Source organism: Equus przewalskii, chromosome 11 (assembly GCF_037783145.1).
Source record: "Equus przewalskii isolate Varuska chromosome 11, EquPr2, whole genome shotgun sequence".
In the NCBI taxonomy this organism is placed as follows: Eukaryota; Metazoa; Chordata; class Mammalia; order Perissodactyla; family Equidae; genus Equus; species Equus przewalskii.
Genome location: NC_091841.1, coordinates 28,236,247 through 28,504,752, shown reverse-complemented (window position 1 = coordinate 28,504,752; position 268,506 = coordinate 28,236,247). Strand labels below are relative to the sequence as shown.

At 56.3% G+C, this 268,506-nt stretch overlaps 21 protein-coding genes and 6 long non-coding RNA genes across 55 annotated transcripts; 13 read left to right on the top strand and 14 right to left on the bottom strand.

The window, feature by feature from the left end:
* Positions 1–14,815: 14,815 nt before the first annotated feature.
* LOC103543521 (glutathione S-transferase P) lies at positions 14,816–18,020 on the bottom strand. Its single transcript, XM_070565634.1, has 7 exons — positions 17,601–18,020; positions 17,233–17,268; positions 16,880–16,986; positions 16,691–16,778; positions 16,213–16,316; positions 15,234–15,341; positions 14,816–15,075 (listed from the first exon to the last, which is right to left on the bottom strand). Coding segments are annotated over exons 1-7 (633 nt in total). The 5' UTR covers positions 17,602–18,020; the 3' UTR covers positions 14,816–14,886.
* Positions 18,021–19,642: 1,622 nt separating this feature from the next.
* LOC139074529 (uncharacterized) lies at positions 19,643–26,118 on the top strand. The gene is made up of 2 exons (XR_011524209.1): positions 19,643–20,344; positions 23,328–26,118. It is a non-coding gene; the product is annotated as an uncharacterized lncRNA (long non-coding RNA).
* A 20,399-nt stretch (positions 26,119–46,517) lies between these two features.
* On the bottom strand, positions 46,518–51,499 carry GSTP1 (glutathione S-transferase pi 1). Its single transcript, XM_008533931.2, has 7 exons — positions 49,218–51,499; positions 49,040–49,075; positions 48,489–48,595; positions 48,293–48,380; positions 47,129–47,232; positions 46,914–47,021; positions 46,518–46,767 (listed from the first exon to the last, which is right to left on the bottom strand). Coding segments are annotated over exons 1-7 (633 nt in total). The 5' UTR covers positions 49,219–51,499; the 3' UTR covers positions 46,518–46,578.
* Positions 51,500–54,162: 2,663 nt separating this feature from the next.
* On the top strand, positions 54,163–59,370 carry CABP2 (calcium binding protein 2). The gene is made up of 7 exons (XM_070564645.1): positions 54,163–54,327; positions 55,828–56,004; positions 56,645–56,675; positions 57,515–57,649; positions 58,156–58,265; positions 58,360–58,507; positions 59,121–59,370. The coding sequence occupies exons 1-7, from the start codon at positions 54,163–54,165 to the stop codon at positions 59,144–59,146; spliced, it is 792 nt and encodes a 263-aa protein (XP_070420746.1). The 3' UTR covers positions 59,147–59,370.
* Positions 59,371–61,574: 2,204 nt separating this feature from the next.
* On the bottom strand, positions 61,575–64,818 carry LOC139074527 (uncharacterized). Its single transcript, XR_011524208.1, has 2 exons — positions 63,708–64,818; positions 61,575–62,570 (listed from the first exon to the last, which is right to left on the bottom strand). It is a non-coding gene; the product is annotated as an uncharacterized lncRNA (long non-coding RNA).
* On the top strand, positions 64,795–67,044 carry CDK2AP2 (cyclin dependent kinase 2 associated protein 2). 2 transcript variants are annotated; one of them, XM_008533904.2, is made up of 4 exons: positions 64,795–65,545; positions 65,854–65,954; positions 66,031–66,163; positions 66,530–67,044. In XM_008533904.2, exons 1-4 carry the CDS (start codon positions 65,464–65,466, stop codon positions 66,595–66,597), a joined length of 384 nt encoding a protein of 127 aa, XP_008532126.1. In that variant the 5' UTR covers positions 64,795–65,463; the 3' UTR covers positions 66,598–67,044. The 2 variants fall into 2 exon arrangements, with proteins under 2 accessions (XP_008532126.1, XP_008532133.1); XM_008533911.2 differs by having other exon boundaries at positions 64,812–65,687.
* Positions 67,045–68,200: 1,156 nt separating this feature from the next.
* Positions 68,201–81,454, top strand: PITPNM1 (phosphatidylinositol transfer protein membrane associated 1). 3 transcript variants are annotated; one of them, XM_070565601.1, is made up of 24 exons: positions 68,201–68,415; positions 69,371–69,489; positions 70,950–71,164; positions 71,249–71,370; positions 71,573–71,797; positions 73,210–73,536; positions 73,614–73,709; positions 73,793–73,900; positions 74,624–74,685; positions 74,779–75,029; positions 75,347–75,536; positions 75,636–75,743; positions 75,989–76,146; positions 76,229–76,434; positions 76,906–77,076; positions 77,733–77,897; positions 78,127–78,275; positions 78,406–78,516; positions 78,944–79,060; positions 79,267–79,415; positions 79,499–79,648; positions 79,730–79,913; positions 80,199–80,327; positions 80,960–81,454. In XM_070565601.1, exons 2-24 carry the CDS (start codon positions 69,412–69,414, stop codon positions 81,221–81,223), a joined length of 3,735 nt encoding a protein of 1,244 aa, XP_070421702.1. In that variant the 5' UTR covers positions 68,201–68,415; positions 69,371–69,411; the 3' UTR covers positions 81,224–81,454. The 3 variants fall into 3 exon arrangements, with proteins under 3 accessions (XP_070421702.1, XP_070421703.1, XP_070421704.1); XM_070565603.1 differs by having other exon boundaries at positions 68,240–68,415; positions 71,573–71,919; XM_070565602.1 differs by lacking the exon at positions 76,906–77,076 and having other exon boundaries at positions 68,205–68,415.
* A 514-nt stretch (positions 81,455–81,968) lies between these two features.
* AIP (aryl hydrocarbon receptor interacting protein) lies at positions 81,969–87,950 on the bottom strand. 2 transcript variants are annotated; one of them, XM_070565614.1, is made up of 6 exons: positions 87,637–87,950; positions 84,793–84,972; positions 83,474–83,662; positions 82,869–83,045; positions 82,625–82,766; positions 81,969–82,283 (listed from the first exon to the last, which is right to left on the bottom strand). In XM_070565614.1, exons 1-6 carry the CDS (start codon positions 87,733–87,735, stop codon positions 82,078–82,080), a joined length of 993 nt encoding a protein of 330 aa, XP_070421715.1. In that variant the 5' UTR covers positions 87,736–87,950; the 3' UTR covers positions 81,969–82,077. The 2 variants fall into 2 exon arrangements, with proteins under 2 accessions (XP_070421715.1, XP_070421716.1); XM_070565615.1 differs by having other exon boundaries at positions 82,633–82,766; positions 87,637–87,870.
* Positions 87,821–91,601, top strand: LOC139074525 (uncharacterized). The gene is made up of 3 exons (XR_011524206.1): positions 87,821–87,957; positions 88,744–88,850; positions 89,959–91,601. It is a non-coding gene; the product is annotated as an uncharacterized lncRNA (long non-coding RNA).
* Positions 91,602–93,858: 2,257 nt separating this feature from the next.
* On the top strand, positions 93,859–99,212 carry TMEM134 (transmembrane protein 134). 3 transcript variants are annotated; one of them, XM_070565616.1, is made up of 8 exons: positions 93,864–94,161; positions 95,108–95,172; positions 95,675–95,764; positions 95,895–95,971; positions 98,097–98,279; positions 98,394–98,438; positions 98,639–98,692; positions 98,839–99,212. In XM_070565616.1, the coding sequence occupies exons 1-8, from the start codon at positions 93,988–93,990 to the stop codon at positions 98,919–98,921; spliced, it is 771 nt and encodes a 256-aa protein (XP_070421717.1). In that variant the 5' UTR covers positions 93,864–93,987; the 3' UTR covers positions 98,922–99,212. The 3 variants fall into 3 exon arrangements, with proteins under 3 accessions (XP_008532029.1, XP_070421717.1, XP_008532035.1); XM_008533807.2 differs by lacking the exon at positions 98,097–98,279 and having other exon boundaries at positions 93,859–94,161; XM_008533813.2 differs by lacking the exons at positions 98,097–98,279; positions 98,394–98,438.
* Positions 96,197–98,740, bottom strand: LOC139074523 (uncharacterized). Its single transcript, XR_011524204.1, has 2 exons — positions 98,615–98,740; positions 96,197–96,582 (listed from the first exon to the last, which is right to left on the bottom strand). It is a non-coding gene; the product is annotated as an uncharacterized lncRNA (long non-coding RNA).
* A 1,786-nt stretch (positions 99,213–100,998) lies between the features above and the next one.
* LOC139074524 (uncharacterized) lies at positions 100,999–105,753 on the top strand. The gene is made up of 3 exons (XR_011524205.1): positions 100,999–101,116; positions 103,326–103,373; positions 105,616–105,753. It is a non-coding gene; the product is annotated as an uncharacterized lncRNA (long non-coding RNA).
* CABP4 (calcium binding protein 4) lies at positions 104,117–108,049 on the bottom strand. Of its 2 annotated transcripts, XM_008533836.2 has the most exons (6): positions 107,687–108,049; positions 107,428–107,458; positions 107,206–107,349; positions 105,724–105,833; positions 105,231–105,378; positions 104,117–105,119 (listed from the first exon to the last, which is right to left on the bottom strand). In XM_008533836.2, exons 1-6 carry the CDS (start codon positions 108,047–108,049, stop codon positions 105,091–105,093), a joined length of 825 nt encoding a protein of 274 aa, XP_008532058.1. In that variant the 3' UTR covers positions 104,117–105,090. The 2 variants fall into 2 exon arrangements, with proteins under 2 accessions (XP_008532058.1, XP_008532049.1); XM_008533827.2 differs by lacking the exon at positions 104,117–105,119 and having other exon boundaries at positions 105,259–105,833.
* Positions 108,050–108,182: 133 nt separating this feature from the next.
* On the top strand, positions 108,183–114,711 carry GPR152 (G protein-coupled receptor 152). Its single transcript, XM_070565611.1, has 2 exons — positions 108,183–108,972; positions 110,320–114,711. The coding sequence occupies exon 2, from the start codon at positions 110,359–110,361 to the stop codon at positions 111,916–111,918; it is 1,560 nt and encodes a 519-aa protein (XP_070421712.1). The 5' UTR covers positions 108,183–108,972; positions 110,320–110,358; the 3' UTR covers positions 111,919–114,711.
* Positions 114,712–116,233: 1,522 nt separating this feature from the next.
* CORO1B (coronin 1B) lies at positions 116,234–121,835 on the top strand. Its single transcript, XM_070565612.1, has 11 exons — positions 116,234–116,533; positions 117,324–117,526; positions 117,911–118,033; positions 118,139–118,268; positions 118,435–118,616; positions 118,706–118,825; positions 119,489–119,593; positions 119,669–119,814; positions 120,076–120,133; positions 120,955–121,233; positions 121,392–121,835. The coding sequence occupies exons 2-11, from the start codon at positions 117,326–117,328 to the stop codon at positions 121,515–121,517; spliced, it is 1,470 nt and encodes a 489-aa protein (XP_070421713.1). The 5' UTR covers positions 116,234–116,533; positions 117,324–117,325; the 3' UTR covers positions 121,518–121,835.
* Positions 117,673–122,706, bottom strand: LOC139074526 (uncharacterized). The gene is made up of 3 exons (XR_011524207.1): positions 122,600–122,706; positions 120,578–120,752; positions 117,673–118,877 (listed from the first exon to the last, which is right to left on the bottom strand). It is a non-coding gene; the product is annotated as an uncharacterized lncRNA (long non-coding RNA).
* PTPRCAP (protein tyrosine phosphatase receptor type C associated protein) lies at positions 121,844–124,495 on the top strand. Its single transcript, XM_008533794.2, has 2 exons — positions 121,844–122,319; positions 123,628–124,495. Exons 1-2 carry the CDS (start codon positions 122,317–122,319, stop codon positions 124,267–124,269), a joined length of 645 nt encoding a protein of 214 aa, XP_008532016.2. The 5' UTR covers positions 121,844–122,316; the 3' UTR covers positions 124,270–124,495.
* Positions 124,496–124,600: 105 nt separating this feature from the next.
* RPS6KB2 (ribosomal protein S6 kinase B2) lies at positions 124,601–131,252 on the bottom strand. The gene is made up of 15 exons (XM_008533773.2): positions 130,062–131,252; positions 129,672–129,712; positions 129,465–129,585; positions 129,111–129,179; positions 128,446–128,593; positions 127,342–127,399; positions 127,137–127,237; positions 126,962–127,052; positions 126,787–126,877; positions 126,557–126,664; positions 125,909–125,971; positions 125,709–125,786; positions 125,513–125,620; positions 125,298–125,410; positions 124,601–125,030 (listed from the first exon to the last, which is right to left on the bottom strand). Exons 1-15 carry the CDS (start codon positions 130,137–130,139, stop codon positions 124,847–124,849), a joined length of 1,452 nt encoding a protein of 483 aa, XP_008531995.2. The 5' UTR covers positions 130,140–131,252; the 3' UTR covers positions 124,601–124,846.
* Positions 131,253–131,368: 116 nt separating this feature from the next.
* Positions 131,369–140,457, bottom strand: CARNS1 (carnosine synthase 1). Of its 6 annotated transcripts, none has more exons than XM_070565604.1 (11): positions 140,323–140,388; positions 139,849–139,875; positions 139,395–139,464; positions 138,262–138,535; positions 137,458–137,547; positions 136,722–137,209; positions 136,312–136,486; positions 136,135–136,220; positions 135,234–135,465; positions 134,851–135,131; positions 131,369–133,596 (listed from the first exon to the last, which is right to left on the bottom strand). In XM_070565604.1, the coding sequence occupies exons 3-11, from the start codon at positions 139,401–139,403 to the stop codon at positions 132,370–132,372; spliced, it is 2,862 nt and encodes a 953-aa protein (XP_070421705.1). In that variant the 5' UTR covers positions 139,404–139,464; positions 139,849–139,875; positions 140,323–140,388; the 3' UTR covers positions 131,369–132,369. The 6 variants fall into 6 exon arrangements, with proteins under 6 accessions (XP_070421705.1, XP_070421707.1, XP_070421708.1 ...); XM_070565606.1 differs by lacking the exon at positions 140,323–140,388 and adding an exon at positions 140,098–140,130; XM_070565607.1 differs by lacking the exon at positions 139,395–139,464 and having other exon boundaries at positions 140,323–140,457.
* A 4,788-nt stretch (positions 140,458–145,245) lies between these two features.
* TBC1D10C (TBC1 domain family member 10C) lies at positions 145,246–151,341 on the bottom strand. 5 transcript variants are annotated; one of them, XM_008533749.2, is made up of 10 exons: positions 151,229–151,341; positions 150,786–150,958; positions 149,965–150,064; positions 149,627–149,734; positions 149,434–149,540; positions 149,123–149,237; positions 148,361–148,426; positions 148,047–148,236; positions 146,212–146,366; positions 145,246–145,910 (listed from the first exon to the last, which is right to left on the bottom strand). In XM_008533749.2, the coding sequence occupies exons 2-10, from the start codon at positions 150,935–150,937 to the stop codon at positions 145,563–145,565; spliced, it is 1,341 nt and encodes a 446-aa protein (XP_008531971.1). In that variant the 5' UTR covers positions 150,938–150,958; positions 151,229–151,341; the 3' UTR covers positions 145,246–145,562. The 5 variants fall into 5 exon arrangements, with proteins under 5 accessions (XP_008531971.1, XP_008531962.1, XP_070420430.1 ...); XM_008533740.2 differs by having other exon boundaries at positions 151,211–151,310; XM_070564329.1 differs by having other exon boundaries at positions 150,786–151,052; positions 151,211–151,293.
* Positions 151,342–152,222: 881 nt separating this feature from the next.
* PPP1CA (protein phosphatase 1 catalytic subunit alpha) lies at positions 152,223–155,493 on the top strand. Its single transcript, XM_070565597.1, has 7 exons — positions 152,223–152,383; positions 152,896–153,027; positions 153,179–153,409; positions 154,009–154,113; positions 154,534–154,757; positions 154,840–154,974; positions 155,050–155,493. The coding sequence occupies exons 1-7, from the start codon at positions 152,329–152,331 to the stop codon at positions 155,158–155,160; spliced, it is 993 nt and encodes a 330-aa protein (XP_070421698.1). The 5' UTR covers positions 152,223–152,328; the 3' UTR covers positions 155,161–155,493.
* RAD9A (RAD9 checkpoint clamp component A) lies at positions 155,267–214,835 on the bottom strand. Of its 4 annotated transcripts, XM_070565596.1 has the most exons (13): positions 214,479–214,835; positions 210,715–210,883; positions 169,986–170,074; positions 161,172–161,242; positions 160,575–160,703; positions 160,039–160,153; positions 159,851–159,950; positions 157,841–157,950; positions 157,634–157,743; positions 157,485–157,549; positions 157,256–157,393; positions 156,283–156,493; positions 155,267–156,194 (listed from the first exon to the last, which is right to left on the bottom strand). In XM_070565596.1, the coding sequence occupies exons 5-13, from the start codon at positions 160,578–160,580 to the stop codon at positions 156,099–156,101; spliced, it is 951 nt and encodes a 316-aa protein (XP_070421697.1). In that variant the 5' UTR covers positions 160,581–160,703; positions 161,172–161,242; positions 169,986–170,074; positions 210,715–210,883; positions 214,479–214,835; the 3' UTR covers positions 155,267–156,098. The 4 variants fall into 4 exon arrangements, with proteins under 4 accessions (XP_070421697.1, XP_008531945.1, XP_008531937.1 ...); XM_008533723.2 differs by lacking the exons at positions 169,986–170,074; positions 210,715–210,883; positions 214,479–214,835 and adding an exon at positions 161,329–161,496; XM_008533715.2 differs by lacking the exons at positions 169,986–170,074; positions 210,715–210,883; positions 214,479–214,835 and adding an exon at positions 161,329–161,498 and having other exon boundaries at positions 157,485–157,743.
* CLCF1 (cardiotrophin like cytokine factor 1) lies at positions 173,374–183,174 on the top strand. Of its 2 annotated transcripts, none has more exons than XM_070565599.1 (3): positions 173,374–173,617; positions 179,740–179,906; positions 181,731–183,174. In XM_070565599.1, the coding sequence occupies exons 1-3, from the start codon at positions 173,602–173,604 to the stop codon at positions 182,223–182,225; spliced, it is 678 nt and encodes a 225-aa protein (XP_070421700.1). In that variant the 5' UTR covers positions 173,374–173,601; the 3' UTR covers positions 182,226–183,174. The 2 variants fall into 2 exon arrangements, with proteins under 2 accessions (XP_070421700.1, XP_070421699.1); XM_070565598.1 differs by lacking the exon at positions 173,374–173,617 and adding an exon at positions 174,132–174,260.
* Positions 190,462–192,329, top strand: POLD4 (DNA polymerase delta 4, accessory subunit). 2 transcript variants are annotated; one of them, XM_008533707.2, is made up of 4 exons: positions 190,462–190,782; positions 191,037–191,126; positions 191,344–191,455; positions 191,835–192,329. In XM_008533707.2, the coding sequence occupies exons 1-4, from the start codon at positions 190,686–190,688 to the stop codon at positions 191,857–191,859; spliced, it is 324 nt and encodes a 107-aa protein (XP_008531929.2). In that variant the 5' UTR covers positions 190,462–190,685; the 3' UTR covers positions 191,860–192,329. The 2 variants fall into 2 exon arrangements, with proteins under 2 accessions (XP_008531929.2, XP_070421701.1); XM_070565600.1 differs by lacking the exon at positions 191,344–191,455.
* A 2,927-nt stretch (positions 214,836–217,762) lies between the features above and the next one.
* SSH3 (slingshot protein phosphatase 3) lies at positions 217,763–226,322 on the bottom strand. Of its 2 annotated transcripts, none has more exons than XM_070564325.1 (14): positions 225,762–226,322; positions 225,225–225,262; positions 224,403–224,634; positions 223,365–223,483; positions 223,213–223,284; positions 222,792–222,857; positions 222,492–222,680; positions 222,308–222,401; positions 221,925–222,053; positions 221,780–221,826; positions 220,704–220,850; positions 220,286–220,486; positions 219,917–220,190; positions 217,763–218,714 (listed from the first exon to the last, which is right to left on the bottom strand). In XM_070564325.1, the coding sequence occupies exons 1-14, from the start codon at positions 226,170–226,172 to the stop codon at positions 218,442–218,444; spliced, it is 2,292 nt and encodes a 763-aa protein (XP_070420426.1). In that variant the 5' UTR covers positions 226,173–226,322; the 3' UTR covers positions 217,763–218,441. The 2 variants fall into 2 exon arrangements, with proteins under 2 accessions (XP_070420426.1, XP_070420425.1); XM_070564324.1 differs by having other exon boundaries at positions 225,225–225,265; positions 225,762–226,085.
* Positions 226,323–227,066: 744 nt separating this feature from the next.
* ANKRD13D (ankyrin repeat domain 13D) lies at positions 227,067–237,933 on the bottom strand. 2 transcript variants are annotated; one of them, XM_070564326.1, is made up of 15 exons: positions 237,645–237,933; positions 236,934–237,069; positions 236,694–236,818; positions 235,844–235,889; positions 235,619–235,762; positions 235,191–235,380; positions 230,423–230,489; positions 229,954–230,035; positions 229,672–229,733; positions 229,459–229,589; positions 228,408–228,565; positions 228,194–228,310; positions 227,945–228,108; positions 227,772–227,863; positions 227,067–227,439 (listed from the first exon to the last, which is right to left on the bottom strand). In XM_070564326.1, the coding sequence occupies exons 1-15, from the start codon at positions 237,732–237,734 to the stop codon at positions 227,226–227,228; spliced, it is 1,818 nt and encodes a 605-aa protein (XP_070420427.1). In that variant the 5' UTR covers positions 237,735–237,933; the 3' UTR covers positions 227,067–227,225. The 2 variants fall into 2 exon arrangements, with proteins under 2 accessions (XP_070420427.1, XP_070420428.1); XM_070564327.1 differs by lacking the exon at positions 237,645–237,933 and having other exon boundaries at positions 236,694–236,835; positions 236,934–237,067.
* A 2,756-nt stretch (positions 237,934–240,689) lies between these two features.
* On the bottom strand, positions 240,690–260,554 carry GRK2 (G protein-coupled receptor kinase 2). Of its 6 annotated transcripts, none has more exons than XM_070564319.1 (22): positions 260,477–260,554; positions 260,102–260,232; positions 249,742–249,818; positions 247,793–247,866; positions 247,544–247,645; positions 247,347–247,421; positions 247,161–247,222; positions 246,328–246,379; positions 245,933–246,024; positions 245,417–245,516; positions 245,246–245,324; positions 245,028–245,158; positions 244,643–244,737; positions 244,459–244,566; positions 244,185–244,251; positions 243,778–243,878; positions 243,126–243,192; positions 242,953–243,048; positions 242,566–242,728; positions 242,260–242,396; positions 242,057–242,170; positions 240,690–241,959 (listed from the first exon to the last, which is right to left on the bottom strand). In XM_070564319.1, the coding sequence occupies exons 2-22, from the start codon at positions 260,212–260,214 to the stop codon at positions 241,795–241,797; spliced, it is 2,070 nt and encodes a 689-aa protein (XP_070420420.1). In that variant the 5' UTR covers positions 260,215–260,232; positions 260,477–260,554; the 3' UTR covers positions 240,690–241,794. The 6 variants fall into 6 exon arrangements, with proteins under 6 accessions (XP_070420420.1, XP_070420419.1, XP_070420421.1 ...); XM_070564318.1 differs by having other exon boundaries at positions 260,516–260,538; XM_070564320.1 differs by having other exon boundaries at positions 260,519–260,535.
* Positions 260,555–268,506: the final 7,952 nt, after the last annotated feature.

Sequence of the window (268,506 nt, the reverse complement as noted above, 5' to 3'; positions counted from 1 at the left end):
CAGCAGTCCTGGATAGTGTTAACTCCGTTATATACATGAAAAAAATGGAGACCCATGGCGTTTCATCTCTTGTCAGTGGGCATGAAGCTGCTGAGTGGTGGAACTGGAATCAGACCCAGGCCTTTCTTCCTTCCCAAAGTGCCCCGCACACAGCAGACCCACAGAACGACTGACATACATGTGACAGTCATTGCGGGATGTCAGTGGTGTTCCCAAAAGAGGTGCCAAGAGCATTGGCACCTTGTCCGAGGTCTCACAGATGGGTAGGGCAGTACCAGGCCCAGGGCCTAGCAGTCCTGGCTCCCAGCCTCAGGCCCCTCTCCTGGGCAGGGAAAGAGATTGCCCAGGCAGAGCTGGAGATTACACAGCTAATCCGGGGCTCAGACCTGAGTCCACGGATCTCTCCTTCTGGGGCAGGAGAAGTGGGGCAGGATGGAGCCAGAGGGTAGATTCCTAACTCTTCCCTCCCTAACTAGGTCAAGGGAACAGCAGGCTGTGGGGAGCAGGCAGCCTGGGGATGCTGCGGATGGGGGAAGGCTGGGCGTGGGGTGATGGGAAATGGAGAGTGAGGAGCAGGACCTCCTGTTCATCCAGCCCAGGCTCTGTGCCAGGCACTTGCCATGTGTTATCCCCTTAATCTTCCCACAACCCAGGGCGTGGGAGTGATGAGCCCCTGTTTTCAGAAGAGGACAGAGTGTATGAGCAACACTGAGTGGCCTGCCCAGGATGGCACAGCTGCCAGAACTCGGCCTGACGTCTTCTGCATCCCCCACTCAGTCCCCACCCCTCTGGAGCACCTACTTGCCAGGCTCCTCAGTGTCACCTCCCAGGAAGCGCTCCTCCAAGGTGTCACAGGCCCTGGCTCTCACCTCTCCCTCCGCACCTGTCCCATTCTGCGCCACCGTCTGCACCTGCCTCCCCCAACAGCCTCCAGGCCAGAAGCCTCGCTGTCCCCACATCCATTGAGTCCTGCCAACCCGAGCTTTTTTGAACAGTTCCTGTTCCTGTGCCCTCAGGCCCCGCCCCATACCCACGATCTGTCAGCTTTCACCTGGAAGTTTGCAAAGCCTCCTTGAGGTCTCCCAGCCTGATTCTTGGCCCCTCCAGTCCTTTCTTTGCACGTGGAACAAGTGGGATTGTTGTAAAGCTCAGATCTATTTTACCCCCTCCCCTGCATAAGACCCTTTGTGGTTCCCTAGAGTCCTCAGGACAAAGCCGGAGCCCCCTGACCTGGCACTCAAGGTCCTGCACAGACGGCTCTGCCCCCTGAAGTGGAGGGAGAACCATTCCTCTACCCTCTAGGTCCTTCTGGCTTGTCTAAGAATTAAATTGACATGAAACAGAATAACAGGAGAAAATCAAACCAGTTTAATAACATGTATACACGGGAGAAACCCAGGAATACTGAGTAACTCGTCCAAACGGCTGAAGCCACTGCCTTAAATACCATCTTCAGCTAAAGACAAAGGAGGATGTTGGGGGCAGTGGTTTAAGGCTTCGAAGGGGAGGAAGGCAATTTCCATGGAGATGGAAAAGCAAATGTTTGCTAAACCAATGTTTGCTGGGCCATCTATAGACCATGTGAGGAGAGACAGAAAGAAAGGGAGAGAGAGACTGAGAACTTTGATAAAAATGGGCTTAGCAAGGATCCTCCTGTCTACCAGACCCAGTTTGTATTATGCTATAGTGAGCTCATGGTATCAGCTCCTTCCTGGAACAGGCCTTCTGTCTTAAATTCTTTTAGGTGGTTAGGGGGAAGGCGAAAGTTTCTTTCAGAGTCTTTTGTCCGTAATTAATAATCAAGGCAAAGAGACACATTTTGGGGTGGGCAATTCTGATCCTCCTCACCACACAAGCTGGGTTTGCCTGGGACAACTCATCTTCCTCCTCCTGAGGAGCCCCTGGGATGTCGCCTCCCCAGGAAGCTTGAGTAACTATTGCCACAGGTGCAGTGTGACTACAGCATGATGGGATCTTCTCTCTTCCCGGACCCCCCAGCACAGAGCTTCTCAAGGGAGGTGCTTACTCACTATGGGAACCTAATTTTATATTTGGAAAATGAAACAATATCAATGTTTTTCCTTTGCTAGAGATGTAAGAGACACAAAAAAGCAACAAGAAAGTAGTAACATGTTTTCACTGCCCCGACTTAATCTCCATTGTCATTTTTGCTTTTTGGTTTCCACTCTGTTTTCTAGGTGATTCAAAAACATTTCACAGTAGCATACGAATAGACGGATCCTTAAAAATTTAGGCCTTAACAGAAAATCTAAAGTGCCTCTGCCCCAGAGCCAAATGCTATTGAATCCGCTATTATCTTCCAATCCGTTTTTTACCTTTACTTGTACATGTGCTTACCCCCAGAAAAATATGAGCATTTGGTGCTTTTTATTTGTGGTAACGGTTTCTTGCTGTAACACGATTCTTCAGCTTGCTTTTTTTTTTTCTTTTGTGAGGAAGATTCACCCTGAGCTAACATCTTTGCCAATCTTCTTTTTGCTTGAGGAAGATTGTCGCTGAGCTAACATCTGTGCCAATCTTCCTCTATTTTATGTGGCATGCTGCCACAGCACAGCTTGACGGGCAGCACTAGGTCTGCGCCTGGGATCCGAACCCATGAACCCCGGGCCACCTGAAGCACAGCGTGCAGACTTAACCACTGTGCCACCGGTCCTGACCCTCAGCTTGCCTTTTGTTCATTCAGCTCTGTGTTTTTGAGATTTGTGTTGACACAAATAGATTTAGAAACATGCATATCTACAGGTAATACCAAAGCTTCAAGGTGAAGCAACTGGATTCAAAATCCTGCTTCCATCACTTATTACCTCGATGATCTTATGACCGGTGCCTCAGTTTCCTCTAGTGGGAAATTAGGATAACACATACCCAAAAGGAGTTTTGTCTGTCAGGGTTGTTGAGAAAAGTAACAGAGCAGTGCCACACACACGGTAATGCCCAAAGAGTGTTCACTCAGTGCACTGAATTACAGATGAATTTGGAAAAGGCCCACATCTTTACAATACTGAATCTTCCCACCCCAGGAATGATGTCACTCCTCATTTTTTCAGATCTTTTAGGTCCTTCACTAAACATTTAGAATTTTTTTCTTAAAAAAAAAATCTGGGGGCTGGCCCCGTGGCCGAGTGGTTAAGTTCGCGCACTCCGCTGCAGGCGGCCCAGTGTTTCGTTGGTTCGAATCCTGGGCGCGGACATGGCACTGCTCATCGAACCACGCTGAGGCAGCGTCCCACATGCCACAACTAGAAGGACCCACAACGAAGAAGATACAACTATGTACCGGGGGGCTTTGGGGAGAAAAAGGAAAAAATAAAATCTTTAAAAAAAAAAAATCTGCACGTTTTTAAATATAGCAATTTTTTTTTTTTTCTGAGGAAGATTAGCCCTGAGCTAACTACTGCCAGTCCTCCTCTTTTTGCTGAGGAAGACTGGCCCTGAGCTAACATCTGTGCCCATCTTCCTCTACTCTATATGTGGGACACCCACCATGGCATGGCTCTTGCCAAGCGGTGCCATGTCCACACCCGGGATCCGAACCGGCGAACCCTGGGCTGCCGAGAAGTGGAACGTGCGAACCCAACTGCTGCGCCACCAGGCTGGCCCCCTAAATATAGGAATTTTAAGTGATGTTTTTGTGATCTGTGTTCTGGTTACATTTTCTGATTGGTTACTGTTTATGAATAGAACACTATCGGTTTGCCTTTATTGATTATCTGGATCCTTTCATGGACTCCCCTGTCACAAAAGTTGGTCCATTGAAGCTTTTGTTTATTTATTTGTGAGGAAGACTGGCCCTGAGCTAACATCTGTTGCCGATCTTCCTCTTTTTACTTGAGGGAGATTGTCACTGAGCTAACATCTATGCCAATTTTCCTCTATTCTATGTGGGACACTGCCACAGCATGGCCTGACGAGCCATACTGGGTGCGCGCCTGGGATCTGAACCCATGAATCCCGGGCTGCTGAAGTGGAGCGTGCAAACTTAACCACTATGCCACCAGGCCAGCCCCTAAGCTTTTCTACTTTCTATGTGGATGATCATATTGTTAAGAAATCATGAGAGTCTAGTATCTTCCTTTCTAATATTGAGTGTCTAGTTTCTTTTTCTTATTGCACAACATAGAGCTCAGAATAAGGTTGAGGGGCTGGCCCGGTGGCACAGCGGTTAAGTGCACACATTCTGCTTCAGCAGCCCGGGGTTCACCGGTTCGGATCCTGGGTGCGGACATGGCACCGCTTGTCAAGCCATGCTGTGGCAGGCATCCCACATATAAAGTAGAGGAAGATGGGCACGGATGTAAGCTCAGGGCCAGCCTTCCTCAGCCAAAAGAGGAGGATTGGCGGCAGATGTTAGCTCAGGGCTAATCTTCCTCAAAAAAAAAAAAAAAAAGAATAAGGTTGAACAGTGGTGGTAGTAGTGAGCATGCTTTTATGGGGTGTGACTCTCATAGAAGCGTGTAAAGGCTTAACATTAAAGTCTCCACTTCCACTTGTTAGAATTTTTCTTCCTCCGTGTCATTATATGTGCCTTTAGATTTCCTCAGGCCAGCAGCTGGCTGCTCAGAAACGGAATTCCTGTGAGCGGCTGCCGCAGGAAGTTATCGCCTCCTTCCATAGAACGTCTTGTTCCCTCATCAGTCAGAGGGCTTTCCGGACACTTGCTGCAGCCTGAGGAGTGACCTTTAACCTCCAAGTGGCTTGCTTATACACTGTGTCGTGTCAGGGGTTCCGGGCAAGAAAAGTGAATTTCCCTACCAGATCTGGGCGGGGCTGGGCCCATTGCCCAGAGGCTCCTTGGAAATGAGTTTCTCTTTGCATCGGGCGGGAAGGTAAAACGCATGCGTGTGTGTGATGATTGTCATGGCAACCTGTAAGTATGAGCTTTGCTGAGATTTTTGGTAGAGATGTTGATTAGATTAAGGAGACTCCCTTCCAAGGCACACTTTTATCGTGAAGGGGTGCTCTGTTTCAATGAATGCTTCTTCTAGATCTCAGGTGATCACACTGTTTTTCTTCTTAATTAGATCAATCTCTTTTTCTAATCTATCGAACTATTGTTGACCTAATGGGGCAGCAGAGTGAGGCAGCTAAGAGAACAGATTGAAGTCAGTTGGAACTAAATCTTGGGCTCTTCCACTTACCAGCTGTGTGGCTTTGGGCCAGTTCCTTGACCTCTCTGTGCCTCACAGCATCATTGCGATGATCAAATGTTTTAATCTCTGTAAAGTCCTTAGAACAGAACGTGGCACATAGCAAGTGCTATGTAAGTGGTTGCTGCTCTCATTTTTCATTATTCTGGGGACAAACGTTTTGGTCATGCTGCAATATTCTTTCATTGTACTGCTGGATTGGTTTTTACATCAATGCTCATAAGTGAGCATAGCCTATGGTTTTATTTTCTCCAGGGGATCTTGTCCAGTTTTGTTAAAATGAGGTGGGCCACTTTCCACCTTTTCCTGTGCAGTGTAGGAGTTTGCTAAGGGTAAAAATGATCATATCCTTATGTGTGACTAGAACTTATGGTAAGACCGTCTGGAGCTGGGACCTCTGCTTAGCGGCAGTCTGACCACTGTTTCCATTTCTTTTATGGCTGTTTGTTTATATCCTTGAGTCAGTTTTGAATACCTATATTTTTAAAAGTTTTTTTTTTTAAGATTGGCCCTGAGCTAACATCTGTTGCCAATCTTTTTTTTTCCCTTCTTCTCCCCAAAGCCCCCCAGTGCATAGTTGTAAATTCTAGTTGTAGGTCCTTCTGGTTGTGCTCTGTGTAGGACGCAACCTCAGCATGGCTTGATGAGTGGCGCCCAGGATCTGAACTGGTGAAACTCGGGGCCGCCGAAGCAGAGCACGTGAACTTAACCACTTGGCCATGGGGCTGGCCCCTAAAGAATGTTTTCCTTTTCTAATATGGGTTTTTCCTTTTTCTAATATGAAATATTTCTCTGTATCTCTTTTAAGGATTTTTGCCTTGAGGTCTGGGTTCTCTGATACTACAATTGCTACACAAGCTTTCTTTTTATTAGTATTTGGTATTTTTTTCTTTTTATTTTCAGTTTTTCTCTTGCTTATGGAATGCCTCAAAAACATCTAATTAAATTTCATTTTGTTTAATTTTAATCCAATCAGTGTCTGTCTTTTAAAAAGAGAGTTTGACCCATTTACATTTATTGGTATCACCACTGGGACTTACATCAGCCGTATTAAATTGTGTTTTCTATTTAGCATTCTTTTTCTTTCTTTCTTTCTTTCCTCTCTTTTCCTGTCTTCTATTGAATTAATTGAGTTTTCTTTGTGCTATTCCCTTCTCCCCCACTATTGGTTTGGAAGTTATACATTTTATTTCTATTTTTAGTAGCTCCCCTTACTTTGTTGTTTTTTTTTTTTTTTTTTTGAGGAAGATCAGCCCTGAGCTAACGTCAGCTACCAATCCTCCTCTTTTTTGCTGAGGAAGACTGGCCCTGAGCTAATATCTGTGCCCATCTTCCTCTACTTTATATGTGGGATGCCTGCCACAGCATGGCTTACCAAGTGGTGCCATGTCCACACCCAGGATCCGAACCGGCGAACCCTGGACCGCCGAAGCAGAATGTGTGCACTTAACCACAGCACCACTGGGCCAGCCCCTCCACTTAGATTTTTAACAGTCATACTTCAGTTTCTTTTTTCCAGCAAAAGCTAGTTAATATGTCTGTCCTCCTGCTGAATATGAAACACACAAACAAACGGAAAAAAAACAGGCTGTCCTGCTTCCTTCCCCAATTCTGCACTCCTGTCTTCTGGATTGATCCCATTTGTGACCTGGCAAGGAGGGCATTTCTGGCCCCCTGATTCATGCCGCTGGTGGAGACCTGGCCTCAGTCACGGGGTCTCTCAGCTTTGCTCTCCAGCGCTGGGTACAGACTGAGGACCTGGCCCCAAGCCCTGTGCAACCAGCCTGGCTGTGTTCCTGCTTCCTGGCTAAGACACAAGGCTTCAGCTCCCACCCCGGGCTGTGAGTTTCTTCCTGTTTCTTTCCTTCAGGGAGAGGCTTATTTCAAGTCTACACAGAATTCCCTTTTTCATTTCTGTGGCTGAGATTTCATTATTAACATTTTTTTCCTTTCTGATTTTGATGTGTTTGAGAAGAACAGGCTGAATTTCAGGTCGTACGCTGCTATCTTGAACTGGAAATCTCCATGGTCCCCCCCCCCCCCATTCATTCAAACTCAAGAAAGTAAAGTTGATCAGTCGTGGTTGATGAGGCGCACATAGGACAAGGGGTGTGCATTTGGGGCGAGCAGCACAATTAACGATGCGTACGTCCCAGGTCTCCCTCCCTGCTGTCCAGTGCAGGGTGCCCTCGCTCGCTCTCTAGTCCTGGCGTGAGAGCCACTCCCTGTCAGCCTGCCAGTGTCTCATTGTCCGTCTTTGGCCTGTGCTCGTGCTGAAGCACTGGAAACCATGCGCAGTCTCCATCAGGGAGGACCTGTGAGGCCTCAGTCTCCCGGTCCCAGTACAGCGCCCTCGGTCCACCCATCCTGGCACCTCCCTGGCAGAGATCACATTCAGGCAGCCAGCAGATCAAGTCTAGGTACCTGGGGCATCTCCACGTTGGTCCTTTGCCCATCCCGCAGTCATCCCTTGGAATCCCGCCTATACCCCTTTAGTCCCTTAATACAAAAGCTCTAGTTTCCTCTTCGCCCAGTGTAGCCCTTGATGGCTATTTGGGATGAGAGACACCAAGAAGAGCTTATACACCCCGTGACTAATCCCAAACTCTTGGAAATGCGAGTCTCATCTTTCCCATTCTTCAAGGGTTTAGTGTTTAGAAACGCCAGGCTCTATCTTGCAAATCAGCGAAAAGAAAGAAACCTGAGTGTTTGTTGTTAGAAACAGGTTGAGCTGTTCGTCTTTGTCACATGCTCTTCCTCCCGTGACGACCTTGCCCTTCACAAAGACAATTTCCTCCCAATATACAAAAGTCAGAGGCACAAGTGACATGTGGAGGGGGCTGCAATGGGTCGTGACGCTGTAGCCAGTATTTGTGGCTTCCTTCCTCCTTCGTGGATCTCATTCCCTTTGCCTCCAGCCAGCGCCTCAGCTGTCCAGGGGCCTTTAGCAGCTGAGGTGACAATATCATAAAGATGTCAGGTCTCTCCAAATTAATAGATAAACTCCCCACAAATTCGAATCAAAAGCCCATCAAGGCTTTTCACGGAACTGGGAAAGCTGATGCTAAAATGTGTACAGAAGAACCAAAGACCAAGAACAGCCAAGCTGATTTTGAAGAAGAACAAGGCGGAGCGACCTGCCCTGCCAGGTAGCAAGACTCATTATAAAGCCAGGTAATCGAGACAAGCAGGCCAATGCTTCTGACAGTCGGTGCTCCTTTATCACAATTTGCTAGAACTTCTGCAATTTTGGTTTTGATTTCTTCTTTGACATGAATTATTCTGAGAGCGATTTATAGCTATAAATATTATCCATTAATAAATATAACTATAAATGCTAGGATCTGTTTGTTTCCTGGTTTTGTCATTTTTCGTTTTATCGCCTTATAATGAGAGATTGCTGTCTGTGCTATTTCTCTCTCTCCCTCCGGAACGTTCTAAAACTTTCTCTGAGCCATGATATATGGTCGTTACAGTAAATGTCCCAAATGGAATTGAAAGGACAGTGCCTTCTCTGTTTTCCTACTGCAGAGTTTGAAATCTTTTGTTTCCAGCTGCCCAAATCCTTGTCTCCCCACTAGCTTTTGCTTTATGAATGTCGGGGGAGGTTATCTGGTGCGGACAAGCTCACAAGTGTAACCATCTCAGGTGTCCTACTTTCATGGAGATGGAGCATGTGTTTTGGTTTTTCACGGTCTTTGTGGCTTTGCGGGGATTCTGAAAGGTTCATGGGAATGCCAACTCCAACATTTAAACCACAAGTCCTCCCTTCCCCTGTCAGATATTGCAAATATTTTCTGTTGAGTTTATCATCTATCTGGTAATCTGAAAAACAATTAACTGTCATCGTACAAGAGAAATCCTCAGTTTCCATTTAGTCAAGTTCATTCTCTGGGGACCTCGTTTAAGAAGTTCATCCCCAGCCTGAGGTCATCAAGACAACTCTTACTTTTTGTTTTTAGTATTTTGTTTTTCTTTTTCACACGTGGGTGAACCCTGTTGCAGGGTTTCTCAATCTTGTCAGTGTGGACATTTCAGGCTCTGTTGTGGGCAGCTGTCCCGTGCATTCAGGATGTTTAGTAGCATCCTTTAGTGCCAGTCGCACCCCACAAGTTGTGACAACAAAAATGTCTCCAGACATTTGTCCCCCAAATGTGACCTGGGGGACAAAATCACCCCCCCGCCCCCCGTGGAGAACCACTGATCTATTTGGAGTTGATTGTTGTATATGGTGTGAGGTAAGGATCCAGTAATTTTTCTCAATATAGTGAATCAGTTTTACTAATACGAAATAACTCTTCTTTTCAAACTTATTTATGATGCCACTGCTTTTACGTACCAAGTTCCTGGATCTGCACGGTTCTGTTGTTTATGGTAGAGACTGAGTAGATATCACAAACTCATTTCTTCTTCCTGGGCACAGAAACCCCCTGCATCTGAACGGGGCAGAAGTGAAGAGGGTCACTTCCAGAGCTGGGCCGCTGGGAGTAGGTGTGTCTTCATCTCGTTCTCTCTCTCTCTCCTTCCCTCTCCCTCCCTCCCCCCCTCTCTGGTCTCTCCATGTGGGCTCTCCCTGTGGCAGCCTCAGAGTGGCTGGACCTTTTGCACGATGACTGAAGTGAGTGTCTCAAGAGAAACTGCAAAGCTGCTTGACCTTTTCTAACTCAGCCTGGGAAGCCCCATAATGTGGCTTCCGCTATGTTCTCTTCATGGAGGCAGCCACGATGTCCTGCCCAGCTTCCGTGGGAGAGCACAGGACAGGCCTCAAAATCCCCATAAGAGATCTGATGCGATTCCAGATCCTTACCCTCACGTGTGGGGTTTGTTTTTCTCTCTAGGAGGCTGCAGGGTCTTCACTTTCTTTCTAGGGACTCTAGAATTTCATGATCTGCTGTTGTATCTGTCTTTGGTCCTTTTTCATTCAATGTGCTTGGCACTCATGATGCCTTTCAACCTGAAAGCTCATCTTCAGTCCTGGGAAAATTTACTCTATTATTCATTTGAGCATCTTCTCCCTACTATTTTTTTCCTACCCTCGTCTCTCTCCCTCCCTCTGGACCTCCTTGAATAATAGTCTATTTTTCTTATCTTTCCGTGCTTTTATCTTTTTGTTCTATTTTCGTATGTATTTTTCAACTTTATCTTGTGAGATTTTTGATTTCTGCTGTCATATTTTTAATTTCCAAGAGCTCTTTTCTCCAAACGTTCTAATAGCCCCCCCCCCCCCCCCACCCCCCCGCCTTCTTGTCTTCTGGACATAATACCTTCTGTTACCTCCCTGAAGATAATGATTAAAGTTTTATCTGAAGTTTTCTCATGCAGCTTGCATGGTCTCTATCTTCTGTGAGTGTCCTTTTTTCCTGTTTATTGTTGGCTCTCTCTTTTATGTTAGTGATTTCTCTCAACTACCTGGCAATAATTGTTGTCTGTTCATATTTGTCGTGTTAGGAGTGAGCAGGAAAGCCGATGAAAGTTCTGGGTGACACAGGGGCTTGTAAACTTCATGGAAAGTTCACTAGACAGATACCCTGGCATTGGGGCTCCCCATGTCAGTTTCCACTTCTCCCAGAGGACTCCCCCAGACCCCCACCTGGGATATGGGCCTCTGCACACGCTCAGGAAGCTGGGCTGGAGGGCCGGCGCGGGTCTCAGGGTCGAGCATGCAGATTCTCCTGCTGGCCTGCAGGCGGCCCAGCCCCGTCCACTGAATGTGGCCACGTGAAGGAGCCTGGCTCACAGGCCAGGCCTGCTGTGCCCTGCCTGAATTCCTGGTGGAGACTGACGTCGCCAAGTTTGTCACGTAGCAATAGATGCTTGAAAACCCACTGAGTAGGCACTGGGTCGGCTGGGGAAGGAGGACTCAGAGACAGCCTCCTGGGGGTCAACACCCCAATTTTTTGCAGCCTTTTCCTGCCACAGGGTCTTCTGGGTGAGCATTTCCACAGGACAAGCATGGGCCACCCCCAAGGTCCTCCCTTAAACCAGTCACCCACAACCCCAACACCAATCCCCTAGTCTTGCCTCCTCCTGGTTCCTGAACACAAGCCTCTGCCCAGGACTGAGGATGTCGACCTTGGCCTTCTCTCTTTCCTGGCAAAGTCGACAGAGAGACGCCACTTGAAGCTCGGTCTGGGAAGAGCATCCTTTTCCAGGGTCCTTTGGGGCTGGCCACCCTGGCTGGAGCTAGCTGGTGGTGCTGTGCAGAGCCCTGGGGAAGCCAAGTTCTTGGGGTTAGTCCCCAGGGCCCTGGAGGCCAAGGTGTGGCGGGTGTGGGTGTACCGTCGACGTGAGTCACAGGCTCCTGCCGCTTCCCGGGGCCTCAGGGCCTGCTCAAGCAGGTCCCACGGTAACCTCTAGGACAGTGTCATTTGGCACGCCGTCTCTATATCTTGGTGTTCTGATGGGTGACTCAGACTGGTACTCTGGTGCTCCATGCTCAGGTGTCCCGTGTCCCTCAGGGGCCAGAAATGAGGCAGGAGCTGTTCCTAGAAAGTGGGCTCCTGCTTTCTCCCTGCAACATCTTACTCCACTGGAGTTTCACATGTCTGAGGAGAAAGCTTTCCGTTGGCATGGCTGGGGTCTCGCGTCTCCAGAGAGGTGAGACTGAATCCACAAACCCACAGTGGCCAGACCATGTATGACAACAGAACTCTGCCTCACAACCTGCAGCCACTTGCCCAAGAAACCTCTTATCTACAAGAATCAGCTAGGAAGCTGGCCTGCTGTCAGTCAGACTCGTAGGAAGTGAGACTGCTATCTCCAGGAACAATCAATCAAGAGGAAGCCAGACAATCACCTTTCTGAGTCACCCTGGACATCCAGGACCTGATTAGTGACAGCTTCCTTAACTTTTATCCCTTTTTCCAACTTAGGACCAACCAGAGAGAGCCCAATTTGCTCCCCAAGCAATGACACAGGATGCCCCACTTCTAGTTAGCCCGTCCACAGCTTCCCCAGGCCAACAGCCTCCAACTGGGGCCCATCAGAAGCCTCCCTTTTTCTCCCATAGAGCCCTCCCTTGAGGGCTGCCTTTGTCTCTGCTGACTCAAGTGACGGTGGCGGACTCCCTCGCTGTGGCAAGCTCTGAGTCAACGTCGATGCTCACTCGCATTTGCTGGTGTTCCTTTACTTTCACAGAGGGCAGCTGGAACCACCTATGAAGCAATCGGAGTTTCCAAAAGAGATGATGCAGGAATACATGGGAAAAAGATGGAGGCAGACCAAAATCTTCAGCGGTCCATGGGGGCAGGGCCTTTGGGATGCAGTGGACAAAGTGCGCATCCGCAATTTACTCCCGGGCCAGAAGGAGCAGGCCCAGTCTAGCTCTGGTACCATCCTTTGCTCTCCCCAGTGGCCAGAGTCACCCATCCAGGGTCTCCAGGCCCAGGTGCTGTCCCCAGGAGCAACACCAGTTGTGCCCAGAGTCCTTGGATAGGACCCCATTCATCTGTTTCACTTTCTCCAGCTCAGTAGCCAAATGTCCATGCTGAGAAGGCTGGGCTTGCTATCTTCCTCCACCCCCCAGTGAAGCAATTTTCTTGGTTCCCCATCACTGACAACTCTCAGGGCCTGGTCTCAAGGAGCAGGAGGGGCCTAGTCTTGGGGTGGGGAGAATACCCCAAAGTCATAGCCCTCTCTCTCATCCCCTTCCCTGGTCACCTTCAGAGGCAGGACAAAGTGGGAGGTGACTGGATTCCCTCGGCCTGAGCTGGAACAAAGGACAGATCAGACAGGATGGGTCAGCTTATGCTGCAGTAACAAACAACTCTAAATTGCCAGCAGTGTAAAACCTCAACCTCACACGTTAGCAGGGGCTCTGCTCCATGTCGTCCTCACTTGGGGACCAGGGTGCCGGAGCCTCCACCATCCATCACGGGGTGTGGCGGCAGGGGGAGGAGAGTGCTGGGGTCTCCTGCACTGGCAGTGACACGCTCCGTCCTGAAGTGGTTCACCCCCTCAACCCAGACCAGAACATGTCCTACCGCCCCTGCCGACTGCAAGGGGGACAGGGAACTGCCATTTTTCCACGTCACCGCTGAACAGCAGAAAAAAGTCCTTGCAAAATAGGGCTGTGCTCAGTTGCCCCAGTGCCTTGTGCTCCAAAAAAGCCTGATCCAGGCCCCCTTGTCCTTTATCACAGCAGCAAAATCCATTGTGTGTGTGCATTTAATGTGCTTAGCCAGTCTCCTGCCAATGGTCATTTATGCCATTTTCAATCTGTTGTGATGGCAAACAATGACATGATGAATGACCTTGTTCGTGCCTCAATTCACACATCAGCAAATTACTTAAACCCTTCAGTGACTCGGTTTCCTCATCCGTAAATAGGGATAAGAGGAGGAATGCCCACCCACGGGACTTGAGTACTGACCATAAGGCAGGTAACACACGAACACACGGAGCCTAACACCTGGCGTGGAGCAGCTCCTCTGTAAGCATTAGCAATTACTGTTATCATTATTTGCAAGTGCAAATAACGACAAAAAACCAAAACACACATTTGCAAGTGGGTAGTTCAAGGATATGAGCCTTTTCAGCTTCGATCCACTTTCTCAAGCCAAAGTCCTCCCACCGGCAATGGCTGCCCCAGCCTCTAACCCATTTCCCCAGGGAGCACCTGGACGGCTCTCAGCTGCTCTGCGCACCAGGGCTCCCTGACGGTGCTCCAGCCATGATTGCTTTGACGCCACGGATGGCCCCAAAGTGGGGCCTCAAAGATATGGGATGGGTGCAGGAATTCCTTTGCCAACCCACCCACCCTGTGGCATGCAGGCCATAACACACACGCCTCCCCCCGGCCCTCGAGTGACATTTCCTAGAGGTCTCAACCTACTATGAGTTCTCTCAGGAATGAGGTTGACTTCCTGAGGGGCTCCCCTACATGGGGGGGGGGTCCCCCTTTGGGCTGGTGGCAGGAGGCTCTGACGCTGGGCAGTGCTCCCCAGAGGTGTCTGCTCCTCCAGGCTGTACCACGGGGGGCCTCCCATGGCTCCTCCCCTTAGGCCGGCCCTGGGATGGGCCATGACCTGCTCGCACCTCAATGCCGCTGCTTTGCCTGGGCCTCTCACCACTGTGGACATGCCACCGCCAGCTCACCCACGCTGGGTTGTTCTCTTTACCAAGCTCCATCCTTTAGCAACCCGGATGCTGAGAGGTGGCAGGAGAGCCACCTGGATCGTCCAGTGTTGCTCGTATGCACTCGATGCATGAGGAAGCCAAGAGAGCCCCACCTGAACCGGAGAGCGGCTGGCCCTCCCGCCAGCCCAGCCTGGGCTGCTCCGAGCCACCCGGCTCCTGCCCACCCCTCCTCACCAGGGGTCCCTCAGCTCCCGCTGTCCTGGACCGAGGCCCTCTGGCAGGTGGCCTCCAGGGACTAGAGCAAGCATGTTTGAGTAAGCCTTTTCTCTCTCTCTAGACTGCGGGGACCTCCAGGACAGGGACCCGTGGTTAGTTCTGATTCTTTGTTTTTCTTCTCTTCTGGTTTCTGGAGCTCAGTAAACACAGCCCGGGTTGAGAGCTCCCAGAAGACAGTCCAATTGTGTTTTAGGATTTCAAGCACCCTAGCCCGCTGCCCTGTCCCTCCCACGTCTGGCGGGTTGAGGGTCTCAGAGTCCTCTCCCCAGGAAGCTCGATGCTCACAGCACTGCTTCTCTCTTGGAAATTTTATTGGAAAGGGAAGTAGACAGCCCCTGCCTCCTGCCCAGGGCACCACAAGCCCTCACTGTTTCCCATTGCCATTGATGGGCAGGTTCACGTGCTCGGGGGAGGCCAGGAATGCCTTGAGCTTGGGGCGGGCGCTGAGGCGTGCCACGTAGGCCGAGAGCAGGGGGAAAGAGTCCAGGCAGCTGGGGGCCAGAACCTGGTGGATCAGCAGCAAGTCCAGCAGGTTGTAGTCGGCAAAGGAGATCTGCAGAGCAGGGGGCCCGGGACTCAGCGGGTGGGAATCGGCCAGAGGATGGGGGAACGGGGGACAGGGAGGCTGAGCCGTTCCCCAGGTCTGCCCAGCTTTGCTGAACGCACGGCTCACGTGCTCTCAGAAGGGGCAGGACAGGGCCAGACGCTCACCTGGTTGCCCACAATGAAAGCCTGACCCCCCTGGTTCTGGGACAGCAGGGTCTCAAAAGGCTTCAGGTGCCCGGGCAGTGCTTTCACATAGTCCTCCTTGCCGGCCTCCTGCCAGAAAGATGCCACTTGCCATCATCCTCCAGCCCCTCACACTGCTGCCCAGCCCAGCCCCTGTCCCTGCCCCATGACAGCCCCTCCTATTTGCCCCATCTCAGTGAATCACTCCCCCCCCCCCCCCACCCCCGGCCAGAGCCCCGGGTACTCCTCTGCTCGCTCCCTGCCCCAGGCCACTGCCACTTCCTGTCCATTTCAGCCGCTGATTCTTCTCTACTCCATTCCCACCTTTCCCTTCCTGCAGTGCTCTCTCACCAGAGTACTGAAAACGCCTTGGAGGGTCCTTCTCAACCTCAAGTTTGGACACCGCCCTGCTTAGACTCCTCGATGGCTCCCCACCACCGTCAGGACAGCGTCCAAGCCAGCTAGTTCAAGGCCTTCAGGCCCTGGGCCCGCTGCACCTCCAGCGCCATCTCGTGACTCTCCCTCTCTCTCACGTGCATGTGTGCACACACCCTGTCTCTGCTAAATTGGTCCCAAGTCCCCGAATGTGCTCCGTTATCTGCATACTTTGTGCACCTGAAAATGCCAGCACCCCCTACAAAAAGTTTGATAGAAATCCTCCTACACCCACCCCCAGGAGGCCCTCCTGACCTCCCCCAGCTGAGGGGGTCAGCAGCCCTCTGCCTCCACGTCTCCTGTCCTTGCACTGTTCTGCCAGTGCCCGGGACTTGACTGGGTCCATCGCCCAGGCAGTGAGGCTGAGGGTTGTGTCTTGTCCATAATGGCTCCTGGCCCCCAGCACAGAGCCAGACCCAGCCCAGGTACCCTGACCGAGGGAGGGGTCAGCCGCAGCCACGGGAGGGGTGGGGGGGTGAGAGGACACGAAGCCCCTTTCTGTGTTTGTCCCTGTGCCCGCGCTCACATAGTTGGTGTAGATGAGAGTCACGTATTTGCAGCGGAGGTCCTCCACGCCGTCATTCACCATGTCCACCAGCGCCGCCTCCCGCTGGTCCTTCCCATACAGCCCTGGGGGTCGGGAGAGCAGACAGCATGACTGGGCGCCTGATACAAAACTCTCAGCTGATCCACTGACACGCCAAGTGGCTGCCTGCAGGCCACAGGCAGGAAGGAGGATGTGGATGGAAGGAAGGGACAGTCCTGACCCACAGAAGGTGCTCAGGACTCAGTGAGAGGCAGCCTGGCATACAGCAAGGATTGCAGGCAGACCTGGGCCTGACCTCGGAAAAGTTATTTAATCACCACCCCAACAGGGCTGCCGGGCAGCTTGATTTCAACGGACGAGGCTCAGAAGGCTGGGGCACTGAGCAGATACTCAGGAACACTGGGAAGGCCCACCCACCACTGCCCTGGGCTGGGGCGCCTGTGACCTCAGGACTCACCGAGGGAGCGGCCCAGGTGTCTCAGGATGGCATTGGACTGGTACAGGGTGAGGTCTCCGTCCTGGAACTTGGGGAGCTGCCCGTACAGCTGGGGGGGTACCACAGGTTCAGTGAGCTCGGCTGCCTGCCACCCAAGTTTTGCCCCCTCCAAGTGCAGCCCCTTACTCCCGCGTGGGCACAGTCACTCACACAGGAGGCCTTGAGTGGGCCCTGCATCCAGGTGTCCACGGTCACCACCTCCTCCTTCCAGCTCTGGCCCTGGTCAGCCAGCAGCATGCGCATGGCCTCACAGCGCCCTGGGGGAGGGGAGACAGGGGTGTGGGGACTCCTCCCCTGATCTCACAGCCTCCTAGGGAGGGGACGAGCCATGGCCACCAGCTTGGATACCCGAGCCTCAGGAGCTCAGAGATACAGGGAAGGTGGCCCGGACTAGTAGCCGTGTGATGGAGGGATAAGCGGGGGTTGGGGTCTCCCTCAGGGGGGCGAGGGGCGTGGGCTGCAGCCCCAAGCCCTGCCGCCTCCTTCCCAGTAGGGGCCCCTACCTCGAACGGAGAAGTAGACGATGGTGTAGGGCGGCACTAGAGAGACAGAGAGAGGTCTGTTAGAGTCTGGGAAAAGGGTATCATGGGAGAGATGCACCCACTTGTCCTCCGGGGTCCCCTTCCCTGCTCTGGGCGCTCCGGGCCCCCGAGGAGCGAGTCTCTGCGCTGGGGGCACCGGGCCCCGCCCAGAACCCCAACCCTGCGCTGGTGGCGTCATGGGTCCTGCGGATCCCCGTCCCGGCGCTGGGAGGGGTGAGCGGGGCAAGGCCTCCGAGGAGCCCTGGCCCGGTGCTGGAGGTCCCAGCCAGGCGCTGGGAGCGCTCCGAGCCTCCTGGGACCCCCTCGGAGGCCCTGTGGCGCGGACTCACTCGTTGCAGTGCAGACAGCGGCTCAGGCGGCGGCGGCGGCAGCGGAACTTCAAGCCTGCTGCCTGGAGGCTTATAAGGGTAGTCCCGCCCCGCACGCCCCGCACGCCCCGCTCCGCCCCCAGTGCTGAGTCACCGCGCTGCCTCTAGCCGCCTCGCAACCTCCTCCGCCTGCCACCCGGCCCCATCATCCCTGCGGCCAAGCCCCCCTAAGCCAGCTGCGCCCCGCCCTGCGCCGGTAGAGGGTTTGCCCAACATGCCCCTGGGGCTGGTGGACTCGCGGCAAAGGTTGGGGTCGAGGTTCCAGAATGTTCCAGAAGCCTTAGGATCCGCCCACTCCAGCCTATTTCCATGGTTGAGTAGCAGACCTCAGAGGCCCAAAACCCTTGCATGCAAACACTTGTTCCCCCAGACAAAGGACACAGTAGACGCTGTACAAAGATGGACACACCCTTCTGCCCTTCACACGGATACACACAAGTGCAAACTCACACTCCCAGTGGGCTTCTCATACCCATCAGGTCTGTGGATGCCACCTTCTGCGTTCTTGTCATGGTCATGGTCCGACGCTTATCATTTTTCTCTAAATTACCTCACTTCTTCGACTCAAATTAGCTTATTTTAAAATGGAACCTGTTCCACTTTCGTTTCACTTTAAGTGGAAATGGGTGCCACTTGTCATATGCAGGAGGTCACTGTAAAAATGACAGGGAGAACCATAGGGGTTTTAAACCTATCTGGACAAAGGGACACCAGACACTCCCTTTTCAAAAGTAATGTTAGGGAGCCCTGGGCATTTCTGGCACAATAGTGCCAAACAGAACTGTGTCCCTCAGTGCATCAGAGTTGAGGACAATTGCAAAGTGTTCCGGGACGAGCTTCGGTGCTGTTTAACCCCATCTGTCTGCCTTGGGACCCCTTTCAAGAAGTTCAGGCCCTACTCCCTCTGGACAGATTTTGGGGACCCCTCTCCCTGATCTAACAGGCAAATCTAACAAGCAAACTGCGTAGGCTTTAAGCCAGCCCAGTAAAATCCAGGCTGCGCTGTGAAGCATCCATGCGGGCTGTTGTCAGCCTGTGTCCAATGGCCTTGAACGCCACACCTCATCGCCAAAGACGCCAGCTGGACAGATCCACAGCAGGAAAAAAGGGTAGCTCGCTGTCACGTTTCCTAACTGCATTTCTTAGAGACGGAGGGAATAATTAACAACCCTTGTCCTCGCCTCCCCTCCACACACAGATCAGGTCAGCATCTCTGAACTTGTTTGATGTGTAGCCAAGGAGTTCTTGTTTGCGTTACCTTCAGTGGAGAATCTAGAGAAAAGCCCAGACAGACTCTATCCCTTTTTTTTTGAAATCTAATTGTAAGTTTTTCTCTTTTCCTCTTCCCTGCACGTGCACTGTTTGTGAAAGAGACCCAATTCACCTCACGCAGCTCGGAGCAGCTCCAGCATAGCGCCCTGTGGGCTGTTCCCGGGGCTCAAACTCCTCTCGCTGATTAGGGAATAAACCTGTTCACTAATATCACCTAGACTCTTTAAGTCGACAGATTGGTAAGCACAAAGGGACCCAGAGAGACTGTCTGAGACCTCCCAGAGCATGGAGAGGACCCGGCGCCGTGGTACCAGCAGGGCCCTTTGCGCCCACTGGCTCTGCAGAGCTCCAGCCGCTGCAGCCTGTCTTTCCTGGGTCTGGGGTCTCCCAATTAATGCTTAAAGGTCCTTGAGTTTATTCGGTAACTGCTTATACTGAATTGTTTATATTGAATAAACCTGTCCAAGTGGACAGGTCACCCTCTGTTTGCAGAGCAGGGAATTACAAACTTGGCGCTCAGGTTTTCTGGCCTTTTGAGCCAAGGCAGATAAAAGAGAGGATGGTTGGTGGCTGATGTCAGAGTTTTCCCCTATTGGCTCTCTAGAGAATCAGAAACTGGTCCAACTTGCTCAAATCAAAACTATCCAATTGGGTCTCCAGGTGACCAGGAGCCAAGCGGTGGTGTCTTGAGATCAATTCTCAAGATGCACCACGGTCCCATAGGGAACTCCAAATCACATAACGAAATAATTTGGCTCGCCTGGGGACGCACCGTAAGGTTGATCACCAGTGCTCTGAGCCCCTACGATTGTGTTAGACAATCAGCAGGAGAAACCGAGGTACACAAGAGGGCAAAACCGACTCATTGGTGACATTTAGAGGAGCCATGCCCATAAGCAGCACGCTTCTGATCCACACTCGAAATCACTAGTTTGACTTGCTGAACCAGAATGGGAAACAAAATATCAAAACCGGGTAGCTGTGGGACATGTGGCAGCTGGCCGCCAGCTAGTACTCCAGCCAATTTTACGTGGAATTTTTGTTTCAGACAAGCCCGCCTTAAAGGTCACCCTTAAAAGAGGCAATTCAAAACCTCTCAGAAACAACCGAGTGCATTCTTTGATTGATTGTTATGCAGAAGCTTCTAAAAGGTGAAACGCTTGCAAAAACTGCTCTAAAAAAGATCCTAAAAGAAAAAAAGAAAAGAATCTTTAGTAAAAGTTTTTAGCCATCTGAGCAAAGAAACTTAATTTAATTCATGTTCCAGAAAAACAATTTGGATGCAGCTATTTTTTTGAGTTTTGTACCTGAGCCATGGCTAAAATTTTGAAGATCTCTGTTAGTGTCTATCTGTGTGTCTGTGTTGGAAGTCTCTATGCTTGTCTGCCTCCAGTGGTAAAATTTCTGAAGGAGCTCTGTGTAATCGGCTTGAGGTAAGCACTTATATAAATCATTTCTAAATGTAATAGATATTAACCCAAATGTCTTTCAAGTTAACAAGATATAAAATGATCTTTGGTAAATGAAAGTTTGTTTCAGTTGTTGGTTTAATTGAAATAGACATGTTTTCAGAATTAGCAACATTGGCTATAGTGCAAACATGTTATCTCTGTCAACAAAATTTGTCAGTAAAAAATAACTTAGAGTAATAGCTGATTTTGTCTAATGTCTCATGAGGTTTTTGTAGGCAATCTAAATATAATTATTGGGAACAAGTAGATTAAATGGGTGTGAAAAGGATAAAAAATTGGGGGGTGAACTTTTTAACAATAATTACGTGTTATGGTGTGTGTATTCGATATACCTTCAAAACCTTTTGATGATTTGAAACCTTAGAGTTTTGCTAAATTAAGTTGAATGATAAAAATTTGTTGAGTGTCTAGGTCATTTCCACGTAAGATAAAAAGTTAAAATTAATTACCAGGCATAGATTTGTCTGCCTTTGGCTCCTTATTTCAGAGGAACTGGAAGATCCTTGGGTTTATTGATGAACATGTTTTCTGCCACACTGGGAAATTTTCTATGGGAAAGTACATGTTTCTAGAAAGTCTGTATACAAGAAAAGTAAGGTGTATGTTTCAGTAAAGAAGGTATAAGAATGGAGATATTTTTATTTGTTCTGTTAAGAAAGACAAATTTGTCCCAAAGTGCTAGGGGGAAGAAAAGGAAAGGAGGAATGGGACAAATTCTAAATGTAAAAAGCAAGTGACAGAAAGTTTGTGGAAGTAAAATCCCAAAGAAAGAGTTTTGTGCATGGACAAGTCGGCTAAGATTAAAATGAATTCAATTATGTGAATAAATTTCAATATCAAAAGTAAGCTGGGGCAAAATCAGAATTTGGCTTTCTCTCTCTTAAAAGGATAATCTTCTTGAATTTTTGGTGTGCTCTTGATAAAAAGGTTATATTACATAAGTAAATGTTACTAATATAAGTGTTTTAAAGATTATATAACATTCCTAAAATTCTCATTCGTCCTGGTTATCAGTCATAAGTCTAGTTATTATCTTAAAATGTGGTATGTCACAGAAGTAACCAAGTTTATTTGTCAATTGCCATTTGTAAGTCTTTTGTCATCTATAGATAATTATTGTTTTACTCTGCTGCTTTTGCAAATATGTTTCATCTTCAGAGAAATTCATGAAAAGGACTCTGGCACTTACTATGAAATACAGGTCTCTGGTAAACGTTCAGGTCGTAAAACTGAACTAAGTTAAAAAATTACAGGACTATAATGGAGAAACTCATAGGTTTATAAACTGGTAGCGAAAACAACTGAGGGGGGCTTTTAAAAAAACTGACTAGTTAGTGCAGGAACTGGGTGCCTAATTTTTCACTCATTGCTCAGCTTTTTATGTATATATATGACTTAAATCTGACCGTCTGACTTGATGAAATGGACACCAGAAGGAGAAAAAGCCATAAACCCCTTAAAGTCCATCTTGGCGAGGGCCCAGCTTTAGGTCCCCCTAATCTCAAGTTGCCATCTTCTCTTTGTACACAAAGATAAAGGAAATGCCATTTTTAATACGTTGTCCGGTAGAGGTTTAAAAAACCCTTTTTTAGAGCATCCCCAAATTGTGGGCTATTCCAAATGGGTATCTATCGTCAGTAAAGTCTGCGATCAGCGTTGACCTATAAGATATTATAGTCAGCAATTAACCTTAGTAGCAAAAGGACTTCCATCGTGTGTGAGGGCTATTTCAGTGACAGCTCTCCTGTGCAAAGCCACTAAAGAAATGGCAATGGAGTCTCCTTTAACTATTTATGCTCCTCATTCAGTTAAAGCCCTGGTAAATCCTCATGACACTCAACATTATTCTACAGGTCCATTAACTTCTTATGAAATTGCTTTGTTTTCTCCTGATGTAACTTTACTTAGCTGTAACAGATTAAATCCTGCCCCCTCGCTCCCAGGTGATGCCAAATCAATGAAATCTGATCATGACTATACAAAATTAACTTTAATTTTTAATTTTGTTAATTTAATTTTGATCAGCTTTTGACCCCTAGCGATGATTTACGTGAAAGTCCTATAACTAATGTTGACCTCATATTATTCACAGATGGCTCATCCTTGCGAGGACCTACCGGGAAATATGAAGCCCGACATGCTGTGGTTTCTCCCATCTCCATTCTTGAGCGTGCTCCGTCCCCTGACCCCCATTCAGCACAACAGGCTGAACTTGTTGCCCTGACTAGAGCCTCTTGTTTGGCTAAAGGAAACCGCAGACTTTTTTTACTGACGATAGATACCCATTTGGAATAGCCCACAATTTGGGGATGCTCTAAAAAAGGGTCTTTTTAAACCTCTACCGGACAACGTATTAAAAATGGGGAAAAAAAAGTAGCCTCCTTGTTAAAAGCCATTTTACTCTCTAAGAAATTGACAATAACAAAAGTACAAGGTTGCTCCAAGGTGGACGTTTTAGTAACCAAACCAAACAATAAGTTAGCAGATCAGGCAGCTGAGGAAGCTGCCACGCAAGTGGAGATTCCACAAACTTTGACATGCCCCTTGTCCTTCTCTGTCTCAGCTGAGGGTCTGTTCAAAAGGGGGTGGGGGGTGGTTTGATTCGCACAGGAACCTGTGGATTGGGCTTCATCAACACCCAATGCATCCTTTAGAAGCTCAACTTCCATTTCTACAGTATATTCACGATTTGACTCCTCGGGCCTCAGAAAAAATGATCTCTTGGGGAAAACATTACTTTAGGAAACCGTCTTTTACCATAAGACAGAAAATATGCTCTAAATGTTTAGTCTTCCCTAAACAACCAGGGAGACCCCTGCGTAGTTCTAAAGGAGCTTTCCTTTTGCCAGTGGGACCGTTTGAAATTTGGCAAATGGATTTTATCCAAATGCCTCCTTCCCAAGGTACCAATATGTACTTATGATTGGCATGTTCTCTCGTTCAGCTGGAGCATTTCCTGCCGAAGGGCCATGGCTCAATCAGTAAGTAAACTACTACCGGAAAATACCATTCCAGAACGGGGAGTTCTGGCAGAACTACACAGTGACCGGGCACTCATTTCACTGGACAAGTTATGGAGGAAATGTGTAAATTTCTGGCCTAATGGGCCGCATCTTCACTGCAGCTACCACCTGCAATCGTCAGGCCTAACGGAACGAACAAATGGCATCATTAACACCCAACTGGCCAAGCTCCCAGAAGCCTTTTCTTTACCACGGCCTAAAGCCCTTCCACTGGTATTGCTTAACCTAAGATCAACACTCTTTGGGAAATACCAATTGTCTACATGGGAGGTTATTCCTGGGAGATCTATGCGTCTAGATGAAGGATTATATGAACCTTCATTACTAAAAGGTGGCACACTTCACTCTTGTAAAATCTGAATCAAACTATTAAAGGAACGCTCGAAATTGGTTGCTGATGCATATGACGCAAATTTACCCATGGCGGAAGCCATACGGACTCACAATATACAGCCTGGTGACTACGTGTATTGGAAACGTCACTCTTTGAAAAACTGTTTGCAGCCCAAGTGGAAAGGACCTTTTGACTAATTCCTGTGCAGCTAAATTACAGGGAATTGACTCTTGGATCCATATTTCTCACTTAAAAAGGGCGCCTACTCCGGACTGGTCCCCAGAGCGGGTTTCAGATTTATGACTGAAACTATGCTGACGAGACCAGGATGGAAAGCAGCCGACAGCTGATGTGGACAGCTCTCCCACGAGTCTGGACCAAGCCAGTAATTAAGGGACAATATGCATTATTTTTGTTTCTTGCTGGACTCACTCTTGCCACAACATTGTCTTTCCAAGGTGCCCCAATTCTTAGATACTAACTATTGGTCATGGAAAAAGGTTGCCACTTTGGGTCCAACAAATGGTGTGCCCATAAGTCAAATACTCATGTACATCTCTGAAGCCCAGAGTCTAAAATCTACCTTACACAAACCTGTTCTAAATCTTCCTATTAATTCTGACTTCACAGGATACGTCTATTATATAGGGCATATTCTGGGGAAAACCTCCAGAGAAATTCTGCCAGTGGACATTTTTGGGAGAAAAATTATAAAAACTATATTCCCAATTCTCATTTTGATTGGGTTAATTATCGTATTATTCAAATGTTATGCTGGCTGTTGAAGGAGGTAACAACAGGACGAGGCCTGGATCACGTCAGCTAGGAAGGTAGAAGTGATCCAGATTGCTTTTTTTTTTTGCTTTTTCTCCCCAGATCCCCCGAATAGATAGTTGTATATTTTTAGTTGTGGGTCCTTCTAGTTGTGGCATGTGGGACGCCACCTCAACATGGCCTGATGAGCTGTGCCATGTCCACGCCCAGGATCCAAACCAGCGAAACCTGGGCCGCAGAGCACGCGAACTTAACCACTCAGCCACAGGGCCAGCCCCCAAAAGCCTTTATCCTTTTACATTTATTTAGTTTACCTGTCTTTAGCAATTATATTTATATCATCTACAAAAACCTCATGAGACATCAAACAAAATCAGCTCTTATACTGAGTTGTTAGTTTTGCTGATACATTTTCTAGCAGAGAGGACGTGAGCTCATTTGACCAGTAAACCCAGGCTGTACGTCTCCATCATATCCAGTGCTGATATGCCTGAGGACACGTCTATTTTAAATCAAACCAGCAAACTTAAACAGGCTTTCCTTTACCAAAGATCATTTCATGTCATGTTAAGTAACTTTGTGTTTTAGAAGTTTTGGCATATCAATCAAAGACTGCATTTCATTACGAAAGATTTTGAATCCTCTCTTTTCTGAAACAGAGGTTTCCCAGAATGGCCATTACAATTTTAAGTTGTCTCAAATGTTTACTTATTTTTACTTGCTTAATTTTACATCAGGAATTTCAAGGGAGTTGAAGTGAAGCTCAGCTTGCTGGGAAGCTCAGCAAGAAAGTAGAGAAAAGCAGCCAATTTGGCTTTGGCTGCTGGCATGTTTAATTATTTACTTATTTTCCCGTAAAGAGGCAGTAAGGTATTTCTGATTTTATTTAGAAGCTTCAAAAGATTAAAATAGGCTTCCTGTTGTTGTAGCTGGCTTTTTCCAGTTGCATACATCAGTTTGGGTGAACTAAAATGGGCCCATTTGGGCCGTTTTTAAGTGAGATCTCCTTTAGCATGTTTAATTAACAGTACCTGAAAGGTAGATTTCTATGCTCTTACAATGTCAGGCAGGGGAAACATTCCCCAGTGAGACACAATGTTTATCCCCATGACATAATCTATAAGACAATCCGACAAAAGAGACATAATTATTTTGCATAAAGCCCATTTAAATAAACCAATTTTTACAAACCTTTATCTTAATTTTCCCAACTCTAATAATTCTAATTATAACATATTAGAACTCCATTAACAAGTTTCGGTATTACATTGTTGCATAGGGGAAGCATTCCCAGTTGAAGGTCACATTTATTCCCAAAGCAAACATCCAAGCAAAGTTGACATCCTCTTTGTATAATATTAGCTTAAACACTTTAATTTGTATAGTTTTACTAACTTTAGCAGCCTAACTGTTGCCTCAAACAATTGCTGATTAGGTTTCTCAATCTGATTTCTGCCTCCTGACCTTTTAAAATTTTTCAAACTGGGGTGAATAGAACAGGTTTGTCTGATGTCCTTTAATGTTGAGGAGCCAATGGGGGGGGGGGGGTCCCTTTAGCCGTACAACCTTAGGCAGGGTTTTATTAAAACCTTGTTTTACCTTTATTCGTGGCTGTTCCATTTACCCAATTTTTCTTTTAATAACTAGCTAAAGATTTTCATTCTGTTGGCCTGAGTCCTGTGACTCTTCCCTTTCTGATTTCTCTTTGTTAACTTAATGTTTTCATTGGCATCTATAAGACCAGGAGAAGAAGCTGAGACCCCCAAATTTGATTAAGTTTTTAAGACTAGTCATTGTATTTTCCTTTTAACTTGGTCTTTTCATAGGAACCAATAAAACAGCTGTTTATCATGAGAGCTCTCTGAAAATTTTCCAGATTTAAGGATCTGTTGCTTGGCCATTTTTTTTTTCCTCCGGAGTCTAAAGAATATTGTGGCCATGTGGTGTTACAAAAGAAAATCATCCCTCTTCAGACGTTGGCTTATAGCTATAGGTCAACCATCAGCCACCGCTTTTCCCAAGGGGTTCTTAGGTGCGGCACCTCCCATGTTAACACTTTTAAAAGGAAAGACAAACAGACAGACAACAACAAATACCAAACAAGCGCAGTTTCCCAAAAACCCTCAGCCACAACTGGAAGCTAAAACCAAAACCAAAACCGAAAACCAAAGTGCTTCCAGTCCCTGCTTAGTCCGTGTCCTACGCTCGGGGGGCGCCCAACAAATGAAGATCCCCTATGCAGATTTTCCCAATGAGCAAGGACAAGGGACCTCGGTGTGCACACCCAGGGGACTTACCCAATCTGCTTGAGGTGTCACAACTTTAAAACAAACGGAGCCCAGAGGGCTGCCAGGTGCCCATTATTTCCAGCCAGTTCTGTTGGAATAGGTTAACAAAAGGACAAAAACAAAAACTACCAGCTACTTACAAGAGACATCTTCCTAAGTCCTGAACCTAGTTTCTTCCACCACCAAAGCAAAAGCACTGTGGACCAATGACGTCTGTTTAGCAGCCTGTCGCTTGGGGCTGTCTCTGAGACAAGGGGCTCAGGCAGCTGCAGGACAGCTTCCAAGAGAGGCCTTCAGGCAGAGGCCAGTGTGCCACAGGTGAGACGTCCACCTGGGACATTGTCTCATCTGGGTCACCAAATTGATATTGAACCTGAAGTGAGTTGGCTCACAAGTTGCACAGCAAGCCAATCTCTGACACCGGGTGTAGTGGAAGAAAGTAGGAATTTTGTTTTTGCACAGCGCTGAGCAAGGAGAGAGGGCAGCTAACACTGAAATCCTAAACTCCCCAAAAAGCTAAATGGAAGGGTTTTTATTTGGGGTTTTAGGTAGGGGAGGGGGAGCACATGGCCTTGCTGGTCGGAGCTTTCCCACCAGCCTGTTTGGCCTTGAGACTATTGCAGAGAGGAGGGAGCCCATGACCTTGCTGGTCAGCAGCTTTCCCACCAGCCTGTAGCTCCTTGCAGGGAGGAGATAACAAATCCAGGTGGTTATCCTTGGCCATTTGTCTCCAGGGAGGATAGTGGATTCTGGAGCCAGGAAGCCAGGGAGTAAGCAGGGAAAGAGTGTTTTGGTTTTAACCCATATATGCTGGGTTTAATGTAGGGAGCCTGATATCAGGGCCAGTATCATTGCTACATTCTCTCCTTGCGGCAAAGTCCACAGCCTTCTCAGAGATGACACTCCCCCGTCTCTGGACACACTCACACATCCACACCTACCCTCACACCAACACTCACACCACCCTTTCGCACACTCACTATCACACACACCCATATAACCTCCCCTCCCCTCGGGGACTGGAGTCTCACCAGGCAGCACAGAGGCTTCCTCCTCTGGGCTCTCCAGGGCCTGAGAGGGACAGCCAGAGCTCAGGGTCTTCCCATGGAGGTTGGGACCTGGGCCTGCACTATTAAAATGGGGGTGGGGGTGGCCATGGCACCCCCATTTCCCACCCCCTGCCGCAACCCCAGGTCTCTGTCCCCCTCCCATCTTTTTGAGTGGACAACAGCTCAACTCAATCTCCCTGCTTGCCCCAGGACGCTCAGGAGCATTTACCCACCCCATCTCCATGCCTGTGGCCTGTGGACCATAAGAGTTTCCAGGATTCCTTTTAACTTGTCTGGTCCCTCTCTCCTCCCACAGCACGGTCACAGCAGGGGCATGTGCATGAACGTGTGCGCGCACACACATTCACACATGCTCCTCAGTTCCTAGTCCATTACCATTGCTAGTCTGTGCTGGGTGTCCCCTCCCCCCGCTAACCGCCATTTGCAGGCATTTATTTATTTATCGGGGTGTTGCCTTTATGCCTGCATTCTATCTCATTTCCTGCAGGCAACATTGTTCATTTGGCTGCCCAGAAGCAAAACTGCTTCAACCCAGGTGTGTGAAGATGCAGTCTGTATAAGCAGAGCCCGGGTGCCCTCCCAAGCAGCCGCATCAGTCTGCTCCCCACTCCCAGCTGCCCGGCTGTTCTTCCGACTCTGCCCAGCCCCGCGTGCCCCCCACAACGCGTGGCATTAGCAGCTCTGGAATGTTCACCAGTCCAATAGGTGTAAAGCAGTGTTTTGTTTTAAGTTGCATGTCTCTCATCACTCAGGATTTCCAGTCATCTCTTCACGTGCTCACTGGATTTTCTTCTCCTCTTCTGGAAACGGCCCCTTCATATCTTGACCGTTTCCTATTGGATTTGCTGCCTACTTTCTGTAGATTTGCAGGAGTTCTTGATTTATTCTAGATATTAATGTCTTGTTGGCTTCAGACTTCTGTTCTGTCAACTCTCTCTCTTAACTTTGTCCAAGGCGTCTTTCGTTGAACAGACTTCTTAATTTTAGAGCCATCAGATTCATCAGTTTTCTTGCGGGGTGGGGGGGATGGTTATGTTTTGTGCTTTTGAAACTTTGTTTAAAGTCTGGCCTGGATCTCAGCACTATCAGTCTATTAACTTTGTCAGTGAACTTTCACATTTACACCGTTAATTTTTCTAGAGGCCACTTTGCATGTGCTGTTGGGTAGGAATCCAGCTTTATTTTTCTCCACGGAAAGAACCAGCTTCCCCAACACCATCTACTGAACAATCAGACTTACATGTTAAGCTCCTGTAGATACTGGCTCTGCCTTTTGGTTCTCTATTCTCTTCCGTTGTCTGTTCCTGCACCAGTGCCACAATTTTTTGTGCGTGTGTGAGGAAGATTGGCCCTGAGCTAACAGTTGTTGCCAATCTTCCTCTTTTTTTTTTCTCCCCACAGCCTCAGTATGCAGTTGTATATCCTAGTTGTAAGTCATTCTAGTTCTTCTATGTGGGATGTCGCCACAGCACGGCCCAATGAGTGGTGTGTAGGTCTGTGCCCAGGATCTGTACCAGTGAACCCCAGGCCACTGAAGCCAACCGTGTGAACTTAACCACTCAGCCATGGGGCAGCCCACCCCATTTTTTTATTACTATGGTTTTATAAATCTAGTAGGAAAAGCACCCCTTTCAGCTTGTTTTTTTCTTTTTTTAAAGTTATCTTAGTTATTTGTGGGTCTTTATTCATCTATAAAAATGCTATCATACACTAATCAAATTTCTCCCAAAAAATCCAATTGGAATTTTTATTAGGGCTGCATTACATTTAGAGATGAATTTGGAGAGAACTCACATCTTTATAACTTTACCATCCTTCCCTACCTTATGGTCTGCCCAGTGGCTCAGTGGTTAAGTTTGCCCGCTCCACTTCGGCGGCCTGGAGTTTGCAGGTTTGGATCCTGGGCACGTACCTAGCGCTGTTTGTCAAGCCACTCTGTGCCGGCATCCCACATAAAACAAGGGAAGATTGGCACACATGTTAGCTCAGCAACAATCTTCCTTGAGCAAAAAGAGGAAGATTGGCAACAGACGTTAGCTCAGGGCCAATCTTCCTCACACACACACACACACACAGACACACAAGTTAAAGTGTAAATTTTTCTACTAAGAAGTTTCAATGTATCCTTCTATGTTCTAGATACTTTGTCTCTTGCTGCTGTGAATAATATCTTATTTTTTAGCTGGATATTGGAGATGTAGGCCAATACTGGAAACACTCTTGGTTTTGTAGGCTTATATCTATCAATGTTGCTGAAATCTCTTATTGACTGTAACAGTGTGTTGATGCCAAAGGTCCTCCTGGATAAATGATCACATTGTCTACAAATGCAGTTATTCCTCAGTATCCTTGGGGGATTGGTTTCAGGACCCCGGGAGGATACCAAAATCTGGGGATGCTCAAGTCCCTTAGTCAGCCCTCCCTATCTCTGCATTCTGCATCCATGGATTCAACCAACCGTATGGATCGTAAATATAGTATACACGATCCACAGTTGGTTGCATCCCAGATTCGGAACCGGTAGATACAGAGGGCCGACTGTAATGAGAATTTTATCTCCTCCCTTCCAACCCTTACACCTTTTATTTCTTTTTCTTTATTTATCACATTGACCAGGACCTCTAGAATTATATAAAATCATATTATCTTGTTTCTGAGCTTGAAGAGACATTGTGGCTGTAGGGGAGAAAGAACCATTCCTCTAGCCTCTGGGTCCTTCTGGCTGGTGGAAGAATTAAATTGGCGGGAGACAGAATAATAGGAGAAAGTCAAACAAAGTTTGGTAACATGTATACAGGGGAGAAACCCAGGAAATCTGAGTAACTCACCAAAATGGCTGAAGCTACCACCTTAAATACCATCTTCAGCTAAAGACAAAGGAGGCTGTTGGGATCAGTGGTTTGGAACTTCAAGGGAGAGGAAGGCAATCTCCATGGAGATGGAAAAGCAAATGTTAGATAAACAAATATTGACCATGCCTTGCAAGGACAATAAGAGAGGCAGAGGACTTTGATTAAAAAGTCCTATTAGGTTCCTCCCTGTCTATCACACCTAGTTTATACGATACTATAATTATCCATAATGATAGCTTCTTCCTGGAAGCCTTCTATATAAAATTCGTTTAGGCAGTTAGGGGAAAGTTCAAAGTTCCTGTCAGAGTCTTTTGTTCTGAAAAATAATCAAGCCAACGAGACACATTTTGGGGTGGCAAATTCTGATCCCCCCCATGGGCATGGATGAAGAAAGGGGATGCCTGTATCCACACCAGCATCTCTCACGGCTCAGGCTGACCATTCCCTTGGTCAGAGTGTCTGGGCTGGAGGGCCATTATGTATAATATTTGCTGTAGATTTTTGGAATGAAAATTGCATCAAGTTCAACAAGTTCTCTTCTATTCCTAGTTTAGTAAGAATTTGTATCATAACTAAGTGGATCTCTTCAAATGCATTCTCTGCATTCCTTGACGTTATCATGTGCTGTTACGCCTTTATTTTTATTAGTGCAGAGAATTATGTTGATACATTTTCTAATGAATTCCTGGAATAAACCCTACTTGATCATGATATATTATTATATTTTTTTTTTTGAGGAACATTAGCCCTGAGTTAACTGCTGCCAATCCTCCTCTTTTTGCTGAGGAAGACTGGCCCTGAGCTAACATCCATGCCCATCTTCCTCTACTTTATATGTGGGACACCTACCACAGCATGGCTTGCCAAGCAGTGCCATGTCCACACCTCGGATCCGAACCAGTGAACCCTGGGCCATTGAAGCGGAACGTGCGCACTTAACCACTGTGCCACCAGGCTGGCCCTATAATTATTTTTTGAGGTATGCCTTTTTGGTGAGGAAGATTGGCCCTGAGCTAACATCTATTGCCAATCTTCCTCCTCTTTTTTTCTCCCCAAAGCCCCAGTACATAGTTGTGTAACCTAGTTGCAAGTCCTTCTAATTCTTCTATGTGGGATGCCACCACAGCACAGCTTGATGAGTGGTGTGTAGGTCCGGGCCCAGGATCTGAACCAGTGAACCCCAGGTCGCCCAAGTGGAGTGTGCGAACTTAACCACTTGGTCACAGGGCCGGCCCTGTGATGTATTATTTTCAATACAATATTATATATTTTGTTTAGGACTTTAACATCTATATTCACAAGTGAAATAAGCATATAATTTTCTCTGCTTGTTTTGTCTTCATCTGGTTTTCGGAATCAAAATCTCACTATCCTCATAACATTTTCTGGGAAACTTCCCCATTTTTTTCTGTTATCTGGAATAACTTGTAAAGAATAGAAGTTATTCACATCTTCTCTTTATTCTTTCCCCAACTTTGTGAGTCTGATGATTTGCTGATTTATTTTTAGCCTTTTTTATTTTCTGATAAATATATTTAAAGCTATAAATTTTCCTCAAAATACACTTTAGCTGTGTTCTGCCACTTTCAACATGTAATGATTCTCTTCATTCAAATATACATATTTCCTTTGTGATTTCCTCATTAACTCAAGGATTTTTTAATGATATATCATTTAATTTCTAAACGTATGGAACTTCTAAGCTATCCTGATTTGAGTCTTAATTTTGAGATAATTTTTATCAATTTAAATTGGGAGAAGCTTCTATTTCTCTTGTTTTTAGTTTCTAATCTTATTACATTATGGTCAGAGAATATAATTAGTCTCATATTTATCCATTATAATTTACTGAGGTTTTATTTATGGCTTAGGCCATAGCTTATTTTTGTGAATGTTCAGAGGTACTGCAAAAAAAAAAAAACGTTCATTTTCTGTTGGGTGTAGATAATTGTTCATACCTTTGACATTTATTCCTTTTGTATGTTTGTTCTATCAATATAGGAGAGACATATAGTATTATTATTGTTTTATCTATAGCTCCCTGGGGTTCTACCAGTTTTTACTTGATATGATCTGAAGCTATATTGTTAGGTGCATATATCTTCTTTGTCTATTGTACCTTTTGTGAGCATATAAATCCTTGTTTGTTCATTGTGACTTTTAGCCTTGAATTATATTTTTCACATATCAAGGTTCCTACACTGGCTTCTTTTTAGTCATGTTCACTAGGACTTTTTCCTATCTTTTTTATCTTTTAATGTTTCTGTACCCTTAAAAATTTTAAGTGATTTATATTCAGTAAAAATGTACAGATTTTTAAGAGTAAAATATGATGCATTTTGATAAATGTATGTCCTTGTGTAACCACCAGCCAATCGAGTTACAGAACACATCCATCGCCTGGAAAGTCCCCTCAGGCCCCTGCCAGTTGATACTCATCCTCCGTAGACACCCGTTGCTTTGATTTCTATCACCATAGATTAGTGTTGCCTCTTCTTGAACTTCACATAAATGCAATCGGTAAGTATCTAGCTTCTTTCACTTAATATAACATTTAAAAAAAATTTATTGAGGGGCCGGCCTGGTGGTGCAGTGGTTAAGTTCTCATGTTCTGCTTCAGCAGCCCAGGGTTCGCCAGTTCGGATCCCGGGTGCAGACATGGCACTGCTTAGCATGCCATGCTGTAGTAGGTGTCCCACATATAAAGTGGAGGAAGATGGGCATGGATGTTAGCTCAGGGCCAGTCTTCCTCAGCAAAAAGAGGAGGATTGGCAGCAGTTAGCTCAGGGCTAATCTTCCTCAAAAGAAAAAAATTTGATTGAGGTGTGCTTTACATTTAGTAGAATTTATCCTTTTTAGCATACAGTTCTGTGAGTTTGACAAAAGCCATCATTACAATCAAGATATAGAACATTTCTATCGTCCCCAAATTTCCCATGTGCCGCTTTGTACTCAGCCTCTCCCCCTATCTTTAGCCCCTGGTAACCACTGATCTGCTTTCTTTACCTATAGTTTGGTCTTTTTCATTCCACAGAAGCAGAATCATACAGTATATAGCATTTGAGTCTGGCTTTTTTCGCTTAACAGAGTGCATTTGAGATTCATCCCTGCTCTTGCGTCTGCCTGCAGTTCTTTCCTTTTCATTGCTGAATAGTATTCCATTGTATGGATGTACATAGTTTGTTTCTCCAGTCACCAGTCAAAGGTCATTTGGGTTCTTGGTGATTATGGATAAAGCTGCCTTAAATATTTGCATGCAGGTTTTCATGTGAACATAAGTTTTCATTTGTCTTGGGAAAATACCTAAGAGAACGATTGCTAGGTCATATGGTAAGTGTTTCTTTAACCTTATAACACATTGCCAAACTATCTTCCGAAGTGGCTGTACCATTTTACATTCCCGCCAATGGTGTACAGTCACGCATCACTTCATGATGTGGACATGTTCTGAGAATGGCATCGTTAGATAATTTCATTGTTGTGTGAACATCATAGAGTGTACTTACACAAACCTAGATGGTATAGCCTACTACATGCCTAGGCTATATGGTACTAATCTTATAGGAGCGCCTTTGTCTATGTAGTCCATTGTTGACCAAAATGTCATTGTGCAGCACATGACTATATAAGAATTCCAGTTGCTCTCAATCCTCGTTAGCACTTAATATTGTCAGCTTTTTTCCTAGCCATTCTAATAGGTTTATATTGTTACCTCATTGTGATTTTAATTTGCACTTCTTTAATGACTAATGATGTTGGGCATCTTTTCATGTGCTTATTTGCCATCGATATATCTTCTTTGTTGAAGTGTCTGTTCAAATCTTTTGCCCATTTTCAGTTGACTTGTTTGTTTTCTTATTATTGAGTTTTGACAATTCTTCATAAACTCTAAGTCCTTATCAGATATGGGTTTTTAAATGTTTTCTCCCAGCCTATGGTTTGTCTTTTCACTTTCTTAACAGAGTTTGATTTTTTTAAGTTTTTAATTTTAATGAAGTAAAATTTACCAATTTTTTCTTTTATGGAGTATGTTTTTGTGTCTAAGAAATCTTTGCCTAACACATGATTTATTTTATACTTTCTTCTAGAAATTTTGTAGTTTGGAGTTTTACATTTATGTCTATGATCCATTTTGAATCTTATATATGATGCGAAGTATGGGTTGAAGTTCATTTTTTTGCATACAGATGTCCAGTTGTTCCAGCACATTTGTTGAAAGACTATCCTTTCTTCATTGACTCATCTTTGCAGCTTTATCAAAAATCACTTGAGCGTATATATGTAGTCTACTTCTGGACTCTGTTCTGTTCTCTTGATCTGTGTATCAATCCTTTTACCAGTACCACACTATATTTGTTTCTGTAGTTTTATGTCTTGAAATCAGGTAATGGGAGTTTGCTAACTTTGTTCTTTTTCAAAATCTTTCTGGCTAGTCTATTCCTTTGATTTTCCGTATAAATTTTGGAATCAATTTGGGATTCCACTGGGATTCCGTTTAATCTCTAATTCAATTTAGGGAAAGTTGACATCTTGACAACATTAATACATTTCTCCATTTATGTAGGTCTTCTTTAATTTCTCTTACTAACGTTTTATAGTTTTCGGAGCACATCTTCTGTAAAATTTGTTAAGTTTATCTCCAAGTATTTCACAGATTTTGATACTACTGTAAACGATGTATTTAAAATTTTATTTTCCTTTTTTTTGTTGCTGGTATATATGAATACAACTGATTTTTGTATATTGAGTTTGTATTATGTGACCTCGAAAAATTCACATGTTAAATCTAGTAGCTTTTTTTAAGCTTCTTTAAGATTTGCAATTGTTTTTTAAATTTCCTTTTACAAACACTGTTGCTAGCATACAGACTTGTGATTGAGTTTTGTGTATACACCCTGTAATCTGTGACCTTGCTATACTCATGTATTAGTTCTAGCTGTTTTATAGATGTTGGAGGATTTTCCATGTAAGTAATCACGTCTTCTGTGAATGAAGACCGTTTTACTTTCTATTGTAAATGTGTGTGGAATGAACTGCATATATGTTCACCAATCTCATTTCTTTTTTTCTGGGCATTCTGAAAAACTACATTTCCTAGCTCCCTTGCAGCTAGGTTGAGGCCAGGTGACTGGGTTCTCGATAGTGAAATGTGGGCAGAAGTGACGTCTGCCACTTTTAGGCATGGCTTTAAAATGTCCCACACAGTCCTCCTTGCTACTTGTCACTCTCTTTATTCTTTGCCTTGAGACTGTTGGAGGGCCCCAAGAAGGCCCCACAGAACAGTGGAACTACAGATGGAAAAATTTTGGGTCTGTGAGTTGCTGTCTGGAAGAGAACAACCCAGGATTGCAGCTCAGTCTGCATTAAACTGTGACGTGAGTGAGAAATAAATTTTTATTTTGTTAAGCCATTGAGATTTCAATGTTTATTTGTTACCCCATCATAGATTAGCTGACTTGACAAGGACCAGGGGTCTCTCTAGACAACCATTACTAGATCTTTAAAAAAAAAAATCAAATGACATTCTCTTCTGCCGTGTCCTAGCTTCTCACCACTCACCACCTCCAAGGGTAAGGATTAGGAGCCAGAGCACATTCTCCAAACACTTTCACACTTTCTGTCTCTTTAACCTCAATAATTCTGTATCCTTGAGATGGGTGATGAGCTAACGGTGGCCAAATAGGTCAGTTGGTCTCTTGGCACGTGCTGTGTGGGTCCAGCACCTCGCTCAGTGTGGGCATACTTGGCAAGCATCATAGCAGTCCCAACATTTGGACCCCAGCCCTGGCTGAGACAAGAAACTAGTTTTACTATCTTGTTACTCAGAAGTCCAAGAACAGCCAAACTTCCTCCTAAAAACGAAGAATTCCTGGTCATGTTCTAAATGCCTGGGTGGGCCTCACTGAATGGTCACTCAGAGTCTGGGGAGCTCGTTTGCCTTTCATCAATGAGTCTGTGCCTGAAAACTGGTTCAGCTCTGCAAACTGGACATGGGGTCATGACCTTTGTTGGGCCACCTTCCCAGAGTCCCTGATCACCTACACTTGACTTCTTCGAGTGGTCCGGATTGGGCACTAATCGTGTTGGTTGACCACCCATTTTGCCCCTAGAAGCACTGAGCTCTATTCAGCATCTCCATACCTCTCTAAGAGGGTCAGGACCGGGGCTGCCGCTCTGATTGTGCTGCTGGGGCTCTCCGGCCGGTGCATGCCTTTCTGCTTTGATAAGTGTGGGGTTTCCGGCCTTGGCCTTGCACAGAATATCCATTCTAGCATGCCTACTTCTCTGAGCCTTTTTCTTGCACCTTCCACCCTCGAGCCTGGCAGTTCTGGCATTGCCACCTCACTTAGTGTGGGCACTGCTACTAAGAGCCACCCTAGCAGCTTAAGTGCACCACTTCCTAGGGTTCTTGCCAGAAATTTCCAGACAGTCCTATATCACTGGGGAGTGCTCCCACATTGTAACCAAATTCAGCGGGTTCCTCTCTTGGTGAGTGCACAGCCGAAAAGCACAACCAAGGCAGAAGTAGGTGAAGAAAAGGTTTATTGCTTGCACAAGCAATGGAGAACACGGGGGATATTTGCCAAAAACAGCCGTCTCCCCAAGCTCAGTGCTGATGGAGAGTTTATACACAAGAGAGCAGAGGATAGCAGGTTTGTTTGTTACAACTGGGGACCAGCTGTGCTTAATCAGGGCGCATGTGCATGCGTATCAGGTGAACGTGCCATTACATGTTGGTTCGGAAAGGAATGGTTCTGGGCCATGGGGCACAGCATCTCCCCAGCTGGGCAAACTGAAAAACACACAAGAAAGAATTCCTACAAATTCAGAATGATTGCCAAAATAAAAATCTCACTGAAGGGTTGGAATATAAAAGACATTTTCCAATATTTTAAGAAGAGGTAAAAATAAAGGGAAGAAGACAAAGAGACATGGAAAACGAAACCAAGAGGTTTGACATCCAACGAACAGAGAGAACAGAGAAAGTGAAATTCTCCAAGAGATAACGTGCGAGGATTTTGTGAGCGGAAGGACACACGTCTCTGGATTGCAAGACCTCCAGGATCCTGGAAAATGAAGAGAAAAAGACCCACACCTACACTCACAGCTGAGAAGTTTTAGAACACCAAGAATAAAAAGAAGACCCTCAAAGCTTCTCTAGAGAAAAAACCAGGCTGCATAGAGAAGGGTGGAATCAGATGGCCTTAAGCGTCCCGTATTGAAGGGTGGGGGTACAAAGACCACGAAGCCGTAGGCTTTCAGGTCACAGGGAAAGATTCCCAATCTCGAATATACACTCAGCCCAGTTACAAGTCAATGCCACACCTTAGGAATTCATGTGAAATTCTTGCTCCACCCAAACAAGGGGGTGAAGCAGGAAATTACAGGACCTGGGACACAGCAGTGCCTCCCTGCTCCCCCGCCGTCACCCAGCACCAGGAGCTGACACCTCGGTGGGCAGGGACTCAGGGAGGCTCAGGGGGTGGCAGTCCCCAAACCAACGCCACCTGCTCAGGGGCACGTTCAAGCCCTTGAGAGCCCCAGGTTGCCCTGCGCCCCTCCCCAGGGCGGGTTCAGCAGCCCGCAGTGGGCGAGGAGAATGAGCCCCAGTGGCCTCGCTGAGGACTGGCCGATTTCTGTGACTGCCCCGGGCATCTGGCGGACCTCAGGTACGGGGTCATGCTTCACTGAATGTTGTCGATAATGGCCCATTTTAGGCTCGGAGCTCCACTTTATGCTGGTGCTGGTGAAAGCTCTTGGCCTCTGTCCCTTTCTGATCCAGTGTCACCTTGTGCCCACTGTCCTGCCATGTGCAGCATGACCGAGGGCTTGGGCTCCATGTGGGCACAAAGGGTAAGCCAGGGGCTTGATCCCCAGCTCCCCAGGGCACAAAGGGCGGCTGGTTTCACCCCACACTTACCCAGAGGGTAGGGAGGCAGGAGCAGGCGCTGGACTCCTGGCACTCCAGGGTCTTGCCCACCTCCTTTGTGGCGAACCCGCCTAACCTGATAATCTGGGTGAGCTCATTTAGCGATTTAGTGCTCAGAATAATCTCCCCAAACCTCCCAGAGTAACCGGAAACTCCAGAAGGGCTTTCATCGCTAGCCTTGCTGGAGCAGGGCCAGTTGGTGACAGCGAAGCTCTTCCGGGTCTGTGTGCCCTCGGTGCCAGGACCATACCCTGGGGAAGGTGGGGACCACAGGCACCGCTGACTCTCACCTTCCTTTCCCCAGCCCCGTGCACGCTCTCCAGGGCTGGCTGCACACCACCTGCATTGCTGGAAGCCTGGAAGACGCAGTTAGGGTCTCCAGCTGAGTGGCCCTTCAATGACCGGAGAAATCAGGAAGAAAGCAGGTCCCCCTCACAGCACTCATGTTACACTCTCCCATCTGAGGCGTCAGGGGCAAGAGCCCAGTCTGGCGCCAGCAGACTGGGTCAAGACCCAGCTCCTCTGTACTCTCAAGGACCGTGGCTTTAGTACTTAGAACCTCCTTCTGCCTCACTTTCATTCCTTGCAGAGTGAGGGCAAGCTGTGAGGATTAAATGAGATGGCACTTGGCACATAGCAAGTGCTTAGTCAATGCCAGCGGTCGTTCATGCTCTGCCTGCCTGGTCCTGGGCTGAGCCATGCTCGCAGCTCGGAGCCCTTCCCTGTAGCTCTGAGCCCTTCCCAGCAGCTCTGAGCCTTTCCCTGCAGCTCTGAGCCCTTCCCTGCAGCTCTGAGCCCTTCCCAGCAGCTCTGAGCCTTTCCCTGCAGCTCCAGCCCTTCCCTGCAGCTCTGAGCCCTTCCCAGCAGCTCTGAGCCTTTCCCTGCAGCTCTGAGCCCTTCCCTGCAGCTCTGAGCCCTTCCCAGCAGCTCTGAGCCTTTCCCTGCAGCTCTGAGCCCTTCCCAGCAGCTCTGAGCCTTTCCCTGCAGCTCTGAGCCCTTCCCAGCAGCTCTGAGCCTTTCCCAGCAGCTCTGAGCCTTTCCCTGCAGCTCCAGCCCTTCCCTGCACCCCCAAGCCTCCGAGGAGGAGCCGCAGCCTCTCCTCCTCCCATCGGGCCAGCTTCCGCAGAGGGAAGGTCCTTCTGGTCCTCCCCATCTCCCCTGGGATATTCCCAGATGCCTTTTCTGCTCCTGGAATCTCTGCTTCCCAAGCCTGGCTCCTGGGATCGAGGGTTCTTGCGTGCTCTGGGTCCAATCAGGAAGCACCATCCTCGAGAGCCATCCCCGCACCTACCAGGGAGCCAGTGAGCTCCGTCCCAGTGTGGGAGAAGCTGGGGTCAGGACAAAGGCCCAGACGAGGATTTTCCCTCCTTCCTCCTGACACACACCCTCAGACTCCCCAGGCAGGGACCTGTCAGGTGCAAAGCCTGCGTCAGTGGGGAGCACCTCTCCAAGGCAGGGCCCCAGACCCAGTCCTGGCTGCCCCCAAGCCAGATGCCAGGGTTCTGGCACCCTCCTGAGGCAAAACCAGGGAGTGCAGTGGCCAGGACAGCTCACCCAGGGAGAAACTGGGCTCCAAGATCTGACCCGAGGATGCTGCCAAGAGCAGTGGATACCCTCCTCCTTCAACAGATATTTCTCGCGCACCTACTAAGTGCCAGGCACTGCCCTGAGAATTCAGCAGGGAACTCTGGCGTGGTTTGGCTGAGTAGTTGTTGCATGGGGTCTTTGTTTTAAGTACAGGCTCCCTTGTCATTTAGGTACAGCAAGGCCAACAGATCAGGAGGAAACCACCATTGAAAAGACAGTTTGTGACTCACAGATCCCAAGAGAATGGGGCAGGCCAAAGACACGGGGGCCGCATGGGGAAGCACCAGGGTCAATCTGGAGGCAGAGGGAGAAGTGTGGGCAGGAGCCTTTACTGTGGCTCCCACAGAAAGGAGTGGGCAAAGCAGGGGAAGCAGGCTTAAGATTGGCTAGTTTGGATAATTTCGGTGGGCTCTGGGGCATAGGGGCTATCCCTAGTCATCGAGTACCTGGCCTTGGGGTGGTTAGGGCAGGGGACAGCGGTCCTGAGTGTGAGAGCCCAATAATGTAGGGGGTATGGACTCTGAATTGGTTGGTTTATATTTGGAAGGCACACTGGCAGGAAGGTTGTTTACCATCTCTAGGACTTAACTAGTCCCTCCAGAGTCAGCAAGGCCCCAGATGTCAGCGCTTCAGAATACAGAACATAAAAGACACGGTTAATGCAGTCTCTTGTGAGGCTGCAATCAAGGGGGTACCTGGGGCTCAGACATCCGAAGGCTTGACTGGGGCCGGAAGATTCCCTCCTGAGATGGCTCGCTCACACAGACAGTGATCAGGGCTGGCTTTGACAGGAAACCTCCGTCCCCCATCACCTGAATCTCTCCACAGGGCTGCTTGAGGGTCCTCCTGACGTGGTGGCTGGCTTCTCCCAGCACGTGTGATCCAAGAGAGGGGGCAAGCAGCAAGCCACAGTGCCTTTCGGGACCCAGTCTTGGAAGCCGTGCATCATGGCTTCCACCACACCTGTGATTAGAAGCAAGTCACTGAGTCTAGCTGCACTCAAAGGGTGGGAATTAGGCTCCAAATTTTCAGGGGAAAATTGTCAAAGGATTTATTTTGAAGCTATCACTCCCTTTCAGCAGAAGTCACAGAAACTTATCTCCAAAAGGAGGCATTTCTGGGGTCATATGACCAAAGAGTGGAGCTGGCCTCTCAGGGACTAGAACCAGGGACCTAAAATCTCTCTGTCTCTCACACACACGCACGCGCATGCTTTTCTTTGTGCATGGGCTCCACTCTCTCAACTATAACCAACCCCAGTCTGCCTGGATTTAAATCCTCACAGCCTCTTGAACAGAAAAGACGGCTCTGGTGTCGGAGGGGCCCTGGTGCCTCTCCAGCTGCTGTCTGTGATGAGTCAGAGGATGGACCCAGCTCTGCCGTTCACGTGCCCACCCCCTGGACCAAGAGCTGGGGCTGAGGCCACGGCTCGCTGATTGGCTGGACTCGGGTCACATGTGTCTGGAGCAGGGTCCCAGCAGGGGACGATGGGGGCTGCAGGGGGTGCAGGAAGAGATGCACACAGACCTTGCCAGGCTAGAGCTGGGCGGCCAGTCCAGCCGTGTGTGAAACGCTGCCCTGGCTGGATTTGTGACCCAAAGTCACAGTTGCCCTATTTTTGGAATAACAGGAAAAAGCAAGTGCTTCGAACTCTCAAAATGGTAACTTCTGAGAGTTTCCACAGGGGTGGCCTAACAGCAGGTCTATTTGAAGACTTACACATACTGAGCCTGAATCTTTGAGAAGCCACCACCTTTTCATTGTTGACACACTTCTGAGCCAGAATCCAGTTGCAGATTCAGCTGAGCAGTGAGCCAAACGTCTTTGTTTTATTTTCTCCCCTGGGAGAGAACGAGGCTCACGAAAACAAGCCGAAGGGGCAGCAAACAACATTCAGACACGCAGGGCTCAGGGCTCTCTTCCTGACCTCATGGCAGAAAATCCCATCTGGAAATGCAGGCTCCCCTCCCACCCCATCCAAAGTTTCCCAGCAGGAATGTTTGGAGCTCAAATGTGCTTTCATTGCCAAAAACGTCTCCCAGACAAACACTGGGCGGTTCTTGGGGGTAAACATCTCCATGGTTCGGCGAGAGGAGACTGCCGGGTGCACATGCTCATCCCGATTCCATCCTCGCACGTCGCTGAGCTGGTTTCCAGCCTCTCCGGGCCGTGGAGGCAAACGGCAAAGCAGGCCAGGGGCTGGGCGTGACCTCTGCTCTAGCTTCTAAAATTCCTGTGGTTTCAACTTGATTTCAATCAGGATATTTAACATTTAACTAACGTTAACGTTTTAAATAACCACTCCTTTCGTCCAGAATTTGTCCGGAACGCAACTGAGAGCATTTTCTGGGGCCATCTGGGGAAGAAGGCAGGCTTGGTAGTCAGCCTGCCTGGGTGCAAATTCCAGCTGTGACCTCAGTTTTCTCATCTGTAAAATGAGTCTTAAGACCTGCCAAGTGTCTGACCCACAGGAGGTAAACAGTGTGGCACTTTGTGACTGCCGGGGATGTCAGAAGAGGAAACAGGCCCAGAGAGGGTCGGCCACTTGTCCAAGCTTGCACATCTGGGTAAAGGCAGCCAGGGGTCCCAACCTCCAGTTGCTCCCTGGACCAGGGCAGGAAAGAGGGTCACGGGGGTGGAGCCCAAGCCAGAGCCATCGAGGACCTTGACAGAGCTGGGAGAGGGTGGTAGAGGCAGGAGGTGAGGCTGGGAGGGATGGGGCCAAAGTCCCTGCAGCCTCCCGGCTGCTGGATGGTGTGGCTGGGGAGCGAGGCCCGCAGGCTGAGACCTGACCCAAATCCTTGGGTTCTATGCCTGCACTCCTCACCCCCACACTCCCCGGGCTGGTACCCCAGGGGAGACCCTTGAGTCTCAGAGCTGCCACCAAAGGGCAAACACTTGGGTGAACTGATTGGCCCCCTTCTGACCCAAGAGCCTCCCTGGAGGATGGAGCATTTAATCTGTATCTGACACGTCCCACCTCCCCAGCTGGGGAGCAGACCAAGTCACCAGTCTTTAAATGTCCCGACCTTCCAGCTGGAACCAGCCCCACTTCCACTCCCGTCCTGATAGGTTGGAAGCCCAACCTTTCTCTTGGGGTTCCTGTGCCCCACAGAATTAGGAAGTCACCAGAATTACCAGCCTCCTGCCGTCACTGTACCAGAATATAAAAAATAGTGGCTCAAGCCACGACCTATGGCAGAGTGGTTACAAGCACAGGCTCCAGAGCCAGAGAGCCTGGGTTCAAATCCTCGCTCGGCCTCTTAATCAGCTGTGTGTCCTTGAGAAGGTTGCTTCACCTCTCTGTGTCTCAGTTTCCTCCTCTGTAAAATGGGGATATTAATAGCATCTACCAGGTGGGTTCCTTTGTGAGGGTTAAGTGAGTTAAGGTATGTAAAGTACTGGGGGCATTGCTTGGAGGAAGCCCAGGGGTCACCTGTCTCCTCTCCACCTGGAGAGCTCTCAGCCTCTCCCTGACCTAGCCATCCTGTCACCCCACGCATTGCTGCGCCAGCTCACACCAGTCCCCCGCCACCCACGCCGGGGCCAGCCACTCCCCGGGGCGCCCCTCTCAGCTGCCGGGAGCCTCCTCCATCCACCTTCTTGGGGTCCCGGAGCAGCGCACTCAAGATGCCCAGTCACCCCGAAGAATGTGGAAGCAGTTGGTTGCAGGAAACTTTCAAAAGAGCAACTTCCTCCTGCCACCCTGGGACCTGCGGGATGCCCGAGTGTCCCCCAGGCCTGCTCTGTGGCCTCCCACGGCCCCTGTCCTGTCTGCCTGCGTGGTGGGCCTCTGTGGCCTGAGGTTCCGCACTCCCCGTGGGGAGGTGCAGGCCGGGCTGCCTGCCCTGCTTGCATCAGGTGGGGGCGGGCTGGGAGCTGAACACGCTCTGCTGAAGGCTTGGGGACAAGGACCAGGGCACTCACAGGCCATGTGGCTGCAGGCCTCAGCCCTACCCCACAGTCTCCCTGGGGCAGCGTGGTGAAAGCCACCAGGACAGGGGACCCCGAGGCAGCAGACTCCGCCTCCAGGGCGGTGGGTGCTTCAGGGTGCCACCACTTTCCTCTTGGGGACCAACGGGCCCTTCCCAGGGCATCCCACCCAAAGAGGTCAGCTCTCCTCCTCTGGAAATCAAAACTGCCCATCAGCCCCCAAACCCAGTGCCCCTCGTCACAGGGCCTCTGCTCGAGGTCCTGCAGGCAGAGGCTCCTTTGAGCAGCCAGGCTGGAGGCCTGGCAGCTTCGGACCCACGACATCATCTTGGCCCACCTACCCACTTGCTCAGTGAGGCTGGGAAGCCCATTTCCCTCTCCAGGCCTCAGTTTACCCATCTGTAAGGCGAGGGTGTTGAGTTAGGTGACGCTCAAGGGCTCCTGAGGACTCAGTCTAAGGTTCCTAAAAGTCCTCTTTCATGTCTTCTTTCCTGCTCAAAAGCCTGCAGTGGCTCCCCAGCGCCCTGGGAATCAACTCCAAGTCCTTAGTCCAGCAGGAAAGGCCTCCACAGCAGACGCCAGTGCCCCTGGCCACTCCACCCGCCGAGGAGCCTCTGCCAGCCTCTGGCTCCTGCCCATGCCTGGGTCATTTTTGCCCCTGAGATTGGTCTCCTGCTTTCTTCTCTGGCCCCCAACCCCCTCCCTCCTTCCCTTTCTAAGGACCACCCATAAGTCTGGGAGTCACTCAGAGCTGGGTTTGAATTCTAGCTCTCTCATTTATGAGCTGTGTGGCTTTGGACCAGTTGCCTCACCTCTCTGAATTTCAGCTTCCTCCCTTGAGAGGGACAGATGAGATAACTCCCATGGAGTAGGGGCAACAGGCCTGTGATCAGTGCACCACTGACGCCCGGAGGTAGTAGTATGTGGGCCATAAAGAGTCAGCTCTTGAGGGCTGGCCCCGTGGTCGAGTGGTTAAGTTTGCATGCTCCGCTGCGGGCGGCCCAGCATTTCGTTGGTTCAAATCCTGGGCGCGGACATGGCACTGCTCATCAAACCACGCTGAGGCAGCATCCCAATGCCACAACTAGAAGGACCCACAACGAAGAATATACAACTATGTACCGGGGGGCTTTGGGGAGAAAAAGGAAAAAAATAAAATCTTTAAAAAAAAAAAAAAGAGTCAGCTCTTGGTGTTGGCACCCCCATTGCCTGATGGGTAAAGGTAAGTCAGCCTTCCCACCTGGGGGCAGGGGAGAGTAGAGCTGAGGGAGAGGCCAAAGTGCCAGGTCACCTGGGCCACTGCCAGAGGGACAGCGAAGGGAGCACTGAAGGGGTGTGGCCACCGGCAGGTGGGTGGGTGGGTGAGTAGGAGAGAGCTGGGCAGAGGGGGTCACAGGGACAAAGGCTGGAGGGGCAGAGCCAGGCTGTCTGGGAAGCTGAGAGAAGCACAGTGGGGCTCTAAGGGTGAACTGGGCAGGGAGGGTGGGGAATGTTCTGGAGACGGGGAATTTATATCGAGGAGGGCCTGGCAGGCTGCGGACTTTACCTAGAGGGCATCGAGTATCCACTGAGAAGTTTGCACGGAGAGTGCCAGGCATTCTGGAATTGTCTGACTCCTTGATGCCCAGCGAGCCTGCAGGAGGTGCCAGGCAGGCTGGGGGGCCAGGCAGGAGGTGGCTGCAGCCCCTCAGGAGGGAGCAAGGGCTGGGACTGGGCGCTGTCACGAGGGGTTCACAGAGGCTCCCTGGAGCTGAGGGAGACCCTTGACCTCCCTTGGGTCCCCAAGCAGTGGACACCGCCCAGAGCTCCAGGCCTGCCTGGGGCCCCCCACCCCTGGGCCCTGCTGGCTGCCTGCTGCACCCGCTAAGGGTGTCTGGGTGTCTGTGACCATGGGTAACACACGAGAACGGGCAACATGGATGTGCGTGTGAAACACTCAAGTGTGTGTCACTCCCAAGTGTGCATGTGTGCACAACGTCTGAGTGTGCAGAGACCATCCCGAAACCACCCTGCCGCGTGCCTGATGGGATTCATCACACGGACGGACACACGGCAGGGACCATCAGTCAGTGACACTCACGGCCGCCTCGTCTCAGACGGAGAGGGCTCCCCCAGGTGCTATAACTATGAGCGCTGGTGGGGTCAAAGGCCGTCCTCCTGGAGGCCTGAAGTCCCACCTTCCTCCCTGAGCCGGGAGCTCCTCTTTGTCTCCTGGCAGCTTGGGGGGCCTAACGCTGTTCCAGGGCCCAGATGCCCACCCAGCCTACATCCTCCCCGAGGAGACCTGGGCAGGGGCGGAGGGTCCCCTGTGCCCACCCAGCGGCTTGGTGACCACAGCACGGCTTCTTCTCCCTGTGTTTATTGGTTCCCAAGGGCGAACCTCTCCTGGGGAGGCCGAGCCGGCTCATATCTTGCGGCTTCCAAAGACAGGGCGGTTCACGTGCTCGGGGGAGGCCAGGAACGCCTTGAGCTTGGGCCGGGCGCTGAGGCGTGCCACGTAGGCCGAGAGCAGGGGCAAAGAGTCCAGGCAGCCAGGGGCCAGAACCTGGTGACTCAGCAGCAAGTCCAGCAGGTTGTAGTCAGCAAAGGAGATCTGCAGGACAGGGGGCACGAGGGGCTTGAGTGGGGAGAGGAGAGCGTGGGGTCGCGGGGAGCCAATGAGCCAGTCATGGCCTGCCTCTGGGCCTCAGTGTGCCCATCTGAGAAATGGACCCACAATGGGCTGGACCTAGTGCTCACCTGGTCACCCACGATGAAGGCCTGGCCTCCCTGGTTCTGGGCCAGCAGGGTCTCAAAAGGCTTCAGGTGCCCAGGCAGCTCCTGAACATACCGGGCCTTGCCCTCCTCCTGCAAACGGGAGTGATCTCAGCTGGCGGCACACGGCATGCCTGGCCAGATGACCTTCCCGGCTGCACCCCCAGCCCTGAGCGCCAGCCGCGGCCCCCCCTACTCACATAGTCATGGTGGATGAGGTGGCTACAGCGCTTACGGAGGTCCTCCACACCGTCGTTCACCATGTCCACCAGCGCCGCCTCCCGCTGATCTCTGCCGTAGAGGCCTGGGTCAGTGGCCAAGCAGCGGGTCAGGTTCTGGCTGGGCTGGTACCCCACGCTGCTCTTTCTTTCAAAAGCCCTCAGTCTCAGGCCTGGGCAACCAGCTCCCTCATTTTGGAGGCCCCGCTCTGCCTAACTCTGCTGCCCCATCTCCACAAGTCCAAGGGGACATACCCAGCTGAAGCCCACGCCTGACTCCTAGGCCACACCCCTGGTCCCTGGTACGTGGAAATTCCCTGGCCAGATGACCCAAGACCCAAGCCCCGTCTGCCAGCTCTGTCCCCTGCAAGAGGGGACCAAGTCTCTGGTGCCTGCCTCCCTAGGCCCGAGGGGTGGCTGTTTGTAGGGCCTGGACAGAACTTGGCTGTGTGGGCTGGCGGGGCCACAGGCAGTGCAGGACAGCCCAGGGGGGGGAAGAGTAGGTGGCAGGCTGCGGCCGGAGGCCTCTGTCCTTGCCCTGGATCCTGCAGAAGTTAGGGGGGGCCTGAGCCTGCGGGCTCCCACTGCTCCTCTGCCCCCTTCTCCAGTTGCCACGTCCTCCTGGGACCTGGGGCTTTTCTGGACGCCCCAAGCTGGGCAAAGAAGAGGCAGCCACCTCCCTAAGCCATGTTCCTGCCACCCTTGAAACAAGGCCACAGGTCTGCTCCCTGTGACCATGGGTTTTCCAGATTCAGGCCAGAAAAGGAAGAAATAGGCAGGAGGTCTACTTGGAATGCCCTGGCCAGACCCGCAGTGGCCTCTAGCCTGTACCAGCACACACGTGGGTGCCAGCGGCCTCCTCCGAGCTGTTGTCTGGGAAATGGGCACAGCGAACCCATCTGGGACTACGTGGCTGGAGCTAGCCCGAGCTGCACGACCTCTGCCCAGGTGGACTGGCAGCCTCAGCCCCATAAGCCAGAACCCCCCTACCCCAAATCCTGCCCCTTCCCTTAGGGCCATCTGGCCTGCCCTCCAGCCAGGCAGGACCCTAGCGGCTGCAGGTACAACAGCTCTGGCCCCGGGACATCCTGCCGGAAACCGTCAGGTACTCTTCTGGACTGGGAGGCCTGCGACCTCAGGACTCACCGAGGGAGCGGCCCAGGTGTCGCAGGATGGCATTGGACTGGTACAGAGTGAGGTCTCCGTCCTGGAACTTGGGGAGCTGCCCGTACAGCTGGGAGGTGACACGGCTCAGTGAGGGACGCTGAGCTCAGCTGTCCCCCATCCTAATTCTGCCCCCAAAGGCCCAGCACCTGCCCCCTGCCTGGGCACAGCCACTCACACAGGAGGCCTTGAGTGGGCCCTGCAGCCAGGTCTCTTTGGTCACCACCTCCTCTTTCCAGCTCTGGCCCTGGTCAGCCAGCAGCATGCGCATGGCCTCGCAGCGCCCTGCGGCGCAGAGACGGGAGTGTGGGGATGGGCAGAGACCCCAGCCTCACAGCACCCTGGGGAAGGGTCAGGAGGATGGGGAAGGTAGACAGGGATAGGACCGAAACCCCAGGAGGCATTCTGGGGAGGGGATGGACCTCAGGGCAAGAGTGGAGACCACGGCCTCAACACTGGCTTGGAAGAGAGGACGGGGCGGAGACACACAGAGCGCCAGGAAGAGAACAGAGACACATGGATAGGGTGCAGCGCCGGTGGCTCACGAGGAGGCAGCCACCGGGAAAGCGGATCCCGGCCCCGCCCCCGAGATCCCGGACTCCGCCCTCGAGGTCCCGGCCCCGCCCCCGCATCCCGGCTCCCTCCTTGGCCCCGCCCTGCGGTCAGCCTGAGCGTCCGGCCTGGACCCGGTCTGTGCCCTTCGCCCTCCTGAAGGAGCAGGGTCCGCACCTCGGACGGGGAAGTAGACGATGGTGTAGGGCGGCACTAGGAGAGACGGATGGAACGATGAAGGCGGACCCCCCCGCGGGGCTGCAGGGCCAAGGGGCAGGCAGCCTCGGGGTCAGACCCCCAGCAGAGGAGGTAGCTCGGCCTGCCCCACCCCCCACCTGGTCCAGACCCTACTCACTGGCGGCGGCGAAGTGCAAGTGCAGCAGGAAGTGGGCAGGAGCCCAGAGGCCTTATATTTACGAGTCTGCTCCCCGCCCTCCACCTTCCCCGCCCCGCCCCAGGAATATGCCAAGTCACGGAGCTGAGCACGTTCTGGGTAAGGCTGGGTGTGGTGGGCAGGGCCGGCGCGCCCACCTGCTCCTCTGCCTACAGGGCAGTGGCTTGACGGGAGGCACCCACACTTAGCATCACCTAGCCACACCCAAACAGCCTCAGTCATCATGGCCCACAGAGGACCAGGACTGAGAGCCTTGCTCACTGCTGGGTCCCCTCCACGAGCACCAGTAGGTGCTCGATAAATGCTTGTTGCATGAATGAATGCAATTTCAGTAGACATATCCATTTACACTTCTCTCTCTATGATGATGATAATAGCAAACCCTTAGGGGCTGAGGACTGTGTTGAGAGCTTTGCACATATCACAACCCTAAGACTCAGTACTGTTCTGATCCTCATTTTCCAGAGGAGGAAACTGAAGCACAGAGAGGTTAAGTGACTTTCCCAAGGTCACACAGCTGGTAAACAGGATTTAAACCCAGGTCTGGCTGGCTTCAGGGGCCTCACTTTGAACTCTTATTCTTTTTTCTGCAAGATCTTGTAGTGTCCAAACTGTTTTTGACTGAGTCTGAGTGCTCTATACTGTTCAAATACAGGCTGGGCCTGGGGATACGGGTGGATGGAAAGATGGGCAGGACCTCCTGGACCTGGGAGGGCTGCGTCCTTCCAGGCAGAGCCCAGTGCCCGCCTCCCTGCTGGCCCATCTAGCACCCTCAGCCCACTTCTCCTTCTGGCTGCCGCCTCTCCTGGGGGGCTCTCGGTGGGTGTGGTGGTCTTCCCAGGGAGCTGGGGTCTGACTGAGGCAGACACCTCAGCACGGGCCTGTCGGAACCACAAGGAGAGAGGACGGCATCTTTCTCAGGAGCAGAACGGCCCATCGAAAGCGTGGGAAAAACCCAGACAGCGTCTGGTCAGGAGCATCTCTTAGCCCCACTTGAGCCACAGCTGCGTGGGGCTGGGAGGCGGTGGGGGAGGTGGCACCAGAACCGGGTTCTCATCCCTCACTCACAGCTGGAGGAACATCTGCTCAGCACTTAGCAGCTTACAAAGAGCTTTCCTATGAACAGTCTCATTTCATCTCCACAACACCCTGGGAGGGAAGGGGTCTCGTTCCCATTACACAGACGAGAACACCGAGGCTCAGACAGGTGCCTTCACCTGCCTGCTCTGGCCAGGGGCACACAAGCCCTTCCTTTGGCACAAGCATCACAGACCTGGGAGAGCGGAGACACACTGCCTTCCAGTGGGTCTGCCTCCTTCATCACACCCTCACACCCTCCAGCCATCATGCTCAGGTCCCCTGGGTGGGCTGTCACCCAGGATGGCTTGGCACTGTGCTGTGGTGTTCTGGGTGGCTGCTTTTACCCACAGTCCTCTGCTTCACAGGCGCAGCCTGTGGTCGAGCTCTGTGGCCACCCTGGGGCTCCTCCTCTGGGGCCCAGCAGCACAGCTTTCCTGGGCCAGGAGGCCAGCGCCTCCCTGTGCCCATCCCCCATCTCCAGTCCTTTACATCAGCACCTGTCTTCGGCAGGTTTTTAAACATATATTTATTTTTTATGTAGCTTTATGGCTACATACAATCCACCCTTATAAAGTGTACACTCTGTGGTTTTTAGGATATTCAGAGTTGTGCAAGCATCACCGCTATCTAATTGCAGAACATTTTCGTCATCCCCAAAAGAAACCTGTGCCCGTTAGCAATCGCTCCTCGTTCCCGTTTCCCCCATATCCTGACAACCACTAATCTGTTTTGTCACTATGACTTTGCTTATTCTGGATGTTTCAGATAAATGGAATCATACTCTGTGTGGCCTTTTGTGTCTGGCTGCTTTGACTTATGAAAAGTTCACCTATGTTGTAGCCTGTTTCGGTACGTCATTCATCTTTATGGACAAATGGCACTCCATTGTATGGACACACACATTTTGTTTACCTGCTCATGCCTGGATGGACATTTGGGTTGTTTTGCATTGGGGCTACTATGAGTAATGCTGCTGTATACATTTGTGTACAAATTTTTGTGTGAACTTATGGTTTCAATTCCCTTGGGTATATACCTAAGAGTGGAACTGCTGGGTCATATGGTAACTCGTTTTGAGGGACTGCCAAACTCTTTTCCAAAGTGGCTGCACCATTTTATAAACCTAAATAAAGCAGCAAATAAAGGTTGCAGCTTCTCCACATCCTCACCAACAGTCCTTATTGTCTGTCTTTTACTTTAGCGATCTATCCTAGTGAGTGTGAAATGGCGTCTCAACATGGTTCTGTGTATGGTGCTTACCAGGTGCCAAGCCTGGGTTTGGCTTGTGGGGAACAGGGTGGAGAAGGAGCCATCATCTTGCCGTCAGAGGAATCACAGCTCAGATTAGGGCGAGATAGATAGACACAAGTCTTCATTCACAGGTTGATTAGTATGTATCAGGAAATGAGTGGGCTAGACATCACGGGAGACACTGAAATAGGTAAGACATGGTCTCCACCCTAATGGACAATTTTAATGAAGAATATAATGCCTTCGCCAGAAGTCCATCCACCCAGCCATCTATCCATCTCTACACCCATTTACCCAATCATCCATCCATCCAACAACCAAACTTTTGACCAATAGTCCATCAAAACATCCACCTATCCAGTTATCCAACCCATCCAGCCAACTACCTATTCACCCACCCAATCATCTTCCATTTGTCTATCCATCTATCTTTTCATCCATCCATCCATTCATTCAACCATCCACTCAACCATCTATCTATGCAATCATCCATCCATCCATCTATCAACAATTTAACCACTAGCCCATCAAATCATCTACCCATTCTTCCATCAGTCAGCCATCAACCTGTCCATCCACCATCCATTCATCCATGCATCCAACTTCCCATCTACTCACCCAACTATTCATCCGCCTATCTGTCCATCCAATTACCTGTCCATCCATCCATCCTTTCACCCATCCTTCCAACCACAAACCATTCAAACACCAATCCGTCAAATCATCCACCCCTCCATCCAACCACCCACCTGTCCACCCAACCATCCATCCATCCATTCATCTGTCAACTGCTGATCCACCTGGACATCCTGGACACTGGAGCTGGGACTCAAGGTTGGCTAGGTCAGGCTGGGCAAGTCAAGGCCACCAAGATGAATGTTCTAGGATGCTATTCACTGAACACAAGCCAGGGAGGATTTCCAAGCAAGGCTTTCTGAACCTAGACACAAACCCTTTGCTCCTCGATTGAAAACTCTTCCCCCCACTATACCCTGACCAGTTATGGCCTCAACGACTTTGGCTTATACTTTGGGACACACATTTCTCACCACTTCCCACCTTCTTAGATGGTTCTTTGGACACGGAATCACTCATCACATGGTCAGCATGAATGGTCGCAACGAGCCCTTCCCAACCTTGACCACCTGGCCAGCATCCACTCACCTCTCAACTCTGGCTTTTCCTCAGATCTTCACAGCCTCTCAGGGCTGTGTGGAGGCTGTTCCCTCTGCCACGTGGCCACCCTCTCCCTTCACTCGGTCCCTCCCTTCATCCCTCTGGTCTTGGCTCACATGTCACTTCCTCAGCCCCTTAGTCACAACGAGGTCCCCATTCTCCTCCCTCTGGACAGCCTGTTGGGGTCTTCCCTGCACTGTTATTTGGAGTTTGCTGAACGTGCACCTCCCACTTCTTGGAAGATTCCAGGAAGCAGGGACTGGCTCCCAGCGCTCAGGAAGACACATAGCAGGTGCTCCACATATATTTGCTGAAGATTCAGCCCCTCTGAAATTTTCTCCAAACTTTTGCAACTCATCCCCTCTCCAGGGGCTATTGACCCCTCCCTCCCTCCTAAGGGCTTCCACCCAACATACCCGCTAGGATTCCAGTGCCTGGGACACTCCAAGTCCATGGCTGATGCCTTCCATGGACCCCAGTGCTCGCCCAGGGCCAAGCACGGGCTGGACATTGGTGGGCAATGCATAGAATGTTGCCCTATACCCTCACCTCCTCCATGAAGCCTCTCTGATGCTCGGGTCAGTGTCCCCAAGCACTTGGAGACTGTCTGGTGGCCCTTTTCTGGGTCAGTTGTGTGAGCCCCAGCAGCTAGCCCAGGACTGGGTCCCAGTTGGCCTCAAATGTTTGCAAAGGGAATACATGAATGGATGGCCACCTGTGGCTGAGAGAGAGGCCAGAGCCACCATCTCAGGTGGCAGGTGTCTGGCAGGATCTGGTTCCCTTGGATAAAGGCTGGGGGGTGGGGTGCAGGTGAATAAATTATGAGGGGCCTGGAGCAGGGCCGGGGCAGGACAACTGACCTCATTCTGGGAGGTAAGGAGCAGACGGCTGGGCGGTAAGTGGCCCAAGGGCATAACAAGGGGGCGCGAGAGGCCAGTAGGGGCTGCTGGCCCACCTCCCCACTTTCCCCTGAGAAGCTGGAGGTTGGAGGTCAGCAGAAGCTGGGTGGGAGATGCTGGCAGGAGGGGATATGAGGAAGCACAGAGACCATGAGAGAGAGAAGCCAGGTGACTAGGGGTCTGCAAGGACGGGCCGGTGGAGCTCCAGGGCGCAGTCTGTGGCCAGCGTGAAGGCTGGAGGGTGGCGAGGTGGGGGCAAGGCTAGAGTTTCAGGGAGGGGCTGTGTCAGGGGCATGGAGAGTCAGGAAAGATATGGGACTTGGGGGGCTTGGACCCTACCAGTCCATGGAGGGAGGAACAGGGAGAAGAGCAGCGGGGACCCTGTGGGACCACACCCACAGTGGCCCACTAAGCCACCCTCCCACAGGAATGGGAAGACCCAAGTGACCGGAGTGGGGCGGTGTCCCCTAGCCGGCAGGCGGTGCCAAGCCCTGGTCTCCATGGCCCTTCCCCAGGGCCCGGCAGATGGCAGCCTCCCCATGGGCGACCCCAGCCCCGCTGACGGCACTTCAGGGCCCAGCCAGGCCCTTGCCAGCCCAGCAGCCACCAGGCGGCGGGCACTCCTCCGGGAGCTCGAGGCCCGGGTGCAGGCGGCCTATGGGCGGGTAAATGGGACAGGAGCGTGGGGCCACCCTCAACTGAGGGGATGGTGAGGGAACAGCAGGGACCCCACACCCCACTGGGGCCCAATAGGACAGACCCAGGGCCGAGCCCAGGGAGGCGACCCCGGACATGCATGTTGATGCAGGGGTCAGGCAGTCGGTCAGCTGCCCAGGAGGGAGGTTGGTGTCCCTCCCTTCTTCAGTCCTCAGTGAGCCCTGCTGCCAGCCCATGGCACCCTGAGTCAGACCCCTTCAGCTCCTCACCTGAGCGCAAGAGTGGGGGGCTGGTCCAGGCAGGACTGCCGAGGGCAGGCGGGCTGGGCAGTGCTCCGAGGGGAGGGCCAGGGGCCTCCTGGGCTGGGCCGAGGTTGCCTCCTCTCCCAAGACAGGCAGTGGGGGAGGGTCTGCCAAGTTCATACCACCCGGTATCGTCTGCCATTAGGAGGGGAGAGATGCCCCAGCCGCCCTGGCACCCCAGGCACCCGGTTCCCTGCTCCGAGGTCCAGGCCCTGCTTCTGAAGACAGCAGAGCTCTCCTGATTGGGAGAGATTAGGGGCAGGGGTTGGGGGAGAAGGGTGCTGGAGGGGGGGGGGGTGTCTGGAAGACCCTCAGGGTGAGCATGGGAAGGCTGTGCCTTCCAGGGGGCCTTGGGCCCTGAGTGGCCCCCCTCACCAGCAGAGATGCCCAGAGATAATCCTGGATTAGGACCCGAGCCCCCGTGCCCAGGGCTCCCCGCCTGCCCACCCGCCCCCGATCTTGCCCACAAAACCCTAGGAAAATCCCCTGCATTGCTCCCAGACTCTCACTGGGAGTGGCTGGGGGCTGGCGGGAGCCCGCAGCATGCAGTGAGGCCCAGCCCTCGGTGCCCCCCGGACTCCAGGCCTAGCATGGTTCAGGGGCCCATGGGAAACTGTGCCAAGCGGCCCCGACATCGGGGACCCAAGGTAGGAGGGCTAAGGGGGGAGAAGTCAAGGCCAGGAGGCTGGGCTGGACCCTGGAAGTGTCAGGCGCGGTGGGCAGAGCCCTGGGTAAGGGCTGGGATGGGGTGAGAGGGAGGGCACAGCCGTGGGATGGAGGGGCTGGCTCCCACCATCCTAGACTGAGGTTTTCCCTGGAAGCCCCCCGACTCTGGCCCATCCTGACCTTGGCTCCTGTGGACCACTGGGCCTCCCCTGCCAAGCCCCTCGGGCCCCTCGCTGCCCATCCAGCTGCCCCGTCCCTACTGCCGTCCCTGCTCCCTGCTGGTCAGTCTTGACCTGGGAGGCACAGGGCTTGAGGTCAAGGTCCCACTCTGCCACTGGCTTTCTGAGTGACTTTGGCTGAGTCCCTTGTCCTTTCTGGGCCTTGGTTTGCCCAGCCAAACAGGAAAAGGGTAGACTCTTCCAGCCTAGTGTTGATGGGTGAGGGCCCCTGCTGTCCTGTGCTGGGTTCCAATAACAGGAGAGGCTGATGAGTGAGGGGGTGAGTGGCCACTGCCCCAGCTCATGGCCGGCTCTGCCGCAGGACCGCTGGCAGTGGCCCAGCTGCCCCTCAGGGGGCTCCCACCACAGCCCCGGCCCCAGGCCCAGCCCTGAGGATCAGGGGGGCCCCAGGCCGGGCCTCCAGGGCTACGCGGTGCTCAACAGGCTGGTGGGCCCCGCCTGCATCTTCCTGCGCCCCAGCATCGCCGTCACCCAGCTCGTATGTACGGCCGCCCGCCTGCTGCCCCCTCGCTCTGCCTCTCCCTGAGTAATGGGGAGAGGATTGATGGGGACATCAGAGCAAAGGCCCACTGACCCGGGGGTCGGGGGGCCAAGAGGAATAGAGAAACAGAAACCAGATCAGAGTTGGGAAAGACCCCGGGGACATGCCAGGGAAGAGAGAAGAGAGGGCAGAGAGAGACCCAGAGAAACCTCAGAGACAACCACCAAGGAGATGGGCAGGGAGGTGGCAGGGCCCCCAGGAGAGGGCCAGAGAGAGAACAAGAGAGACATATAGTGACATTGAGGTCCCAAGGGTCAAGCCTGAGGTTCTGCCCAACGCCAGACCCTCCTCTGGCAAGTGGAGCCCTGTGCCCTAGAAGACGGGAAGGGGTGGGAGGGAGGTTGGGGGAAGAGGCCCTGGGAGAAGTCTGGGCAGGGGCAGGGAAGGGGGGACCCAAGACACCCACGCCAGTCAGCAGGAGTGCATGGGAGGAGCCAGGGCTGAGCAGTGTCGGACAGACACAGGCCTTGTGCATGCATGTTGTGGGGGGCTGAGTGGGGAGCCCCAAAGAACAAGAAGGAAGAGGGCAGGTGCCTGGGTGGTTCAGGGAATTCTTAACCCCTCTGTGCCCCCTCAGGACCGGGAGCTGCGGCCAGAGGAGATCGAAGGTAAAGGGTTCGGGAAAGAACTAGGGTTTCTGGGAGGGTGGGCATAGGGTGGGGCACACAGGGTGGGGTGGCCTCGGACGGGGGCCTCAGCAGTCTCCAGGAGGAACTAGGAGCATCAAGAAGGCCGCAGGGGACTCTCTGGAGGAGATGGGAACAAGACTGAGCAGGGAGGGGTGACAGAACCTCCAGCTGTCGGTTCCCTGGTCTCCTTTGCCAGGTGGTCACGAGCCACTTTTATATTTGTTCATTCAACAAACACCCCCTGGTGCCCACTGTGTGCCCGGCCCTGTGCTGAGCACTGGGAGCCTCGGTAAACTGGACAGACATGGCCCATGGCCTCTGGAGACAGGCGTCGATAAGTCAACCACAAACACAAAGGGCGCTAAGTGCTCTCGAGGGCAGGAAGGGACAGAATTTAGAGGGAAGACTTCCGGGAGTAGGTGACATAAGGACCAAAGGGGAGGGGAGAGTGTTCCAGAATGTGAGCTCCATGAGGTCAGGGATGTTTCTCCCTCTTCTTTCCTTCCTTCCTTCCTTCCTTCCCTCCCTCCCTCCCTCCCTCCTTCTCCCTTCCTTCCTTCCTTCTTCTATCTCTCTCTCTCTCTCTTCACTGCCATATCCTCAGTACCTAGAGTAAAGCTCAGCACATAGTAGATGATCCTCAAATATTTGCTGAAAGAATGAATTATAGGAATAGCATGCACAAAGGCCCTGAGGCAGCAAAGAGAAACTGATGTTTAGAAGGAGGTAACAATTGGGCCAAGGGGAGGAGGTTGCGCTGGTCCAGGCCGGGGTCCAGGGGCACATGAGAGAAGGACTGACCTTGCCCTGCCCGCCAGAGCTGCAGGCCGCCTTCCAGGAGTTTGACCGAGACCGGGACGGCTACATCGGCTACCGGGAGCTGGGTGCCTGCATGCGGACACTGGGCTACATGCCCACCGAGATGGAGCTCATCGAGATTTCACAGAAGATCAGTATGTGCCTCAGACCCCCCCCACCTGCGGTTCTCCAGAAGCCATGGCCATGGCCAGGCAGCTGGGCAGCCTGGGAAACTGAGGTGCCACACAGGTTGGCCCCAGAACCCGGTACCTTGGTCATTCTCAAGGTGAGGTCTCTGCCTCCAGAGAATCTCACCACCTCCTGTGAGGTGGGTGGGACAAGGACCATCATCCCCATTTTTTAGATGAGGACACTGAATTTCTGAACGGTTCTGTGACTTGCCTAAGGTCACACAGCCAGGTCATTGGAGCTAGGACTTGGACCCAATGGAACTCTTCAGGACAATTAGGGAAAGCCATCGTGAAACACAGATGGTCCAGACGCGGGGGGGTGGGGGTGGGGTCCGAGGAGGCTCAGGTTGGGGGAGAGGAGGGGAAGAGGGGAGGGGTGGGGGAAGAAGAGAGAGGGCCAGGGCTGGGCAGGGGCCTCTGCTGGCCTGGGGTCTCTGATGGGTGGGGTCTCTGATGGGCGTGGCCCCCAGGTGGCGGGAAGGTGGACTTTGAAGACTTCGTGGAGCTGATGGGCCCCAAGCTGCTGGCAGAGACGGCGGACATGATCGGCGTGCGCGAGCTGCGGGATGCCTTCCGGGAGGTGCGGCCGGCCGGGGCTGGAGGGCGGGCCGGGGCGGAGTGAGTGAGTGAGTGATCGGGTTGGTGACCCAGTGCCCCGCCCAACGCCACCGCAGTTCGACACCAACGGGGACGGCTGCATCAGCTTAGGTGAGCTCCGGGCGGCCCTCAAGGCTCTGCTGGGGGAGCGCCTCAGCCAGCGGGAGGTGGACGAGATCCTCCAAGACACTGACCTCAACGGGGACGGCCTGATCGACTTTGAAGGTACCGCCACGCTCGGCGCCACACGCCCGGGAAGGTTTTTAACAGATAAAGAAATGGCAAAAGGAGCATTATCGCGGTGTGCCAGGCCCTGTGCTGAGCACATCTACGTTGTCTCCCACTTAATTATCACGAGAACCCAGGAGAAAGGAACTGTTATTATCCCCATAAGCAGGAAAAGACAGTCAGTTTTTAGGAAAGTGTCAATGCTTAGCAAAAGAAGTGGACGGAACTAAGACATGAATCCAGGTATCCTGACCAGAACCCAGCTCTTCCTCTACACTGCATTCCCACAGAGGGAAAACAAGGAATAAATAATAGGAAGCCTAGGAAAATCAGTATGTAGAAATTCCCTGAAGTAGGCTTCAAAGTTGTTCCTGAGCTTCCTAGCAACCAAAGCAAAGAGGAAAATAGGTTCGGTTACAAGAATTTTTTTGTCCCTGAGACAAAGCCCCTCTTCCTAGCCCAGAGGCCTATTATTCCCTACCAGATCCAGGGGACTCCTTCGCAGGCCCTGCCCTTGGCTGCACTCCTTCCCACTTCAAGGCCAGTATATTGGCCTCACTCCTATTGGGATCCAGAGAGCAGACCCGAAACCTTGGCTTTGTCCTGGCAGAGTTTGTGCGAATGATGTCTCGCTGAGCCTGCACAGAAGCTGGAGGCAGCAGACAGGACTTGGGACCACAGCCACTGCCTGCCAGTGTGTCCCTGGAAGCCCACTGCCTCCAACTGGGACCCTCCACCACTCCTCCCCACCCCCTGCCTGTGTTCAATGCCTTTGCCTGCCCTCACCCCATGCGCACCCCTCCATCAAGCCCCCTTGCCCATGCCTGTTCTTCTGACAATAAAGTATCTTCGGGCCTGGGGAGATGGCCTCCACCTCTCACTTCTTTGTCCTGGAGGACCCCGTATTTGGCCTCCAAAAGTTAAGTCCTGGGTCACAAGCCCCCTCGACTGTGAACTCCGGGTGGACAGGGGCCCTCTCCGGATCCTGGGCCCTGCCCTGAGCAAGTGTGGGGGAACATCCCTGGATGAGTAAACCCAACTCGCTTCTGCCAGAGCTGGGTGGGCATCAGCCCCTCATCCTGTGAATAGCTCCTGACAGATCCAGGATGACATTGCAGGGTGGCGCAAGTGCGTGGGGGCTTTTCCCAAGCTGGATCTCATTTGCTCTCGGAGGGGTGCTACTTAGAGCTCCCTTCCATAAAGAACTTGCCGGTCAGCTGGGAGGAATTCGTTAGCTGACAAGCTCTGGCCATTGGCCCCTTTGGGATACACCTCAGCTTTTGCACTGTCACCTCGCTGTTTCTAGGAGCCCCCAGGCACTGACTGAGCACAGCGGGGGCGAGGACACACGTTTCTGCCTAATGCAAGGCTCCTCTCTTAGGCGGTCTCTCTCCAAGCCCCCTGGGGTAGCCGTGGCGTGGTCATCCGGCCGCAGATCAGAGCTCTTCCCCGAGGCCTCCTTCCCTGCTCTTTCTCTTTCTTGCATTCTCACCTTCAGCTCAGTGTCTGCTTCCTGGGGGACCCAAATGACACGTCTCTTCACTCCAACCCTGCCGTGATCTTCTTAGCCCCATTTTCCAGATCAAGGAAACCGAGAAGCCGAGTCTAACCGGCTTGCTAGGGGCCACACAGCCTCCCCGCCAGTCCATGCAGCACACGCTGCCAGATTATTCTTTCTAAAATGCCATTTGCATTTTGTCACACTCCTGTTTAGGAACTGGCCATGATCCTCCATTGCCCCCAGGTTAATCCAGCCCCCCTGCCTGGCACCAGAAGGCTGCAGGAGGATGAGGGCCTGGCATAAAATCACACGCAATTAGGATGAAGAGGAGGTGGGATTTACAGCCGGATCCAGGGCCTCTAAAATCACAGTGCCCACAGGAGAAGGTGCCTCAGGGTCAGAGTGGACTCAGGACGCATCTCAGCCTCTACAGCAAAGGCCTGGTCCGCAGAGCACTGCCTGACCCGCCACCGCTGCCGCCTGCTTGGAGGGAGGAGGGGCCCTGACCTCCTGGTCAAGAAGGGGTGGGAGCTTTCAGCACCTGTGCCGGGTCCTCACATCACTGCTGCCAACAAGATGGCCTTTGGACAGAGCAGGTGGGCGGCTGCCAGGGCCCCGCCCAGCCCTGAGCCTGGACGCCGAGGTGCCAGGGCTGGCTGCAGCAGCCTCAGCATCACTCGCCCGGCAGATTCCAATTAATCCTTAATCCTCAATTAGGGGATCTCTCCAGCCAGTCAGGCAGGGATGAGGAGGCACTGCCCCAACACTGCAGCTTCTCTGGGAGCCACGGCCCAAGCTCCCTCCCACTGCCCTCCATCGGCTGGCGCAGACGGCACTGCCTCCCCTCTGCAGGGGCCGGCGGTAATGATGGGTGAGCGTAGGGGAAGACCAAACCCCGCTCACAGTCAGCCTCCCACTACCCCCTGGCCCCAGCCTCTCGGGCTCTGTGGTTGGGGCGGGGCACGGGGGTGCGGTTGGCGGGATGGTCTTAATTGGCTGCAGTGTGTGTGCTGGCACCAAAATGCCCACGGCTCCCCCAAATCTCACACATGCCCTCCCACTCCCAAAAGGCTTCTAGCCCAGAAGGTCCCAACAGACAACAGCTGGACCCAGGACCAGGGCTGGGAAGGAAGAGCGGGCAGGTGGACACTGTGCTGAACCAAGAGCCCCTTCCCCACCTAAACGGGGCACCTGTCGCAGCTCCATCGACCGTTGCCAGTTGGAGCAGCCCGGAGCTACAAGATCTGCTGGTTTTCCAAGAGAAACTGTAAATTCAGATTTTTACATTAAGTCCATTTAAGATAGTTTGAGTATAACATACACTCAGTAAGGTGCATAAATCTTAAGCGCACAGCTCAATGAATTTTTACAAGCACATGCGCCCAGGCAACCATCACCCAGATCAAGATATTACATCCACTTATCTTCGTTTAGAACAGTTCTAGGTTGACAGAATTATTCTGAAGATAGCAGATAGCACGGGGAGTTCCTGTATACCCCACCCCCACCTTCTCCTGTGTGTTAGTCAAGGCTTTCCAGAAAAGCAGAACCAATAGATGTGTGTGTCTGTGTGTGTACAAAGATATTTATTGTAATGAATTGGCTCATCAATTATGTCAGCAAGCTACAGATCAGGGAGAGCTGGCAATGTAGGTTCAGTCCAAGCCCGAAGGCCTGAGAACCAGGAAAGTCAATGATGTAAGTTCCAGTCTGAGGGCAGGAGAAGACTGATGTCGCGGTTCGACAGTCAGCCCAGCCTTTTTGTTCCATTCAGATCTTCAACTGATTGGGTGAGGCCCACCCACACTGGGAATGGCAATCTGCTTTACTTTCTCCACCAGTTCAGTGGGTGTTAGTCTCATCCAGAAACCCCCTCACAGACACACCCGGAATAATGTTTGAACAAATATCTGGGCACCCCATGACCCACTCAAGTCGAGATAAAATTAACCATCGCACGAGGGAGAAATGGGAGTGGCTTGAATGAGAACAGTTGTCGCTGCTTTGCTCCTGGTGTCTAAAACACAGTGGGTGTTTGTGCTGGTTAACATCTGACATTGGAACCGTACGTTTGTCACAGTTAATGAACGAACACTGATCCATTGCCGTGAACTAAGGTCCACATTCTATGCAGATTTCATCAGCTTTTCCCTGATTGTCCTTCTTCTGTTCCAGAACGCCGTCTAGGACACCACATATCATTAGGCATCCAGTCTCCTTAGGCTCCTCTTGGTTGTTCTGGTTTCTCAGACTTTCCTTGTTTTTTAATGATCTTGATAGTTTTGAGGAGGACTGGTCAGGTAATTCACAGAATATCCCGAAATTGGGATTTGTCTGATGTTTTTCTCATGATCAGTCTGGGATTATGGGTTGGGGGACGAAGACCATGGAGATGAAGTGCCCTTCCTTCCCATGATATAAAGGGCGCATACATACTATCAGCATGACGTCACTATTGATGTCGACCTTGGTCACCTGGCTTGAGGTCATGTTTGTCAGGTTTCTGAACTACAAAATTACTCTTTTTCTTTCTCCGGGAGTCACGAAGCACAGCCCACACTGGAGGGGTGAGAGATTATAATCCTCATTATGGGCAGAATCTCTACATCAATTCCCTGGAATCCTTCCCTACCGATTTGTCTCTTCTCCCCCACTTATTTATTTATTCAATCATCTATTTTTATCAGTAGGGGCTCGTAGAACTTATTTTATACAAATTGTAACTCAGTACTATTTTCTTTTGTTCAAATTTCTCCAGCTTTGGTCCTTAGAAGATCTTTTAGTTGGCTCCTGTGTCCCTTTGACATACGCCCATCCTTGTGGGGGTCTGGGTTTGTGGTGTTTTGGGGGGTTTTTTGCATTTTCTTGCTTTCTGACCCTACCAGATGCTCCAGGAGCATGTTGTATATTTCCCACCCTGATCCTAGAATCAGCTATTTCTCCAAGGAACTCTAGTTCATTTTATTGGAGAACAGTATTAGAAACCAAGATCTGGGCACTAGGTTCCTTCTAGGCCTCAAATAGAGTGGGGGGATACGTATGGACACTAACCTGTGATTATATACATTTTTAAATATTTCTGTATGTAACCAACTGTATCCATCTTAAGCTAAACATGAGCTCATGCTGACGTCTCCAACTCCAATCCATTACCACATGGATCATTCTAGCCCCCTCCCCTGCTTACCTGTAATTTCTCATTCCAACAGTGAGGAATCATGCACCCTACATTTACTTAATTTTCAATTCCTCTGTACATGCGCAGTGGTTGCAACATTGTTACCCCACACCTTGCGATGCGGTACCACCCCGTGATGAAGTGATGAAGGGAATGTGTTCATTGACTAGAGCACAGTGCTTATGCACAGTTCCTTTTGCCTTTATTCTTCCAGACTCCACTCATTTCCAGATTCACACCTTACCCCCCACCCCCTCCAGTGAAACTGTTTCATATATTTGTAATACAGCTCGATTCTTTTGCCATCTTCTGCATTCCATCCTGGAATCCCCTGACCTCCTAAATGATTTTTAAAATTTGCGTACATTAAAGTTTACTCTTTGACAAATGCTTAATGTCTTGTATTCACCAGTATCACACAGAATAGTTTCAGTGCCCTAAAAAAAGAAAAAACTAACCTCTATGCTTCACCTATTCAATTCTACCCCTCACACCCCAGGCAACCCATAATTGTTTACCTTCTGTATAAGTTTCCCTTCTCCAGAATGTCATACAATTGGAATCATACGGTATGGGGCTTTTCCAGACTGGCTTCTTTCACTTAGCAATATGCCTATCTGTCTTTTCACGGCTGGATAGATGATTCCCTTTTATTGCTGAATAATAGTCCACCGGATGGATATATCAGTTTATTTGTCCATTCACCACCTGAATGCCACCTCCTCTGGGAAGATTTCTGTGATGTCACCAGGCAGTTCCTTCATCTGAGTTGTAATGCACCCATCCCAGTCTCCACATTGTCTAATGTGCTGTATACAAGAAGCCTTTTCTTCTCTGTCTGTCTCTGCTTGAGACTAGGAGCTCCTTGAGGACAGAGGCCATGGCCAGTTCACTTCCGTATCATCTGTGTCCAGCACAAAGCTTGGGATGGAGGACGGAGTCAGAAAAATGTTTGTTGGATAAATGACTGAGTGAAGAAATGGCCTGGGGATGAGGAAAATCTACAGACCTGGGGCTTGAAGGGTACACAAGGCCAGAGAGGTTTTGGGGAGAAGTACCCTGGGAGAAAGGGTTAGCGTCTGGAGGCGAGTCTAAGATCTAGGGTTGTGAGGAATGAGATTTGAGAGGAGGGCTCTGGGTGGAGAAATGGGTAGGAAAGAGGACAATGAAACAATAAGCACTTTATGAATATTCATTTAATCCACACAACAACCTGTGAGATAGTTATTCTTAGCGTCCCCATTTTACATATGGGGAAACTGAGGCATATCGAGGTGAGTAACTTGCCCAAGGGGAAATCGCTGGTTGAGGTGGTGTGAGATTCGAATCCTCAGTCTGACTCCAGTCGGTGCTCTTGTCCATGATCCGTTTGGTACAGGGCGCGGCGTGCAGTAAGTATTTAACGACAGTTAGCTGTTCCTGCTATTGTCCTTGTGAGGCGCAGGCGTGGAGCCTTCGGGGGGCAGGTTGTGGGGTCTTGGAGGTCGCCCTTGGACCTAAAGCATCCTACGAGGATGAGGCAATTGGGAAGAAGAGACGCGGCGGTAGCGTTGGTGAGGGACCCGTTGCCATGGGAACAAACGACGGCTTTCGGAGCGCGCATGCGCGGCTCGGGAAAGGGTGTTGAACCGGGGAAAGGTGACGTAAAAGCGCACGGGGTGGAGCGCAGGGCTCGAAACGTCAAAGCCCTGCGTCCTCCAGCAGCCGGAGCGGAGGGAAGGCGCGCTCGGCGGCGGCGGCGGCGGCGGCGGCGGCGGCGGCGACAGCAGCGCCAGCTGGACCGAGACCGGGCGGCGCGAAGCTGACGTACGGAGCAGCGCGAGTGAGGCGTGAGGGTGGCGCCTGCGCCCGGGAGGACCTCCTCGGCGCGAACCGGGCGGACCAGACCCGGGTCCGGGCTGCCGAGGCCCCGCCTCTCGGGCCGTGAGACTAATCGGATTGAGAGCGCGCCGGCCCGGGCCGCGAACTCGCCAATTGCCGAGGGCGTCGGCCACCGCCCAATCCGGAGCAGACAGGTGCGAGGTCCGGAAGGCGGAGACCAATCAGCAGCGGTTGCGGCCTGCCGGGGCAGGTCTCGGCCAATGAGGAGGCCCGAGTGACATCGCCGCGAGCCAATAGGGAGTGAGGGAACGTTCGTGGCCGCCCGCCCTTCCGGCCTGAGCTCTATTTACGAGGGGCGTGCAGCCGGTTTACCAATCAGCGCGCGGCTGAGCGGCCAGGCAGCCAACCGCGGAGGCGCGGCCGGCCGGCGTCCGCCGCACCCAGGAGTTGGGGATGTCCTACAAACCCATCGCCCCCGCCCCCAGCAGCACCCCCGGCTCCAGCACTCCTGGGCCCGGCACCCCGGTTCCTACAGGTGAGGATCCAGCTCCACCCCTGCTCGCCTGCCCGGGCGGTCGAGGTCTCGAAGAGGAGACGGCCTGAGTTCTGCAATACTGGGCCTGCCCGCCACCTTCGCTGAGCCTCAGTTTGCTGGCCTGTGAAGTGGGCGTCGTCACGTAAGGGCTTGTTGGTGGAGCTCAGTGGGAGGGATTTGTCCCTGAAGTTGAGCAGCCTGGAATGAAGCATCCCTTTGGAGGGAATCGGGCGAGTCCGATCCGGGGCTTGGACGCTGGGAAGAGGCGTCCCTGCCCCGCACTGACCTCTTAACCGCGCGTGTTGCAGCTGGAAGCGTCCCATCGCCGTCGGGCTCGGTGCCGGGAGCAGCTGCCCCTTTCAGACCGCTGTTTAACGACTTTGGACCGCCTTCCATGGGCTACGTGCAGGTGAGTGGGGCCTATGGATGGGGACTGGAGGCCCCCTCGTGGCCTGAGCTCACTGCCCTGTTCTCTTTTGACATAGGCAATGAAGCCACCTGGTGCCCAGGGCTCCCAGAGCACCTACACAGACCTGCTGTCGGTCATAGAGGAGATGGGCAAAGAGATCCGGCCTACCTATGCTGGCAGCAAGAGCGCCATGGAGCGCCTGAAGAGAGGTAAGTGAGGTCAGGCCCACCCCTGCTGCCCAGGAGAGTAACACTGGAACGGAAGGACATCTGGGGGTCCCCTGAGCCAAGCCTAGACTGGGGCCAATTTCAGTCTCCAGAGAGGCATTTTGAATTGAATTGAAATTGAGTCAATTTCTAGGGAAGGACCAGGGAATTTGTATTTCAACAGGGCAATTTTGAGGATTAGCCAAACCTCTGATCTCATCCAGCGCCTCATTAGATTATCGTCCCTTTTACTGAAAGGAAAGGGGGTGGAGAGGGAAAGGTCTTCCTCTGGAGGGTGGGGGTGAGACTGTGGAGATCACTGAGACCCTGTATGTTACTTCCCCACCCCCACCCGCATCCCCACCCCAGGCATCATCCATGCCCGGGCCCTAGTCAGAGAGTGCCTGGCAGAGACAGAGCGGAATGCCCGCACGTAACAGGACGCGCCTCCGCCTCAGCATCTGGACCTTTCCCGGCCACTGCAGAGCGCCTCCTCCCTGGCCTTCACCCCGAGTTGCACTTCTCATCCTGGGCTTCCTGTCCTGTGTCCCTTGGTGGGTGCCCTCCAGGAACCAGGGGGCGGCTCTCACTCCAGTCGGCAGCACTAACTGGGACCCCCACGAGAGTTAGCAGCGAGGTCACTGTGAGTTTCACCCATGACCTGCCAACAGTGCTGATCCAACTGGAGCTTTCTCCCTTCGGTGGCCCCCACCACTCAGCACTTGCCCAGGACTTCTCACCACTTCTCCCAGACCCCTTCTTCCCCAGCAGGCCCTCAAAAGGCCTGTCACCTCCCTGCCTTGTCTCCTGGGCCACAGCGACTCTTTTCTCAGTGTGTCTTTTGCTAAACATGCCCTTTTTGTATAAATAAAAGATAATTTGGAGTTGTTCTCTCAGCTCTTCATCTTTGAGTTTGGTACTTCTGCTAAGCCCGGGAGGGCTAGGAAGAAAGAAGGCGAGAGGAGCCTCGGGGAGGGGGAAGGGCCTGTCCAGTGGGTGAGAGAGAGGCTGACAGTTGGCCTTGCCCCAGCTGGCCACTGACCTTGGTGGAACCCTGCCCGTCTCTCGCCCTCAAGCTTCCCAGCTGGAAGTAGTGGAAAGAGTTGAGCTCTGTAGCTGAGAGCCCTGCTCTCCATCGCGTGCTGCCACCAGGGGGCAGTGCAGGGCCTCGGCTGCCTCCACAGCGGGAGGGCAATGTCACCAGCCTGGGCCTAGATCCTCTGGATGGGCCTTGATGCCTGGAGGGTGGAAATGCCATTTCACTTAAGCCACACCCTTACATGCCCCAACATCCTAAACTCTCGATCAGCCCTGGGAGGCTCTGAATACACGGGGTCTCAGACTCCTCAGAGAGGCGGGGGGGGGGGGGGGGTCGCTGCTGCTTCCCTCCCCCAGCCCCTGGGAAGCAGAGCCAAGGGGAGAGGACTGGCTTCCAGCATGGGTGAGACCCAGCTGGGTGCTGCCATCCACTGTCCCAGGGCCTTCTAGCAGATTGGGTGTGGTCCCATGAGCCCAGCCCTCGCGTGTCTCAGCCTTTGCCCAGGGTCTGGTGCCTGGTTGGCCAGACTTGTAGACCCGGAAGGTATAGGTGGGGCCCCCTTCGGGGGCTATCCCAAGGATTCGGAGTGCCTGCAGCCCTCTGCCTGGGTGTGTAGCTGAATGACCCTAGAGGCCTGGGGTGCTGGAACCCCAGCCCCTGGGTAGAGGCAAGTCAGAGGCAAGCTTGTGACCAGACTGGGGCAGGGAAGGGGCGCCGTGCGGCATTTCCCCTACCCTGGGTCCCAGGTTCGAGGCGTGGGGATGGGAGCTTGCCGTATTTCCATAGCAAACCGGAGGGCCCGGCCAGAGTGGAGATGGGAACCTGGAGGGTTTCGGGGATCCCAGAGAGCACAGAGGGAGTAAAAAGCGCCCGCATTCGGAGACCGGCCTCTTCCCCGCTGCCTTGGGGAAGGAAGGCAGAGGCCGCCCTCCGCCGCCGCGGGCGGGGCTGCCCGGACCCCGCAGGGGTGGGGAGGGCCAGCCGGGCCCAGGAAGGGGGCGGGGCGGCCGCAGTGACGCGCGGCGGCGGGGAGGGACGGCAGGGGCGCCTGCGGGCCGACCCGGAGGAAGGTCGGGGCCATGGGCCCGCGCTGCGCCTCCGGAGGGTCCGGCCACTGCTGGAACCCGAGGCCGAGGCGGAGGGCGCCCCGGGCTCCGACCCACGGCCTGTCCGTCCTCGCTCGCATCGGGTGGGGGGCGCCCGCCCTAAACTAGAGGTGAGTCGGGACGTCGGCAGGCGGGCCAAGAGCGCGGCGGGGGACGGGGACGCCGCGGAGCACAGGGAAGTGGGGACAGCGCGGCCTCTCGCCTGCTCGCGGGGTGCGAGGTGGCGGACAGGTGGGAGGGGTGCCCGCAGCGAAACCGGGCGCAGGTGGGCGGAGCGGGGCTCCCTGGGAAGGGGCCCGTGGGATACCAAGTGGAGCCACTCTTGCCTCGGTCCGAAGGAGTCAACCCCAGGAACGATGGTGGGATGGCTGCATAGACAAGTGCCGGGGGTCCAGGAAGGATGCTGGGGAAAGGGAAGTTGAGGTCTGGGCTGCCAGCCGTGAGAAAGGCAGGTCCGGGGGGAGGAGGGGTTAGTAATCTAGTCCTGGAAGGTAGGTTCGGATGCGGGGGGTGGGGAACACTGACAGAGATGCTAAGAGGAGGGGCGCAAGGGGCTGCTCCGCGGAGAGACACCCCGGGGGCAAGGTCCGAAGTGGACGTCTAGAGTGGGGGACACGGGACCCAACTGACTCTGGGAAAGGGATGCAGGGGGCGGCCCCGAGGGGCCGGGTGTGGAAGGCGGACACGGAAGGAGGGGCCCGGCGCTCCTGGGGGCGGGTCCCCGAAGGATGCTGTTTCCAGGGGGCTTAGGACGCGGCCGCGGCCGGAGAGGCTGGGAGAGCCCACCGGCCCGGGGCCGCCGCTCCGAGGGGCCCGCGTCAGCGCGCGGTTGCCATGGTGACGAGCGGGCGGGGGGCGGGGGTTGCGAGGAAAAGAGGTCAGCGCTCAGCCTCGCTGCGGCTCCCGGCCCCCGGCGGCGCTGGCGGCGGCGCTGGGCTCGCCTCTGATTCCCCGTTGGCGGGCCCGGGCATGGGGTCCCGCGGCCCGAGCCCCTCGGCCCGCGCGCAGGGCTCGGGGCCGCGCGCCGCCGCCCCGCACTGACGGCCGCGCGGTGCCCTGCGCCAGGCGGAGCGGAGGCCGCGCGCGGCTGGCCGAGAGCCTTCAGGATGCTGATCAAGGAGTACCACATTCTGCTGCCCATGAGCTTGGACGAGTACCAGGTGGCCCAGCTCTACATGATCCAGGTGAGGGCGGTGGGAAACAGGAGATGGGGGGGGCCATACTTCATGATGGGGTAACCGCACCTGGGACAAGGGGCCAGGCCCAGCGCAACACCCGCCAATCCTGCTCCGGGGCTTGGAAGGGCTCAGAGGCTGGAGGAGGAGAGAGAGGTCCCCTTTCGGATGTAGAGGGCAGGGGAACGGGACAGAAGGGCCTAGTGGTGCCACCCCATCCCCCAAGTGCCCAGCCGGTGGTGGACGCTCAGCCAACGTCTGATCTCCTTTAATCCTCCTTAGGATCTAATCCCATGGGGGTAGGGAAAGGAGAGCATGAGGAGGCAAGAGTGATGAGGAGAGAGGAGGGGTGCCAGGTGGCAGAGAAGGCTGGGAGGGAGTCCCCAGAGGGTAGGATCTTGGCAACCCCAGGTGGTCAGGGAGACGGCATAAGGATCAGGCCCCAAAAGCTGTGACAGAGAGGGGCAGGCGGGGACCTCAGAGGGTGGTGGAGGGGGCTAGGCTAAGAAGAAGCGGGTAGGGCCCTGGGCTTGGGCTGTGAGCAGAGTGAGCCACGGCAGGCTCTCAGTGAGGGGAGAGGGTTGGTGCAGGCCCTCAGAGAGGCCTGCTCCAGATGTGTTCGCCAGAAATGTAAGATCCGTCTGCAGAGGCAAGAGGGCCAGGACCCAGCCTCAAGCAGTCGAGTGGGCCAAGTTCAGGCTCCAGAGCTATAAAAGGGCAGGAGCTGATGCTCTCAAACTAGGAGAGGTGTGGCAGGAGCTGGTATTGGGGTCCAGCGAGGGAGGGGACCAGGTCAGGTCCTCAGAGAGCTGGGGCCACTTTTACTCTCCTCCATCCTTCCACCCTGGCCTCCTCGCTGGGCCTGGAGCACATGAAGCCTGCTCCCACCTCAGGAGCCTGCAGTGGCTGCCCCTCTGCCTGGAATACGTCCCCCTACCCCACATGCGCTCTACAGCCTCCACCCGCTTCGTCATGTTCAAATCACGGTCATGTCATCTTCTCAATGACACCTTCCCTCACCATCCGATCAAAATTGCAACTCCCAACTCGATGCCCCTGACCCTATTCTATGCTTTTTCCCATGGCACTTACTGCCTTCTGATACCATATAATTTGCTTTCTTTGTTACCTGTCTCCCTCTACTAGAACGTAAATTCCACAAGGGCAGGCGGGGGTCTTTGTTCTTTCATCAACAGATCCCAATTAATATAATCCAAACAATGCCTGGAATACAGCAGACATTCAGTAAATACTTGAATGACTGAGCACGGGGTTGCCAAACCCTGTGGAGGACTGGACAGTGGCTGTGATCCTGAGCCCAGGAGCTGCAGGGGGCCACGGTCAGGTTTCAGGGAGTTGGAAAGGCTGCGACTAGGGCCCCAGAGCTGCACAGGGGGCTAGGCCAAGCTGGGGGCCCCAGGAGCTGAGCTGGGGCTGAGCTGCCTCTTCTGCTCTGCCCTGTGCTACAGAAAAAGAGCCGGGAGGAGTCAAGTGGCGAGGGCAGCGGTGTGGAGATCCTGGCCAACCGGCCCTACACGGATGGGCCTGGCGGCAGCGGGCAGTACACACACAAGGTGTACCACGTGGGCTCCCACATCCCAGGCTGGTTCCGGGCCCTGCTGCCCAAGGCCGCCCTGCAGGTGGAGGAGGAATCCTGGAACGCTTATCCCTACACCCGGACCCGGTGAGTCAGGGGGCATGCCTGGGGCCACGAGGGGAACAGCCCTGGTGGGCACAGTAGTGACCCTCACCCCTGCCCTCTGCCCAGGTACACTTGCCCCTTCGTGGAGAAATTCTCCATTGAAATAGAGACCTATTACCTGCCTGATGGGGGGCAGCAGCCAAACGTCTTCAACCTGAGCGGGGCTGAGAGGAGACAGCGCATCCTGGGTGAGGCCTGGAGCCAGTGGGGGGACCCGGGAGCCCCTCTCAGGCCACCTCCTGCCTTGACGGGCAGCCTCTGCCAAGTCCCAGGCTTTCTCCTGGACTCGGCTTCCTGTCTGTGAAAGGCTGCCCTCCCACCCCAGGCGGGAAAGGGGCGGCAGGGGCTGGAGGGGGCAGGCATTGCTCAGTGCTGCTGGAACCCCCTCAGACACCATCGACATCGTGCGGGATGCCGTGGCCCCAGGCGAGTACAAAGCAGAAGAGGACCCCCGGCTGTACCGCTCAGCCAAGACGGGCCGGGGGCCGCTGGCTGATGACTGGGCGCGTACCGCGGCCCAGACGGGTCCCCTCATGTGCGCCTATAAGCTGTGCAAGGTCGAGTTCCGCTACTGGGGCATGCAGGCCAAGATTGAGCAATTCATCCACGATGTTGGTGAGCGCCCAGCCGCGGGAGGTTCCATTTACCCAGCATGCACCAGGCCCCGGGTTTGAGCCATGGATGCTCCCCGTCTACGGGGGACACAGAAGCATAAAGCCATCACTTCCATTTGATGTGTGAGCACTGAGGCCGAGGGGAGCAGCAGAGCCTGGTGGGGGGTCGGGGGAGCCTAGCCTTGAAGCACAGTAAGAGTCAGGAGGCAAGAAGCTGGCAACATGATCTCTGAGGTCGATGCCAGCTCTGACAGAGATGCTGCTTCTAATCCATTAAGATTCTAAGATTCTCCAATGTTCTATGAGTTGAGTGAGACTTAGAGACTCTCAGGAGGCAACATGCTAAGGAGCGCAGGCTAAGGCTGTGACTCTGATGTCATTCTCTCAAGGTCCCTCCCACCCTCAGCTCCCAGAGTCCCATCCTGGTCTCCAGGAGCCCCTGTTTCACACCCCGCTAAACCTAACCCCTCAGCTTCTGCAGTTCAGCCCTGCCCCACCTCCCCGGTCTGAGGATGGGCCACCTGCTATAGACTGTCCTGGAACCTCCAGCCACTTCCCACCTCTGCTCCGTAATTTTCCCTTCTGTAAACGCAGAGGAGGTTGGGCCAGACATTAAGAGCTCACATTGACCTAATGATCACACTTGCCAGATCCTTTGCTTATCACTTTTCATGCAAGATCTCCTTTGACCCCACAACACCCTCAAGGTAAGGACTTTTATTATTCCCACTTTACAGATGAGGAAATTGAGCTCAAAGAGTAATACAGGCTCTTTGTCTTGCACTTGGAAAAATACCAAAAAAGCACAAATAACAAAATGAAAATCACTCACATATAACCACTATTAAGATTCTGATATATTTCCTTCCAGAAGTTTATAATGATAATTCAACCATTATTACTTTATTTTCTAGATATGGAAGTTTCTAACTTTATTCCTCTGCTTAGGATGAAAATATCCTGAATGGGTATCATCTTTCGCTACAACTTTCACTAAGTGCCAACACTCTCATTAACTATTAACATCTTCATTAACCATCAACAATTTCATTAACTGTTAATGCCTTGATTGTTAACTCCTCTGAGGAAGTCAGCAGGAAGCCAGCTGAAAGAGAGCGAGAACAAGCATTGGTCCCAGCTTCCCAGGGTGTTGGGATGGGGTCTGTGCTCAGAGTTGGGGTGTCCAGAGGGATAGAAGAAGCAGTGGGCAGGGAGGGAAGTGAGGCAGGAAGACAGATGTGCCCGTTTCCACTCCCATCTCCTGGATGGCACTTGCCCCGCCCTACTTTGTGGCTCTGGGTGGGGGGTGTGCCCAGGGGAGCCATTACCCGAGCTCAAGGGCTGGGCATGCAGCTGCAGCAGCAGAGAACCTGGGAGCAGGGGAGCAAGGCTCTGATGCCTGGGCACCTACAGGTCTGCGCCGGGTGATGCTGCGGGCCCACCGCCAGGCCTGGTGCTGGCAGGATGAGTGGACAGAGCTGAGCATGGCTGACATCCGAGCACTGGAGGAAGAGACTGCCCGCATGCTGGCACAGCGCATGGCCAAGTGCAACACGGGCAGTGAGGGGCCCGAGGCCCAGCCCCCTGGGAAGCCAAGTACCGAGACCCGGGCTGGGGCCAGCCATGCTGGCACCCCCGATGGGCCCGAGGCCCCCCCTGGCCCTGATGCCTCACCGGATGCCAGCTTCAGCAAGCAGTGGTCCTCATCCTCCCGTTCCTCCTACTCGTCCCAGCATGGAGGTGAGGCTGGGGCACGGGGACAGGAGGAAGCGACCCTCAGGCTGGACTCTCAGGCTGAGGCTGATGTGGCCCTGCAGGAGGCGTGTCTCCCCAGAGCCTGTCCGAGTGGCGCATGCAGAACATCGCCCGAGACTCTGAGAACAGCTCCGAGGAGGAGTTCTTTGATGCCCACGGTCAGCACCGCAGCCGCATTTGGGGGGTGGGGCTGTCCCTGAGCAGCTCCTACCCCCCATGACACAGCCCCTTCTCCCTTCAGAAGGCTTCTCGGACAGTGACGAGGTCTTTCCCAAGGAGATGACCAAGTGGAACTCCAATGATTTCATCGATGCCTTTGCCTCTCCTATGGAGGCGGAGGGGGCGCCAGGTAAAGATCCTGCACCAGGTGGCCAGCCACCAGCACCCCGTATGCAGTGGGGACTCAGAGAACAACTCAGTCCTAAGTTTAATGAGGTCTTAAGACGAATGGCAATCCAGAGAGGGTGCTTGTTAAATACACGGATGAATACTGAATGGGTAATGGGTGGATGGATGGATGCGTGGCTGGAGTGTATTCACGGTTCAGACACAGCACAAAGAATGGAGGAATTAATTTGGAGTCCAGGAAGGCTTCACGTGGGAGGTGATGTCTAAGCTGGATTTTGAAGGATTGCACCAGCTCCGTCCACCAGACCTTTCTGTGATGATGGAAGTGTTCTAGCCATTAGCCACATGTGGCTGTCAAGCACTTGAAATGTGGCAAGTGTGACTGAGGAGCTGAATTTTGTATTGTACTTTCATTCATTTCAATTTAAATAGGCACATGTGGCTAGTGGCAACTAGATTGGATAGGGTAGGATGAGAAGGAATTTTCCAGGCAAACAGGCATTGTGGGGAGAGGCATCACTGACAGCAGGAGGACCCTGCAATGTGCAAAGGCCCAGGAATGTGAAATGACCTGGGAGAGTCGGGTGAGAGGAGAAGGTCAGAGGAAGCTGGGGGGCCAAGGGGCCACTCGGGCAGACAGCAGAGCAGGGGTACCAGAAGTGCCAGATAAGGGGATCCCCACAAACCCATCAGGCTCCTTCACTGGCTTTCCCCTGTCCTATAGACCTTGGGGCTGAGGCCGCCAAGGACATCGGGGAAGGGGCCCGAGCACCCAGGGACTCAGAGGTGAGTGTGGTCGGCCACCCCACATCACAGTTCTGCGCCTCTGCTGGCCGGGCCACTACCCTGACACCCCTGGCACCCCACTGTGCCCCACAGGGCCCGGACGGAGCCGGGGAGCTGGGGGCCGAGGCCTGTGCAGTCCACGCCCTCTTCCTCATCCTGCACAGTGGCAACATCCTGGACTCGGGCCCTGGAGACGCCAACTCCAAGCAGGCAGACGTGCAGACGCTGAGCCTGGCCTTCGAGGCCGTCACCCGCATCCACTTCCCTGAGGCCCTAGGCCACGTGGCGCTGCGCCTGGTGCCCTGCCCACCCATCTGTGCTGCCGCCTATGCCCTTGTCTCCAAGTACTGGTCATGGGTGGCAGGGTGGGGGACACACAGGGTCTCCAAGGTGCAGTCAGCCACCTGGCGGCTCCCGGGTTGAGTGAGGCCCCACGGTGGGAAGGGGGAGGAGGCAGGGAAGCCATAAACCTGGGCCAGAGACCTACCTGGCTGGACCTCAGTTTCTAGTCAATGGCTCCATCACAAAGGCCTCTTGCATGCTGATGCTCCCCACAAAGGCCCATGGTGCTAGGACTTGCCAGCAGGGCAAGGGGACTTGGAGGGGGCAGTAGCCCGGCTGGCGGCCCCCCACCCACCCACCATACTTCCTCCTTCTGCAGCCTGAGCCCCTACAGCCATGATGGTGACAGCCTGTCCCGCTCCCAGGACCACATCCCACTGGCTGCCCTGCCGCTGCTGGCCACCTCATCCTCCCGCTACCAGGGCGCTGTGGCCACCGTCATTGCCCGCACCAACCAGGCCTATGCCGCCTTCCTGCGCTCATCTGAGGGCGCTGGCTTCTGCGGGCAGGTCAGAGGCTAGGGATGTTCCTGAGAAGCTTGCCATCGGAGCCCTCCATCCTCTTGCCTTCACTGCAGCCCCTCCTGATGGTGCCACCCTCTCGCACAGGTGGTGCTAATCGGAGATGGCGTCGGTGGAATCCTGGGCTTTGATGCGCTCTGTCATAGTGCCAGCGCAGGCACAGGGAGCCGGGGCAGCAGCCGCAGAGGGAGCATGGTCAGTGTCACCCAGCCCCATCTCTTCAGGAAGGGGGTATCTCTCCGGCTCTAGGTCTCTGCCCTATGGAATGTGACCTCTCTGCAGGCAGGTCCCCCTGCTGCCTCATTCCATCCCCTCTGGGGCTCTGACCACCTTCTTTCTTTGAGTCCTTGCCAAACCTCAAGCCTCTCTCCTCACTTCCAAATAAGTAGAAATTGAATTGTCTTCAGGCCTAAGGTATTTCTGTCCCCTGTTCCATCTAGAACAATGAGCTGCTCTCCCCGGAGGTTGGCCCAACGCGGGACCCCCTGGCAGATGGGGCTGAGGGGCTGGGCCGGGCCAGCCCAGAACCCTCAGCCCTGCCCTCCCAGCGTGCCCCCAGCGATCTGGCCAGTCCAGAGCTCGAGGGCTCTCAGAACAGGTGACGCTCCCGCCCCAGCTCCCCTGCCCTGGGCTTGTGCTGGGCTGCAGAGGCAGCAGCACTGAGCAGCCCTCCTCTGTAGCCTGCAGGCGGCCCCCCCAACTGCCTCCTCTGGGGAGCCCCGGCGGGTAAGCACAGCCTCCTGCCCGCCTGCCGCCCCCTCTGAGGCTTCGGATGGCCCCACCAGCGCCGCCCGCCTCGACTTCAAGGTCTCTGGCTTCTTCCTCTTCGGCTCCCCGTTGGGCCTGGTGCTGGCTCTGCGCAAAACTGTGATGCCTGCCTTGGAGGGTGAGCCCTCAGGGCAGGGGTTCTGCCTCATCCTTCATCAGCCCTTCCCCCATCTCCTCTGGTCTTTTGTCTCACCTGAGATGCTGGTGTTCTTGCCCTCCCCCACTGTACAAATTAAGTGGCCTGGCTAGAGAAGGGGAACGTGAGGCCCAGAAAGAAGGGACTTGCTAAGGTTGAGTTTTCCACAGTGCACTGGGAGGAACTCACGCCCACAGATGCTGTGCATGAGAAGGGGTCCAAGGGGCATGGGAAATGCTGCATCCTGAACTGAATCAGTAAATCGAAGGTTCTGATTCCTTCTAAGGCGAGGCCTGTCTCACTTTAAGCAGGACCCTGGTGACCTCCCAGGGCATGCAGTTTGGGAAGTGCTGGCTCAGGGTCACACAGCAGGTCAGGGTGCTGTTTCCCACACCACCTACCTCCCAGAATGCCCAGCTGAGCCCCCTCTCCCCTTTATCTTCTGGGTACCAGTGGCCCAGATGCGCCCAGCCTGTGAGCAGATCTACAACCTCTTCCACGCGGCCGACCCCTGCGCCTCCCGTCTTGAGCCCCTACTGGCCCCCAAGTTCCAGGCCATCGCCCCACTGGCCGTGCCCCGCTACCAGAAGTTCCCCCTGGGAGACGGCTCGTCCCTGCTGCTGGGTACGCCCCCAACCAAGATAAAGGAGGAAAGAAAGAGGGTACCGAGAGAGAGAGATGAGGATGGGCCCCCTCATCCAAGAACACACAAGGCAGTTCCTACATCATTGGTAAACTCAAATCACCACTCCCAGGACCAGGGAACACTACCCTGGCCCCTTGAGGGGTCTGGATCCCCTGGACTCTCTGACATTCTCTGCCCAGGAGTGAGGGGCAGTGGTGATGACTGGGCTAGAGAGAAGAGACAGAGTCACAGTGGTGTGCCAGTGTCTGAGCGCAGCCGCCAGTGTGGAGGGGCTGCTGTGTCTGTGTGTAGGGGTGCACTGTGTCTCCATATGCACTTGTGTTCATGTGTTAGTGTGGGGCGTGTACATGTATGCATGCAAGTGGCTACCCGTTTGGCCCCATGAGATAAGTGTGCCTGTGCTGGGTTAGGGTGCCCTGTTGGCTGTTAGGGTGAGCTAAGAGGAGAGAATGCCCCCCACTCTTCACTTCCACCCAGATATGGGTCAGTTTCAGCCTCAGCCAAGACCTGACCAGGCAGGGCTGGCATGGAAGATGGCAGAGGCATGGGGGCGTAGCTGTCCTGGAACCCCTGGTGGGAAGAGAGGCGGGCAGCCTGACCCCGCCTGCTGCTCAGGTTGTCTCTCCTCCCTCAGCTGACACTCTGCAGACCCACTCAGGCCTCTTCCTGGAGGAGCTGGAGACGTTGGTGCCCTCAACACCCACCTCTGCCAGCGGTGCCTTCTGGAAGGGCAGTGAGTTAGGCACTGAGCCACCTGCCCAACCAGCTGCCCCCAGCACTACCAGTGAGGTGGTTAAGAGTAAGTGAGCCAGCCACCCTGCCTGGGTGGGGGGGACACTTACTCCACCTCCAGCTGAAGCACCCCTGCCCCCAGCATGTGCTCTGCAACCCCCGTCCCCTAGCACCCAGCCCAGACTCAGCAAAGATGAGGCTTGGCAGAAAGGAGGGCGGGAAGAGCACCCAGGGGCCAGACGGGTGGGCACCGGGTGGGAGGCCACCCCTGACCCACTGCCCGCGTGGCCGTGCAGTCCTGGAGCGCTGGTGGGGGACCAAGCGGATCGACTACTCACTCTACTGCCCCGAGGCGCTCACCGCCTTCCCCACCGTCACGCTGCCCCACCTCTTCCATGCCAGCTACTGGGAGTCTGCCGATGTGGTAGCCTTCATCCTGCGCCAGGTGGGCCCGGGGATAAGGGGCGGGAGATGGGAACCGGACAAGGATGGGGAGCCGGGGGAGGGGAAGCCTCAGCAGCACCCCCGCACCCACCCCCACCCCCGTTCACGTGGGCTCGCCGGATCCTGAGCAGGTGATCGAGAAGGAGCGGCCACAGCTGACCGAGTGCGAGGAGCCGTCTATCTACAGCCCGGCCTTCCCCAGGGAGAAATGGCAGCGCAAACGCACGCAAGTCAAGATCCGGGTATGAACCCTGCCACTCCCGGCAAAAGCTAGGCCTTGCCAGGTCCTCTCCCCAGCACCCATCCTCGTTCGGATGGTCTTCACGGTCCCGCCCCGCCCGCTGTCGTCCTGGCCCCGCCTCCTCATACCTTGGCCCCGCCCCTGGGAACCACTGGTCTCCTCCCCTCTCCCAGCCAAGTCAGGTGTCCGAGGCGCGCTCACCCCACCCCGCCTCATCCTCCACATTCCGACCTGTCTCAGCTCCGCTCCCTCCGAACTGCAGTCTACACACACGAACTCATGGCCTAGGGTCGGGGTCCGCAAAAGCGCCCACCCCTTGGGCCTTGCCGCTCTCCCGCAGCAGCCATCTAGGCCCGGTCCCCCTCACCAGCTCCCCCCGCATCCCCGCCATCTCCTGGCTGCGGCCTCATGCCGTCTCCTCCCGTCAGAACGTCACTTCCAACCACCGGGCGAGCGACACGGTGGTGTGCGAGGGCCGCCCCCAGGTGCTGAACGGGCGCTTCATGTACGGGCCTTTGGACGTGGTCACGCTCACCGGAGAGAAGGTCAGGACGCACAGCCTCGGCCCCGGTAGACCCGCCCCCATGGGGCCCACCTCGCCCCAGCCCGGAGCTCACGTCCAGTCCCGCCTCACGTCCCCAGGACAGCTCCAGGTCCCAACGACAGGCCCACCTCCGCCCGCCTCCGGTCACGGTCAGAGGGTGCCCGGGGGCTCCGCCCCATGGACGCTCTCGCCCCCTCTCCTGGCTAGGTGGACGTCTACATCATGACGCAGCCGCTGTCCGGCAAGTGGATCCACTTTGGCACCGAAGTCACCAACAGCTCGGGCCGCCTCACCTTCCCGGTGCCCACCGAGCGTGCGCTGGGCATCGGTGTCTACCCGGTGCGCATGGTGGTCAGGTGAGCGCGGGGCGGCCGGGCCTCTGCGGGGCAGGGCTCCCCGGGCCTCGGCCCCGCGCCGCTCACGCCGCCCTGGGCCACAGGGGCGACCACACGTACGCCGAGTGCTGCCTGACCGTGGTGGCCCGCGGCACCGAGGCCGTGGTCTTCAGCATCGACGGCTCCTTCACCGCCAGCGTCTCCATCATGGGCAGCGACCCCAAGGTGCGCGCCGGCGCCGTGGACGTGGTCAGGTAAGAGCGGCCGCCGCCCGGCTAGCCGCGGTGACCGGCGCCACCCCCCGGAGTGGAGCTGACGGCCGTCCCACCCCGCAGGCACTGGCAGGACGCGGGCTACCTGATCGTGTATGTGACAGGCCGGCCCGACATGCAGAAGCACCGCGTGGTGGCCTGGCTGTCGCAGCACAACTTCCCCCACGGCGTCGTCTCCTTCTGCGACGGCCTCACCCACGACCCGCTGCGCCAGAAGGCGATGTTTCTGCAGAGCCTGGTGCAGGAGGTGCGCGCCCGGGGAAGGGCCCGCCTCCGCCCCCGCCCCCGCCTCGGGCTGTAGCCCGGTGGAGGCTTACCTGGTCCCACTCCCACCGGTCCCCGGACCCTGACTGACTGGAGAGGCCCTTAGGGTCCTGCCCCCTCGTGGTCCAAGGAGCCCCTAGTCCTTGGGGCATGCTGGGGAGACCCAGTGATCCCGCCCCGGAAACAGTGGACCCGGGAAGCCCAACAGGCCCCACGCCCAGCCTCACGACCCCTCCCCCGAGCGGACGGCTGGCCCCTCTGGTTACAGGTGGAACTGAACATCGTGGCCGGCTACGGGTCCCCTAAAGACGTGGCCGTCTACGCGGCGCTGGGCCTGTCCCCGAGCCAGACCTACATCGTGGGCCGCGCCGTGAGGAAGCTACAGGCGCAATGCCAGGTGAGGGCCAAGGGAAGGGGGAGGGGGGAGCAGGAGCCTGGGTCTGCGGCCATAAGGACCACCTGTGCTAAGCAGCAGCTGCGGAAGGGGCTCTGAGAAGCCTGGCCAGCCGCAGGGGACCTGGGCTCCTCCTAGGACAGAGTCATGAGCAGCTCGGAGTTGCCGGGCAGACCAGGATTGATCACTCAGGTTGGAGTGTGCTCAAGACCTGGAGTGCTGGCTCCACTCTGGCATGGCCCTGGGCATGGTCCTCCACCTTTCTGAGCCTCAGTTTCTTGTCTGTCAAATGGCCGATGGCACCAACCTCAACAGCTATTGCGAACATGACATGATTTACTGCACACCAACGTGCCCAGCGTTGGGCACAGCGCAATTGCCTGCTAAATGTTCGTGGCCATCATTCCGCCACCCCACGATCCCATTTTACAGATGAGAAAACTGAGGCCCAGAGAGGGGCAGAGCTAGGAGTAAAGCCAGGGTGCCCAGGCTCCCAGCCTGGAGTTCCTATCTGGAATTCTCTGGGTCAGGCTGTGCCAGGCTTGCCAGGCAGCCAGCACTGCCCAGCAACCTAGGGAGGGCAGTTGAAGCAGCGTATAGGCCTGAGACCACCGTCCCCTTATCTCTGCCCACAGTTCCTGTCGGATGGCTACGTGGCCCATCTGGGCCAACTAGAGGCAGGTTCACACCCTCATGCCCCCGCGGCGCCCTCAAGGGCCACCCTGGCCAAGAGCAGCTATGGGGGGGCTGCCCCTGTGGACTTCCTCCGCAAACAGAGCCAGCTGCTCCGCTCACGGGGCCCCAGCCAGGCGGAGCGCGAGGGCCCGGGGACGCCGCCCACCACCCTGGCCCGGGGCAAGGCCCGAAGCGTCAGCCTCAAGTTGGACAGCGAAGAGTGAGACCCAACCTCTGGCTGGACCTGGCTTATTTATTCACACACGTGAGGGGCCCAAGTGCGTGTGCGGGAGGCTGGGGGCCCGGCCCCACACCCTGCATCACTGCCTGCCCCTCAGTGTTACTTCCCTTCCATACAGGAGGGACCCAGTCCCAGGGGGAGGAAGGAGGGAGCAGGGGGGGCCAGAGGCTTCTCTAGTGTGTAAATTGTGAAAATAAACACCACCTGCATCCCACATGATTTTCCTCCCACCTGGCATCACAGGGCAGCCTCGAAGGTCTCATGGAGGGTTCTGTCCTCCCCCTGGACAGAGTCAGCCCACCCAGCCCGGCCCACCCCACCTGGGCCAGCCTTTCAGTTCACAGGGACCCAGACTTGGCTTCTCGCCAGAACCTCTGCAGCCAGAAGCTGAGGCCAGGGGACCATGGGACCAGAGGCTGGGGGGAGGGCTGCACTGCGAGACCACCTCACTCGGGCACCAAGCCTCTGGGCTTGCGCCTGCTTTGTCTCTCCCTAAGACTGAAGGCTCCCGGGTACCCCAGCCCTGCCAGCAAAGGACATTTCCTTTGTGACAGAGATCATCCTCCTCACTTTCTGTCAGGGACACTGAGGCCCAGAGAGGTCTCGGAGCTGGCTATAGGGAGCTGGAAATAAAACCCTTATCCTTTGCCTCCCAGGGCCACCCAAGTACCAGGAAATGCCAGGTGAGGACCCCAACTCTCCCAGTGGATCAGCTCGGCAGACCCGAAGAGAGATAAATAAGGCCTTTATATACAGAGAAGCATGATAGAGCGGGGGCAGCCGGGCTGGCAGTGGCAGCAGTGGGCTTGGCAGGGTGGGCAAGGCTGGGTGGCCCTGTCAGTGGGAGAAGATGCCCCGGAAGCGAGCCTTGTCCTCTTCGTCCTTCTGCCGGATCCGTGCCTCCAGGGCCCGCAGCTCCCGGCTCACAACAGGCGCCAGGGCGGGGTCCAGCTCCAGCACCTTGGCAAAGTCAGCCTGGGCCTCCTGGGCATTCCACACGGCTGCGTGCGCCTTGCCCCTCTTGAAGTAGGCCTTGACGTTGTCTGCAGGGGATACCGGTGGGCAGAGGCCCACAAGGGCATCAGGGGGGAACCAGCTAGCTGCCCAGCCCATCTCCTGAGACACTAGGCCCATCATGGGACAGAGCCCTCCCGACCTGAGGATGCCAACTCCACCCCAAACCCCATTCATACCTCACTGGCACAACAGGGCCCCTGGCCCTGCCTGGGTGGGGACATTTGGTTGGGCTCCTGTGGGAGCTCAGAATGGGGGTGACGTCAAAGGCTCGGTCTTGCGCCCCAGTGCCCAGTGGTGACAGGGATGAGAAGGCCGCTCGCCTGACTGCCTGCCGGCCCACCCCGGCAGCCCAGCGCCCAGCACTCACCATCATACTTGTTGAGAATGGAGGAGCAGTGGTCCAGCACTTCGTAATACTCCTGGGCCACCAGCTTGCACTGACAGTAGTTGAGCAGCAGCGGTGTGATCTGCTGGTCCAGCTGGATCCAGTCAGGGGACCCAGGCTGTTCCTGAGGGCACAGGGGCAGGGAGAGGGGGAAAGATGCTGAGACCTGGGCCCCACGGCTCCACTTCGCCCCCTGCGCCCACCCGCCGCAGCCTCCAGCCAGCACCTTCATCTGCAGGTTCTTGAGGCAGGCGATGGCGTCGTAGTACTTGGCGGCGGCCTCCTTCACGTGGCCCTCGCGGTACAAGCGGTTGCCCTCCTGGTGGATGACCGGCACCGCCTTTGCCTTCTCGGCATCCGTCATTGCCCACGGGTCCTGCTGGTACGTGCCAGGGCTCTCCACCTGCCGGGGTGTGGGCCAAGTCAGGGTGAGGCCCCGGGGGCACCACAGCTTCTCTAGCCACAGACATGCCCAGCCTCGGGGCTGGCAGGCCTCCGGACATTGGCTTCCAGAAGCAGAATCACTTGCTCATTCACTGACGGTTTGACAAATGTTTGTGAGCGTCTACGTGCCCAGCACTGTGCCAGGTTCTAAGAACAGAGCCCTGAACGAGACACTGAAAATCCCAGCCCTCGAAGATACCCAGAAGAGGAGGGGCCCCAGGAGGGGGACCCATGGGGACTGTCAGGGGTCCCACACAGGTGTTGTACCTGCCCTGCCCCAACCCCCAACAGTCCATCCAGCCCTGGGTGCGCAGGCAGGGCTGGCGCTCACTCTGAGGCTGGGCAGTGGTGGTCTGGCGAGGCGCCTGGGGCCTGGGGGCTCCTCACCTTCAGCATCTCGATGTCGAAGATGAGCGGCTGGGGGTTCTGCTGCAGGGCATCCAGGTCAGCATGACCCAGGGAACTATGCTCATGCATCTGGGCGATGCCACAGCAGTGCCGCTGGCCCTCCAGGGGGTCCTTGCCGGCCGCGATGTTGCGTAGACTCTTGGCCACCAGTGGATACAGGACCACATGCTGCAGGAGGGCAAGTGGGCACCAAGGGTTCTGTCAGTGTGGGCTGGCTGGTGACCGGGCCCAGCCCCCTGCCCCATCACCATCTGAGAAAGGACACTGAGGCCCAGAGAGGGACAGCAGCTGGTTCAGGGCCCCACTCTGTTGAAACGTAGGAAGGCTTTTCCCTCGGGATACCTCCGGCCTCCCAGCCGTCTCTCCCGGTGAAGCCCCCAGCTCCTGCCACACTGTCTGGCCACCAAACCAAGCCAAGCACCTACCCCTCTGACCCCCCACACAAACATACTCCCACCATCAAGCTGTCTCTCTTGTCCTTACAAGCCCGGTGGAATTCTTACCTCTGCCTCCTCCTCCCCACAGGGGTGCAGCCCCCAGGCTAGACTCCTCACCATTACTGGGGTCCCTCCGCATTCTGTTCCCAGCGTCTGTTCCTTCTATCCTGCCCCATCCCTACCCGATTCATGGCCTATCTCAGAGCTGGGCCCAGGGCAGCAACTTCAAAACCCTTGGAAGTAGGGGACCTGGCCTCTGACCTATCATTAGGAATGGCTGCTGAGATGGTGGGCGCCAGACTACCCCCCGCCTCAGTCTAACCAGCTCCTCTCACGGCCCCTGTCATCCACACGGGGTGGACTGCTGGGCTAACGTCCAGCCAGCCAGCAGATGCTCCTGAGTCTCGGCTCTGGGTGGCCCCACAGTGGGCAACTTGAAGCTACAGGTAAACAGGCCCGATCCCCACCCTGCAGTAGCTCAGACCCAGGCAGAGAACCAGATCCTGGCCATGCAGGGCATGAGGGGTTGGAGGACTCAGAGGAAGAGCTCAAGCCAACCACCAGCCATCAAGGAGGGCTGCCTGGGGGTGGTGACCCAGGAATTCGCATTGAATGAGGGAGGATCTTGGCCAAGAAGGGGATGGAAAGGAAAGGCAAGGAGGTGAGTGGGAGAGGGAAACTGGCAGGGCGAGACCCTACAGGGCTAGGTGAGCAGCTGTAGCTTACACTCAAGCCTGACGGCGGCCAGAAGCCAGAGAGGTCTGAAGCAAGGAGCTGTACAGGTCATTTGCATTTGGGAACCAGTCCCCTGGCTGCAACCTGGCTAACAGAGAGGAGAAGGCAGAAGAGAGGCCAGGATACCTTGACGTCGCAGCAGAACTGGGCGATCTCCCCCTCGCGCATGGTGCACACAATGGTCTCCCACACGGGCAGCTTGAACTTCTTCCCGATGATGAGCTCCATGGGCTTGCCACGCACCCGGCTGTCGTCCAGCACGGCGCCCTCCTTGTCACTGTGCAGGGTCCGGTAGTGGAACGTGGCCTGCGGGCCACAGGCAGATCAGGCAAGGGCACAAACCCTCCCCAGCCCCCAGCCTGCCAACGGCACAAGGGACAGAGCTCATCAGGGGTCACCACCTGACCTTATACCTGGCTTCACTGCACCACCCAGCCGAGGAAACTAAGTCACAGAGAGGCAAGTAAGGCGCCCAAGTCACATGGCTAGTGGGTGGACAGGCTGGGGTGAGAGGCCAAGCATTCTGGCTCCCATCATTCTTTTGACAGATCTTTACTGAGCACCCACTGTGTACCTGAGCTCTGGGCTAGGCACCAGGACACAGCAGTGAGCAAAGTAGACCCAAGGCCCTGCCCCCATGGGGCTCACATGGAACTTCTAGAAGAAAGAGGCCTCAAACAACACTGTGCTATGTAAGGGGGAGCTAAGTGCAATGGATCAGAAAACAAGATGCAGCAGGTAAGGCAGGATGAGTTTAGGGGGGCGGGGGGGCTCTCTGAGGAGGCAGCATTTGAGCAGAGATCTGAAGGGACTAAGAGAGAAGCATACCAGGCATAGACTGGGGTGGGAACTTTCTAGGCCCAAAAGAACAGAGCTGCAAAAGCCTTGCAGTGGGGCAGTGTGAGGTGCGTCCAAGAAGCAGCGAGGCCAGCGTGGCAGAAGCAGAAGAATGAGAGGGAAGGCTGCACCACCAGGTCACCGGGCTCACAGGCCACAGGGCCTGTCAGCCGTGGTGAGGAAGTCGGGTTTTGCTCTGAGATGGAAGCCACTGGGTGGTTCCCAGCAGCGGGGGGCCACAATCTGATGTGGGTTCTGCTGCTGCGGTGAGAACAGGTTGTAGAAGGACGGGGGCAGAAGCAGGAAGGCGAGGTAGGAAGGAGGTGACTGCAGGACCCCAGGGGAGAGACGATGGCGGCCGGGACCACAGTGGCAATGGTAGAGTGATGAGGAGTGGTCGGATCCTGGGTGTATTCTGAGGATTTGCTGCGGGACGTGAGAGAACGGAGCCCTGAAGTCTTGGCGGCTTTGGGCCTGAGCAGTCAGAAGGCTGGAGGTGCCCTTAACTGAGATGGGGAAGGCTGGAGGGGAGCAGGTGAAGTGTGAGTTGCCAAGCAGACATCCAGGGAGAGATGGTGAGTAGGAGCTGGATGTCCAGTTTACGGGAGAGGTAAAGGCTCGAGATGACATTTGCGAGTAGTCCGGGCACGGAGTGGTTTTTTTAAAGAGAGGAGACTGGATAAGATCATCTGTGAGTGTGTGCAGAGAGAAGAGGTCTGAAGACGGAACCCTTGACAGGATATGGTTAGAGGAGCCCACACTTCACCACGACACCGCACGACTTCTCTGAACTGGGTTTCCATATCAGTAAAATGGAATCAACAAGAGTACCCATCCCACAGTGTGAGAACGGAAGGACATAAACGTGTGAAGCACGGAGCGAGCACTCACTCAACACTGGTGATTGGTTATTTAATCTTGCCTAGCCCCATTCTCTCAGTACCATCGTTCACAGGTCTTCACCATCTTCACATGTTCCCTCTTTCTGGTGTCTGTTCCAGCCAGGATCTCCCTTCCAGGACCTTCTTCAAGGTCACCAACTCCCCAGCCCATGGGGGCATACGCCCACACCCACACCTTCTCCTGACTCAGAAAGGATCCATCTTAATACAATGCGCACTAGAGCCACACAGCTCCCCTCTGCTGTCAGAGCCCTCACACTGGGCCAGGCTGGGATCTTTATTTGCCCGACCTTGGCACAGGGCTGGTCAGGAAGCATGACCTTGGCACAGACCTGGTCAGGAAGCATGAGCTTGGCACAGGCCTGGTCAGGGAGCATGCGCTCATTCACAGTAGCTCTTACTTTTGGTGTCCCTAGTATGGGCCAGGATCTCTACTCATTTGTTCAGTATGCATGTTCTGCGTGACTGCTCTGCGGGCACAGGGGCTGCCTCTGGGAAGCTCCTTACTCTACAGACAAGCGGCATCTGGGAAAGGCTCCAGGAAGAGGGAACGGCATGAGCACAAGCAGGGAAGTCTGGAGATTTAGGTTGTTCAGGGGAGGGGGTCGGAAAGGCCGGAGCTGGGGGCCTGGATGTACAAAGGAAGAAGATGGCAGGCTCTGTACTTCCCAGCCCTTATCTGGCCCGAACGAAGCGACGTACAGGCGTCAGTAAGCTGCCAAAGGGTTCCAGTCAAGCAGATCCGACCTCTGGGCCCGTTCTCTGGGGTTGCACTTCCCCGGGGCCTCAGTTTTCCCATCTAAACGACGGGAGCTGGTCTAAGTGTTTTCAGAAGGCCCTTCCATCTATAAAAGATCTTAAATCTTGCAACCCAGAGGCCTCAGGGTCCCTCCCCAGTCCCGGGGGCCCCTTCCAGGTCCCGGGTTTCCAGCTCGGGGTCTCCTCCAGTATGGGGTCTGCAGCAGCACACAGGCCAAAGCCCCGCAACCCGCTAGAGATGACTGACGGCCTCTCCGACCAATGGGGCCACACGGCCAAGCCAGGGGGCGGGGCGGACACGTCCGAATTCACCCCTTAAATTCAGACTAATCAGCGTCGAGCTCCGCGTGCGAGTGGTAGGGTCACCGACCGCTGCTATCTGGGCATGCGCAACCTCTCGCCTAAGGCCTCCTCCCGCCTCGCATGCGCACCGCGCCGCACATGGGTGAAGGGGAGGGGGCTAGACACGAACCTTGGTTCCATCCTGAAAGTCGGGGAGCTCTCCTCGGCCCTCCTGTATCACCCGCTTTTGGATCCCGTCCTCCCGGAGTCTTGCGATGATATCCGCCATCCTCCTTCCCCGCTGCTCTCTTTCGGCAACTTCCGGACTCGCTCGGCAGCTTCCGGACCCGCTTCGGCAGCTTCTAGAGCTTCGGGGACTTCCGAGATGGCGCCATTTTGGCTGAGGGCAGACGCCAAAAAGGGACTGAGCGTGGGGTCGGACGGTGATTGGTTCTCTGCGCCGCGGCTGAGCGCGCGGGTCCGGCAGGGGGCGGGGCCTGAGGCTGTCTGGGTGAGGACCGGGCCCGTCCGAGGGGCGGGGCCGGGGCCGGGGCGGGGCGTCCCTAGCGGATGCGTCACGGAACGGGTTTGAACCGCGGCCCTCCCACGTGGCCGGGTGCCACTCCCTTTAAAGTTGTAGCAGTAGTGTGACAGCGTTACAGGGTTAGGCGAATAGGGGGACCCCATCCGTAAGCCCACCCCCTAAAACTACTACTTTCGGGTATTCCCTTCTGGCCTTTTCTTTTCTTTTTGTGTCTCTAGCACCATAGTGGTGACTTTTACATCCTGGATTTTTCTCTTTCAAAAAAATAAAAGATAAAACCAGGAGTAAGAGAGAGGGGAAGGAGGGTTTTCGGATCCTTGTGGGAATCGTAAGCTTCCCGAGAGACATTCCCTCGCTTGTGGGGTCGGGGGTGGGTGTGTCGTCACCACTGAATCCACAGTGTCCCGCGTATAATGGTGCCCAGTAAATATTAGGGAACGCATGAATGATAGAGGAGGGGGGCTAAGACAACGTTTCTCTCCGCCCCTGGAACAATCGCTGTAAGAGTCCTCTGCTCCCACTTCCGAGGTTTGGGGACTGAGTAAGGGGAGTGTCGTGGGCCCTGCGCACTGTCTTCAACCCATGCTCCCACTGCGAAGGGTTATTGTCCGTCCCCTGTGACCCAGGTGCGAAGTGCATCAGATGTTCACGCTGGTCAGTTTCCCACAAGAAGTCCCCGGGGAGTGGTGCGACCTCCGAGGTGAAAGGGGAACATGCTTTGTTTGCTTGTTTTTCGATTTTGTTTTTTACCAGCACAGGAAGTTTTACAGGCAAGTTCTGCCAAATTTGGAAGCAACAAGTCGTCTGTATCTTCGATTGTTCCAGAAAATGGAAAAAGAGGAAGATGACCAACATATTTTGTGAGGCTAGTTTAATCTTGATTCCTGAACCAGATAAGTATCCCGTAACGCAAGACAAGGAAACTCCCATTTTATTAATATAGATATGAAAAATCCTAAATGAAATATTAAGCTAATGTTAAGTTAATCCACTAGTGTATATAAAAATGCAACTGTGCCAAATGAATGTCGTTCACAAAAAGATGATTCCATTTATCCGAGGTCCCTAGAGTAGTCAAATTCATAGAGACAAAGTTGAATGGTGGTTGGCTGGGGGGAGGGGGAAATGAAGAGTAGTGGTTTAATGAGCATAGAGTTTGAGTTTTGCAAGATAAATAAGTCCTGGAGATTAGCTGTACAGCAACGTGAATATACTTTACTGAACTGTGTATTTAAAAATGTTTAAGATGGCAAATTTTTTTAATTGAGTTCATAATAGTTTACATCAATGTGAGATTTCAGTTGTACATTATTTCTTGTCTGTCACCACATAAGTGCTCCCCTTCACCCCCTGCACCCTTCCCCCACCCCCTTCCCCTGGTAGCCACTGAACTGTTTTCTTTGTCCATGTTTTTGTTCATATTCCCTTTCTTAGCTTTTTTCTTGTAATTAATTTCTAACTTTGTAGCATTGTGATCGGAAAAGATGCTTGTTATTATTTCAATTTTCTTAAATTTATCAAGGCTTGCCTTGTTTCCCAGCATATGGTCTATCCTTGAGAATGTTCCATGCACACTTGGGAAGGATGTGTATTCTGCTGTTTTTGGATGGATTCTTCTATATTTGTCTATTAGGTCCAGCTAGTTTAGCTTTTCATTTAATTCCACTGTTTCCCTGTTGATCTTCTGTCTGGATGATCTATCCATTCATGTGAGTGTAGTGTTGAGGTCCCCTACTATTATTGTGTTATTCTTAATATCGTCTTTTAGGTTCATTAATAGTTGCTTTATGAACTTTGGTGCTCCTGTGTTGGGTGCATAGATATTTATACGTGTTATTTCTTCTTGATGGAGTGTCCCTTTGATCATTATATACTGCCCCTCTTTGTCTCTCTTTACCTGTCTTATCTTGAAGTCTACTTTGTCTGATATGAGTATTGTGACACCTGCTTTTTTTCGTTTGCCATTAGCTTGGAGTATCGTCTTCCACCCCTTCACTCTGAGCCTGTGTTTGTCATTGAAGCTGAGATGTGTTTCCTGGAGGCAGCATGTTGTTGGGTCTTGTTCTTTAATCCATTAAGATGGTAAATTTTGTGTTATGTGTATTTTATCACAATTAAAAATTTTAAATTTGTCAAAAAAAAAAAAAGAAAAGCATCAAGATCAAGTAGGGCTCATCCCAGAATGTAAGAATAGTTTAATATTAGAAATGTCTACTATTGCAATTCATCACGTCAGTGAACTGAAGGAGAAAACTCATACCGTTATCTCAAAGTATGCAGAAAAAGCACTGGGTGAAGTTCTATGACTATTTATGGGTAAAAACTCACAGGGCAGAAAAGGAACATTCTCAGGTGGATAAAAGCTATCTGCGATTAAGTCAGGTGGAATAAGTATTCATATTCCCTTCAGGATCAGGAACGAGGCAAGGAATGCTCTCTGTCAATGATGCTCTTTAGCACTGGATTAGAAGTCCTGGCCAAAGCAATAAACCAAGAAAGAGAAATGAGAGTGATTCTGTCTACACAGAAAATCCAACAGAATCTACAAACAGACAATATTAAATTAGAGAGTTCAGCAATGTTACAGGGCTATAAAATAAACTACCAAAGATTAACAACATTCTTCACACTGTCAATAATCCACTCAAAAATATAATAGAAAATAAGGTACCATTTACAACAGCAATAAACTCAGAACGTATTTAGGAAATAAAAACACAGCCTGGAACTTTTTGGAGAAAAAAAAACTTTTAAGGCCATGGAAGAAGATGTGAATAACTGACGTGACATACCTTGTAAATGAATTGAACAACTTCACATTTAAAGCTCTGATTTCTCCTGAAATTAGTCTAGAAATTCAATGAAATTCCAGTGAAAATTGAGAGGCTTTTTGAAGAACTTGGAAAACATTTTTGTAATATTTGTATAGAAGAATAAAGATCCATGAAAAGCTAGGTCAAGTTTGAAAAAGATGACCAAAGGAGGGGAGTTGACCTGCCATGTTAGACCACGCTGCAAACCATTGTCGTGAAAAGCGTATGATGTTGCTTGAGAATTAGTCAAGCAGGCCAAAGAAACCAAAAAGAGCTCAAAATAGATATGTATGTTAACAACTATATGCTTGATATATGACACAAATAGTCCCAGAGTTCAGAGGGAGACAGAACTGATTTTTTGGCAGGTGGTACGGGGAGAACTGGCCCACTCTACGTTGACATAAATCTGGATCCCTTCTTGCACACGTTCAAATATAGAATCCACAGGGTTCAGGATCCCAGTATGAGCTGTAATCATACCTGACACCAATCGAGTGTTTCTACACGCCAGGCACTGTGCTCTGCTCCTTACTGTGTATTAACTCACTGAGTCCTAAACTGATGCCATGAAGGAAACACTGTTATTACCTCCATCTGACAAACAAGGAAACTGAGGCACAGAGAGGTTTTTGTAACTTGCTCAAGGCAAGACCAGGACTAGGGCGAGGCGAGTGAGGGGAGTCATGCAAGATCGAATCCTGTCTTAAAATTTTGATATTTTGTTCATCATGGGTTTTTGCCTTAAATTTGATTTTTTTAAAATAATGCATTAAAATATTATTTATGTTGCTTACTGAGTTTTTTGGTGTCCCTTTAAATGTCTCACCCAAGGGCAGTCCCAGAGCCGGGAAGGAGAAGAGCTGGGGTTCCAGTGCAGGCAGCTGGGCTTCAGAGGCAGTGAACCATATTGTTACAACACTTTTCTAGAATGTAAATCTATCAGGTCAATAGAATAAGATGTTGGAGAATATCTCTGTAACCTGGAGGTGAGGAAACACTTCCGGGAAGACTCAGAGCGCAAATCTGATGGATCTGACTATATAAAAATGAGGATTGTTCTTTCACACAAAGTCGAGAGACAAAGACAGACAGGAGGGAGATATGGACAACATCAGAACCCAGCAAGGGAGGAGTACTTAGATACATACAGACGTGCAAATCAGAGACAGGACCCAATAGAAGAAATGGACAAAGGATATGAAGAGACAATTCACAGAAGATGGAACCTCCATGACTGACAAGTGCATGGAGAGCTGCCTGAAGTCTTCAGTGGTCAGAGAACCCAGATAAAAGTGAGGCACCACTTTAGATGAATCAGATTGGCAAAGCATTAGAAATCTGGAATACCGGTACTAAGGAAAACCGGAGCCTTCGTGGTGGACGTGTAAATTCATATAGCCACGCAGAAGAGCAGCCGTGGCACTCTGTGATGTCAAGGGTGCATGTACCCTATGGCCTGGAAGTCCTACTCCAAGAAGAATTCTCCCACAGTCCGTAAAGGGACAGTGTGAAGATGTTCACAGCTGTGATGTGTGTGACGGGGCACTGAGGCCAAGCTAAGTGTGCATCCCTGAGTGGGGGTGGTAGATAATAAAAATCCTGGATGCCCAACACAGTTACCACGTACAACTGGTAGAAGCAATAAATGACGTGCATGTGGAAAACATTAGTGTTGAGTGGAAAAATGTAAACAACAGAGTTTTATACGTGACACCACGTTTGTAAATTGCAAACATCCACCTTGAGCCAATGCCAGGTGCAGTGGAGGGCCAGGCAGGATTCAAGGACACTGACTGAGCACACTGACGTGGGGCCCTGCAAAAGCAAGGGGAGAGGAGGGAAGATGGGGAGAGAAGGCGGGAAAAGCAAGGAACAGAACTGGAGAGAGGGCTTGTTCACAGTGATGCTGTGGCACAAACGGAGACTAGGAGTGACTCAACTCTGTATACGAGGGCATAAAATGAAGTGGGGGTGGGTGGGTGGAGGAGGATGACCACCCCTGGAGCTAGGTGGACCTGGGTTCAAATCCTATTTCTACCGAGGGCAAGCATTTGGGATTTTGGCAAAGCACTCGTTCATTTCTTCCGCAAATATTGAGCATCTGTTTAGTGCCAAACACGGTTCCGGGCCCTGTAGACACTGTGGTGAATAAAATGGCGTAAAATGAGATAATTTCAGGTTAAGTGCTATGTGGTGTGAAACTGACTTTAGATTGCTTAGTCAGGGATGGCTTCTCTAAGAGGTGACATTTGAGCAGGGACTCGGATGATGAAAGGATCTAGCCGTGGAAGAGCAAGGTTAAGTGCTTTCCAGGCACAGGGAACAGCACGTACTGAAGTGGGCATGAGCTTGGCCCGTGTGGCCGAGTGGGGTGACACAGGGGCAGAGGTGGACTTGAGATTAGGAGAGATGGGCAGGGACCAGAGCATTCAGAGTCGAGTTCAGATTTTATTCTAATCACAGTGGAAAACCAAGGGACGGTTTTAAGCAGAGGAGTGAGTTAGCAGGGTACTTAAAGAAAAACGTTTTATTTAAGAATAACACACAAAGGATCAGATATGGCTTAAAAGGTCACTTTGGCTGTTGCGTGGAGACCGGATGGGAGGGGAGTGGAAGCCACACATAAGGTCTCTGAGCCTCAGTTTCCACATCTGCAAGGTGGCAAGAATATCCCTCCCGTGCAGGGCCGTGGTGAATAAGGGTGGGGAACAGTCAGTTCCCAGGAGTCTCCTTGGTACTCGAAGAACCGGCTGGGACGCAGAAGGCTCCATCTCGGGTTTGGGAGGCTGGCGCAGCCTCTTCAAGCCCTTGGTACAGACCTAGGAATTGCGTCCGAGAGCGGCACCTGCTGTTGTTTGCGGAAGCTGCCGCTAGGCGGCACCGCGGGCCCGGCGCCGTTCGGACGAGAGGAGGCCCCGCCCACGAGTCCGCTCTGCGCTCGGCAGCGAGGGCCTGCTAGGGGCATGCGGGGGCGGGGGCCTTCGCGGGGGGCGGGGCCTCGGCCGGGACGCCTGGCCCCCTAGACGGCGGCGAGGGGCGGGGCCTGCGCGTGGGGGCGGGGCCTCGGCCTGGACGCCGGGCCGTCGGGCTCCCTGGACGACGGCGCGGGGGCGGGGCCGCGGCGACGCGGGGCAGGCGGCGCGGATGGCGGCGGCGCAGGGCTCTTGAGCCGGCCCGGGCCATGAGCGCCGCCCGGCCCCAGTTCAGCATCGATGACGCCTTCGAGCTGTCTCTGGAGGACGCGGGTCCCGGGCCCGAGTCCAGCGGCGTCACCCGCTTCGGGCCGCTGCACTTCGAGCGCCGGGCCCGGTTCGAGGTGGCCGAGGAGGACAAGCAGTCCCGGCTGCGCTACCAGGTGAACGGCCCGGCCCACCTCACCCCCTGGGCGGGACCACAGGCCGGGGCCCGGAGAACCCCAACTCGGAGACTCTGCTTAGAGACCCCAGCAGGAGCGGGCGACCGCCCCGCTGACGTGGCCCCTGATCCAGAGCCCTGCCCAGACCCTCTCAGCTCTGATTTCGGTCGCCAGCCACCACTGGAGAGCCCAGAGCCCGGACCGGGAACTCGCCCCCCACCCCTAGCTGGAGATCCCATCTGGAGTCTCCGTCCATGCTGGGTACCGACCCTCCCCCGTTCCCACCGCTGGGCTGGGGAGCTCTTTTGTACCTGAACCGGACCTTGCCTGTACTCAGGGGCAGCCCCCTGAAGCCCAGGCCAGATGATCTAACGGGACCCTGCACCCCTCTTCAGTTCTGGAAGTCCCCACGCTACCTTTCCCCTCAAAGCTGGAGGACCCCCTCACATGAGACCTTGCCCACCCTTGACTCCCACTAAACTGGAAACCCCGATTTACCCGGAGGACCTCCACCAACTCTAGGATCCTCTTCTTGAAGACCTGGACCAGATTTCTGGGCTCTAAACCTACAAATCCTGGGCCTGCCCTTTCCTGGCACCCCAAATCCAGAGCCTCCTTCCTGGGCCCCTGAAATACCATCCTGATAGCCCTACCCTGACACCCAAACTTGAGGGATCTCCTGGCCCGGGGACCCATGCTGGGAGCCTCAACCTGCCCCTGCTGGCCCCTGCCCCCCAAAGTCCCTAGCACCTACCTCCTACCTGGGTTTCGGTTTCTGTGAATCATCAAACCCGTTCTGCGGGGAGGGCGGAGGGCCAGGTGCACAGCTGTCAAGCGGCCAGGTCAACAGCTGTCTAGGCCTACCTTCCTCCTCCCTCCTGGCCCAACAGGGGAGTGAGGAGGGGCCTGAGCCCACAGCCCCTCTGAGCCCTGTGTTCTGAAACAGAACCTGGAGAATGATGAGGATGGAGCCCAGCCCTCTTCGGAGCCAGATGGAGGAGTCAGCACCAGGTCAGGGCCAGGTGGGGACCCACCCTGTACCCCAGCTGCATGCCTCTGACTCCTGTCCCCAGGGCCCTGCCCAGTCCTAAATTCACCTCACTCAGCTCTCTCACATCCTGTCCTCCAAGGACTCCTAGCCTGACCCCTAGTCCCCTCATGGGGTCCCTCACCCTGCAGGGTCACCGTACTCCAGTGCCAGCCTCACCCACCCATCCCCACCAGGCTCTTTATCTTGCAGATACTCCCAGCCTGGTCTGGCCCCTACGTCCCACAGGTTACCTGTGCTGCATTAGTCCTTAGCTCGAATCCCCAGCTTCCTCCACCCACAGTCCTGCAGAAAGCTCCAGCCCTTGAATTCATCTTCACCCTATCCCCTCTCAGTGCTCCCTGTCCTGCAGGAACACCCAACCCTAGTCCTTGCACACCCCGGCCACATCATCATGACTCCTGTCCCGAAGGGACCCCCTTCTTTGCCTCCCTCTGCCCCCTCACTGGGCCACCTGTCCTACAGGGATTCCGTCCAGACATCCATCGGCAGCTCCCAGTGGTCCTTTAGCACCATCAGCAACAGCACGCAGCGCTCCTACCGTGCCTGCTGCAGGTGAGACCTGCCCTGCTTGAGCCACCTGTGGCCCCTGCCCCAGGACAGGCAGCCCTGGCTATTCCCCCTCAGCCCTCCTCCACCCGCTCCTCTCACCTCTTTCACGCCTGTCCTGCTCTCTTGCCGCCAGCTGGACTCAACACCCTTTGATCCAGAAGAACCGCCGGGTAGTGCTGGCCTCCTTCCTGCTCCTGCTGCTGGGGCTGGGTGAGTACCCCCAAGGGCCCCCGGCCTCCACCCGAGAGGGGTCCACTCTCCCATCCCCCTGGGCACTCTGAGCCTCCCAGCATCCTGAGGGGCAGCTGGCTGCTATCCCTCCAGCCCCATTTTACAGGTGAGGAAACTGAGGCCTTGAGGGGCAGGCCTGGCCTCCTGGTCACACAGCCAGGAAATCACCTGTGTTGAAAATGGAACCCAGTTAGTGGTCCACACTTTTTTTTTTTTTCTTAGCCTGTTTAATCTATAAGGGAATAGAAGAGTAACAGCTCCCGTTTATTCTGTGTCTACTTCGAGCCGGGTGTGGGGCAGGCTTGTCTTCCCTGCCTTGCAGAGGTCACACAGCAAGTGAAAGGTCGGGCCCTGACCCAGAACCCACCTGTAGGGGCGGGTGCTCAGAGCCAGGGATGCTGCGTGGCCTGCCAGCCCGATGCGCCGGGCACCTGTCACTTCCACTCCTCCAGAGTCAGAGTTGATGAGGACCTCTCTCCTACCCCCATTGTTCAGAGGGGAAACCGAGGCAGGCAGCTCTCATGGCCAGATGTTTTCTGACTCCCACAGTCATTCCATGGGGCTGCGGAGTCACGGTCCCCGGAAGAGATCTACAGTGGGGATTAAGAGTGGCCATAAGAAGGGTCCAGCTGTGGCAGCTGCCCTCCCTCCTCCAGGAAGGTCGAAGTCCCCTGGCCTCAGAGCTGAGCAGGGTCCTCGCCTCAGCTCCGGGTGTCTGTGTGCAGGGGAGGGAGCTCCACTGCCCCCACACCCCCTGCACACTGGCCAGTGTCCGCACTGGCCGCCTGCCTTATCTCGTTTGATCCTCTCTCAGTGCCCAGCAAAGCGACCATTACTACCACCCCAGGTGAGGAAGGAAGGACACAGACTCAGGCAGCGGAAGGGACTTGCTCTGCTCACAGCTGGGAACTAGACAAGCTGAGATTTAAACCGACATTAGTGACATCACCAGGCTTGGGGACCACCGTAGGCCCATAACGGGCCTTTGTAGGAATTAGAAAAAGATGCCACCTCTGAGTGGGCCGAGCGCACGGCCCTGAGCCAGGTGCAGGGAGTGAGTTTTAGCCCCCAGCCCACCCCTTTTGAGGTGCTCTTTGCAGGGTGCACACACACAGCAGTCCGTGGGGGCCCCTCGAGCCTCCCGGCTGAACTGCCCCCCTGGCTGCAGGGTCCACCTCCCCATTCCGTCCTCCAACTGGGGACCCAGCACTCTCTCTCAGTCTGAAAAGTTGCTCCAGCCATGACCTCCTCACCTTCCCCAGTGCCCCCTGTCCTCAGCCGAAGTCCACGTCCCTCCCTGGGCCTGCGGTACCTGCCAGATTCCTCAAGCCTGGCCTCTTGCCCCCCCAGTCTGCCAAAAGCTAGAGGCTCCTAGAAAGCCCCAGGTTCCCCCCAGACTCGGGGCCTTTGCCAGGCTGTTCCCTCCATCTGGAACACTCCCCTGCCTCTGCCTGTGCGATGCCCATGGCAAGGCCTCCCCCTTCCAAATGCACCAAAAGTCACTTCCCCTCTGTACCTCGAGTCATCTCTGAAATGGGGATGGTAACACCTGTCTCAGTGGGTCAAGGCGACAGTTAAATAAGGCACTGCATGCAACACACTTAGCCCAGGCTGGCAGCACCTGGTAAATGGTGACTAAACGTTGACTGCTCTTGCTGCTGCCACCCCTGCTCAGCTTAGATGCCACTGCCTCCAAGAAGCCCCTCCCTGATCCCCCAGGTTGCCTGATCTTCCCCCACCATATCCTGACCACCCTGATTGTACCTGGGAGGTTCTCTCTCTTTTTTTTTTGAGTAAGATTAGCCCCGAGCTAACATCTGCTGCCAGTCCTCTTTTTACTGAGGAAGACTGGCCCTGAGCTGACATCCATGCCCATCTTCCTCTACTTTATATGTGTGATGCCTACCACAGCATGGCTTGCCAAGTGGTGCCATGTCCACGCCCGGGATCCGGGCCAGCAAACCCTGGGCCACCAAAGCGGAACATGCGCACTTAACCGCTAAGCCGCCAGGCCGGCCCCAGCTGGGAGTTTCTTGTTGGTTGCTCCACTAGGGAAGGGCCGTGAGGCAGGGACCTCATCTGCTTTTCCCCACGGGATTTCCAGGACCTGGCACCCAGCAAGTGCTCCATAATGTTTGTTGGTTGACTCAAAGGCCACACCAAGGAGCAGACAGAAATCTCTCGTTTCACAGACATTTCCCAGGGCCTGCCAGCTGCCCCGCTCTGAAAACACAGAGCTTGGTGAGCTCCCCAGGGAGGGTCTCTGCTCAGGGGATCTTCAGCTCAGGTGGGCGACCCATTCCTCAGGCCTAAGCCGTTTTGGGGGTTTCGGGTAGAGGTCCCCGCCCTGCACCCTGCCCCCTGCTCCCGCCCTCACCCTCGCGGCTCCATCTGTGTGCAGTGCTCATCCTGATCGGCGTGGGACTGGAGGTGGCCCCTTCGCCAGGTGAGCGTCCCCTCCTACCGCGGCAGGCAGCGCTGACACCCCCTACCCGGGTCCTTGGCAAGCCCTCACACCTGCCAGCTCTCCCACCTTAACAGCCGGACCCGGCCCCTTCTGCCGCGGAGAGGGAGCCGGGCTGGGACGCCCTCAGCCCCGCCCCGGCGCCTCCCTGCCCTCACCCGGCCACTCCCCTCCTCCCGCAGGTGTCTCCACCGCCATCTTCTTCGTGCCCGGCTTCCTGTTGTTGGTCCCGGGAGGTGCGAGCCGGGAGCGGGCAGCGGGCAGCGGGAGGGGCGGGGCGGAGCAGGGGCGGGGGGCGGGGCCCGGATGCGGGGCGGGGGGCGGGGCCGGGCCGGGGCGGTCCCTGGGCGGGGCCTCGGCGCTGACAGGCCCCGCCCCGCAGTGTACCACGTGGTGTTCATCTACTGCGCCGTCAAGGGCCACCGGGGCTTCCAGTTCTTCTATCTGCCCTACTTCGAGAAGTGAGCCGCCGGCGGACGGCCTGCATCCAGCGTCGCCTCCGAGCGGCTTTTGCGGCCTCCTCGCGTCCCCAGGGGGCGCTCCTCGGGCCCGCGCCCCGCTGTTTCCCTCATCTCAAGGGAAAAGCCCCTTCAGGACCCTTGAGCCCCTAGCTCCACTGGGAGTTTGCTCAGGAAGTTTGGGGCTCCTGGGCCTAGGAAAGTGCCCCTCGCCTGCTCTGTGCCTTAACTTATTCTCCGGCCTTGGGGCTGCTGGGTTGGTGGTGGTTTGTGCTAATAAAAGGGGTACTTAATTCCAGCAGAGACGATTGCTCTTTCTTTCCCACCAGCCCTGCCCAGCCCACCAGCCTGGAAACAGCCCCCTCCCACGAAGGCTGAGAAAGGATTGACCCGGGCTGATGGGCCTCCAGGACCACCCATCTCCCCATTGTACACGTGACAGTCCTGATGCACCAAGACTTGCCTGACGTCACATGCTGGTTAGGGGCAGAGCTGGGCCTGGAACTCTTCTGCCCTTCTGTCCTGAAGAAGGGTGTTCCAGCCTCCCTGCTCCCCCAGCCCTTAGCAGAGTCAGCCCTGCCCCTGTCTCTACCTGGAGGGGCAGTGTTGGCACCTGCCCTGGTGGCCCTGGCCAAGGGCACTCAGAGATGACGCAGGCCTGGGGCCTGGAGGCTGGTATTCTGGTTCCGGCCTGGCTCTGGGGCCCTGGGCTGCCACAGCCGGCTCGGAATGTGGGCCATGACAAGGCAGCAGCCCAGGCCCCTCCCCTCACTGCCCTACTTCCCAGGCCCAGGCGTTGGGAGAAGTAGGGGGCAAAGGACATGGGCGGCAGGGCCCGTATGACAGAGAGCCTCAGTGATCAAAGACTCAGAACCACAGAACGCTGAAAACAGATCATCTCAGAATTTTGGAAAGTCCGAGCATCTCGGAATCTTAGGCACCAAGAAACAGAATCTTTGAGAACCCTGAAATCCGAACTCATAATAACCACCATTTATCAAACTCTGAGAAGGCGCCAGGCCGTGTGCTAAGCATTTAACACAGGTTATTTTTGGTAACTCTCACCACCTCCGCCCCATTTTACAGATAAGGAAGTTAAGGCCCAGAGAGACTGACTCACCCAGGGTCAGAGGAACATAACCCAGGGCTCGGGTTCCTTGGCCCAGAGCACATTCTATGACACTGGGGAGGAAGTGGGGAGGAGACAGGCACCGAGCTGGTGTGGTCCCTTGCTGGCCAGCGGAGAGGCTGGCTGAATGAGTGTGGGCTTAGGAGACCCAGTTCATGGACCTCCGCATTTTCAGTCTGTCTCCCCTGGTAAGACCTGAGTGCCATTAAGAAGGGACTTGGCCTCAACTGTGTCTGCTGCGGCCAGGACAGTGCCTTTAGATTTCTGTGGCTTTGTTGAAGGAATGAACACCCAGACTTCCCACCCTCAGCCCTCAGTCAAGGCACTTTGGGGGCACCACTTGCCTGCAGGAACTCCGAAATCTCAAACTAGCTGTGGTAAGGGGCCAGTTTCCATTTCCAGTCCGTCATGGACCAGTACTTTTGTAAGATAGATGAAAACTAGAAAAGTGAAAGGAAAAAAACATACAGAGTACAAGCCCACAGTTTGTAATACCAGGTTAATTAGACATAAAATTACATTTCAATGAATGTCATCAGAACAGAAAAAAAATGACAAAACCATTCGTTGAAAGTGAGCAAACTGACGATACATACAGGGAGTTGCTACTGTGCTCGTAACTTTTTGGCATTCCACAATCTTAACTAAACAGAAAGTTATTCCAGAAGCAGTGATTCTCCATATCGTAAGACCGTATCAGGAGCCAGCACGGCAGAGCCCACAGGCCCGCTGCAGCCCCCGAGTTAAGAAGAGTTTTTATATTTTAGTAGTGGTTGGAAAAAAGTCAAAGAATAATAAGATAATAAACTTCGGGACACATTAAAAGCTTATAAAAGTCAAATTTTAGTGTCAACAAGTCACGTTTGGTTAACTGATTATTCATTAAATTTCCAACAGAGCCACCCCCACTCATTTGTATGTTGATTTTGGTTGCTTGGCGATAGAAACGACAACAGCAGAGTTGAGCACTTGCAACAGAAACCACATGGTCCTCAAAACCTAAAATCTTTGCTGTGGGCCCTCTCCAGAAAAGCTTACCAACTCTCAGTCTGTATGAACACTGGCAGAACACTGTGAGTCATAATGTTTAAAGTTTTTGGGTTTTTTTAAGATTGACACCTGAGCTAACAACTGCTACCAATCTCCTTTTTTTGTTCCTGCTTTTTCTCCCCAAAGCCCCCCAGTACATAAGTTGTATATTGTAGCTGTGGGTCCTTCTAGTTGTGGCATTTGGGATGCCGCCTCAGCATGGCATGACGAGCGGTGCCATGTCCACGCCCAGGATTCGAACCGGTGAAACCCTGGGCCGCCAAAGCAAAACGCGAGAAGTTAACCACTCAGCCATGGGGCCAGCCCCAACACAATGTTTAAAGTTTTAATGTGACCAACACGTTTGCTTTTTGGTGGTTAATTTATGTAATCCAAGTTGGATTGACAGCCACACTATCCTCAGAGAATAATGAATATCTAAACTCTAAATACAATTTCCTTTTAGTTGGAAAACATTGATAGTCGTATCCAGACTAGGAACATTGGATTTCCTTAGTGAATTGTAACTCAATTTGTCCCTAATGCTTTTTGCCAAATAGCCCATCTTTGTCTGATGTGCCTGTGGTTATACTAGCTTTCTGCTAGTTAGTTTTCTCTTAGTGAATCTTTTTTCCAAGCCATCGCTTTCAGCTTTTCAGTCATAGTTATGTTTTGAGTGTGTCTCTTAGATCCTGCACTCAGCCGTGGGGAAGAGCCTGATAGCTGCCCTTTGGTACCGCTCTCTGCCCTTACGGTAGAAGAACCTCTGGTAACTAGCTGGGCACATGGCCACCCAAAATAAAGACCGCATTTCCCAGCATCCTTTGCAGCTAGGTGTACCAGGTAAGGAGCCTTTCTTCTCTATTCCTGCCCCTGTCCTGCCACCTGGAAAACAAACTAACATGCACACACCCTAGGAATGGCAGAGCAGCCAGCAGAAGGAGCCTGGGGCCCTCAAGACCTCACAGCTGGATTTCACCTGAGACTTCTGTGGGGGACATAAACTTCGCTCTAGTTTAAAGCATTGTTATTTTGGGTCCCTGTCACTCCCGGGGAGCCCAGTCTAATATTGATACTTTCTTCTTGGACTGAGACTCTCTGACTTTTAACTGAAAAACTTAATCTGCTTATATTTATTGTAATTTTTGACTTTTTTAAGCATTATTTCTACCTTCTGTTTTAATGTTTTCTATGTTCTTTTTCTTTGCTTTCTTTTCCCTCTTTCCCAGCCTTCTATTGGTTTAATCAGTAATTCTTCACTTCCTCTTTTTCATCCTCTGTTGATTTGACTGTTGAATGGAACATTCTACCTCTGTTTCTGTTATGTTAATGGTTACCCTGAAATCGTCAACAAAGTCTAAAGTTAATCAATAAATCTATTCTTCTCTAGGAAAAAAAAGAAAACCATGTCAGCATGTCTAAGGCACCCCCTCCCATTTTCCTTTTTTTTTGTCTATTATTTTAGTCCCTCCTTGTTTTTAAATTCCCCCAAATTAATATTTTTACAGTTAACACTTCTTTAGATCTACCAATATATTTACTGATTTTTTTCCCTGACTGTTATTTCGTATGTATTCTGCCTTCATTCTGGATTGAATTTCCTTCTTCCTGAAGCCCTCCCTTCAACAAGAGTATGTGGGTGGAAAACCCTTTCAGCCTTTGTTTGTCGGAAAAGTTTATGGGGCCACCCGGTGGCACAGCAGTTAAGTGTGCATGTTCTGCTTCCGCAGCTCGGGGTTCACTGGTTCGAATCCCAGGTGCGGACATGGCACCGCTTGGCAAGCCATGCTGTGGTAGGCATCCCACATATAAAGTAGAGGAAGATGGGCATGGATGTTAGCTCAGGGCCAGTCTTCCTCAGAAGAAAAGAGGATTGGCAGCAGTTAGCTCAGGCCTAATCTGCCTCAAAAAAAAAAAAAAAACAAGGGCCAGCCCTGTGGCCAAGTGGTTAAGTTCACGCGCTCTGCTGCGGTGGCCCAGGGTTTCGCCAGTTCGGATCCTGGGCGCGGACATGGCACCACTCATCAGGCCATGCTGAGGCGGCGTCCCACATGCCACAACTAGAAGGACCTGCAACTAAGATATACAACTATGTACTCGGGGGATTTGGGGAGATAAAGCAGGGGAAAAAAAAGAAAAAAGTTTACATTTCACCTTCATTCTTGAATAACAATTGAGCTAGGTATAGGCTTCTTGGCTGGCAATCATTTTTCCTCTGCACAGTGAACAATTTATTCCATTATCTTCTGGCAGCTGTTGTGGCGGTGAAAAGTCTTTGGAGAGTCTGATTCCTGTTCCTCGGTAAGTAATCTGAGTTTTCTCTCCAGTTCTTTATGAGATTTTCCTTTTGTATTCTGCGGTTTCACTGGGAAGCATCTAGATAATATATGTATTTTTGTTTATCCTTCCCTGGCTCCAGGGTGCTCCTGGGCATCTGTCTTTGTGGAAGTCTTTATGGAAGATTTTCAGCCATCATCTCTTTGAATATTGCCTCATGCCCATTCTCTGTACTTTCTCCTTCTGAGACTCCTAATGACAAATGTTAACCATCCTTTAATATTTTCCATCTTTTTATCCCTCAGGGCTAGCTTATGAGTGATTTCTCAGAGAAGCCTTCCAGTTCATTAAGCTCTTAAATTATGTTCATCTGCTTTTTAACTTATCCACTGATTTTTTAAATTCCAATGGCTATATCCTTAATTTCTAGAAGGTCCATTGGGCTACTTTTTTTTTTTTAAGATTTTATTTTTTTCCTTTTTCTCCCCAAAGCCCCCCGGTACAAAGTTGTATATTCTTAGTTGTGGGTCCCTCTAGTTGTGGCATGTGGGACGCCACCTCAACGTGGCTTGATGAGCTGTACCATGTCCGCACCCAGGATTCGAACCGACGAAACACTGGGCCGCCTGCAGCGGAACGCGCGAACTTAAGCACTCGGCCACGGGGCCAGCCCCTGGGCTACTGTTTTTCAAATCTTCCTTTTCTCTTCTCATATTATCCTGTAACCGCATCTTGATCTCTCTTCCTTCTTTTATCTTTATTTTTTTCCATTGACTTTGTGGTCTCTTCTGGACTGTTCTATCATTGACACACTTGGGTGCTGAGTCTGTTTGTCACATCTGCCTCGTCTCATTTGTAATTTCATCTTCAGAAGTGACAGGGTGGTTGTTTTTTTCATTTTGAGCCTCCTGGGCCCTGGGTGGAGAGAGTGCCCTTCTCAGCGGTTTTTCCTATTTCTTCAGCTTTTCGGACCGTAGTGACAGACCGCGCTCCTGCTCGAGGTGCAGCCCCGAGTTTCACGTTCTCCAGGGAAGCTTTTCCTGCTCGAGGCCTTGAACCCCTGTACCCTTGCCACTTCCTCAGCCTGCTAGGTCGAGGCATAGTTTGGTCCCTTCTCAAGAACAGGGTCGCCCTCTGAGACCCTGGAATGGACTCAGGGTCACGTCTTGCTCCCCAGCCTCTTGCAGGTCCCTCGTCACCCCTGAGTGTCACAGCCCAGGCTCCCGAACCTCTCTCCAAGTCTGAAGCCCCCATGGTGTCTTTCCCTCCCACCTCCTAGCTTTACTACCTGGGGTCATCCCTTTCTTTCTTTGAAGTTCACCCTGTTTGGTTTTTTTTTTTAAACACTTCTACAAATAAGTAGTGGGAAGCATCCAGCCGCCCCCTCTATTCACCATGTTACCAGAATTCCCTCCCAGCACTGCCACGTCTTTGAATGCTGCCAGTGCCAGGGAGCTCCCTACCTCCCAAGGGGCTGGAGAGATCCAAATCTTGCTCACACCGGGGAATGATGGGCACTTGAGGGCAGGTTTCCTCCAGGCAGCTCCCGTGGGAGGGACACGAGGACGAGGGTGAGTCGGTGACATCACAAGCCAACTTTGCAGCCAGGTGTCGTCAGGGGCAGAAGAAGCCTGGGGGCTGCTGGGTCTCTTCCATCTCGGGCCTCGTGGGGAGGGTGTGCAGCATGAACCCTGCTGGCTTCTGGGGCCAGAGGGGTGACGCAGTCTCCTCTCCTGGAGCCTCAGTGGGTGGAAAGCATCATCACAAACTCTGTAGGAGAGAAGGGGTGGGGCTCGGGCTGGTCCAGCTCAGGGATCCCAGGAGGCGCTGGGCTCAGCCTGGGAGCTGGAGGGGTAGGGGTTGTCCGGAAGGGAGACTCACCGTCAAAGTCTACAGTGCCGTCCCCATTGAGGTCCACATCTCGGAGCATCTCGTCCAGCTCAGGACCCAGCAGCGGTTCCCCCAGCAGAGCCGGTGCCGCCTGTCGCAGCTCCGCCATAGTGATTCGTCCATCCCTGTCCTTGTCAAACTAGGATCCCAGCAGGGCTCAGCCCCTCCCACCCAAAGCTGCCTCTGCCTGCACCCGTCTCCACCTTGCCACGTCCTGTGCCTGGATGCCCCCATTTTCACCCATCCAAGCTCCCTCCTCCTCCCAGGCTGAGACAGGGGGCCCTCTCTCTAAGAAGTCTCCCTTGGGGGATCCCCTAGCTGGAGGTGAGCCAAACCCTTTCTGACCCCTCCCTGATCCCAGTGCCACCACCTGCAGGGCTCTGGGCCTCCAGAGGCTGAGGCCACCAGCTTCCCCTGGCCTGGGGGGGAGGCTAGCAAGGATGCCATCCAGCCACCCACCACCCGCCTCGACCACGCTCCACACCTCTCGGAAGGCGATGCGCAGCTCCCGCACCCCCAACATGTGTGCCGTCTCCTCCCTCAGCTTTGGGCCCATCATTTCCACAAACTCCTCGAAGTCCACACGGCCACCCACTGCGGACCCAGGCAGAGCGTCACAATGGTGAGGGCTGGGGCCCAAGGAGGGACGTCACGAGGGCCAGCCCCTCCCCAGCTCTGCTTCCAGGAAGGAACACGGGTGTCCATGCCCTGCGGGGTGTAGGCAGCTGGAGCCCTGCTTTCTGCTGGGGGGTGAAGAGCTTGGGTGCACTCAGTGAAGTACGCAAGTGTGGGGGAAAGAGACCAGGCTCTGGAACCAGACAGCCCCGGCTTCAAACCCTGGCTCTGCCGCTGATTGTGTGTGGCCTTGGGTGACTTATGAAACCTCCGTCCTCATCCTGGGACGGGGATGGCAGAAGCTACTCTGTGGGCTGCTGTTGGGGTTGGAGCTCATGGCTGTAAAGTGCTGGAACCCCGTAGGCGGCAATAAATGCCCCTTAAGCAGACCCATGTGGTCCCTTGGTTCTAAGACGGCATCCATTAAAAAAAGCTCTGATGGTCAATTAACAGCTTTGGGGGAAAGAAAAGAAGGATGACACTAAATGTTCACATCGGTTGTAAATCACATCCCATTTGGGAAACTGTAAAGTAAAAAATAATGCAGGTGTTCTGGAAGGAAGGGAATCTGATATGGGTCTGAGGACAAATGAGCTAATGATAATCACACAAGTGCCGCCCATCCGACATTTAATCGCAAGGACCGGCCAGAGTTCTGTCACACTAGGCCTCAGAGAACCTCAGAAGGCTCTTCTCAGGAGCCTGGCGGGGGGTGGGGGGGGGGTGGGGGGGGTGTCTGAGAGAAAGAGAGAGAGAGGGGTGGCTAGTACCAGCAGGGAACTGTTTTTTTTAAAGCTTGGCCCTGAGCTAACATCTGTTGCCAATCTTCCTTTTTTTTTCCTCTCCCCAAAGCCCCCCGGCGTATAGTTGTATATTCTAGTTGCAGATCCTTCTGGTTGTGGCACATGGGACGCCTCCTCAGCATGGCCTGATGAGCAGTGCCCTGTCTACACACAGGATCTGAACCGGTTAAACCTTGGGCCACCGAAGCGGAGCACGTGAACTCAACCACTGGGCCACGGGGCGATCCCAGAGCAGGGTCGGGGGGGGGGGGGGGGGGTGGGAGGGGTGATATGCCCCGAGGGCCTCTCTTGGATCACCAGGTGACTTCCTCCATCCCTGGTGTCCCTGCATCCGACAGGGCCAACATCCAACTGTCAAACTGCCCTGGAATCTGCCCCTCGCCCACTTCCGCCATCACCCCTGGGACACTCCCAGAGCCACCTCCCACCACCGCCTCGTGATCCCCCTGAACCATGAGGCTTGGAGAGAACCAGGGCTACCCAGCCTCCAGGAAAAGCCAGGCAGCTCGGGCCCTACCCCACCCTGGCCAGTGGGTTCAGGCACTGACTTCGCATCTTGACATGCTGCGAGACCTCGATGAGCTCCATCTCAGTGGGCATGTAGCCCAGTGTCCGCATGCAGGCGCCCAGCTCCCGGTAGCCGATGTAGCCATCGCGGTCGGTGTCAAACTCCTCAAAGGCAGCTTGAAGTTCTGCCGGGGAGGAGGGTCAGGCCCAGGGAGCCAGGCTCAGGGACACCTCCCACCCCGCCACCAGCAAAGGCCACTCACCATCCAGCTCCTCGGGGCCCAGCTCGCGGTCCTGTAGGGGTATAGTCCAGCATGTCCCCCAAGCCAGCCAGGGCTTGGGCCAGCCCAAGACCCATCTTTCCCCAAACTGCTGAAACCCAGCCCCCACAGCCCAGGATCCCTGAGTCTGAAGCAGAAGCGACAGGGGCCCTCAGTACTAGGGGCAGGGTGGGCTGAGCCTGAGGACATGAGTCCCCACCCCGACCCTCAGACTCCCAACCCTGCCCAGGCCCCACCTGACCTTCCCGAAGACACGGTTGAGCAGGGGCCCGTATGTCCTCTGAGCAGCATCATGCTGGGGGTCAGAACGATGCCGGTGGGACTGGCGACGAGAGGCTGACCCAGGGGCTGCAGGGGTTGGCCCCTCCTGCCCTTCTCCGGTCCTAGAGGGATTCTTGCTGCTCCCAGGGGCCTCAGGGCCCTGGATGGGGGTCTGCTCCCCAGAGCTGCCCTTCCGGGACCCTCGAAGCCCCCTCTTGCTCTTCCTCCTGGTCAAAGGGTGCCCCTCAGCCCCATTCGTGGGAGCCATGGCCCCCTCAAGGGGCTTCTGAGGGCCGGGGGCCAGGTCTGGGCCATGCTGCCCCTTTGCCTGCTCTGTGGCCATGTGGAGATGGGCGACAGGGCTCAGAGATGCAGCACCACGGAGCACCCTTGGCTCTTGGAACCCATAAAGCTGCTTATGCACCCGCACCCTGGGAGCTGCTGGCCTGGGATCGGGCCCTGAGGGGGATTAGGGTAAGTGAGGCAGGCAGCCCAGGCCCTAATCCTGGCCCTCAGCTCAGGGCTGGCCAGGACAGAGCCAGATGGGTCAAGAGAACTGTCCTCAGCAACAAGGGGTGCCAAGACATGGTAGCTGCACGAGCTTAGACTCCAGCTTTGCCACCTCGGAGCTGGGAGACCCAGCAAATTCACCTCTCTGAGCCTCCGTGCCTCATCTGTAGAATGGGAGCAATATTGCCGAAGAGTCGAGACTTCAGCCGGGTTGTGTGACACGGGCAGGACTTAGCTGAGAGAGGACACGGGAAGGCATCGCAGGCAGGAGGGAGAGGGTAGGCAAAGGCTGGAAGGTGGGAGAGCATAGGACAAGCTGCCCACTGCAGTCCCCTCATGGGTGACATCCTGGCTGGAGCAGAGGGTATATGAAATTGAGGAAGAGAGGCCAGATCACCGAGGCCTTGAATGCCGGATTGAGGGTCATGGAGGTGATGTCAGAGGAGGTGGACCCCAGGGGGGACACAGGGCCTGCCCTGAGCTGGAGAGGCCCAGGGTGAGGGGGCTTCAGCCATCTGACCTTGCCCAGGGTTGGGGGAACTGGCCGGTCAGTTGGTCCTACTGGGCCAGGGTTAGGGTTTCCCGGCGAGCAGCCCCATGAATGATTGATGCCCTTTGAGCTTGGGTTTCATGCCGGCCGCCTTAGCGCCGCCGGGCACCATGCAGCAGGCCCTGGTGTGGGGCCATGCGGACGACTGGACCACTGGGCACACAGGCACGCCCAGCTCCTCCCCGCCAGCAGCCTGCGCCTCACAGGTAAGCCAGGCCTCACCGGTGGGGGTCGGGGGAGCCCAGGGCTCTGATGCAGTAGCAGCTGAAGCTTGCAGAGTGGCGTCTGCCTGAGGAAGGGCCCTGGGGGTGGAGAGGCCATGGGGCTAAAGGCCACAGGCAGGATCCAGTCTTTCTGGGGCATCTGCTTCTTCCCCGACTCTGTGCGGCCACCAGGGCCTTGTCCATCCTCAGAGGGAGACTCCCTAGGCTAGCGAGCGAGGGGCGTGGGGGCAGCAGGCCTTGGGTGCCGGCCACCCTCCTCCTCATCAAGCTGTTGCGCCCCCCTCCTGTTTAATTGCTCCAGGAAACAAACGGGGGCCACCTTCTGCCTGAGCTGGGAGAAGAGAGAGAGGGTCCCAGGTGAGGCAGAGGGTGATAAAGAGGCTCAAGCTGCTCCCAGGACAGCCCTCCTGGCTGCGGGCTGCCCCGCCTGAGCCTCAGGCCTCCCAGAGCTCACTGAGTTGCTCTCGCTGGGAGGAGGGGCCTCCTCTGCCCCAGGCTCCCTTCCGATCTCGGATTCCTCCGGGCCGGTGGGACCCTGAGCCCTCCCCGCGTGGACTCTTAAACACTCGAACCCCAGGATACCAGACAAAAAGGAGCTTGTGGTGATCTGACCAAATGGTTTTCAAACTGTGCTCCCTGGAGCTCTAGGAGCGCCCTCCCCTCCTTTAATCTGAGCACCCACTTTGAGTTCATATAGGAATTCCACTGTAGTATTTCATTTAAAGAAAATATTCACCAGCTTAAAAAATATGTTTGAAAGCCTCTGGCCAGTGGCGCTGCAAAGTTAGCACGTTCTGCTTCTCAGCAGCCCGGGGTGCGCCGGTTGGAATCCCGGATGTGGACATGGCACCACTTGGCAAAAGCCATGCTGTGGTGGGCGTCCCACATATAAAGTAGACGAAGATGGGCACGGATGTCAGCTCAGGGCCAGTCTTCCTCAGCAAAAAGAAGAGGATTGGCAGTCGTTAGCTCAGGGCTAATCTTCCTCAAAAAAAAAAAAAAAAAGAAAGAAAGCAAGCCTCTGGTCTAGTCCACTAGACACACACAGGGATTCCGTGGGGCAGAATGGTTAGGTCTGCGTTGGGGTCCTGGGGCCGCCCATCCTACCTCTGACCTTGGGCAAGTACCCTGGTCCTCTGAACCTTCCGCTCCTCAGCTGTAAAAGGGGTTGTATGAGGCCTAGGTGGGGTCGTCTATTTAAAGTCCCTAGCATAGAATATCTACCCAAAAAGTGATGACAATGGCCCAGAAAGGGATCACGACTCGCCTGGAGATGCACAAGACCCTCTCTCTCACGCTCAATCATTCATGCCTTCATTGCTTCACCAGGCGCCCTCTCTGTGTCCAGAGGTACACTAGGGACCTCAGATGGACGCTGCTATAGAAGCCAACCTGGGTGCTGCTGGCCTCAGGCCCCGCACGGAGCTGGACGACGAGGACTACTACCCCCAGGGCGGCTGGGACACAGTCTTCCTGGTGGCCCTGCTGCTCCTGGGGCTGCCAGCCAATGGGCTCATGGCGTGGCTGGCCGGCTCACAGGCCCGGCAAGGAGCAGGCACACGCCTCGCTCTGCTCCTGCTCAGCCTGGCCCTCTCTGACTTTTTGTTCCTGGCAGCAGCAGCCTTCCAGATCCTGGAGATCCAGCACGGAGGGCACTGGCCACTGGGGACAGCTGCCTGCCGCTTCTACTACTTTCTATGGGGTGTGTCCCACTCCTCTGGCCTCTTCCTGCTGGCAACCCTCAGCCTGGACCGCTGCCTGCTGGCGCTGTGTCCACGCTGGTACCCTGCGCATCGCCCGGCCCGCCTGCCCCTCTGGGTCTGCGCCGGGGTCTGGGTGCTGGCCACACTCTTCAGTGTGCCCTGGCTGGTCTTCCCCGAGGCCGCCGTCTGGTGGTACGACCTGGTCATCTGCCTGGACTTCTGGGATAGTGAGGAGCTGCCGCTGCGGATGTTCGAGATCCTGGGGGGCTTCCTGCCTTTCTTCCTGCTGCTCGTCTGCCACGTGCTCACCCAGGCAGCTGCCTGCAGGACCTGCTGCCACCATCAGCCTAGGCCCACAGCCTGCCGTGGCTTTGCCCGTGTGGCCAAGACCATATTGTCAGCCTATGTGGTCCTGCGGCTGCCCTACCAGCTGGCGCAGCTGCTGTACCTGGCCTTCCTGTGGGACATCTACCCCGGCTACCTGCTCTGGGAGGCCCTGGTCTACTCCGACTACTTAATCCTGCTCAACAGCTGCCTCAGTCCCTTCCTCTGCCTCCTGGCCAGTGCCGACCTCCGGGCCCTGCTGCACTCAATGCTCTCCTCCTTCGCAGCAGCTCTCTGCGAGGAACGGCCAGGCAGCTTCATGCCAGCCGAGCCACAGGCCCAAGTGGACCCTGGGGGTCAGACTCTGCCAGGGCCAACAGCTGAGGCCCAGCCACAGATGAACCCTACAGCCCAGCCACAGGTGAATCCCATGGCCCAGCCACAGGCGAATCCCACAGCCCAGCCACAGGCGAATCCCATGGCCCAGCCACAGCAGAATCCCACAGCCCAGCCACAGGAGAATCCCACAGCCCAGCCACAGGAGAATCCCACAGCCCAGCCACAGGAGAATCCCACAGCCCAGCCACAGGTGAACCCTATGGCCCAGCCACAGTTGGATTCTGTGGTCCAGCCACAGGCAGATCCCACAGCCCAGCTGCAGTCAGAGTCTGTGGTCCAGTCTCAGCTGGACTCCATGGCTCAGCCACAGGCAAGCCCTGAGGCCCGGACCCCCGGAACTGCTGCCAGCTCAGTTTCCAGCCCCTGTGATGAAGCCTCCTCTGTCCCATCCACAGATGCCCCACCAGAGGCCCCTGAGGACCTGACCACGCCCGCTGCCTCCACAGGAGAAAGTCCTGGTAGTGACCCCCAAGAGGACGACCCCAGTGCAGGCCCCACGTGAGCGTCTAGGAGAGCCCGGGCCCACCAGGGCAGAGGAAGAGCCAGAGGGAGACGGAGGAAGCAGCAGTCAGGGAGGAGGGGAGCCGTGGAGGAAATCACTGTGGAAAACCCCACCAAGGCCCCGAGGCCTGGCAGGAGGACTCAGGGGAAGTGAAAATGAAGCGGCCAAAAGTCCCAGATGGTTTGTTGTGAGCGTCACGTCCCTGCCCAGGTCCGACCAAGCTCTTCCATGCTTGCCCCCACCACAGTGGCTCAACAGCCCCCTGAGTTGTCACAGCTGATGGTGTCCTGCTGGGCCCTGCCCCCAACACCCCCAGACCCCACCAATGATTTCCTCCTTTGCCTCCATCCTGCAGGAGAAGACTGCAGGGGGGATGTCTCCAGGCTTGATCTGATCTCCCTTTGATCCTTCCCTCTCTCCCCTCCCCCGCCCCATCCTCTAACCTGGGCACGAGGAGGAGGACAAAGGAGGAAGACCCGGCAGAGAAGGGAGGCATTCAGGAGCCGGCAGGAGCCGGCAGGAGCCCCGGGGCCCTAGGAGCCCACAAGCTGGGCAGGCATGGCCAAGTCCTCTCCACCAGCTGCCCGCCTCCAGCAGGCTGCGAGGCCGGGCAGGACTTCTCCCAGCAAGCTGCGGGAGCACAGGCGAGAGCTACGAAGCCTGGATTCAAATCCGGCTCCAGGGGACTCTGGACAAGCGGCTTCACCCTCTAAGCTCCTGTTCCATCCGCCATCGTGAGGATTCAAGGAGAAAGTGTGTGAGGTGCCCAGCCAGAGCCTGGCACACAGTCGGGGCTCAGGGAACAGATGCTCTTCCCTCACTGGCACCCAGGGATGCCCCTCTAGGGGCTGGGGATGGATAGGAGGAGGCACCTATCGCAGCATCTGGGAGCCTGTGAGCTTCGGGGCAGATCAGCGGTGCCCATGACCAGTTCCGGCCTGTAGACATCCAGGTGGCCCAAGATCATGGGGCCACCTCTGTGCCTTGGGCAGCTTCAGGGGACTCTAGGTTCTGCTCCATTTAAGGGTTCAACTAGTGTTCACCTGCCCCCCACTGCCCACCATGTTGGGGCCCAGATAGAGTGTGCTGGTCCGCCCTCCGTCTGAGCTCCTTCTATGCGCTCAGCCCAGGGGCAGGGATGGGAATGTGTCCAAGCAGAGAGCTCTGGAGACCAGTGGCACCAGAAAAGGCACAGGCCCCCAGGAGGTCACCCAGCGTCTCTTCCCTCTCAAGCTGCAGACGCTGCAAGAAATACTAGGAAGTGCTGAAGGTCTATTTTCCAATCCCCACCCCACTTCCCTTTTATACCCATCACTCTCTTGGGACACCCATCCCACCCAGCTTTCTCTCAGCCCCCAGCGTTCCCAAATCATGAAGCTTTTCCCCTTGTCACCCCCTCCCCCATCCTTTCCCATTAGCTCAGCCTATGACCTTTAGCAGCTGAGAGACGCCCTTACCAGGAGGTGTAAATGGCGATGACATTTTCTGCGTCAGCCTTCCCTGGAGTGCTTGCATTTTAAAAGGGCAGCAGGCTGTGCAGGCAGATCTGGGTTCTGGTTTCTCACTCTCTCTTCACCTCGGTTTTCTCCTCTGTAAAATGGGGTGATAACATCCCCCGGCAAGGTTGGCTGCTGTTCTCATTAACTGAGCCCGGGGACGGAGCCCTGCTGGGGGAGGGTGGTGAGACCAGCATGTCCGGGTGATGGAATTGTGGGCACTGAGGCCGGTTGGAGAGAGAAATCTGGACAGGCACAAATTTGTTGAGTTCATTCATTCAGCAAATATTTATCGAGCACGTGCTGGCACCTTTCCAGCCAGCCTTCCATTTTGGAGACACACGGGTGGGGTTAAGGGCATGGCCTCTGGTGCCCCTAAGGGTTCCTCTGAATCCTGGCTCCACCCCTCACCAGCTGTGTGACCTTCAACAAGGCTCTTGGCCTCTTTGGGCCTCAGTTTCCTCATCTGTAAAATGGGAATCATAACATGGCTCCCATTTCCTAGGAGCGTTAATCCCTGTGAAGTGCTTCGATCCTTGCCTGGCACAGAGCAAGTGCTTAATAATTGATAGCCATTAGTTTGATTATACCAGTGGGCACCCAGGCCTCAGTCAGGCCTGGGACCAGCACTGACCCACGGGCCACAGCCCCCCGTGACAGCATCCTGTCCACCAGGCATTCTTCCCTCCGCCACACTGCCTCCTGCTCCACAGAAACGCTTTCACACTCCCTGTTGGAGAGCACATTCCCTGAGGGCAGGGTCTGGACTGATGCCCCCTTGGGGAGCTCAGGACTGTCCCTCTCCCTTCTCCCAGGTAGGGGTCCCAAAGCTTCGTCAACAGGGCAAGCAGATCCTGGACTGAGACCTGAGTGCCAGGCACCTGCCTTCAACTCTGGTCTACACTCCCAACCCCGCCTCTTGGAAAATGGGCCAGCCCCACCTCCAAGGTGCCCGAGGGGAGTCCCACCCATATTAGGTAATCTCTATCCAGGAGAAAGAGCGGCACCAGGAAGGGTTTTGTGGGATCAGGAGGAGTCCTCCTGGTGGCCCGCAGAGGAGGGTTTCGTGTTGGAGGAAACATGCACACCCAAGGCCAGAGGGGATGAGGGAAGGGCTCATCCCCGCACTCCACAGCCCCTCCACCTCACCCCAAACCCCCCGCCCCCATGGGGCTGGGCTCCTGTTGCCCTCTGGGGGACCGACCCTTCTCCAGGTGAGAGACACCCCTCCCTCTCCCTCGCAGGGACCAGACGTGGATTCTGAGAGTTGTGAATATGAACATTTTTCAAGTCTCCATTCAGGGCTGCTGTTTGTTCTTTCATTCATCCAATATCCATGAGCTGAACACACGCCGTGTGCGAGGTCTCCTTCCAGGTGGCATGGACACAGCGCGAACGAGAGCAAGTGCTGCCCTCAACTTGCTGACAGCCTAGTGGGCCAGGCCAACCAGGAGCAAATAACTATATCACATAACATCAGGTCGTGACTAAGAACCGTACAGAGGGACCAGGGAAGGCCAGAGAGTGACGGGTGACGGGGGTGGCCAGGGAAGGCCCTCGGAGGAGGTGACATCTGAGCAGAGACCTGGGGGGAGTGGGGGAATGGAGCCTTTTCAAGACCTGGGGGAAGAGTTTCCAGATGGAGGGAACAGGATGTGCCAAGGCCCTGGGGTGGGAAGGAAGGCGGTGGTATGTTTCAGTGACAGGAGGGTCAGTGTCATTGGGCCACACGCAGGGAGAGGACGGTGGTAGTTCACGAGGGGTGGGGGGTGCACAGTGACTATGGACATTATTTCAGATGTTGAGAGGAGGAGCAAGGGGACGGCTTAGGGTAGGGGATCTGGTTTGAGCTCCGGACAGATCCCCGCTGTTTTCAGGGGACACACGGGAGAGGCAGGCTTCATGGCTGCATTCCCTCTGCCCAGCACCCCCATTCCTGTCCTAGGCTGGAAAGATCAGCCTGCCCCAGGGTTACGGAGCAGTGGGAAAAGCAAGGATTTTGCAGCCAAACAGATGGGGATTGAACCCTTTCGGGGTGACCTGGGGCAGGCACCTCTCCTCTCTGAGCTGTTCCCTCAGCACGGTGTGGCAAGGGGAATGAGACCGCTACAAGCCCCAGCTAATGGGGACACACAGTGGGACCTCGTGCAGTCTGAGACAAGGATCCTTTTGACTTCTGCTTTCCCCCGCTTCCCCCACCACTCCTCTCTTTCTGCCAAAGGGACCCTACCCATCACTCCCAGGTCCCCCAGGGCAGCAGATGCTCAAGAAAGGGATGAGGGAGGTGACCAGTGCCCCAGGGACACCAGCCCCCGGTGGAAGGGACAGATTGTGCCTGTGGGACCTACAGGGACACCGAAGCCTCCAGGGTGGGACAGGGATGGGGCGGATGTGGGGAGGCCAGTCTGGGTTCCTGCCACAGGAGCGGGCTAGAAGGAGGGAGAGGTCTGTGGTCCGACCTCCGGGCCTCCGTGGGAGATAGGCGAGAAAAGAAAGGAAGGTGTCAGGGATCTGGGGGGCACGGCCCCATTTCTGTTTCTAATAAGAGCGAGGCCCGGGAGGACCCAGGGGTGTTCGTGGGGAGGAATGGAATGGTTGGGGCTTTCCACCCGCCTCTTAAAACACCCGTTTTATTTACACTGTTAACCCACAGCACGTACTTTTGTAAGTCAAAAAGAGGCACGTGCATATCTCGGCTGTCTGAGTAGATATATTTTGGAGTCAGGAGTGGACTGGGGGATCCTCGAGGTATGCATGGGGCGGGGAAGTGGGGGGGCGGGGCTCCCCCCAATCCCGGGGACTCCTGAGGACGCCTCCTTGAGGGGCAGCATGGGGAAGGGGCCGGGTTTGAGGCCGGGGTGCAGCCCTTGCAGCCCCCTCCCTACCTCGTCCCTGCCCCTTTGCCCTGGAGGCCCCGCGCTCCCGGCCTCCAGGCTCCGCCCGCAGCCTCCCGCCCCTCCCCTCCGCGCGTGACCTCGGCCCCGCCCCCGCGAGCCCCCGCCCCGCCCCCCGCCCCTCGCCCCCGGCTCCTCTGTCACTTCCTGATTCCCGCTTCCTGCTTCCCAGAGGCCGGGATCCGGAGCCGCCCGAGGCCGGTGCCACAGCCCCTGGCGCCCCCGGTGAGCACTGGGGGCCGGGGCTGGGGGCGCGGGCGGCGGGCGGGGCGGGGCTGCAGGGGCGGAGCCGCGGGGGGCTGTGGTTGGGGGGCCTGGGTCCGAGGAGCCCTTCTCGTCCGCGGCGCCCCACCCTCAGTCCCAGCTCCCCTTGGCCGCCCAGCCTGTCCCCTCCTGGCCCGGGGTCCCTGGAAATCGGGCTCCTAGTTCACCTTGGACTCGGCTTCGAGGATACTCTGCGGCTGGGAGTGCTGTCCCGACCCCCGCCCCCTCCTGCCAGGCCTCCTGGGCCAGCCTGGGGCTCCCTGCAGCTCCCCGCACATTCCTGCAGGCGCTGCACATTCCCTGGGACTCAGAACTGGGGCCTAGCACGGCCTGCTCCTCTGGCCGTCCTCCCCATCACCCAGCCTCCGAACCCCCGGCAGGAAGGAGCCTGCTCCGCACTGACCGGGACCCCCAGAGGAGCTAAGCTTGCTCCGACATTGGCACCTCCTACCTCCCCCACACACATACCAGAGCCAGGGAGAGGCCTTGGGTAGTGTCCTGCAAAGCCCCTCAGGACTGAGCAGCGTGGGCTGCGGGGTCAGCACGTTGCCCCCCTCAGATCAGCGCACGGGGGGGAGGCAGCCAGGGTTTGCACCTCTCACCCCTTTCTGTAACCGGGGATACTGAGAGCCAGGCGGGCTCTAACGACCAGGCCCGCACTTGCATCCTCCCCACCTCCCTTCGTGCAGCCCTGGGAGGGTTGGGGGCTTCCATGATGGGCAGGGCTGACCCAGGCTTCTGCGCCCTGCAGACATGTCCTTCCGCAAAGTGGTTCGCCAGAGCAAATTCCGGCATGTGTTCGGGCAGCCGGTCAAGAATGATCAGTGCTATGAGGACATTCGCGTGTCGCGTGTCACCTGGGACAGCACCTTCTGCGCAGTCAACCCTAAGTTCCTGGCGGTGATTGTGGAGGCCAGCGGTGGGGGCGCCTTCCTGGTGCTCCCCCTAAGCAAGGTGGGCCCCCTCAGGGCTGAGGGAAAGTCTGCAGGCAGCTGGGCCACACCTGCCAGGCGTCTGTGTATTTCACGTCCCATATCTTGCCCAGCCCCACAATGCTGGGCAGGTGTCATAATCCAGATTTACTGCCCGAGAGGCGTGAACACAGACGGGGAAAGTCTTTTATTGCCACAGAGTCAGGGTCAAAGGCAACAGATGTTTCCTGCTCACCTGATGATGCCTGTGAGGAAGAGGTGGGTCGGCAAGAGGCAGTGAGAGTCACATCTGGGCCATCTGTGGGCCAGGCACCCTTCTCCCTGCATGGAGGGGAAGCCTCAAGCTCTGCGAGGGTGGACCCTCAGGGTCTTGGGTCCCCCTTGACTACTCCTCTCATGCCCCCAGACGGGCCGCATTGACAAGGCCTACCCGACAGTGTGTGGACACACGGGACCTGTCCTTGACATTGATTGGTGTCCCCACAATGATGAAGTCATTGCCAGCGGCTCGGAGGACTGCACGGTCATGGTGAGGCATATGGCTGTGGTTGGGTCTGGGTGGCAGTTGTCACTCGAGGTTGCCTGCAGCAGGGCCAAGCAGGAGCCTCAGCCCGCATCCCTACCCCTTCCGCAGGTGTGGCAGATCCCGGAGAACGGGCTGGCTGCCCCACTGACAGAGCCGGTGGTGGTGCTAGAGGGCCACACCAAGCGAGTGGGCATCATCACCTGGCACCCGACGGCCCGCAACGTGCTACTCAGCGCAGGTCTGCACTGGTCCCTTGCTCCCCACCCCTGGCCATGCACAGCTCTGGAACGTCCCACACCCTCTCCCGCGCCATCTGACAGATGGGAAAGCTGAGGCCCATAGGGTCTGGTTCCAGGAGGGTGGTCAGAGCTGGCCTGGTGGGCTGACGGCCCCCTGCCCGGCAGGCTGCGACAACGTGGTGCTCATCTGGAACGTGGGCACGGCGGAGGAGCTGTACCGCCTGGACAGCCTGCACCCCGACCTCATCTACAACGTCAGCTGGAACCACAATGGCAGCCTCTTCTGCTCCGCCTGCAAGGACAAGAGTGTGCGCATCATCGACCCCCGCCGGGGCACCCTGGTGGCGGTACGTGGCCCTGGAGGGTAAGGATGGCAGTGGACAGGCCGAGGGGCTCTATTGGGTCACTGTACTGACCACTCTGTCCCCTGCCACAGGAGCGGGAGAAGGCTCATGAAGGGGCCCGGCCCATGCGGGCAATCTTCCTGGCAGATGGCAAGGTGTTCACCACAGGCTTCAGCCGCATGAGCGAGCGGCAGCTGGCACTCTGGGACCCGGTGAGTGGCCATGGCCGGCCTGAGGGGACAGGCTTGAGACTTGGGCTCCACCCTGGATGAAGAGGGCAGGAGTCACCCTGGAGAGGCCTGTGGTTCCCAGGCCCCGGAACCCGCCAGCCTCTCCTCTCCCTGCCCCTGCTCTCTGGCCTCCCTCACTGCCTCCAGTTACCTCTGTGTCTGCCATTCTTCTTGCCAACTGAAAGGCCGTTCTCTCCTTTGCTTGCCTGTTCCCACCAGCTGCAGAATCCCCCTCCTCCAGGAAGCCTGCCAGCGCTTCCCCTGGAGTGCTCTGTCGCACAGCCCTATGTTTCTGTATAGTGACCTCCAGGGGCCCCTCTGAGGCAGGCTGGTGCTGCCTGGCACCCGGGTTCCCACATGGTGGGGACTTCCTCAGCACTTGCTCGGTGGCCTGGGAGTTGGCTAAAGACCTGGAGGAGGCTGGGAAAGTGGAGCCCTGGGAGTTAAGGGGAGCCAGGAGGGCCCGGCGGGGCACACTGTGTGGGCAAAGGCTTACAGGTGGGAGGGAGCCCACCTGGCGTGGTCGGGGCAGCAGCGCTGGCATGTGTGGCTGGTTGGGGCCCAGTGCTGATGGGGGGAGTTGGGACAGTGATGGGAGAGAGGAGGTTCTGGCCTGGCCTGACTGTCCCCAACCCCGTGTGCCAGGAGAACTTCAAGGAGCCCATGGCCTTGCAGGAGCTGGACTCGAGCAACGGAGCCCTGCTGCCCTTCTACGACCCCGACACCAGCGTGGTCTATGTCTGCGGCAAGGTGAGGCTGGGCATGGTGTGGGGGCAGGGAAGAGGGATGCCCGAGTGCTGACCCCTGCCCACTCCTGCCCTGCAGGGCGACTCCAGCATCCGGTACTTTGAGATCACAGACGAGCCTCCCTACATCCACTTCCTGAACACATTCACCAGCAAAGAGCCCCAGAGGGGCATGGGCAGCATGCCCAAGAGGGGCTTGGAGGTCAGCAAGTGTGAGATCGCCCGGTAAGAGGGACCCCCGAGGCAGCCGGCTATAGGGGGATGGGTCAGCCTGGGGGGCGCAGGGGCCAGGCTGTGGGCATCCAGGGTGACATGTCAGATCATAAGAGGCTGCTCAGGAGCAGGAACCAGCCCACAGGGGGCCCAGGGTCAGGGGTCAGTCTGTGGGAGGAGCTGAGGTGAGGCCTGGAAGTGGAGAGTGGAGGGTGACCGGAGAGATGGTGGCAGGAGGTTCCACCCATGGCTCCCTCCCCCTCCTTCTCCCAGGTTCTACAAACTGCATGAACGCAAGTGTGAGCCTATTGTCATGACTGTGCCAAGAAAGGTGAGGCTGGCTGGATCCCCTGCCCACCCACTGCTCCCTTCTTGGGCAGACAGCCCATGCAGGGGGGAACAGGGTGAGGCCTGTGAATGGGTCGTAGCCAAATAAGGGTGTGGTCAGTGGGCTGGACAGGTGCCAGCTTGCCCTTGTACCCACACAGGGGTTGGGCTGTGCCAGGCAGGGGGCAAGCAGGAATGAGATGCAGTGTGAGCTGCCCTGAACCAGCCACAGGAGACAGACACCGGGCAGCCACGGAGCTCTCCCCATAGGAGGCCGGACCTACAGCATGACTAGGGTGGGGCCCTCCAATGGCAGGTAGAGACCAGGAGAAGGGCGCAGAGGTGGGAATGGAGTCTGGCTGCAGTGGAGGCTCCCATGAGGAGGGATCAGGCCTCAGATGCCCAGCCAAGAGCCTTGGATGCACATTTTTCGCCAGCCAGTACTTACTGAGTGCACATTCAGCATGTCAGGCACGACCGGGGGAGCAGAGCTGTGAACGAGGCTGACAGGGCCTGCCCCAAGAGCTCACGGTCCATGGGGCATAGATGTAGCTCCCAGAATCCCACGAAGCTATATAGCTGGTCCCCGCTTAGGAAGGTTGGGGAAGGCTTCAGACGGAGCTCTTGGCAATATCCAGAAGGGAAGTGAAAGGACAGATTTGAGCTTTCAAAAGGTCACTTGGGGTTAGGCTATTGGAAGACGGGTTGACAGGGTGGAAGCCTGGAGGCCAGCAGAGTGATGAGGAGGTGGCCACCCAGGGTCCAGACGAAAGGACCCTAACAGTGGGTCCCCAGCTGATCCAGACCTCCCCCACCCCTTCCCAGTCGGACCTCTTCCAGGATGACCTGTACCCCGACACAGCCGGGCCCGAGGCGGCCCTGGAGGCGGAGGAGTGGGTGAGCGGGCGGGACGCCGACCCCATCCTCATTTCCCTGCGGGAGGCCTACGTGCCCAGCAAACAGCGGGACCTGAAGGTCAGCCGGCGCAACGTGTTATCCGACAGCCGGCCCGCCGTGGCCCCTGGCTCCGCCCGCCCAGGGGCCTCCACATTTGCTGCCTCTACCACTGCCACGACCCCCAGTGGCAGCCTTACTGGAGCCAGGGTATGTACCCCGCGGTCAGGAGTGGAGTTGGGAAGCGCCAGCTGTTTCCCCAGTCTGCTGTGTGTGCCTAAATCATTCCCTGTCCCTCTCTGGGCCTGGTAGTAGATTTAGGGAGCATTGCAACTCTGTGACCCGTGACCCCTACGATGTCCCTGCAGGAGGCTGGGAAGCTGGAGGAGGTGATGCAGGAGCTGCGGGCCCTGAGAGCGCTGGTCAAGGAGCAGGGGGAGCGCATTAGCCGCCTGGAGGAACAGCTGGGGCGCATGGAGAATGGGGACGCGTAGGACCACAGGCCCAGTGGAGGCCGCTGCCCTCACCTCCACCTCCTCTCACTCAGCCTCTGTTGGCAGGTCACACCACAGGTTGACTGCCCCCTGCCGAGGGCCTCTGGGGCCAGTCCACACCCTGACCCATCCTGTGGGCCCAGGCTGGAGCCACTGCCTGGCTTTTGTCACTGTTACTGTGGAAGATTTTTGTACCATGGCAAGCTTATACTCTGAGGGACCATCTCCCCCACCCCGCCTGGCCCTCACTCCCTCCCTGGAGGAAGCTGGAGGGATGGGCTCTCTATTTTCATTTCAAATAAAATTCTCTTTCTAAAACCGGGTTTGCCCTTTTGCTGCAAGGGTGGGGCTGGGGAAGGAAGTCTGGAAAGCTGGGGAGAGAGGAGGCCCACAGGGATCACAGAAGCAAGGTCTGGGGGCCATGCACATCCCCCACAGCCATCACTTCCCTGAATTCTGCCAGGTAGAGAAACTGAGGCAGAAGACCTGTGGACACCTCCAGGGTGTGTCCTGCTTTGAGCTGGGTGCCCAGTCCTTCCTCTTGGAGGCCTGGTCAGAGGCCCCACAGCCCCAGCCTCGCCCAGTGAGACCTGTGAGCATCTGGTGTGCATCAGGGTGGGTGTGAGAGGCCCAAGGCCCCCACCAGGGTCCTGTGGCAGAAGGGCTGGGGGGGTGCTGCGGGCAGGAAGCGGAAGCGTCGAGTAACCCCTGGCTGCAGTTGAGAGCGCGAGAGCTCACTTCTCACTCAGCTCAGCCAGAGCTGGAGGTGGGCGCCCAGCTCTGAGAGGCCGGCGGACAAATGGTGAGCACTGTGGCCCACTGGGTCCGTGGGGTGGGGGCAACAGGAGGTCAGGGCCGGAACGTCTGGGCCCCGGGAGCTAAGGAAGTATCCCCCGGCGGAGGCCCAGCGGCAGAAGCAACCCGTCAGGAGCCAGGGCGAGACCCAGGACGGCCATGGGGCAGAAGCCGGGCCTCTCTCTCACCCCTCCCCAGAGCTGGGCCGCCCTGGGAGTCAGGGTGTGGCCCCCAGGGCCCCACTCCAGGCCTAGCCCCCCTTGCTGACCGGGGATAGACCCTCTCACCGGCTCCTCTGGTGAGCTGGGACTTCGGCACAGCCCCTCCTGCATCCCTGGAGCCTGGGCAGACAGAGCCCCGGGCAGGGGGAGGCTTGCTTGCACCTCGGCACCCCTCCCCCCTCCTCCCTCCCCCTCCCTCCACCTCCCCCCACCTGCCTCGTTCTGACCGCAGGCTTCCTCTGGCAGCTGCACCCGCCTCCCCCAGCCCCCAGCAGGCCCCCAGGGACAGGGAGTTGAACGGAAACAAACGCCGCAGCTGGGGCAGTCCCGAAGCTGGGGCAGTCCCGCGGCTGGGAAGGCGGAAGAGGGGTCTCTGGGACCCTCATCCTGGGACCTGGCAAAGCAGAGGGTGAAGAGTTGCCTGGGAGCCAGTCCCGCCATCCCGGGCCTCAGGAAGAGCAGCTCCCCCCCTCCCTTCCATCCCACCCCATCCCAGTCCAGGCAGCAGGCTTGACACAGTCAACCAGGATGTGCTGAGCACCTTCTGTGAGCCAGGAAGCTTGAGACGCTAGAGCCCAAAAGATCCCTGTCTTCCTGCGGCTTATTCTGGCGGGGAGCTGAGACAGTAAACCTAATGGGCAAGCAGAGTTGTGGACTGTGCTAGGAGTTGGGGAGGAGAGGAAAGTACAGCAGGTGCGGGGCACGGAGAGGGCTGGGCTGGGCTGCGGGTGTGAATGTCAAGGGAGAAATCCAGGTCAGGTTAGGTGAGCAGGCCAGCCATGTGGCTCTGGGGGATGGAGCATCCGGCAGAGGGAACCACCAGGTCCAGGCCCGGGGCAGGAGAGGCTTACCTGGTGCAGTGGGACGGAGGGAGGGAGGGAGGGAGGAGGGGCAGGGAGGCGAGGGGCAGGGAGGTCAGAGCATCGGCGGCCGGGCCTCACAGGGCCAGGGCCTCACTGACCGAGTAAGGACTTGGGCCTTTCTGCTTGACTGTCCCCATGTTGCTCGAGAGGCAACCGAGGACCCAGTCACCCAGTGTGCCCACCACGGCCTGCCCTCAGCACCGGTGATGAGCCCTGCCTGTCTCCCCACAGGACCTGTCCTGCGCCCTAGGGCTCGGGACACTGCTGGCCCTGCCGGGGGTCCTGGGCTCAGGTAACAGTGCCCAGGAGGGCGCTGGCTCCAACTCTGTCACCATCGTCCTACTGCTGCTCCTGCTCCTGCTGCTGGCCACTGGCCTGGCACTGGCCTGGCGCCGCCTCAGCCGTGATTCTGGAGGCTACTACCACCCCGCCCGCCTGGGCGCCGCGCTGTGGGGCCGCACCCGACGCCTGTTCTGGGCCAGCCCACCAGGCCGCTGGCTCCAGGCCCAGATTGAGCTGGGGTCTCCAGATGAGGACCCCGAGCGGCAGGAGGATGAACAGGATGTGGAAGATGACTACTATGACATGGAAGGTGGCCGGGAGGAGGTTGAATCCCGGGAAGAGGGGCAGCCATGTGGAGAGGAGCCCAGCCCACAGCAGGGCCCAGGGCCGGCAGAAGAAGCACACGATGGTGACGCCAGTGATGCTGATGATGCCGAAGGGGCCCTGGCCCTCAGCTGCCAGGGGCCGGCGGGCTCAGGGGGCAGCGCGGAGGCTCTGCTGAGTGACCTGCATGCCTTTGCTGGCAGTGCGGCCTGGGACGACAGCGCCAGGCCAGCGGGGGGCCAGGAGCTGCATGTCACTGCACTGTAGGGGCCAGCCCTGGGGTCGCATCCCTGTCACTGTGCATCTGCTTCCCAAGCTGCTGTGGCTGGACACAGCCTGCCCTGGAGCCCCACATGGAAAGCCTCAGACTGTCACTCCCTCGACTAGTTCAGTCCCCCAGTCTGTGCATCCCCACCCCCTCCAGAAGGCCACCATCCCGTGCCCACCCAGGGCACTGGGCAGCCATCTGAAATAAAACCCCTACAGCCCTGCGGTTCTGTGGTTCTTTAGTGACCCCACCCCATCCCCAAGCAGGAGCTCCTCCTGACACGACCCCACCCACTCCCACCTCCAGAAGTCCCAAAAAGAGGCAGGTCAGTGCCATGATTCAGTACTTTAATTCCCCAAGGGCAACACTCAGCTGCGGGAGGCCCTCCACCGGCAGCCGTAGCCTGCAACCCTTCACGTTCATGATTCAGGGGCACAGCCACCCCCACCAGAGACAATCACACTCACTCCTGCCCCCTAGACACACCCCAGGCCTCTGGAACCGGCCCAGGGTCCCGCTGCCCTCGCGGCCTGCAGGGAGGGGCTGCAACAGCTGCCCTCATCCCCACCCGTCCACCTAGCGCCCAGGGCGCCCACGGCCCCTCTTGGACTTCTTGGTCCCTGAGGGGGGGCGGATGGGGAGGGGGGCAGTGCTCGAGGGTGGCGGTGGTGGCGGCAGGAGAGGAGGTAGCGGGGGCTCCATGGGCTCTGGTGGGCCGGGGCTGGGCCGGAATCCCTCAAAAGGCGAGAACTTCAGAGGGCTGCAGGGGAAACCAAGCGGAGTCAGTGCCTCCTGGCCCCGGGGCAGGGGGCCGACTTCCCCACCTGCCTGGGTGCCTGGGCTGTGAGGTCAAGTGCCCATCCAGGCAGCCCCTGCCACGAGAGGTCCCCATGGTTGATGGGGAAACGGAGGTTAACACTGGTTAAGAGACTCGGCTGAGGCAGCCCTGGGGTTGACAGCAGAACCGAAGTTAGGACCACCGGAGCCCCCTGCCCCCAGCTCCACGCTCCCCTCTGCCCTGGGGTACCTGATGGGGGTCCGGGGGCTGCTGTTGAGGCGTCTGGGGGAGCGTAGCTTAGGCTGGAAGGAGAAGCCCTCCTTGATGCTGTCCAGGACGGAGGGCGCCACATACGTGAAGCCCTGGGGGGCAGAGGCAGGGCTGGGCGATGCTCCGTGTCCGGGTGTCTTTAGCCACCATCCCCACCCATGTCCCCATAACCCTCAGGGCCCCCAGGACCTCACCAGGAAGGCCTGATTGGCGCTCTCACTGAGGGCCGTGTCGTCGGGACTGTCCACTGGCGTCTGCCGCGTGAAGTGGGTGTCAAACTGGCTCACGTCCTCCTCTGACTGCTGTGGGCAGACCCGCGAGGGGAGGGGTCAGGGGGCGTCAAGACGGGAGTCCTCCACTCGCCACAGGGCCAACGCGATCTCCACTCACCAGACAGGGCCTGAAAGGGGGGTCCACGCGGCGGGCCAGGAGGTCGTCCCAATTGATGTGCCGGAAGAACGGGTGCCTCTGTGGGTAGGGTGCCCCCCAACATGCCAACATTTCACCCTCCTTGGCTCCCTTGGTAGCTCCCTCTGCCCTAAGGCCCTGCCCCCTGCACCCCTGCCCACTCATGGTGGTCGCAGGCCCACCTGCACATCGGCAGCGTCCCCTGGGCCACCCCCGATCCGCTGGCTGGGATTCCGCTTCAGAAACTGCAGGACAAGGGCAGAGGGGGAGAGTCTGGGGAGAGGTCCTGCTCATGTGCGCCCTGTTCCCAGGGGCTGGCTGGGTGTGGAGAGGTGAGATAGGGTGTCGGGGAGGAGGCCTCTGGAGCGTAGTCTCCACCTACTGACGCCCTCAGGACTTCCAAGGTTTGGTCCAGTGGCCCCTTCTCCAGGAAGCCTTCACAAAGGTGCCCGGCCGCCAGTATCGCCCCGGGGAGCACCTTAGTAGGGATCCGACTGCAAATCTGGACGGGGCACCTACCCCCCATGTTTACCCCCGTTGATTGCCTCTTTGATGGGAGAGCAGCGAGCTCATCCTGAACATTCTGCTGATCAGGACTTGGAAGAGGGACCTGTCCAGGGTCAGCAGCTGGTCTGCATCAGAACTAAGGCCCAAGCTCAGCATCTTGGACCCCAAAGCCAGTGCTCCTGCATCCCAAAGGCCCAGCGCACAGGCAGGGATGGCTCCGGATCCCCACGGCCTAGGGAGACTCAGGAACCCGTGCAGGGCCTGGGAGAAGCGATGGGGGGGGGCGGGGGCCAGACCAGGGACAGGAGGGAGAGGGAGCCCACCTTTTTGACAAGGTCCCGGGCATCCGGGGTGAGGTAGGGGGGCAGTGCCAGCTTCCCTTTGATGATCTTGTCCATGGTTTTCTTTCGGTTCTCCGCAGTGAAGGGTGGCTAGAGAAGGCAGAGGATGAGAGGACCCTTGTGGGCCTCCCACTGGGTGGGCCTTGCCCCTGCCCCGGGAGGGGGCCCTCCTCCCGCCCTCACTCCCATCCTCCCAAGGAAGCTGGACTTGCCGATCCAGTGAGCATGTCGTACATCAGGGCCCCCAGGCTCCACCAGTCCACCGCCCGGTTGTGACCACTGCGCACCAGAATCTCAGGGGCCCTGGGGGCCAGGTGGAACTGTCAGTCAAGCCAGGCCCTTCCTGGCTGTCCTCCTGACCCCTGGGCCCAGCCAGCTGCCACTTACATGTACTCAATGGTGCCACAGAAGGTGTGGGTGACGGCGCCCTCATGAATCGACTCCTTGCAGAGTCCGAAGTCCGTCAATTTGATGTGGCCTGAGGAAGAATGTTGGAGGGGGTTGGAAGGATGCCACGGGGCTCCCCATCCCTCCCCACAGATTCTGACCGACACATGCGCACCCTGGCTGTTAAGCATGATGTTCTCCGGCTTGAGGTCCCGGTAGATGATGCCTTGGGAGTGGAGATGGCCCAGGGCCAGCGTGATCTCTGCCAGGTAGAAACTGCAAGGACAGGACAGAGTGACAGCAAGGACAGGGGTGGAGCCAGGCCTTTGGGGGAGGGATCCCGGGAGCCCCTCAGGAGAGAGGCAGGAAGGAACACCTACCAGGCCGTGTCTTCCAGGAAGATGCCCTCTCGTTCCAGATGTGTGAAGAGCTCACCGCCTGCGACACAAACACGTCAGCAGCTGTGTGCCGGGCCCAAGCTCCTTTGTTCTCTGAGTCTTGGTTTCTTCTCGGGGAGAGTGGGGCTCGTCATTCCCGCCCTACCTGCCTCACAGAGCTGCCGTGGGGATTCAATTCAATCAGCAAACATCTACCGACGCCTACTCGGTGCCCGGCCCTGTGCTAGGCGAAGCTGGGGACACAGAGATGAAGAGACCCAGCCATCGCCCTTGGGACGCTCAGTCTACTGGGGAGACAGACATGCACGTGGCTGCTCTAACACACCAGATGGAGGCAGCAGCTCCAAGAGCTTAACCCAAGACATCTCACAGAGGAGAGAGAGGGGGACAAAATTAATCCCGAGGTGAGGGGAGAACAAGCCTTAAAGGGGGTGCTGAGATGGAGTGCAGGGAATGAAGCTCAGGGGCTCGTCAGGTACAGATGGGGCAGCTGGGAGAAGCAAGCCCGGACTGCTTCATGATGAACAGGGGACACCAGGCCAAGGAGGCCAGGCTTTCTCTGGGCAGTTACAGGGAGCCATGGAATTCTGAGTGTTGGGGACAATCCGTACTCTGAGGCGATGACCCTGGGAGTTAGTAGAGGAGATACTAGGAAGAGGGTGAGCTGGAGGCCTCCCCAACAGTGTGTCCCCCGCCCCCACCTGCCCCAAGAGGAGAGGATTGAGGACACTGCAGAGAATGAACCAACTGGACTTGGGACCTGACTGGATGCAGGCACACGGGAGAGAGGAACAGGACATGAAGGAGTAGTGGCAATGGACAAAACAACCCTCTGGACTTGTATACAAACTCCCAATGCTCCCATCCACCCCCAACACAGGTGAGGGACACAATAGGTGCTGGACAGATGTTTGCTGAATGAATGAATGAATGAATGAAGGGACGAACAGATGGATGGATGGACGGGTGTGGGGGCCCCCTGGCCATTCTACACACCCCGTCTCCCCGGGCTTCCCCCAGACTTCCAGGGCTCCCTGTGCTGGTTCCCGGGCCCTGCCCACACCCCTGCTGGGCCTGCACTCATACCACTGAGGCACTCAAGGATGAGGTAGAGTTTGCCACCAGTCTGGAAGGCATAGGCCAATTCCACAATGAAGGGGTGCTTCACTGACTCTAGAATGTTCCGCTCAGCCCGCGTGTGTGCCGTGTCCTTGGCGTTGCGCACAATTTTGGCCTGGAGAGACAGGGATCGGTCAGAAGTTGAGCACCCAGGGCGCCTTCAGTCCCTCCAGCCATTACTCTTCTGCCAGCCCCTGTCCCTCCATATTTCTCCATAACTCTGCTGCCTGCAAGCAGCAATCATCCTGCTTTATCCTCCAGCACAGTGTTCCTCAACCTCGGCACTAACGGCATTTCAGGTAGATAATTCTCTGTTGTAGGGGACTGCCCTGTGCACCGGAGGATATTTAGCAGCATCCCTGGCCTCGACCCACTGGATGCCAGCACCACCCCTCTCTAGTCGTGACTCAAAAACGTATGCAGAAATTGCCAAATGTCCCCTGGGAGGCAAAACTGCCCATGGTTGAGAATTACTGCAAAACAATATAATCACAATTGACGATAAACCAGTGAATGCAAAGACGGGGACCGTCTCCTCCGTCAGGTTCCCTGCCGTCTTCCCAAAGCCTGGCGAAGGGCATTGAGAATGGCAGCCACTCAGTAAGGATTTGTTGGTTGAATGAATGACTCACCTTCCTCAGGACTTTCATGGCATATATTTTGCCCGAGTTGGTGCCCTGCACCTTTCGCACCTGGAACACCTGTGGGGCAGGGGAGACAGGATCAACTTCCCTCTCCACCTTCTATCGTCAAAAAGCCCCACCCTGCAGCTCTGGCATTGGGACCAGGAGGCCTAGGCCCACCCAAGGGCGGGGCAGTAAAGATTTCAGGTCTGACTCTGAGAGGATTTGCCCCTCCCTCCTTTACGTGTCTAGTCTGATGTCTATCAGAGGCTCTACTGACTTACAATCTAATTTGTTCTGAGAACCCTTTGCTGCAGCAAGACTGAGGCTGCAGGCCAGTGAGGAAGGAGAGAGAGCCAGTACCTTGCCATAGCCCCCCTTGCCCAGCACACGCAGCAGCTCAAAGCAGTGGGGCCCAATGCGCTCAGGGCCCAGGTTCACACTGGTCTCAGTCAGCTCCACCTCCTCATAGTGTCCTACAGGCCTATGGACACAAGAAGTTATTGGGGGCAAGGCCCGGGTCCCCTTCCCCAGCCCATCCCCTCCTCTCCCAACACGACCCTCACTCACTCCAGGCCAGCCGCCCTCAACTCGGCAAGGGGACACACGTCCTGTGAGAAACCGAGGGGTAAGAGCCAAGAGAGGTGCCAGGATCCCTCCCCCCTAAGCTAGACTGCTTGGTCCAGGAGAAGAGAGGGTCAGGCACCGGAGCTGTCAGGTGATGGACCGAGACTGGGGAGGAGAGGCGGAGGGCAGTAAAGGGAGAATCAGGGGAAGGGTTGGGATCCTGGAAGACAGGTCGGGGTAGGGTAGGGTCAGAGCTTAATAGGACCAGGATCTGGGAAAGATCGCGGTCTGCAGGAGCGGAGCCTACTCTGGGTGGGGGGAGGCGGGGGGATCCCATCGTTTGGGCGATGGGATCGGCTCCGGGATCGAGCCGCGCCCGGGTGGACCACTCACCGCGGGGCTGAACTCTGGCTCGCCCTCGCCCTCGCTGCCTTCCTCTGTCTCCAGGTCCAGGTCAAACACGGCCGCCATGGCGGCGCTGGCCCCGCGGGCCCCTCGGCCCGCACCGGGCCGCGCTCTGACTGACAGCCCGGAGCCGGACCCTGTACGTTGTCATTCCGCGACTGCGGCCCCGCGCGCCCGATGACGCAAAAGGCTTTCTCCCCCCCCCCCGTCCCCCGCCGCCCGATCCCCGCCCCCCCACCACGCCCCACGAGCAGGTTGCTTAGCCTGCCGGGGAGAAAAGATGGCGTCCGCCGCAGGGCCTCGCGGGAATTGTAGATTCAGAGTGTGGGGATGCCAAAGCCTGCGGAACCCTCTTCACGGGACCCTGTCTTCCCAGGACAGCTCCCCAGGGGCGGCACCGGACAGAGGTTGGCCTGGAAGGCGCCTACCTTGGCTCTGGGGAGAGTTTGAATTTGGATGGGGCACAGAAGCGCATGCAGGTGTGAGCGTAAATGTAATTCCTAGTGGAGCCTTGCGCTGCCAGGCTGGCTGGGTGACGAGAGGCAGCTTGCGTCTCCTTTCTGTTCGCCGCTGAAAGAGAGGCGGCTGCATCAGGGTCTCCCTAAGGTGCCTCCAGCCTCGAGGACCCTGCAGGTCAGAGCGTTTACTGGATGACAGGGTAAACTGGATGTTGCCAGGCTCCTGCCACAAAGGGTTTGGATCTCATTGATCCATCCGTAAATATGGGCTTGTGCTGCGTTTTCTCCATTGCCGGTTTAAGCACATTTAGTAATTCGGCTACCTGGTACAGAACAGGCACTTAATAAAACTCCACTGAAAGAATGAATGAAGGAACACCCCAAACCTGACTGTGACTTTAGATTTGGGCATGGGTTCTTGTTGGATGGGGCTCTGTGGGGGTGAATTTGGGCCAGACCGGGCCTTGGATGAGTCCTGATTGCCGGAGGCTGTCTGGAGGTGATTCCAGTTGGACAGTGGAGGCTAGATATGAACTCAGATGGACAGAACTCAGGGGGTCTCCAGGCTGGGGGAGGAGGGTTATCTGGTTGGACGTGGCCCTCTGGTTGTAATTCCACCCTCAGGAGACCCTCAGTTTTGGGTGATGGTGTGGGTGCCCTTGGCAGGCCCCCACTAAAGGTCAGCCCAAAGATCTGGCCATTGTGGCGGTTTATCCTTAGCTCCAGATGCTACAGGGGTCCCCTAGCCACCTCTCCCTCCTCCCTTCCTCACACTCCACCTAGCTGAGCCTGAGAGATGTTGTCTAAGTCACAAGAATCTGTGCCAGACTCCAGACATTTCACTAGTCCATAAGCCTTTATTGTATGAGGGATGCTTGTGGAGCTGTCCACAGCTCCTGTGCTGTGAAGTGGCGGGAGTTCTTTAAGCAGCCTCCCTGAATCGGGAAGGGAGAGTACACTCTCCTCTGCCAATGCTAGTTAGGTGTGCCAGAGCCCAAAACACTGAAGCTTGGAGAAGATGCAAGATGCAGGGGAAGGGGGTGTTCACATGTCTCCGGGCCACATATGAAGGAAGGAGGGCAGGGAGGTGAGCGGGTCCTAGAAGCTGAGTGGGCATGTAAGACTCAATAAAAGCAGAAAGCTGGCCCTTGCAGCTTGTCCCTCGACCTCGAGGCAATGGTGTTTCCGCTTTGAGCCTGTTTCCTCCTCTGTAGAAGGGGCCATAGTGTCTACCTGGAGGGGAGATGACTACGCCTGACCCCAGGTCACCGGCTTCCACTGCTCAGGCCAAATGAGGCAGGTAGGCACTGCCAAAAGGTGTCAGCAGGCTCAAGAACTAGACTGGAATTTGTTAAATGGGGGGGGGTGAGAGTAAGAGGACAGGGGCTTAGTCTCAGGTTTTCTTGGGATTTGTCTAAAGCCAGGAGCCAGCCAGTTCTCTCCTCTTCTAGATGGCAGAAAGAGAGAGAGCTGGAGGGGTGGGGAGGTTGGGGTGGGTTTGGGCCCACTCCACCTCCCTGGGTGCGCATGTGTGTGTATGGGCAGCTGTTGTTGCTCCTCCATGGCTAGAGTCCTGGGGCAGCTGTGGGCTGGACTGGGGCCTTTGGGAGGGCAAGAGGGCCCAGCAGCCCCCCCCAGATACTTTATTCTGTGGCCCTCAAGCCCAGGGGTCCTTGGTGTCAAAATGGCCCTGCCACTCTGGAACAGCCCTGAGGCCTTGGAGTGGGCCCGGCCAGGGTTGGGGCAGGGCTATGGGAAGAGAGGCAGGGAGAGCACCCGGGAGCAGAGGGCAGCACAGTGCCCCACCAGCACTTCGGCCCTGCCCCCTGGCCCCAGCGCTATTTGAAGTGGGACAGGAAGTGGGCAACAGGATACTGAGGCCCGTCGATGCCCAGGCCCTGGCAGAGGCCCAGCAGGCGGAGGCGGGCCTCAGCAGGACTGGGCCCAGCACAGGCCACGCTGCAGTAGGGCTCCTCGTACTCGCCGGGCACCAGGGCCTCCTCCAGCTGATTGAAGCGCAGCAGGCCCCGGTCGTGAAGACCCTGCAGGGTCTCTCGGCTGGCAGTGGAACTCAGCGCCTGCAGGTGCTGGGACACCAGACACATGACACCCACCAGGTGGCCACGGGCACGTGGGTGGGTGGGCAAGGCGGGCCGCAGGCCACAGGCCACCATAGCAGCCGCCAGGAACAGGTCCACACCATAGAGCTCCAGGATCCAGTCTCGCAGGTAGAAGCCGCCCATGCGCGGGTTGATCTCGATGAGCCTTGGCCCAGCCCTGGTCAGCTTGAGCTCCACGTTGAAGACCCCATCCAGCAGCCCGCAGCCCAGGCAACAGCGGAAGGCTGCTTGCACCAGCTGTGCCTCCTGCTCCGGTGCCAGCCCGGTGGGCATGCAGGCTGCCGTCTCAGTGAAGCCAGGCAGCCGCGTGGGGCCATTGTCGGAGACAAAGGCAGCCAGCAGTCGCCCACCAAACAACACCAGGTCCACATCATGCTCAGTGCCCTCAACGAACTCCATCAGCAGCATGGCATTGCCCCAGCCCAGCCCAATGCCAGGGTGGTCGGCCTCGCCCTGCAGGTCGCGAGCGATCCGGGAAAAGTGCTCGTGGCACTGCGGTGCGTCCTCCACCAACCGCACGCCCACCGCGCCTGCCCCAAACTCCAGCTTCATGACACCCGGCAGGGGAACCTGGCGGACGGCCCGCTCCACGTCGGCCTCACTCTCCAGCGGGCAGCAAGGCACAGCATGGAGGGAGGGTGCAGGCCAGGGTGGGCCGTGGCGACGCAACAGGTGCAGCTGGGTGCGGCTCTTCTGCTTGGCCAAGCGCATGGCAGCCGGGGGGTTGCAGGGCAGACCCAACTCCTGGCAGAGCAAGGCTGTGAGCACCAGGCAATCGTCCCAGTAGGAGAAGCAGCCATCTAGCTGCAGGCCACGTGCCCGCACCAGCTCCGCCAGCAACCGTGCATTCTCCTCATCCCTCCGGTGCTCTGTCACGTCAAAGTGGATAAAGGTCTGCACCAGCTGGGACGCAAAGTGGTTAGGGTCCGACTCCACCAGGTGCAGCTGCAGAAACCACAGGAGGGCAACACACCTAGATCAGCCCGCGCTGGGCACTAGAGAGATAGATGAGGCCTAGAACGTGGTCCTGGCCCCCAGGGGAGACAGGTTCACCAACACTAAGTGCTCATAAAATATTTGTTGGTGGTCGAATAAATGGAAGGTGCAGAGGTGGGACACCCAACCCAGGCTGGAGGGGAGGGAAGGCATCCCAGCTTAAGCTGGGAGCTGAATAAGAGTCAGCTAGAGGAAAGGTGGCTGCAAGAGAGAAAGGGCGGGGGGGGGGGGGGGGGGGTGGGAAACACCAGGCTTGGGGCTCTTGACAGTGGCCTGGTGTCTTTGGGCATCACAGTCTTGGTCATCATTCACACAATATGTTCCAACACTGGGAGGTGCCCACAGAGGATTCTGGTGGGGCCTCACGCCGCCCAAGCCCACTGCCCACTGGGGGAGCACAGACACAAAGCAGCTGGTACCCAGGGCAGAGGCCACCCCTGAAAAGGGAGGGGGGGGGTGGCTGTCAGCACTCTAGCACTTGGCAGCAAAAGGAGCAGAGAGCCAGTCCAGGTGGAGGACGTAATGCACAAGGCATGGAGCGAAGAAGCTTAGGAACGGCTGGAGGAGGTACCCAAAGCGGGTGCTGTACTGTGGGAGAGGGGAGAGGAGGTCACCGTGGTAGACAGGGGCCAGGAAGAGCCTAGACCTTTGGCCTCCATCTTCCTATCTGTTCAGAGGGAATAAGGTCTAACCGGCCTGCACAGCTCCAGATTCTGTAACGTGAGCCTACTGTTGTGAACCTGATTCGAGATCTGTAAGCTGCACCCGACCACCCTCCTTCTGTCCTCAGGAACTCAACCTCGAAGGGCCTGTTCTCTGCAGGCTAGAGCCAGGAGCCTTAGCTGGCATTCAAGGCCCGGGTTCTGGCACTAGCGCTGAATGCCGCCCCCGCCCCTCCAGCCCATCTACCCTGGGCTTCTCTCTTCCTGGAGGGCTGTGTGCCCTCCCCGAGGGGCCTCTTAAACCTGGCGGGGACAGAATTCGGCTAGGGGCCAAAAGTTGAGACGCCGAACCTGGGCCGCGAGGCGGGTCCGCCTCTACACCTGGGCTCCACGCCCCAACCGGACAGCCCCGCGCAGACCCCGCCCCTAGAGGTGCTGGCCCCGCCCCAAAGCCCACAGCACCCCTGCGCCCGGGGCTCCGCCCCAGCCCCGCCCCAGCCCCGCCTCCACCACTCCGCCCGCGCTCTCGCGCCCCGCCCACCTTGAGCCCGTAGTCGCGCGCCGCCTCCCACACGAACTTCTTGCTGACGCCGCCCGCGCCGATCAGCAGCAGCTGCCTGCCCTCCATGAGACAGCGCGCCGAGCGCCGCAGCATCGTCTCCACGAGCGGCGCGGCCGCCGCCGCCTCGGCCGCCGGCCCCCGGCGCGGCGCGGCCCACAGCCCCTCGAGGGCGCCGCACGCCTCCAGACACAGGCAGCCGTTCAGCTCCAGGGCCACGGGGGTCAGCGCGCCCCCGGCCACCGTCAGCGCGAAGTCCACGCCTGGGCCAGGCGGGGGGCGCGGGGTCAGCGCGGGCCGCCCTCGGGCCTCGCCTCCCCCGCCGGCCCCGGCCCCGGCCCCCAGCCTGGGCCGCACGCACTCACCGAGGAAGTCAGTGCGGGCCCGGCGCCCGCCGCGCTGCTCGGCGCTCAGGCCGGTCTCCAGGGCCAGCACGGCGGCCAGCGCGGCCTCGGCCGCCGCCTTGACGCGCCGCCGCACGACCGCCACCTGCGCCGCCTCGCCCAGGCCGCACTGGGCCAGCGCCACCTCCAGCGTCAGCGGCAAGGAGCTCTGGTGCCGCAGAGGCCGGTCCCCACGGCCCACGCCGCACACCACCTGGGCAAGGGGAGGCTCAGGGGGCTGGCCCAGGAGGCGTTCCCCGAGGACTACCGGCCTCCCCCGTGCCAAGATCCAGGCCAGAACCCTCAGTGGACATTCGAGAAGCCCCGTCTTCCAATGTGACTTACGCTGCACGAAGCACCTTCCCCTGCCACTGTCCATCTGATGCCTAGACCCCAGCTAGGGTCTCTGCTTCGGGAGGGAGGGCTCCAAGCATGCTTGCTCCTAGCTGCTGCAGCCCAGGAGGGCTGTGCCTCCCTGGTGTGCCCAGCCCTAGAGCTCCCTGAGGGCAGGGGCGAGTCTCTCCCTCTCAGCTTGGCCCAGAGTTGTGTACCCAGGAGGGTCCCCAAGCCTCCCTGAGCTCCCCAGCTTGGAGGCTGGGGCTCCAGGCACTGGAGGTTTATCAGGGACCCTGAGTTAGCCTCTTCTATGGGCAAGAGCACCTGGGAAGAGGATTCAACCTTGGGCCCCAGTACCCAGCATGGGGTTCCAGGCAAGGCTCCTGATGCGGGAGGGGTGCAGGAAGGGTTGAAGTGGAGGGAAGAAGTGTCAGACCCAGGAGTCCTCCCAGAGACAACCAAGATCTCGCCCCAAAATTTTGTCCTTTCTCTGCCCAGGGGCCCTCATCAGCCCAGAGGGGCTGGGCTGGGTTGTGGCAACAGTCACCTTGCTCAGCAGGGGCCTGTCGCCCTGTGTCCGACACACCACAGCACAGATACGCACAGCCAGCTCAGGGCCGGGTGGGGGACTGCCTGGGGGAAGATGGTGAGGCCTGAGCCCAGCACAGAGCAGCCAGGAGGCCGAGCCGAGCTCCCATCACTGGCTGGCCCAGGTGGCTCTCACCTGGGAAGGGCAGCCGGGCAGGTGGGCACACAGCCTCCACCAGCACACTCTCCTCCTCCTCCAGTTTCTCCAGTAACGCCAGCACCGTGTCTACCACTGTACCCAGCTCTGTTCGTGGGTACAGACGCAACGCCTGCCGCCCCCGCCAGCGCCAGCCGCTGAGCTTCACAGCCACCTGCAACAGGGAGGGGAAGGGGGCCTCCTCACCACCCCATGTACCTGCGGGGTGGGGTGCTCATACCATAGGAGCCAATGAGTAAACTGAGGTAAGAAGGCAGGGGATTGCCACAGAGGGATGGGGCAGCCACAGGGCTCAAAGTTGGGGACAACTTCCCAGCAGAACTTGGTACACATCCATGGGTCCCATCCTGCTGGCATCTGCACAGCCCTCTGGGGCAGGAGCCTGTTACCTGCAGAGCATCACCCAGGGCCTCGGAGAGGAGAAAGGCCCCCACTTCCTCCTTCACCAGCGTCTCCTGGCCCTCTTTGCCACTCAGCTCCACCAGCCGTAGTCCCTGGCTGGCATCCCCTCCCCGCAGCAGTACCGGTGGCTTGTAGGTAAAAGCCAGTGTAGCTGGCACGACCACACCACCCTGCTGGGCCAGCAATCGCCTCGTCAGCAGCCGGTCCTCCAGCAGCCGGGCCAGCTCAGCAGAGGCTCCTGTGGGGCAGGTCAGGTCGCGAGCAAGCTCTGCTGCCTCTCGACCCCAGCAGGACCCCAGCCCCAGGCCCGCCAAGAAGTAGGTGGCACGGCGCGGGGGAACAAAGTCGTCCAGGAATGTCAGGCCCCCCGGGTGGAAGCTCACGGCCTTGGAGACCAGCAGGGCCGCCTCACCCGGCTGCCCGGGTGCTGGCACCTTCGTCAGCCAAGCAGGGGACAGGCAAAGGAGCATGTTTCCTGTGGGCAGAGGGAGGAGCGTTGCTGGCCAGGGAAGGCTTAATGCCCCTATGCCCTCCAACTCCAGCCTGGGCCCCTGGGTAGCAGGGGGCAGCTGCTCCCAGAACCCACCCCCACTCAGAGCATGGCAGCTGGTCCGCTGGAATGCAGGCAGTTGCCAGAGTTGCCGGGTATTTTGGGATGTGGCCGGGCCAGGGCAGGGTTGCCCTTTCTGTAGGAGGGGGTGGGGAACTTGGGCACACACTCACCCGGGCTCTGGACCCCACCCTCCAGCAGCACGGACAGGAAGGTGCTGGGGGATCCGAGAATGCACAAGGTCACCTCGGCCCCGGGGCAGCCTGGGGGGAAGAGAACATTACCAAGCTCACCAGGGGGTCCTCTGGCTGTCTTTCTGTCCACCTTTCCCCACCCCCACAGCTCTGCCCTCACCCTTGGGCCCCCAGGTCATTCCCAGTATGTTCCCTAACGGGATGGAGAGGGCGCTGGGGAGGGAAGAGGAAACTGCCTGCCCATCCCCGCCCTGTGAGGCTGGCTCCCTTCTCTCTACAGCTGGTCCGGAAGGCACTGGAGGCGGGGTGACCGGAGACCTGGGTTCTAGCCTGAGCTCTGCCGCTTTCTGCCCTGTGCAGTGGGCGGAGGAGTCTGTCGGCCTCAGTTTCCCCATCTGTACAGTGGGGCCAAGTCTATGATTTTCAGGTATTCTAGCTATGAAACCTCTGTGCACATGAAATCTTTTGTGGCCCCCTGATATAAAGACAGGTTAGCAGGGGCGGCGTCTTCGGTCTCAACTGCCAGCTGCCTCTAAGCAGCTCCCAAGACACTTCTAGAGAAGCTTTGGCTCCACAGAACATGGATTGCAAATCCCTGGGCTGGATCTCCCGGGGGCGGGAGGAAAGCCTCGGTTTCCACTGGTGCCACATGCCCTCGGAAACGGTGCCTGCCCGTGGGAGGCTGACTGGCCTTGCCTCCCTGGCTTCAGATGAACCTTGACAGGGGTGGGAAGCACCCTCCTCCCCCCCAGGAAGGCCACCCTCCGTGGAGCCCTCGGGCACCTGTGCGGGGCACCTGGCTGCGGTCCTGGGTCTCCGGAAGGCCAGCTTGCTGCAGACAGCTCTGCAGGAGGCTATAGTAGTACACAGTCCCAGCCTGGGCCTCCGCCCCCTCAGGGGAGCCCTTGCAGTCCAGGCCCACGTCGTGGCGCCAGGAGCCAGGGAAGCAGCCTGGGGGCGGCAGGCCAGAGCCCCCTCCCCAAGGGCACTCCTCTTCCTCCAGGTCCTTGGAGCCCAGGGGGCAGTCCCACTCGGGACTCAGTGGATCCAGGTGGATCTGAGGGGGCAGAAGTGGTGGGTCTCGGGCAGGGTGGGCAAGGAGCACATTAAGTCACCCACGGGTGTAAGCCCCCCATTCGCCTAACTTTGGGTTATGTTCGGGGCAGTACTGTCTCAGGAACCAGGAGAGGATGGGGTTGGGTTGGGGGATGAAGTCCCGTTACCAGGAACATGTAGGTGGGAGTGCTTTGTAAACTGGGTGTGCAGTGCCCTGGGGGGTGGGGGCAGAAGGCAACGAGCTGCTGGCTGGACCACTGCCCCCCATCCCACGCCTGGGTCTGCCTGAGCTTGGTTCACAGGGGCAGAGGTGTTTGTGAGTTTTGTTCATCGAGGCAGCCCGGGCACCTGAAACAGTGCCTGCCCCCTGTAGCTGGTCAATAAATGGCTGTGGACTGAAGAATAAATGAACCAAGCACTCATTCTCGGGCCGCTCACTTCTCTCTGGCCTCGGTGACCCATCTAACCTCATGGAGCTCTGCTGAGGTCTGAATGTGTAGGTGAATCTTTTCCATTGCCATCTCCAAGTAGGCCCTGAGGACCTACTGTGCACCCAGCCCTGTGCCAGGCATTGGTAGGCAAATGGTGGAGGCCACCTTCTTTTCACGTGTTCTGAGTCAGGGAAATGCTTTCTTGGGATGAAATCTTACACCCCTGCCCCTCTCAAACTGGCTTACTCCCGCATGGGGCTGCTCAGAGGCTCAGGGTGAAGACACATGGGGACACAGGTGGGCCTGTCCTCCAGGGGACAGGCTGGGCCACCTTGGGTAAGTCGTGAGGCTTCCTTGGGCCTTGTGGGTGCCTGGCACCTGTCCTCTCCCACCCTGGGATGCTGATGAGGCTAGGACCACGAGAATCACCTCCGTCATGGGGAGACAGTGTGCAGTGGCCAGGAGGGCAGAGTCTGGGCCTCGGACCTGGGCTGGAATCCTGGATCAGCAGTGCCAAACTCTGAGCCTGGGTGCCTTCTCTTAGGAGGTGAGTTCCCTGAGAGCCCAGACTGTGGGCTCACTGCCATGTCCCCAAACCCAGAATAGTGCCGGGCACACAGCTAGTGCTCAATAAGTGTTACAGAATGAATGAATGCCAAGGGGTCCAGCAGCGCCCACCTCCCAGGGCTGAGGGGGGAGAGGTGGAGTGTGTGGCACACAATAGCTGCCTGTCTAGAGTGGGGAGTCAGAGGCGTGTGTGCAGCTGGTCAGGGGTCTGAGCTTCTGCACAGGGTACCCCCCAGGGGTAGGCTTCTGGGTGCCAGAGGCTGCCCCTGGGCCCCCCCTCTGCCCAGGGGCTTGGGAGAGACCAGAGGAGACTCACCATCTTACAGGTGGAGAGGCTGAGAGACTGATGACAGAGACAGAGGGACAGAGACAAAGCAGAGAGTCAGGGCCGCCAGGTCTCTACCCCACTGCCCAGCCCCTAAGACTCTTGGGGCCAAGAGGTGGCCGCCTTGGTGCCTCTGTCCTGTCCCTGCCAGGAGGTGTCCAAGGCTGCCCCACCCCCACCCCAAGTAGCCAGAGGAATTCCTGCCCGCCGGACCCCATGGCTCCTGCACCCCGAGCTCACACATCCCGGGTTGTACTGGGCAGCCCCGGGGTGCCGGCACTTGACCGTTCCAACGGAGGTGGGGGTGGGGGGGCACGCCGGGTCCTCGCGCGCTTGGCAGGGGGCGGGTAGCGTCGCGGGTCCTGCTGGGGGGCGCGGGCGCTCAAGGTCCCCGTCCCCGCGGCCCCTGCCCCCGCAGCCCCCCTCCCTGGCTCTCCCCGGGGGCGCGGGCAGGAGCCGGGGTACCTGGCGGCGGCAGCTGCTCGGTGGGGCTCGCGGGCGGCGGACGGGCCAGGGCAGGGCGGCGGCGGTGGCACGGCTCGGGACTAAGGCGGTGCCACTTTATATAGAAGCGCCAGGGGCATGCCCAGTGCCTGGCGGGGGCGGCGCGGGGGGCGGGGGGCGGGGGGCGGGGGGGAGGGCAGGCTATTTGTGCCGGGGACCCGCCCCGCACCTCCCACCAAAACACTCGCAACCCATCCCAGGACCCGCGGTACAGCCAGGGAGAGCCAGCCAGAGGGACAGACAGGGATCTTCAGAGACACAGACTACGGGAAACAGAAGACTAGGTACCAATGGTCAGGGAGGGTCTAAGAGGGTCACAGACATAGGGCTGTTGTGGTAAAGAGAAGACAGAGATGGGGACGGGGACGGAGAGATAGAGAAAGTCCCGTAATGGAAGAGAGAGAGAATGGGGAGAGAGGGAGAGAGGAGGGGAAGGGCGGGGAGAGCTGGAGGGTGCACAGACTGGTACTAGGGCCCGCCCTTGGGGGTGGAGTGGCCAGGAGAGGGCTGGGGCACACAGCCAGCGGAGAGCCCTGCCCTTGGATGGAGTCCTGAGCTCTCAGGCACTCCCAGCCCCGCGGCTGCCTGTCCCAGCCACGAGCTCTCTGCCCCAGGGCAGGCTCTCCCAGACAGGCGCTCTCAGGCAGGGGTCCCTGTACATCCGCGGGTCCCTTCCTCACCTCTCCCAGCCCCTACTAGAGTAGTAACCACTCAGGAAGAGCCCCACAAGGGCAGTCCCAGTTCCCTGGGGTGCCCTCTGCCTGCAGGGGGCCAAGAGGGAAGGGAGTGGCCAGCCTGGGGGGGTTCAGTGGGTGAGAGCACGGGAAAGGGGGTGTCTACAGGATGTGCCCTGCCCATCAACCCCCAGGTCAGCTGGACACCTGCAGCGATACCTACAGTCTCCTCCAGACACACATCCTTACACCCAGGTGCACCCCCCCAAGCATTCACAGAAGCACACACCCCAAGAGACCTGGCTTGCAGCCACAATTTTTTTTAATTATTTTTTATTATTATTTTATTTTATTATTTTTTTTAAAGATTGGCACCTGAGCTAACATCTGTTGTCAATCTTTTTTTTTTTCCCTTCTTCTCCCCTAAGCCCTCTGGTACATAGTTGTGTATTTTTAGTTGTGGGTCCTTCTAGTTGTGGCATGTGGGACGCCGTCTCAGCGTGGCCTGATGAGCGGTGCCATGTCTGCGCCCAGGATCCAAACCGGTGAAACCCTGGCCTGCCGAAGCGGAGCGTGGGAACTTAACCATTTGGCCACAGGGCTGGCTCCCACAGACACAGATTCACCCCAAGAAACACGCCCAGACTCACACCCTCTCCCGGAGTGTGTCACACCAGGCGAGTTCTGATCCTAGCTCCAGCTGTGGGACCCGGGCACCTCCCCTTTCTGGTCTGAAGCTCTCTTTTCTCCTGCCCAAAATGGGGCGGGTGCCCACCTCACAGGGCTGTGGTGAGGATTAACATAGGGGCCTGCGCCCAACACATGTAGGATGTTGTCACAGTTCCTCCACCTCACACCCTGAACTCAGACCCTCTGCCTAGAGCCCCCCAGCTGTCCCTGAGAGCCTCCTGGAACGAGGGGCGGCCACCCTAGAAGGTCCCTTCTCTTTCTACGCGGGTAGCCCACGCTTCAGTGTGAGCCCACTGGTGGGACAGAGGCCGGGCACCGATGGCATCAAAGAGCATGAGCTTTGACACTTAAGGGTAAAACCCGAAATTCAACTGAGTAGATTTTAAAGATCTTGTTGGCTTTATTCAACGATTCATGCATCGGACAGCATCGCATCTGGCAGGTAGAAAGGAGCTCCAAGGAGCTGTGCAAAATGCAAGACTTTGCCAGGAAGGAGGCAGGAACAAGGAAGTTATCCTGGTAACAAAGCGGGCTGGTGATGGCGAGGTCCCTTCCTTTTAGGGGGTGTCAGGGGTCTCTCAGGCGGATCACCTGACCGGTGCTGACCGGGTGATTCCTGACTTACTGCTCTAAGATTCCGTTTCTGGGAGAGCCGAAACTGTAACTAAGTTAGCTCTCAGTGTGGTGACTTGGGCCTTAGCATAAGCGACTCCATTCGGGGCCTGTTGTCCTGTTTTAACACAAGCTATGCAGCCTCTGTGGGCTCAATTTTCTCGTCCTCAGGTGGGGATTACAATGCATCCTTTAGCCCAGGCTCGGCTGCAGGGGCACCAGGTGGGAGGTGAGCACTCCCTAGCAGGGTCAGCAAGGACTTCTTGACCTTGTCCCAGGCGCTGGGTGAGGGCTTTTACATGCTGTATCTCACTTAACTGTGAGGTCGCAGTTATGATTCTCTGCCTTTTACAGATGAGGAAAGTGAGGCTCAGAGAGGTGGCATGACTTGACCAAGGTCACACAGCTGGTGAGAGGCGGAGCTGGGCTCTTCCCTTTGCCAGAGTGCGTGCATACATGCACAGACAGCAGTGTGGTTCTGTGCCCGGTCCCAGACCATCCCAGCTGGGCCCCGGCTGTAATGGCATTTGCCTTGTGGATGCAGGGAGGAAAATCAGGGTTGGGCAACTGCAGCTCAGGCCCAGGGCCCTGGGACTTTGGGGCAAGCAGCCTCGCAGGGCATTTCTGCTCTGTCCCTACCAGGAGGGCCTCGAGCTCACTGGAGGCTGAGCTGAGCCAGGTAGGGGTGGGGTGAGGAGAGGCAAGGTCTCCGCTGCTGCTCAGCTGGACTGGACAATCATCATCACAACAATGAGACTGACGAGCGCTCTTGGGGCTGGGGTGGGGGGAGCAATTATTATCCCATTCTCTGTAGGAGAAAACCGAGGCTCAGAGGAAGTGACGGGGACTTTCTCATGCAGGGACTTTGCAGGGAGTCCAAGTCTGGCCTCTGGACAGTGTGTGGATGGGGGGATCCTCTGGGGTGGGTAGCACTGCAGGATGGAGACCATGGGCCCTCCCCACCCCACACCAAGGCAGGAAGCCATTTGCCCTTCCACTTTGACCCAGCCCGATACACATCCCTGGGAGCCATCCCAGCTTCAGCTTCTGCACGCTGAGTGCTCTCAGGTACATGGCTTGCCTTCTCTGAGCCCCATTTCCAGGTAAGTTTGTAGGGAGCTGGGGTTGCCAGGTTCACTGAGTATGGTTGTGCAGGTTGCTCACTGCACAAAGGTACCTGGCTGAGTGGTCACTTCCCCTCTACCACGCAGGGCTGCACATGCCTGGAGGGGTTAGCGCAGCCCTGTGGAGACAGCGGTGTGTAGAAAAGCGTCAGTACGAGGAGAGCTGCTTTTCTGGTCTGAGCCCTCAGCTCAGCTCGGGCCCTGTAGGTGGCTGGCTGATGATGGGCGGACTCCCTAAGCTCCCTGCAGGTGTGTCCCATCACCCCCTGCCCCACACGGCGCCTGGGATTCCTTAGATGCCCCTCAAAGGCTAAGACATTGTCGAGAAGGCACAGAGATCTGTGCTCAGCGGCTCTGCCCCTCGCTGTGATCTTGGACCCCGGTACTCAAGCTGGCCATTTCCCCTTGCTCTAATGAGGCTGTCACTGCCACCTGCAGAGAGAGGGGGTGTGGGGTGGGGAGGGGCTCTGAGAAAGGGGTCTGTGAACTCCAGGTGAGTGGGTCATTATTAAGCTGCAGGGACCCCAGGGGGGAGGGGAGGGGAGAGGGAGGGCTCGGCAAGCTCTCTTTAACTCACAGGGCCCCCCCCCCCCCCCCCCCCCCGGCTGCCCCACACTCAGAGGGGCTGGGACCCAGGCTGGGGCAGGGCTGGGGGGAGTGGGCGGGAACAGGAGAGAGAGCACCCCAGGAGACAGACCAAGGTGGGTTCCCAGTGGTGGGTGGCAGGTTCATGGCTGCCGATGTGGGGCAGGGGTAAACCTTGGGTCTGCCATTGGCAGCGAGGCCTTGGCCAAGTTCCCTCCCCTGCTGAGCCTCAGTTTCCCCCCGGGAGACAGTGGATCTGGGTCTGGAACCCCATGATTCCCTCCTCCAGGCTCCTGGGGAGTGGGATGGTCTTCCCTGGACCCAGGGCCTGGCCAGTCACAGAGTAAGTGCCACAAGAACATACGTAGAGTGAGTGTATTCTTGCACCCGGTGGCTCTGTCACTAGGCCATTCTGAATCAGTGGTCTGACGGGTGGCCACGCCCATGTTCCAGCACAGCCATTGGGATGGGCAGACTGAACACTCCACCATTTAAGTGCGACTTCAGAAACTTTCTCCCGGCACCCCCGAATCCTGCCGTGCCCCCTACCCTCCACTCTTCGGGGGAGGATGCTCAGGGAGGCAGGACACCGGGAACGGGCACTGCAGGGACACAAGCCAGCATGGAACCAGCCCCGTTCTCCTGGCGATGGCTCACGTCCCAGGCACCCCAGGCACCCATGGGGGCAATTAGAGAGTGTGGGAGGGGGTTTCCATGGTGGCAGTCCCAAGGGGGTGCAGCCGGGCTCAGGGAGAGGGCAAGGGCCAGTGGGACCTTTCTCCTTTGTCTTGGCACACTAGGCCTTTGTTCTCGCTGGCTCTCTCTGTGGACAGGACCAGGACCATGGGTGGAGGGCGGACTTGGATTAGAGTCTACCCACCCCTGGGTGTCCCGAACCAGTGGCGCAGGGGGCAGAACAGGGGATAGAATCCCACTTCTAGGGCCAGCATCCACCTGGGGGGCCCTCCTCCTACAGGTGCGGGAGCCTTACCTGCCCCCAAGAGGTTGGGCAAGGCAGCTCACCACTGGTTCCTGTTGCTGGTAAACACCTGCCAGCAGCCAATGGGCAGCCTCGGGTGTCCTGTGGGAACCAGGGCTGGACCAGGAGAGGTGGGGCTGTGGGGGTGAGGGCGGGAGAGGAAGGGGCCTCTGGTCTCGGGTTTGGGGGTGGAAGGCATTTGATCCAACTCCATCCAGGCTTCTGCTCAGTCAGACTTTATTCCAGGCCTCCCAGGAGCCCTTTGGGGTCCCCTAGCCCGGCCAACAACCCTTAGCGCCAGCTTGATGCTTGCAAGTGCCCAGGCTCCAGGACAGCTCCGTGGGCAGATGGCGGGCCTGGGTCCCCCAAATCCTACCCCTTCCTTCATCCCTGTGCCTGATACAGTCCGTGCGAGGGGAGCCGAGTCACCAAATCCCAGCCTTAAAGTGCAGTGCCCATTTGTGAGGCTGGCATCAGCCCTTCAGGCAATTGGGGCTGGGGGACACTGAGTCCACGGTCCCTTCAGAAGCAGGACCTTCAGAATCGGGTGTCCAGGAAGGAAGTGGAGCCTCGATGAGACCTGGAGGGGCCTTCGATAGGGGGGCCCCGGGACCGAGTCAGGAGCCCATGGAAAGTCTTGCCTCGGGTCTGGGGTTTGCGCCGGGGCGGCCTGGGCTCCTCTGGGGGCTGCACCACGATTCGGGGCACCTCAGGCCTGGTGCCTCCCCGCGCCCCTGCCAGCTGCTGGGCCTCAAAGATGGCTTGAGCCCCGGGCAGGCGGGCCTGTGGCCGTGGGGGTGGCCCGGACGCCGACTCGGGCAGCTGGGCGAGCTGGGCTCTGATCTGCCGCTGCAGGTCGTGCTCGGACAGGGCCACGCTGTGCACCTGTGGGGAGCGGTTGGTACTGAGTTTGCCTGGACCGGGGGAGGGCAGGAAACCATGAGGTCCTGACGAGGGCGGGCAGCAGACAGCCCCAGGAAGTGGCTGAGGGCTGAGGGGCTGACAGACAGCCTCGCTAAGGGAGTCATAGAAAGCCACTGGAGGCCTGGGGTTTTCACATTCTCTCTGCTCAGAGGACAGGGAACTGAACGCCGGTTCTCAGTCTGACTTCCCACTCTGGGACTCAGTTTCCCCAGCTGTGCAGCAGGGGCTGGCCCATTGCAGAGGGCAGGCAAAGGGCACTGACCTGGGACATGAAGGCCTCCTCCTGCAGCTGGGCTGGGGGGATGGTTCGCAGGGCACCGAGTGTCTCCAGGAGCCCCGGGCAGGCCAGGCGCTGTTCTGCGGTGCCCAGCGCCAGGCGCACCAGCGTCAGCCCCACACGGAACAGCACCTTCACACCTGCAGGCAGGGGCTCATTCAGTGGGGGACCAGCCCTGCCCCTCCCCACTTCCACACCTGAACCTGCCCACAGCCAGCCTCTGCCCTCCTGCTGCTCTGCAGCCTTGACTCAGGCCAGGAGCAACGACTGAGAGTGGGGTCGCAATGTGGGGGCACCGGTGAGTAAGTCTCAGCAGGCGCAGACACTCCTGGGCAGAGTGGCCTGCAGGAGCCAGGCGCTACTGCCAACCTCACACCAAGCCTTGTCCCTGGGCTTCAGCTCCTCGTTCCACACGGAAGGGCCAGGGGTGCCTGAAGGCCTTTCCAGGTCACATCTGTGACTGTCTGATTCTAGACAGAGCTCCCCACCCCTAAGCCAAGAGCATGGTGCACACGTGCACACACTCACGAACACACACGCACGTGGGTGTGACCTTGGGCCATTCCCAGAGCCTCAGAATCCCTTCCTGACAGCCTCAGATCAGCTGAGAAGAGTAGTTAGGGGACCAGTGAGGTCTAGTGACAACTGTGACTTGTAAAGGGCCAATAGCAACTACGAATGTCACCATGATTATGAACGGGAGCCTGGAGCAGTGCTGTCCGCGGTGGAGAGGGCAAAGATGGCTTAGCCACACTGACTGGGCCCTGCCCTGCCCCGCCCTCGAGGTCTGAGGCTGGAGGGAAGGTGACGCGTAGATGGCGACTTGGACGCTCATGGTCAGAGCTCTAAGCCAGTCCGTGGTCCTTTCCCAGTGGGCTGGGCCTGGAGCTAGCTGGGCACATAGCAGGTACTCAATAAATCTAGTGATTGATATCTACCATTTTTTAGGTGCAACCGCCAGCATCCCACGTGGACAGAATGCAGGCGGGTTACTGATGGGGTTACCGAGCCGGGGCTCCAAAGACCCAGAGTCTAGCTCAGCTCTGCCCCGACTCGCCCCCACTCTCGGCCTGGCCCTGGCGTCCACCTCTCTGACTATACCTCTCTCCACGCACCTCCCACGCCATGTCATCTGCAGTCTGGACCCTGTGGACAGTGTCCTTCCTGGCCTCCCACCCTCCACACTGCCCCTGCCCATTTGCCTCCTCCGTGGAGCAGCCGGAGCATCTTTAAAAACAGCACGTCCTCCCGCCACTCCACTAACACTCTGTCACGTCCCCTGTTTTATTTTCTTCGTGGCACTTATGGAAATCTATAAATATCTTGTTAATTTGGTTACCTCCTATCCCCACCCCCAGCGGAATGTAGGTCTCGCTCACTCAGGTGGCCCCCAGTGTCCAGAGCAGTGCCTGCTACCAGCGAGGGCTCACCTGTGGGCCATGCTCCCACTGTGCCCAGTCGCTGAGCCCCTCCATTGCTGTGGTCTCCCCAGCTCCTGCTCCATCTGCCTCAGGGGGAGCCTCCCCAGACCCAGCCCAGCCCCACGCAGAGCCTGCCCTCCCTGTGGTGTCTCATCACAGCGGGCAGGAGCCACCATTCACTACCGTGGTGATGTGCGGCCAGGGGCTGGGCTGTCTCCCCGGAGCTGGGCAGGGCGCCATCACCCTTGGCGCACCCAGACCCAGGGCCAGGATTGACAGTGGTAGGCGGGGCAGAGCAGAACTGACGTGCTTACTTGGTGAGCACCTCGCACCCCAAGGCTCCCAGCCCTGGGCACCGCGCCCCTTACCGCCACCCGCCCAGCCAGCCACCCCACTCACCCTCGCTGAGGAAGGCGTCCCAGACACGCAGCACTGTGGGGAAGGGCAGGGAGCGGGCGAAGAGGCACAGGAACCACTCGGGCAGGTAGAGCAGGGGCCCGACGCCCACCTGCTGCAGGTGCTTGTGCACGCGCGGGAGCAGCCGCCGCAGCAGGGCCATGAACACCTCGGCGTCCAGCTGCACGGCCTCCTGCGGCCACACCCATCAGCACCTCCACTCCCAAAGCCCAGCCTCTGTCCCCTGGGTCCCCAGGCCGCCACCCGCCTGCCCAGCCCCTCCCCCTGTACCCTCTGGCCGCATCCCAGCCTCTCACCATGTGGGGCCCGTAGTAGCCGGGGACGTAGACCTCGCAGATCTGTACCAGGCACCAGAAGGCCTCCTGGGGGCAGGGCGCAGGCCGTGAGTGCCCACACAGAGGGGACCATGGAGGGGACTGCAGGGCAGGGGAAAGGGGTGCAGGAGAGGACCTAGACACCATCTGGGGTGACTCTGGAGCCAGGAGCATGCACTTAGTGTGGGGGAGCGGTTACCAAAAGCCTCCCCCACCCAGATGGATGGGTTTAAGGGGTTGGAAGTCACAGGGCTCTGGGTGCTGAATTTGAGGGTCACAGGGTTGGGGCTCACTGGCCAAGGGTTAGGAGGGTCTCGAAGTTCAAATCCTGGGTCCCTGGGGTTATTGGGGTCAGGGATCACAGGGTTCAGAATCAGGAGTTATGAGGTCAAGGTGAGAACGCCAGACTCCTGGACCACTGGGGTAAGGGTCGGGGTCAAGGGTCCCAGGTTCCCAGTGTCAGGGTCATTGGGTGTGAAGGTCACTGAGGTTGGTGGTCATGAGGCCCCGAGTCACTAGGACAGGATCTGGGAGTCAAGATCCCGGGTCCCTGACGCCAGAGTTCCTGGGGTTGGAGGTCATGGGTCCAGGACATAGGATTATTAGGTCACTAGGATTGGGGGATCAAGAGTCTTGGGTCCCTGAAGTCAGAGTCCCTGGGGTTGGGTGTCATGGATCACTGGGTCCCACTGGGGCTGAGGGTTCAGGGTCTCAGGTCCCTGGAGCAGGGTCAAGGGCACTCACCTCTGGGGGCAGATGCATGAGCAGCACGGCAGCCACAGGGCCCTGGGCCTGGCAGTAGCCCTGTTCAGGCCGATACAGGGTGTAGGCCTTGAGTACTTGCAGGAGCCCCTGCTGCCTGTGCCAGAAGACCCCATTAGGGGCCAGTCCTCTGGGCATCCCTTCCCACCCTCTTGCAGCGTCTGCCCAGGCCTCAGCCCCCTGGGCCTCGCTGGGTCCCCCAAGATGCAAGGATATAAAGTGGGGTAGGAGACTGGGCCGAAGCGCCTGGGGGTTGTGGGGCTGGGGGGCCCTGGGCATCACTGGCTTCGTACCCATGACCCTGGGGTGACACAAACATCTCATGCAGAGGGAACTGGCGGTGCAAGTCCCTGCCTATGGTCTCCATCCACTGTGGGTCTCCAGGGGCCTCAGCCAGCTCCTGTGGGTGGGCAGAAGATGACTATGAGGGCTCAGAGTGATGAGGGGCTCTGGGAAGGGAGGCAGGACCCCTGCCAACCCCCTTACCTGATAGGTGCCAGGGCTGTTCTTCTGACACACATGGGCCCCGCACAACAGGGGCCAGCACCGGGCCCGCAGGGCCGAGGGGATGCCTTTCCGGCACTGCATCTTTACCTGTGGGCGAGGCCAAGGGGCCCCGTTAGGCCAGCCAGGCTAGCCTCCCCTGCTCCTGTCGGCAGGCCCCAAGCACAACTTGTCATTGGGCAGGGGTTGGGGGGCACTTTGGGTGGTAGGGAGAAAAAGCAGGAGGTGCGGGACACAGGATGGGTGAATTTTGCCAGGGCGTGGGCAGAGGCAAAGGGAAATGAGCCAAGGAAGCCTGGGTGGGACCACTGTCCCCTCACCTTCTTGTAGCGCCGAGACATGGTTTTCTCCCAGTGAGAGGTCATCTCCACCCACTTCATCTCCCGCTGGCGGATGAGGTCTGCAGGAGGGTGACCCGGTCTGGGGGGCACACGGCACAGACATGCAGGTGCTGGGCAGCCGTTACCTAGAGCCCATATCTGCCATCCTGCACGCTACCTGGGTGAGTCCAGGTCCTGGCCCTGGAGATCTCTGGGGAGCCCTGGAGGTGACCTGTCACCCAGGAGTTGCCAGTGGTTGTCATGGGGACAGGAAAGAAAGTGGTTCCAGTGCGGGCGGAAAGAGGGGGTGTAGGTGTGTGTTGGGGGAGGGTCTAGTTGGCTGTCCCCCAGGATAGGGACACAGACAGCTCACAGGGGAAGCTGGGTGGACAGAGCCCTGGACTAGAAGCCAGGAGTCCTGAGTTTGAGTCTGGTTCTGGCTCTGATCTGCTGTGTGAACTTGGGCAAGTTCCTATCTGTCTCTGGACTTGTTTTTCTGTCTGTATATTGGGAACGGGTGAATGTGGGAGAAGAGGTTTTATGATTTGGATCTGTGATTCCTGGGCCAGAGATTAAAAGGGGAAGGGTCAGCCCTAAGGGTGGGTGCAAACCTTCAGAGGTTGGGGGTAAAAGAGATATACAGGGACAGCCTACCCCTAGCCCTGCCAGCCTTGGGATTCCACCTGGAGCCTGAGGAGGGGTGGCACTGGCTGAGTCCCTAGGCCCCAGGACTCTTGAGGTTGGGCCTCACTCTAGAATTCAGCCCTCAGACCCCATCCTCAATCCCAGTACCCCACCACCCCCATTCCTGCCCCACTTACCCTGGCTCTGCCGAGCTGCCCCCAATGAAGCCATAGCGATCAGCCTGGCGATATGGGCCGGGCCCACTCAGCTCTGAGTCAGACCCCAAAGAACTGGAGTCATCCTGCAGCTCGCAAGGCTGCACGAGGTCCTCCCCCAGGGCCTGGGCCATGGTGCCCCCCGATGCCACAGGCTGCAAGACGTGGGGAGAGCCAGTGTGAGAGGCAGCTCCTGGCCGGCCTTGGGCCTGAGCTCCCATCCAGCTGGTCCCCAGCCTGAGGGCCTGGCTGTAGGGTCAGAGGGGGGAGGTTTCAGGGTATTTCACCAAGCTCCTTCTGTTCTCTCTTCTACTGGGGGGGGCTAGGCCCCAAAGTGGCAGAGAGGCCAGGCCTCCGTACAGGAAGTAGCCCCTGGCCCAGCCCCCGTCCCCACCAGCCCAGCTTACCTCCCAGTTGCACCTCACCTCCTCCTCTCACTTCCTCCACAGCCGCAGCTTCAGCAACCCACTGGGGGGCCCCTCCCAAGTGTGGGGGGGTGTCCCCCCCTTCCTCCCCGAGGCTCTTCCGGCCTGCCCAGTGCCCCTGGGCCATGGGCTCCTCCCACCCTCCCCGTGGGCTCGGTGGCTGCAGGCTTGGGTTCCTGTGCTAGGGGGGTAGATGAGGCCAAGGTCTGCAAGAGCCAGACAGACCAGGTCATCTCCAGTTTTGAGGTTACTGGCATGTAAAACACCCAATTCGGGGTTCCTATAAGAATTACGGTTTATTTAATGTTTATTCTTTACAAAGTAATGCTTTTAACAAGCACACGATGCAGATTATGATGGGGCTTATAAAAAAATAATAATTAGTGCGCACCACAGGCAGTGTGGACCAAAATGGGCTCGGAGGTCTGCGGCAAGTGTCTGGGTCAGGTCAGTGTCTGGGGGCCACAGAGACTCAGGAGGTAGAGGTCCTCCGTGAAAGTCAGGCCGGGTCTTGGACCAGCCCCTTGCGATCGCTAAAGCTGTTTCCTTTTCTGCACTTCGAAGACTTAATCCGCAGTCTTTGGGGAGACGGTTATCAGCGTGCTCACACCGCCCTCCCGCCCAGGGCAGGAGCGGGCAGGACTGTTTAGCTTTTAAAAGAGAAAAACAACTTCTACAGTCCTTCCGGCCCCGGATCCTCCCCCAAGAGACTGGGTGCTCCTCAGAGGCGGGGCCAGACTCAACCCTGCCCCACGAAGCCCCGCCCACCGGGCAGGCCCCGCCCCAGGCTCGCGGAGCCCCGCCCACAGTCGAGGCCCCGCCTCCCGGGCCTCCGGCGCCCCTGCGCTCGGCGTCCGGCGGAGGCGCTAGAGCGCTGGGGCAGCAGGCGGGGCGGGGCGGGGCGGGACGGGCCTCGGGGACGGGCCGGGCGGGCGGGGCGGGGCGGGGCGGGGCGGGGCGGGGCGGGCGGCCGAGGAGGCGGGGCGACGGGCCGGGGCGGGCCGGGGAGGGCGGAAGGAGTGCCAGGCCGGAAGGAGGCCGCGGGAGGGCGGGAGGCAGGAGTGGGCCCGGAGCTGCTGGGCCGGAGCGGCGGCGCCGCCATGTCCGACAGCGAGAAGCTCAACCTGGACTCTATCATCGGGCGCTTGCTGGAAGGTTGGCCGGGGCGGGGGAGGTGGGCGCCCGCCGCGCCCTGGCCCCCAGCCCGGCCCGGAAGTGGCGCGCGGGCGGGCCTGCGGCTCCCAGGGCCAGCTTAGACTGGGCGGGGACGGGCCTCGAGGGCCGCGGCCGCCTCCCCTCGCGGCGCGCCTAGGAGGTCTGGGGCCGCTCCGGCACGGGAGCAGCCCCCTCTCCTGGGCCGGGGTCGCACGGGGTGGCCAGGGCTCTTGGGATGAGGGAGCAGCCTGAGAAACCTAGCCCCCCCACCCCACCCCCGGGAAGGGGTCCTGCTATGGGGTTTCGGTGGCAGTCCCCTCAAGTGCCTGGAGGGTAGTTGGGGTTTCGTCCTGGGAGGCTTGAGGCGGAGGTCCCGGGAGGCCCAACAGCAACAGCTGCCCCTGAGCAAGGAGGGGCCTGGGAGCCTCCAGAAGTGCCCCTGGGGCCACCTGTGTCACCCACCCTCCTCCTGCCTGAGGGACGAGGGTCCTGACGTCCCATTCCGCCCCCAGTGCAGGGCTCACGGCCTGGAAAGAATGTACAGCTGACAGAGAACGAGATCCGTGGTCTGTGCCTCAAATCCCGGGAGATCTTCCTGAGCCAGCCAATTCTTCTGGAGCTGGAGGCGCCCCTCAAGATCTGTGGTGAGCCCCCTACCCAGCCTCCCTTGCTTCTTGAAAGTGGCACTGGCCTCCCAAAGTCCCTGGATCCCTCTTTTCTTGAGCCCAACCCTGGCCCGGGATTCAAGTCTAGACCTTGCGCCTAGTGTTGCTGACCCGGTTCCCTGGGTCACAGGTGACATCCATGGCCAGTACTACGATCTTCTGCGGCTGTTCGAGTATGGTGGCTTCCCTCCAGAGAGCAACTACCTCTTCCTGGGGGACTACGTGGACCGGGGCAAGCAGTCTTTGGAGACCATCTGCCTGCTGCTGGCCTATAAGATCAAGTACCCCGAGAACTTCTTCCTGCTCCGCGGGAACCATGAGTGTGCCAGCATCAACCGCATCTACGGTTTCTATGATGAGTGTGAGTGGGCTGGGTGTCTGGGGCTGCCCAGGTCCTGAAGAGCTCCCTCCGCTATTCGGTGGGACCCTCACCTTGTCCTGGTGGTAAGGATATCATGTCTGGCAGACACCTGCTGGACTGTGGGCTCCGTGAAGGCAGGGCCCTGCCCTCCTGGCCTAGGGCCTGGCACTCAGGAGGGGTCTGTGAATGGTTGCTGACTGAAGAGCTGACCATATTCTAATGCAGGGCCCTGCCTGGTGACACTCCCTCCAGTACATCCGTTACTTAAGCACATAGGATGCCTATCTGGACCGGACTGTGCCGGCCAGAAGCTGAGATAAACCAGACCTGGTCTTGGCCTGGCCCTGCTCCCTGCTCACGGGTGGGTGCCAACCCTGAGGCTGTTCCAGATTGGAACTTGGAGGTCCCTGTGGACCCAGCTGCTCTAGAATCCCTTAGAATGCTGGCAGGCAGTGGGGTGGAGGTTTTCCTTCTTGCTTTCCACTCTCTTCTCCCAGCTGTGTCTAAACAGCCCACAAAATGTCCTGGAGGGCCGAGAGACCCAGGCTGAGGGTGGAGCACCCAGGCCTCTTCACGAGCCATCTCCTTCCTCTGGGCAGGCAAGAGACGCTACAACATTAAACTGTGGAAAACCTTCACCGACTGCTTCAACTGCCTGCCCATCGCTGCCATCGTGGACGAGAAGATCTTCTGCTGCCACGGAGGTGAGGGCGGCTCTGGGGCACCTGCTGAGGGAGTGCTTGGGAAGGAGGAGCCCGGCCACATCCCCGGGGGACTCGCGATGGAGCTGTTAGTGCCTGGAACAGCTCTCCCTGGGGTCTGGGCTTGGATATCCCTTCTTCCAGGAAGTGCCCCGCACCCGTCTTAGGCTGTACTCACTCCCCCGTGGGGGCCTCAGCACGGAGCGTGGAATTCACTTGTCTCGTTTCTCCAAGGAGCTCTGACTCCTTAAGGGCAGAGACTTGAAGAGGCAGAAGGTGATGAGTTCTGCCTGCCTGGGCTCCCAGGAGACCGCCAGGTGGGGGACGGGGCCGGCAGAGGCTGACCACCAAAGGCTTTCTGGAGCAGGGGGTCCTTGTTGTGATGCTTATTTGAGGAAATGACCTGCCCTCTGCACCCCCCAGGGCTGTCGCCCGACCTGCAGTCCATGGAACAGATTCGGCGTATCATGCGGCCCACAGACGTGCCTGACCAGGGGCTGCTGTGTGACCTGCTGTGGTCCGACCCGGACAAGGACGTGCAGGGCTGGGGCGAGAACGACCGTGGGGTCTCCTTTACTTTCGGGGCTGAGGTGGTGGCCAAGTTCCTGCACAAGCACGATTTGGACCTCATCTGCCGGGCGCACCAGGTAGGCTGGCAGCTCTGGTCCGGTGGGAGTGGGGCCTGGGCAGCCAGCACCCGCTGAACTAGCTGCCCCCATCCCCCTCCAGGTGGTGGAAGATGGCTATGAGTTCTTTGCCAAGCGGCAGCTGGTGACACTCTTCTCAGCTCCCAACTACTGTGGCGAGTTTGACAACGCAGGTGCCATGATGAGCGTGGACGAGACGCTCATGTGCTCCTTCCAGGTGGGAAACGGGAAGGAAGGGGCTGGTGGCCCTGTGGCTTGGTCCCATGAGCCTGACCAGCTTTGTCTCTCTTAGATCCTCAAGCCCGCGGACAAGAACAAGGGGAAATACGGGCAGTTCAGTGGCCTGAACCCTGGAGGCCGGCCCATCACCCCACCCCGCAACTCCGCCAAAGCCAAGAAATAGCCTCCGCGTGCCCGCTCTCTACCCCAGCTGGTGGATTGTACAGAAATCATGCAGCCGTGGGGGTCACGCGGGCTCCCCAGGCCCACCGTCACGGGGAACACGGAGCCTTGGTGTATTTTTTTTTTAATGAATCACTAGCAGCGTCCGGTCCCCCAGGGCTCCCTCTGCCTGCACCTGTGGTGGCTGCGAGCAGGATCCTGGGGCTGAGGCTGCAGCTCAGGGCAAAGCAGGGCCAGATTGTGGGTCTCCAGCCCTGCTTGGCCTCACGGCTGGCAGCTGGACCCCGGGACAACCCATCTGGTCTCTTGAATAAAGGTCAAAGCTGGATTCTCACTCTGGCCTCTGTCTCCCTTGTCCCAAACACCTGGGCCTGGCAGCCCTTCTGCCTGGAGCCACTTGACAGGGCAGGCTTACTGGGCACGAGGCCCCAGCAGGGCAACTCCAGCCACACGTTCAGGTCCACAGGGGTGCTCAGAATTCCAAGCCAGGGCCAAGTGTATCGAGAAAGCAAGAAAAATAGTCTGTGCCAGCCACAGCGGATCCCAGAGGTGTGCCCAGAATTTAAGGAAGAGAGATCATGATTGGCAGGGAAGGTGGATCAGCAGGGGCCAGCAGCCCCATTGTGATTTTTTTCTTAGGGAGGTGGGCTTAAGAAGGCAGGGGTCTAGCCCTGGACACATGGTTGGAATAAGAAGTGAAGGACCTCCTGTCAGGTGGCAGCTCAGTGCCAAGCCTGGGAACAGACATGATTGGTTGGGGGTTGGAGGGCCAGTCACCAATAGCCAGGCGGGGCCTGAGGAGGCAGCAGGACCAGCCAGCTGAGTTTTACCACCCACCAGGGCGGAGACCCAGCCCTGCCCCTGGCCAGTGCCGGGGCAAGGGGAGGCTGTGGCTGCATCTCGCCCAGGGCCTCTTGACACAGACTTGAGGATGTCAGTTCAGCCTTCGCCCTCGCTGTCTTCAGCAAGCACAGGTCTGGGGCCCTGGGGAGAGTGTGCAGGGGCCAGGATGGAGCCAAAGAACAGGGAACGGAACTGGAAGGAGAAAAGAGGAAGCTGAGTGAATTTCTGGAGGCTGCTCCCTCCTGGCCTCCCATCCCCTGCCTCCAACTCTGGCCCCTACCTTCTTGGGTGGGGGAGTCCCAGGCACTGTACTGGGCTCGTCTTCGTCTTCCTCCTCCTCTGAGTGGGGGCCAGGGCTACAAGGGGGCTGGAGGCCAGGTGGAAGGGAGAGGGAGGGCAGTGCCCGGGAGCCCTCACAGCCCACGGTGGTTTCCATGGCAATCATATAAGAGTCAATGTCGTCATTGGCAAAGTCATCCAGGAGGGGTGTGCTGCAGATAGAGATGGTGTCATCGATGAACAAGGAGAGAGGAGGGGGTACAGACACAGAGCCCCAACCTGGAAGGCTCAGAGAGGGCTGCAGGGAGCTCTTGATCACTGGTGATCTCTTGGTTTTACTACTTCTTGATTGAGTTGGAGGGGAGAGGATGCAGGGGGGGTTAAGTGGCGGCTTCCTGGAGGGGGTGGGCTTCCTGGAGGGGGTGGGCCTGGAATCCGTTTGATCAGAGTTCAGGTAGGGGCCTGAGGGAGGCATCCTGGGGACAAGTTTAGCTCAGCTGGGGGAGGGGAGCAGCAAGTCCTGTGAGCTGGGCCACCCGGGGCCTAAGCCCCCACCTTCCCAGGGGACAGGAGCTGGAGAGCACTGGAGCCCAGGGACATGCTGGGCGGGGGGCCAGGCCAAACTTCCTCTGCTTAAACTACACTGGGCCCATCCTCCCCAACCCACCTGCCCTTCCAGCCACCTGCTTCCCCCACCCCAAGCAGCCCCCTGCCTCCCGGCAGCCCTTTCCCTCCTTGGCCTTGGGGGAGACTCGAAGGGGAGGCCTCAGCCAGAGAAGGAAGCCAGCCCGACCTTGGGGACACTTCCCTGGGTGGGAGGGCTCTGCGAGCACAGCTGACCAGGAAGGCCGAGCCTGCCGGCTGGAAGCCATGAACACTAGGGGCTGGGGCCTGACAGGAAGTGTGTGTGGGGGAGGTGCAGGAACTGGAGGAGCGGGCTCAGGTCAGGGTGCACGGGGTGGGGAGGCCCTCACCTGTGCGCCTGGAGCTGTGGCGCTGGCCGGCAGAGCTCCGGGGAGCGCAGGTCCTGGGAGTGCGGGTACGGCTCCGAGAGCGTGGCCAGGACAAAGTGGCCGTTCAGCAGAGAGTCCTCAATGGCAAAGATGGCTGGCCTGGGCAGGAGATGGGTCCCCGCAAGGTCAGGGCCCTTCAGCTCCTGGCATCCCACAGCCCTCCCCACCCTGTCCTGAGGCTGGGAATTACCTGCCCGGAGCATCGAAGTGAATGCTGAGAGACAAGTTTGCTGACTCCGCGAAGCTCAGGAGCCCCTGGGACGGGAGAGGCAGAGCGGTGAGGCCAGGCCCTGGGCAGGCCGGGAGGACAGGGTGGTGAGTGTGTGCGGGGAGCCTCACCCGGAGTTCCTTGAGGCAGAAAGTGATGGCCACTCCTTCTTGGGCCTGCAGCTGCTGGAAATCCTCCTCCCCGATGCTCATCTCAGTCACCATGGCTTTGATGGTGCTGTCTGTGGGGGCAGGGACAGGAGAAACCAGGGCCTCTGGGCCCCGCCCCCTCCCACCCCAGCTCCCCTCCCTGTCCCAGGCTGTGTCCAGCTCCCTTACCTGCCTCCTCCTCCTGGTAGCTACGCAGGATGACCCTGCGGCCATGGCCAATGCCCAGCGTCACTTCGGCCAGGGCAGGGGGGAAGGGCAGAACAGCCTCCCCTAGGACCCTGTACAGAGGGCACAGCATTACAGTCGTGTGCCGCATAATGACGTTTCAGTCAGTCACGATGGACCACATGTACGATGGTGATCCCATAAGATTAGTCCCACGTAGGCTAGGTGGACAGTAGGCTATACCATCTAGGTTTACGTAAGTGCGCTCTATGATGTTTGCACAATGACAAAACCACCTAATGACACACATCTCAGAACAGATCCCTGTCGTTAAGTGACGCGTGACTGTACACCCAAGGCCCAGCCCTGCCCAGTGGCTTTGCTCTCCGAGGACCTAAGGCAGGGCGGCAAACACACACCAGCGTCCCATAAATGCCGTGGGCCAGGCCTAGCATGCACGCGGGCAGGAGGACAGGCCCCTGCCCCATCGAAGGCTCCCAGGCTGCTGTGGGAGAGAAGTCCACTGCAAGGGAGCGGGCAGACAAGAGCGGGGCTCAGAGAAGGCAGCAGGGGGGATGGGCTGTTTGCACTGGGCAGGCAGTACCTGCCCATCCACGGGTGGGAAACCACAGTCATGCTGTCCCTATAAACTCGGCCCTCAGAAAAAGCCCTGAAATCCTTTGCTTTTAGGGAAACACACTGACAAATATTTACAGATGAAGTAACATCTGGAATTTGCCTCAAAACAATTGGGACAGAAGCTGACATCTGCTTTTATATGTATTTGAAGGTGTCCCTAAGAGAAAGAGCAACAACTGCTCACTAAAAAAAAGAGAAAAAGGGGGCTGGCCTGGTGGCGCAGTGGTTAAGTGCGCACATTCCGCTTCAGGGGCCCAGGGTTCGCCAGTTCGGATCCCGGCGGGGACCTACGCACCACCCATCAAGCCATGCTGTATGGCAGGCATCCCACATATAAACCAGAGGAAGATGGGCACGGATGTTAGCTCAGGGCCAGTCTTCCTCAGCAAAAGAGGAGGATTGGTAGTGGATGTTAGCTCAGGGCTAATCTTCCTCAAAGATGAATAAATAAATATAAAAGTTAAAAAAAAAAGAGAGAGAAAGAAATAGTCTCAAATCCAGGCTAGAGGTGACAGCCTTCCTGCTTTCTCTACCTGAAGGAGTCCTGAGCAGTGCTATCTCAATAGAACGCAGAAGGACACACTGTCAGGACCCAAAGGGACCTTCGGGTTATCGCATCCTATGCCTAGCAAAAGAAATGAACAAGCCCTTGGGCCACTTAAATGCAAGCAGCGTCCAGCACAGGGCAGGAGGGGAACCACTCCTCTCTGTGGTCTTCACCAGGAAACTTCGCCTCCACTGGAGTCCCCCCTCTCGGGTCCTGCACAGCCTCTAGATGCTCTGGTTGTGCGGAAGGGCTCGACCCTACAGCTGCTTGTGCAGGCAGGCCTCGTGGACCATGACCTCCCCACTCAGCCTCCTGCCTTGCCGAGGGACTCCTCAAGGCTGGAGCCCAGGCAGGTAGGAAGAGAGGCTGCCCTTGAACGGGGAGCATTCCCAGAAGGATGACCAGGCCAGAGAAGAGTTTTGAGCCCCTGAGCCACAAAGATTAACAAGGGACTTTCAAGGCTGCTCAGGCCAGAGAAGATATGAGGACAGGCCAGAGACCTCCTCTCGAGAAGAGGCGTCAGAATGACTTGAAAGTCTGAGTGACCAGAAAGCCAAGCTGGACCTCTGGGGTGGAGAACACAGGCTTCTGAAGACAGGGAGGCGCGTGAAGGAAGGGAGCACCCTGCTCGTCCTCCACTCCAGCCTCTGCCCTTAAAGAGCCAGACAAGGACCTGAGTGAGAGCAAACTGAGCTGGCTGGACTCTTTGAGGTTCACAGAAACCCTGCAGGGAAAATGCAGAAGGCGCCTTCCTTAAATGGACCCTCGAGGCCCCAGGAAGAAGAGAGGGACCCAGGGCTCAGCTTGCAGCCAGGGCGCGTGCTCACCTTGCTGGGGCACGGAGCACGTGGGGGCACAAGGCCGGGTCGAAGACAGCCTGCAGGGACTCGCAGTCCTGGAAGGACAGGTTGTGAGTTTTCCTCACCCCTGGATGGGCAGAGAGGGTCTCAGTAGGCCTCGCCAACCTCCACCCCCACACTCCAGGGACCCCCTGGCCAGCCGGCTGCCCACTCACCGTATTTGCAGTGCAGCTGGACCACCAGGCGGCTGCTCCGGCCATTCAGGGAGATGCAGCATTTCTCCACAGTCTTCTCCAGCATCGCCAGAGAGCGGAAGACGGACAGGAACGACTGGGTGGGGGAAACATATCAGCCCAGTGCTGCGCCTCCACCAACCAGCTCTCATGTCCCCTGTAGGCCCTGGCCCATCACCAGCTCAGTACTGTTGCACCAGGAAAGGAGCTCCCGCAACATGCAGGATGTTTACACACGTCCAGGCCCTTGCTCATGCTGTTCCCCATATCTGGAATGCCTTGGAAGACATGCCTGAATGTTACCACTCTCTCCAGGTCCCTGGCAGAATCAGTACCCCTCTCCATACCCCCATGACCGTCTGTGGGTGTCTTTACCAGGCCCTCACTGCATTTTGCACTGCATTGCTCTGCACAGTTTCTCTCCCCAGTTAGTATCTACTCAGTGCCTGAGAGCAGATGCACTGCTGGTGGGGGTTGTGGGGCAGGGGTGCACTGCGCTAGTGAGGGAAGGGTCTCACCTTCATCAGGATCTTACAGCGCAGGGGGTCCTGACCAGAGGTGGCCACCTGGTACTGCTGGAAGAAGAGCGGGGCAAAGAGGAAGCAGGCATAGGCCGAGCGGGAGGAGTTCACCGTCCGGAGGGAGAGCTGGGCCAGGAGAAGAAGGGGGAGGGATGCGGTCAAGGGGCAGCGACAGGCCCAGCCCTCTGGTCCACTTGTGCTCACACACTTGCCCTAATCCCCTCCAACTCCACCATCACCTGTGGACATCCTCCCTTCTCCTTCCAGTCAGCGGGTACCTTCTGCACGAAGTCTTCCCCGAGTCCACCTCAGCGCTGCTCCCATGGCCAAGGGCCCTACAGAGCCGTCAGCACTCTTGCTACCTTTCCCCAAGTCGCCCCACCCGCCACTGGGCATTTCAGGGAGGGCAACTGCTCTCAATTCACGCACTGGCCTGGTAAGATGACAGGGCCCAACGTGAAGCCCCAGCGGCCGGGCAGGAAACTGAAACTCAGCAGACACTCTGCCCACCGGCCCCCGCCCGGTGGAGGGGACTCGCCCAGGTTAGGGCCTCCCTGCTGGCATCCCAGCCCTCCCCACATCGCAGCCCCTCACCCCGTCCTCCAGGGGCTCCAGGTAGAGCTCGTCCCCGATGCGGGACAGGGAGTGGACAGCCTTGCCCAGCACTGCGGGGAGGAGAGGAGAAACGGGGGTTAGGCTGGCGCCTCGGGCCGTCACACGTGTCCCCGCCCCCCGGCCGACCCCAACTCACCCTTCACGTTGCCGCCCGTGACCAGACACTTCATGCTGCCCCAGCCCGAGCCCGGGCCTGGCCTGCGAGCGGGCTGAGACTGGCGGCTGGCCCCCTCCGGGTCTCCCCCGCCGCCCGCCGCCGATGCGGGGGCTCCCTTCCCGCGCGCCGCCCCCGGCGGGCCCGCCCCCGCGTCCTCATTGGTCCACACACCCGCGCCTCCGTCACGTGAGAAAAACGCTCGCCCGCCCCGCCGTCACGTGACGGAGTTGGAGCGGGGCGGGCCCTGGTCACGTGAGCGGGGAGCGCCCGGCGCCGGCCGCGCTTGCAGGTCCCCGCAGTCCCGGCCCGCCCGGCCTCCCGCGCCCCTGGGGTCCCGGCGGCTGCGCCCGCGAACGCGGGGAGCACAGAGGACGCGGCCCGGGACACGAGGTGCCGCTGCGGGGGAGCGAGCCCTTGGCTCGGAGTCCTGAGCCGTGCGGGCCCGCACTCCTGGGTCACTGATTTAGGACGGATTTCCTGGGCGTCGTCGGGGCGACCGGGTCGAAGCGAGACCGTGCGCACCCAGTCCGGGCCGGGGACTCGGACACTGGCAGCAACCAGCAGCGCTAAAAAGAGACTGAAGCAGCTTGCTGCAGGATCCCGGGGTGGGACGTTGCCGTTCACTCTGGCTTTGAGGATCCCTCATTGAGCCTTGAAGAACAGAAGATTCCCCGGGTAGAAGGGGGCGGAAGGGCTACCTGGCACGGGAAGAGCGAGAGTAAAGGCTCAGCGGGGGGCTTTGCCCTTGGAGGCGGAAGTGGGTCTGTGAGCCTCGCAGAGGGGTGGGGGCTGCCAAGCAATGAGGGGCAGTGCTGCGAAGTGCTGGAAACGTTTCCTGCTTATGGGGCCGTTTGAAAAAGACTCCGGGACTGTGCAAAAGGAAGGGTTCATCAGCGGGGAGGTCTGCCCCTTGCCCAGGGCCTCAGTCCCCACGTGTGTAAGGTGGGAGGGAATCACCTGCACGGGCTCGCTGACCTCCAGTCCCCCCGCACCAAGGTTCTGTGTAGGACCCTGGGCATCCCTGCGTTCCTGTAGGGCCGGCCTGGTCTTGCCCCTCTCGTGCCGTCTACGGTGAGTAGGCTGTATTTGTCTGCGGGCCCCCTTGCCCTCCGGCTCCTGGCCTGCAATTCTGGACCCTACTCTGTTTCTCCTTCTCCTTGCTCTCAGCCGGCCCCTCCCTAGAGCACCGGGGTGGGGGGCGGGGAGTAATTCTTCCCTTCCCCCTTCCTGGGAGGAGAATCAATGCAAATGACACCACTTCTATCCAGGCATTTAGATCACTGGGAGTCATCCTTGACAGCAGCCTCTCCCTCACCCCACAAACTGCGATCCTTCCGCAAGTCTTGACTGCTCCACCTCCCAAGCAGATGGCCACTTTGCCCTCCTCTTCCATCTCCCCGACTGACACCCTGGCTCAGGCCACTGTCATCTCTCAGCTGGAGGATGTAAGAGCCCTCTGAGTGGTCTCATGCCTCCAGGCTGTCTCCTCCAGTCCACTCTCTGTATGACACCAAAGTGACCTTCCTGAAACATCTGTGTCGCACCTCTCCCTTGTTTATTTTTATTTTCTTTTGAGGAAGATTAGCCCTGAGCTAACATCTGCTGCCAATCCTCCTCTTCTTGCTGAGGAAGACTGGCCCTGAGCTCACATCCATGCCCATCTTCCTCTACTTTATATGTGGGACGCCTGCCACAGCATGGCTTGCCAAGCAGTGCCATGTCCGCACCTGGGATCCGAACTGGCGAACCCCAGGCCGCCGAAGCGGAAGGTGTGCGCTTAAGCACTGCACCACCGGGCCAGCCCCCTCTCCCTTGTTCAGATCCTCCAGTGGTTGCCGCCTACTACATTTGCCATAAAATCCAAGCTCCTTACCCTGAACCTGCAAGGAGCCAGCCCACCCATCTTTCCTGTCTCTGGCTTTCCTCTGCAGCCGGCTGGCCCCATCAGTTCCCTGAACCCACCTCATCCTTTTCCACCTTGGGATCTCTGCACTGCTGTTCCCACCACTTGGGATGCTCTTCCTCCCTCTCATATGCTGGCTCCTTCTCTTCCTCAGGGCTCAGCTTCAGCTGCCCATCCGCAGATAGGCCTTCTCTGCCCCTGGTGCCCTCCTGTCCCCAGACTCTCCAGCTGAGCCCTTGCTGTATTATACGCAACACTTAACCACAACTCAACGTTCTTTCCTACGTGTATCTACTTATTTAATGGCTGTCTTCCTCATGGGTATGTCAGCCCCGTGAGGGCAGGGAGTATGTCTTGTTGCTGGACCCACCCTGTGCCTCACACAGGGCCTGGTCCTCAGTAGATGGTCACTAAGTGTGTGTTCAGTGAATAAATGTGTGATCCAAATGAAGCCGAGTTGCCCCTCAGTCGCTTTTAGCACGCAGCTGTGATGAGAGAAACAAATCCCGCTTGCAGCCTCTGCCCACAGTGCCCCTCTTCCCCAGGCAACAGCTGTCCCCCCACGGTCTGTCAAAGAGACAAAAGAACCTAGCATTAGCTACTCTCGTCCTTACCTTTCCTCCTCCTCTCAGAATCTCTCTCCCTCTCTTTTTATCCCCGTGTGAATCAGCGTAGCCTCCCCAGCAGCTCCATGCCTGCCCCACACCATGACCTGCGCAGCCGGACTGCAACAGGACCTAAGACGCCAAAGCTCCTTGAAAGGCCAGCAGGGGAAGCTGAGAATGACCACATGGCCGTGCCTCTGGCTCTGACCCCCGTGGGGCTGTAAGGTCCTGTGGCCTTGAGGTCTTTGGAACGAGGCCCTGGGGAAAGGGGGAGAGACGTAACTCTTTAGGACTTTTTTTTTTTAAAGATTCGCACCTGAGCTAACATCTGTTGCCAATCTTTTTTTTTCCTTCTTCTCCCCAAAGCCCCCCAGTACGTAGTTGTGTATTCTAGTTGCAGGTCCTTCTGGTTGTGCTATGTGGGACGCTGCCTCAGCATGGCCTGATGAGCGGTGCCGTGTCCATGCCCAGGATTCCAACCAGCAAAAAACTGGGCCCCTGAAGCAGAGCGCGCGAACTTAACCACTTGGCCACGGGGCCGGCCCCTCTTTAGGACTTTTAATGTCTTTCTTCAGTCATACACACACACACCTGCCAAAAGTCAGGAATCACCTCACCCTTCTGAAGGGTTCGGACACCAGAAAAGAGCGTAGAGCTGGGAATCGGGAGTCCCGGGTTTCTAGTGTGTGCTTCAACACTGACAACCTTTGTGACTTTATACCAGTGTCTCCCTGTCTCTGTGGTTGTTTCCTTGTCTGTATAATGTGGTTGGTAAGATGAGATGCCTGTTGAGGTCCCTTCCAACCTTGACACGCCATGATCCTGAAGGGGTCCCCCGGCTTCCCTGGGCCCCTCATCAGGCCACAGCCCTGGAGAGGAGCTGTAATTGGCTGTCCTGCTTCCCCCAGGTCGGGGGGCTGGCAGGGAGCTCTCCAATCTGAGGCCAAGAGCCTCTTCGGGCTTGCAGTTGGCGCAGCCAATAGCACCTTCCAGGGCCAGAAGGGAGGATGCGCAGTGGGGGACGGGGGCCTCAAAACCATCAGGGGCCCTTTGTGTTGGGCAAGGGATGGGTCTAGGGACCCAAAGACGATGTGCGGTCCGTGCCAGACTGGAGAAGGCGAGGCCCTTCTCTGGGCCTCAGTTTCCTCCCTGATGAAATGAGTCTGTTGGATGAGAGGCTCCCTCAGGATCCTTTCAGACCCAAAGTTCTCACAGTCTTTGCCACTGCCCCGTTAGAGGTGGTTTCCTACAAATGCTTGAGGATGTAAGCGTGTGGGAATGTGTGTGTGCGGGGGGCAGATATGGAATGGGGGAAGTGGTTACAGTATCAACTCTTAAAATAATTATCTGTCGGGAAATTTCCTTTCAGCCACCATTTCTCACCCAACTGGTTGGTCTTGAAGTCGCAGGAATCCCCAGAGCTCAGTAATTCATTCATTCAACGCATATTAGACACACTTTTCTAAGTTCGGGAAAGAGAGTTCAAGACAAAAATCCTCACTCTTGTGGCTTCCATTCTGGGGCAGAGACCGACCAGAGGGAGTGGCCTGTGCCGAGGCTCTGATGGCAGTCTGCTGTGCTGTGCACACATAGACAATGGTATTTGTGGGTTACTCTGGGGTAACCAAGCGAGCCAGGCAGCTCTGAGCTGCTGGGGGCACTAAGCTGGCAGAGTGCTACTTACGCACATGTCCTGCGTTTGTGGCATACCAGGTGCCACCAGACCCCACAGGCAAGCGCTGCCCAGGCCTTTCCCGTTCCCCAGCATTTCTCCCAGCAACCAGAACAAATTTGGCACGTAGCAGTGGTTTCATAAGCATATGTGGAAAGACTGAAGAGTATAGGATTCAGAGAGGTTCCAAGACTTGAACTCAAGTTGTCTGTCTGTCTGGAGGACAGTGGGGTTCTAGGCACCAGCCTGCCTGCATCTGAATCCTGGTTCCATCGCTTTCAGGATCTGTACAAATGGACGTGTTGCTTATATTCTCTGAGCCTCAGTTTCCTCATCCGTAAATTGGGGGGGGGGGCAATAACAGACCCTATCTCACAGGGCTGTCGTGAGGATGAACTCAGCCAATGTTTATAGAGCTCTTAGTACACACCGTCAGTGTTGCTATTGCTGTGTCCTACCACCTCCGTCCTCCATCTCTGGAGAGTACCCTCACAGTATCCTAAGGCCAGGACCGGGGTTAAAATAAGTCATTAGTGTGGACAAAGCAAGGGTGAATCGAGGAACCTGGGAGGAAAGTCCCCCCCCAGAGAAACTTTAAAAAGAAAAGGCCTGGAGCCCGGGGACTGGAAAATACCCTGAGGACTCGGGTGGGGACAGGAGGGGAGGCTGCGGCTGCTGCCACCAGCCCATGCCTCGATTGATTCTGGGTCCTCGGTGCCCTCTGCCTCGTGAGGAGAATGTGAGGCCTTGCCATCCTCGCAAGCTACCGGAGGCTGGCATGAGTAACGGCTGTGCCCACACTGCCGGGCTCCACGTGCAGACGAGAGACAGGTCTCTTCAGTCCGCAGGGCTGGAGGTGGAGGGGAGAGGGGATGGAATTTTTTAAACCCACAGCGGGGATGGGAAGGGGAAAGCTCCGGCTTGTTCACCACAACCTGGCATGCTGCAGTTACAGGGCCCCCTTGGAGCGCGAGTGAGGTAAGTTTAGGACAAATCAAAGGCAGCGTGCTTCGCCCAGCGGGGGGGACGTCGATGGAACTCATTACCCCAAGATGTGGTCTCGGCTGGAAAGAGAAATAGCTTCACAAAAGGTTTAGATAATCCATGGATGACAGCTCCATTCATGGGTTGGAAGGGAAAGGAGGCTGTTCGGGGCCCGCTGGCCCCTGGGGAAGGCATCGGGGAGGCTACCTGGCCTCCCTCAGACCACCCCTCGGGGCCCCTGTTGGAGGCAGGCTCCGGCCTGCAGGGACCCAGGAGGCAGTGCCGTGTTCCTGCAGGCTGGGGCCCAGCCTGAGTCCCCAGGCCCTTTCCTTAACCGCCCCAACACTCGCCATCCTCTGTTTGGGGAGACAGGGGCACCATCAGCTCTGGGGAAAGCATCTAGCCGGGCTGTCCCCTGAGGGACCAGCAGAGGGAGACAGACACCGCGTCCAGTCCCAGCTCCCAGAACAGAGACCAGGCTGCTCTGCCTTGCATCGGGCAAGCAAGTGACTGTGGGCCCCAGCTCGCTGCTGCCTGCTGAGCTAGGCACCCGAGGAGAGAGGGCCCGAGAAGCCATCCTTCTTGGCTGAGATGGGCTTCCTGCAGTGGAGGGAGGACAGGGAAGACCTCAGGGAACCGAGGGCAGAGCAGGGAGAAGACCATTAGTTAAGAGGGGGGCGGCTCTGGAGCCATCTTGCCCTCTATCCCAGGAGAGCAGGGTGTGGGTCTCTGTAGGTCCACACTGTTCTTCAGGGCAGTCTGCACATATAGGAGGTGCTTCCGAAAGCTTTGAGGGGTGACTGAACCCCAGAGGTCTGAGTGTCAGCTCCCCCCCTGCCTCGGTACTGGCTCCAGACCAGAAGTGGCTTTTCCCTTTCTGCCACTCAGATTCTCCCCAGGGTCTCTAGAAGTCTTCCCTGACAGCTCCTCTCTCCTCTGACCTCTCCTTTCTCTGCACCACAGCCCTTGGCACACCTTCTTGAGTTCCGGAGTCGCTACTTCATTTGACAAATTTTGCAGTGGTCAGAGGCTGATCCTGACGAATGCTCAGAGTGCTCTGTTGAGGACCACGAGGTGGACCTCAGAAAGGTGCCTGTGGGGGCCGGGGAGGGCTGAGCTCCTCACAGACCCAAACCACCCACACCTTGCAGACAGATGGGGCCGGCCCCTGCACACCAGGATCCGCTGGCTCCTCCCATTCCTTCAGGGCTCACACTGTTCCCCTTCAACACACCAAATCCCTAAGAGGAGGCTGTCTAGGATGCAAGGTCAAATCCTCTGGACTCCTTCATTGTTGGAGGAGAGATGAGCAATGGCCCCTAGACAGTCTGTGTCTGTGCCCTGTGTGGGGAGTCAGAGTGGGGGTGATGGGGACGGGCCTCGGGAAGAAGGCAGAATGAAAAGAACAGAGAAGGTGGGGACATGTAGACATGGGGGACTTGCAAGGGGGAGGTGGCAGACTAGAGAGGGGACATCATTAGCAGAGACAGGAGGATAGGGCATGAGGGGCCGACAAGAATAATATTTACCATTATTGGGTGCTAAGTGCCAGAGATTTTACTTGCATTAACTCAGTCATCCCTTATTCTAAGGAAGGTACCATTATCGTCATCCCTGTTTTATGCAGGAGAAAACTGAGGTGTGGGGGGGGGGGGTCAAGTGACTTGCCCAAGGTCACTTGCCCAATGGCCCCAGGGAAGGTGCTGTCCATCCTCTGACCCCTGGGTGAGTCCCCTGAGGAACCCAGACAGTCTGGAGAAAGCCGTGAGAAGCCTGAGGGAGGGAGGCGGGTGGGGAGGGAGGGGACAGAGCGGGAGGAGCCGGTAGTGACTCAGCAGGGCAGGATAAGGATCTTCCAGCCCAGGGAGAGGTAACCCCTCTCCTCTGCCAGGGGAGACGGAGTCACGGAGCCCGCGGCATGGGTTGGCCAGGGCAATGGAACATCCTGAGAGAATGGCGGGGAAAGCTCCTGGCGGGCGAGGGAGGAGCTGAACACCTGGGGGTAACCCTTCTGCCCCGGCCCTCCTCACACACCCATCACCCAGACATCCTTGCAGACGGGGAGATAGGGCCGGGGAGAGGCAGCAGTAGGACGTGGCTCCTCTCAGCTTCACGGGGAAGCAGGGTGTGGGGGGCCAGTGTCCTCCAGGAGGCCGGAGATTGTCTAGGTGTGGGTGGGGGACGCAGGGCAGGGTAGGGCTGTTGCTGAGGCCCCGGGGTTTCCGCTGACATCATGGCCAGCTCAGGGTGAGGCAATGCCCTCTGGGCTTCTGCCCACTGGAGAGAAAGGGCAAGTGCACCCCTCTGCTGCCTTCCCTCCCCCTCCTGCCCTCGGTGGCCCAGGCGCCTGCACGTTCACACTGGAGCGGAGCATTAGGGATGTGGGTCCCAGGGGGCCTCGTCAGGCCCTGGCAGCTCAGGCCGGGCTCTGAGCCTGGACTCAAGCGCTCTTGGGGCGGCAAGGTAGGGTGCCTGGCCCAGCGTCACACAGTCAGTTCATGTCCGGAGTGGGTGGTGACTGGTGGGCAGGAGAGTCCAGGTCTCCTGCTCCAGGCACATGGGGACTCTCTTTCTGTCCCAAGGAAGGGCTTAGTGTCCTGAAGAGACCAGGCATGCCCTGGTTAGATAGCTCATAGCCCGGGGTGCTCAGCCAGTCCTGCTATCTCTGGAGCTGCTCTCAGCTGCCAGCCTCTTCTTTCAAGAGTCCCCCGACCTCAGTGACCCCACCCCTGCCCCAAGGTTTGCACCTGCACCATATAAAATGGCATGGTGCTGAAGGCAGACAGTCCTGGGTTCCAGTCCTGTTTCTACCACTTGTGTGACCTGAGACAGATGACTTCATCTTACCAAGCCTCAGTTTCCTCATGTATAAAATGGGGAAAGAACACTTCCTAATCTGTAGAGTTATTGTAAGAAAGAAATGAGATCGCCCATGTGAAGCCTGGTGAGAGCTCAGTACGTTTAAACTAGAGGCCCAAAGGAGTAACGTGTCACCAAGCGACGCCAGGCCTGGTAGCAGGCTGACAGAGTTGTGGTGGAGGGTCCCTGCTTCTCCTGCCTGCACACAGGTCAGCCTCCTCCCCTCAACCCTGTGGCCTCTCAGCGCTCCTCTCTGTGTCCTTGGGACCTGGCATGGAATGTCTGGTGAACAAATGAATGAATTAGTGAATTTCTTACCTCTGTGGGCTTCTCCAACACCACGCCTCTGCTCACCTATCAAAGGGGACCAGACTACAGGCTTCCCTGGTTCGGGAATCCAGGACACCCCGGGGCTAGGGCACCTTCAATGCCAATTCTGCAGCTGTGTGGGACATGGTGTTTTTTGGGCATCTGGAGACCTTCCCTGGGGACGCTAGTTGTAGGACGAGGGAGGAACAATGGGACCCTAGCCTGTCCCTGAGACAATACTGACTCACCCCTACACCCTCGGAAGGCAGCTCAGTCATCACCTGGTGCCAGCCCTGCCACTCACCCTGTGGATGGTGAGGCCTGGAGTCTGGAAGACCAGAGAAGGCAGCAAAGCAGTCTTCTCCTCATCAATTCGCTGATACTGCCACCATCCTGTGGGAGGAGAGCAGAGGTGGTCATATCCCCTTCCACTGAGAGGTGATGGCCACGACCCAAGGCCATGCTGGCTAATTGGAAGCCGGGCATCTTGACTCCCAGCCTGGCCCTCTGCCCCTGCAGGGAGCCATGTGGGCTATGCCCAGTGCTACCTCGGCACCTCTGCCTATGGTTGCCACTGTCCCTCCTGCCATCCAGCCACTTTTCCACCCGGAAGCTCCACCTCCTCCCAGAGCTCCCCTTCCCTCACCATCCTCTGATCGCATATGGTTTAGTGAGTGCCCCTTGTCACAAGATTGTGAATCTCTTGAAGGCAGGTGGGTTTTCCTTGTCCCTCTGTCCTTTACAGGGCCTAGCACCCAGAAGGGGCTCAGGAAATGCTTGCACAAGCACCATGGGACAGATGGATCTGGAGCTCAAGGTCCGGAGCAGGGTCTCCTCTAACCTCTGCCCTGCTCCCTGCCCCCAGCAAGCCCAGATTATTAGAGCTAGAAGGGCCCCCAACAAGAATCCTTTATAAGAGCCACAGGGGAGCAGGAACTTTCATGAGGTCCCCAGCTAGAAATCAGAGGGCAGCCACCTGTGCCCGGCCACCCCTCAGAAACCCAGGAGGGGCTACTTCCTGCTCTGCCTCTGCTTTCTTCTTTCTCCCCCCAATTCCAACAGCCCACCCTCACTTGGGATTTGGCAGAATAAAGGCATAGTCTTTATTCCAGCCCCCACCCCACCCCACCCCACCCCAACTGGCAGCTCCTAGCCTGCTGCCTTTGCCCAGACATGGCAGAGGGGCACTGGCAGCTTGGAGACGGAGCTGATTTTCCCTTTGGCAGTGGGGGAGATGGGGGAAGGGAGAGGCTTGGCCCCCCCGCGTGAGGGGAGAGGGCAGGGATGCAAGTCCAGACAAGAGGCAGAGGGAAAATATGACTTCCCCAGTTTGTGGGGTCGCGGCAGCAAGCCGGGGGGGGGGGGGGGGGGGGGGGGGGGGGGCTGTGTGGAAGCCAATTGTCCCTGTACCCACCTGGCCTGGGTCCTCATTTCAGAGCCGCAGCCCTCAGTTCCTGCAAACCAATGCTTTCTAGACTCTGAGGTGAACGCTCGCTTGGGGTGGGGGGGCAACACAGTAAGCGCCCTCCTCTTCCACTGCGGTGCGCTCCTCTTCCTCCTCGGTCCTGCCTCCTCCCTCCCTCCCACTCCCACCATTTCTTTCCTCTTTGTGTCTCCTCTGTCCTGCCCGCGGCTTCTCTGTCCTCCCTCAGCCCCCACCCGCTTCCTTCGGCTCCCCTCTCTCCCTTTCCCCTTTCTCTCCTGGCCCCCTCCTCCCCTCCCGAGTTGGGGCTGCTTTCTCCCTGACTCAGCAAGGTGCTTTATAAGGTGCTGAGGGGGCTCAGCCAAATCCAAACCACATTGTCTGTGCAGACACTCCACAGGAGCAGGCTGCAAACCCGAGGAGGACTGGAGCTGCTCCCCTCTCCCTCTCCCCTCCCTCCTCTCCCCTTTGTGGCTCCCTCTTTCTGAAAGGGTGGCTGCTAGGGGACCTCCTGGCCAGCCAGAGTGCCAGTCACCCATTGGGCATCTGCCTTCTTGACCTTGGGCTGGGCATCAAAAGATTGTCGGGCTCACCCGCCAAGAATGTCATTGAAACTCCAGCGTTCCGGCTGGGGGAGGGAGGATGAGGAGGAAGAGGGAGCCCCCCCCCCCAGCACTTTTCAGAAGAGCCCCTCCAAGGCAGGTTTCATCAGAGCTGCTGCTGATGCCCCAGAAAGTCCCCTACCCCCAACCCCAGGCCAGCTCCCCTTTCCCAGCTCTTTTTCTCCTTGTTTAGGGGAAAAAAAAGAAAGAGAAAAAAAACCCAACAACAAAGTCTGTCCCACTCCAGTGAGGTAATTGAAAACAAACTTCTTCCCCACTCCCCCCACCCCCCCACCCCAGTCCTCGCAGCGCAGAAAAGGGAAGAGCCGTCCTGGGAGTCCGGCACTGGTCATGACCACGACGACTGCTCTGACCCACAGGCTGGAGGGGCTGTGGCAGGGCTGACGGGCGCCTTGCCTCCTCTGGGGGCATCAGGGCAGGAATGGGGAGTGAAGGCTCTGATGCCATTCCAGAGAGAGGAAGCACCTTCCAGGTCTGGCCCACCACCCCCTCCCCCTTTGAAACAACAAACAACAACAAAAGCAATTTACTACAAAATGATTTAATTGCTGGTCGGGTTCTAGAGCATTCAAGCTTTGGAGACCAAAGGACTGTCCCCCAGGAAAAGTCACGAAGTGGGGATGTCTGCATGCCCCAGAGGGGAGCTGTTTCCTTTGCACTCTCCCTGGCAGCCCTCTGTAGAGGGATGAAGGCAGACTCTCCAGGGAAGCTCTAGGCTTATGGGTCCCCTAGGTATCCCGCCCAGCAAGTCCCAGCCCAGGCCTGAGGGAAGGAAGGAGGGAGAGCACTCTACAGCCAAACCACCCCTACCCCACCACCGGAAAAAACCAACAACCCAAAACCCCAAAGGCAGGAGAAAGCCAAATGTCTTTATGGGGAAGCATTTCACAAACGGGGCTCTTGGTCTGTCCATCGCCTTGAGTGGGAGCGTTCCCGCTGAGTCACCCGTGGAGCCTCTGGTGTTGAAACTGGTCCGGTGCCTTGTGCTGATTAATGAATTACGAATCCCCCACCCATGTGCACTCTCCTGGCCACTGGGAAGAAGAATGAAGAAGCTTGTGAACTTGAGGGAAAACCTTGGGCCAAGTGCCCTCTTCTTTCCTTCGAGCTGGGCAGTGGGCCGGTGGTGCCCTCTTCCTCCCCCACAGGGGGCATTGTGAGCCGGTTAGTCACCTGCCCCAGCCCCGGCGCCTTAGCCCCAGCTTTTGGAAATGGGACAGGCGGCGGGACAATAGGCAAGGGGGGCGGTCAGCCCAGACAAAGGGCAGCAGGAAAAACACCATCACTTGCTTCGAGGCCAGCTCGCTGGCATTTGAGAGAATGTGTCACTGCATTTACTCAGGGGGAGGGGGAGGGAGGGAAGGTTAGTGATGAGGAGGCAGAGGTAGGGTGAGAGAAGGGACCCCGCACGAGGCAGGGGGCAGGCACCCCAGGCTGACACCGAGGGAGAAGAAAAGGAGCGGGCGGATCACTGCCCCAGCCCCGGGAGTCTGCAGACGGACTGATGCCCTCCTCGCCCCCTCCCCCAGGGGGCCCGGGGTGGTACCGCCGCAGCCTCGCCTCACCTCACCCCCCCTCGGTGTTGTGGGAGGGAGAGGAGCCCCAGAAGCCCTCCCTTCCCTCCTCCCCCCGCTTCCCCCCACCCCGGGGAGGGCCGCTACAATTTGTGGTTACAGCTTTACACGTCAGAAAAAAAAAAAAAGTTTGCAGAATGTCCCACACCGAAAAAAAAAAAATCCTAAACCGAGGGAAAAAAACCTGCGAGTGGGCCTGGCGGATGGGATTATTAAAGCTTCGCCGGAGCCGCGGCTCGCCCTCCCACTCCGCCAGCCTCCGGGAGAGGAGCCGCGCCCGCCGGCCCGGCCCCCAGCCCCATGGACCTCCGAGCAGGTAGGAGCCAGGCGTCCGAGGCCCCGGCCCCCGCCCCCGCCCGGGAGCCGCGAGATCCGCTTCCGTCGCTGCCCGGACCCCGAGCCGGGCCGGGCGGGCGCCGGGGCTGCCCCCGCCTGCAGGGCTCGGGCCGGGGAGGCACGGCCGGCGCCCTCAAGAGGGGCCGGGCGGGGACGCGGCATTCCTGCAGTCCGGTCGGCGGGCCGGGAGGTGGCCGCGAGCGCGGCGGGGAGCCCGGCGAGCCGCAGATCTGGGGAGCCGCCACCTGGAGCCCCAGCGAGGCGGGGTCCCGGGGATCCCGGCGGACAGAGTCCCGCGCAAAAGCGGGGCGAGCGAGTCCGAGGCGGGGAGCGGGGCTGCGGGGGGAGGGGGCCGGGAGAGGAAGAGGGAGGGCGGGCGGGAGGCGGGGGAGCCCGAGGCCGGGCCGGCGGGAGGCAGGGGAGGCCGACACCTCGGGCCGCGCCGCTCTCCCTCCCCGGCCGCCGGGAGGGTGGGCGGGAAGGAGGGCGGGCGAGAGGAGAGAGGAGGGCGGAGGGCGGAGGGCAGAGCCGGCCGGGCCGGGCCGCGGGACTTGCGGCTCCCTCGCTGCGCGCCGCGCGGCCGGAGCCCACCATGCTGCCCGCGGCCGCGGAGCCGGCGGCAGGTAGGGGCGGGCGGCGGGGCGGGTGGCGTCCGCGAGCCCCGGGCCGGCCCGCCGTGGCCTGGGAGTCATTAGTGCGGGGCGCGGGGGGGCAGGCGCAGGCCGGCCGGACCGGGCAGGAAAAAGCCCGTCACCGGCCGGGGAGCGGCGGCAGCGGCGCTCGGGCCGGCGGCCCGCGGAGGGCGGGCAGGGAGTTGACGCGCGGGAAAGGGCAGCGGCCCGGCCGAGCCCGGAGCCCGGCGCCCCGGACCCCGCCCCCGCCCCCGCCGCCGGGAAGGGAGCGACCGGGCGGGAGCGGGCCGGGGGCGGGGCCGGGGGCGCCGGGGCCACACAGGGGGAAGGCGCCGCCGCCACGGGAGGGGGCCGGGAGCGAGAGGTCACCGCCTGCGGGGTGGGCCGGCGAGTGGCCGCGCCGGGCCGCTCGAGGGAACCCCAAGTCCCCCGGGCCTCGCCTGAGTTCCCTCATCTCTCCTCTCCCCGCCTTCCTTCCCAGCAACTCCACACTGCGCTCCAGAAGCCCTCCCCACACCCCCAATCCCAGAGGACCCGTCCCTGTTTCCTTCTGCGCCCAGCCTGGCCCTGCCCCCTGGGGTAGGAGGGGGGCTGCCAGGAGGGGACAGAGGCTGGAGGTCCGGCGCGGTCCGAGCCTCAGACAGAGGCTGTAGGTGGGGGACACTGGACACACTCCTCTGTCAGGTGTTCTCTGACCCTGACCCAGACGGCTGACATCTCCTTGCTTTCAGTGCCCCCGACAGACCCCGCTCCCCTCCCAAGCACACACTGCCCTCCCTCGGGACACAGGGACACATTCCTCTGCCAGAACAGACCCGCTCCCCCCACTGGCTCAAACACCCTTGCTGACCAGACCCGCTCCCCCCACTTGCTCAGACACCCTCGCTGCCTGGAGCCACACACTCGACCAGGGAGGAAACAGCCACCAGGCAGAGATGGCAGCAACTGTCACCCAGCAACCCCAGAAGCTTGTCCTCCTGACTGGTGTAATGCCCGCCCCTCTCCCCCACACGCAGAGCCCCGCACTCCTGCCCGGTTCACTCCTGCCCGGTTCACACCTCGGCACACCACCCCTCCACACCAGCTCCTCTGTTAGTGACACTTCACATTCCTCCCCACAATCCCACCTGCCTGTTCGCACCCTGGCCCCAGCTCCCCGAGCCCCTCCCACACCTCTGGATAACAACACCCTTTCAAACTCACCACACACTTGCCCAAGTATTTCCTTCACTTACCTGGTCCCCCCCCCCCACCGCCTGGCTTTCAGCTGGCTGCCCAGCGTCCCCAGGCTTCACCTGCTCTCCCTGAGCACACTCAGCGTTCTCCTGCGGCATGACCTGGAACACTCTCACTCCAACCAAAGCCCGCCTCCTTGTGTCCCTATTGACTTCACAAGGCAGGGCCGCTGGCCCGCCGTCTGCTTCTTTCTCTGGGCCTCAGTTTCTTCTTCTGTCACGTAGACCGGAGGAGAAGGGCAGGGAGGGGCTGCTGAAGAGGACAGCAGAGATGGAGCCCCCATGGTTTGGCTGAGAGGAACTTCAGTGTGCACAGTGCAACTCCCTCAGGCAAGCCCAGGGACCTGACGGGCTGGTGGCAAAACTAGGTCTCCTAACTTTTGGGCACATGGGCACCCTCTCATTAAGCCACTTCTCAGCCGCCTGGGAGATAGGGAACCAAGGAGAGGACGGAAGGGAGAGGAGGAAGAGAGGGGAAGGCAGCCAGCCCGGAGGACGAGGCAGGACAGGCTGTTCTGTGGGCTTTTCCCTAGGAAGGCAGTCGGGAGGCACCCCCAAGGGCCATTTCCTACAGTCTCAATGCCTGGGTCTCACACCACAGTGGACACACCACCCCCCAAACCGCTTCATTCCCCCAATTCCCCTCAGCAGACCCTCCAGAGTCCCCAGGATGCTGGGCCTGGTTTGGCCTGAGAGCAGGGCCTTTCCTTCTGGCTCCCACATTTAGCCCAAAGCCTCTGGAGCTCTTGTGATGCCTCCGTGGCTCCCACGTTTTTGGCTGATAGCTCTTAGCCACCAATCCCAGGTGCAGAGTCTCCTGGCTGACTTGTCCTGCCCACTCTGACCACCTTGGCACATCTGCACTGCTGAGCCCCCCGCCCCCTCCTCACTGAGTGAGGTCAGCTTGGGGGATACAAGCCCCAGGCTGAAGGGCAGCTGGCTAAAGGCTTGCGTCCGAGCGTATGCCTGCCTGTGCAGCCGTGTCAGGGTGGCCATGCGCTTGCGTGGGCTGAGTATGTGTGTGTGTGTTCATGAGGGGGGGCCTCGGTTCCCAGGGCCCAGGGATCTGGATGGAATTAGAGGCTGGCCCGCAGGGCGGGGGCCAGGATGGGGGGTGGGGGGGGGTGCAGCAGGAAACGTGAGCTGCACTCATTAGCTCCTCACGTGCTCAGCCGGATTTATAAACACAGGGGAAGACGGGATGTAAACAATCAGTGGGCAGCAGCCAGAGGCAGAGCTGGGGCGGGGGGGCCGGGCAGGGGGCCAGGACTGGGGGAGGGGGCCCAGGACACAGCCCCCAGTGACTGGGTCCACCTGCACACCAGGAGCCTGGAGAGGAGGATGGATGAGGGCTCCAGGGTGCCCACCACACTCTCCCTCCTAGGGACGCAGGCAAGCTGCGGGCTGCGCCAAGTTCCAGTGCTTACAACTAAAGCACAGGTGTCCTCTGCCCCACGCGGCTTTCAGCTTTGCTGCCTGAGATATGGGGACAGCTTGCCCAGAATGAAAGCTGTCGTAATGGAGGGTAGAGCCCTGTCCCCTGTCTCCTCTCCTAGCCTCTTCTCCCTCTGGATTTCTGAGACTTCTTCCCTCTCTCTGGTTCTCTCCACGGGTGGGTCGGTCGGATCCTTCTGCTCTCTCCCCTGCCCCCCTCCCCAGCCTGCAGTGACAGTTACCTCAGAACTGAAATATTCCTGGAAACACCGGCCTCGTCTGGTTAATTTCATGAGCCGTTTTTCTGCCCAGATGATTTAGCTCTTGTTTATCCAAAGGTTTCTCCCCCTGCTGTCCCTGTGTAGGGAGCCAGTCCTCCCCAGGGATCTCCCACAGGGCCCAGAAGGGGAGGGGGAGAAGCAAGCCAGGAGCTGGGTTCCTGACCAACCCCACCATGGGACAGGCAGAGCCCAGTCCCAGAACTCTGGCCAGCAGGGCTGCCCAAAGCAGGGCTTCAGCTGGGACCCCCCAGCATTGCCACTAACTGTGAGCGAGGCCAGACTCAGTCCTGAAAGCTGCCTCAAGGCTGGAAGGGGCATTGCCCACCTCAGCAGGTCTCCAAACTCTGAAACGAACCCCAAATTGTACCCACAGGAACCTGGAGGCGACTCAGCCAGATAGCCAGGCTGAGGGCAGCCCAAGGCTTCCTGCAGAGGAGAATGGCTTGGAGTTGTTTTGGGATGTGAAGAACCACTGTGAATAGAAAGAATTCAGAGAGTCAGCAAGAGCTAGGGATGGAAAGGAAGAATGAGGACCGAGCCTTTAGGAGGGAAGCCACAGGCTGCAGATGAGGACGAGGAAAAGGGGAGCCTGTCTCCCCAGGGAGCACTTATGTGCCTGACTCTGCTCTCTGTCCTAAAACACACATGCTTGCAGGGCACACATGCACAAACTCACACCCTCAAGCCAACAGCCCTAAATCATGGGGGCAGGGTCCCTGAGACTAGTGGCACCCCTTCTCCCAAGCTCCATCAGTAAAGCCAGCCAGTCAAGCATCTGAAAGCGTCAGGACTGGGGCCAGCCCAGTGGTACAGCGGTTAAGTTTGCACATTCTGCTTCCACGGCCCGGGGTTCGCCGGCTCGGATCCCGGGTGCGGACATGTCACTGCTTGGCAAGCCATGCTGTGGTAGGCGTCCCACGTATAAAGTAGAGGAAGATGGGCATGGATGTTAGCTCAGGGCCAGTCTTCCTCAGCAAAAAGAGGAGGATTGGCCGTAGTTAGCTCAGGGCTAATATTCCTCCAAAAAAATAAAAAAATGAAAGAGTCAGGACTGACCAGTTGGGCCACAGCGGAAGTCACCACCTGACACCTACACTCTGTTCTTTCTCTTTTTCTTTTTTTTTGTCTTGTTTCTTAACTCCAAACCTATCCCAACTCTGAGTACAGTCCAACTTATTTCTAACCATGAAAGCAATATGTCATTATAGAACATTTGAAAGTATAAAATATAACCTAGAAGAAAGAAACCACTCATGATCTCAGACCTATCCAAGCTTAAAACCCACACTAGCCCTACTCCTAGTGACACGCTGTGCATCGCCCCATCTGACATCTAAATCAACAGATTCACAAACCTTAGTCCCAGCCAGCCTTCTGCCTGCCCAAGCCTAACCACATCCCCAGCTGGACTCAAACCTCAACCACACTCAGTCAGCCAAATCCCAATAAACTAACCTGAAACTTTACAAGTAACCCAGCCCTTAAACCTAACCTAGCTCAATGCCAAGTACAACCTTACCCTGTCCTAACCCTGCCTGCCTGTACCCAGTTCCAATGCCCACTGAATCCTAGCCTAATGCTCTTGACCTTGGACCTCACCTAAAAGCCTGGAAAATCATATTTTCCCAAGTGCCTATGTCCTCACAGCCCTGACCCCTGGCCTCTGGCATCCTGGGATACCCAAACTCTCCAGCACCATCAGCTGACAAGCCCACCTCATCAAATTCTCTCTCTCTCTCTTCATTGCAGGCTGATCAGAAGGCCTCCTTCAGGTCAAACTTTCCCCATCTAACACGCTAGATAAGAATGGGGCAAACCTCCATACTGTAGCCAGTCCCTGGAGTGAATGCTAAATCTCCTTCAGTCTAACCCTATCCTCCACTTTCCGCACCCAGGAATCATATCCCATCACTGACTACACGAGCCAGCCCTGTGTCCCTCAGCCTGACCTCAGTGGTCTAACCCTACATCTTGCCTCCTATGGCTCGACTCAGATGCATTCTCGGGCAGCCTGTCTCTTGTGCCCCTTCCAGGGCTGACTGCTCTCAGCTGGCAGCTCTGACATGTGCTGTTTCCTACCCCTCACCCCCACCCGCCCACAGCTGCAGTGGGCCTGGGAAGCTGGGAGAGGAGGCTGAGGTACAACTGGACCCTGGGAACACTGATTTGCAGTCCCTAGGCCTGGCCCCGTCCATCGGTGCACACACACATACGTGTTGGCACACATACAGTGACTCTTTCTTAGCTGACACACAAATATACTCTCCAGTGTCTACTGGTAAACACACACGCACACAGGCCAAGTCTTCGTCCTCAAACACATACATGCCTCCACACACACACACACATACACACTTTCTCGGGCCAGGAATGCTTCCCTCCTCCATCCCCCCTGCCTCCCATCTGGCGTCCCACCCTCACCCCCCCTCCCAGCCCAAGGTGGGGACAGACACCTGAGGGGCTGCCAGCTGCTTCCTCGATGGGGCCCGCCCTCATGCTTCTTGCCCATCCTGTCCACAGGGGACTCGTGGGGGATGCTAGCTTGCCTGTGCACCGTACTCTGGCACCTCCCTGCAGTGCCAGCCCTCAATCGCACTGGGGACCCAGGGCCTGGCCCCTCCATCCAGAAAACCTATGACCTCACCCGCTACCTGGAGCACCAACTCCGCAGCTTGGCTGGGACCTACGTGAGTATCCAGGGCAGCTTAGGAGTCTGGGAGTTGGGTAAAGGATGAGAAGAGGAGTTGGGGGAAGAGAGACAGAATGGTAGAGGGATCTTGGCGAATGATGGGGTGATGAGGAGGGGCCCTTTTGCTCCACGCAGGCTCCGTGTCGTGTCTGGCCTATCTCCTGCCCTTCCCTCTTAGGTGCCCCCTCCTCCCCATCCCTGGCCCCAGGACTAGGCATGTGGGCAGGCCTCGCACCCGCCTTGGCCCACTGCCCCACTGGCTGCCAGCCCAGCCACCCGCCTCCCCCTGGGGGCCGGGGAAATCTCCTCTGTTTACACCGTGTTGTGGTGTCTCTCGCACGGGCGGGGCTGGGTGGGGATGGAGGGGCCCCACCTCCCATGCCTGTGTTCCAGCTCGCCTCTGCCCCAGACCTGGGGCCCTGCTGCTCTGGACCCTTGGGCCTCCCTTCTGTCTGCCTCTCCCATCCTAGCTGGGCCTCCTAGGGGGGACTTGGGGGAAGGTGGCTGCAGGGAACCCAGGCCAGTAGTGGCAGGGGGTTCAGGGTGTGGATGGAAGTTGGGCCGTAAGGATTTGGGGGCAGTCCAGAGGTGTTCAGAGAGCCCAAGAGAAGGAAGGAGGGTCAGAGTTGTTGAGGACCATGGGGAACCGGCCCCCTCTTCCCGTGTTCCTCTTCCACATCCCAGGCCCTACTCTGGAGCCAGGGAGAGAGAGGGGAGGAGGGTGGCGGGGGAGCTGGCTCCAGCCCCAGGATACACCGAGGAAATTAGTTTGTCTCTGTGCTTGTCAGCGTGTGAACCGCCCCCCGGGCCCTTGCCTATCCCAGGCCTCGCCCCTATCGTCTCCCTTTCTCTCCCGCCTGAAACTCTCCCTCAGCCCTTTCCCTGGGCCCCAGGCCTCTCCCCGGAGGGTTGGCAAGGCTCTGTCCTCTTCTCTAGACTGTCTTCCATACCCTTCCTCCTGCCCTACTCATGAGACTGCCTCAGTTTCTTCCTTCTACAGCCCTGCTCCTACGAGCCCTTCCTTGGGGAGTTAGGGAGTACCTTCTGTCCCCCACCTTTCAGCTTCAAGAGGCAAACGGAGCCCTGATGCCCACGGGCCCTCTGCCTTCCACCCTCTTTTCCCTCTCTGGTTTCCCCATCCAGAAAACCTTTGCTTGACTCTGCTACCCCCTCTAGCTCCCGATCCTTTTTCTCTCCTGGCTTTCCCTGCCAAATTTCTCGAAGGAGTGGTCTGCCTCCACTTCCTCTCCACCCACTCACTCCTTAACCCCCTGCAATCTGGCTTCCAGGCCACTGAATCGGTTCTCTCCAAGGTCGTCAGGCACCTCTTCTTCCCAAACCCTACAGCACTTTCTCAGGCTCATTCTCCCTGCTCTGTCTTTTACAGCCACTCTGTTGAGCACTGCTGCCTTCTTGAACTCCTCTTCTTGACTCTGCACTCTTCTCGTCCACCTTCTACCTCTGCAGCCCAGCCTCCTGGTCCTCGTGGCTCCTCTTCCTCTCTGCCCGGTCCCTGGTGGGCACTCTCCTGAGGCTTGCACACACAGCCAATCAGCGCATCCTTCCTGAGTATCTCCCGAGTGTTCTTCTCTCTCTACACCTCTCCATAGGAGAGCTCATCACCTCACTGCTGCAACTGTCACCTCCATGCAGATGACATCCCTGGAGAAACTTAGGGGAGGCCTGTGAACAGAGAGGCCTAGCATGGAGATGGAGCCAGTGTCAGGTGACATAGGAAATAGAAGCTTGGGGGCAGGTATGTGCTGGCAGTGAGCTGGCTGCTTCGCCCTCCTCCGTCCCCATCGCCCTCTCCTTTTCACAGCTTAACTACCTGGGCCCCCCTTTCAACGAACCTGACTTCAACCCACCTCGGCTGGGGGCAGAGACTCTGCCCAGGGCCACTGTCAACTTGGATGTGTGGCAAAACCTCAGTGACAAACTTCGGCTGACCCAGAACTACGAGGCCTACAGCCACCTTCTGTGCTACCTGCGTGGCCTCAACCGCCAGGCCGCCACAGCCGAGCTGCGCCGCAGCCTGGCACACTTCTGCACCAGCCTCCAGGGTCTGCTGGGCAGCATTGCGGGTGTCATGGCAGCTCTGGGCTACCCACTGCCCCAGCCTCTGCCTGGGACTGAGCCCACCTGGTCTCCTGACCCTGCCCACAGCGACTTCCTCCAGAAGATGGATGACTTCTGGCTGCTGAAGGAGCTGCAGACCTGGCTGTGGCGCTCAGCCAAGGACTTCAACCGGCTCAAGAAGAAGATGCAGCCTCCAGCAGCTGCAGTCACCCTGCGCCTGGAGGCCCATGGCTTCTGATCTCTGACCTTTACCACCTTCTCTTTCCCCTCCTCCTTCAAACCCTACTCCCACTCTGGGAGGGAGAAACCTGTGTGCCAACACTCGTTGAGCCAGGAGACAGAAGCCATGAGCCTCTGGCCCTCCCCAGACTTGGAGGAGGGTGTGATGCAATAAGGCCTGTCCCCTCCCCGCTTCCCAAAGTCCTACAGGTCTGGGGAAGAGGTGCAATAGGCCCCATCCCATTTCCACAGGAAGTAATGCTCAAGGGAGCCCGAAGTGGTTCAAGTTGGCGCCAAGGCTCTTACAGCTTCCTGCTTCCTGCCTACCACTTGCCAGTGCCCACCTAGCCCCTCGAGTGGCACGTCTAGGAAGCATGCCTGTAGGGAAGGGAGGGGGCCACCATAGCACATGCCTTTCTGGGGTGAAGCCCTATGGCTGCCCCACTCTCCTTAGATGGGTGTTGCTCTCCTACCCCCAAATAACTCAATACGTCAATTCAGGAAACAAACACGGTGGCAAGTCCAAACAGGAGGAGATGGGATTGCAAATGGAAGAGGTGGGGGTCCGCATTGGAGGTAATACTCAAAGCAGAGGGGCAGGGGCAGACTGGACCCAGGGGTCACCAAGGCAATCCGTGGCACAGGGTGGCAACCAAAAGGACCTTGCCTTGCATTTTCTTGCCGGCATCACAGTGCCCCCTCTTTGCCCCCTTCCCAGGGTATCTGTGGGTTGCCCAGGCTGGGGAGGGCAACCATAGCCACAGCCACAGGATTTCCTGAAAGTTTACATTGCAGTAGCATTTGGGGTGCAGGGGGCAGCTCCCCCAGGCCCTGCCCTCCAAGCCCCACCCACTCATGACTCTAAGTTTGTTGTATTAATATTTATTTATTTGGAGATGTTATTTATTAGATGATATTTATTGCAGAATTTCTATTCTTGTATTAACAAATAAAATGCTTGCCCCAGAGCTGCGTCTCTTTGCTTGGCCTTGCCCCTCTTCCTGACTCTCGTCACTTGTTCTCCTGGCCCTTCACCGTCCTGGTGACGGAGGTGAACCACCACCTCTGGTGGAGAGCCTGGAAGGCCCGGGGGGCTCAGGAGGGGCGGAGAGCTTGGGCAAGAGGCTCTCTCCCTCCCTCCACCGGGTGGATGTACATACAGCAGGCTTCTCTCCTGCTCCGTCCACCAACACCAGGTTCCTTTAGTCCTCCCCAGTATCTTGTCTGTTTCTTTGCTCAGTCGGCCTCACCTCTCTGGATTGCTTTAATGGTCTTATAGGTCTGTCTCCCTACAGAGTTTTCTATCTGCCCCTCCAGTGCGCTCTCCAAGCAGTCAGCTCCGCGCATTCAACCCTCAGCTTCCCCAGGACCCCCACCTGTGGTGGCCCACTGGCGCCCCCCAGGAGTGACCCTAGCCTTCACAATACCCTTCATCTCCTAGGGAGGACGCTAGACTGCGGCCAAGTCACAAGTCTCCACTGTGACTTTACTCCTTTCTCTGCAAGTAAGGCGGCAGATTAGGGGGCAAGAGAAAAACTCCTATTGGACTACAAGTGAATGGGAAAGATGCTATTCAAGGGATGACCTAAATTGAAATCCCAGGTTCATAACCTAGTAGCTGAGTGACCTTGGATAAATTACTTAAAGCTCTCTATTCTCCAGTTTTTCCATCTGTAAAGTAGGGATAATTAAATACCATTATAAGATTGCTGGAAAGGATAAGAGAAATAATAAAGGTAAGATGCTTGGCTGCAGCAGCAGCAATTGGTAATTACAGATTATTCGGGACATATCAATCAGCACATCATGAGTCTCTAGTGAAGAGCCACTGGGTAAATTAATGGGCTAACTGCTCCCAGGTAATACATGGGTATTTTACAAGGGCCTCCTGGAGACAGTGCCCTAAGCGAAGGAAGTAACAAATGATGGTGATGTCAATCAGTTGACAAATGTTTTAAAGACCTAATTACCAGCCCATCACTGCTAACTGGTGTAGGAAAGCCAAAAGAAGTCCAAGACCTGGCTTGGCTCCCGGCCTTGCGGAGCCTGTGGTTCTATCCTGGAAGAGAAGACCAGCTTGCCTGAAATAAGCAGGACAGAAGCACACGTGCAACATGCACAGGGAAGTTCCGACAGTTGTGTGAGCCGTGGAAAAGGCAGCGGTCAGAGTATAGCTGCGGGAGCTATTGGACTGGCTTGTGGGTAGGGCGAGCCACTCTCTGCTGAATGTCCCTGAGTCACCTGACCCAAGTTGGAGGAAACATGTCTGCCCTTAGGGGTCCAGGCAGAGACATCTGCCCTGGCATGGCCAGGGGCACCTTCAGGCCCTGCCTCCTGCCCTACAAGACAGAAAGGAGAGGGCATCTGGCCTGTCCCCGTGCAGGGCAAAATGAGTAGCAGCCTGTAAGGTGTAAGGCACCAAGCAAAGGGCAGTACGGAATACAGGGAGAAGGAAGGTATGCCCCACACTACTGTACTGTGAGCTTCTTGGGGGCAGATTCCAAGTCTTCCCCATCTCTTTATCCTAGCACCCAGCTGAGGGTCACTCCCAGAGAAGGTGTTCAATTAGCATGTTGAATAAAGCAATCTGGAAAAGGGAGTAGGAGCTGCCCTCCCCGCAAATGCTAGAAGCCAGGGCAGAATTTGATTAAGTGCAGAAAGACCCAAGCAAAATACCATGGAAGTCAAGGAAGGAGTGATGGAGGGCCCTGCTAGTTTGTGAGCCCTACCGGGAGGCAATGGTGTCTAAAGTCACGGCTATAATATTTCCAATGCCTGGCACACAGTAGGTGCCTTCACATAACCAGGAGAGGTGGGATTTGACACTGTTCTTGGAGGCTGGGCAGGACAAGGGTTAGTTGAGTGTGTTTTTCTTCCTTTTAAGCAGGTAGCATCTTGAGGGCAGGCTCCACAATTTATTCATCTTTGCATCTCTACAGCATTTTAGCACAATGCTGGGTGCAGACTAAAGTTCTCGATAATTTGATTTAATCTGATTGAAAAAGCGTCAAGACAATAGTGTATTAGAAGTCAAGAGAAGAGAGTTTTAAACAGGTAGTTGATCAACACTGTCAGATGCCCCAGAAGAACTGAGAGAAGAATACAGGGAAAATCCACTGCCTTTGGTAATCAAGAAGTCACAGGTGACCTTTCCAGGAGCAGTTGAGAAGCAGACACCAAATTGTGAGACTCAAGAAGGAAACAGTGAGAAGGAGGTAGAAGAGGTAAATATACTCCCTCAGGAGTTTGGTGGCAGAGGGAACATGTAGAGGTAGCAGGATCATAGGAGGTGTTCTTTTGGTTGGTTGGTTTGCTGTCGCTGTGTTTCAACAGAAGAGATCTAAACATGTCATTGCTGTGTGAGGGGTGGCGGCTGGAGAAGTGAGAGGCCTGAAGCGTGGAATCAGGGACAGACAGGAGAATCAAAAGCATTGCTGGGCAGCCATGTGGAACCAGGTGACACAAGCACACACATCTGTGTCGTGGGCCCATTCAATATGGATTGTGACATTCTCCAGCAAGCCAGAGATCGCCAGAGGTGGGGACAGAGTGTAGAGAGGGCCTTTCCCAAGGCTGAGGACTGACAAGGGAGGAATGGCAGAGAAGCAAGGGGCAAGAGTCTCTAGAGGGCTAGAAATTGTACTGTGGAGAGGCTGTGAGCCATGCAGGGTGAGGGAGTGACCGGGGAAAGGCGGGGAGTGCTGGAGTTCACTCCCCGTGAGGATGCAGAGGTGCATCCTAAGGAGCAAGGCAGGGTGGACGCAGACAGCCCAGGCAGAAAGGGCGCCTCAGTTTGACTTCCTGAACCCTCCCCCAAATAGCTCCCTACTGATGGTGTCAGGGGTGTGAGGCCCTCTCCGGATTTGGCACTGTGGACCACAGAGCAGGCAGTGCCTGGTAAATGACAGCTCGTCAGGCTTTCCGGTGAATGAGTTTGTCATTGGTTCTCCATCCACAGCTGCTTCAGGAGAGGCAGTGAGTTTTCATAGGTGCTCTTAGGTTCCACCTCTTAAGTATGGCCTTATAGTCAGGGGCCCAGGTATGCAGAAGTCAACCTAAGACCCTGGCATACCTGTGCCCTGCAGTGTCATGGGGGAGGCAGTTATCTCTAGAAGTCCTTCTGTTCCCAGGGAGCCTAGGGACAGTGGGATGGAGGGAGAGAAAGCCCTCCTCTCTGTCATTTCGAGATAGCACGGAGTGGATTAGAAATCTCATCGGCATCCTGGGGACCTGGAAACACCCCTGTGTTTTAGAGGATGCACACAAGATGGAGAACTGTCCCTTGGGAGACGCAACTCCTAGGAGGGTAAGAGTGAGAACAGAAGAGGCTCTGATGCGGGGTGGCAAAAGGTAGTCACGCCTTGCCTGCTTCCTGCTTTTTCCAAGACTGACTTAGGGCTCCCTCTGTATGTGAGGAGGCTCATTCAAGCACTCATCTCACACTCACACACACACACACATTCACCCGCTTGCCACTGTCACCCCAAATAGGGGCGGGCCAAAGGAGGCCCTTGTTCCCCTTAACCTAGAGGGCAAGAGCCAGTGATCTGGGCCTGGCTGAATGCTCTGATAGGTGGCTCCCCCTTAGCTCCCCCTTCTTCTCTGGAGCCACAACTTTCCCTGCCTTTGTCCCTTCAATTCTTGAGCTCCCTGACTCAGCCTGGTTCCCCAATTTCCCAGCAGTGGACAAAGCCCTTGTCAGTGGGGTAGGGGTGGGTGGGGACAGTGAGGGAGTAACTGTGAGCTTTAGAACCAGAGTTCCAGTCCTTCCCTCGTCTCAACTTTCAGGGTCCCTCAGCCCCCCTAGTCCAGAGGTCACCCCTAGGCCCCTCCCCAGCTTACCCTGATCTCCAAGGTCTGGCTGATGGAGTGGAAACTAGGACCTTCCTACCAGCTGGACAAAGTCTGACACCTGGTGGCCAAGGTGAAGAATGGTCAGAAGGGCCCCTTTTTTAATTTCCTGGGAACTTCTCTAGAGTCAAGGCAGCCTAGGTGAAAGGGGAGGTGACAGGAGGAGGTTTGGAGGGGGTGGTTGGGACAGGGCAGAAGAGACATCCAGTGGCAGAAAAATTCAGACCCAGGGAAACCTTTGCCTTCCATCAAGCCCACTAGGCCACAGAACCTGGGGCAGGGAGAAGTGGGATGTGTGGGAGGGTCGTGAGGGACGAGGAGGAGCTGCCTGAAAGAATTTTGGCCCACAGGGTGGGGAATGGGGCCCAGGGTGTGTGAGTATGTTGGGGCTGGGAGTGTGAGTCTGGCTGCCCAGAATCTCCAGCTCAGGGTGGGTGGCAGGGCCTGAGGGCCTGAGGAAGGGGGGTGCTGGGGCTACACCTCACAGCCCACTGGGCCCCTGCAGCTGCTTCCCTCCCTCCACCTGCCCCTACCTTCCTAGCTCTAGCTGGCTCTCCCCACAAGCCCTGTTGTGAGCTGGGGGAGGGGAAGGGGCTTTTAGGGCTCATGTGCAGTGCTGAGAAATGACACCCCCCACCACATCCTGCCATTGTCTGAGCTAAACCAGGCCTAATCTCCCTTCCCCTTGGAGCAGTCTGTGGTGGGCCTCAGCCCACCTCCGTAGAAGGTGCTGGGCTTCTGTTTCAGTTCTTTTCACTCCTTTTCCCCCAACTTTGGCCTTGGCCACGAAGCAAGGGCCTTGAGTGTTCCCAGGCCAAGGTGCAAAGGTCACTCCTGCTAGTCCCATCATCTGCCTCTAGGGGTCAGGGCTGACACAGCAACCTACACCTAAGTCTCAGGAAATTCCCTGGAGAGAGAGGTTAGCCCCCCAACTCAGACCTCAGGCCTGGCCCTTCAGCCACAAGTTGGAACTGTGACAGGCTCCAGGACAGCAGTTTTGGGGACAGGCCAGGAGGCTGCCTGAGGGGTTCCAGGAAGGAAGGTGATAGGGAGCAGACAGGGTTGGGGGCGTAAAGAAGGAAAAAAACCCCAGGATGGGCAGGCCAAGGTCTGGTCTAGTTGCCAGCACACCGTAGGGATCCAGATGCCAAGTCAGGGAAAGATGCCAATTGGACAGGGATGGTTCCAAAACCCCTGGTGACAACTCCTTCAAGCCTAGGGGCTTGAGCCACTGCTGTCTGACTAGGAGAGGAGTGCAGTGCTGCCTGTGGAGAGTCCCCTCAACTCCAGGCCAGAAAGCCAGTCCTAGGGTACCTGCACTGAGCTCACCACCCTGATTCTCCTTCTTGGGGCTGGGGTCATCTGAAGCCCAAGGGAGACATTTTTCAGGCTGGGTGGGAGAAGCTAGCAGGGTCTGAGCCAGGCAGCGCTGGGGGCAGCTGGCAGGGATGGCCCAGACAGTGCCCACAGAGCAGGTCAGGGTGCCAGAGGGGAGAGGGAATAGGCTCCGGCGGCAGCAGGAGCCGCTGTGGCCGCCCAGCGGCACACCCTATTTCACGCTCCCTGGGCGGTGGCAGGGCCCCACGGCTATCAGCTTTCAGGGGTGGGAGGGACCAGGAATGAGGAGGGGTCTGCCTCACCCATGGCTCCCTACTCCCTCAGGGCTTTGTGGGCTCAGGAGTTGGGTGCCACACACCTCTGGGAACACCCTCTGGGGAGGAGGTGGTCAGTCCCACAGAGCCTGGGCACCATCCCTCCACAGAGTGCTCAGTGCCTGACTGGACCCCACACCTGAGCCATTGCCAGGCCCAGTGACAGGGCTCCCTGCTGCCCTCCCCAGGCAGCAGGGCCCCTGCCTCCCTCGGTGTGGGCCCCACTTAGTCCAGGAGGCAGATGAGGGGATTAGACCAGGCCCAGCCCAGACAATAAAGCAGCGACGGGCCCTCCAGCTCCATGCAGCGCGCCCACGAGCTCTCACTCCTCCACTCCGCCCTCCTCAAGGAAGTAGATGGGGAGAGCCCGGCAGGAGGAGGCCCCTGAAGACGTGGCTTGCTCCTGCTCCTCCCCTCTGGTGGTCCACTCTCCAGAGCGTTGTCCTCCCTGTGCCCACCCAGACCCCAGAGTGACGGCAGGGGGCAGGCAGAAGTCTCCGAGCAGGCCCTCGCACCTTGGAAGGAAGAATTAGATGGGATTCTAGAGGTCGATTAGAGCTGGGCCAGTCCCTGTGCTGATTCCCAGACTCCCACTGGCCAGCACTTTCGCCTGCTGCCAGGAAGTTGGTGAGGGGGAGGCGGGTGTAGGGGTGAGTCAGCGATGACAGGAGCCCAAGGGACAAAGGTCATGGGTGGAGAATTGCAAGACAGTGTTTACAGCAGCCCGCCTCCTCCAGGAGGTCTTCCAGTGCTAAACCAGCCCTGTGGTCCAACCCATCTCTGACCTACCCTTCCCTATCTCCCGTTTGTTAGGAATTTTATCCTTGTACTGACTTGCGTCCTGTCTGCCTGCCCTGTTAGCCTGTGAGCTCCTGGGGGGCATGGAGGAGCTGTGCTTTAACTGGGGCCCCACAGTGCCTATCAGCGCTTCCTACTGTCAAGAACCATTTCACATTATTTTAGCTGAGGATGTGGGAAAGTGCCTGGCACGGTCCTTGGCACACTGTCAGTGCCACGTGAGTATTCGGTTTACTGTTGGTATTCGCTGCTCATATCTCACATTAGTGTGAGACAGACAAGGCAGATTTTACTGATGAATAACTGGGGATCCAAACATGCCCTGGCCTCCTGTTTGGTGTGGGATCTTCCTGACTAGCAGGGCAGGCAGCGGCAGGCTGTGGGACCCCAGGAGAGCCAACAAGGCAAACGCTTGCCTGGACTAGGAGTGGGCAGTGTCTTTGAGCACAGACTGTGAGAAAGGAGCTTTGTGAACCCATGGGTTCTCCAGTCAGGTCTCCTTGGGGCCGGTGGGGGTAGGGTGGGAGCAGGGAAGGGGGCTGGATTAGCCCAAACCCTCGTCGGACCTCCAGACCTGCCCCCCACAAGAGTCTGTGGGCCAAGGGGCGGTAGTGGAAGGCTCCAGCTGGGCTCTGGGGAGTTACAAACCGGCCACGGGGATTAGTGAGGCTGAAAAGAACATTTGCCTAGGAAGGGAAAACGGGAAGTGAGAGGCTGAGGATAACGCTCTGTAAGTCCCCCGAGACCCACTGCAGACCAGTGCGGGGGGGGGGGGCAGGAGGAGGTGGTGCAGTCTGGGGCATCTTGACAGGTCCCCCACCCCAGCCTCACCCCTTCTCGCCCAGAACACAGCTGCAGCAGCTGCCCCGCCCACTCTGCCTGCGCCGCTTGCCATTGGCTGGAGTCAGGCCCCGCCCCGCAGAGGCGGCCTGCCATTGGCTTAGTCTTCGATGTTTGTGTGCTTGTTGGGGTGGAGGAGAGGCGTCATCCCCTGGAACTGGCGGACTTCCTCTCTCTGCTTGTCTGGGTCATCCTGTCTGCCCGTCGCTGGCCCCAGGCTCGCTCTCTGGCCCCAGCCCTCTCTCACTCCCTCTCAGCAGCTGTCTCTCTCGTGCCCGCTGGCCTGTCTCTCTCCTTCCCCGCAGTCGCCTCCTTCTCCGCCTGCCTGGGTGGCCGCCATGGGCCGGAAGCGGCTCATCACTGACTCCTACCCTGTAGTGAAGAGGAGGGAGGGCCCCGCTGGACACTGCAAGGGGGAGCTGGCACCAGACCTAGGTCTCTGAGGTGGGGGGACGAGGGGAGGGGAGGAGTGGACACGGAGGGACATGGGAGGATGTGGGTGGACATGGGCAATGGAGGAGGAAGTGAAGTATGTCCTCTACTTCCTACACCAGGCCTGGCAGCGGACGGCAGAAGCAAAGGGCTGGTGAAGGCTGGGGAGCAGTGGGACAGCTGGGAGGTGAGGGGCAGGGGACCAGCCCTGCAGGGCACAGGCCTGGGCAGGCCTGAGGAACAGTGTGTCATTGCAGGGGAAGAGCCCCAGCCCCTGAATGTGGATGAAGCCGAGCTGGAGCTGCTGAGGCAGTTTGACCTGGCCTGGCAGTACGGGCCCTGTACAGGTGAGGACGCCCTCAGGCCCCAGGAGCACATCTTGGAGCCAGTCCTGTCACCCACATGTCTCTGAAGCAACCCAAGCCCCTGTTCGACCCTCTCGGGCACTGTCTCCTGAGACGGGGGGGTGTGAAGGTCCTGACACACCCCTCCACACACATTCTCTAGCCTGCACTCTTCCTTGCCCTCCATGAGGTCCCAATGTCTTCTCCTCCCCCTGGGCAGGGATCACACGGCTGCAGCGCTGGCATCGGGCAAAGCAGATGGGCTTGGAGCCTCCCTTAGAAGTGTATCAGGTGCTGCAGACCCACCCTGGAGATCCCCGTGTCCAGTGCAGGTCAGAGACTGGCTGGGGAGGGCTTTCAGAGGAGTCAGGGCCTTCTCCGGGCACCACCAGCCTGCTGGCCAGGTGGGAGCTTCCCTGATCTGAGGGAGAAATCAATGCAATTGGGAGTCCTTGCTGAGCAGGCAAGAAGGTTCTACAAGGTGCCTGGCAGGAGTGCCACCTCAGGAGGGCAGAAGGCTGCTTTAATAGTTCTTATCTCTGAGCAAATGGTGGGGGAAGGGTGCATCCAGGGCCCAAGGGACTGTCTGTTCAGTACTGAGGAGTTGGCTAAGGACTACAGGCCGTAGCCAAGAACTGGGGCTGGTGAAATCAGATCAAGGGACCTTAAGTGACTTTCTCTGGTTTCTCCTCCCACCCTCCCCTTGCACAGCCTCTGGCATCTCTATCCCCTTTGAACCACCACCTAAGACCTCCTGCCCGCTACCCGAGAACCTCAGGACACAAACACGAGCCAGTTGCTGCCCTTCAGCTCAGCTCTGCTGTGGAGAATGTCTGGCAGGAAAGAGTCTCAAAGGGAAGGAAAGAAGCTGAATCTGGAAGTCTCCACGGCTCAGCCCTGCATTTGACCAGCAGGCTCCTGGAGCCACGTCTGAGAGCCAGTGCCGCTGAAGCCGAGCAACTCCGACGTGGAGAGTGGTCTCTGAGGACAAAGACTTGGCCATGACCCTTCCAGTGCTTGCCACTGTGGTCCTTGGGATGGGGTGGCAAACGAGGCGCAGCCTTAGGCAGAGCCAGAGTCAGACGGATGATCTAAGAGGGGGAGATTACTCCCCGCCTGAAGCTGGGAATCGAAGGGCAGAACTGGCTGAGCTCACAGGGCAAGGGGTTCACTGATGCTTATGAATAAAGAACACTGAGCCTGGAAGCCTGACCTCCAGTCTCTTACTGTGGCCCTGCCTGGGCTGGCAGCACCCAGCAGCTTGACAGATGGGAGAGAGCTAGCACCTCCCTTTCCTGCGAGGTGCACTGGCCTCTTCCGCTGCCTAACCCTAGACCTGAGAGGGAGGAAAGACACCTTTAAACACTAACGGCCGAGTCCTCACTGGAGCTGAGCAACCTCTGGCGCCCCCTGGTGGTGCATAGGGAAACGACTCTGGTCCCCTTCACTGACCAGCAAGGGAAAACCTACCAAACTGGTCTGCCCAGTGTTGCCCACCTCACAAAAATGGGTCCTTTGTCAGAGAAGGATCCATGGGCCCCATGGCTCATAAAGTGCAGACACACCTGCACATTCCAAGCAAGTATCTCTGCTTCCCACATGGGGGCCACCTGCATCCAAAGCAGGGCTGGGGGAAGGTTTCTACCTGCAGGACCTGCTCAGAGATGGCCATCATCTGAGGGGCTTTGGTAGAATTGGATGGTACTGGGGATGGAGGAGAACTGGCTGGAGCTGGAAACAATGCTTAGGGGACCTTGGGACTGTATGACATGGAGAATGGAAGCAGACTCCTTATATGCTGTTACCTTCATTTGATGGACCAGCCCTGCATCCTGGGGCAAAGAGAGACAGCCTTCTTAACTCCTGGGAAGCAGGCCCAGAGAGTGGCCAAGTGGCCTTTTTCACCCCCATTTTATTGATCACTGACCATGCTTCAAATGTCTTATCTCTAAACTTCCTAACAAGCCTGTGAGGTAGCTTTTCCAGAGAGAGAGAACTGAAGCCAGGAAAGGTTGTGCAAAGTTGCCCAGGAGCTCCAGCAGGTCGGTGGTGGCGTAGAGACCAGGGCTCCTCCTATCTGTACCATGCCCCTGCCCGTTTCTGAGCACCTGCTGCGTGCCAGGCTCTGGAGGGCCTCCTGGGGGTTGTTAGTGGTGAGGAGATGGACAAAAACAAACACGTAAATATTACGTCAGGTGGTGGTCAGTGATAGGCAAAATTAGGGTTAGAGGTCAGGGGATGCCAAAGGTGCTAGAGAGATTGGTCAGGAAAGGCTCTCTGACAGGGGACATCTGGGCAGAAACCTGAAGGAAGGACGGGAGCGAGCCTTGCACCTCTGTGAGTGCTCCAGACAGAAGGAACAAAAAGCACACCCCCCGCCCAAGGCAGGAGTGTTCCCGGCCTGGTCAAGGAGCAGCATGGCGGCCAGGGCGGCCGGGGCGGAAGGAGCCAGGGCAGCGTGCTGGGAAATGAGGCCAGAGAAGAAGCAGGTCTTTCCCACAGGGCCTTGCAGGCCAGGATAAGGAATCTGGATTTTATTGTGAGTGAGACAGGAAGACATTGGTGGTGCCAATAAATGACATAATCAAACTTCTGTTTTGAAAACATTACTCTGCTGGTAGAGAACAGATTGTGGGGTTGGGGGACAAGAGGCAGCAGAAGCACTCAGGAGGTTATTGGGGTTGGTCTCGTGAGAGGTGACGGTGATGTGGACCAGGGTGGGGAGATGGAGGGGGTAAGAAATTGCCGGATTCTTTCTGTTCTTCCTCTGAAGGGAGAACTGACTGACAAGACTTCCTGATCGGTTGGCTGTGGGGTTTAAGAGAGAGAGAGGAGCTAAGGATAACCCCAAAGGTTTTAGCTCGAGCAACTGGAAGGACAGAGATCCCATCACTAAGATGGGGAAGACTGTGGGAAAGGTAGGGTGGGGAATCAAGGGTTCAGTTTTAGACGCGTTGGACTTGAAGTCTGTGACATATCCAAGCGGAGATGGGGACTAGGCAGTGGACATGCAAGTCTGCAATTCTGGGGAGAGCTCTGGATTTGAGATAGAAGTTTTGGCGTCTTCTAGATGGCATTTAAAGCCATGAGTGTGGATGAGTTACCTGAGTGAGTAGAGATAGAGAGCAGAAGGGGTCCAAGGACAGCCCTGCTGCCTTCTACACTTAGAGACGAGGGAAAAGAGAAGAGGGCATGCAGCTAAGGAGACTGAGGGGTGGCCAGCAAGACTTGAGGAAAGTCAGGAGAGGGTGGGGTCTGGGAGGCCTGGCCAGAGGGTGTTTCAAGGTCTCAGATGCTTCTGAGAGGCTGGTAAAATGAAACCTGAGAACAGCACGATGGACTTGGCAAGGCAGAGGTCACTGGAGACCTTGATGAGAGTGGTTTCCATGGAGTGAAGGGGATAAGAGTGTGCCTGGAGTGGGGTCAGAGGGAATGGCAGTAGCAGTGGACACAGGGAGTGTGCCAATTCTTTCAAGGACTGCTTACTGTAAATGGAGCAGAGAAACGGAGTGGTAAGCAGAAGGGTGTGGGATCAAGGGAGGGTTTTTTGTTTGTTGTTTTGTTTTAGACAGAGTGATATTACAGCACAGTTACACTGTGAAGAGAGTGATCCAGTAGGGAGGGACACTGATGCTGCAGGAGACGGAGGAGGCAGCTGTTGGAGGGAGGTCTCTGTGAAGGTGAGAAGGGCCAGGACTAGCACATGAGGAGGAGGATGGCCTTAGAGAGGAGCGTCCACCATGACAGGAAGGGAGGCAGAGGACATGGGAGGAGAGGCGGGCAGGGGGTACGTTTGGGGCTGGGAACATTCGAGAATCAGATGTTTGCCGAGAGCCTGGGACGCTGGGAGGGAGCTGGGGTTTGCTAAGTGCCACCCGTGCCCTCCGCGGTGCCGAATCCTGCACTTCCGCTCTCTGGTGACTCCTCAGAACAATCTCATTAGTAAGTACTAGCCATGTTTCACAGATAAGGAAACGGAGGCTGAGAGGAAGACTCACTCAGTCAGGGCCTGAATTCTCACCAGGTCTGTCTTCCCACTCATCACCCTGCACCTGCACTCCCACTGGCACCTGCGCGCCGTGCTTAGGATGGTGTTGAAGACAGAAGACCTACCCTTGTGGAAAGTTAGAGAACAATGTAATACAAGTGCTCCCTCGGGGCAACTGGGAGCGGTATAGACACGGAGTTCTCAGGAAGGAGAGAGCACCACCCGGTAACGGGGCCCTCTCCATGGGGCCCTGGGCACAGGGACAGCCGCCCCCCGCAGCTTTGGTACTACCCCTGCCTTACTTCATCGGCACCGAGCCCCGTCCACTCACATGTCCCTGCTTCCCAGACCTTCCCCTGCAGAATGAAAGCAGACTCCCCCTGCCCTGGGGCTGGGCTTGGCCCAAGACACTTCCACTCTGAATATTCTTAGTAGTTCTGTGTTTTAGCTTACAAACCTTTGGCCAGTTTTGTGTTCTCCATGATATGTCTGGAGTAGCTGTTGTAACATTAAACAGATGAACTTGCTTATCAAGGGAATGAACTCTCCAGGAAGATGTGCCACGTGTGGCCTATGGGTGGCTTCATACACCTGATACGCCTGCCACCCCCCAGCCCAAGCTGAGCAGCACTGCAGAAAACACTGAACGAGCATTTACTGGAAGGAAATGGGAGGGCAGTGGCCCTTAGAGAGTAAGAGTCAGTGGGCAGAGAAGAACATTCTAGATGGAGGGATTGGGCTGTGCAAAGGCAACAAGGAGAGGCGGATGTGTGCACCCCCGGGAGAAGCGTGCAGACTGCAGACTCACTCTGCGAAAATCAGTGCAATAAAAAGCTAGCATTTCAGTGCTTACCACACATCCAACACTGTTCTAAGTGCCTTTTATCCTCACAGCAACCCTAGACGTGATTATCAAACTTTTTATGACTCAATTTTAAAGAGGAAATTCAGGCACAGAGAGAGATGAAGTACTTGCCCAGAGTCACACAGCCTCTAAGTATTGGGAATAGGGTTTGATCCCAGAGTCCGGCTCCAGAGCCTGCACGTGTATCATGCGGGATAAGGCTAGTGAAGTCAGCTGGAACCAAACACAGGGTCTTGAGCCTGAGGCAAAGGAGTCTGGACTTATCTCTGGTGATGACAGCCCCTGAAGTTTCTGAGTAGGAGAGAGAGAGGATCAAAACAGTCATTCTGGAGGGTCTGTCTGGCCAGGTATGAAAGAAAGTCTAGAGAGGGAAGAAACTGGGTGGGAAGACCAAGTGGGAAGCTATCAAATACTCAACACACAGGCACTGAGACCCTGGATTAGCAGACAGAATGGACAGGACAAAGAGCTATAAGAGATGTTGCAAAGGACGTTGGCAAGACTTGTGTTTGGGAAGGGAAGAAGCGGGGCAGCAAACATGACTCAGGTTTCGAGCTTAGGTGGGTGAGAGGATGCTGATGCCATGGGCAGAAAACGCAAACTGGGAGGGGAAGACAGGCTCAGTTTCATGCACGTTTAGTTTGCGATGATGACAGGACACCCAAATGGAAACCTCTAGTAGGCAATGGAAACCAGCAGTGAGGTCAGGGGAGAATGTGGTGTCCTGGGGACAGAGGGGAATCACCTGCGTAGAACTGACACTTGGGTCCATGAGCACGGATGAGTTCTCCCAGGGCAAAAAGAGACGGGAAGAGGGTGCGAAGACGGGACCAAAGATAGCACTCGGGAAAATTCTCTCTGGAAGAAGGTGGATGACTAGCAAACTAGAGGAGAGAGTGTCAGAGTGGCAGGAGAGTCGAGGCAGAGCAGTGGCCGGGAGGTGCTGGAGAGCTTCACAAGTGCTGGCGGCTGGTGTGCCACTGCCGAGACATCAAGGAAGACATTAGGAGGAGACGGGAAGGCTACAGGACGGCTCCCCCTAATTCTGTCCCCACATTTCCCACTTCCCTCTGGCCCTGTTCCATAGTTCTCTCTGGCATCCCCAGCTGTCACAGTAACCAGTGCCACACCCATCAATGAGGCCCACACCGATTCGTTCTTTATTGACTCAGGTGTGGCAACGTTTATCCACCCTCAAACTCAGACAAACTCACCAGTAGCATGAAGGCTTAAGGAGCTAATGTACCAAGAAACTAAGTAAACAAGGGAAAGGAACAGGTTTCGGAATTAATCTTGAAGTAGATGGAAGCCACAGCAGTGCGAGCTCGAGGCGGATTGGAGCTAACACCACCTCTAGGACCTATGGGATCCTGAATACGATCGCTAGTTTTCTCTGCAGGTAGGTCTCCAGTTCATCCACTGAGTCCAAACTGGAAAACAATGGCTTCGTGCTAGTCATGGCAGATGCAAATGATTTGAACCCCAGTCCATAAGCTCCAAGAGCTTACTGCAGTGGGAGAGAGGGAGAGAAAAGACGCGCAAGTAAATTCAAACATTGCCTCAAGACAGGTGTGAACCTGATGCTGTGGGAACTCAGACTTCCTGAAGAAGGCCCTTTAGCTGAGTATTTAAGAATGAGTAGGGGTTGCCACAAGGTGGACAAGGTCCTGGGTCCTTCTTGAGCCCTCCTTTGGCCTTGTGTCTCTTGACGGAAAAGGCATTTTCTAGAAACCTTTGGGGTGGATGCCTCCTTCACCTCACCTAGAGGTTCCAATGGCTCCTGGTCCTGCAAGTGCTACCCTCGATGGCAAGCTGTTTCTCTCTGTGCAGCCTTCCCAAAGAAGAGTCCCAGCGGTAACCCGTTTATATTTTATTACAGCACATGGCAACGCTACAAGATGTTTCTGCTAGAGAGTCTTTTGTCCTTGTCAGCGTACCTAGCACAGGGATAGCTGCATAGTAAGCACTCAAAGCTGATGGAACTTTCCCCCTTCACTCCTACCTACTGTTTGGCCTGTTGGCCCAGTCCAGCCTGTGAGAATCGTTTATGCACCAGTTGTGAAGGCCAGTTGTAAATGCCAGTGAAATTTGGTCTCCATCTGAGTCACTCCTCCCGGGGGTTGCATGGCTGTGATGGCAGAAGCCAGCTTTTCCTAAAGACTTCTTAGCAAGGAAGGCATCAAAGCTGTCAACTCCAGAAGCAAGCTCCTTTTCGTTTCCTGTTTCAGAGCCTGGGCCCCCACTGGGCCAGCCTGCTGAGTGCTCATCTGAGGTCCTCCCAGATGGGAGAGTAGAGCCCATCATCCCATCTGGAGTTCAGAGGACCATCCGGCCCACTTCCCTACATGCCCTCGAGAGCACGGCAGCCCAGGATGCTACTAGTCCACAAGGATGGGGTGTAAACTGGTATAACTCCAAGGAGGCCGATTTGGCATTATTTATCAAAATTATAAATGCACATATCCCTTTCAGTCCGTATCTGGAAATTTATCCTACAGATACACTTGTATGTGTAAAATAACCTATTATTTATTTATTTATTTATTATAGTACTGTTTGTAATAGCAAAGACTATAAACAGCCTAAATGTCTATCAATAAGGCACTGAGAAAGTGAGTTATGCTACACTCTGGATACTGTACTGTGAAAAAGTTCGAGGAAGCTCTTTGTGTGTTGATATAAAGTAGGATGATCTCTAAAATATATAGCTAAGTGGGGGAAAAAAGAAGGATTTATAGAACAGTGTGTATAACACGCTACAACCTGGGTAAAAATGTGTGTGTGGACTTCACTTGTATTATGCATACAATGTCTCTGAAGGGGCATCCAAGAAACTGATACCATCAGTTGCCGTTGAGAGGAAGGTAACTTGGTGGCTTGGAAACAGAAATGAGGGGAAGTTTTTCCTTGACCAGTATTTTTGAATTTTGAACTGTGTAACTATATGACCTATTTAATCAATCAATAGGAAAAAAGTCTTACCATGTCTATGTGGATGTATTTAACAGATATAAAAATAACAGAAACAATGCTACTCGGGTAAAAGGGTTATTGGGTCACATGTTGCATGGCTTTGTGGATGTCTCTGGACTCAAAATGCTGCACTCTTTACATCCTACTGGGAGAAGGGGGTCTTCTATGGGTCTTTATGGTGGGGTCCTGGCAGCGGGAAGGTCCAGGACTTGCTCCCTCTAGAAGGCCCATCTAATCTTGTACTAGATCCCTGCCAGCCACCTGGTACTGCCCCACCCTGGGACAACAGTCAACTTGTCAGGGTGACAGGTTTCACAAGAGTCCAAACATGATGAGTCCAGCTCATCGTTTTATTCATCTAACAAGTGCAGATGGGGCCCCTATTAGCATGAGTAGTGGGTGGAACGTACAGCTTGGGTCCCAAGCCTTGAAGAGTTTTCAGTCCTCCTTTAAATATATGAAAAGATGCTCAACTTCACTCTAAGACTGGCAAAAGCTGAAAAACTTGGGCCATATACTCTTTTGGCAAGGCTTAGGGGAAACATGCAGGAGCACAGCATGGCCAGCCTCTACGGAGGGAACTCGGTAGTACTAATGAGATGACGTCGCATTTACCTTTGACCCAGCAATCCCGCTTCTAGGAATTTACCCCAAAGAGACACTTTCACAAACATATAACGACACATGCACAAGCTTATTCACTGTGGCATTATTTGTATTAGCAGAATGTTGGAAACAACCCAAGTTCCTGTCCACAGAGACAGATTAAATTAATCCACCCAATGCAGTACTGTGAGCTATTAAAAAAAAAAAGTGAGGAAGATTTCCATTAGCTGATATGGAGTGACTTCCAGAATAAATTGTTAAATAAGTCGTACACTACCTGTTGTGTAAGATAGAAGGGGTAATAAAATACATATTTGAAAAAAGAAACATAGGAGGAGTAAACTAGAAAGGAATAAAATGTTTACTACTAGGGGTGGGTAAGAATGGGGTGGAAGAGAGGATGGGAGTGAGATTTCTCTAAGTACTGTTTTTATATGGTCTCAGTTCTTGAATCATATGAAATTTTACAGATTCAAAAATGTATCAAAAGAGATTTTAAAAATCCTAAAATTGAATACAAACAGTAACAAATGAACCGAACTGTATATCAAATTGATAAAATAACCACATAGAAAAAAGAATATAAGAATCAAGTAAATTTTAAATACAGTTCAGGGGTTTCCCAAGGATGACAAAAAACATCTTGTACTTTACGTAATAGGTTTGTTGTGGATAATGGTTTTGGTGTAGAAATTCTCAAACTGTTTTGCTCTTTTTGCATGAAGGATAGAAAAGAAAGAATAAATATATAGGTGCTGGGAACCAGAGATCGCACTGTGAAAAGAGGGAGATAAAATATGGAATGCGGGAAGGTGAGAATCCTGAAGAGTTGGATTTGAATTGGAGATTATCAGTATGTAGATTTAAAAATTTTTTAACTTTACTGAAGTATAATTTGTCTACAACAAAATTACAGATTTTAAGCATATAGTTTTGGTAAATGCTGCACGAATGTAACCAGCAACCCAATTAAGATCTGGAACATTTCCATCAGCCCAGAAAGTTTCCTCACTCTCCTTTGCATTCCATCCTCCCCTCCTCTCCCATCCTAGGCAATTTGATGTATAATCAAAGACGAGTTTTACCGGTTCTAGAACTTATATAAATGCCACCATTCAGCAAATCTGGCTTATGTATATCAGCACTTCATTCATTTTTGTTGCTCAGTAATATTCCATTGTATGAATATACTAAAATGTAGCTATCCATTTATCAGTCGATGAGCTTTTGGGTTGTTTCTAGTTTCGGGCTCTGATGAATCAAGCTGTTGTGAGCATTTATGGACAAGTCTTTGTGTGGGCATATGTTTTCACTTCTCTTGGGTAAATGTCAAGGAGTCGGACTGCTGGGTGGTGTAGCATATGTACACTTAACTTTATGAGAAACTGCTGATCTATCTTCCAAAGTGGGCCTACCATTTTACATTCCCATCAAGAGCGTATGAAAGTTTTAGTTGCCCCATATCCTATCAACACTTCATATCGTCAGTCTCTTAAATTTTAGTCATTCTATGAGAGTGAATCACTGTCTCGTTGTGGTTTTAATTTGCACTTTCCTAATGTTGGATATCTTTTCACAGGCTTATTTGCCATTTGTATATTTTCTTTGGTGAAGTGTCTCTTCACTTCTTTTGCCCATTTTAAAATCAGGTTGTTTGGCTTCTCATTATTGAGTGGTAAGAGTTCTTTACTATATTCTGGATAGACAACTTTCGTTAAATATATGTATTGTGAATATTTTCTCCCAGCCTGTAGATTGCCTTTTCATTTTCTTCACAGTCTCTTTTGAAGAACCAAACTTTTAAATTTTGATGAAATCTAACATCAATTTTTTTTTTATTTTAGAGCTTTTCAGGTACTAAGAAATATTTATCCAGCCCAAAGTAACAAATATTTTCTCCTATGTTTTTTTCTAGGTGTTTTATTGTTTTACCTTTCCATTTAGATGTAACATCTATTTTGAATTAATTTTCACTCTTTCATTCCTGATAATTGGTAACTTGTATTTTCTCTTTCAGTTTTGCTAGGGGATCATCAATTTTATTAATTTTTTCAAAGAACCAACTTTTGGCTTTGCTAACTTTTTCTGTTCTTCGTGTATTTTTTTATTTCATAATTTCTGCTCTTTGTTATTTTCCTCCTTTGGGTTTAGCTTGTTCTTTTTCTAGCTTATTTTATTTTATTCTTTTTTTGAGATATAATTCAAATAACATAAAATTCACCATTTAAAAGTGTACAGGTCAATGGTTTTTAGTATATTTCTGTGTTGTGCAATGATTGCCACTATCTAATTCCAGAACATTTTCATCGCTCTGGAAAGAAACCCTGTACCTGTTAGTAATCAGTCCCAATTACCCCCGGCCAACCACTAACTTACTTTCTGTCTCTATGAATTTGCCTAGTCTGAACATTTTACATGAATGGAATCATATAATATGTGGCCTCTTGTGTCTGGCTTCTTTCACTTAGCATAAGGTTTTCAAGGTTCATCCATATTGTAGTGTGTAACCACTCCATTCTTTTTTACAGCTGAATAGTACTCCATCATGTGGATATACCCCATTTTGTTCCTCCATCCATAAGCTGGTGGATATTTGAGTTGTTTCTACTTTTTGGCTATACGACTAACGCTTCTATGAACACTTGTTTTTGTACGAATATATGTTTTCAGTTCTCTTAGGTATATACTTAGGACTAGAATTGCTGGGTCACGTGGTAATTCTGTTTAACTTTTTGAGAAACTGCCAAAGTTTTTCTAACTTCTTAAGGTAGAATCATACAATATTTACTTTAAACCTTTTTATTTTGTTTTCCGATATAGGCATTTAAAGCCATACATTTTCCACTAAGCACTTCTTTAGCAGCACTACACAAATTTTGATATGCTGAGCTTTCATTATTGTTCAGTTTGAAATATTTTCTAAGTTCATTTGTTTTCTTATTTGACTCGTTATATGGAAATATATTCTTTAATTTCTAAATATTTGAGGATTTCCTAGATATATTATTTATTTATTTCTAATTTAATTCCATTTGATCAGAGAGCATATTCTGTGAGATTTTAATCTTTTGAGATTTAGTGAGGCTTTTTATGCCCAGAATGTAATGTAGCTTAGTGAATGTTCCACATGTGCTTGAAAAAAATGTGTTCTACAGTTATGGGGTAGAGTTTCTTTAATGTCAATTATTTCTAGTTGGTTGGTTGTATTATTCAGATTTTCTATATCCTATTGCTATTCTGTCTAGTTTTTCTATCCGTTATCAATAAGAGGAGGTCTCAAATCTCTATGATTGTGCATTTGTCTGTTTCTCCCTTTAGTTCTGTCAGTTTTTACTTCACTTTTTGTAGCTCCGTTACTAGGTACACACACATTTACAATTATACCTTCCTTCAGTTGACCCTTTTCTGACTATGAAATGTCCCTCTTTATTTATCTCTGCTAATTCTCCTTGTCTTGATGTTTACTTTGTTTTATATTGATGTAGGCATACCAGCTTTCTTGTGCTTTCTATATGCATAGTATATCTTTTTTCATCCTTCTACTTTCTATCTGTGCCTGTACATGAAAATTATATCTCTTTCAGATATCATATAGTTGGGTCTTGACAAGCTCTGCCTTTTAATTGGAGTGTTTATGTTTAATGGGATTATCAATACGGGGTTTAAGTCTGTGTTAGTTTTCTAGGGCCGCCATAACAAAGAACCACACACTGGGTGCTTTAAACAACAGAAGTTTATTTTCTCACAGTTCAGGAAACTAGAAGTGTGAGATGAAGGCGTCGGCAGGGCCGGTTCCTTCTGAGGGCTGTGAGGAAAGGATCTGTTCCAGGCCTGTCTCCTCGGCTTGTGGACGGCTGACTTCTCCCTGTGTCTTCACATTGTTTCCCTTCTGTGCGTGTCTATATACAAACTTCTCCTCTTTTTTTTTTTAAATATTTTATTTTTCCTTTTTCTCCCCAAAGTTCCCTAGTACATAGTTGTATATTTTTTTTAGCTGTGGGTCCTTCTAGTTGTGGCACGTAGGACGCCACCTTAGCATGGCTTGATGAGTGGTGCCACGTCCGTGCCCAGGATCCGAACTGGCGAAACCCTGGGCCACCAAAGCAGAGTGAACTTAACCACTCGGCGACAGGCCCGCCCCCAAATTTCTTCTTCTTACAAGGACACCAGTCATGTTGGATTAGGGTCCACCCTCATGACCTCAGCTTAACGTAATACCTCTGTAAAGACTATCTCCAAATACTGTCACATTCTGAGGTGCTGGGGGTTAGGATTTCAACATATGAGTTGGGGGGATAATTCAACCCATAACAAAGCCTGTCATCTTGCTATTTGTTTCCTATTTGTCCCACATGTTCTTTTCTTCCTCAGTTCTTTTCCTGCCTTCTTTTGAGGAACTGAATAAAATTAATATTATATTTACATATTATAATTCAATATTCAATATATTATATTAAGTTATATTATATTATATTTACATTTTATTTCCTCTCTTTGCTTTTTGATTATATCTCTTTTTATTATTTGTTAATGGTTGCCCTAGAAATTATAATACGCATCACTAATTTATCACAGTCCAATGGGGCTTCTTCACATTTCACAAGGATAAGAACCTCACAACAATATAATTTTATTTACTCCCCCATTTTTTGTGCTATTATCATATACTTTATTCCTACATAGATCATAAACTGTATCTTACAAAAATATTACTTTTTCTGTAAACAGATATTTGTTTTTTATGGAAATTACAAGAAAGAAAAAGCCATTCTTTTATATTTACCCAGACATCTATCATTTCTGTGGCTCTTCATTCTTTCTGACAAATTTAAGTCTCCAAATTTCCTTCCAACCTGAATAACTTCCTTTAGCATTTCTCATAGTGCTGGCCTGCTGGCAACAAATTCTCTCATCTTTTATTTTTCTTAAAATGCCTTTTTTCCCCCTCATTTTGGAAGATATTTTCATTGGTTATAGAATTCTAGACTGAATCTCTTCTTTATCAGCACTTTAACGGTGCGATTCCATGGTCTTCTAGCCTCCATTTTCTCACGTCATTGTTTCCCTAACGTAAAGTGCCTTTTTTCTCCACCTGCTGTCAAAATATTTCCTTTACCTCTGGTTTTCAGCACTGTGACTATGACGTGCCTAGTCTAGGTGTGACTTTCTTTGTGCTCATCCTGTTTGTAGTTTGCCAAGCTTCTTGAATCTGTAAGTGAAGGTTTCTCATCAAATTTCAGGATTTTTTTTCACCAGCATCTCTTCAAATATTTTTTCTTTCCCATTCTTTTTCTTCTCTCCTTCTGGAACTCCAGACACATATGTTAGACTGCTTGATGTTGTCCCACAGATCAATGAGGCACTGTTAATTTCTATTCGATATTTTTCTCTCTGATTTTCGGATGAGAACATCTCTGGACCTGTCCTTAAGCTCATGGCCTTTTCTTCTCCCAGCCTTCTCCTTCAATCTTCTGTTAACCTCATCCAATGGATTTTTCAATATATTTGGTTCTTTTTTACGGTTTCGATTACTCTGCTAAGATGCCCCATTAAGACCACCATATTTTCCTTTAAGTCCTTAATCACGTTTATAGTAACTGCTTTAAAGTCCTTGCACACTAACGTAAACATCTGCATCTTCTCCGGATGTGTTTCCACTGACTTCTTCTTGATTATGGGGCATGTTTTCCCCTTCCTTGAAGGACTAAGTAATATGCTGGACTTTGGGTAATACCATCTTCCTTTAAAGAATGCTGAGTTTTGTTCTGGCGGCAATTCATTTCTGGCAATTCTCCTTGAACCTTTCGTGTCTTGGTTTTAGGTTTATTACGCCAGGTCTAGGGTAGCCCTTATTCTTAGGAGGAGGTTAGCAAAAAGCTGACCCCTGTAAAGAGCCAGAGAGTAAATTATTTTCACGCCATATGGTCTCTGTCACAACCACTCAGCTCTGCCACTGAAGTGTGAAATCAGCCACAGACAATATGTAAACAAATAGGGAGGCATGGGCGCCTTTGGCCCACGTGGGCGAGACCCGGGCAGGCAATAATTTGCCGACCTCTGCTCCAGGTCACAGTCCTTAGTGCTCAGGCATGGCCTTTCCCGTGTCTCAGCCCAATACCCAGGGTATTACCGAAGTATTCCTCTCCGGCTAGGCCAGAACTCAAGTTTTCCCAGCACTGTGTGATCTTTAGTATCTCCATTCCAATCACAACTCCACAGCAGCAACTCTGCCAGGTCACACGAAGTCTCACCTTGCACCTGTGCTGCCCAGCCCACAGCTCAGGACCCACAGAGAACCCACATATGAACTTCTGGGTATCCCCCGCTCTGCACAGCTCCCACCTTTCCAGCACTGTGCCCTGCAATGTCCAGCTGCTTCAGCAGCCTCCAACTCTGATCTCTGCCTTCTCAGCTCAGCGGAACTGTTGTCATCTGCTTGGGCTCCAGCTCTGTGCTATGGTCAGCAAACTGTTCCCAGGCAGAGGGGCAGGGGCCAGGGTTAATGTGGGGCTCACCTTAAGGGTTTTCCTTCACTCACTACTCACAGTTCGACTTACTGTTCAAAGCCTAATAACAGTTGCCCTATATATATTTCTCAGTTTTGTAGTCGTTTAAATGGGAAGGCTCCAACATGGTCAGAAGCAGAAGTCCTAGAATTCAATGATTAAAGTACAGTTTTCATTCTCTGCCCATTGCAAAGGCCTGGAAGGAATAAAGCCCAGCAGCAACGGGCACCCAGAGCCTAGACCTTGGTTTCTGAATCTTTCCCACTTAAGAAACCAGAGGTCTGTGGACAAAGAGCCGACTCCAGGTTCAGGACAGGGAAGACACAAGGTGCGTCTGGAACATTATGTTGGGCTAGAAGGCACTAATGTGCTCAAACACTAATAGGAGCATGACAAAAGGACCTGGGACCAGCTTGAAGGAGCTCTCACCGGCCAAATAAAGGAAAATCTGAGCATCTCAAAGAATAACGATGGTAAGGGCTTATAACATGCTGAACAAAAAAACACATTAGCTGGGTGACACTAAAAAAGGAGACTAGGGAAAATTCTTCTTTACTGAAGAATAATACCTTATTATGTTTAATGCAGAAGGAATGATATAATTTTAAAAAACAAAATGAAATAATTTAGGCAAAGATCATTACTTGATACTGAAACCAATGACTAACTGCTGGAGACAGGATATTCACACAGTCTCAACTTACCACCCAACAGATTACTTATGACTGCAAAGGGTAAAGGGCTCCTTGACAACGGAGAGACCTAGCGGATACTGTCTTAACCAAATAGTCAAATTCAGCATTAACAATGAGATAAAGCAATATTATGTGACAGAGGTAATGAAACAGAAAGAACATATCACTTATCTAGTATTTGTGCAAAAAGGTTTAGCCTGAATCTAATTGTGAGAAAACATTCCAAACAAATCCAAATTGAGGAATTCTTCTACAAGACAACTAGCGTGGATTCTTCAAAAATGTCAATGTCATGAAAAACAAAAAGGCAGGAATATTCTAGATTAAAGAAGAATCAAGAGACATGACAAGCAAATGTAATCTGTGATCCCTGACCCGAATACAATTTTTTTTAAAGCTATAACAGAAATTTTAGGGATATTTGGAGAAATGTAATTATGGTTGGTAGTCTAGATAGTAATATTGCATCACTGTGAAATTTCTTGGTTGCTAAAGGAAACAGATGGGCGGTTCCACAGAAAGTTAAAAATAGACTTACCATATGATCCAGCAACTCTACTTCTAGGTATACACCCCAAAGAATTGAAAGCAGGGGTGCAAACAGAGGCTTATACATCAATGTTCACAGCAATATTATTCACAACAGCCAAAACGTGGAAACGACCCATACGTCTACCAACAGATGAATGGCTAAACAAAATGTAGTATACACATACAGTGGAATATTATTCAGCCTTAAAAAGGAATGGAATTCTGACACATGCTACCACACGGATGAACCTTGAAGACATTATGCTGAGTGAAATAAGCCAGACACAAAAGGACAAATATTGTGATTCCACTTATATATGGTACCTAGAATAGGCAAATTTATAGACAGAAAGTAGAGTAGAGGTTACCAGGGGGGATGGGGTACAGACTTTCTACTCATGATGATGAAAAAGTTCTGGAAATGGATAGTGGTGATAGTTGCACAACATTGTGAATGTACTTAATGCCACTGAATTGTACACTTAAAATGGTTAAGATAATAAATTTTGTGTTATGTATATTTTACCACAATTTTTTTCTTTTAAAAAAGGATATTGAGGTTATGTAGGATAATACCTTATTATTAGGAGACATGGGCCAAAATATTTAGAGGTGAAATGTCCTAATGCCTGCAACTTATTTTCAATGGGTCCAGAAAAAAAGAGAAAAAAGAGAAGGAAATGTGGCAAAAGATTAACAACTGGTTGATCTAGATGTAGGGTATATATGTGTTCATTGTACTATCCTTTCAACTCTTCTGTAGGTCGGAAATTGTCAAAATAAAAAGAAAGTGCTCAATAAATATTTTTAAATGAATAAATGAATGCAAGAGGGGACCCTCCCAAATAGAGAGAACAGTATGAACAAAGGGGAAGGGATGGAGAAAGTGTTTTCAAGGAATAGTCAGTAGTCTAGTTTGATTTGAGTGAAAGATGCATATTCGGACATTCTGGGAGATCAAGCCAGAAAGGTAGGCTGGTGCCAGATTGGGAAAGGCCCTGAGCAAAAGGACAGAGTCTGTACTGCACTTGGCAGGCAATGGGGAGTACCACCGACAGCGATAAACATGGGAGTAACATATAGGAAGTGATGCAATACTTCCAAGGATTAGTCTAGTCATGGTGCTCTGGACCCACTGAAGGGTGGAACCAGCTAGGCGGCTACTGCAGTAGCCTAGTCATCGGAGCAGGGACTTGGGCTAGACGGACCATCAGAATATGACAACTGATTAAACGTGGAAAGTGAGAGTTATCCCCCTGAGGTTTACACCTGGGTGGAGGAGAAGAGAGGAAACAGGAAAGTCATCAGGAGAGGCTGGTTTGCAGCTCAAGACTCACAGAGATGAATTGTAAGAAAAAAGAATGGGTTTAATATTCTCCCATCCTTCCTGTCAAAGGGATCCTTCACAGGTCCTCAGGCTGTCAAACAGGGTCCAACCAGAAAAGAATTCTCCACCGGACCAGCCTCACCTGGCCCTGCAACCCAGAGTGAACTGGTACCTGCAGTCCTTCTCTGGTGGCGTCCCTTCACCGGGTTCCCTCCCACTCAGCCTGCACATAGTTCCATCTTCCTGCCCTAACCTCCTCTCTTATCTGAGTCTTTTTTCCTCTGTAAGAGGAGGGGAATCAGAGATATGTGCAAGGAGTACCAGTCCTGCAGCCAAGATGGGCAACTCCTGAGAAGCTTAGGTGGGGGTGGGCCAGGGGTGGAGGGGGAGAGGGAAGACGAGAGAGCAGGGCTGAGGGGGACGGGGAGGCTGCAGCTGGATGGTGGCTATGGCAGCAGGGACGGCCTGCAGCAGATGTAGGCTATGCTCTAGCCAGCCCCACCTGCCACATGGGGTACCCAGCGGTACTGGGGTCGGGGGGTCTCTGCTTACCAGCTTGGGCATCCCACTGAACTCCAAAGATCCCATCTATTGCCCCAAACTAAGAGCGTGAGGTTGGCAGGAATGTGGACATCCTGACGAGGCAGCGTGCAGCCTCGCGTGGGAACATCTGGGACACCGAGACAATCAGACTGGACAAGGCTGGAGAAGGCTTCTAGCCGAGGCACCAGTGAGGGTGGAAGCCGTGAAGAAGGGCTCCTGAGGGCTCCACGGGATGGCAGTCAGTCCCCCAAACCAAGAGATGGACTGCACAGCAGCGTGCCGCCTGGGGAGACAGGCAGCTGCCGTCCTGGGCACAGCTGCCCAGCTCTAGGCCTCCTCAGGCCACGTGAAGATAAACTACGTGGGGCGCATATAATGAGCTCCATCTCCCACTCCAGCCTCCAGGGCCATCCTCCTCTGTCACCCCACCCCCACCCCCCGCCCAAGCACATCTGGCTTGAGTTAGGCCCGCATGTGGGGCCTTGATTTAGTCTGGGCTTGTTCCGTGTGCCCCTTCCTGCCACACCACCTCCCCACCTTTACCTCTGAGACTCACTGAGCTGCCACCAGGGGGGCCACTGGGGTGGGCTGCAGCATTACGACCCAGGTCAGAGAATCCCACGAGGCAAGCTTGGCCAACTTGCCTCCCCAACTGGTAGGAGAATAGCTTCCATATTCTTGGTCCTCTAGCCCAGATACAGAATCCCCTAAAGTGTCCCAGCTACCCAGGGTGGCTGCCTGGGAGTGGGCAAACCTGCCAGGGTACGGGGACGAGCCCCAGCTCTCTGATGGGACCTGCTGCCATGGGAATAAGGCCATGTCTAGTGAGCGCATGAGAGTGAGAGACTCTGGCAAATATGTCCCAGGATGGAGAGAAGCTGAGCTGGGCTGGAAGACTGAGGAAAATTGGCAGGAAGTTCCGGCTGAAATGGGAAGGAAGGAGAGTCTTGGTCTAACTTCAGGTTAACCTAGGACAGTGGCCTCACCAGTAGGCAGATGGCAGCCTTTCAGTGAGAGCTGAGGCAGTGGAAAGATCACTGGTCTCTATGCCATCATTTGGCTCTTTGACCTACAAGCTAAGAACTCAGATCCCTCAGACAGAAAAGTGAAAGTTGTAATACAAGACTTTCCACAGGGGCCAGCCTGGTGGCGTAGCGGTTAAGTTCACATGCTGTGCTTGGGCAGCCTGGGGTTCACAGGTTCAGATCCCGGGCACGGACCAACACACGGCTTGACAAGCCATGCTGTGGCAGGCATCCCACATATAAAGTAGAGGAAGATGGGCACAGATGTTAGCTCAGGGCCAGTTTTCCTCAGCAAAAAGAGGAAGATTGGTGGTGGATATTAGCTCAGGGCTAATCTTCCTCAAAAACAAGAAAAAAGACTTTCCAGCTGCTGTAAATTGTAAAAGATCAACATGCCCCTGAAGTAGGCTGACATAGGCCTCTATGGCAGGCACTGAGCTGCTGTAACCTCTCAAGCGCCAGGTCTGGAGTTATTAAGGCTCCTACAGCACTTAGCTCCACAGGCATCTTGACACACCCGACAGGCACTTACCTGCAGCCAGTGGAATGGGAGCCAACTGGAGAGGCAGGACGGAGAGGAAGAGCAGGGCTTCAGGACGGGAGCACGGATCGTCAGGAAGATGGTGGGACAGCTCAGCTTGGGTCACATCTCCAGGAAAAGGAGCATGTGTGGCCCCTAGAAGTCCCACACCATCCCATATCTAGGGACAAAACAGGCAGTCAGTGGTGCCCCAACCCTTCTTTGTTTGTACCCACTTAACCTTTCCCCAGCTTCCTTGTTCTGAGGATGACTGCACCCTCTGTGAGTGACAGAGGATCCCAGGGGGATGTCTAAACAGGATGCGGGATGGTTTGCCCTGGTCTCAAGCCACTCCCCTTTCAACGTTCTCTGCTTTTCCCTCCTCAAGTGACACTTCCACCCCAGGTCCTCAGAGAGCTCTCCACGCCCTGGGTCACTGGAGAGTTGCTCTGAGTGGTCTCCTGCAGTGCTAGCTCCTGGCACAAGTTCAGCCCTAGGCAGGATGGAAGGGCAGGGCCCAGAAATCAGCCTGAGGATGGTGCTGCTGAAGCCAACTTCATCCCTGGCAGCAGCTGGAGGCCTGGCAATCTGTTGGCATGGTGGACATAGTTTCCCACTCCCAGATGGGTCACAGATGAGAAAAAAAATGTCTCTGGGGGTAGGTGGGCCATAGCAAAAGAAGAGCCAAGAAGAGACACAAATGCCACCAGAGCCAAAGGAGTATGCGTCACTGGTCCTCAAGACTGCTTCATGATCCTGGGCTGCAGTTTCCACCCCTTGTGGTTGTTTAGCTCGTTTCCAGAGAAAGAGGCTCACAAACTCTCCTACTGGTTCAGGCGACCCTGTTCACTGGGCTCCGGGTTGGCTGGTCCTGCACTAAATACGCCAACAATGTGGCCCTTGCCCGATAATCACCTGCCTATTCACATTCTCCCCCTAAAAGAGTGGCTGTAAGAGGGCATGTGAGCCTAATAAAAGGGCCTCAGGGTAAGAGTGAGACCACCGCTTGGTTCCTCTCTGCAGGAAACTCATAGCCCCCGTTCCTTTGCTAACATTTACTGCATGCCATCCACGTGCCAAGGTGGGAATAAAACACTGACCAACTGACCAGGCAAGGGAAACAAAACAAAATAAACAAATGGGGCTACATCAAACTAAAACACTTCTGCACAGCAAAGGAAACCACCAACAAAACGAAAAGACAACCGAACAATTGGGAGAAGATATTTGCAAACCATATATCAGATAAGGGGTTAATATCCAAAATATACAAAGAACTCATACGTCTCAACAACGAAAAAACCAACAACCCAATTAAAAAGTGGGCAAAAGATCTGAACAGAGATTTCTCCAAAGAAGATATACAGATGGCCAACAGGCACAGGAAAAGATGCTCAACATCATTAGCCATCAGGGAAACGCAAATCAAAACTACAATGCGATATCACCTCATTTCTGTCAGAATGGCTATAATTAACAAGACAGGAAACAACAAGTGTTGGAGAGAATGTGGAGAGAAGGGAACCTTTGTATACTGCTGGTCGGAGTGCAAACTGGCACAGCCACTATGGAAAACAGTAGGGAGTTTCCTCAGAAAATTAAGCATAGATCTACTAAATGATCCAGCTATTCCACTGCTGGGTATTTACCCAAAGAACTTGAAAACACAAATGCATAAAGATGCATGCACCCCTATGTTCATCGCAGCATTATTCACAATAGCCAAGACTTGGAAGCAACCTAGGTGCCCATCAAGGGACGAATGGATAAAGATGTGGTGTATATGCACAATGGAATACCACTCAGCCATAAGAAACGATGAAATCCAGCCATTTGTGACAACATGGATGGACCTTGAGGGTATTATGCTAAGTGAAATAAGTCAGAGGGAGAAAGTCATATACCATATGATTTCACTCATAAGTAGAAGATAAAAACAATGACAAACAAACACATAGCAACAGAGATTGGATTGGTGGTTACCAGAGGGGAACGGGGGAGGGAGGAGGGTGAAAGGGGTGATTAAGCACATGTGTGGTGATGGATTGTCATTAGTCTTTGGGTCGTGAACATGATGTAGCCTACAGAGAATTTGAAATATATTACGATGTACACCTGAAACTTACATAATGTTATAATTCAACGTTATTGCAATAAAATTAATTAATTAATTAAAATTTTAAAAAAACAAAACAAAAAACACTGACCAAAACCCAGTCCCTGCCTCTCAGGAGCTCACCATGTAGTCAGGGCTAGAAATTTCTCCTCCACATCTCAGGGCTGTGAGGAGGGTGCCCAGAGTATCTTTTCCCTACTTCTTGGCATATCCACGTTTTCCACATCCTTCAAGGCCCCACTCAAATGCTGTGTGCTCCTTGATGCTCTCATTATATAGCCACTTAGCAGTGGCATCCCCTGCCTCTGAACGTTCACAGCACAGTTAGTCACCTTTCTCTCTCTCATGACACATCGCTTTCTACTTGTGTTATCTGTTTTGTATTCATAGTTATCTCCTCTACTAGACTCTATGTTTCTTGAGGGCAAAGAGTGTCTTATACATCTTTGTGTCCCTCAGAATACCCATCACAGTACCATGTACATAACAGGTGCTCAAAAAATACTCATGGAATACAGCTTCCACATAAACATGCCTGTTGGACGAGTGAAGCCTTGTTTATAAAGCTACTGGGAGTTCCCAGACTTAAAAAAAAAAAAAACCCAAAAACATTCTTTATCACTAATTTAAAACTCCTTGTTAGGATTTTCCCAATTAACACAAAGCTTGAACTCAATGCAAGTAGCATAAGATTCTTAGGTATTTCTTACAACTGTGTGTATCCAGGCTTATGTAAATGTTATAATATTATGTAAATATTATATTTCAATATCCAGCTGTTTCTGCATCATAATATGTAAGAGCTCACAACCTCTATGAATCTCGAGGAAGGGAAAGTATCTCCTGAACTACGTCGTGGGGGGTTTGCACGTCCCTAGATGCTGCCCCGTAGTGATTGACCCGGACTACAGCTGAAGTGAGGAGATACACCAGCTATGAGTGTCCAGCCTTGGGGAAGAAGATGCAGGCTTCCCCATCGGACTCTGCCTACATAACCATCCCGCCTAGGAGAATGGATTTGTCCAGCAATAAAGGAAGCGGCTCCAAAAATTCAAAAAAGGTCTCACAGTGGCTAAAGAACATTTTTTAAAATATCAGAAATGACACCTGGGACTTGAGATAGCGCTTGCTATGTGGAGGCCCCTGGCAAAAAACTTACATGCATTGTCTCATTTAATCTTCAAAAACCTGAGATGGTACTGTCACGACCTCGTTTTGCAAACGAGGAAACTGGGGCTCAAGAGATGTAACAACTTCATCCAGAGTCACATACCCAAGTTTCTCTGACTCTAGACCCTGAGCTTAAACCACCCAGTTCCCTTTCTTCCTTCTTGCACTTGGTGGGCAACTAGGGGCAATGATTCCATATCCGGTAAAAAGACCTTAGGGGTCACCTGCTTCAACCTCCTTACTTTACAGAGAAGGAAACTTGTCCCTGGGGTCGGAGAGAGTCAGGGGCTGCTCTGCAACGGAGTTGCACGTGCAGTGGAATTCCAGTCCAAGCCCGATTTGACAGAGAGGGAACTGAAGCCCAGGGAGGCTGAGCCCCGGGTCCCGGCTCCCTCAGAGGCAGAGCCGGATCCGACGGCGGGCGCCCGTTGCCCTGCCCGGCGCCACCTGCACGTCTACCTTCCGCGCCCGGCCCGCGCCCCGGGAGTACCTGTCTGGGCGCGCAGGCCCTCGGCCGGGGGTGACAGGCGCTGGCGCGGAGCGAGGGGGCCGTGCGGGCCGGAGCCCAACATGGCCTCGCCAACCCGGGCCGCCCTGGGCGCCTTGGCCTTGGAACGCCGAGGCCCCGGGAGCGCGGACGGCCGGACGCCGAGGAGAATTTGGGAGCGCTGGTCCCAGGAGGCAGGGCCGCCTGGCCTCCTCCCCTCAGGCCCCCTCCTCTGCGCCCCAACCGTCCGCAGACCCCCGTCCCAGCGCCGGGGAACCTGTGGGGAGCAACAGCTTCACGCTGGGCAGAGTTGAGCCGCCGGGACTCCGGGGGGCGAGGTTCCCATGGAAACGAGAGGGGGCTCTTTGCGCCTGCGCGGACGCGCTAGGCACGCTGGGAGTTGTGGTCTCGGGGCTGTCAGCCAGCGGCCAGAGGAACGGACGCAAGATGGCGCCCGAGCGTCGCGGTGGGATGCGAGTCGCTGGGATCCCAGCACCCCGGGTCCTGCCGGCGGAGGAGAGGCCGCGGAGGCCTGACAGGTAGTTTCTCCCGGCAGCCGCGGCTCGGAGGCGTCTGAGATGCAGGGTGAAGGGGCGGGGGCGCGGGCTTTTCGGCGCGTTCGATATTGCCGGTCGAAAACTTGTCCGGATGAGGGGGCGTCCGCTCGTGGCCGGTCCCAGCTGGGACCGAGCCGGGCCCGGCGCGGGGAGAACATTGTGAAGGTGGGAGCTGGCGCAGAGGGACCGGCTGCCCGGGGGCCGCGAGCTCCTTGTCCCAGCAAGTGTCAAGTCGGGGCTGGGCTCCTATGTCAGGTGGGAGTTGAGTCGGGGCTCCGTGAGCAGGGCTGGGTCTGACCCTCCGACCCACCTTGGACAGGACTGTGAACTCAATGCCTTGATTGCCCGGGAACCACCCTCTCCCCTCCCGAGTTGGACCTCTGGACTGAGATCTAGAAACTGGGACCTAATTCAGCCTCTATCAGAGTCTCAGTTACTTCTCTGGGCCTCAGTTTCCTTATTTCTAAGACAGTGGTCGTTAATGCCTGCCTTTTCTCCTCTGGCGGTGTTGCAAGGTTCATATCATGACACTGATGTGTAGGCTGGACAGTCCTTTAAGGACAAATAGGCATTACCATTCGCTGTAAATTGGTGCAACTTCTTGGAAGGAAATTAGGCAATGCCTTTCAAAATTACAAATGCACATAGACTGCTTCAGTAATTCTAGAAATGTGTCCTACAGTTTTAGTGGCTGTGGCACGAGAAAGTATATACATGCGTACTTAAGCATTACTTGGAATGGGAAAAAACCCCATAAACAACCTAAATGTTCATCGGTAAATGACCACTTAAATAAACGATGGGTTCCATAAAATAGAGTGTGTGTGGTTATTTTAAAAATCAAGCAGAGGGGGCTGGCCCCGTGGCCGAGTGGTTAAGTTCGCGCGCTCCACTGCAGGCAGCCTGGTGTTTCGTTGGTTTGAATCCTGGGCGCGGACATGGCACTGCTCATCAAACCACGCTGAGGCAGCGTCCCACATGCCACAACTGGAAGGACCCACAACGAAGAATATACAACTATGTACTGGGGGGCTTTGGGGAGAAAAAGGAAAAAAATCTTTAAAAAAAAAAATCAAGCAGAGCTTTCTGTACTGATGTGCAACTGTTTGTGATATGAAAAAAAATTTCAAAGTGCAGAATAGTATAAGAGCTGTAATTTATATTTACAAAAGAATGCACACATATATTTGATGATATAAGCATGGAATGTCTCTGAAAGAACTCAGAAGAAACTGGTGACAATGGTTGCCAGTGAAGGATCAGAGGACAAGATCAGAGGGAGACATACTTTTCATTTTATATTTTTAAAAAATATATTTTTTGCCCTTGATAGCAGTTTGGTGTGCTTTATATATACAGTTCTTAACCATTTGTCTGCATTTTTTATGCAAACAGTTTCCTCTCTAGTTTTTTATCCCCACATGCTGAATTCTTACCTCTCAGGGTCCTCCATGGATTCTTATTGGCCCCACAGCTCTGAGTTCAGGATTGGACTCTGCCCTCCCAACTGCACAGCCTTGGCTTCCCTCCTGACACTGTCACCCCCACCTGTCCCCACCCCCGGCCTAGGACTACTGAAAGGGCGGTCTGGGTGGGACTCAGGGTTGGCTGTACGATGGCAGGCAGCCCCCTGTGTTTGCTCAACAGAGCAGACCGGCCAAGTGGATTGAGAATCAGAACCAGCTTCTCTGTACCCCACCTTGTGACCCTAGGCATGCCACCCCCAGACAGGTACAAATGATGCCTCTTCTAGAGAGCACGTCGAGACTGAATTCATCAATGTCTAGATGACATGTGTTGTTAAAATGTCAAGGTGGGAGGGGGACACTTAGGGACTGCGCGGTCTAATCCCTTTGTTTTACGGAAAGACTCGAGGTGACGTAACTTGTAAGTGGTAAAGCCGGGGCTGGAACCAAGTCTCCTGCCCCTCAGTCCTCTGGGGTTAGAGCAGTGCGGGGGGGCCCATCAGGGTCTGGGTGAGAGACTCATTCTTAACGCTGGGCATGAGGGCTCAATGAGAACAGCCGGTGCCAGCTCCTGCCTCTGAGGCCTGCTTTGAGGGAAGGAGTTGTGTACCCATCCCAACCAAAGTAGTGTGTTATATGGCGGAGAATATGATCGTGGGAAAAGCAGATTAGAAGTGACAAAGATGGAACCACTTACTCTTCGTGAACACTGAGACTGAGCCGACGGAACCCCGAGGCAGAAGGGGAGGGCCCGCTGAGGGTCCTTCTTCCCTGGCAGTGATGGGCTGCCTTAGAAAACCCGGCTGCCTTGCATTGTAGCAAGAGGAAGATTCTCGGGGTCCAAAGTGTGCTCAAGAACTAGCACCAAATGTCCAAAAGGAGCCTTCGCTTCTGGAACAGGCTTGGTCCTGTCCAGATAGGCGTTGGCAGCTTCTCCTTCCTCCTGGGTAACTGCCTTCAGCTGTCCCAACAGAGCCGAGCACCTGCTGCCCCGTGTACACTTGTTCCCCGGCCCCTGCCTGACGGGCGTGCGCAGCTAACGAGGACCCAGGCCCTGCCCTGGGAGACGAGGGAGACAGGCTGACCTCCCCTCTTCTCTTCCCCAACCTTCTTCCCTCCCCACCCAAAAACACCACCCGCTAAACGGCCTGTCACGAGACACCTGGGAACTGTGAGGAGCCTGGAAGGAGTAAGGAGAGGCCAAACTCTGTAACCAGAGAAGGAGAGGGCTGATGGGTAGACGGCTTTCTCATAAAATTGAAAATAATATGAAAATGTTCTTTATTTCTAAGTACAAAGCCAGATACTATGAAGACTATGAAAAACTGGTCAGAGGCCGTGAGGTCGAAGAGAAGACTCTTTGGTCTGTGCTCTGTGAGCCAGTGTAGTGCCATGGGGGGTGGGGAGGGTGACGGGCAGCAGCAAAAGACTCGGGGCCGGTTGTGGGCTGTTGGAGGGGGGCCCGGCCTCGGCTCCTCAGAGCCCCCTAGGGCTGGGGACTGCGGACTGAGTTACTCACAGCCTTTGGGGCCACTGGTCCTCTGGCCTAGTGGGCCCCAGGAATGAGGGGGCAGGGATGAGGCACACAGGCGGGGGTGAGGGAGGAGCCGGAGGCTTTCGGCGCTGGGGAACTCGGTGTTTTATTCCGTGGCGGCGAGGTTCCAGGTTCAGCAGCAGTTGAGAATGCAGCTGGTGCTGTTGCCCGCCAAGGCACCTTTAGTCTCTCTACCTCATCCCCGTATCGAGACAGTCTTGAGCCCTTGGACAGGTGGACATGGGTCCGAGACTTAAGGCTGTGCAGCTGGGGCTGTAGTGACGGGGGTCTGGGGCCTCCTGGGGAGGAGCTAAGAGGAGGGCTGCAGGCTGACAGGAGTGAGGGGTGCTGGTCCCGGGAGCTGTTCAGGCGCCTCTATTCGTGTCTAGGGGCCTGGGCATGAGGAGGGCTAGGCCTCGCCCTCCTCCCCACTGCCATCCACGCTGGCCTGCCTCACCACCTTCCGGAGCCTGGGTGTGGAGGAGCGGCCAGCCTCCCCCTGCTCCTGGAAGACCTGGCTCCGGCTGGCCACCAGGGCGGCGCTGTTGAGGGCAACCACAGACTGGCGGGACTTCAGGGATGGCCAAGGCCCCTTGCGGACCCGCCCACCTCCCTTGGCCTTTGATAGCTGAGGGAAGGGCTGTGGAGGGTCTTCATCTGAAGACTCGTTTGAAGAGAAAACCTGGAAGGGTAAGAGTATAAGGAAGAAGAGTCAGAGGGACGTCTCCCCTGGAGCACAGGGCCTGGAAAAGGGTAGGTGCCAAATGTTTGTTGAATGAATACAGAAATACTGAGCTACTCAAGGGTCCCATTTCCCTAGGAGGGAAGACAGCACCCCAGCCCTACTGCCCCCGCTCCTGGGCCCTCACACGTCTGCAGCTTCCTTCTGGCCCCCCGAAGCCCTCCTCAGCTCCCCTGCACCTGCCGTGTCCTTGAGCCCTCTCCTCCTCCTCTTGCTCCCTCTACCTCTGTACAGTTGTCCTCTGAGCCACAAGTGAAACTCCTTATGGGGGCCAGGCCCTGTGCTGGGTCCCAAGTGAGGGCACCCTGCTTTAGGAACACCCACACCTATCCATCAACCACCCATCCCTCCCCATCCTTCCGCACCCAGTGTCACCTCCTCCAGGAAGCCTCTCCTAAATGTCCCTGCCCTCCATGAGATGAGCGCTCCTTCCTCCCCGTCAGCCATCTTGGCCTTGAGTCCCGTGGGGGGCCTGGCTTCCTAAGGCCAGGGCCAGCTCCTGGTCTTACCCTTGTGCCCTGTGCACTCAGCACAGAGAGGGTGCTCCACGCCTCAGCCAGTCCTTTGGTGGTGTGAGTGCCCTGACCCCTCTGCACCCAATCCTTTTTTTTTTTTTATTGAGTTATTGATAGGTTACAATCTTGTGAAATTTCAATTGTACATTAATGTTTGTCGGTCATGTTGTAGTGCACCCCATCCTTTGATGGGCTGCCCCTCAGATTTGGGAGGGCCTGCAGAGCTCGTCCTGTCCACCCCATCCAGGACCAGCAGCTGGTTGTCCAGCTACTGGCCTGGGGAGGATGCTCACTCCATGGCTGGGCAGCCCAGCCCCTCGGAAGCGAGTCCTCGCGTCAGGTTTGAGGGCTGCCTGCAGCCTTCAGCCCGGGATCGGCCCAGCACGGAGCCCACGCGCAGGCCCCGGCCCATGACGGCTCCCCAGCTCTGCGGAGGGCAGTGCTTGCCTGCCCTCCCCAGGGCTCCTCGGCTGCTCTGAGGGGACCAAAGGGAGCTGCCCAGGGTGTGGTCTCTGTGCTCAGGTGCCCCCAGTCCTGGTCTTTCTCCATCCTCCTGCCATCTGCTCCCTCCTCCTTTTGGCCCCCACCCTGCCTCAGCTGGGGCTCCTTCCCTAGCCCCAGCCTCACCTCTGGTGGGTCTTCAGCCCCTGAGGTACTTTCCAGCTCCAAGGGAGGCTCCAGGAGGCTGATGGACCTCATGACTCCACGGAGGTTGATGCGGGGTCGCGGCCCAGGCTCTTCTGTTGGGGCTGCCTGGGTCTCCTCTGGTTCTATAACCTTCACCTCCCCACTACCCCCCGGTTCTGGCGGAAGAGGTGGGAATGGTGTAGAGACCTCGGGGGCCAGGGGCTCCTCTGGGGAGGCCCCACCCGCTTTCTGCTCCCAGACATGGCTCTGCCGGCTGTGAGGAGGTGGCCCTGAGTCAGCTTGGTTGACCCAGCAGCCACCCCCAGCATCCACACATGCCCACCCCCTTCCCTTGTGCCCCCCCAGTACCTGGCAGTCAGGATGCCCTGATAGGTCTGCAGCTGGCGCAGGAAGCCGGGGTTGGGGCGGACGATGGGCCGGAGCTCCTGCACGTGGCGCAGGGCCTGCTCCAGGCTCCAGCCGTACTGCTTCATGGCATAGGCGATCACGGTGGCAGCCGAGCGGCTGACGCCCATCTTGCAGTGGACTAGCACCCGGGTGCCCTGCGCCCTGTGGAGGCAGAGCATGGTCAGCGCCCCCTCCCCACCCCCTGGCTGTGAGGAGCCCTGCAGCATGGGAGAAGGGCACGTGGTGGGCCCACTACCCAGAGGAGAGGGGGAAAGAAGGAAGGACCCCGAGGTCCCAGAGCTGAGGGCAGAGCGAGCAGGAGGGCATAGGACTGCTCGGAGCTGGGGTGGGGTAAGCAGGGGGGCAGGGAGGTGCCCACCTTGCAGCCTCCACGAAGCGGTGTGTCTCCTTCCAGTGGGGCAGCAGCTGGGCGGACTCCTCGTCCCAGAGGCGCACGTTGTGGTAGGTGAAGCGCTCAGGGTAGAAGTTGTCAATCTCCCGGGCCATGTTCAGGATGTGGCTGACCCTGCAGCAGGGAGTGTGAGGCCAGGCCCATGGGCCAGAGGACCCAGCAGACCCTGGGGCTGTCTGTTTAGTTCTCGGTTCTGAGTCAGGTGGGGGTGGCACAGTTATGGTGGGGGGAGAAGAGGACTGTGACCCTGAGCAAATCATTTCACCCCGCTGGGCTTGAGTTTCCCCTCGAGTCCAGGTAGCTGCTGGGGTCCACCGCAACACTGACCCTTCTATTATTCTTGGAAGTCAGAGAACAACTTTTTTAATTAATTAATTAATTAATTAATTAATTTTTGAGGAAGATTAGCCCCGAACTAACATCTGCTGCCAATCCTCCTCTTTTTGCTGAGGAAGCATGGCCCTGAGCTAACATCCGTGCCCATCTTCCTCTACTTTATATGTGGGACGCCTGCCACAGCATGGCTTGACAAGCGGTGCCATGTCCGCACCTGGGATCCGAACCTGCGAACCCTGGACCGCCGAAGTGGAGCATGCGAGCTTAACCGCTGTGCCACCGGGCTGGCCCCAGAGCACAGCTTTTGAGCTAAGCTGAGATCAAGTGGATCTGCAGCAACTGAGTGACAGAGGCCATAGCAGGTTTCCTAGAAGCCTGTGGTGGACAAATGACAGGAATCTATGGGAGAAGGCAGCCAGGTCCCCCCTGGGGGAGGGGCACCTCCTTCTCCTGGAGGTGCTCAGGCGGAGAGGAGCTTTTCTGCTTTACAGTGGGGGGGAGGGAGGGGGGTGGCCCAGGGAGCGCCTGCAGGGCAGCAAGGTTGTTCTCCTTTCCTGGCCTGAGGCCACGCAAGGGGAGCAGCTCCAGGAAACAGAGCTAGCCGCTTTTGAGGGGGTCAGGGGTTTCTGTCCAGGCTGCCCCTTAGGGAAGGCCAAGTGCAGGGGGAGGACAGAGCCGGGGTGGTCCCGGTGGGCTCGGAACCCTACCTGTTTCTCTGCAGCTCCTCCAGGTTGGCTGCATTCCACTCTGAGCCCTGCGGACAGGGAGAGAAGCACCATTCTCCCTCTCCGCTGGCTGTACCAGGCCTCATCTCCCACCCCTGCCCTCACCTCACCCTGCCCTGCAGCTCACCAGGTAGAGGTGAGGGAAGATGCGGGAGGCCCGGTCTTGCTGGGCCATGAGCAGCAGCATCTGGTTGTCAATGAAGTCGCGGTACTGTTGGAGAGGGCAGCCCAGGCGCTGCTCCAGGGCCTGGCGGATCTGCAGGCAGAGCCAGAAGGGAGGAGAGGCTCCGGGGCGCCTCGCAACCTTCCTGACACCCCGCCCTTCCCTCTGGGGCCTGTGAGGACGGTAACTGTCTCATCTGGTCAGAGGAGCTGAGGCCAGGCATCCGCAACAGGCTCAGGATGGGAGGAAAGCAAGGTGGGAGCGCTCCAAGGAGAGGGAAGCCCTGGGCCCCGCTGAGGGGCCCCCGCTGGGCCCAGCTCTCTGCCCGGCCCTGGCACCCTGCCCACCTCTTTGGAAGTGATGCTCTCCAGGTCACTGGTGTCCAGCACCTCCCACAGCTCGGCCCGGATCGCCTGCTCCATCTGCTCCTGTTCTGAGGGCCTGGGAGCCGAGCCGAGTCTGTCAGTCCAGGGCCCCCTTCCCTGCCTGCCATGGCACCCACCCCGCTCTTCCTCCCCTCCGTGCACTGACCGGCCAGGCTCAGCGCTGGGAGGCCGCAGAGATTCCAGGTCAGCCATGGCCGTCCACTCGTTGAGGCAGCTCTGATCAGAGCTCAGTCTGTCCTGGTAGTGGCTGGCCCAGGTAAGGGCACTGCCCCCTGGCACAAGACCGCTGCCCAGAGCCACCTCACACGCCTGGTGCAATACCTGGAGTGTGGCCCTGGGACAGAGGGAAGGCTGGGTCATGTTGTCCTCCCTGCTGCCCCTCCCAGACCCTGCAGCCATCTCCGAGAAGAGGAGACTGGCCTGAGCTGGGCACCCTAGCCCTTACCACATGGTCTGGATGGAGATGGGCTTGAAGATTCGGCTCTGCCCGCCAGATGTCACACTGAAGCCCCTGCAGGAGACCGGGTAGGGGTGGAACCTGACTCTCGGCTCTGGGACAGAGCCCTGAGAGGCCCAGCCACCAGCCACCCTAGGAGGCTGGCCCTCAGAATATGTACACACCATCTGAGTTTCAACATAAGCCCCGTTTGCCAGATATGGGGCAGGTGAGACCCAGAGAAGTTAGTTGACTTGCCCAGGATCACACAGCAAATCTGAGGTAAAGCTGAGTAGGCCCAGGCCGAGACACCCGGCCTGGAGTTCTTTACTGCTCCTCAATGCCCAAATGCCCCATCAGATACAATTCCTTGGTTATTCCCTCTCCAGGCCCCTCCTGTCCCCTCCCCACTCCAGTTGCCACCTCTTACCCATCTCCATCTAGGTACACCTGGGTGTCACTCCAGAGAGGCAAGACCAGGCCCAGGGTGCAGCTGGGGGAGCTGGCAGGGGACAGAGGGAAAGCCATTGACCCCCAGCCCCTGACTTCCTTGCCCCCCTCCCTTCTTCTCCCTGCTCCCACCTGCTGTCAGGGAAGTCGACTCCCAGGAGGACTGTCTCATCCTGGCTCAGGGGTTCTCTTGTGGAAACCACCAGCAGGTAGCGGAGCCGGGGGGGCCGTGCTGCCTCCAGCTGGGCTGCCTGAGGAAGATGGGGAGGGACGAGCCCAGGGTCACAGTGGCCCAGAGGCCCCTGCTCCCCCATCCCCACCTCACACACACCCGGGCCTGGAACAGACTGCCGCTTGCTCCCTCTGTGCCCATCCCCCTCTTCCCAGATACCAGATCACTGGTTACAACCCAGTGGTTCCCAACTATTGGATTTTGTGGTCCAACAAAATGTTTAAAAATTTTTCCTAAAGGAGGATGTGTATGGAAAAAAGGAGAGAGTGGGCCTGACGTAGATTGTCCATTTTTTATTTCTGCCTAGGAAGGAGGTTTCAAAAAGCCTTTCACTTGCCATTACCACCATTTGATTCGAGAATTGTTTCTCACCAAAGAAATATTAAGGACACAACCTCACAATAAAGCACGGTGCTTCCGTGGAATAAATTCGGCTTTACGACAGACTGCCTGCATCTTGTTTTTCCCATTTCGCTGTGGACAGTGAGATGTCCCACAGGCAACTGGGAAGTGATCCCCCGACTGCCACCCATGTCCCATCCCCCCACAGGCCCCTCCAGCACGCCAGCCCCTGGTGGGGGCTCAGCAGGCCCCCCGAACGCCAGTCCATTTATGGACAACTCATATCTCAGGAAGGTCTCGCGCTGGTTGCACAGAAGCCCGCGTCTGTGTAATTCCCAGCTCTGGGACCTAGACCTAATTTGGCCCTATGGGCTCAAGCAGGACAAACCTCCCAGTCCTTTCCCAGCCCTCCGGAGACCTGAAGACATGACATCACCGTGTTAAAACAACTCTGGCTGAAACAGCAGGGTTGTCGGGGTTTGGGTAACCCTGCACTCCCCAGGGTGCCCCCTGCCCTCACACCACGGCTCCCCAGACAGACAACTGGCTGCATTTGGCCCTCTCCTCGCCCTACCCCTGGGGTGGAGGCCCCTCACCAGGCGGATGTCGTCCTGCGGCCTCAGCAGCTCCACCATGAGGTGCAGGTGCTGACTCTGCTCCTGCTTCCGGGGACTCTGGGGCCCAGGCCCATCGTCTGTCTCATCCCTGCAGGGCTGCTCTTCGCCCGGGGGCTCCTCCGCTGGCTCCGGGCTGGCCTCAGCTGCATCTTCACCATCCCCGCCATCCTGCAGTCCCAGGACAGCCCCACGGAGCACTGCAAAGCTCTGCCTGGCAGGGCGGCAGGGAAACCATATGGCCGGTCATGCCCCTTAGGACAGGGCTGTGTCAGAATCAGCTGGCGGACTTCTTAACACAGGCATTGGGCCCCATCCCCAGAGAGTCAGCAGGCCTGCAGTGGAGGCCTGAGAACGTGCATTTCTAGCTAGCTCCTAGGAGATGCTGCCACACTTTCAGACCCACACCTTGGAGACGCTCACTGAAGCCCCCAGCCCATCCATTCTTTCCTGAGGGGGCGGAGGCTGTCCTCTTTCCCTTCCCACCTGCCCACCTCAGGAGATGCTGCAAACTTGGTGGGGACCCAGGAGTCCTCAGGCCCTGTTGTCCCATCCTGCCCTTTGGCTTGTGACCACTGGCCTGGGCCAGGGTCCAGGATAGTGGGTGAAGGAGCCCCAACTGACCAGCGGGAAGACAAAACAAAGGCAGCCAGACCAGTGCTGCAAGCTGGCCGTGCCCACCAGCTATGCCCACGGGCGACACTGCCCCACACAGTCAGTAGGTGGCTTTGTCGAGTCCTCCAGGATAGCAGGGGCCAGGCCTGGCAGCTGGATGGGGGTGTCTGTGTTGGGGGAGGCGCTCACCTTCGCTGGAGCCAGCTTCTCCTCTTGGCCCTCTGGTCCTGCTGAGAAAGCAGCCCCCAGGGCAGAGTGAGGGGGTAAGGACTCCTCTCCCCTCCCCGCTCTCAGGGCTGGGGAAGTGGGGGAGTGTGGGAATCGCCCTCCAGTGGGGAGTGGAACCAGAAAAGGTATCAGATCCCCTCCCACCCCTAGTCCACTCCCCATCTGGAGATCCTTGGGGAGCCCAGGCCCAGGTCCAGGTAGGGCAGCAGGGGTAAGGGTGGGAGGGGTGCTGGAGGTGTCTGGGTAGGCCCAGCTCCGGCTGGCTGGGAAGTGGGTAGGGCCTCCGCAGGCTGGGCTGGCGCTCAGGGCTCTGGATCTAACTTGGTCTGAGTTCCTGGGAGCTTCCAGAGCCCCCTCAATCCCCTCCAGCCTGAGACTTGGGGTCCCCCTGCGCACACCCCCAGGCTTGAAGGGAGCCTGTCCCTGGGCAGGACCCACTTCCCCAGGCCCAGCTAGCAGCCAACTGCGTGGGCAGGACCACAGCAAAGCCAGACTCACCGTGGGCCCCACAGGCGTGGAGTGGCCGCTGACCGGCGGAGAGCGGCTCACTGTGACCAGGGCCATGGGGCCAGGCCGGGGACACCTGGGCCGGCACCGGGCACGGGGTCCTCCCACAGCCCCACGGACAGTGGCTGCCCCGCAGGACCAGGAAGGAGAGACCGAGCCACTAGGGCCTGGCACCTCCTCGGGGGTGGCCCTTAAAGGGCCAGACACCCGAGCAGCCCGGCCTGCGGAGCCGGCACCGAGCGGCTGCCGCCCCTCCCCTCGCGTCTCCTCCGGTTCGGCCCGCCTCGCCCGCGCCCCGCAAACACGCTGGGGGCGGGGGCGGGGCCGGGGCGGGGCGCGGCGCAGGTGCGGAGTCCGGCGGCCCTGAGGGCCGTGGCCAGAGGTCAGGCAGCTTGCCTTCATCGCGGGGTTCGATCCCTCCTCTCAGGAAGCGCCCCTGCCCCTGCCCCTGCCCCTGCCCTCGCTGCTCCGCCCAGTTAGGTCACCTGAGCTCTGCTTTGGGCCTCAACCGTTCTGTTACCCAGCAGAGTTGGGACCTAGGGACGCAGGACTGGAGAGACAGGTCTTGGGGAAGATCAGACAATCGGGCCTTAATGGGGGGGGGGGCACCCCAAACGTCTTTCTCCTTGCCGGTTGGCCCTCAGCTTCCATGCTCTGCATGAATCACTGGGAGACCGGCAAAGCTTCAGGAAAATCAGGAGGGATTTAGAACTAACCCATGAGGCTCCCAGGGGATCCTCAGGGCCACCGCCTTGGAGGTGAGCAGGGCAGGGCTGTGCAGTTCAGAGCTGCTGCCAAGGGAAGTGACTTGCCCAAAGTCACTCTGATACCCGAGAACACGCCCAAGGAACCTAGGTCAAGGGTGCAAGGGGCTCTGGCTGTAAGTAGATCTGGAGGCCCAGCCTTTCCCCATCCGCGACAGGAGCGCGGAGGGGTTCTGGGAAAGCCAGCCTGGGGGGCAGGAGGAACGATGGTCTCTAGGAGGTGGGACAGGGCTCCGGAGCACTGACGTCTAGGGAACACCTGCTCTGTGAGGGCCCTTCACACCTCAACCGTCCCAACAACCCTGGGGGACGGGGGTGTAATTTTACAGCTGACCAAACTGAGGCTCAGAGAGGCTAAGGGGGCCATGGCCAGGATTCGAACCCAGGTCTGAGGCCATCATCCACAGTCTCCCCTCAGTGCCCCCCTTGGGACCTAGGGACGCAGGACTGGACAGACAGGTTTTGGGGAAGATCAGACAATCGGGCCTTAATGGGGGGGGCACCTTACTACCCCCATTGAGCAGAGCAAGCCTGCTGCTGAAGGTCTCTTTATTTCCATCTTGGTCTCCAACGCAAGCCCACCCCCAGGGCTCCAGGCCCCCAGCGCAGCAGCAGACAGTTTATAAATAAATAAGTTACAAAAGCGGGCGGGGGTGCAGCCGGACAGCCCTCCCGGGCCGGGCCTCGGGGCTCAGTGCTCCGTGAGTGACAGCTGCAGGATGCGCTGTAAGTCCTCCTCCTCCTGCTGCCCCCGTCGCTCCCGCTCCTCCTGCTCCCGTGAGGACAACTCCAGGGCCAGGCGAAGCTGCTCCTCAAAACTGGGGGGGGCCAGGGCCGGGGGCGTCCTATTCGGGGATCCCGGGCCCCGGGGCTCGGTGGACATCCGCAGGCTTTCCTGGAGGGCCCTTCCAGGCAAGGTGTGAGAGGGGAGAGCAGACCAGTGAGCACTAAGGCCAGGGGAGGAGGCCAAGGGCTGGCACATGGTTAGAGGACAAGGACAACGACAGGGTGGCTGGGACCTGGGAGACCAGAGAGGAGAGACAAGGCGGGGCCCTGTGTCCCCATCCCTCATGACACCTCAGTGGGGGCAGCGCAGCTGATGGGTAGCCTTGGAGAGGGCATGGGGTCCTGGGACCAGCACCTCCCTGCACCCCACCAGCCAAGGACCCCTGACTGGCAGGGTCGCTGAGGCAGGGCGGGCCCGAGACCTGGACCGTGAGGTCCTAGGGGGCCTCACCGCTCCAGCTGAAGCTGCTCCTCATAAGCCGTGACGTGGGGAGGAGGGTGGGCACCGGGCCCGGTGGTGGTCAGGGCTTCCCAGACAGTCACCTGCAGTAGCCGGAGCACAGAGCTGTTGCCTCTGCCACCTGTGGCTGCAGAGGCCAGGGCCCGGCCCTGCCCGCGCCCCACCTGCTCCGCCTCCGCGCCCGCCTCGAGCAGGCTCTGCTGGATGGCAAACTGCAGCAGGTCATCGTCCTCGTCGCGGAGGGGCTCACTGCGCTCCGCGCCCAGCACACTGTACCCTTCGGGCACCTCGAACACGGCGGGGTCCACCTCGCACGGGAAAGGGCTCCCTGGGTGCGACGGAGGCGCCCCACTCAGCCCCCACTGCTCGGAGACCAGCGAGCCGCACGGCCCCCCTCCCTCCTGCAGTGGTACCTGAAGCTGTGACAGCCGAGCCAGGGGCCGGCACCCACACTGAGCTCAGGGGCTCGTCACAGCCACACAGGTTGCTGAAGGTGATGCGGGCGTTGAGCACGTGGAAAAGGGGGATCTCTGTGAGGAGACAGCCAACCCTGAGCTGGAGCCCATATCTACGTGACTCTCCAGGAACTGCCCGAGGCCCTCCTGCTGCCTCGGCCCCAGCTCTCACCAATCTTGACCGGGAAGCCAGGTGGGAGGCGCAGGGTGATGAAGTCTCGCAGCTTGGCAAAGTGAGCGTTGCTGATGGCCATCAGGTCGATGATGGGCGTCACCTGGTCACCCAGGGAGAGCGGGTGCTCCTCACTCAGCCACAATGTTGCCTTGAACCTGCCCAGCCGACCGCAGGACGCCGGTCAAGGAACCTCTGCTGGCTCCTCTGCTAAGGCCCACCCACGCTGGACGCCCGCCTTTACTCATGCCCCGACCTGGCCTGGGGCACCTGCCTGCCTCCTCCAGCAGCTTGTATCCTTCTGGGCCTATGGCCCGAGCTGCCCCCCAGACCCTGGGCCCACGCTGGGGCCTATGGTGGTTTGCACCAGCTCAGCTCATCTGGATGAGAAGGGCAGGGCCGGGCTGCTGGCTTCGGTCTGGGCCCTGTCCACAATCCCTCCTCCTCCTCAGCCCACGGCCAGCCAGAGCCTCACGCTTTGCTATGCTTTTGTGCTCAGCAGAGCCCAGGGGTCCGGACTGCCAGGGTTTGAATCCCAGCTCCACCCTCGGGTGGCTGAGAGTCTCCATGAGGTCCCTGAGGCGGTGCTGGGCTCAGCATCAGCTGTCACAGCTCCTCAGATGCTCATGGCGCCCGTGGGAGCAGGCGGCCAAGTGTGACTGTTCTCATTTTACTGAGGAGACTAGACTCTCAGAGCAGAAGGCATTTCCTCGGGTCACAAAGCCAGGAGGTGGCAGAGCTGTGTGCCCTTCCCACTCTGCCATAAGCTGGCTCCCAACGGGTGCTCATTAAATTGAAGAGAAAACCATGCATGGGTGGTGCTGCCAATTCATTCACCAAGGAAGAGGACCAGTCCTCGGGCCAAGCCTGAGCTTGCCAGGTGCCAAGGACCAAGGGATAAGACAGACCCGGCTCCTGCCCCCAAGGGGTGGAGTCTAGGAAGAAGCTGGCTGGGTGAGTGGGTCCCTGACTCCGGTGGGCCCCGTGACAGGAGTCTGCAAGGGCTCAGGGGGACCCTGAAGGAAGTCCCCAGCCAATCCCTAGACGTCACCTCTGTACTTTGCTGGACATCTCGATGGGGCGGCCAATGTTCCTCGACTCCAGGCTGAAGTTGGGGTCGAAGTACTCGTCGGGGGAGATGGCTGTGGGGTTGGTGGGGCTGGCTGCCTGCTGCACAGGAGCCTGGGTGGGCCCCAGGACAGGGCTTAGCAGGACGGTGCCTGCCCGGCCCAGCCCCCAGCCCCCACCCCCAGCGCTGGCTCACCCCGTTGTGGGAGGAGTGCTGCTGGGCCATCCCGAGGAACGACTGGAACGGAGTCTTCCCCCCTAAGGAGGAGTGGGAGCCCATGAGGGGACTTGGGCCACTGCTCTCAGACTGTACCCACCCACCCTCCATCATGGGAGCCTCCTGTCAGGCGGGAGATGGAGACAGGGCAGATGAGAATGTAGAGGCCTCCCAGCTTGTCCCGATATGCCGGCCCCCCTAGACCAGGGTGACCCCACCACGCGGTGTGACTGGGCAGCAGGCAGGCGCACCTGGGTTTACCTTTGCTCCTCGACTTGTCCTGATCAGAGAGGTGCTCCGTGCGTGTGCGTGTCACCAGCTCCACGTTGGTGGCACTGTACACCTAGGGAGTAGGGGGGACACAGGGGAAGCTGGGGGCTCAGAGCCTGTTCCCCACACTCAGCCTCATCAGCACAGGACCCAAGTTCTCCTGTCCGCAGGGACAGATGAGATCTCACTCCCCACAGTGGAGGAGGGGGCGGGGTCTGAACCCCAGGGAGTCACTACTGGGGGGAAAATGCTCCTCCTTTCATCTTGGAACCCCGGGTGGGGGCCCATGCTATGGGTGATCCCTGCATGCTCACCCAGGGCCCCACTGAGTCCCCATGGCCGCGCAGGGCTTCCAGAGCCCACGGGCCACTGTCTCTCCCTCCACATGGGTGGATGTGGAGAAGCACAGGGTTCCTGGGCCTCGTCTCCTACCCCAGCCCCCACCACTAGCCTCTCCTGCCTTGGCCTCGTAGCCGCTAACGGTTTCCATCTTCTCAGACCGCCAGCCCCAGATACCACATTTGTTCCTGAAACAGACCAAACAGGAGCTTGTGAGGACCCACACCCCCCAGCCCTGGCCAGAGCCTCCCCTTCCAAAGACTGCTCCCCCCAAGCAGCCCTTCCACCGTGAAACGGGCAGGGCCTTGAAGAGGATGCCTGCACACCTGGGGGCAACTGAACAAGGGCTGCAGGCTGGAAGGCGCTGAGGGATTATCACTAATTTTGTTAGATGTGATAACGGTGGTGGGGCTGGCTGTTGTGAAACATCCTTATCTGTCAGAGTCACGTGCAGAAGCGTTTACTGCTGAAATGATATGACGTCTGGGATGTGCTTTCAGACAGTCCAGGGAAAAAGGAGAAAAAAAAAAGTGATAAATGTTGAAGCTGGGTGATGAGCACGTTAGACGATTCTCTCTTCTTTCATATGTTTAAAATTGTCCATAATAAAAAGTTAAAAGTATGTCTGATTCAACAATAATAGTTGGGGACTTCAATACTCCACTTTCAATAATGGACAGAACAAGCTGACAGAAGATCAACAAGGAAAGAGAAGACTTGAACGCACCATGAACTGGACTTAACAGACATCCTTTAAAACACTCCATCCAACAATAACAGAGTACACATTCTTTTCAAGTGCACATGGAACATTCTTCAGACAGACCATATGCTAGGCCATAAAAGAAAACTCAATAAAATTTAAAGGGTAGAAATTATACAAAGTATGTCTCCAATCACAATGGAATGAAATTAGAAATCAATAACAGAAAAAAGATTTGGGAAACTGACAAACATGTGGAAAATAAACCACACATCCCTAAACAACCAATAGATCAAACAATAAATCAAAAGGGAAATCAGAAAATACCATGAGATGAATGGAAATGAAGACACAGCATATCAAAACTATGGGACACAGCTAAAGCAGTGCTTAGAGGGAAATTCATAGCTATCAAGGACTCTATGAGGAAAGAAGAAAGATCTCAAATCAATAACCTAATCTTCCATATTAAGACACTGGGAACAGAGCAGCTAAACCCACAGCAGGCAGAAGCAAGGAAATAATAAGTATCAGAGTGAAAACTAAGGAAATAAAAGTAAGTAGAAAAATAGAGAAATTCAATGAAACCAAAGCTGGGAAACCAAAACGGGTTCTTTGAAAAGATCAAAAAAATTGACAAACCTTTAGCTAGATGGATAAGAGAGAAGACTCAAATTACTAGAATCAGAAATGAGAAAGGAGCATTATTACTGACATTACAGAAATAAAAAGGATTATAAAGGAATACAGTGAACAATTGTACCCCAACAAATTAGATAATCTGGATGAAATGGACAAATCCTAGAGAGAGAAAAACCACCACAACTAACTCAAGAAGAAATAAACAATCTGAATAGATCTGTAACAAGTGAAGAGACTGAATTAGTAGTTTAAAAAAATACCCTCAAAGAAAAGCCCAGGCCCAAGTGGCTCCACCAATGAACCCCACCCAACATTTAAAGAAGAATTAATACCAATTATTTACAAGCTCTTGCAAAAAATAGACAAAGAGGTGACACTGCCTAATTTATTCTATGAGGTACTGCCCAGATTCCAAAACCAGACAAAGATATCACAAGAAAAGAAAACTACAGACCAATAACTCTTATGTATAGGGACACAAAATACCAGCCAACTGAATTTAGCAACATATGAAAAGAATTACACACCATGACCAAGTGGAATTTATCCCAGGAATACAAGGTTGGTTCAACATCTGAAAATCAATTAATGTCACACACACATCAATAGAACAAAAATAAACGTCACAGGATCATATTGATACACAGAAAAATTTGAAAAAAAATCCAAACCCTTTCATGATAAAAACACTCAACAAACTAGGAGTAGAAGGGAACTTCCTCCATGTGATAAAAGGCACCCACAACTAACATCATACTTAATGGTGAAAGACTTAAAGCTTTCCCCTTAAGGTCGGAAACAAGACAAAGACGTCTGCTCTTGCCACTTTTATTCAACATTCTACTGGCGATTCTAGCCAGAGCAATTAGAGAAGAAAAAGAAATAAAAGGTATCCAGATTGGACAGGAAGAAGTAAAACTCTATTAACAGATGACATGATCTTACATATAAAAAATCATAAGAAATCCATTAGAACTAAAAAAATGAGTTTAGCAAGATTGCAGGATCTAAGATCAATATACAAAAATCAATTGTATTCTTATAGATTTGCAATGAACAATTCAAAAATGTAATTAAGAAGACAATTCCATTCATAATAGCATCAAAAAGAATAAAATACTTAGAATAAATTTAACAAAAGAAATGTAAAACTTATACTCCAAAAACTATAAAACATCATTAAAAGAAAGGAATGGTCTAAATAAATGGGAAAATATCCCATGTTCATGGATCAGAAGACAACACTGTTAAGATGGCAACACTCCCCAAAATGATTTACAGATTTAACACAAACTTTATCAGAATCCCACCTGATTTCTTTGTGGCAACTGACAAGGTGAATCTAGAATTCATCTAAAATTGCAAGGGAACCGGAATACTCAAAAATAATCTTGAAAAAGAACAAAGTAGGAAGACTCGCACTTTCCGATTTCAAAACTTACTATAAAGCAGTGGAGATTAAGACAGTATGGGACTGGCACAAAGAGAGACAGACAGATCAATGGAAAAGAACTGACAGTCCAACAATAAACCCATACGTCTTTGGTCAACTGATTTTCCACAAGGGTGCCAAAATCATTCAAGGGGAAAAGTACAGTCTTTTCAACAAACGGTGCTGGGACAACTGGATCGTCACAAGCAAAAGAATGAAGTTGGACTCTTACCTCCCACCATATACAAATATTAACTCAAAATGGATCAAAGACCTAAATGTAAGATTTAAAACTATAAAACTTTCAGAAGAAAACATGAGGAAAAACCTTCATGACTTTGGATTTGGCAAACTACTGTCAGTTATGACACTTAAAGCATGAGCAACAACAGAAAAAAAACAGGTAAAATGGACTTCATAAAAATTAAAAACTTTTGGGGGCCAGCCCCATGGTGTAATGGTTGAGTTCAGTGCACTCCGCTTTGGCAACCCGGATTTGCAAGTTCGGATCCTGGGCAGGGACCAACACAGCTCGTCAGCCATGCTGTGGCAGCGACCCACATATAAAGTGGAGGAAGACTGGCACAAATGTTATCTCAGGCTAATCTTCCTCAAGCAAAAAAAAAAAAAAATTTAAACTTTTGTGTTTCAAAGGACAACTTCAAGAAAGTGGAAAGACAACACACAGAATCAGAGAAAATATTTGGAAATCATATATCTGATAAGCAACCTATATCTAGAATATATAAAGAATTCTTACAATTCAATAATAAAAAGATAACCCAATTTTTTAAATGGGCAAAGGATCTGAATAGATATTTCTCCAAAGATGACATACAAATGGACAATAAGCCCATGAAAAAATGCTCAAATCATTAGACATTATGAAAATGCATATGAAAACCACAATGAGATACCACTCCACACCTGCTAGGATGGTTAAAATCCAAAAATAAATAAATGAATGAACCATAATAAGTGTCAGTGAGGATGTGGAGAAACTGGAACCCTCATACCCTGCAGACAGGAATGTAAAATGCTGCAGCCCCTTCAGTCAACAGTTTGGCAGCTCTTCAGACAATTAAACATGCAGTTACCACATGACCCAGCAATTCCACTCCTGGGTACATCCCCAAGAGAAAGGAAAACACAAGTCCACACAAAAACTTGTACACTGATGTTCACAGCTGCACTATTCATCATAGTCAAAAGGGGGAAACAACCCAAATGTCCATCAGCGGACGAATGAATAAACAAAACGTGGTATACTCATACAACGGATTTGGCCATAAAAAGGAATAAAGTAGTTATATGCTACAACTTGCATGACCCTTGAAAACACTATGCTAAGTGAAAGAAGCCAGTCACAAAAGACCACAGATTGTATGATTCCGCTTATATGAAAATCCAGAATAGGGAAATCTATAGAGACACAAAGGAGATTAGTAGTTGGTTAGGGCTCAGGGAGAAGATGGGGGCGATCAGTTAAAGGGGACGGGGTTTCTTTTCGAGGTGATGAAAAGTGCTCTAAAATTGACCGTGATGATGACTGTCTACCCGTGAATACGCCACAGACCCCCGACTGTACACATTAAATAAGCGAATTGTATGGCACATAAAGTTATATCTCAATAAATCTGTCTTCTTTTCTATAGCATTTCTGAAGTCTATTACTGCAACTGGGGCATATGTTGCCAGAGAAATAACACTCTGGCCAGAAGCGTCGGGTTCCTATGCTCCCCACAAAGGACTCTTTGGCCCAGACACAGCCACACCATGGAGAAGCCAACACTGCTGGGAACAGCTGCCCTGACCCACAGCCTAAATCCCTGTTTTTATGGGAAAACATGTGAGGTCAGAAGTCAAGAAACTGGAGACACTCTGACCTAGCTAGGATCCGTCCCAGGAAGACAGCTGCCAGCAAGGACAAGCATGCAGGGGCCTGAAGGCTGCCCTGGGGGCCCGGCCACTTGCAGGCGGTCTGGGTGGGACACGGGGCCTACAGTGACTCCCTCCCCAACCTGAGCAGCCTCTGCGAGTGGCTCAGCTTCTCAAAGCCTGAACCAGGAGCCTCAAGGGCACCACCCAACGTGTGGGCGGGCCCCAACTGACCTCTCAAAGGCCACGTTTCGAGTGTCCAAGTGGGTGGAGACAATAGGAGAGGTGAGGCGACTGGCCACGTGCTCCTCACTGGGCCGCATGGCGGCCAGCAGCGCTTCTGGCTCATGTAGGGCGAGCCCCAGCGTTTCCGTGTGCACCACCTGCCGGTCATGGTCCACTTCCATCACCAAGGCTCCTGCCTCTGCCAGGCGGTAGGGGGTGTTTTGGGGGGACAGATCAGGGCCAGGCCCCTGGCAGCAGGGAGAGGGCCATCATGGTGCCCTCAGCCACCTGCTGCTGAGTGGATGTGACCTCCACCCCCAACCTCCATTTCCACATCTGGAGGGTGGAAAGGAAGGACAGCATCGTCCTTACAAGCCGTGGGAAGATCCACGGGCTCTGGCCTCCCGCGTGCTCGCCATGAGTCCCCCAGGACTCACCCTGGCCCTTGAAGATGAAGCTCCTCCGGCCGCGCTGCCAGGTCATGTGCTCGAAGCCCAGGAGACTGGTGTCCACCCGCAGGCTCTCGCCCCGCTTCCACACGCGGTACACATCGCTGGGGCACATCTTGGATACGAGGGGCACTGCAGGGGGTGCAGAGGTCACCGGGGTTCTTTCCCAAAAGCCCAACCCCAGGGCCGAGGACGGTGAGTGGTCCAACTCACCCCAGCTGGTGAACTCCCACTTCATCTCCACGTAGAAATCGGGGGCCTGAGATGGACCAGAGCACCTGTCAGGGCCCTGCCCGCTGCTGGGAGCCAGCGGCCTGGGGAGCTCGTTGTCGGCAGCCCCCCTTCTGAGAGCCCAGCCCTTCAGCAAGTCTTGCTGCGCAGCCATGGCCCAGCCACGCCCCCACCCCAACCAAACCCTAACCAGAAAGGGCGGGCCAAGTGGGGCCCTAAAGAAGGTCTCCGAGTAATCAGGCTATAAGCATCTGGAGGCATGGGGGCCAGTCTCAACCTGGCCACTAGCCCACTGGGAGGGCCCCGGGGGAGCTTCTGCCCCTCTGGGCCCCAGAGTCCTCATCTGTAAAGAGGGCGCAATGAGCCCCTCTGGGCCTGCCCCTGGGGTGGGGGGCAGGAGGTAGGCAGTGTGCTCTCCCAGCCGGGCCCCACTGGGTGCTCTGAGAAGTGGGGACAGGTATTCCAGGGGCCCAGGCCCCATACGCTGAGTAGGGTGAAATTCACCCTCCAGGGAGCCATGGTCTAGGCTCTGCTGAGATTTCTGGCACCAAGGGACCCTCGATGCTGGCAAAGGCTTTCCTCCCAGAGGGCCCACTCTCACCCATGTGGGCCTGGACTCCTCTCCTTCCTACATGATCCTGCACTGGGGTCAACAGAGAGGGACCTCGCTGACAGCGTCGGGAGAGCATGCCACACAGGCTGAAGCCCTTCCAAGGCCAGGCCTGGCATGGGTGGCCAGAGTGATCCCCATGCAGTCTGTCATGGACCTCTGCCATGGTACCTGCCCCACCCCACGCCCTCTTACTGGCCACACCTCTGTGTCCTGCTGTACCTGGCGGAGTTTGTTGAGCAATTCTGGAATGCCAGCCAGCCTCTGTGTGGCCCTCTGGTAGTCCCGATACTGGAGCACCAGCTGCACCATCTCCGGGTCCCCAGTGCTGACTGCCTCCTGCAGCACTGGTGGTGGCAGGCTACTGAGGGGAGCTCTCTTGATGGCCCCAGGCCCAGCCATCACCCCCACCCACCAACCCTGCTGTCAGCCCCAGGGGAGCCCCGCTACCCTCTGCAGTACCTGCCCAGCCCTGGCAGCTCTCTTTGCCCACATTGGCATTGTGTCGAAGGAGGACTCTCACGGACTCCAAGTTCCCCAGGGACACAGCCAGTTCCAGAGGGGTACGCCCCCGGGGGTCCTCCTGTTCAATGTCGTGCTGGGGGAGAGGGGACACTTAGCACAGGACAAGTAAGGAGAGGCCAGGGCAAGAATGCCACTGGGCTGAACAGGGTTGGGAGTCACCGCAGGAGATAAGGATGGCAGACAGGAGGTGGAATGGCAGAGGGTGGCCTGCGTGTCCTGGCAGGGGAGAGGAGGCGGCAGGCGGCAAGGGCCTGCCCACCTCTCCTGCCCTCTGCCAGGGGCAGAGCTGTGGGTCCAGGGGTGAGGTCTGGACAGGCAGAGGTGCAGCCGCGGCTGTCAAGAGTTTGGACCGGCCTGGGGACCAGGACCAGGCTGCTTGCTCTCAGCCTGGCTCAGGCGTGGCGCGGCGCGAGTTCGGGGGCTAGAAGCAGCGTGAAGTGGGTAGACTGGCAGGGCAGGGCCCAGCGCTGGGAGCCGAGGCCAGAGGCTCAAGAGCGAGGGGCAGGTGCCCTGGGCTTCAGATTGGGCCGAGGAGGGGGCGCAGGGAAGCGGCTGCGGAGCTGAGCAGGGGCGGGCGGCCTCCAGGATGGGGACCACAGCTTTGGGTGGGGGGCCCGGAGGAAGGCCTGGGTGCCCGGCGGGCCTCACCTGGCGGCTGTGCAGCGCGGCCTCCAGTTCGCGGTGCCGGTTCGCCCAGACGAGCCGGTGCAGCGGGAAGGTGGGGCCCGGGCCGGCCATGCTGGGCCTCAGCGCGACATCCCGGGCGGGCGGGCGGGCGCGGCGGGGGCGGCCCGGCCCCGCCTCGGCTTCGGGCCTGGCGCGGCCCCCTCGCTTCGCGTCCACGCCACCCGCGAGCTGCGCCCACCGCGGCCCCCGCGGCCCCGCGCCCCCGCGGCAGTGGCGGCGGCGGCGGCGGCGGCGGCGGCGGCGGCGGCGGCGGTGCAGGCGGCGGGGCTGGCGGGCCGGGCGCGGCTGCGCCGGGGCGGGGCGGGGCGTCGGGCCGCGCGCCCCCTCGCCTCCCGCAGCCATGGCAACCGCAGCCGGACCCGCGCGCGCCGGGGGCGGGCGGGGGGCGCTGCCCAGCCGCCATGGCAACCACGCGCGCCAGCGGCGAGGCCGGGACCCCGGTCTCCGCCCGGGCCTCAGCCGGGCAGGGGTCTGCGGGGGGCGGTCCGGGGGGCGGGGCCTGGCCAAACTCCGCCCGCGGCCTGCAGGGGGCGCTCCAGGCCCAGCGCAGACCCCTCCGTGCGGGTCCGGAAGAGGGAGGAGGGCGCCCGAGGGCGGGGCGGCTCGGCGAGAGGTGGGGCCTGGGCTCTCGGGCCGTGCGCGCGCGTGTGCGCGTGCGTGTGCAGCGGGCTGCGGGTCCTGCTGCCTTGGGTTACTTGCGTCTCCCCAGCAGCCACCCGCCCATGTCCCGGTCTTCCTACCCCAGGTCTCGCAGATACTGATTATGCCTCTGAGTGCGGGGGAGGTGGGAGGTCCTAGTTCCTCGCTCCATCACCTCGCAGATACCCCTAAATGCTGGCCAGCTTAGCATGAAGCGCCTTCTCCAGGGACCGGGGCCGGTGTCTGGTGGTGGCCACACCACGGGCTGGGCCCAGCCACGCAGGGAGGCGGCCCCTCAGGGGTCTGGAGTCAGGGTTGGGAGTATTGGCCAGTGGGGGTTGGGGGGGAGCAGGCCTGGCTCTGGCCCCCCCTGGTGGAGGACTGTCCACCGTGAACGGCTGCGTTCACCCACCGCGTGGAGCCCTTTTGCAGAGGCTGCGCGTTGCTGCCAGTGTCAGGAGGGGAAGGAGAGTTTCGAAATCAGGGCTGGCCCCTCCACCCACACCGGAACCAGGGTGCAGGCCTCAGTCGGCCAAGCAATGGCGGCCTTACCCTGGCCTTAGCCTGGGTCTAGCCCTGGCTCTTGTTGGATGATGAGGCAGCGGCCAGGCTTGGCCAAGGCTGACCCTCTGGTCTCAGTCTTCCTAGCTATGATATGACTAGATAGTGTGATCTAGAAGTCTGAGCTGGGAGGTCCTGGTTGCCATTTCCCTCTGCCCTCTCACTGTGCCTGGGGGGCTCCTGGGCCATCTGGGATAGCTCAGCCACCTTGCCGTGTAGTGTCATCAGGTCATTGTAATGTCCTTGGTCTACAGTAGCTCAAAGGCCTCTGAATGTCCAGAACTCTCAAATCAGGCCCTGCTGGCCGCCACTGCTGCCACCCTCTCTAGCTTCCACCTTTCTTGAAAGGGGCCACCCCTTCTGCAAGCCGTCTTCACTCCAAATCCAGCAGGACTTTCTGGGGCCCAGCCTCTCCTGACCTCTGCGGTCTGGAACACAGCTCCCCACTGGCCCTGGACCCTTAGTCCCGTTGTCTTCTCAAACCTTTTCCAGGGGCCCTTTCCCCCTCCCCGACCTCCAAGTCGGACTTCTCCCTGGCTGAAAGCCTGTTTGTTCCCACTGTCACTCTGATGCCACTTCCAGGACCACATTTCAGCTCCCTCTGGGACATCTCTGCCCAGTGTCCCATGCTATCCCATCAGCATGTCTGAAACCAGATCCGGCCACATTCACCCTCTTCCCCTCAGGCCAGCTCTGCTCCTGGCTGTCCTTGTGTGCCATCTGGGACTGCCACCTTTCTCTCCTCCCCAGGTCCCACCCATTCCTGCTGGGCCGTGTTCTTCCCATCTGGCCTCTTTGTGTCTCTTCCTCTCCCACCACCGTTATGACATCTCTTCCTTGGACAGAAGCAGTGACCCCTAACCCCTCTCCCTGTTTCCCATCCTTCGCCGCCCTCCACGTGTCCTACACACGGGTCATCAGCGACTTACTTTTCCAGCCAGCTCTCATCACCCCAGCCCCTGTCCAGAGCCTTTAAGGCCTCCCCAGAGCCTATCCCAGCGCAGGCTCCACGTCCATTCCCATCTCTGTTTGTAGACAGTAAGTGCACGTCGGGCTCTGGGCCAGGTTATCCTGGCATTCAGGACCTCCCAGGCCTGGCTCTTTCCCGAACCTGAGACACTCCTGACTGCCTGGCCCTTCCCTGCATCAGAAATGTCCCCTTACCTCCTCCACCCCAGTGCTGGAGGCCCAGCACAGAGGCCATTTCCTCCAAGGCTCCATGAGTCCCTCAGTCTTGCCCAGCAGAGCCCCGAGGAGGGTGGGCAGCAATGGACACCACCCACGGGGGCCTGTCAGGCAAGGACACGGGGAAAAGGAAGTTGACCAGAGCCTCTGGGCAGATGAGGCCTGGTGCTGGGGGATCCCCCCAGCCTCAGGGACTCCTCCTGGAGGCTGAATGGCAAGGCCAGAGGGAGACCAAAGCCGGAGAAGGCCAAGGGCCCAGAGGGTGCAGTGTGGCCCTGAGGGCAGGGTGTCCTCAGCACGGTGCCTGGCAAGCTGGGGTGCTCAGTCCGTCAGTCCAAACATGACACCAAGGGCCAATCTGCAAGCACCTTCTCCTGCTCCCCTGGGCAGTGGGCAGAAGACCTCCTGCTCCCCGAGTGGGAGGATGAGCTGTCGGGGTGGGAGAAGGGCAGGGGGAGTGCCCCGCCCCGGAGAGGGCTTGGGCCTGAGGCGGCGGGCCCTGGATGCCTGCCATGGAAGGGGAGGGGAGCTGGTGCCACCAAGACCCTCTCCCCTCAGGCCCCGCCCAGCGGAGGCTGAAAATTAACATGGGGCACAAAAGAGTCTGACACAGCCAAGGAGTCAGGCACCATTTTTTATAAAAACGCATAGTATCATTTTCCACTCTTTAAAATCACATTCAAAATTCGGCAAAGAAACGCCCTGGGGAGTGAGTAGATGGGGGAGGGTGCGCCAACCCAGCCCCGGGGGGAGAGGGTGCGACACCACACATGGCAGCGCGACTGGCACAAGGGGGCATGCGGTGGGTGAGGTGGCGCCCTACAGGCGGTGGCACTGATGGGACGTCGGGCTGTGGGGCTAGATAGCCCGGGGGGCACTCTGACCGGCTTGGGCGGGGAGGGCTGGCCCCACCAGGCCCCCTCTCACTGTGCTGCCTGGCCAGCCGCTGGCCCCCTGTGGTCCTGGGCAGACGAGGGGAAAGGAGGACCTTGGGGCCAGGCTAGGCCAGTGTGGCACAACCCGCAGTGGCCTTTCTGTGGTCCCTGAGCCAGGGCGCTGGGGCGGAAGGAAGAGGGGGCTGCAGTGAGGGCAGCAGTGCCCACTGCCAAGGCCACCCTCCTGGCTGAGCCCACAGTGTCCAGGGAAGGTGGGAATGGAGGCAGTCAGTGACACAGGGGCTCTTCCCGAGCAAGGGTGCAGGAGCGCAGGTCACCATGGGAGGCCCTCCTCCACCCCCTGGCTTGAGGGCAGGACAGTGCAGGCCTGTGTCCCTGTTGCAGGAGGGGCCGCGGTGGGAAACTCCAAGTAGCATCCCTGTGCTGCGGCCTCCCCTGGGGTGGGGGACGCTGGGCCACCCAGCTGTGCTGTGGGCGCAGAGCACAGCCCACAGGGCCTGAGGTGGCACAACTTGGGGTGGCGTCATCCCCGGGGAGGGGCGGGAGGGCTGCTGGGGGCTGCTCTCCTCCCACAGGAAGACACTGGGAGCGGGCGGCCCCTGAGGGGTCAGGGCTGAGGGTGGCCAGACAGTGGCTGGGTTGGTGGCAGCAGGAGCCAAGGCAAGCGGGCCCCTCCCTGGGGGCTGGGCCAGGCTGGGGCCACAGGAAATCACAATAATTACAAAATAAAACCTTTTCCGCTTTGCGGGAAAACAAATAATAAAAATTCGACAAAATAAATTAGAGGTTTATAAAAGGCGGGCAGGTGGGCGGGCAGGTGGGCGGGCGGGTCAGAGGCCGTTGGCGCTGCCGCGCTGGATCAGCGGCACCTTGCTCAGCTCCACCACCGGCGAGCGGGGCTTGTTCTTCATCTTGGGCACCCGCTGCACCAGCTGCTGGGCCTCGCGGTAGGCGTCCCGCAGCTCCTTCTTCCACTGCACCAGCTCCGGGTCGCTCTGCACAAGCCCCAGGGGCTGTCAGGCGGGCCGGGCGCCCCGAAGGCCCCTCTGTTCCCACCCGCCCCCGCTGCCTGCCTGCCCCGGCCCCACTCACGTCGCACTGCAGGACGAACTGTTTCCCGCCCCGGATCTTGAGAAGGAGGCACTTCCGCTCCTTGATCTGCGTCTCTTCCACCGACTGGATCTCCTCCATGGTCAGCAGGCTCTGCTGCGGGGCGGGGAGGGAGCGGTGAGGGCGCAGGCCAGGCCCAGCCACCGCCGACCCCACAGGCTCCCGGCGCCAGCCCCGCTCCTTACCGGGGCCTCGCCCTCGCCCCGCCACTCGAGCCGGTTGGGGAACAGGTAGAAGTACCGCCGCTGCCACTGGGTCAGGAAGGGGTTGCCCATCTTGGACATGTAGCCGTGCATGATGCAGTCCTTGCCCAGGGCGTAGTCTGACCAAAGAGAGCGAGAGAGGCGGCCTCAGCTTGGCCCAGCCCCGCCTGGGTTTGGATCCTGGTCTGGCTGTTCTCTGGCTGTGACCGTGGCTGGGTTCCTGAACCCGGGCCTGTTTCTCATCTCTAGAGCGGGCAGTGGGCGCCCACCGCAGCCGTGGATCCTCACCTTCCTCATGGCCCAGCTGCTTGTTTTTGGTTTTCTTGCGGGTCTCCAGCCGGTCCGTCTCGGCGTTGATGGTGTCAAAGACAGTCTCTGCCACCTCCTGCTGCCACCGCTCCGAGATGGTGAGGGGGAAGTTGCGGTAGAGCTCCTGGTCGCTGTCCAGTAACTTCACCGTGCGGATGGGGCAGGGACAGCCATCAGCCACGGGCCTGCCCAGCCCTGACCCTGGGGCAGAGTGGTCTGGTCCAACCGCCACCCTCAGGGACGTCTGGGGAGGAGGAGCCTGAGCCCCAGCAGCTGACAGGGCTGCCGTGGGGTCTCACGGGCAGAGGAAGAGGAGGCCGCCACCCGGGCGGGCTCAGGTGTGAGAGGCCAGGCAAGGCCCAGTACCTTGATGCCTTTTGTGTCCTCCTCATCAAAGGAGCCGATGTCGAAGGCGTCGGCCGCATTCACCTCCCCTCGTGGGGGGATCAGTGGGGGCGTATACTGCAGCAGAATGGGGGCTGGGCGTCAGCAGGGCCAGGCGCTGCAGGGCGCCCGCCCGGCCCGGCCCTAGGCTTTACCTTCTGCAGGAAGACCATCTGCCAGTCCAGGGAGCGGAAGAAGGGGCTCTCCTTCACCTCCTGGGCCCTGTGGGGAGGTGCGGGTCATCCAGGCTGGGGGCTAAGTGTGGCCCTGGGGCAGGTGGCCCAGGCTAACTCCTGGTTCTGCCACCCTGGCTCTGTGACCTTGACCAAGTTCCTTAAATCTCAGCCTGTTTCCTCATCTCTAAAATGGGGAGAGCGGCAGTTCCCACATCGCAGGGCTGTTCTGAATCTTAATATTTGTACTTCTTGCAACATCATGCCTGGCACTTGGTAAATGTTTAATAAACATAAAAAGCTGCTGTCATCATCGTTATCATCACTGTCTTTGTTACAAGGGCCCCTCCGGAAGCCGGTCCCCAGGCGGCTCTGGCAGCTGCACCCCGGGGCAGCCCCACACCCTGAGAACACTGGATGGGGCTGGTCGTGCCCCAACCTGTGAGCTCCTCAAAGGAAGCTGGGACCATGGAGGGCGCTCCAGTGACAGGACACAGCCCTGTCCTCAGGGCGGCACAGGCGGAGGCCTGGGCAGGCTGGCCCAGCGGCCTGCTGAACACAGCAGCATGCCCCAGCGCCCAGGGCCCACAGGGAGGGCAGGCCTGGGACAGTGGCCCTGGTCCCGGGCACTTACCCTCGGCCTAGGCAGCCCAGTCTCCGGTTGACATCCCTCTGCAGCAGCCCCTCCAACAAGGAGCGGAGCTCCGGGGAGAAAGAGTCGGGCAGCTCCACGGCCTGCAGGAGGAGTGGGGTGTTGACAGGCCAAGAGAGGGCCTCTGGCCCCATCACAGATCTGGGGCCCCAGTGCACAGGGAGAGACAGGGCACCGCTTCCTCACCCCCCAGCGGACGTGTTTGCTCTGACAACACAGAGAGCGGGGAGCCTGTGGGGCAGGAGGCCAGAGTGGGGATAAGTGGCTCGAGATCTTGCTAGTTGGTGAGAAGGAAGAGTCCATGACCCTCATACCCACAGGAGACCCCAGTCCCACTGCAGCCCCCCGGACCTCCACCCAGCCTCCCAGGGTTGGGAGCCTACACTCACCATTGTCAACGTCATGCGGTCAATCTCATGCTTGTCTTTGGTCTTGTGCTGCCGGAAAGGGCTGTGCCTAGGCAAGAGAGGCCGAAGTCCAAGGTCAGAGACAGGAATGGGGAAACTGAGGCAGGTAGCATGAATGATCCTCGTCCAAAGCCAGGGATGGTGCCTCCACTAACACCCAAGCAGCTGTGGGCTCCCGGCCCCCAGCCTCCCACCTGGCCTAGGGAAGAGCTTCCCTCTGTCCTGTCCTACCCGCCCCCTGGGACAGCCCACTCACCCCCGCAGCAACTTGAAGAGCATGCAGCCCAGGGAGAACCAGTCGGCGCTGCTATCGTAGGCCACGCCCTTCTGCAGAACCTCGGGGGCCATGTACCCATGGGTGCCCCTATGGAGGCAAGGAGGCCGTGAGCAGGTTTGGCCGAGGGTGCAGGAAGGGAGAGTCGGGGGGCTGGCACACTCACACGCTGGCGTGGGGCTTCTTCTTGGAGAAGTCGCAGGCCAGGCCCAGGTCTGAAATGCGCACGTGGCCATGCTCGTCCAGAAGGATGTTGGCCGGCTGTGGAGGAAGCCCAGTGAGCTGCCCCCAGGGCGGCTCAGGGCAGGGCCCGGCCAGGCAAGATGCCAGCTGGGTCACTGTCTTCGCTCTAGAGGGTTATGGGTGTCCAGGGACAAAGGCCCCAGGTGGGGCGTCCCCTCCTTCCCCAATCACAACTCAAATCCAGAAAATGGCTGGGTGGGAGGGAGGGTGCAAGGGGAGGAGCCGGGCCACCCTGTCCTGGGACACCACTCCCATGGGCCTGGCAGCCAGGTGTGCTGAGGAGGGACGGGACTGTGGTGGCGCCTCACCTTCAGGTCCCGGTAGACGACGAAGCGGTTGTGCATGTGCTCCAGGCCCAGGATGATCTCGGCCGCATAGAAGCGCATCTCGGCCTCGGAGAAGACCCCGTGCTGGGACAGGTGGTAGTGCAGGTCCCCGCCTGAGGGAGGCAGCCCCGCAAGTGGCACTCAGCTCCCTGCCCAGCCCCCAGCCCTGCAGTCCACTTGGGGCCAGGCCGCACACTCACCGTTCATGAGATCCAGGATGAAGCTGAGCTTGTCCGGCGTGTGGAATGCATACGACATGCAGACAATGAATGGGCAGTCCTAGGAGGGGATGGGAGGGGAGGTCAGCAGGGCTGCCCAAGGTTCTGGACCCTAAGGCCGCTCTGGTGGCCAGCCTGGGCCCGCCGGCTCACCCCGGTGCTGACGAGCGAGAGCATGATGCGCTCATTCAGGGCCAGGGTCTCCCCCTGCTTCATCTTGATGCGCTTCTTGTCCAGACACTTCATGGCATACCTGGGAGGGGGAGGGGACTGTCAGTCAGTCAGTCAGTCCACATGCACACTTGTGCAGAGCGCAGGGCTGCCTCTCGGGGAGGGAAGGCTAGTTACCACAACAAGCTATGACACACATCAGAGAATCAGAGACGCAGAGAAGGCAGGAGAAAGTAATGGTGGGTCAGGGGCTCTGTGAGGCAGATAACAGCACAAGCAAAGATGCGAGGGAGGGGGACAGTGGGGTGCAGGGAATGGTGTATGGCCCTTTGCAGACACATGCCACTTCAGGATCCTGCCACCTGGCTCCCAGGGCCTTCAATGCCGGGGCCCTGGTCCCTGTCACAGCTCTCCATGGATGCCCCATGCCTTCAGGGTACCCCCAGGGCCCTCCCCTCCTCAGACATCCCACCCAATGGTGGCTGAGCCCATGCTCACATCTTGCCCGTGTCGGCCTTCCGGCACCCGTAGACCTCGCCAAAGCCCCCGCGCCCGATGATGCGGTGCACGCTGAAGTCATTCATGGTCAGCTGTGGGGGTGGCACCAACTGGGTCACTGCAGGCTGCCTGGGCCCCGCCCCGGGACAGAGGCACCCAGGCAGCGGGGGCTGGTCCCACGTCAGGGTCCCCACACCCAGGGCCACCCTCACGACACACTTACCTGCCCTGAGCCACCCCTCCCCAGGGATCCTGGCACTGACCCCACAGCCACTGCCCTGGGGGTTGAAGGGCAGACTCTCCTGACCTCCCCAGCCCTGGCCAAGCCACGGCGCCCAGCTCCCCAGGAGGAGCAGCAGGGAACACGGCTCTCCACAACCACCCAGCCCACTCACATGGATATTGAGCTCCACGTTCTTCCACTGGCAAAACCGTGTGAATTTATCGCTGTAAGAGAGGAACCCAGGGCTCAGATGAGCCTCAGAAGGTGGCTGGAATGATGCTGAGCGCGAGCCTGCCCCACCCCACTGCCATTCCCTGGGTCCCGAGCCTCAGGTCCTCTTCTGGGACCGCCCAGGAACAGTGCTGGCCTGAGCGGGCCTGGCCACCTGTCTCTGGGTTCCTGCTGGGATCAGACAAGCCTAGAGAGGAGTCTTCCAGCCTGACCCAGACTTCCTGCTACCATATCCTTGACAATGCTAATCTTGTCCCTGCTTGCACACCTCCAGCGACACAGCACCCACTCCCCATGAAGCCCCCACTCCATAGCTGGGCAGCCAGGACCCTAACCCAGCTGTTCCACTTCAAGCTGAGATCTGCCTACAACCCCCACCCACCAGGGCAGCTCTGGCCATGAGGGCCACAGGGTTGGGGGCAGTGTGCCCTCTCGTGCCCGCCTCGACCGCCACCCTGATGCATCTCAGCCCAGATGGGCCCAGCAAGGTGCTAGACCGTCCACGGGAAAGAAAGACACATCGGTGGCCCCTCAGTCCCTGGAGAATCGCCTAGGACAGGCCTGGAGATGCCTGGTGCTAAGAAGCGTGGGGCAGGAGTGCAGAGGCAGAGGTGATGGGGAACCTGTCTGACCACCCAGGGGTCCCTGCACTGGGCTGCAGATGGGCCCAGGGCCTGCCTGCCGGGGCCTAAAACAGGCAGCCCCTCTCCTCCACGCCATCCATAACCCTTCTCACGGCAGCCTCTGCCTCTCCCGCACACGCCCTGCTCTCACCTCTCGATGAATTTCTGGAACACATCCCCTCGGAGGTTCTGACAAATCTCTTCGATGTATGGCTAAAGAAGGAAGCTGGAGGTTGGTGACTGAGCCAGAGGGGGAGCCGACTAGGCTCCCTGACCTGGGCTGCCCCAGGTGACCCTGGCTGGGCTGCGAGGCAGCGGGGAAAAGCCCAGCACACACCTGGAAGAGATCCGGAGGCACCTGCTTCTTCACCAGGTGGCCCTGGACGTGCTCAGTGGCACTTTTCGAGAAGGGCTGGGGAAGACAGAGGTGGCCATGAATTCTCCGCAGGGTCCTTTCATCCCTTCCCAACACCCAGGTCGCTCTGGGCCGGCGCGCAGGTCTGGGCCTGAGGACAAGCTGGCCGGGGCACTCACGTGCGAGCGGGCCAGCAGCTCCTTCATGATGTAGGTGTCAAAGATCTCCCGGCTGCGGGCCAGGCGCTCCTCCTCTGTCTCCAGCTTCTCGTATTTCTTGATCTAGAGGACAACGTCCCCACAGGTGACATGGGACGCCAAGACCAGGCATCTTGTGGATTCAACAAAAGAAGCCCCAACCTCCTCCCCTTGCTCCTGCGAGAGCAGGGCCCAGGCCCCGCCGGCCCCCCAGTAGCCCCCTGGCCTCACCTCCTCATAGAACTCCACCAAGGGCTTGGCCTCCTCCAGGTGTTTCAGGCAGAAGTCTCGGAAGAGCAGGTACCCTGAAAGCACGTGTGTTGGCCGCACTGAGCCACATTCCTCAGAGGCCTTCCCATCACAGGGGAGGTGTGGGCTTGGGGCACCCTGGGCAGAACTGGCCAAGGAGGCAGGAGAGGTGGTCCCTGCCCCAGGCGGGGCCTTGGCAGGGCAAGGCAGCCTAAAGGCTGCCCCCAGCTGCAGATTTGCGGATTCAGGGTAGGGGCACCTGCATTTCTACCCTTCCCGGAATCTGCTTCCTCAGACTGCAGCTGGGATGTGATGGGCACCCGGGTGAGGCAGAGGCTACAGCTGGCTCTGGCGCCCAGGCCCCCTGCCTCATCATTGCAGTCTGGGCCTGCAGCTCCTCCGAGGGCAACATCCCCACCGGGCAGGCTGTGCGGGTGCCATGAGATCCACCTGGGCCAGGCCAGAGCCACAGCATGGGGAGGAAGGCAGCCTCCGGGGGGGGCCACAGCCCTCTCCCCGGACCTTGCACCCCCTCCATCATCTGGCTGATTCTCACAGCGGCCCTGAGAAACAGACAGGGAGGGCAGGTCCACTTGGGGAAACTGAGGCTCGGAGAGGCGTGTTGGGCAGGCGGTATGTGGCAGGCATCAGTAGGACATGAGGTTCCTCTATGAGGTGGCAGGTCCTGGGAAAGACAGGCTGGGGATGGGGCCATGCTGCAGGGGGACCTGAAGGGCATAAGGCCACTGGGGACGGGAAGTGGTAAGACAGGCTATGGAAAGGGCTCACTGGAGCCCACTCCCCTCCCAGCGAGTGGGCGCTGAGGCCTGGTCCCCGAGCAACCCTGGAGGGCAAAGCAGAAGTAAGGGTGGTCCTCACTCCTTCCAGCCCGACACAGGTGACCAGGCTTGTACTAGTGGCTTCCCGTGCCTCTTTGGGGGCACTCCCTGGGCACCTCTGTCAGAGCTCGCGGCCACCACTTCTGCTAACAGTGGCCTGGCCTTTCAATATCGTGCCTTTGGGTAACTAGTGACCAGGGCTTCCCAGTGGGCCAGGGGCTTTCGCTGACCACTATCCTCCAAGAGTCCTGGGCAGTGGGGCTCCGGAGTCCTGGTTCCCAGATGAGGACACCAGTAGGCTTAGAGAGGTGAAGAGATGTGCCCAAGGTCACACAGTGCAGGCAGGGGACCCAAACTGTGTGCTTCCTGACTCCCCAAGCCTGACCTCTAAGGCCTGATCCTGCCAGGCCGGGACAGGCCCGGCCCCTCCCACTTCAGAGCTGAGATCCTGTTCTCCAGAAGGCCAAATCAGAGTCGTGTGTGGCTGGAGCCTGCTTCCCTGCGACCTGCTCCAAGCCTGCCCTGTGGGCCAGGTCTGTGGGGTGGACCCACGATACGTCTGAGACAACAGGCACTGGAGGAGAAGGATGAAGGGGCCTGCCAAAGCAGGTTGCTCACAAAGAGGGCCCACGGGGGCGGGGACAGGCCGACCACAGAGCGGCAGGCGCCACAGGAAGGGCCCCGCCCCTTCCTGTCAGTTCTACCAACGGCCCAGAGCAGCTGTGCCTGCGCCAAGGGGAAGCTGCAACTCTCAAAAACAAAAACCCCAAAGGAGGAACTTCCCCGGCGGCCCTGGAAGACTGCTGGGCCCCCACCCCCTTCACGGGGCTCCCTGGGCCAATAGCCAGGGGCTGGGAGGCATTACGGGTCACGGCCCTGAGCAGCCCCACTGCCACCCAGGGGCTCGCTGGCTGTCCTATACCCCAGTGGATGGGAGGCCAAGTCTCCTGGGAGAGGGGAACACAGCCCAGGCAGCTGGGGCGGGGGCTGGAAGGCGGCCTCGGGGTCCTCTTGCCCCTCACGCCCCGGGCCTGGGCAGCTGGACAAGTGGCAGAAAGTTCTTGGGGCTGGCAGAGCCCCCACTGTACTCACCCAGCTTCTGAGAGAAGATCTTCTCAAAGGTCACCTCGCCCCGGTCCTCCAGGTACTTCTGCATGACGCTGCGGATGCTGAAAACAGAGGGGCTGCTGTTACTCACAGCCCTCGAGGCTCCGGCCAGCCCTGCTGGCCCTCCCCTGACCCTGCTTCCCTGGGAGGCCGCTGCCTCCTCTCCCAGAATCCCGAGTGGAGGACACTCCTGGTGGGTGTCACCACTCCCTCCAGGAAGGCAGCCACCCCTGTCAGACCTGACCACATGTCACGCTAGAGGGACCTGAGGAAGCCTGTGCCTGCCCACCAAGGCTCTGTCCCCAAAAGCTAGGGTGGCCAACAGGTGGCTGCTCAGAGTTTGGTCCCAGTGCTGCCTCGTGCTGCCTTTGGGAACTTGGCTAAACCTCAAAAGCCAGGCCTCATCCATCAGCAGATGATGGATAACCAAAATGTGGCCTATCCTTGCAGTGGAATACTGCTCGGCCATGAAATGGAACGAAGCACTGAAATACACAAGTGTTATGATACAGATGAATCTTGAAAGCATTTTGCTAACTGAAAAAAGATAGTCACAAAGGCTACATATCATCTAATTCCATCTACACCCTTGTCCAGAACAGGCAAATGTACAGAGACAGAAAGCAGACTAGGGGGTGCTAAGGACTGGGCTAGGGCAGGGGAGTGGCTGTTAATGGGTACGGGGTTTCTTCTGGGGTGACGGACATGCTCTTGAATTATGTGAGGGTTGTACAACATAGTGAATCTACTAAAATCTACTGAATTGTACACTATAAATGAGGAATTTTATGTTATGTGAATTATATCCCAATTTTTAAAAATAGAAAAAAAATAAAAAGCCAAGCCTCAGTTTCCGTGCCCTAACAGCTAAATTTAAAATGTGCCCCCTGCGCCTGAGTTGCTTGGTAGGGAGCAGGTGAGAGGCTGGCCATTGTGAGCACAGAAGCCCATCCCCACGCTCCCCACCTGTTTATCTCACCCCAACACCGAGCGCCGTCTAGGAGAGTAAAGCCAGGCTACACTTCATGTCTCAGGCGAACATTGCTGTCCCCTCCTCCCCGCTCCCGGGCCACCTGCAGTCCAGCCCTGCCAGCCTGGCTGTTGTGATGGCCAGCTGTGGGCACCTCTGGCCCTCACTAGCCCAGGCTCCTGAGGAATGTTCTCAAGCTGCCCATACCGAGGGCCGTGCTGGGCAGTCACACCTGAGCCCACGCAATGCTCACACAGCCCTTAGGAAATGTGGGGTCACCAGCAGGCCACTGATGAAGAGACTACGGCTGGTGAGGACTCGGATCAGAAGGTCTGGCTTTGCGCCTCTGCCTCTCTGCGTCCCTGCGCCCCGTCTCAGAGGAGCCTTGTTCACAGGGACCCACTGCACACCACCCACTGGAAGGTGCCATGCACCCCTGCCCTGCAGGCAGGTCCTCCCAGGGCAGATGTCCTGCGTCTGTGGTTCTATGACAGTAGACACCATGTGACAAAGCCTAAGGGGGGCCCGGTCAGTGCGAGGAGACTCAGGAGGGAAGTGTTCTGCACTGTTGGGACAGGCTGTGTGGAGAAGGCGGAACTTCACTGCGTTCCTCAAGTGCAAAGAGGATGTCAACAGGTGGTGAAGCCCAGGGCAGGTGGGTGAACGTGGGGACAGGCAGGAGAAGGCACGGCCAGAGACGAGAGGAGGCCATTGGGCAGGGAGGGGGCTCGGCAGAGGAACCTGGCAAGCTGGGTCCAGGGCGGCGAGTGCACAGACTCCACCAGAGGCACTGATGGGCGGGAGCCCAGGTAGATGATGACACTGAGCCAGGAAAGAGGGAAAGAGACAGGTGGGGTAGGAGCTCGGGCTGTGGATGGGAGAAGAGTCAACAAGGCCAGATGGACGGCGGGCCAAGCCCGCGAGCCTTTCGAGGTCTGGGGCCCTGTCAGAGAGTGGGCTCCAGGCAGGACCAGCGTGGCCAGTGGACCCTGGCTAGCCTCCGGGCCTGGGATCCAAGGCTGGGGACCCCCGCCCTTGTCCACTTAGCACTTTCCTACTGAGACGGCCTGAGTGGAAGCCCAGGCCCCGGCCTTCCCAGGCCCTTGCCCGCATTCAAGCCACACAGAAAAGGCCATGCAAGATAACCCGGGAGCACGCAGAGCGGTTGTCAGCACAATCCTGAAGTCATGACCCCCTCTCCAGCCTCCCCGCCCTCCTCCGAAACCGTCTCCAACAGGAAGAAGGGCGCTGACGACCAGGATAGCCGTCCTGTGTCCCCATCCTGTGACTCAGGCCTACAAGAGAAAAGCTCCAGCTGACGGCCGGTGGCCCTGAGCTGCCAGTTCAGGTTCCCTCTGGGAAAGTGAGGACACCCTCCACAACCGGTGGGGGCTCCAGGGCCGGGATGTGGCCCTCACCACGCTGGCATGCCTGCCCCTCCTGGAGCCACACCCCAGTTCACGTCCACCAGCCACTGTCAAGGACACGTCCCGCTGGCCCTGTGGGACTCAGAGGGACTCAAGAGGCAAGGCCAGACTCCAAGTCCCAGGTATGCTTCACAAACACCAGGAGCTTGAAAAATCTATGAAACTGAGAAAGACACAGCCCCCACCCTGGGGCCTGCAGACTGGAGACCTGAGCCCCCAGAGGCCACAGGGCACAGTCCACACTGAGCAATCAGGGCTCTGGGCTCTGCGAGGGACAGCTTGGGACCTCCTGTTCAGACGGCGGGACAGGCCAGGGCTGTGCTGGGGTGGAGCGCGGCCAGAAGGACCTAGGCCAAGGCAGCGAAGGCTCGGCAGGGTCTCAAGACCAGGCAGCCAGGAGTCAGGGGTGTGGAGTCCGGGAGCCCCACCAGGGCCACATGCCCGGATTCCTCCTGTGATGGGGACAGGAGGGCTGGACCCTCACGACCCCTTGGCTCAGCTCTTGGCTCTCTGCGTCTGCACCCATTCCTATGTTTCAAGACATTTTGGTCTACAGCAGAGGATGAGAAAAAGCTAGAGGGAAGGAAAAAGCATAAAATGTGGATCCTCCATGGAGGTGGCTGGTCAGATGGTGGTCAGGCACGGTCAGCTGGAATGTCAGACAGGTAGATACAGATGACAGGCAAAGTGACCCCAGCCTGTAAGGGATGACCCCACCAGGCAGCTGGGCACAGCCACTGAAACAGCCCCTGGGAAGCCCTCCTGAGCCCCAAACTCGCTTCCTGGGAACCAGCAAGACTGGCGCCAGCTCAGCAAAGGCGACGCAGTGGGAATGCCACCCGGGAGCCAGGGAGCACTTCCAGCCACGTGACGTGGCGGCCCTCCAGAGCAGCCTCGAACTGGACACGCCAAGGTCCCCACCAGGAAACGCGCTCTCAGAGACGGCCTGCCTCCGAAGGGAGAGGCGGGAACCGGCCGTGCTCAGGGGCTGCGCCCATGCAGAGCCTTCTGCCTCCCGGCAGCTCTGCTGGCGGCTCAGCCCAGGGAACAGCAGAAAGCAGGCCCTGGGCTCTGAGCTGCCTTGGCGGCAGACCCCGCCCCCCTCGGAAGCCTGCATGGGATGGCCACAGCATTCTTCCCAGCCCACAACACTCCACTTTCTTCCTTAAAAAGAAAAAAATGTTTTCTAAATAAAATAAACAACCCCCCCCAATCAAACACGAGGTCAGACTCGAACAGAGCCCTCGAAGGGAAGGCCCGCGAAGCGGCAACGTGAGGGTTTCCCATCCGTTCCCACGGGGCTGGTGGCCAAGAGAGCTGGCAGGTTAGAAAAATGTGCCATAGGGGATGTTCTCGTCAGGGTGGCAAGTACAGGCTGGCACGGGAGGCGGTGGCAGCCTTCTGGGCTGGGTCACCTTCGTCTCCAAAACCTGCTCCCATACTGGCAGAGTCTGGAGTGGCCATGAGCCCAGCGCAGCATTCCTGCCCCCGCCCAGGTCAACAACCCCGACATCCAGGAGCACGTGGCTCCCAGATCGACTCCGGGTTGTCAAGAAAGCCAAACATTTGCATCTTCCCCGCCAGATGGACCAAAGGCACCCAGCCCCTCTGGGAAAGGGCCTCGGGGCCGCCGTTACTCTCATGGTTGGCTGGACGTCCAGGCCTGGGTCCCAAATGGCTCTCCCTACCTCCTTCCCTGGAGGCCAGGCCAAATCACAAACTTCAAATGTCCAGTTTCCCCATTTATAAAACGAGGATGTCAACAAAATGCTGATTACCACCACCACACTGGCCATTTAAAAAGCCAGAGAGGACACAGAAGAAGGAGCACTCTCTTAAGAGGCCAGCCTCGCTGCGAGGGCTGCCAGCTCACATCCACCTCCTGGAGGGAGCCCTCCTTCTGGGACACCACAGCCTGCACCTTCTAGAATGTGATCATAAGCTACATGGTCTTGTTCAGGTCTCTGTCCCACACCTGCCATGTCCTCGGAGGGCAGGGTCTATGGCCAGGAGGCCTCTTGACAGGGAGCCCTGACCAGGGCTGGGCCCATGAGCAGTCCCTGAGCCAGGCAAGCGGCTGCAACTCCACTCTGCTCCCAGACCAGCCTCATACACTCACGTTGCTCAGCTGGGGGCTCCGGCGGGCAGAGCCCAATACCTCCCCTGCCAAAGGCTCGAGGGCCCCTGGTAGGAGGCCCACTCTACCATGGCAGGGCACTGCCGCCTGCAGCCTAGGCTGTTCCCTCCAGCCTCTGCTGCTGAGGAGCAGGCCCAGCCTGACGCTGGGGGCAGAGAGCACTTCCTCCCTCCAGCCCCGAGTGCAGGTTGAGGCGACAGGACGGCAGGAAGGGGGTGAGGGCTGAGGGGGAGAACTTCCGGTACCTTTCAGCACCATGTGGCTCAGAGGAAAAGCAAAGTCTCCCGCTTTGTGGCGCAGTGGCCTGGGCGCTCACAGGTGACTCCCACTCAGGGTCACAGACCGTAGCTTGTGTGGACTAGGAGGGACAGCAGGGGTCAGAGGCAAACACAGTTGTTTTGATGGTGAGGAAATCAAGGCGAGAAGGAGCCGAGCAGCTCGCCGTGTCCCACATTGAGTTAGTGGCAAGAAAACATCCGAGGCTCCCTGAGAAAGGGTTTCCACCAGGCAGAGGCCGCCCCTCGGCGTCTGTGGAAGAGCTGGGTGCAGGGTCTCAGGGGACCCCGGACTCGCGCCCTGGCTGCAGACAGCATCCCTCCGGAAGCCCAGCAGGCTGGGGCAGCTCTGGCTGGCACCCGGCAGGCCAGGGGCCATGGGTCCTACGCTCCTGTGTGACAAGGATGCCAGAGCCACGAAATCCCAGGATGGTGCGAGACGGCACGGGGGCTACGAGCCTGGCGGGTCTGGTGCAGCCCTGACAGGAACAGCTGGGCCCTGGGAGATGATGGTCAACAAGCCAGCAGAGCAGAGGCCGTGGCCGCGGCTGAGACACTCCTCTGTGGCATTTCCAGGAAACCTGGCACTGAGGTGGCAGTGGTAGGAGGAAGTCCCCTGGAGCTTCTTATTAATATTTCTCAATGACTCTCCCTGGGGCTGACAAGGTCCTCAGAGTCCAAGGACGGGGCCACACACCAAATGGGAAAGACCAACCCACAGGGCCACCTCTGGAGCAAGCCTGGGCCCTGGAAGAGATGACACCCACCGGGCACCACACACACAGGCCCACCGCGAATGTCCACAGCAACCCAGGCTCCCGACAGCACGGTGGCCTCAAAGTGGCTCCATGCAGGATGTGCAGGAAGAGGCACTGTGGCGGCCTTATCATATGCCATGGCTTCTACACGAACGTGACACGAGCACCACACCCTGCAATTTACTGCCACCACGTTAGAATGCACAAGAACAAACTTCCAGGGCTCCTTGCCTTGCAGTTCCCAGGAGGAGGCTGTCCCCCACCCCAAACCGAGGACGGCCTCCAGAGTCAGAGAACTGCCCCCTCAGAGAACGGAGCTGCTAACGTGTTAACGCAGAAAACCCACTTCTGAAACTCTGCTCTTCAGCTGGCGTAGACGCTACCCTTTGCAGAGAGTGGCGATGCAGAGAAGGAACGTTACTGTTTTAGAAAAAAGCTGCAGCCAAACACCTCGATTTTAGTGTCTCTTAATTGAAAGAGATCAGTGATAACTTGAGTGTAACCCCACCTTATATGACCAGCGGGGGACACTGGGCCCTCGTGGCCACAGGAGAGTGGGGAGGGGCCACAGGAAGAAAGGGCAGGTGTGATGAAGTCTGTGCAGTTGTGCGTGACCCCGGCTGTTCGCTCCGAGGCAGAAGCAGAATATCCTGGAAGCACTTAGCCATGTGCACGCAGCCGAACCTGTAGGCCCCCGAGTGCTCAGTCCTCCTGCAAAGCCGAGCTGGGTGCCCGGGGCGGGAGGAAACGCCCGCTGCAGAGTGTGCCTACACCTGACGTCACCGGGAATTTACTACTAGGAATTGATCGTGCATTAATAGGACACATTATTCCTGGGTTGACAGAGCCCAGATTCCGCTGCACGGATTCCAACCTGTAAGGCTCACGCTCCCTTCAAATCCATTTACCAAGGGAACGGCGGGCGGGCGAGCAACTTAATGGCAAAAATGTGAAACCCATGCTCTGGAAAGGAGAACAGATGGGAAAAGGCGTCCCAGAGACTCATTCCTGGGGAAAGTAGGGCTTCAAAGACCCAGAGGGAATGACTGCCGAAGAGATAATCTTGTTTGCAGGGGCAGGAGGAGAGAGAACGCTGCTACTGGAGTGGAAAGTTCTGGGTAAGGCATAAAGGCTGGAAACAGCAGGGTTTCTGCTGGTGATGGAGAAGTGGAGGGAGGAGGAAGGGAGAAAACCGTCCCCTGCACCCCTTCCCCCACAAATCAAGGGCAGGAAGTCCTGGAGGCAAAGAGTTAACAGGAACGAAGAAGCAACAGAGGAAGAGTGGGGGGTCTGGGAGACAGGGAAGCCAGGAAAGGGGAGGAAGGAGGAAATCCCTGGTGGGGGAGGGACCAGGAAAGAGCCAAGAAAATGGGAGGCTGCAAGAGGCACCCGGCTCAGACAATCTGCTGCTGGGGCTGCCACTGTCACCAGGGAGGGCAGGGGCATCTCTTGGGACCGCCCAGGCCGGGCTCCTCAGCTGGGAGCCTAGAGATTAATTACACGAGGCCTCCGTGGTCATATTAAGCAAATGACAATAATTACAGGACTGCTGCTGCTGCTGGGAAGGGAGACAACAGCTCCTTCAGGGAGAGGCACCGACCGCAGACCCCAAGAGCTGAAGGAGCCCTGAGAGGTCCTGGGTGAAGGGGCAGCCCCCTCGTTTTACCAAGGTGGCAAGTGAGGCGGGCTCAGCCAGCCTCAGGGATGTGCCTGGGTCCCACATGAGCTGGTACTGCGGCGGGATTAGAAACCAGGTCTCCTGTCTTCCAGCTACCCGACGCTCCCTCCTTCCAATCGGAGGTGGAGAAACGGGTCTGTTTCCTTGGATTCTATAGGGTGACAGAAGGGGAGGCCCCTGTGCCAACTCAAAGTGGCACTGTGCCCAACAGCTCCCGTTCCCCAGGCCTGCGAAGTCAGAGCTGAGATGCCAGCCCCAGCTCCTGGCCAAGCCACAAGCCGGGCACCAGGCACAGGGAGGCTGCCAAGATGGACCACCCCAAGGTGGGAATAACTCCAAATGGCACCTTGTCATGCACGAACCATGGCCTTTCTCCCTGACTCTGACCTTGTGGGTGAGGGGACATGACCCCAGGGATGGAAGTGCCTGCTCCAAGCATCAGCTTTGCCAGGGCACCTCGGTTCTGTCCCAGCTGCCGGGGAGGGGGCTGGGCCTTGTGAACCAGGGCAGGTGACAGTGCTGGGGGCTGCCCTGCTGCTTCCAGGCCGCCTCCCCAGACCCACAGCTCCCCAGACAAGGGGGGCCAGCTGGCACATTCCACAAACCAGAGGTGCAGAGGTGTTTGCGGAAGAAATGCAGCACAGCAGCGAAAGAGCCCCCAGGGGTGCAGAGACCCGCGTTCAAATTCCAGCTCCCCTCTGTGACCAAGGCCCCCCACCCGCCCTTTCTGAGCCTCGGTTGCTTCAACTATTAAATGGAAGCATACCACCTGCTGTGCCTGCTGCCTGCAGTTGTGAAGGGGATAAAATGGAGTAAAAAGCAAATGCCAGGAGAATATAAGATACAGTCATAATGACCTTCCGGGGCAGGAGGCATTTGATCCACCGGGTGTGCAAAGCACAAAGCAAAGGGTGACGTGTCCTCCGATGCAGGGGGCCGGACTCCTGGGACCAGCCCAGATCCGCTGCACAGAGCAGCTCTGGCCCTCCCCTGGCCTCAGCTCACTGATGGTCACTGCTTGAGCCCCTGGTCCATCTCACAAATGGGGGCAATCTGCCTACCATCATGTGCCAGATGGCGACCCTATACGAGAACCATGACACCTGGCTCCCGCTTCCTGCCATTCCCCTAAAACTCACAGCCTCCCTGGTTCCAGACATCACAGTCCTGATATTTCTTGAGCAAGTACTACACGCGAGGCACAGCCTTGCCAACTTCACAGGTTGGCTTTGGATCAACTGAGATGACAGATGTCAAAATAAACAATAAATTAGTATAATTTCCGCCATTACTCCTATTGCTACCATCAGTACTACGGACAGTAAAGGGGACAGGAAAAGAGGAACGTCTCGTTTCTCAGGGTTCTAACACCTGCACGGCCAACCCAAGGCGGGGCCCCATCAGGAGCAATGCATTCTGGGGAGAGATTACCCAAAGGCAGAGAGTTCCAGAAAAAGCCCTGCCTCACACTTTGCAGAACTCCATCCGGCAGGAGGGTCTCAAGGCCGTGGCCACCAAGGAGAGCCGTTGCGAACCCCAAAGGTTGATTTCCCCCATTTCCTCCCTCGTGGCTTTGTCATTTCTGAACTCATTTTTGTTCTAACTGTCGCTGCTCCCTGGACAGCCCCCAGCTGACAGTCAGTCTGGTTCCTGTTTTGAGAAATCTGATTGCAAATGTCTTAGAAAAAAAAGGGCCCTAACGGCCTTTTCAAAATGCAGACCAATTTTCCTCTCCTGGGCCTGGTGTTCAGTCAATCCGAAACCCAGCAAGAATGAGACACGGATGGGGTCACTGGAGACATCGGCGTGGCACCCCTGCAGCTCTGGGACCTGCTTCAAAGACTCAGGACGCTGCAGAGTCTCGGCCCTTATTTCACACCATCCACATTTCACAGATGAGAAAACCAAGGCCCAGAAATGGCCAGGGACTTGCCCAAAGTCACATGGTAAGACCATAACAGCTAGCACAGGCCCAGGCTCCCGGGCCGGCCAGGCACCAGCATGCCAGCTCTAAGGCAGGTACGGAGGAGTTGCTGAGACTGGCCTTGCCACACGACACGAGGAATTGTGGTGGGCACATGGCTCTCGTAGATGCACAACAGCCAGGCCCCAGCTCAGGCCAGGGTGGCGGACACAATGTGGAACCAGAAGCCGGAAGCCCTGATCTGGTGGCCAGGCCCCACTCTGAATTACCTGTGACACTGGGCAGGCCACTCACCTCTGGGGCTTCAGCTTCTCCACCTGTTCCACGAGAACAAAACCACACCTGTCCTACCTTTTCATGGGCTGCCGTCAGGCTCAAACAACGGGAAAATACTCTAGGAGCCATAAAATGCTGGACAAGCCTCAGCTATCATCCGTGTGCTGTATACTACTGTATACACGTATACTGTATACATGCCGAACAGTTTAAACTTTGAGACCAGGTGCGACAACATCAGATGTCTCACGGAGAGGTGGCAGCCTTGGTCCAGCTGCTGCAGGGGTTCCAGGATGTTCCCCTGCAAACAGCACCCACAGGACACCAAACGCAGGGCCCACCAGAGAGGGAATGTGAGGGCAGAGGGACAGTGGGTGTCTCTCCCACTGAGATGGGGCACGACCACACCCTGTCCCCCACCACCACCCCGGTCCCCTAAGCACTGTCAACCCCCACTCCAAGCCAGTGACCCACCAGAAGGGTGGGGAAGACCCCGGAAGATTGCTGTCTCCCCCAGACCTCGCACAAGTGTTGACCAGAGCGGGTTAGAGGAGGGGGCAGTGGAACCCCAAGGAGGGGTGCTGAGAACAGAGGCAGCGAAAGGGTGGGCCGTCGAGTCAGGCCAGGTAGCTAGATGGTGGCAGCCGGAGGAGGGGACCCCACGGGGACCGAGGGCTGCCGGAGGAGGATGGAGGGAGCATGGGGCCCCCGGGGAGAAGGCAGGAGCAGGGGCTGCCGGCGAAGAGGGCCGGGCAGAGCGCAGGAAGGGGAAGCGGGCGGAGCGGGGCCGGGGCCGGGGCGCTCGGGGAGAAGCGGGTGGGAAGGCGGCGCGGGGCGCCCGGGCTCAGGTGCGCGGGGCCGGGCCGGGCGGGCGCGGGGAGCCGCCGGCGGCCGCCTCACCTGGGCTCGGGCAGCAGGATCTTCTTGCTGGCGCGCGCCGCCGGCGTGGCCTTGCTCTTCTCCATGGCCATCAGGTAGCTCACGTCGGCCAGCACCGCCTCCAGGTCCGCCATCTTGGCGGCGGCGGCGGCCTCTCCCGCCGCGCGGCTCCGCTCGGCTCCGCTCCGCGCCTCGGCCCGGCCCGGCCGCTCCGTCGGCCTCGGGCGCCGCCGCCCGCCCGCCGCCCGCCCGCCGCCCGCCCGCTCGGCGCCCGCGGCTCCGCTCGCCGCGGCTCACAGGCGGCGCCGCCCCATGGCGCCGGCTCGGGCCCGGCCCCGGCTCGCTCCGCTCCCGCCGGGACTGCAGTCGGGCCGCCGCCGCCGCCGCCGCCCGCGCCCCGGAGCCGCCGCCGCCGCCGCCTCCGGCCCCGCCTGCCGCGCACAGCGCCTGCGAACCCGCGCGGGGCCGGGCGGCGGCGGCGGGCGGCGGCGCCCCCTGGAGGCCGCGCGGGCGGAGCGAGCCTGCCCCCGCGGCCGCCCCGACCCCGGCTCGCAGCCGACCTGGCCTCGGCCCTCCGGCCCCGGCCCCTCCCCGGGCCTGGCCGTGCGCCCTGACCCCAGACACGGAACGCGACAGGGCCCCGGCACCGAAGGAGACCCTAGACCCAGACGTTGACCGCCACTCGGATCCTCACACGGATCCCAGATTCCACCATCCCTGACCCCAGGCTGGCACCTCAGAACTCGATCCCCGGGACCTGGGTCTCAGACCTTGGCTTTAAACCCGCCACCCTGACCTTGGACGCAGTCCACCATCTGACATCAGACCTGGATAACATTACTGACCCCAGACGCCAAACAGGACCCCAGACCCAGACCTTGGACCACCACCTCAGACTCTGACCACGACCTTGGATCACAACCCTAGGTCTCCGACCCCACAGCCAGACCCTGACACTGACCCAAGACCCCCAACAGGACCCCAGATCCAGATTTGGACCATGACTTCAAACACTGATCCCAACCACAGACCGCAACCTTGATCCCATCCTAGTTACTGACCCCCAACCTTGATTCCAATCCCAGACACAGCCCATTATCATGACCCTAAAGCCTGGATTTGGGGGCAGGGCCCAGACCTGGGCTTGGACGGTCAATTGCAGGCCAGGGGCCTAGACCCAACAACAAGAACTCTGGACAGGGACCCACGACCAGGACATCCAATCAGGACCCAGACTGGACCTAGAACCCTTAACAGGTCACCATGAACCTGGGACCTGACAACAGCAGTTGGACTCCAGAGCTACTCCAGTCAGTGCTCACCACTCCTGCTCCAGACCCAACCCTGGCCCCAGGACTCCCACTCAGGACCAAGGACCTGGAACCAACCCCTGCCCTCCCTGGACCAGCCAGTAGACCCAGGTCCCTGGTCTGCACCCCAGCTCATCCATGGCATTATGATGGAATCCTCCTGATTCCACAACGTGGGATCAAGCCTCTCTCAGCCTGGGAGGGCACAGGGCTCTCAGAGCTGCCTGGTAAGGGCAACTTATTCTGCTGAGAGCCCACAGTGGGGGCTCCGTGGGTCTCCAAGCAGCACCCCTTAACTCAACATGCCCCTCTCTAGAGCCGCTCTCTGATTCCTAAGGTGACAAGATCCCCTCCCAGTCCCGGGCACATGGGGCCTCATGCCAGTTTGTGGGCCAGGAACAAGGACCCTTTTGCAAAGCAGGGCCCCCCTCCCTGTACACTTCTCAGGCTACTTTCTGAGATCAGCCTTGGCAGAGCCTGGACCCAGAGCACATCAGGGATGGCAAAGTCCCCTTCTCAGTGGGCAACACCACCATCCACCCAGATACCCAGCCAGATCTCCAGGCTTCATCCTTGACTCCTCCCTCTCCCCCGCCATAATCTAATTTATCACCACATTCTCCAGTCTGGCCTCCCGAGAATCTTCTCGAACCTGTCTGCTTCTTAGCATCCCCATGGCGGCTGCCCTGATGCAGGCCCTGAACAGAGATGCCACTCCCAAATCAAGATCCGAGGGAGTTACTGCCTGCTTAGCACTGAGAAGCAGTGCTCCAGGCGTTCTGGGGCTGCTGAGCATGGGGGAACACAGGGGGGCTCCAGGCCCCCACCCCACTCTGCTCAAAGCAGATCAGGTGAGCATGTTCCCTAACCTGCAAGTCAAGGTCTCGGATGACTGGGTCCTGCTCCCCTCTCCAGCTTGTGTTGCCACCATCCTCTGCACCTGGGGTCACCCTACCAGCCCACCCACCGGTTCTTGCCTCTGTGCCTTTGCTCTTCCCTGTGTCTGGAAGCTCTCTGTGTGCCCTCTCCCCTGGCTAACACCTGCTCGTCCTTTAAGACCCGCCTCCTCCAGGTAGCCTTCCCCAACCCCCAACCCCAACTGCGTGCATCTCCAATTCTGCACTTACCACCTATTTCCTTGATTTGAAAACATCATCAACTGCAAGATACATAGTTTCAAGTTTTTGACAATGGGGGTGTATGAAGCTTTATAAAATGTTTGCATCAATTGGAAAATGCACCCTAATGTCAGCACTGCTAATGTACGCAAAAAAAAAAACATAACCCAAAACATATATACTGTCTCTCACTTGTAACTGATGCTCCCACTTCATCTCTTGCCCCCAGTGCCCACCACGGGACCTGAAAGGCATAGTCAACGTTTGATGAATGAAGGAGTGAATGAGCTCCTCAGTCCAAGGTGGCACACGGAGTTTGGGGCAGAACAGGGCCAGAGGTACACAAGGATGCCACAAGAGGAGGCCTCTCACCTCCCCTCCCGCCCCTCCCGACTCTTCAACTCTTCGGGACGGGACTCTGATTACAGCCACACGCTGACCTGGGTTTTGTGGAGCAGCTCCTATTTAAAAAAAATTCTGCCTGATGAACTTGTCAGACCAGAATCCCTGTTGGTTCTGAAATGCCAGACGTCCTGCTCCGGAAGATGGCCCTACCTTCCCCCACCGCAGAAAAAACCCGGACAGCCCCTCCCATCCACAGCCCAACTTGCAGCCCCAGTGAGCCTGAAGCCTGGTATCTTTGGAAAGAGCGGGTCTCCAAGGCGTCCCTCATTAATCCCTGGGACCCTGGAAAGCGGCTCCTGGAAGCCCTGGGCTGGGAAGAGGTTGGCGCCAGTCCCCGGCCTGGGGGAGGCTGTTTTTTTGGGTGGTGCTGCCCTCTGGTGGTTGAAGGAAGGTCAGTTGTAAACTTGCCTTTTCAGCCTGGCTTCAGTCACTCCTTCCAACAAACGTTTGTCTGTGCCCACACTGTGCCAGCCTCCAGCTGGGATGTTGGCAGTGAAAGAGGAGAGGAACCCATCTCTGCCCAGCTGGCAGACCTGCAGACACATCATTACCTGACATCTCCCTCAGATGACTAATAGGTGTTGCAAACTTAATGCATCCCACACTGAGCTCTTGCTCCCACCACCCAGCCCCTGTCCGACCTGCTCCTCTCCCGCCTCCCCATCTCAGCCGCGGCTCCTCCACCTTCCAAAGACCTAGGAGTCATCCTTGATTCCTGTCTTCCCTCACCTGCCCCACACGCACACCCTGTCATCCAGCCCATCCTGTCGACTACCTGGTGTGTCTGTCTCCACAATGGACCCCAGATCCTTCACTGTGCCCCGCTAAGCCCAGTCCGAGTCCCATCACCTCCTGCCTGATGCTGACGCCTGCACCAGCCTCCTTGCTGGGCTCCCTGCCTCTCCTCTGGCCAGAGATTTTACAAGCCTAAGTCAAACTCCACCTCCGATGACTGCCCCTGCACTTGGATAAAACCCAGCGCCCTTTCCGTGGCCTGTAAGACCTGTGCAGTCTGGTCCCTGCCTGCCTCTCTAACCCAACCCCATCCCTGTGCCCCTTAGTCTCCAGTCTCTCTGGTCTTCCTTCTGTCACTACAACAAGCCAAGTTCATTTCCACCTCTGGGGTCTTGACTTTATAATTCCCCTTGGCTGGAACGTCTTTCCCCTCCTTTCCAGCAAGGCAGGCTCCTGCTCACCTTGCGTCCTGTGGATTGAAAGGTTCCTGCCCAGGGGCTCTCTCTTGGTGCCCCTGTTTGTTGTGGTCACTGCTGCATCCCTCACATCCAGCATGGTGCCCAGCACAAAGTTAGGGCTGCAAAGAGAAACAGGATTCAGTGGTGGCCCAGTCGGTGGGGAAGAAGACCCCTAAACCTATACCTCCAATTAACCTAGCAAGAACTATGATTCGAGCAGGTGGGGTGCTCAGGAGAAGAGGTCAGGGGAAGGGTTGGGGAAGGGCCACAGAGGGTGGGGGAGGGATGGGGCAGGTCTTGAAGTTGACAGTGTGTGCATGTGAGCGTGAGTGAGGTTGGGAGTGAGTACTAGCATGTGCCAAGGCCCAGGAGGACACCGCCAGCCCCTCACATCTCCATCTCCATGCTGGGCTTTGAAGATCCAGGAAGATAAGCCCGGGGACTTCCCTGACCTCAGGAGGGGCGTCTGGATTGACCAGGAGAAACTCCTGCTTAACATTGACAGCCACCTCTCCGATGTTCGGGGCCCAGACAGTGCCAGGCTCCAGCTGCGATGCTGGGGGTTCACTTCATTGCCTCACTCACTCATCCCACGAGGGTTGAGGTCCTACAGGCCAGGCTCTGGTGCTTGGCCTTGCGGGTCCAACATAGGGAGAGACAGACAGTGAACTTATGGGCAAACTACACATAATAACCACTGACACTTTGGGGTTCTCGCTCTGTGCAGGGCACTGTTCCTGGAGCCCGGATGATCTCATTTAATGCTCAAAACATCCTTATGAGGCAGGTGACAAGGTAACAAGAGCCAGGAGCCTCCCCAGCTGAAGTCAGGGAAACCTCTGAGGAAGGGCGTTTTTGCCAGAGCCAGAAGGATGGGAAGGAAGCAGTTTTGCCAGGGGCAAGGAAAAGAGGTTTTTAGGGATGTGGAACAGCAAGTGCGGAGACCCTGAGGGAGGAAAGGGCCGTGGTTATCCAGGAGGCTCCCACATCTCCAGGATGCCATGCCTTCCCTCCTTTCCGCACAGTTCAAGGGCCTTCGGCCCCTGGCCCCTGGGCCCGCAGGCACTGGCACACAATCCTGGGCCGGGCTTCCGGACCGGGGCTCCGCCCGACCTGCTTCCCAGGAACCCTCCGGAAGACCGCACAGTCTTGCACTGCCCCGGGTCCCAGGCTCCTTTTCCGCCTCAGAACCTCAACTCGAGCACGGCCCCGCCCCGCCCCGCCCCGCCCCGCCCCGCCCCGCCCCTGCCAGGGCCCCGCCCCCGCCAGGGCCCCGCCTCCTATCCGCCCCGCCCCAGCCTCCGCAGCGTCCCGCCCCCGGCGCCCGCCTGGAGCCGTCCCCAGCGCGCATGCGCCCCGGCGCGCTCTGCACAGTCTAGCGCCGAAGCCTGTTGAGTTCGCGTCGCGCGGTATTGTGCCATTACCCTCCCAGCCCGCCTGTGAGTGTCCGAGGCATGATCTCGTAGCCCCCACCGGCCCTACGCTGTGGTCACTGGTACTTGCTGTCTCGGGGGGAGGGAGGCTATGTGTGGAAAAGATCTGGGGTCAAATGCTAGTGTCTTCTACTGACCCTGCTGGGTGCCCTAGGCAAGTTGCTTAACCTGTCTGAGCCTTGCCTTTCTCATTTGTACACGGGGCGTCTTCAGCCAGGCCTCACTGGATTGTTTTGAGGATTAACGGATAGGATGTGTGTGCCGTGTTGGGCTGGGGGGGATGGCTTGTGGAGTGGCCACTGTCACACGTGGAGTATCCTGGGCCTCGCTTATGTTTCCCTCTAGGCGTCCTCCGTGGTCTCTTTTCTTTCCTTTCCTTTCTCATCTCCCCTCCCCCTTTCTCTACCTCTTTCTCTGCCTTTCCTTTTCTGGGTCCTTCAGGGTGTTTTCTCTCCATGTGTCTTGTGTCTATGTCTCTTTCTGCTTCTGTCCCTCTGTCTTGCCATCCTAGCACTCTCATGGCACACTCTGGGCGGATAGCATCTGGACCTTCCTGCCCCCTGTAACTCTCTGGAATGGGGCGAGTGGGGGAGGCAGAAGTTGGGTGATAATGCCAGGCTGAGGGCAAAATCCAGGTGCTCCCCGACCTCAGTGCCTGCTCTCCCTGTTTCCTGCCCCAGCCTGGGTGTCGACACTGAGGTTTCCATCCCGGCCCGGGCACCTGGAAAAGTGGTGGTAGGACGGATCTCCCCAGCCAGCAAGTGCCAGGCCTGCTCTGCTGCTGGCCACTCAAATGGCACTTAGCACAGAGCTGGCCTGGGAGAGTTGGGATTGTCCCTCCCCCAGGACTAGCTACATCATTTGCAGGGCCCACTGCAAATGAAATGCGGAGCCCTTGTTTAGATATTGTTAAGAATTTCAAGATGGCGACAGCAGAGCATTAAACTAAGTGTGAGGTCCTTCTGAGTGCAGGGCCCTGTGTGACTGCACGGGTCAGTCACCCCTTCAGTCGATCCTGCCTCTGCCTCCCATACACCCACCTTGCATTAGCTTAGTAAATTTCCTTCTACCCCCTTGTTCCCCCGCGGCCCTTAGGACAGATGAGTGGGGATGTAGAGCTAGCAAAGGCTAGCCCCACCCTCGAGGAGTTCAAAGTGCCAGGAGAGAGGACTGGATGCTCAGCAGGACATGACAGAGCTGTCCCAGGCCCACTGTTCACAGATGTCCCACCTCTCCCACTGGCCCTAGGACCGCCACTTCACCCCTGAGCTTTGCCTTGGCTTTGTCATCCATAGAATGAAGACAGCTGCCCCTGGGGCAGGTGTGAGCATGACACGAGATCACATATACACTGGGAGGCTAGCAAGCCAGGTGGCTACTAGCCAGGTAGCCAAGTAGACACTAGCATTTGGCCCCAGATCTCCGGACTGACTCCGGAGCCGGAGTCTCTAGGTTTTACGAGCCAAGACACTTCAGGCAAATTGTTTAATGTCCATATCTCAGTTTCTCCCCTTTAAAATGAGGATAATAGTAGGGTTGCTGTGAGGATTATATGAGTTCCTACATGTAAGGGCTTAGCACAGTGGCCAACACGTACTAAGACCTGTTAGATATCAGCCATGTTTACTATGTTGTTGTTGCCTAGAAAAGGCACAGAATGTCCAGGGTAATCCTGGTTGAGGGGAAACTGGAAGGCCTTCTGGAGGAGGAGGTGTTTGAAGGAAGGATAGATTTTCTTAGTTGTGGTGAGGCTCCTCACAGCAAGCCCGGGGACCACAGAGATGTCCAGTTGGAGGCGTTGAGACAGAAGCACCTACCAGGTGCCACGCGCAGTGCTTCCCGTTTTACAGGTGCCCGTGGCAGGATGAGTTTCCTCTCAGTTTAGACATGATCCTGGAGAGTTACTGAAAATTTTTGTGTGTGCCTTGGGAAGATTAATTCATAGCTGAATCCACGTTACATTGGAAACAGGCAAGAAAAAATAAGAGGCTGGTAGCATTAGCACAAGAAAGGAGGGGAAAGGTGTACGAGGTGGTGGCAAAAGTGACTTTGGAGAATGTGGCAACTGTTTTGGGGAGGGACGGGCCTCTGGGTAACTGAGCTACTGGGAACACTGATGCAACAGTGTTTCTTGGCATCTGTTATGTGCCGAGCTCTGCACCAGCTACTGAGGACAACGTGGTGAGGGGGACACTGATCTCTGTCCCGGGGGAAATTGCCGGCTAGCTGGGGAGACTGACTTTAAAGTTAGTCCTAAAAACCAGTAGGGTTATATGGGAGCCTATGACCTAGTCTTGAGCAGGATGGGAAATGCCTTCCTGGAGGAAGTAACATGTAAACTGAGGAAGGTGTACCAGCAGAGGGAACACACATGTAAAGGCCCAGAGATGGTGGAATTGGAAAAAGTTAGATGTGGGTGGAGAGGAGTATGCTGAGGGGCAAACGGTGAGTGAGGAAGCTTGAGGACTTTGTCCTGAGACACCCTGGTGGGTTTTAAGCAAAGCAGCAGCCAAATTTATCTTTTAAAAGAAATGTTCTGGGGGCCAGCCCGGTGGTGCAGCGGTTAAGTTCTCATGTTCCGCTTCTCGGCGGCCCAGGGTTCGCCGGTTCGGATCCCGGGTGTGGACATGGCACTGCTTGGCAAGCCACGCTGTGGGAGGCGTCCCACGTATAAAAAGGCAAGTAGAGGAAGATGGGCACGGATGTTAGCTCAGGGCCTGTCTTCCTCGGGAAAAAGAGGAGGATTGGCAGTAGATAGCTCAGGGCTAATCTTCCTCGAAAAATAAATAATAAATAAATAAAAGAAATGTTCTGACTGCCAACGCAGAGGACAGGGGCTTGGACTAGAGGCTGGGAGGCCAAACAGGGCTCTTGCTGTGGTCAAGGTTCTGGACAACGGTGGCCTTGACTAAGGCGGCAGGGATGAGGTTACCGAGAGGCAGATGTGTTTCTGAGATATTTCGGAGG

Coding starts and splice junctions, on each gene's coding strand:
- LOC103543521 (XM_070565634.1), bottom strand. Junction 16,987..17,232: donor CGTCTACTTCTCCGTTCGAG/GTAGGGGCCCCT, acceptor CCCCTCCCCCAG/GGCGCTGTGAGGCCATGCGC. Junction 16,779..16,879: donor GCCCACTCAAGGCCTCCTGT/GTGAGTGACTGT, acceptor GTACCCCCCCAG/CTGTACGGGCAGCTCCCCAA.
- GSTP1 (XM_008533931.2), bottom strand. Junction 48,381..48,488: donor GCCCACTCAAGGCCTCCTGT/GTGAGTGGCTGT, acceptor GTCACCTCCCAG/CTGTACGGGCAGCTCCCCAA. Junction 47,233..48,292: donor ACACCTGGGCCGCTCCCTCG/GTGAGTCCTGAG, acceptor CCACTGACCCAG/GCCTCTACGGCAGAGATCAG.
- CABP2 (XM_070564645.1), top strand. CDS start 54,163: ATGGCCCTTCCCCAGGGCCCGGCAGATGGCAGCCTCCCCATGGGCGAC. Junction 56,676..57,514: donor GCGGCCAGAGGAGATCGAAG/GTAAAGGGTTCG, acceptor CCTGCCCGCCAG/AGCTGCAGGCCGCCTTCCAG. Junction 58,508..59,120: donor CGGCCTGATCGACTTTGAAG/GTACCGCCACGC, acceptor TTGTCCTGGCAG/AGTTTGTGCGAATGATGTCT.
- CDK2AP2 (XM_008533904.2), top strand. CDS start 65,464: ATGTCCTACAAACCCATCGCCCCCGCCCCCAGCAGCACCCCCGGCTCC. Junction 65,546..65,853: donor CGGCACCCCGGTTCCTACAG/GTGAGGATCCAG, acceptor CGCGTGTTGCAG/CTGGAAGCGTCCCATCGCCG. Junction 66,164..66,529: donor CATGGAGCGCCTGAAGAGAG/GTAAGTGAGGTC, acceptor TCCCCACCCCAG/GCATCATCCATGCCCGGGCC.
- PITPNM1 (XM_070565601.1), top strand. CDS start 69,412: ATGCTGATCAAGGAGTACCACATTCTGCTGCCCATGAGCTTGGACGAG. Junction 69,490..70,949: donor CCCAGCTCTACATGATCCAG/GTGAGGGCGGTG, acceptor CCTGTGCTACAG/AAAAAGAGCCGGGAGGAGTC. Junction 75,030..75,346: donor GCCTATGCCCTTGTCTCCAA/GTACTGGTCATG, acceptor CTCCTTCTGCAG/CCTGAGCCCCTACAGCCATG.
- AIP (XM_070565614.1), bottom strand. CDS start 87,735: ATGGCGGATATCATCGCAAGACTCCGGGAGGACGGGATCCAAAAGCGG. Junction 84,973..87,636: donor ACTTTCAGGATGGAACCAAG/GTTCGTGTCTAG, acceptor TGTGGCCCGCAG/GCCACGTTCCACTACCGGAC. Junction 82,284..82,624: donor CATTCTCAACAAGTATGATG/GTGAGTGCTGGG, acceptor TATCCCCTGCAG/ACAACGTCAAGGCCTACTTC.
- TMEM134 (XM_070565616.1), top strand. CDS start 93,988: ATGAGCGCCGCCCGGCCCCAGTTCAGCATCGATGACGCCTTCGAGCTG. Junction 95,173..95,674: donor GATGGAGGAGTCAGCACCAG/GTCAGGGCCAGG, acceptor CCTGTCCTACAG/GGATTCCGTCCAGACATCCA. Junction 98,693..98,838: donor CCTGTTGTTGGTCCCGGGAG/GTGCGAGCCGGG, acceptor CCCGCCCCGCAG/TGTACCACGTGGTGTTCATC.
- CABP4 (XM_008533827.2), bottom strand. CDS start 108,049: ATGGCCACAGAGCAGGCAAAGGGGCAGCATGGCCCAGACCTGGCCCCC. Junction 107,459..107,686: donor TCAACCGTGTCTTCGGGAAG/GTCAGGTGGGGC, acceptor ATACCCCTACAG/GACCGCGAGCTGGGCCCCGA. Junction 105,834..107,205: donor GCAGCATGTCAAGATGCGAA/GTCAGTGCCTGA, acceptor CTGGGTCCGCAG/TGGGTGGCCGTGTGGACTTC.
- GPR152 (XM_070565611.1), top strand. CDS start 110,359: ATGGACGCTGCTATAGAAGCCAACCTGGGTGCTGCTGGCCTCAGGCCC.
- CORO1B (XM_070565612.1), top strand. CDS start 117,326: ATGTCCTTCCGCAAAGTGGTTCGCCAGAGCAAATTCCGGCATGTGTTC. Junction 118,269..118,434: donor CAACGTGCTACTCAGCGCAG/GTCTGCACTGGT, acceptor CCTGCCCGGCAG/GCTGCGACAACGTGGTGCTC. Junction 118,617..118,705: donor GCCGGGGCACCCTGGTGGCG/GTACGTGGCCCT, acceptor CCCCTGCCACAG/GAGCGGGAGAAGGCTCATGA.
- RPS6KB2 (XM_008533773.2), bottom strand. CDS start 130,139: ATGGCGGCCGTGTTTGACCTGGACCTGGAGACAGAGGAAGGCAGCGAG. Junction 129,180..129,464: donor GCAAGGGGGGCTATGGCAAG/GTACTGGCTCTC, acceptor CCTGCCCCACAG/GTGTTCCAGGTGCGAAAGGT. Junction 125,411..125,512: donor GCGCCAATCAGGCCTTCCTG/GTGAGGTCCTGG, acceptor TCTGCCCCCCAG/GGCTTCACGTATGTGGCGCC.
- CARNS1 (XM_070565604.1), bottom strand. Junction 136,487..136,721: donor CCCTGGGTGATGCTCTGCAG/GTAACAGGCTCC, acceptor TCCCTGTTGCAG/GTGGCTGTGAAGCTCAGCGG. Junction 135,132..135,233: donor GGCCCGCACTGACTTCCTCG/GTGAGTGCGTGC, acceptor CGCCTGGCCCAG/GCGTGGACTTCGCGCTGACG.
- TBC1D10C (XM_070564329.1), bottom strand. CDS start 151,024: ATGGGAGCTCAGGCCCAAGGCCGGCCAGGAGCTGCCTCTCACACTGGC. Junction 148,427..149,122: donor TCATGCATCTGCCCCCAGAG/GTGAGTGCCCTT, acceptor CCCTGCCCCCAG/GAGGCCTTCTGGTGCCTGGT. Junction 145,911..146,211: donor AGGAGGCCTTCATGTCCCAG/GTCAGTGCCCTT, acceptor CGCTCCCCACAG/GTGCACAGCGTGGCCCTGTC.
- PPP1CA (XM_070565597.1), top strand. CDS start 152,329: ATGTCCGACAGCGAGAAGCTCAACCTGGACTCTATCATCGGGCGCTTG. Junction 152,384..152,895: donor CATCGGGCGCTTGCTGGAAG/GTTGGCCGGGGC, acceptor TTCCGCCCCCAG/TGCAGGGCTCACGGCCTGGA. Junction 153,028..153,178: donor GGCGCCCCTCAAGATCTGTG/GTGAGCCCCCTA, acceptor CCTGGGTCACAG/GTGACATCCATGGCCAGTAC.
- RAD9A (XM_008533715.2), bottom strand. CDS start 161,362: ATGAAGTGTCTGGTCACGGGCGGCAACGTGAAGG. Junction 159,951..160,038: donor CCAGCTGCACTGCAAATACG/GTGAGTGGGCAG, acceptor CTGCCCATCCAG/GGGTGAGGAAAACTCACAAC. Junction 157,744..157,840: donor CTACCAGGAGGAGGAGGCAG/GTAAGGGAGCTG, acceptor CTGCCCCCACAG/ACAGCACCATCAAAGCCATG.
- CLCF1 (XM_070565598.1), top strand. CDS start 174,230: ATGCTGCCCGCGGCCGCGGAGCCGGCGGCAG. Junction 174,261..179,739: donor GGCCGCGGAGCCGGCGGCAG/GTAGGGGCGGGC, acceptor TCCTGTCCACAG/GGGACTCGTGGGGGATGCTA. Junction 179,907..181,730: donor GCAGCTTGGCTGGGACCTAC/GTGAGTATCCAG, acceptor TCCTTTTCACAG/CTTAACTACCTGGGCCCCCC.
- POLD4 (XM_070565600.1), top strand. CDS start 190,686: ATGGGCCGGAAGCGGCTCATCACTGACTCCTACCCTGTAGTGAAGAGG. Junction 190,783..191,036: donor GGAGCTGGCACCAGACCTAG/GTCTCTGAGGTG, acceptor GTGTCATTGCAG/GGGAAGAGCCCCAGCCCCTG. Junction 191,127..191,834: donor GCAGTACGGGCCCTGTACAG/GTGAGGACGCCC, acceptor CCCCTTGCACAG/CCTCTGGCATCTCTATCCCC.
- SSH3 (XM_070564325.1), bottom strand. CDS start 226,172: ATGAAGGCAAGCTGCCTGACCTCTGGCCACGGCCCTCAGGGCCGCCGG. Junction 223,484..224,402: donor CGCAGGACGACATCCGCCTG/GTGAGGGGCCTC, acceptor CATCTTCCTCAG/GCAGCCCAGCTGGAGGCAGC. Junction 221,827..221,924: donor TCTTCCCTCACCTCTACCTG/GTGAGCTGCAGG, acceptor CCCTGTCCGCAG/GGCTCAGAGTGGAATGCAGC.
- ANKRD13D (XM_070564326.1), bottom strand. CDS start 237,734: ATGGCCGGCCCGGGCCCCACCTTCCCGCTGCACCGGCTCGTCTGGGCG. Junction 235,890..236,693: donor TGCTCAACAAACTCCGCCAG/GTACAGCAGGAC, acceptor GGTCCATCTCAG/GCCCCCGATTTCTACGTGGA. Junction 227,440..227,771: donor GAGCAGCTTCAGCTGGAGCG/GTGAGGCCCCCT, acceptor CTTGCCTGGAAG/GGCCCTCCAGGAAAGCCTGC.
- GRK2 (XM_070564319.1), bottom strand. CDS start 260,214: ATGGCGGACCTGGAGGCGGTGCTGGCCGACGTGAGCTACCTGATGGCC. Junction 246,025..246,327: donor ACGTGGAGCTCAATATCCAT/GTGAGTGGGCTG, acceptor CCACCCCCACAG/CTGACCATGAATGACTTCAG. Junction 244,567..244,642: donor AAGAAGCCCCACGCCAGCGT/GTGAGTGTGCCA, acceptor TTGCCTCCATAG/GGGCACCCATGGGTACATGG.